The sequence below is a fragment of the Aquarana catesbeiana genome, linkage group LG04, assembly GCF_042186555.1.
Source record: "Aquarana catesbeiana isolate 2022-GZ linkage group LG04, ASM4218655v1, whole genome shotgun sequence".
Classification (NCBI taxonomy): domain Eukaryota; kingdom Metazoa; phylum Chordata; class Amphibia; order Anura; family Ranidae; genus Aquarana; species Aquarana catesbeiana.
In genome coordinates this window covers 335,434,013-335,722,370 of record NC_133327.1, presented here as the reverse complement: position 1 = coordinate 335,722,370, position 288,358 = coordinate 335,434,013, and the positions used below count along the sequence as shown (strand labels likewise).

At 42.7% G+C, this 288,358-nt stretch overlaps 2 protein-coding genes across 3 annotated transcripts; one reads left to right on the top strand and one right to left on the bottom strand.

Moving 5' to 3' along the window:
* The first annotated feature begins 53,397 nt into the window (after positions 1-53,397).
* GABRR1 (gamma-aminobutyric acid type A receptor subunit rho1) lies at positions 53,398-217,662 on the top strand. The gene is made up of 10 exons (XM_073626925.1): positions 53,398-53,860; positions 111,974-112,027; positions 143,059-143,165; positions 195,337-195,404; positions 200,657-200,880; positions 201,620-201,702; positions 204,478-204,618; positions 206,686-206,838; positions 208,918-209,114; positions 214,348-217,662. Exons 1-10 carry the CDS (start codon positions 53,736-53,738, stop codon positions 214,630-214,632), a joined length of 1,437 nt encoding a protein of 478 aa, XP_073483026.1. The 5' UTR covers positions 53,398-53,735; the 3' UTR covers positions 214,633-217,662.
* A 2,021-nt stretch (positions 217,663-219,683) lies between these two features.
* On the bottom strand, positions 219,684-274,479 carry PM20D2 (peptidase M20 domain containing 2). 2 transcript variants are annotated; one of them, XR_012243894.1, is made up of 8 exons: positions 273,859-274,479; positions 243,965-244,113; positions 238,040-238,182; positions 234,997-235,151; positions 229,358-229,493; positions 229,134-229,224; positions 227,190-227,297; positions 224,649-224,788 (listed from the first exon to the last, which is right to left on the bottom strand). XR_012243894.1 is itself a non-coding variant. In XM_073626924.1 (7 exons), the coding sequence occupies exons 1-7, from the start codon at positions 274,273-274,275 to the stop codon at positions 224,586-224,588; spliced, it is 1,311 nt and encodes a 436-aa protein (XP_073483025.1). In that variant the 5' UTR covers positions 274,276-274,476; the 3' UTR covers positions 219,684-224,585. The 2 variants fall into 2 exon arrangements, 1 of the variants encoding a protein (XP_073483025.1); XM_073626924.1 differs by lacking the exon at positions 229,134-229,224 and having other exon boundaries at positions 219,684-224,788; positions 273,859-274,476.
* Positions 274,480-288,358: the final 13,879 nt, after the last annotated feature.

Below are 288,358 nucleotides of genomic sequence, written 5' to 3'. Positions count from 1 at the left end.
TATTAAAAGCCATTACAAGGAGGAAAATGCTTCTGAACTGTATCCCCAACTGATAAATGAGGCACAGAACAGTAGAGAAACCCCTCAGAATTTCCTGTTCAGGGCCATTGAGTTGAAGGACTGCTTGTTATTAGTCTTACAGGGAGAGGACTCGGATGAATACTTCGGGACTTAGTTGATACAAAAAAAAATTCTTAAGGTCAGTGAGTACAGGGCTGAGAAGTGATTACATCAAGTTCCAATTAAGGCAGTATTTGGATGATCCCTCCATTTCAGATGAAGTACTCATAGAGGAAACTAACAAAGCAGCCAACATGGAGATGGAAAGGGAAAAGAAGTGGAAGAAAGTTCAGCCCAACAACTCATTAAAAGAAGATGAACGTCAGCCAAATGTCTTTTCAGTGTCTTCAAAAACCCAACGATACCCAGAAACTGCAGCGAGATTCCAAGCACTCACAGGAGGCTCCTGTTGTTGCCTCTGAGCAACTCAGTGTCTCACTACCTGCAACCCGGGACACCCAGCATCGGAGAGTCAATGCATACCAGACTTCCAGAGCTCAACCTAGACTCAAGCCGGATCAGAACCTTTGCAAGAGAGGAGTCAAGATACGAATTACTGTACAGGCCCAACCTGTTGCTCCTCACAAATTCCCTCCCAAGCTAGTGGGACCCTCTCCAGTTGTCTCCACCCAGGTAGAGGGGATCTATACCAAGGCCCTCTTGGCTACTGGAGCTCAAGTGAATCTTCTTTGCAGAGACTTCTATGATAAGCACCTCAAACACTTGCCACTACAGAAGTTAGAAGAGCTGCAGATTTGGGGCCTTGGGACTCAGAACTTCCCTTATGATGGCTATCTACCAATCAAGCTGGCCTTTGACCCCTTCGTAGCAGGAAAGGCAGAGACTTTTGATACGTTGGCGGTGGTCTGTCCTCGTCCTCCAGGGGCTGGGAAAAGTTCCCTCATCATAGGGACTAATACTGATCTAGTGAGAAGGCTGCTAGTACCTCTTATTCAAGAGCAGAGCACTTCAAACCCCAGTGTACACCTTATGCTGAGACAAACCTATCAGCACCTGGTGCAAGAAGAAAAGGACCCAGCAGAAGGAGTGGGAAAAATCTGGTGGTTGGACCGGAACGAGAAGACATTACAGCCCGGTGAGGTAGTTCGTTTGAGAGCGTCCGTCAAGTTGAATTGGAAGCAGCCAGGCCCTTTCATTGTCCTTGAAGCAGACAGTCAGAAGGAAGACAGAGGGTTGGAGATAATTCCAGAGTTGATCTCAACCTGGGCACTACAGAGAAGTCATGGAAGGATCTCGGTCAGTGTTTGTAACACTGCAGCCTCACCGGTGAAGATGTCAGCTAGGATGTTGCTGGGGAAAGTAAACACAGCCACCCCAGTCTCACAGTGTGATTTGAGGGGCGAAGGGAAAGATGAAATCCCAGTGGAAGAGTTTTATGCAAAAACACTCCTCTCACACCCGCCTGCATGGAAAGGGCCAAGACTCAGCTCCAAAAATGGCGAGCTGCATTCTCGAAGAGTGAGTTTGATGTTGGGTGTGCAAAAAGTGCCCAACACCGGATCCCCTGGAGGAAGACAAGCCTTTCCGAGAGGGTCAGACGGAGTCCTTTAGGAGACTTGGAAGACCTGTGAGAAGAGCTGGCTGAGCTGAAGAGAGCAGGAGTCATCCGAGAGTCTCGGAGTCCATACGCTTCCCCAATAGTGGTTCTAAGGAAGAAGAATGGGTCGTTGAGGTTGTGTATCGACTACAGGACACTAAACCGAAGGACCATTCCGGATCAATATACTACACCCAGGATAGAAGATGCCCTACAGAGCCTGTCAGGTGCAAAGTGGTTCAGCGTGCTGGATCTGAAGAGTGGATACTATCAATTCCCCATGCACCCTGAAGATCGGGAGAATACCGCTTTCATTACCCCTGTAGGATTCTTTGAATTCGACCGCATGCCTCAAGGCCTGTCTGGTGCCCCAGCCACCTTCCAGAGATTGATGGAAAAGACTGTGGGTGATATGAACCTGATTGACGTATTGGTATACCTAGATGATATCATCGTGTTTGGTAAGACTCTGGAGGAGCATGAAGAGCGCCTGGAGAAGGTCCTGAAGAGGCTCCATGACGAAGGCCTGAAGCTCTCCATGGAAAAGTGCCAGTTCTACCAACCTTCAGTCAATTACCTGGGCCACATCGTGTCTACCGAAGGAGTGGCCACAGACCCTCAGAAGCTGGAAGCTGTCACCTCTTGGCCGAAGCCCACTAATGTGACCGAGCTTAGGTCATTTCTGAGATTCTGCTCATATTACCGGAGATTTGTTGAAGGATTTGCTAAAATAGCCCGTCCACTCACAGAGCTATTGAAGAAGGAAGAAGACAATAATCCAGATTCAATCAAGTCTGTAAAACCAACAGGAGGGGCCAGGAAGCCCAAATAGTCAATACAAGAACAGTGGACCACCCAGTGTGAAGATGCTTTCAGACAGTTAAAGTGGAGCCTCACAACTGCTCCAGTTTTGGCCTATGCAGATCCAGCCAAGCCATACGAACTGCATGTAGATGCCAGCCAAGATGGGTTGGGCGGAGTGCTGTACCAAGAACGTGACCAACACTTAAGGCCTGTCGCTTATGTGAGTTGGAGTTTGGCACTTGATGAGAGGAACTATCCCGCCCACAAGCTTGAATTCCTAGCCTTGAAGTGGGCAGTAGTGGACAAACTGAGAGGCTACCTGTATGACGCAAAATTCGTGATCAAGACAGACAACAACCCTCTCACATACTTACTCACTACTGCAAAGCTGGATGTCACAGGCCATAGATGGTTGGCCGCCTTCTCAGGCTTTACCTTCAGTTTGAAGTATCGGCTGGGGGTCGGGAACAAGGATGTAGATGCTTTGTCAAGAAGACCCCACTGTTCCCGGAACTCCCCAGAAGAATGGACCCAGCTAACCCCTGAAGGAGTGAGAGCCATTTGTGAGGGGGCAGAACATCAAGCAATGGGTGGGGCCAGAGCTGAGGAGATTGGAGTGTCAGCTGCTGGGGTGCCCAGAAGCTACTGCAACATCACCCAAGTCGGGGATGAAGATCTGCCAAAACTTTCAAAAGGACCTGCGTAGGGATTAGCTGGAAGACCCCCTCTGCAGTTTGGCATTGAGAGCACTAGAGAGTCAACGTCCCGACTTGCTTCTTACTGACTCAAGAAAAGAAGGCTGTTTACTACACCGAGAGTTGCAGCAAGGGGTGGTCTACCGAAGGGGCCCCTATGAAGATTCTGAAGAGAAATGGCAGTTGTTCTTACCAGAGAAACACTGAGAGAAGCTGGTAATTGCTCTACACGATCATCATGGCCATCTAAGGTCCGAGAGGACTTTCCAACTGGTGAGAGACAGATTCTATTGGCCCTGCATGAGGACTGAAGTCGAGGGCTACTGCCATTCTTGCCTTAGGTGTATTCAAAGAAAGACGTTACCTCAATGAGCCGCCCCAATGGGCCACCTAGAGAGGCAAGGACCATTGGATCTAGTGTGCATTGACTTTCTGTGCTTGGAGTCTGACCTGAGTGGGCAGGGAAACATCCTGGTGATAACCGACCATTTCACCAGTTATGCCCAAGCGTTTCCCACAAGAGATCAACAGGCATCCACAGTGGCCAAAATCCTAGTGGAAAAATTCTTTGTTCATTATGGCCTGCCCCTGCGTATCCACTCAGTCCAAGGGAGAGAGTTTGAGAGCAGCCTCATTAAGAGACTTTTAGATTTGTTGGGCAACCAAAAATCTAGAACTACCCCCTACCATTCTCAAGGAGATCCTCGACCAGAGAGATTCAATAGAACTCTCCTGAATATGCTGGGAACTCTAACCTCTGAGCAGAAGCAACACTGGAGTAAGCACATAACGGCCATAGTGCACGCTTACAACAGTACTACAAGTGATGCCACAGGATACTCTCCATATCGCCTGATGTTTGGATGGGAAGCCTGGCTACCGGTGGATCTAGCTTTTGGCACGTCCCTGGACCATACCTCAGCAACTTCCCACAGGGGGTATATGGACCGACTGCGGAGAAGCCTGAAAACCGCCTATGATAAGGCTCAAGCTGTCTCAAATGCCCGAGGACAGAGGAACAAAAGAAATTTTGACCTCAGGGTATGAGTACAAGACTTACAACCAGGAGACAGATTGTTGCTGAGGAATCTGGTCATACCTGGGAAACACAAATTGGCTGATCGCTGGAAGTCACAGCCCTATGTTAAATGCAAACAACTCCCAGGGTTGCCAGTGTACCAGATTAGACCAGAAGGAAACACAGGGCCAATAAAGACTTGGCATCATAATCACCTTTTGCCTCTATCAGAAGCAGTCCGGGTAACTTCCCAGCAAGATTCATCATCCACGTCTACCACCTCTCAGAAACCTCAACCAGTGACTAGGTCCCAGTCTGGGCCTCTTGCTGAAAATGATGAAGGCAGCAAAGAAGAAGAGATGGGAATAGGCTGGTTGTGGTCGTCTCACACCCCAGAGATTGCTACCACCCCTTTTCCTCATACCACGGGGATGAGGAACTCTTCGGCCAGAGGCCCCTGAATTTGTGCCACAAGACAGGGATCCTGAAGATCCTGAAGACCCTCCACACTCTTTACAGGGTACAGACTCAGAGAATTCTTTTTCTTCCATTGAAGCCAAGACACAAGATACTGAACTACTGGAGGCTGAAGTGGAGAAGGACAGTGTCAGTGTGCCGGTAGCACTGAAACTAGAAGAACAGAGAGCAAAGAGGATTATTCAACCACCTAGGAGACTAACCTATGGCACTCTGGGTAAATGCTCCAAGGAAATCTGTCCTGCTTCAAGAAGCACTTCTGAAATGCCTGGTCCTTCCACCGCTGATTTGGTGGAGGACAACCCCATCTCACCCCCTGGCACATCTATACAGGACACCACGGTGTCAATAACAGGTGCACAGAACAGTCTCCCTTCATGTGATAATTGGTGGGAGGCTCCTCTGTCAGTTCTGTGTCATCACTTGAATGCAAAAACATGTAACAGGTCACGAATTTTGACTATCTTTGGGGACCAAAGATTTAAAGCAGGGGGAGTATGTAGTGCAGGTGTTTTGCCATCCCAGTTACTATGTTAAATAATGTGACATTCTTTAAGTAAGAGTTTGGCTCCCTCTAGTGTCCTTTCTATTTAATGCTATTAAAACTTTTGTTTGGCTTCTGTAAAGCCACGCTTCAAAGCATTGTGGGGAATGTGGTTCAATGAGGAAGGGACTCAGGTGCTTAAACTTAGCCTGGAACTACTGACCCACAATGCCCAATTCACCTATCCACAATGCCAGGTCACAGAATAGCCTGCTGGGTAGTCAAATAAAAGGGACAGCGAGGCCATTTTTCCGGCCTCTTGGGACACCATTCAAAGCCTGCCTGTAGGGAGGTCTGTGTGTGACCGACAGACTGCGGCCTGGAAAGCACGGAGCAGAATCGTTTGGCCTCTGCGGAGCTCCAGAGCACAGTCAGCTGGACCAGCATGCGGATGGACCGGAGGATCCAAGATTTCTAAAGGTTTCCTGCATTACAGTTACATCAGCCATCAGACGGAGAGGTGCGGTGTGACGGCGCCGCTTGGATTGGGACTGAGATACCAGGAAAGGAGCCTTGCAAGCATCTGGGCCTGTTGTGGTGAGTGGGCACTTGCCCAGATTAATATAGTGCACTGTTGCCGTGCTATTAAGTTATAGACTGCTGGCGAGCCTTGTAGTCCCACAGAAGTGTTCTCATTTATCCATAAACCTGCATACAGTGAAGCTCCAGGGTTGTTTTCCAAATGCTATAAAGTAGATGCTGCATCACATCCACTGTTAAGGAGAAAATATATCATTGCCTTCTGTTTTGCAAGTACACTATTATCAGCGCATCAACTATCTTATATCCTGTTGCCTACTTGTTTCTCTGTCGGATTTACAAATACTGCAGTCTAATAACCTGAGCTAGCCAAAGATCAAGAGGACAAGGGACTTCTATCATTTTCCACAAAACAACATATTGTTTTATTTTGCATTGGGAACATTGCATTAAACACCTAGGGGGAGCCCTTTAGCACAGGATATATGTACTATGTTGTATTACTGCATGTTCATAACTGTTATAGCAGATCTGGTGCTTATGCTTTGAGGTCAGTGGGAAGGTGCTTAATATAAATGTTTGAGGATATTGAGCGTTTGTCTTACTGTGCGCCTTTCTGCATACGCACTCTTATGCTGGTCATTGAGTTATCATTTTCATGTTCATATTGACTGTTATATATTGTCATTCTACACATTTAAGTTACCACTTTGTTTATTGTGCTAAGTATCTTCTCAGTAAACTGTTTACATGGTTAAATGACAGTTGGTGTGAGACTATATCTATTACTGCAACCGGCGAAGTGAGGGGTTCCAAGGATACGGTAAATATACTGTGTGGTCTACCACTACTGTATTTCTCCATCTGTTAGATCTCACACTAACATTAACATACAGGTGTGCCAGAGGGGTTGAGTCTGTTTTTGGGGTTGATACACAGAGTACAGGATTAAATATTCATCAGCAGCTCCTACGGGGGGTGAGTGCTACACTAACTTAACAGGATATAAACAAATATGTATTATTCCTCTAACTACATAAATATTGGTCTATTCTGGACCTCCCTTGACATTCTATACATGATACCTTATATGTCATTCTCAAACTAACTACATACACCAGATACTTCTAGTAATATTCAGCTTTAGATGAGGATCTATTTTACTGAACATTTGATCAAGGTCATTCACACATACTATATTTATTATGACTAATCATAAAACCAAATATGTTTTGCAAGCTTGCCATGAATTTACCACCTTTAAGTGTCAAATTATGAAATGGGAGGGATGGTGCCTGTGTGTGAGTGATCAGTGGGATAATAGGTGTCCCTGTGTCAGTGGGAACAGTGCTCTATCAGTAGTGTTCAGTGACTACTTACCTTGTTCTCAAACATAAATATGTATACAGTACTTACCTAGTAAGCTGCATGTCCTGTGCTGCTCCTCATAGTGATGTCATGGCCAGGATGACACAGGCACAATCATGAAGGAGATCACTTCACCTGTTATATTGCTGGGTGCTGGAATGCTTTGCCTTGCCACTCTTAATACTCAGCTCCCTCAGTCTGGCTTGCAATGAGAAATCCCTGCATGCAGGACCTACTCACTGCAGGGGCAGGTCAACAGCAACCAACGGGCCATAGTTTGGAGAACACTGCTATTATTAAAAGGACACATAGGAAGGGGGAATGTCACAGCTCATGCCCCAACATCCCCCTTTCCCTAGCTTCAGGTGTTTTCTTGTATCTTGGCTACTTGGCGGTTAAGCAAGGAAATGAAAAACCGTGTAGTATATTACCATGCTGTTACTAAACAAGAATGCTGCACCCAAAAACTACTTGCAACTGTAGGAAAACAATACAAAACAGAGTACTATAAATATACATACAACACACATGTGTACACTAACTTTCCTAGCAAATCAGCATTGACAATGGTCTGTATGCTACTGTATAGGGATACACTGCGTTATAGCTCGTTCGCGATCTTCATAGTAAACAGGACTCCAGGCATTTCAAGCGATTGCAGGAAATGGTGTTCTTAGTATTGTTTCTCTCTTGTAGTATGGCGTCTAGTGTTATTCCCTCTAGCAGAATCCAATTTGGTCTTGTACAGTCCCACTTTCAGCTTGTGCTGCTGGCCTTTCATTTAGAAAGTTTGGATAGCCATTCCCACATGGGTGTATCCCTTTCTACATTAGTTTCTATAAGGGAAACATTTTCTAACTTCAAATTCTAGGTAGCACTTTAGTATCAAAGATGCTGTTGGTCAAATAATGCATGTCAACTGGTAAAGCTATGGTTAATTTGTTACTGACACACAATTATGCACAAAGTCTGCACGTTATGCACAATCTGCACATTATACAAAATATACACAATTTCTGCAAATTGCACACAAATATATGCACAATCTGCACATTACAATCTACACATTATTGCTGCAGTCTGCTTAAAGTGCAGCAACCCAACAGCTCTTGCACAGAATACGGTGGTATATACCAAGAAATGTACAACATAATGTCCGTTACGCAGGGCTCAGGAGGGCAGAGGTCAGGAGCACAAGAGTGCATATCACACAGGCCAGTGTACATAGTACAACCAAAAAATTACCCCCAAATACAGAACCCCCCCACAACCCCACCGAGAAATTATTTTCCTTCACAGCCCTAAACCCCCCTTAGCATAGACCATCTTTCCAGCCTCTTCCCAGAGAGACCAAACAGTGCAGACCCCCCCAAAACACTGACCCTCTCCCAACCCTTATCTCAATACAGACTCCCAGTACAGATCAGTCCCACACCACATACCCCTCACCCAGCCCTTTTTCAGTACAGATCCCCCTCCAGTAGAGACCCCCTCCCCACCAGTACAGACCTCTCTCCAGTACAGACCTGCTCCCTCCCTACTAGTATAGATACCCCTTCTAGTAGTGGTCCCTCTCTCTAAAACCAGAACAGAACCCGCCCTTCAGTACAAAACCCTCTTCCAGTACAGGCTTCCCCGTCACCAGGGCAGACTCTCCCCTTCAGCACAGACCTCCCTCCTCCCCACCAGTACAGCCCCCCAGTGCAGTCCCCCTCCCTCCCCAACAGTAAAGAAGACCCCCTTCAGTACAGACCACCTCCCTCCCATCCAGTACAGAGCCCCCCCACAGTACAGAGTCCTTCACTCCAGTACAGAGACCCCTCATTCGTACGGACCTCATTCCTCCCGACCAGTACAAAGCCCCCTGCTCACCAGTACAGAAACCTTCCCCCCCCTCCAGTACAGACGCCCTTCCTTACCACCAGTACAGAGCCTCCTCCAGTACAGACCTGTTCCCTCCTTACTGGTGGACTGGAGAGATACAGCAGCAGCAGGGAGTCCTTCCCTTGGCAGGAGCCGATGGAGGAGCTTCCTTTAGCTTACTGTAACAAAACGTCACACACTCCGCTTGAGTGCTTTCATCATATACCACTTACTCCCAGTCTGAATATAGATATCAGATATTCCAACCGCTCACAAGCACAAAACAAGACGATACTTGTTTAGTTGCTGAACATGCACTCTTTATTAGAACCAAAATACAAGTAGAAGAGGAGGTCCCCCCTCCTGCTCATATTACTCTAACAATACAACTGTAACCAGAAACAGAATTAACATGAGCTAATTAACTAATCCCTTAAAGCAGCCGATGTGACTCCATGCCCTCCTGAGCATTGTTATGATTAATCAGGATTTCACTACAGGTCATACTTGTTGTCACCGAGCTTCAAACAGTAGATTATACATTATCATAAGTATAAACACAGGACATCTTCTCACAATAACAGGAGCTCCAGCAGCAGTTGGCCTGTCTCCTACATTGTACAGAGGCCAATGTGATCAGCTCTCTCAACTAACATGTTGAGTTTAGAATCAAACCAAGAATAGTCTTTACACATATCCTGGGAGATATTGTGGATAAATATTACTGTCCCATTTTAAGTAATCCAAGATATATTTTTTCAGGATGGCACAGGGTGACTTAGACATAAGAGGTGCATGGGGAGCTGAAACATGGGTTTCCCAACCTTTCCAAGGGATTCTTGGTTCCACTGACCCTCTCGTCGCACTTACTACATAAATAAGCTGCAGGGGGATTTGCATATGAATGAGTCAGTAAAGCTAATCCATATGCAAATTTCTAAGTTGGCTCATTTACACATTGGTTCATTTGTAAGCAGGTTGAAATATTTGGTTCTAGCGAGCTAGCGGGTGGCCCAGGTTAAGGGAAAGGGTTAACTGTTGTAAGCTCAGTTCCCAGACTGTTGGTCCTAGCCAGCCCTCCTGCGCAGGGCCGGACTGGGAATAAAAACCAGCCCTGGAAAAAATTTCATACCAGCCACATAGCAATATTATACCAGCCCAACATCATTATGTTATTTCCTTATACATAAAAGGGAAAACCATGCATTTTAAAGCACATTTGAAGAGTGTATTATATATAGATAAGACAGATATGAAAGCACATAGGGCTATATATATATATATATATATATATATGAGCAAATTCCAGTTAGCAGTGGAAAAAGTGTAGCAATGATCAAGGGGACCCCAGGCACTCTGTGAATGTGAGGGGGGGAGGGGGCTCTGGTGACCAGAGACCACTTTGCGTAGAAAGAATACACTAAGGTAAGGGTTGGCTGATTTAAGGGGGAAACCTTTATATCAGTGCCCTCTTTCATTATTGTATTCACTCCCCCTTACATAAATCACTCCCCTCAGACTGGCTTGGTGGCGCTGATGCTGACCTTCTCTTAGGTGCAAGAGATCAATGCATCAATGCAGCCTGACCAGTGCCCATCAAATGCAGCCTCACCAGTGCCCATCAAATGCAGCCTCACCAGTGCCCATCAAATGCAGCCTCATCAGTGCCCATCAAATGCAGCCTCACCAGTGCCCATCAAATGCAGCCTCTCCAGTGCCCATCAAATGCAGCCTCATCAGTGCCCATCAAATACATCCTCACCAGTGCCCACCAAATGCAGCCCACCTGTGCAGTGCCCACCAAATGCGTCCCCCCTGTGCAATGCCCACACGATGTAGCCCACCAGTGCAATGCCCACCAAATGCAGCCCACGAGTGCAGTACCCACCAAATGCAGCCCACCTGTACAGTGCCCACCAGTGCAATGTTCACCAAATGCAGCCCACCTGTGCAGTTCCCTCCAAATGCAGCCCACCAGTGAAATGCCCACCAAATGCATCCCACCAGTGGAATGCCCACCAGTGCAATGCCCACCAAATGCAGTCCACCAGTGCAATGTCCACCAAATGCAGCCTACCAATTCAATGCCCACCAAATGTAGCCCACCAAATGAAGCCCACCAGTGCAATTCCCAGCAAATGCAGCCCACATGTACAGTGCCCACCAAATGAAGCCCATCTGCGCAGTGCCCACCAAATGCACCCCACCAGTGCAATTCCCACCAAATGCAGCCCACCAAATGCAGCCCACCAAATGCAGCCCACCAGATGCAGAACACCAGATGCAGCCCACCAAATGCAGCCCACCAGATGCAGCCCACCAGATGCAGCCCACCAAATGCAGCCCACCAGATGCACCCCACCAAATGCAGTCCAACAGTGCAATTCCCACCAGATGCAGCCCACCAGATGCAGCCCACCAAATGCAGAACACCAGATGCAGCCCACCAAATGCAGCCCACCAGATGCAGAACACCAGATGCAGCCCACCAAATGCAGCCCACCAGATGCAGCCCACCAAATGCAGAACACCAGATGCAGCCCACCAGATGCAGCCCACCAGATGCAGCCCACCAAATGCAGCCCACCAAATGCAGCCCACTAAATGCAGCCCACCGGACGCAGTCCACCGGATGCAGCCCACCAGATGTAGCCCACCAGATGTAGCTCACCAAATGAAGCCCACCAGGTGCAGAACACCAAATGCAGAACACCAAATGCAACCCACCAGATGCAGTACACCAGATGCAGCCCAACTGTGCAGTACCCACCAAATGCTGCCTATCAGTGCAGTGCCCACCAGTACCCGGATCACAATCTCCTGTGTCATGGAGCTTGGATTTAAATTTCCTGCCCAGGCGGCCGCTGTAAGAAAGTCCCGCCTCCTGTGATACACGTCACACTGATTCAATGCCCCATTGGATCAGTGTTCCGTCAATCACAAAAGCCTGTCTAGGAGGCGGGACTTTCTTACAGCGCCGCCGAACAGCTTAGACAAACCCCCCCCAGCTCCATAACACAGCGGGAGATAGCCGCTGTGTATGTTTGCCACATATGATTAGGAGGAAGGGAAGGACAGCGTGGAAGCTTCGGAGCGCAGAGCAGCCGCGCAGGATCGGCCCTGCTTGAGCCACAGCTCAAAGCACCCCCAGGGCAGGCGTCCTACTGGGAAATTTCCTGGTATCCCGGTAGGCCAGTCCGGCCCTGCTCCTGTGCTATAAAAAGGGGGAACGGCTGAGGTCCAGAGAGAGCAGGGTTGTAGTGGGTTCATCACCTGTGATCAGGGCTGCTCTGTGCAAAACCATTGCACAGAGCAGGTAAGTATAACATGTTTGTTATTTAAAAAAAAAACAACAAAAAAAAAGCTTGCCTTTAATATCACGTTAATCACCCATCACATCACCATAATAAGGACCAGAAAAATTAGTTACATGTTCACTAATAGGTTCACTTTAAGAGAAAGCAGATGTTTTTTGGGTGCTTGCTATGCATTTTCTGCTGTCTATCTTGAGATATATGTTAATTAATGTGCATGTTTAGGGAAAGTTGGTTGTTTTTTTCCTGCAGCATGACTATGCCCCTATAGACTGTGAAGACAAGTACATTTTCAGTACTTTAGCTATACTGCCCTACAAAGTAATTACTAATGGCCAAATCATGAATGTATAAAGTGACTCCTATGAGAACCTGATATGCTGCACAAAGGGACAAATTCTGAGCCATGAAAATGTTATTTTGCATTTAAGTATCACTGCTTCCCAGTTCTATTCACATGTGCTTTCATATTTAATTAAATGTTGGTAGTGATTGTTAGTTATATAATCATAAAGGAAAAAAGACCAGACTGCCCCCACAGGGAGCATATCTACAAATGACTACATAAGCTGTTCCATTAAAATCTGGAGTGCCATTTGGAGTGTTTAATCAAGTGTCTGATTTTGTTATACAGCAATAACTCCGCAGGCAAGCATATCAGAAAAATTGTGTTAACCCCTTCCTGCCGACCGTACGCAGATATGCGTACTCGACTTTCCGGGGTTATACCGGGATGATGCCCGCAGCTGCAGGCATCATCCCGGTACCGTTGTTTACAGCGGGCGATCGGCTACCCGTGTATAACAACCGATGCGGCTAAATCCCCCCCCCTCCCGCCGCTGTTACCGGGCCTCCCATGCGATCGGGAGGCCCGGTGTCCATTCGGCTGCCTTCGGCGGCTGGGGGCGGGCTGGAACGAAGCTGCGAGCGGCTTCGTTCCAGCCTTCTCGTTGTAAAGCGGAAGCGACGTCATGAAGTCACTTCCCTTTACTCGGCTGCCAATGGTGCCGAATTTAAAAAAGTACACAGTATTCAGAATCGCCGTTTTTGGCGATCTGAATACTTTGAAGTGTAAAGGAGGGATGGGGGGTCTTTTAGACCCCCCATCCCTCCATAAAGAGTACCTGTCACCACCTATTACTGTCACAAGGGATGTTTACATTGCTTGTGACAGCAATAAAAGTAAAAAAAAAAAAATTTTTTTAAACACAATTTTTATAAAGTACAAAAATAAATAAAATAAATAAAAAAAAAAAAATTTTTTAAAGTGCCCCTGTCCCCGCGAGCTCGCGCAGCGAAGAAAACGCATACGGAAGTCGCGCCCGCATATGTAAACGGTGTTCAAACCACACATGTGAGGTATCGCCGTGATCGTCAGAGCGAGAGCAATAATTCTAGCCCTAGACCTCCTCTGTAGCTCAAACCTGGTAACCGTAAAAAAATTTTTAAAGCGTCGCCTATGGAAATTCATAGGTACCGTAGTTCGTCGCCATTCCACGAGTGCGTGCAATTATAAAGGGTGACATGTTTGGTATCTATTTACTCGGCGTAACATCATCTTTCACATTATACAAAAAAATTGGGGTAACTTTACTGTTTGGATTTTTTTAAATTCATGAAAGTGTCACTTTTCCAAAAATTTGCGTTTAAAACACCGCTGCACAAATACCGTGTGATAAAAAATATTGCAACAATCGCCATTTTATTCTCTAGATTCTCTGCTAAAAAAATATATATAATGTTTGGGGGTTCTAAGTAATTTTCTAGCAAAAAATTTTTTATTTTAACTTGTAAACACCAAATTTCAAAAATAGGCTTAGTCATGAAAGGAGGGCAAAACATTTTTTTTTCATATCAGATAGAGTAAGAGGGTTATCCCTGTCAGTTTCTTCTTTCCATTTGTGTCCGACTGGGGAGATTTACCTTCACTTCCTGTCCCAAAGCCAAGTAAAGAGGAAGTGAGAGAAAATCCCTCTAAAGTGAGAGAATCCCGGTTTTCACCAGTGTCACCAGAACTATTGTCTCCATTGGAAGATATCTCCTCTATTCATGTTCTGGTGACAACCCAAAATTTGGGATCTTTGGAACAGGAGACAAAGGGAAATCTTCAAACAGACTCATTGTTGTGCAAAATTCATAGCCCTGTTTTACGCCTAATTGCTGCAATTAGTAGGACATACTATTTATTATATGCCCCAGACTGCTGCACTCCCTAGTTCAGCTTTTCCCAACCTTTTTACCATAGAGGAACCCTTATGCCCTGTACACACGATCGGACATTGATCGGACATTCCGACGACAAAATCCATCTGATTTTCTCCAACGGATTTTGGGCCAAACTTGTCTTGCATACACACGGTCGCACAAAGTCTGAAAATCCGATCGTTCTGAACGCGGTGGCGTAAAACACGTACATCAGGACTATAAACGGGGCAGTAGCCAATAGCTTTACTCTCTTCAATTATTCTGAGCATGAGTGGCACTTTGTGCATCGGATTTGTATACACACGATCAATCGGAATTTAAACAAACAATCGAGTTTTGTTGTCAAAAAATTTTATATCCTGCTCTCAAACTTTGTATGTCGGAAAAAGTCAGATGGAGCCCACACACGATTGGAATTTCCGACAACACAATCCGATCGCACTTTTTCCATCGGAAAATCCGACCGAGTGTACAGGGCATTAGGATTTGAAATCCTCTTCTGAACGTTGGAACTTGACAGCTAGTGGTGGATGTTTAAAAACGTTAGTTTTGCCACTTTTACATGCCTCATTTATGGGCATTTACGTTCAGAAGCGTTTTGTACAGATAACAGATATTTGAGATCAGTATACCCTCCCAATGCAGGAGAAATCTCTCTCTCTATCTCTCTCTATCTCTCTCTATCTCTCTCTATCTCTCTATCTCTCTCTATCTCTCTCTATCTCTATCTCTCTATCTATATCTCTATCTCTCTCTCTCTCTCTCTCTCTCTCTCTCTCTCTCTCTCTCTCTCTCTCTCTCTCTCTCTCTCTCTCTCTCTCTCTCTCTCTCTCTTTCTCTCTATCTCTCTCTCTCTATCTCTCTCTCTCTCTCTCTCTATCTCTCTCTCTATCTATCTCTCTCTCTATCCTTAAAAATGCAAACTACCACGTTTACACGCCGTTACAGGCATTTGGCGTTTCAAATGTTCCTAAGCTTCCATCCTGAATGCAATTTTTTGCTTTAAAAAAATTCTTCTAATCTCATCTACTTCTAAACTACTACAAATGAGTGCACATGTACCCATAAGATAACGTTCAGGGGCTGCTGAAAAAAAAAATGCATTAGTGTCATGATACTGGCTCTGCCAAGTAGCGTTGGCCCTAGAACTATATAGGCACCAACAGATGGGAGTTCAATAAGTCAAAGCTTAAGGAACCCCAAACAAGCTCTGTGGTTGAGAACAGTGTTTGTATGTAAGTTTAAACAGTGGAACTCCTGTTTAAACTTACATACAGCCTGCCTGGTGTTTGTTCTGAGCTATCACAACTGGGTTAGAACGGCACATAGCTGTAGTTCTAATCCCGGAGCATCGGATGACCGAACAATCAGATGTTGCGATCTGCAAGCTGATTTTATAGCTGCAGAGGAGTGTCAGGAGAGTGGAACTGAGCGAGCAAGGGGCTCGTTACATTAAAATGTGACAGACCTAGCCGGGAGAGAGACTTTTGGAGGGGACTGAATGCTAGCCTCTTGCCGATCGATCATGGGCCCTGGCATTTGGGGGAACTGTGCTCTTTGTGAGCTGTATGCCTGGGGACCCTTGAGGTGGTACTACTGTGGATTCGGGTCCTGGTCTCCCAGAACACACAGACTCTGGGGACCCTGGATTTGCCAGATTAGGAATAGTGGCTGATTCATAATGCTGGGACAGATACTGTTGCGATCTGCAATCTGATTCTATAGCAGCAGAGGAGTGTCGGGAGAGTGGAACCGCGCGAGCAAGGGGCTCGTTACATTGGTTGGCAACCGTGGGATTTGCTCTCCAGTTACATCCAAACCATCACCTGGATCCAAGGTCCAGATAGCAGGAGAGGAGAGGTACAGATACCAGCCACCATGGAAGAGGAATTCAGAAGGAGGTTGCGAGAGATGCAGATACAGCACAGAGGACCAGTATCAGAGCAGGTCCTGCTGAAATGGTTTGATTTTATCCGCTGTGAACTCTGGAAGGAAGCACTAGCCCATGAGCAGCGACACCAGGGAAAAGTTCTCCCCTCCATCCATGAAAGGTACTGGTCGCAGTATGAAGTACGATTGCTGTTATTGGGGGAACAGCCGAACCAGGAGTGGACAGCTGAGTTAAGCAGGCTGATCCGGGCAGAAATGCGGTTGGACGAGAGCTACAGAGCCCTCCAGTGGTATGTAGCCCAAGTGTGCCCGTGGACAGCGGATGACAGCCCCACGGAAGGCTTTGACTACGATGGCCTGGGATTGTTGTACTGGAGGCTGTCCAGGGACCCTGACTTTGGGAGTGATCGGGAGTGGCGTTTGGAGGAAATAATGGAGCACAGAGAGCGGAGACTGAATGTCTCGGAAGTGCACTGGGCACAGGAAGATTTGGAGTTTCTGGCCGTTCAGGAATGGGAGCTTGAGATGGCCTACAGACAGCTTCTAGATTCTGCTCAGCAGCAGGGTGGGGCTCCCTTTGCCTGGGACTATCAGGAAATGCCAGTTGACAACTCTGAAATCCTGGCTGAAGAGTTGACAATGTGGCAGAGTAACAGTGTGCTTTGCCAACCTGCCCCCGCAGCTATGGAGGCGGAGGTCTTATGGCAGATGCAGCAAGTGCTGACTGACCTTGATGAACCTGTTTCTGCATGGGATGATCTTGGATGGAGGAATGTGCCTGTCCAGCAGCATGCCAGAGAACCGGCAGTAGAAAATCTGAAGATTGCCGTCCCCAAACCTGAAGTGCTGACAACAGGGCAGAGCTCTGCTAACCTCTGCCCAGTACTGATAGCATCTTCTGGGTTCCACGGAGAGGAGATGGTGAACCTTTATCCCCAGACACCAGTTGCAGAGACAGGGGATTTGATAGACTTTTCTGCTGAGGAAGAACAACCTGGTGAGCCTTCAGCAGAAGAAGAGCTGTTATTAGGGCCAAACTTCACTGTGCTCTGCCCAGCACCAACAGAAGTATCTGTGAAGTTACAAGGAACTTCCCCAGCTGAAGCGCTGGCAACCGGACAGAGGGTCCAAGATCTCTGCCCTACACCTGCGGCAGTTCCAAAGGCTCAGGGTGAGAAGGAGGTGGTCACTTCCCAGCAGCAGATCAGGATACAGAGGAAGAAGGGAGAGGAGGTGTTCATCGTCCCTCCCCAACAGTTGGCCAGGGTGGAGGAAGTGGTCTTTCCTCCCCAGCAAAGATCCGTGCACCTGGGAGACAGTAGCACAGACATATTGTCCCAACATCCAGATGAGGGAATGGAAATGGAAGCAGCCGGCTCACCTCCCCAATGGCAGCTACACAGTTTGGGAGTGGAGGAAGCCAACCTCCTGCCCCAACGGTTAGCTGGAGCGGAGGATGCGGAGTCCCCAGCAGAAGTGCTGGCAACAGGGCAGAGTGCTACCAACCTCTGCCCAGACTTGGCAACAACTACCGAGTTCCAGGGAGGCGGGGTAGTCGGCCTCCCTCCCCAACAGTTAGCCGGAGCAGATGGTGTGGGGTTTCCAGCAGAAGGGCTGGCAACAGGGCCGAGTACTGCTGGACTCTGCCCTCAACTAACAGAGGATGGATTTCCTGTGAAGGTGGATGGGACTTCAGTCTCCACCTGTATACCCCAGGGATGCGGGGCAGTCGGCCCAGATCCCCAATAGCATGACAGAGTAAGCCCAGACACCCTGTCTTCTCTCCAGCGGCAGAAAGGACTCCAGGGAGAAGGGCCAGTACAGGCCTCTCCCCAGCGGCAGATATGTTCTCTGAGAGAGGCAGAGGTTGGCTGAGTGAGTAATAATTTGTTTGGGGTACTGTGTGGGTACAGGCATTAGAGGACTGGAACTACTCACTAACTTCGGAGTCAACCCGTCTGGGGTCTCCTCCTGTGTTAGTCTCCTGCCGAAAGGGGAGAAATGTGACAGACCTAGCCAGGAGAGAGACTTTTGGAGGGGACTGAATGCTAGCCTCTTGCCGATCGATCGTGGGCCCTGGCATTTGGGGGAACAGTACTCTTTGTGAGCTGTATGCCTGGGGACACTTGAGGTGGTACTACTGTGGATTCGGGTCCTGGTCCCGCAGGACACACAGACTCTGGGGACCCTGGATTTGCCATATTAGGAATAGTGGCTGATTCATAATGCTGGGACAGATACTATTAGGAGATGCTGATGTAAATTCCAGCACCTGTCTGTCTGTTGCCTGCTAGAATGTGTATTGTAAAAAAAGTCTCTAGTATGGGATCTAAGAGTCATTAGATCCCCATTGTTGGTTGTGTTTAATTAACTCTGCTATTGTGATAATGTTGATTGGATTTTTTGAACTACAAGACGGCCAGTCTGGCCTAAAGGTCATGTCGGAGTCATCTAGGCTGTCTAACGGGATTAGTTAATTAGCCCATGTTAATTAGGTTAATTAGGTTACAGGTGTATTGTTAGAGTAATATGAGCTGGAGGTATGCACCTCCACTTTTAGTGTATAAAAGAGCCTGTATTTTCCAATAAAGGAGATTCCTGGTTGAACTTACATACAGCCTGCCTGGTGTTTGTTCTGAGCTATCACAACTGGGTTAGAATGGCACATAGCTGTAGTTCTAATCCTGGAGCATTGGATGACCGAGCAATCAGATGTTGCGATCTGCAATCTGATTCTATAGCAACAGAGGAGTGTCGGGAGAGTGGAACCGAGCGAGCAAGGGGCTCGTTACTATATATATATATATATATATATATATATATATATATATATATATATATATATATATTTTATATATAATTAGTCCTCTGCGCTACTAAATAACCATGAAAATAATATATATAAATGAGTGGAAATGCTGCAAAACCTAAAAAGTGTTCCCAACTACACAATTAAACAGAATTAAAGTATACAGTGATCTTGCGCAAAACCTTTAGTTTCTAAATAATAATAAACAATATATCAAACATAAATGTGAAGGGAAGGATTGATTAATTATAGAAAATAAAGTCCATTCATGTGATTCATCCAGTGATCCAAGTAATGTAAATAGTGAGAAAAGTAGTCTATTAGTGGTTTTCCAGACGACACAGCCGCTATCACCAACACCTCTGTGCTCACAGAACTCTCACCTCATAGGCATATAACATAAGCCTTAGATGTTAATCAAAGAACGGGGAGATCAGCACGCTTTTCAGCCACAGCTACGGCTTCCCACGAAGGATTCCTCCTCACATACAGGATATTCCATTCACCATGCAAAGTAAACAAGCCTCTAATGGTGCATTATCACTTAAAACCACAGCTAAAATAAAGATGCGCTTTAAAAGAAACAAATATCGGCGTTCACGTCGCCTCTCACGTCACTTCCGGTCCGCGATGTGCTCCGTCCACGCACTATGCATTACGTCACGTGACTTCCTAAGGGGACTGACTTCAATTTTGGTCTCATCTGAGTAGAGCACCTTCTTCCATATGTTTGCTGTGTCCCTTGCATGGCCTTCTCGCAAACTGAAAAACAGGACTTCTTATGGCTTTTTTTCAACAATGGCTTTCTTCTTGCCACTCTTCCATAAAGGCCAGATTTGTGGAGTGCCCAACTAATAATTGTCCTGTGGACAGCTTCTCTCTCCTGAGCTGTGGCTCTCTGCAGCTCCTCCAGAGTTACCATGGGCCTCTTGGCTGCTTCAATAATTAATGCTTTTCTTGCCCGGCCTGTCAGTTTAGGTGGACAGTCATGTCTTGGTAGGTTTGCAGTTGTGCCATACTCTTTTCATTGTGGGAGGATGCATTGAACAGTGCTCCGTAAGATGTTCAAACCCTGCTTTAAACTTCTCCACAACTTTATCCCTAACCTGTCTGGTGTGTTCCTTGGCCTTCATGATGCTGTCTGTTCACTAAGGTTCTCTAACAAACCTCTGAGGGCTTCACAGAACAGCTGTATAGGTAATGAGATTTTATTACACACAGGTGGACTCTGTTTACTAATCAGGTGACTTCTGAAGGCAATTGGTTTCACTAGATTTTAGTTAGGGGTTATCAGAGTTAAGGGGGCTGAATACAAATGCACGCCACACTTTTCAGATATTTGTAAAAAAAATGAAAACCATTTATAATTTTCCTTCCACTTCACAATTATGTGCCACTTTGTGTTGGTCTGTCACATAAAAAAATCCATAAAATACATTTACATTTTTGGTTGTAACATGACAAAATGTGGAAAATTTCAAAGGGTATGAATACTTTTTCAAGGCACTGTGTTTACTCCTTGACTGATCATTCAGCTGCTTACTTGCCCTGTTAAACCTCTTAATATAAAGTCATCTTATGTCACATTGATTTGCTCAAGAACTGAATTGTTGGGTTCTTCTGCCCTTCCCAGTGGTGACCCACCCTTAAGTGAACCAGACAACTCACCAACACACCATAATCAATAAAACGGGCTCTATTTAAGCAAGAATAAGCCCTGTAAGGGAAGTGCTTAGGGAACAGTTTCAACAATGATGGGATTAACCTGATATTAAAGACTGGAACAAACATAAGTGCAGCAAAGTAAATATCATTCAGTTGATGCCTGTGAAACAACCTTGCCAGAACACACTACGTGGGTGCAAGGGAATGACACCAGTAACAGTTGAAAAAGTAGCAGGTACCATTGTACTGTAAGGTAGTGTAAATGACAGTCAAAAAACAATGTGGCAACTACACAAAGGTGACTGAAAGGCACAGATACTGCGCAAATGTCCTCTTGTCGATGCTCTGTCTTCCAATGGCCACTCCTGTAGGATGGATTGCGGTGAATGGAAGTAGGTCACAATGCCTCTCTGGCTGGTCGAAGGAGGATTAGAGTTGTTGGTCCCACTATCTCTTTAGTTGGTCTTTCCGCTGGTCTCTCTCTGGTAGTATGTCCCCAGAGGTCAGGCAATAAACAGCCTGAAATGCCCTAAGCCTCCCCTTTCAAGCCTGCACCCTCTTTTTTCACATCTCTGTACACAAACCACAAGGCACTCCCTGAAGCCTTGCCCCCCCCCCACTGGCTCTTCAGCTGAGCTGACTCGTGTCTCCCAAGGTTTATGCTCCCTCACCCTGCACAGCACTTGCTCCTGCGCCAAGTCTATCTTGGTTTCCAACAGCTTAAAATTGCTAGCACAGTCCCATGGGTGAAGAGCTGGGCTATATGTTCCTGGCCATGGAAATCACAGCACTGCTCCCACCTCTCTCCTGGCAGGCTCTCGCTCCTATCCAGGGCCGAAGGGAAAAAGTATTCCATGTCAGTCTGTATTGAAGCTTACACAGGACTAATAAAAATCCACCAACCCCCATGTGGCAGTGTTTGGAGCTTGTGATTGGTGGCTCAAGCCTAAGCACTACATTGTGGGAGGAAGAGTAAAAAGTCATATACCCCCTATACCTAGACGTACTAGGTATTTCCAAGGGTTTCAGCAGCTACAAGAATGGCAGAAAAGAGCAACAACATGCAAAGTTTCAGGTTCACTTTAGTGACAAAGGCTACACTTTATTGAAAAAATAATACTATTTTATATTGTGACATTGGCAATTTATTAATGCAGGCTTGTTGAGATAATGGTAGATCTGATTTAAAACAGTATGCTAGATGAGGCTAGACAGGGAGCATAGTCTGTAGTGGGGATCTCATGGGATACTTCACAGGGAAAGTGGGGTAAATTGGATTATTGTTTGTAACTTCAGCTCTTTCACGCAGTGTTACCATATGAAGGTTTTCTGGTGCTTACATGGTGAAGGCCTTGTCATTGATAGGGCTGTCAACTAATCAGGTTCCAGGCACTCATTTATATAGCTGATCCTCTTCACCTGTTGAAAAGTTTCCCATTGAGCAATACTTGGTCGGCACAGTGGTGTAGTGGGAAGCACTCTTGCCTAGCGGTAAAAAGGGTTGCTGGTTCGAATCCCAACCACCACCCTACCTGCCTGGAGTTTGCATGTTCTCCCTGTGCCTGTGTGAGTTTCCTCCAGGTACTCTGGTTTCCTCCCACACTTCAAAGACATGCTGGTAGGTTAATTGGCTTCTGTCCAAAATTGGCCCTAGTATATGAATGTGAGTTGGGGACCTTGGATTGTGGGCTCCTTGAGGGTAGAAACCGATGTGATGTATGTGTGGAGCGCTGCATAAATTGATGGCACTATATGGGTACCTTAAATAAGTAATAATATAATAGATGAGCATCTTAATGAGACACAATGTACAGGGGTAGGGACAATTGTAGACATGCACCCACACTCACTCAGGATTGAGTGGTGTCTTTATTCAACCTTACTAACTATGTAATACTTGCATACTATAGTGATACCCATGGTAGGTGCCTTTACATAGCAGCACAGCTGAGATTCTCCTTAGCCTTCAGCTCACCTCCACATAGATATATAGCCTTATATATAGTTACATAGTTAGTCAGGTTGAAAAAAAGACACAAGTCCGTCCAGTTCAACCATAAAAGTAAATAAAAAATAATATTAAACAATCCCCTATACCCACAGTTGATCCAGGGGAAGGCGAAAAAACCCAGCAAATCATGATCCAATTTGCTACAACAGGGGGAAAAGCCAAGAGGCAATCAGATTTTCCCTGGATCACCTTCCTACCTTTAAATGTTAGTACACAGTTATATTGTGTGCATTTAGGAAAGAATCCATGGCTTTCTTAAAGCAATCTGCTGAGCTGGCCAGAACCACCTCTGAAGGGAGTCTATTCCACATTTTCACAGCTCTTACTGTGAAGAAACCTTTCTGTATTTGGAGATGAAATCTCTTTTCCTCTAGGCGTAAAGAGTGCCCCCTTGTCCTCTGTGTTGACCGTAAATTGAATAACTCAACACCAAGTTCACTATATATGGACCCCTTATATAGTTATACACGTTGATCATATCCCCCTTAATCTCCTCTTCTCAAGAGAGAATAAATTCAGTTCCTCTAATCTTTCCTCATAGCTGAGCTTCTCCATGCCTCTTATCAGTTTGGTTGCCCTTCTCTGCACTTTCTCCAGTTCCCCGATATCCTTTTTGAGAACTGGTGCCCAAAACTGAACTGCATATTCCAGATGAGGTCTTAATGATGATTTGTACAGGGGTAAAATGACTCTCTGGAGTCCATACCTCTCTTAAAACAAGAAAGGGCTTTGCTCGCTTTGGAAACCGCAGCTTGGCATTGCATATTATAGAGCTTATGATCTACCAAAACCCCCAGATCCTTCTCCACTACGGATTCCCCCAGTTGTACTCCCCTTAGTATGTATGATACATGCATATTCTTAGCCCCCAAGTGCATAACTTTACATTTATCAACATTAAACCTCATCTACCACATAGTCGCCCAGTTAGTGCATTGAGGTTGACTTCTAAATTGGAGACATCCTGTAAGAACGTTATTCCACTGCATAGTTTGGTGTCATCTGCAAAGACTGAAATGGTACTTTTAATCCCAGCCCCTATATTATTTATAAAGATATTAAAAAGTAAGGGTCCCAACACTGAACCTTGGGGTACACCACTGATAACCTTAGACCATTCAGAGTAAGAATCATTAACCACTACTCTCTGAATTCTGTCTTTTAACCAGTTTTCTATCCATTTACAAACTGATATTTCCAAGTCTGAATAATTTACACTTATGCCCCGTACACACGGTCGGACTTTGTTCGGACATTCCGACAACAAAATCCTAGGATTTTTTCCGACGGATGTTGGCTCAAACTTGTCTTGCATACACACGGTCACACAAAGTTGTCAGAAAATCCGATCGTTCTGAACGCGGTGACGTAAAACACATACGTTGGGATTATAAACTGGGCAGTGGCCAATAGCTTTCATCTCTTTATTTATTCTGAGCATGCGTGGCACTTTGTCCGTCGGATTTGTGTACACACGATCGGAATTTCCGACAACGGATTTTGTTGTCGGAAAATTTTATATCCTGCTCTCAAACTTTGTGTGTCGGAAAATCCAATGGAAATTGTGTGATGGAGCCTACACACGGTCGGAATTTCTAACAACAAGGTCTTATCACACATTTTCCATCGGAAAATCCGACCGTGTGTACGGGGCATTATACTTTAAAATTATGACAATACTGGTCTCTGATACGCAACTTTACATATAATACACATCAAACTAAAAATAAGACATACTGTATAAAATTAAACTTAGCAGGGGTGGTGGACACCTCTCCTATAGATATTGGCTATAAAAAATGTCTTCATCAGTTTAGGCCATAATGTATTCTGCTACATATTTTTTGGTTAAAAAAAATCGCAACAAGTGTATATTGATTGGTTTGCGTAAAAGTTATAGCGTCTACAAAACAGTGTGCACTTTGCAAAGTGCAGTTGCACTCTACAAGAGCAGTTGCTCCAGAGCTTAGTAAATGAGGTAAATATTCACTTTGCAAAGAGTACCTAATCACATGCAAGGGAAAAAAAGCATTTTTGCTTGCACATGATTGGATACTGGAAGTCCTTTACTAAGCTCTGGAGCAACTGCTCTTGCAGAGAGCAACTGCCTATAGCAAATCAACCCCACTATTTTATTGATGAGTGTGAGCCAACTACTGCTAGCTGAACTCAGCACCCTCCCGAGGATTGACTTGTAAATGTCAAGTGAAGAAGCAGGGACATGATGAAATGAGAGGGGGGGGCAATGACAAGCAGCAAAGAGCCAGCAAATCACTCAAGCATGAGGCATGCCAGGCAAAGTGTCTGCTAGTCATTCTGCCAGGAAAGCAGAAAGGTTGCAGATAAAAAAAAATCACAAATGTGAAGGCACAATAAGCAATATATGGACAGTGTCAGTGTCAAATGAACTATGTTACAGATGTCATTGTCCTGCAAACAATTTGAAGGACCACTTTGTGGAGACAAATGAAGTTCCAGGACTTAAGACTTGGAATGTATGACCCTTCTGTGTGGACAGAAAGTCACAAATTTCCATATTTCCTCCAAGATTTGTGATCCACTGGAGGTGAAGGATGTTATATTTGCATAGGCTCAGAAAAATCCACAAATGGTCCATAGCTGAGTGTCCTCATAATCCACATAACCCCTATAGCTCCACATTAAAGACCTCATTCATTTCATGTCAGTACAGTGTGAATGCCATTCAGTGAGGGCGCATCTAGCTAACCTACAATATCACCTATTATTGTGACTAGGAATAAATAAGAAATACAATAGATAGATAGATAGATAGATAGATAGATAGATAGATAGATAGATAGATAGATCATGCAGGCAGTACTTATTTCATAACTGAATATAATAGTGAGCTTGGATTTATTTATTTACGTATTTATATATTTTTGATATCTACTAACAAAGCTTAGACACAAATTTACTATAACAAAAATGGAGCCATTTTCGTAAAAGCCTATAAAATCTGTTAAAAGGATTTTGTTTTGTAGACAGACCCAGAGGAAACTGAAATAATAGACTTTTCTTGAATTGGATACCTCTAATGCATAGCCTAGGGCAATTTTCCCAATATAGTTTATGGCACTAAGCTGTATGCGTTGTTTTTTTCTGACTTTTGCGCACAAAGAATACATTTTATTTATCATACTATGACTGAGATGCAAGCTGACCTCTTTACACCTAGAATTTAGCCAGAAGTCTAAATCCAGTACATTCTACATTGTACCAGAGTATGCCTTTTATTACACATTAGTGGAAATAATATGTGCAGCATATATGTTATATGCTACACATATTATTTATACGGCGTTTGTTATTAATGTGGGAATCAAAGGGCAGCATTTTTTACTAAATACAGTATGAGAATCCAAGAGCTACATAAATATGTTGCTAACTGTCTGTATCATAAGCAGCTCTAAGAACCCAATGGACAGCTTTGTAAAAAAAATGTAAGCATGCATACATTTGCTAGTAATTATTATTATGCTGGATTTATATAGTGCCAACAGTTTGTACAGAACTTTACCCACTTCAGCTCCGGAAGGATTTACCCCCTTCCTAACCAGGCCATTTTTTGCGATACAGCACTGCGTCGCTTTAAATGGCAATTGCGCGGTCGTGCAACGTTGTACCTAAACAAATTTTATGTCTTTTTTTTCCCACAAATAGAGCTTTCTTTTGGTGGTATTTGATTACCTCTGCAATTTTTTTTATTTTTTGTGCTATAAACAAAAGAAGAGCGACAATTTTGAAAAAAAAACACATTTTTCTTTTTACTTTTTGCTATAATAAATATCCCAAATTTAAAAAAACAAAAACAAATTTCTTCATCAGTTTAGGCCAATATATATTCTTCTACATATTTTTGGTAAAAAAAAAAAAAAAATCGCAATAAGCGTATATTGATCGGTTTGCGCAAAGGTTATAACATCTACAAAATAGGGGATAGATTTATGGCATTTTTATAATTTTTTTTTTTTTTTTACTAGTAATGGTGGCGATCTGCTATTTTTTATCGGGACTGCAACATTGCAGCGGACACTTTTGACTCTTTTTGGGACCATTGACATTTATACAGCAATTAGAGCTAAAAATAGCCAGTGATTACTGTATAAATGTAACTGTCAGGGAAGGGGTTAAAACTAGGGGCGATCAAGGGGTTAAATGTGTTCCCTCACTGTGTGTTCTAACTGTGGTGGGATGGGTCTGACTAGGGGAGGAGAACGATCGTTGTTCCTATATAGTAGGAATGCACAATCTATCTCCTCTCCCCTGACAGGATGTGGATTTGTGTGTTTACACACTCAAATCCCCATCCTCGCTCTGTCAGGAGCAATCGTGGGTGCCCGGCGGACATCTACGGCGATTTGCGCAGGAGTGCCATTCTGCTGCCGTCAATCGATGGCGGGCAGTCGACAAGTGGTTACAAAATGATAGTTTAATTGATTACATTTGTACACCCCTCCTGCCCACAATCTATAGGTCAAAGTCTTTAAAAAACATATAAAAGTTGTTTTGGTCAGCATAAAATATTAAACGTGAGCAGGATAATTACGAAAACATTTTAGGAAATGAAAGTCTTATATGCAGGGCTTTTTTTCATTCCGGCACCTCTGCCGGAGCACTCCCTGTGTCCTAATCTGTGTAGCCTGCTATGCTTGCCTGTAATAAAGCACTAGAGGCCACGGAGGGATTAAATGCGGAGGCACCTCCGCCAGAGTACTCCCCCCTTAGTGTACTCTTGTCTTATTAATTATGTAGCCTGCTGCCTATAACAAAAAATATTGGCGGCTGCTGAGAGATCAAACAGCTGCAGCTTGTGAGAGCAGAAGGCAGAGTGATCTGTACTTCACCCCGCCTCCCAGTGCAGACAGACTGCAAGCTCGTTTTGGTGCCAGTCAACTCACTGTGTGAGAGCGAGGTGTGGCGCGGCCACGCGGATAGTTTGGGTAGGTAGTCTGTCCTCCTCTTCACTAGCCTCCTGTTAACTGTTCTGTGCTGGAGACTGTGGGAAAAAGTTTTCTGGTAACAAAATAAAAATGCTGCTCAATGGGGCTGTGCTGTGTCTCTTTGCTGGACTGGGCTGGGCTATCTCGGACAACCCATCACCCCCAGCACTAAAGCCAAAAGTCTCAGAGTCATTTTTGACTCAGACATGACAATGGATGCACAAATAGGATTAGTAGTCAGCGGATCCCATTACCTTCTTCGCCTATTGCTTAGACTCATCCCCTTCATCCCGGAAGGAGATACAGCAGCAGTAGTTGGAACAATCATCAATTTCCGACTCGACTACACAAATTGTCTTTACCTAGGACTTCCCAAGTACCATATTTCATGTCTACAAGTCGTCCAGAACACAGCAGCCAGACTGGTAACCAGGGAAAACCCTGGGAATCAATCACCCTGTCCCTGAGGACTCTCCATTGGCTAGCCGCGAAAGACCGGGTTACATTTAAGACCCTCTGCCTCACTCACAAATGTACACAAGGAAAAGCCCTGCAATACCTCTGCGACAAAATAAAGCACTACACCCTAGGTCGCCCCCTCCGGTCAACTAACCAGAACCTCCTCCACATCCCCAAGACCCGTTATAAATCAAAAGGCGAACGAAGGTTCGCAGTCCAAGTACCTCGGTTATAGAACACTCTACCCGTGGACATCTGCCTGGAAGAAAACCATCTGGCCTTCAGGAAGAAGCTCAAAACCCATCTCTTCTAAAGACCAAGATGGACACTGGCGGCAAAAGCTCCTTGAGGCGATTTAGTTTGCATTTGTAGCGCTATACAAGTTACTCATTCATTCATTCTCTTTGGTGTACTGGGCTGTGGCTGTCTCTTGCTGGACTGGACTGGGCTGCCTCTTTGATGTACTTGAAGGGTGAGAAAGAGTTAACAAGACCGAAAAATTCTATTAATTGCTGACAGACGAATATCTTTCTTTTTAGGGTCTTGTTTGTCGCAATGACCACAGAATAGATAAGGCCTGATAGGAACTGGTTTTGAAATTATGTTTTCAGAGAGCATCATTAGTCAGCAATCCTAGTTGAAATGATGTCTGAAATATTCTCATGTGATGAACTTTGTCCTTCCTCCCTCCCTCCCTTCTCTTTAAGTTGAGCAATTTTTTCTTTGTCCTTATTTTGTATTAAAGGGTACAGCTCACGCTGCCAATAAACCAAAGCATTCTTTGAAACGATTCTCTTGTGTTCATTTGAATGTTTTTTCAAGGGCTCCGAGATTATCACTGATTGTCCAGTACTAAGCAGAATTAACCCTAACAGTCACTGGTGACAGCGTGTGGAATGCAATGATTATCTGAGGTACGTGGAATGTGTCTGCTTTGTTGACACTGTTCTTCTTGCCTTGGCTCTGACAATACCGTATCCTTGTATAGTGCAAAATTGAAAACTGACGTGCTTTTGGCAAGCGCATTAAAGCAATAGTCTTTGGGAGACTGATAGTGCAAAATTGTAGAGAGGTTAATTGTAAACTGCCGTGCTTTTGGATAAGCACATTAAAGTAATAGTCTTTGGGAGACTGATTTGAAAATAGTAAAATAGAGGCTCCTAAGTAGGGATGAGCTTCGAGTTCGAGTCGAACTCATGTTCGACTCGAACATTGGCTGTTCGCAAGTTCACCGAACAGCGAACAATTTGGGGTGTTCGCGGCAAATTCGAATGCCGCGGAACACCCTTTAAAAGTCTATGGGAGAAATCAAAAGTGCTAATTTTAAAGGCTAATATGCAAGTTATTGTCATAAAAAGTGTTTGGGGACCTGGGTCCTGCCCCAGGGGACATGGATCAATGCAAAAAAAAGTTTTAAAAACGGCCGTTTTTTCAGGAGCAGTGATTTTAATAATACTTAAAGTCAATCAATAAAAGTGTAATATTCCTTTAAATTTCGTACCTGGGGGTGTCTATAGTGTGCCTGTAAAGGGGCGCATGTTTCCTGTGTTTAGAACAGTCTGACAGCAAAATGACATTTTGAAGGAAAAAACTCATTTAAAACTACCCGCGGCTATTGCATTGCCGACAATACACATAGAAGTTCATTGATAAAAACGGCATGGGAATTCCCCAAAGGGGAACCCCGAACCAAAATTAAAAAAAAAAAATGACGTGGGGGTCCCCCTAAATTCCATACCAGGCCCTTCAGGTCTGGTATGGATATTAAGGGGAACCCCGGCCAAAATTTTAAAAAAAAAATGACGTGGGGTTCCCCCTAAATTCCATACCAGACCCTTCAGGTCTGGTATGGATTTTAAGGGGAACCCCGCGCCAAAAAAAAAAAAAAAAAACGGCGTGGGGTCCCCCCAAAAATCCATACCAGACCCTTATCCGAGCACGCAACCTGGCAGGCCGCAGGAAAAGAGGGGGGGACAAGAGTGCGGCCCCCCCTCCCTCCTGAACCGTACCAGGCCACATGCCCTCAACATTGGGAGGGTGCTTTGGGGTAGCCCCCCAAAACACCTTGTCCCCATGTTGATGAGGACAAGGGCCTCATCCCCACAACCCTGGCCGGTAGTTGTGGGGGTCTGCGGGCGGGGGGCTTATCGGAATCTGGAAGCCCCCTTTAACAAGGTGACCCCCAGATCCCCCCCCCCCTGTGTGAAATGGTAAGGGTACCCCTACCATTTCACGAAAAAAGTGTCAAAAATGTTAAAAATGACAAGAGACAGTTTTTGACAATTCCTTTATTTAAATGCTTCTTCTTTCTTCTATCTTCCTTCATCTTCTGGTTCTTCTGGCTCTTCTGGTTCTTCTGGTTCTTCCTCCGGCGTTCTCGTCCAGCATCTCCTCCGCGGCGTCTTCTGTCTTCTTCTCCTCGGGCCGCTCCGCATCCATGGCATGGGGGGGAGGCTCCCGCTCTTCTCTTCTTCTCTTCTTCTTTTCTTCTTTTCTTCTTTTCTTCTCTTCTTCTCTTCTTCTTCATTTTCTTCTCCGGGCCGCTCCGCAATCCATGCTGGCATGGAGGGAGGCTCCCGCTGTGTGACGGCGCTCCTCGTCTGACAGTTCTTAAATAACGGGGGGCGGGGCCACCCGGTGACCCCGCCCCCCTCTGACGCACGGTGACTTGACGGGACTTCCCTGTGGCATTCCCCGTGACGTCACAGGGAAGTCCCGTCAAGTCACCGTGCGTCAGAGGGGGGCGGGGTCACCGGGTGGCCCCCCCCCCGTTATTTAAGAACTGTCAGACGAGGAGCGCCGTCACACAGCGGGAGCCTCCCTCCATGCCAGCATGGATTGCGGAGCGGCCCGGAGAAGAAAATAGAAGAGAAGAAGAGAAGAAGAGAAGAAGAGAAGAAGAGAAGAAGAGAAGAAGAGAAGAAGAGAAGAAGAGAAGAAGAGAAGAAGAGAAGAAGAGAAGAGCGGGAGCCTCCCCCCCATGCCATGGGTGCGGAGCGGCCCGAGGAGAAGAAGACAGAAGACGCCGCGGAGGAGATGCTGGACGAGAACGCCGGAGGAAGAACCAGAAGAACCAGAAGAGCCAGAAGAACCAGAAGATGAAGGAAGATAGAAGAAAGAAGAAGCATTTAAATAAAGGAATTGTCAAAAACTGTCTCTTGTCATTTTTAACATTTTTGACGCTTTTTTCGTGAAATGGTAGGGGTACTTATGTACCCCCTTACCATTTCACACAGGGGGGGGGCCGGGATCTGGGGGTCACCTTGTTAAAGGGGGCTTCCAGATTCCGATAAGCCCCCCGCCCGCAGACCCCCACAACCACCGGCCAGGGTTGTGGGGATGAGGCCCTTGTCCTCATCAACATGGGGACAAGGTGTTTTGGGGGGCTACCCCAAAGCACCCTCCCAATGTTGAGGGCATGTGGCCTGGTACGGTTCAGGAGGGAGGGGGGGCCGCACTCTCGTCCCCCCCTCTTTTCCTGCGGCCTGCCAGGTTGCGTGCTCGGATAAGGGTCTGGTATGGATTTTTGGGGGGACCCCACGCCGTTTTTTTTTTTTTTTTTTTGGCGCGGGGTTCCCCTTAAAATCCATACCAGACCTGAAGGGTCTGGTATGGAATTTAGGGGGAACCCCACGTCATTTTTTTTTAAAAATTTTGGCCGGGGTTCCCCTTAATATCCATACCAGACCTGAAGGGCCTGGTATGGAATTTAGGGGGACCCCCACGTCATTTTTTTTTTTTAATTTTGGTTCGGGGTTCCCCTTTGGGGAATTCCCATGCCGTTTTTATCAATGAACTTCTATGTGTATTGTCGGCAATGCAATAGCCGCGGGTAGTTTTAAATGAGTTTTTTCCTTCAAAATGTCATTTTGCTGTCAGACTGTTCTAAACACAGGAAACATGCGCCCCTTTACAGGCACACTATAGACACCCCCCAGGTACGAAATTTAAAGGGATATTACACTTTTATTGTTTGACTTTAAGCATTATTAAAATCACTGCTCCTGAAAAAACGGCCGTTTTTAAAACTTTTTTTTGCATTGATCCATGTCCCCTGGGGCAGGACCCAGGTCCCCAAACACTTTTTATGACAATAACTTGCATATAAGCCTTGAAAATTAGCACTTTTGATTATTCATGTTCGTGTCCCATAGACTTTAACGGTGTTCGCATGTTCGAACAAACTTTTTTCCTGTTCGCATGTTCTGGTGCGAACCGAACAGGGGGGTGTTCGGCTCATCCCTACTCCTAAGGAAAGAGCCAGACGGACAATCAGCGGGATTCTACCAAACCTTTTTGCTTCTCTTTCTATCGCTGTATAGAGTATACGAATATTGTTTAGAGCCTATATTATTGTTGTACATTGCAAAAGGGTCTTGTAAGGTGACACAACGACCCTCGGTAAGTTTATATAAGTTGTTTATAACCAAATTAAGAATGGGTAAGGGAGGAAGTAAAGAATACCCCCCCACCTAATCCCGGAGAGACATGTAAAGACTATGAGGCCAGAGTATGTGGAATGGATTATTTTTTGATAAATCCTTCCATAGACGATCTGGCCGGATGGACTGAAAGTATGTACAGTAGCTCAGCCATCCAGCACACAGGTGCAAATGACCAATTCCATATGGATATGGTCAGAGGACTCTGTTTGAGGGATAAGAAAGCTTTCCCATGGTACACAGGAGACTCCGAGTGGGACATGAAGTATTTGAAGGAGGCAGGAGAAAACTGACTTTGTCACTGGAACTATTAGGGTTGTCCCGATACCACTTTTTTAGGACCGAGTACAAGTACCGATACTTTTTTTCAAGTACTCGCCGATACCGATTACCGATACTTTTTTTTTAATGACACGTGACAGTTTTTTTTTTTGCTATTTTTTTGGGGGGGGGGGGTGAACAATGTATGTGTGTGTGTGTGTGTGTTTTTTTTTTACAATTTTTATTTTTTACAATAATATTTTTTTATTCTTTATTTTTTTATTTTTATTTTTTTAAATCAGCCCTGTTGGGGGGCTTTGGTGAGATATCAGGGGTCTTAACAGACCTCTGATATCTCCCCCTTGAGACAGAGAAAGAGACAGAGGATAGAGATTCCCCAGTCCCTTTCTCTGCAGCGTCAGCTGCACTGAGAATGAATGGAGAGAAGACAGCGGCTTCTCTCCATTCATAAACTGACACATTGTAATCACAGGAGATTACAATGTTTCAGTTATGTGAATGGACAGAGTCAGCTGACTCTATCCATACACAAGGAAGGAGGGGGAGGACGGAGGAACTGAGGGGGAGAACGGAGGGGACAGATAAGGAGAGAGGAATGCAGGGGACAGTGGAGAGGCACAGAGGAACGGAGGGGGCACGGAGGAGGATGCAGTGACAGTCAGCTGTGAGCGATCACCGCTGTATGTCACTAAGCAGCTGAAAGCCGGCGGGGAGAGAATCTTGTAACTCCCCCATGCGCTGATCACAGCTGACTCTCAAGGTATTGGGGGAAGCATCGGGAGCATTTGCCCGAGTACAAGTACTTGGGCAAATGCTCGGTATCGGTGCCGATACCGATACTAGTATCGGTATCGGGACAACCCTAGGAACTATACTCTTACATCATTCATTCAGGATAATACCTTCATGCCTGGTAAATCTTTTAGGAAGATATTTAATGAGATTCTTAGAAATTGAAATTGTCTTGACTCGAAGAGGGGGAGTAGCTATAGCATCACCACTGTTCTTTCAAACTGAAGTCCCTCCCCCATTTCCACCCCCTCTGGGCTAAAGACAGTCTTGATGTAGGATACATTTCATGCACCCCTTACAAGGCCAGACTAACAAGGAGTATCCCCAGTTTACCACAAGCAGTACCATCTTTCCAAAGAGAAGGAGGAAGGCATCAGACCCATTATTGACCAATTCCTGAAACAAGGAATTTTAAGACCCATGTCGCCTTATAACACTCCCATAAACCCAGTCAAAAAGCGTGATGGATCATACAGGTTTGTGCAGGATCTCTGAGCCATAAATAACCTTGTGATTCCAATTGCCCCTATTGTACCTGATGTGCTATCTCTCATTACCTCCATACCTGCCTTGGCAGTGTGTTTTTCACTTATTGATTGAAGTAAAGTTTTTTTCTCCGTTGCTGTTGATGAAGAGACCCAACTACTACTAGCTTTTTCCAATAGAGGGCGCCAGATAACCTGGAATTGCTTGCAATGGCTATATAGACTCAATTGCAGTCTACTCAATAGTTCTCCAAGCCACCTTACAGTCTTGGGCACCTAGCCATGGTTCCGTCCTTCTTCAGTACGTCAATGACCTACTGTTGTGTAGTCCCTCCCAGTAAGCCTGTCAGAAAGATTCTGTTTTACTGTTAGAATATTTAGCACAGACAAGTCACAAAGTGTCTACGAAAAAAAAAGCTACAATGGTGTCAGGAAACTGTTGAGTGTCTTGGTTTTACTCTGTCACAAGAGAGCTGTGGCCCTCGTGGGTCTGCCCCCCCCCACATACCAAGAAGGAAGTGTTAACCTTCTTAGGTATGATTGGTTACTGCTGCCAATGGATACCTGATTGCTCCTACTATGTTAACTTGCTGAGACAAGCTGCTCTACCTGACAGTTCTGACCTTGTGAAATGGAATGATGAAATGGTTAATGCTTTTGTGTATCTTAAAACTGCTATGGAAACGGCTCCTGATTTGGGATTACCTGGTTACTGTAAAGTGTTTCATTTGTTTGCAAGGGACAACTGTAAAACCATGGCTGGGGTCCTTGCACAAGAGCATGGAGGAAAGCTGAGACCTGTAGCCTTTTTTTTCTAGAGTAGTCCTAGTTCCTAGCATGCCATTGCCGGCGTGTCTGAGGGCTTTGGCCTCTTGTGCCATGGCTATAGAAATGGCTACATCATTTAAATTAGGTCACCCTACGGAACTTCACACCACACACAAGATTGTGTATCTGCTAAAAAATCTTAATACCCAACACATGTCTGCACAATGACTAAGTGGGTATGAATTCATCCTTATGAGCAACCCCTCCCTGCAGATCAAGTACAGCGCCCCCACGGTAGGCCCTGCCCTTATCTTGAATGGCCTGCTTGGGATAAAAGGTAAAACAGGCGAATTAGTCCCCTCCCATGGACACATCCCCTCGAGCTGATCTAGTCCCATAGAAGGAGCACACACTGTTTGTGGATGGGTCTTTCTCTCACCCCGATGATCACACCTATTATGCAGGCTATGCAGTGGCAAAGCTACCTGGCATAGTGATCGAATCACAACCCATCTCTTATCAATCAGCTCAAGCAGCAGAGCTTATTGCTCTCACTAGAGCGTGTCAGCTTTTTAAAGGACAAGAAGTGAACATTTACACAGATTTCAAACATGCTTTCGGAGTCGCACGCAACTTCGGAGTAATTTGGCAGGGGCATGGTTACATTACTGCTGATGGAAAATCCGTCTCATTCTTCCCTAGTCACCAACCTCCTTGATGCTATTACACTACCTAGTAAGACAGCAATCATTCACTGTAAAGCGCACACACACAGTACTGATGACATTTCAAAATGAAATGCACTGGCCGACACCACTGGTAAACAAGCTGGTTTGATGGTCCCAGCCTTTATCCAAATTCCCCCCCTTACACCCCGAACTTTGCCCTGGGAACAGGTTTTTCAGGACCCACAGGCTATGGCTTCACCAGAAGATCTGGCCTATTGGAATAAATAGGGTCTGACAATGAGTCCTAAGACAGGACTCATTGCCAAAGAGGGGAAACCAGGCATACCAAAAGCAAGTGCACCTTTATTCATTTCACAGTACCATGGCATAGGACATAAAGGAAAGGACTCCAAAGGACTCATACCCCCTTACTAATAAAATGTTGTTACTTCAGTATAAGTATTCTTATGCTTGGAAGTCAGGTCATGACAAATGTTGGGTATGTAGTAAATTGCACCCAAGCACACTTCAAATTCCTCTCTTAGCCATCCCTGTGAACATAACTCCGTTTATGAATGGTACTCCTCTTGTAACTATAACCAATATATCGGCCATATATGCAAATAACACAATTTCCTTCCCGATAATTGGTAGAAGCCACTTTCCAGATTGGTGTTTAAACTTAGGAAATTCCTTAAATAAAAAGGTCAAAAGATATGCCGAAGCTCTCAGTTTAATACCTCTTTAAACAGAGATTTGTCCTCCGTGTTTCACACCAATAACCCAGAACTTAATACAAATTTAAATACCGTCTTGAATCGGGGAGCTGGTATCAACAACCCTGTGAGTTTTGTTTTGAACCAGTTGACCATGGCCGACGTTTCTGAAAGTTTTCAGGATACTTTAAGCCAATGATCATTTTCTCTAGGGGATAGTGTATATGTATGTTGCGGCAAGGAACGCTATAAATGGATACTGGTTGGTACCCATGGGTGGTGTTATTTTACTTCATTGATTCCAGTGATTAGAATCATAGGGGATGAAAAAGGAAAGCACCAACATCTTTTGAAAGCTAGCACATACCCCAGGTACCCCCTTAAACACATAGAGAAAAGAGAGCTATTTCTTGAAAAGGATCAGGCCTGGGCATGGTTTCCCTCATAGACAGGATGGGGATTAGAACTAATGAAAAGATTGAATAACTACTCCAAAATCATAAATGAAATTATGGAAAAGAACTCTGTAGACATCAAACTGTTAAGTATTGAACAAAGGGCTATTTGTAAACAACTAGATATGCACGAAGTAGCTATAGAATCCAAAAGTGCTGCTCTGACTGGACTCTGTGAAGTAACGGAGGACTATGGGCTGATTTACTAAAGCTGGAGAGTGCAAAATCTGGTGCAGCTCTATATAGAAACCAATTAGCTTCCAAGTTTTTTTTTTTAGTCAAAGCCTAAGTGGACAAGCTGAAGCTTGTTAGAATCTGATTGGCTACCATGCACAGGTGCACCAGATATTGCACTCTCCAGCTTTAGTAAATCAACCTCTATGAGTGCTGCACATGGATTCATAATACCAGTATTGAAAAACCTGATTATTATGATAAGCTGATAAGCGGATAAGATCCAAGCTGAAGCCAAAGATATTGCCAAGGATGGGTAGAACCCCTTTAAGGGACTAGGAAGTTTCAGTGATTTTTCTGGTTCCATTTCCTCTTGGTTCCGACAGGCAGGAATATTAATTTTAATATGCCTGGTTTTAATCCTCGTTATATGTATATTGCTCAAGCTTATTCAATGTATCTGTAATTATACAATGCAATGAGCGGATCCCACACAGAGAATAATAAGTGATCATGGTGAAATCACTTTGTGATTTAAGAGGGAATTGAAGGGTGAGAAAGAGTTAACAAGATTGAGACATTCTATAAATTGCTGACAGACGCATATCTTTTTTTTTTTTAGGCTCGATTCACACTAATCCGTTTTTTGATGCATTTTTCAGAAATGCAGGGAAATTTTTTAACATGGGTTCCTATGGAACATGTTCACATCAATGCATTTTGTGCCACTGCGTTTTTGAAAAGGGTCGGGGACTTTTTTTCCCGCAAAATGCAGCGTTTTACATGTAATAGAATTCAATGGACCTGCATCCAAAATGCAAGTACCGCGTTTTTAACCACGATTTTGCCACAATTTGCGTTTTTTTTATTTATTTTTTTTACACTGTATATAGCTGGTTGCTAAGGAGGGGGCCGGAAAGCCGGCTGGCGCGTCCTTAACAATCGATGAGTCATCAGCTGTCAGCTGGCTTCCCGCTCCATGTAATAAAAAAAAATGCCGGCTAAAAAAAAATCGTGAAAAAAAACAGCGTGGGGTCCCCCCCCAGGTCCATATCAGGCCCTTATCTGAGCATGCAGCCCGGCAGATCAGGAAAGGGAGGGGACGAACCTGAACCATACCAGGCTGCATGCCCTCAACATGGGGGGATGGGTGCTTTGGGGCAGGGGGGGTTTTTCGCCCCCCACCCCAAAGCACCTTGCCCCCATGTTGATGGGGACAAGGGCCTCTTCCTGACAACCCTTGCCCGGCGGTTGTTGGGGTTTGCGGGCGGGGGAGCTTATCGGAATTGGAAGCCCCCTTTAACAAGGGGGCCCCCAGATCCCGGCCCCCCCATGTGAATGAGTACATTGTACCTGTAATGGAAATTTGTAAGTTCTGTATATAATTTTATTGTATTTTGTATGTATTGCACATTGCCTTCACTGTGCAACAGCACTAATAATGTTTTCAGTAAATGTTTACATTCTTTCGAGTTCTGATTAGAATAAGCCTGCCTATGTAACGCCCCTTGTTACGATAAACCTACAATTGTAATATTAATGTGATACCTACGTAATCATGTGCATAAAAACCTTCAATTGCGTCATAATAAAGCAGAACAGTAATTTGGAAAGATGCTGAGCGTATCTTTTGTGTCTGTTCCCTACTGCAGTAGTTATTATTAATTTGGAACCACTAATCAATATGAGGATAGGAGTTGCCTATCATCAATTTAACCGAGTCAGCATGGCGAGCTTTGCCTTAGGAGGGGATTCCAGGTGACCCTGAGTATCCGAAACGAGGAGCTTGAGACGATCCAGGAATTTCTGATAATCAGCCGGCTGAGGTAAGCCTTTTGCTTACATTTGAGTTATCAGACTTCCTTGATCGGTAAGGCATTTTCGGGACAAAGGGTACCTATTTTACTCCCCTTAATCGAACTGTATTGATTGGTGGTTATATGTTATGTTGTCCCTGTGTATTGTCCATCGGAGTGCTATATATAAGAAAGGGAAGAATAGTGCTGTTCACAGGTATATGTAGTAAATCTGCTAGATAAAGTAGTTTAGAGGCAAGAGGGTATAGGCACACGTAGAGAAGAGAGAAGACTGGCCAGTCATTATGGGCATTGAATTAAGTAAGGGAATGAAGGGTAAGAGACCCTCAAAAATGCCCAGCGCAAGAGGAGCGCTATATATGAACCGAAGGTGCGGTTCTGCCTATACTGAGCCCCTAGATTAATGATTAAAGTGGACAGTGATCCACATTGGGTAACTGGGTTACCAAAGTCCACAGGGACTAAGAATCATGCAGAGTAAACAGCTAGAGAAACAGCTATCTATGTGAGCAGGATGGATCAAGGGTGACATTAACACTAGACAGAAAGGGACATTTTCATGTTAAGTTGTGGGATGAATTTGGGGTCAGGCACTACAACTAGTAAAAGTCAGAAACAGAGAAATGAGAGGTAAAAGAGAATACTTTATATGTTGTCAGAGAGGGAAGATGGGATGAGCACTCTGGCTGCCCGTCTGATCATAGAAGCTAGATATAAAAGATATCTGAACAAAATAAGGAATGCAGAATGTATGCAGGGAAATATTAAAGAGTTAAAAGAAAGTGAGAGAATGATATGCATGTGTTGCGTACAAATGGGAAAAAGTAAACGATTTTAGAGAGATATTGGTGTATGTGTGTGCGAATGCTGGGACCTTTAGTTCTATTCCTTGTGTGTGTCATGTATACAGATGTGACCCCCTCCTTTGTGCTCTCCTGAAAGAATGTGGTCAGTGATAAGCTGGAAGGACACCATGCCAATTCCAGTTTTTTAGACAAAACATGTGCCGGGTTAACGAATCTAATGGTAAACAATGTGATCACAATTATTTTGAATCTGTTTTCCAAACATGGTAAAATGAAGGTTACATTTAACCGGGTATTACACAAATTGAATATCCTTTGATAGTGGAAACAGTGCATTTAAAAAAGGGAAATTAAGTAAAATTAAGTAATAATGAGTATTAATTTCTAATATGAGTTTAACAATTTTATTAATAATATAGATATATTGAAACTGGTTTAGACAACAAGAAATTCAGGTTAATGGGGAAATTTGTAATGAATGGGATTAGTTTAGATTAAGATAACAATTTTGTAATTTTACATTTATACAATAAGCCCTTATTGAGAGAAAAAAAAGATTAAGATGAGGTTGTTATTTGGAATAAAGCTGCCATAATATTTAACAAAGCCAAGATGGATGGGATACATAAGAAGTTCTTCTACAAAAATGAAATTTTAAGGTTTTTGATAATAACTTGATGTGCGGTCCATGATGTGAGAGTAATAATAAATAAAATTTAAATATAACAGTCCCATCACATCAAGTCCACACACCCTGTTAGGATAGATGCCACCTGCAGATCCTCTTGTTTTATTTATTTTTATTTTTGAAATCCAAAGCAGAATGTGTGGATTGTGAAATTATGTGCCCCTTTTTCTTGTAAGTACAGTGGTATAAGCAGAAGAATATTTTGGATTTATGGGCATCTCTGCATGACCGCAGGGTATTGTTATCATTTATTATAATATTGCCAGGAAAAAGTTGTGTTTTGAAACATGAAACTGGAGTTCTTACACAAACAGCATGATAGAAAACAAGCTATTGTAATATATTTATGCAAGCTGGACCCAGTAATAAATGGTTCACCCCGATATATCAGAGCTGCAGCTTTTACGCAAAGGTACTATTAGACAAAGTTAGATATTGTTTTGGTCAAACATTTAATTTTTAATGGTCCGACATTCTGTGCAGCAAATATACAGCTAACTAAATGTTTGTCTAATGAAAGGTTTAAAATATGAGTTTGTTTATGTACAAATCTAACAATGAAAAATGCATACATTTGAATCCAGACACCTTATTGCCTCTATTGGAGGAGGCTGGAGACAAAGGAAGACATGTGTGTTAAATTGATGTGGGAATCAGCTGCTGTGAGCCCAGTGCAGGACACACTCCCTGAAGACCCAGATATTACATTTTTTGTAGATTTGAGTATGCAGTTCATCACCCAGAAGGATACTCTGTATTCAAAGTCATTGGATCCTTTTTCCCCAGCTCAAGAAGCAGAGCTCCATGTTTTAGCAAAGCCTGTGAGCTATAAAAAGAGTGTATATTTATATAGATAGTCGAGATATAGAAAGCTTTTGGTTCCATTTAAAGGGCCAGAAGTTTGTTTTTACTTTGGCAGGTAAACCAACCAAGCATGCCAAGTTAATTTCATCGGCTGTTTTCAGCCTTCCAGCTTCTTGCTGAGGTAGCCATATTAACTTTCACGCATGGAAGCAGACCAGGTGACTAAGGATGCTGCATTTACAGCCCCGGACACTTGATGGGTCTGTGCAACTCACAGATTCCACCCTAGTTCTGGCCCAGTATAGCTGGGATTAATAATTCAACTTTAAGGACCCCAGAACGAGAAGAACAAGTGGTCCGCAGGGGGCAACTTCTTATGAAACAGGACTTTGGAAAAGGTGATCATTTATGTCTGCCAGCCACTCTTTTCCCTCCAGCTTGACACATGGACCGTGTCAACAGTCACAAGAAGTTATGGCTGCCTTAGTAAATGAGCGTGGGATAGAACCAGGGTTCACCACAGTTGTTTTTATAACATACCACTTCTTGTTTTACCTGTTACCAAAGGTGTTACCAAAAGCTGAACATCCCTTCCAGATATTATAAAAAGATATATCCAGATGCCCAAGTTAGGATCTTACGAGTTTGCATTTTGTCTGTATGGACATGTTTTTTGGATGTCCAGTGGCAAATGCTACTGCAAAGACCACAGTAAAAAGTGTTATCAGAAGTAGTTTGTAAGTACAGAGTGCCAGAAAGTACAGAGAGTAACAGAAGAAATCATTTTTTATAGGAGAGTCCTTAATAGAAGTTTTGAGGTTTTATTTTTACACCCCTTACTGTCTACAATGTAGCGGACAAAGTAGAGTAAGAAACTAGAAAACTTTTGCTTGAATGTTTTCTTATATTTGATGAAGCCCCTAAGGGGGATGTTGGACTCTCTCCCTATGGGATTTGGTTTGGGAGTGTGTTACTCACTTGCTTATATTTTGTCTCAGCAGCTGAAGTCCTCCATTCGGATCTCACAGAGAATGTTGCTGATCTTTTAAGGTTTTTTTTACAAACTCATTTATGTGTTTTCTCCCCAATTCCAGATCCTAAAAGTTTGGAAGGATCTAAAACTAAAGCCAGGTGACTTGTGGATTGTTAAGAGACATTTATATATAAGGAAATGTTTGGAGACTCAATACAGCATCTATTTCATGTACAGTTTTTGCAAAACTTGAAGGAAAAGTCACCTGGATCCACACCAGACACTGCAAAAATAACTAAATTAAAGAAATCTCTGTGTTTGATTTGTTTCCCTCTTGTGATCACAGTCTAGGGTACTTTTTGATTCAATTACTTTAATTGTAAGGGATATATATATATATATATATATATATATATATATATATTTGAAAAGTAGTTCAGCCATGTTGAAGTCATATTTTGTCTTTTGTACGTCTTCCATTTTATGTAGAATTGTCTGTGTTTACATATGCTGATAAATCAGCATGCCAACAATTCAGCTAGAAGGCCATTCTGGCCACAGGAGTGTACAGCCAGTACTCTGTAAATATGTCTTATCAATCATCTGTTTTTCACAATGAAAAGTCATTTTGTAATGAAAAAGTTGCTCAGCTATTATTTTCTTCTCTTTTTTTGCCTCTTTGGCCAGGACTACCTCCACCTAAGCGTTTGGAGGTCCCAGGTTAAAGGTGATAGCAGGTATGGTTAGTGATCAAAATATTGATCAAAAGAGGGGAGACTGTAATGGAAATTTGTAAGTTCTGTATATAATTTTATTGTATTTTGTATGTATTGCACATTGCCTTCACTGTGCAACAGCACTAATAATGTTTTCAGTAAATGTTTACATTCTTTCGAGTTCTGATTAGAATTAGCCTGCCTATGTAACGCCCCTTGTTACCATAAACGTACAATTGTAATATTAATGTGATACCTACGTAATCATGTGCATAAAAACCTTCAATTGCGTCATAATAAAGCAGAACAGTAATTTGGAAAGATGCTGAGCGTATCTTTTGTGTCTGTTCCCTACTGCAGTAGTTATTATTAATTTGGAACCACTAATCAATATGAGGATAGGAGTTGCCTATCATCAATTTAACCGAGTCAGTACCCCTACGCATTCACTAAAAAAAAAAAGTAGTGTAGTGTTAAAAAATACAGTAGACAGTTTTTGCCAAGTCTTTTATTAAAAATCTTCTTCTCCACTTCTTCCTCCGGTCTTCCTCCATCTTCTCCCGCATCTTCACCCTCCGGTCTTTTCCTTCTCCCCCTGCTTCTTCTTCCACTCTTCTTCTGTCTTCTTTGTCCGGTCTTCTTCTTCCTCTACTGCCACTCCCACCGACGACCCTCCTCTGATGCTGCATCCCGCTGATCTGTCGGCACCGATGTCCTGCATTTCTTAAATAACGATGGGGGCGTGGCATTCAGATTATGTCATCCAGAGGCCACGCCCCCTTGTGACATGACTGACCCAACATGGCCCGGGCGGTGACGTCACAATGGGGGCATGGCCTCTGGATGATGTAATCCGATTTTCATCCTCCTTCAAACAGCCGACATAAACTGCGGCGGGCGGTCCGTAAGTGGTTAAGTTGAGCAACTTTTTCTTTGTCCTTATTTTGTATAAAAGGTACAGCTCATGCTGCTAATAAACTGAAGCATTCTTTGAAACAATTCTTTTGTGTTCATTTGAATGTTTTCCAGGGCTCCGAGATTCTCACTGATTGTCCAGGTCTAAGCAGAAGTAAAGTGATTGTAAAGCTACTTTTTTAACTTTTTTTAAATAACAAACCTGTCATACCTACCTCCACTGTGCAGTTTGTTTTGCATAGAGTGGCCTTGATCCTCGACCTCTGGGGTCCCTCGGCGGCTATCGCAGCTCCTCCCCACATCACATAACCCCCTAGGAGAAGCACTTTCCGGGGGGGTTACCTTGCGGCTGCGTTTCCAAGTGGGCTGTGGCTGTCTGTTTGCTGGACTGGACTAGACTGGGCTGTCTCTTTGATGTACTGGGCTGTGGCTGTCTCTTTGCTGGAACTGGCTGTCACTGTCTCTTTGCTGGACTTGGCTGTGGCTGTTTCTTTTATGTACCAGCTGTGGCTATCCCTTTTGCTGGACTGGTCTGCGGCTGTGTCTTTGCTGGACTGGGCTGCGGTTGTCTCTTTGCTGTACTGGGCTGCAGCTGTCTCTTTGCTGGACTGAACTGCGGCCATCTCTTTGATGTACTGGGCTGTGGCTGTAGCCTTGGCTGGACTGGGCTGCAGCTGTCTCTTCGCTGGACTGGGCTGCAGCTGTCTCTTTGCTAGACTGGGCTACAGCTGTCTGTTTGCTGGACTGGGCTGCTGCTGTCTCTTTGCTGGACTGGGCTGCAGCTGTCTCTTTGCTAGACTGGGCTACAGCTGTCTGTTTGCTGGGCTGCTGCTGTCTCTTTGCTGTACTGGGCTGCAGCTGTCTATTTGAAGCACTGGGCTATGGCTGTCTATTTGCTGGACTGGGCTGTCTCTTTGCTGGACTGGGCTGCGGCTGTCTATTTGATGCACTGGGCTGTGTCTTTGCTGGACGGGGCTATCTTTTTGCTGGACTGGGCTGCAGCTGTCTCTTTGCTGGACTGGGCTGTGGCTGCCTCTTTGATGTACTGGGCTGCAGCTGTCTTTTTGATGTACTGGGCTGCGGCTGTCTCTTTGCTGGATTGGGCTATGGCTGTGTCTTTCCTGGACTGGGCTACGTCTGTCTCTTTGATGTACTGGGCTGCGGCTATCTCTTTGCTGTACTGGGCTGTGGCTGTCTCTTTTCTTTGCTGGACTGGGCTGCGGCTGTCTATTTGCTGTGCTGGGCTGGGGCTGCCTCCTTGATGTACTGGGCTGCGGCTGTCTCCATGCTGTACTGGGCTGCGGCTGTCTCTTTGGTGTACTGGGCTATGGCTGTATCTTTGCTGGACTGGGCTGCGGCTGTCTCTTTGATGTACTGGGCTGCGGCTGTCTCTTTGCTGGACAGGGCTGCGGCTTTCTCTTTGATTTACTGGGCTGCGGCTGTCTCTTTGCTGGACTGGGCTGCGGCTTTCTCTTTGATGTACTGGGCTGCAGCTGTATCTTTGATGTACTGGGCTGTGGCTGTCTCTTTGCTGGACTGGGCTGCGGCTGTCTCTTTGATATACTTGCCTGCGGCTGTCTCTTTGCTGGACTAGGCTGCAGCTGTCTATTTGAAGCACTGGGCTGTCTCTTTGCTAAAGGGCAGCATGTTTCTGTGGTGTCAGGAAAGCGATTTTGCATGTTTTCCCGACACACACAAATGTGAACGCAGGCTAAATGTCTCAGTTACATTGGTGGTCAGTGTAAATCTTCTCATTACACTGGGGCTTGGTGTACAATCCTTTCATTCATACTAGTGGCCAGTGTAAAGGTCCCCCTTACATTGGTGGTCAGTGTAAATTCTTCATAAAATTGGTGATCAGTGTACATTTCCCTTTACATTGGTGGTAAGTGCAGAATTGCCCTTACACTGGTGGAAGAGTGTAAATCTCCCTTTACATTGATGGTCAGTGTAAATCCCCCCCTAACATTGGTGGTCAGTATAGAAGTGTCACCTTACATTGGTGGTCAGTACAAATCTCCTCGACAATGGTTGTCATTGTAAATTCCCCCTTACACTGGTGGTTGGTGTAAATGCTCTTATTACATTGGTGTCAGTGTAGAAATCCCTCTTTACAATTGGTGAGTGGCGTAAATCCCCCATTACATGGTGGTCAGTGCAAATCCCCCCTCATATTGATGGTCAGTGAAAATCCCCCCTCACATTGGTGGTCATTGTAAATTCCGCATTACATTGGTAGTCATTGTAAATTCCCCATTACATTGGTAGAATCCCCCACTATATACTTGCCAAAGATTTCCAGCTTTGCTCTACATGATTCAGAATTTGATCAGAATCCCAAACTATACCTCTCACACGTGTACAGATAGAGATAGCGGCGCTAATATAAATTGTGTAAAATAATGGGTAAGAGCAGCATAATGCCTATGACCCTCTACTTATACATAAAAATAAATAATAGTGTCATGAAAAATATTATTTTTATCATGAAAAGAAATTTCTTTAACACCCAGTGAAAAGTGTCACTAGTGATAGTGACACTTTTCACTGGGTGTTAAAGAAATTTCTTTTCATGTTAAAAATAAATATTTTTCATGACACTATTATTTATTTTTATGTATAAGTAGAGGGTCATAGGCATTATGCTGCTCTGACCCATTATTTTACACAATTTATATTAGCGCCGCTATCTCTATCTGTACACGTGTGAGAGGTATAGTTTGGGATTCTGATCAGTTTACGTATTTATTTAAGTGGCAGCTTTTTTCACTGTACACTGTGTATGTACACACATTTTGTATTCATTTACACATCTTTTATATAGCTTTGCACTTTTCTTTGGCGCAGTGGAGTAAGAGAGATTCAGGGGCGGTTTATTTGTATATCTCTTGCTACAAACCATGATTCAGAATTTGCCACAGTGTACTGCTACCCAACTAATCCCATCCACCCACCACTGCCACTGATCCCATCAACCCCCCAGTATTGCCACTGATACCCCCCCCCCCCGAGCATTGCCGCTGATCCTAGGAGTCCTAGGATTCCTAGGAGTTTTCTGTCTCTTGATAGGTCCCCTCACCTCCCCAGTCCATGGTGTGCAGGGAGTGAGGAGATGATGTGCTGTAACCTTTAGCAACCAATCAGTGAGCAGTAATGCTGTGCACTAACCTCTTGCAACCAATCATTGAGTAGTAAGGATATTCAGTAACCTCTAGGAACCAGTCAGTGAGCAGTAATAATGTGCAGTAACCTCTAACAACCAATTAGTGAGTGGTATAGATGTCCAGTAACCTCTAGCAATCAGTGAGCAGTATAGATGTACAATAATCTCTAGCAATCAATCAACAAGCAGAAGGCATGTGCTGTAACCTCTAGAAAATAAACAGTAAGCCATAATGTGTGCTGTAACCTCTCACATCCAGTAAGTAAGCGGTATTGATACACTGTAATCTCTGGCAACCAGTCGCAGTCGCTGCCTGATCTGATTCAGTAAACTGATGTTGAGTCTAGCTGCTATTTATTATATGTCTCAAAGCATGTGGAGAGTGAAATTGCATGGAAGAGGGGGACCAAGAAAATGTTTGCCCAGGGTCCAGTCTATATTAAAGATGGTCCTGCCTATCAGCGCCACCTATCAGTGCCACCCATCAGTGCCGCCTATCAGTGCTCATCAGTGCCACCTCTCAGTGCAGATAAGAGCAGCATATTTGTACCTCCTCATCAGTGCCACCTAATCAGTGCCCATAAGTGCCGCCTATCAGTGCCCATAAGTGCTGCCTCATCAGCGCCTATCAGTGAAGGAGAAAAACTACTTATTTACAAAATTTACTGACAAACTAAAAAAAAACTTTTTTTTTTTTTCAAAATTTTCATTTTTTTTTTTTAGGAAAAAATAAAAAAACAGATGATTAAATACCACCAAAAGAAAGCTCTATTTGTGTGAAGAAAATGATAAAAAATTTCACATGGTTACAGTGTAGCATGACCGCACAATTGTCATTCAAAGTGTGACAGCGCTGAAAGCTGAAAAATGTCCTGGGCAGGAAGGGGGTGAAAGTGCTCTGCATTGAGGTGGTTAAATAGCTACTAAAATGAAGAAATTTCCTTTTCTTGCAACCACGCTAAGAAAGAAAGTAGAAAGCAATTTAGGAATGATCTTGATATTGTATAGAGGGAAGAAGCTCAACTGGTAGTGGCATCTGTAAATGGTGCACATTACAAGGACAGCCATGAATATTCTATGCAGGTTTGTCTTGCACTTTTTTTCAGCAAGGCAGTAAACAAACACACAGTTCAAAGAAAGAGGGCTTTGTACAGCAAGTCCATAGCATAAAACAAGCAAAACATCTGCTTGTTTGAGCCCCAATTAAATGTATGTAAGTGCCTAACAGGGTGCCCTCTGATGGCTTCCCCAAATCAAGCTGTTAGCATATATAACTCTTTAGCATTCTGTGGTTAGCCTTTTTCCCTAGCAGCTGGGTATCACAGCAGAGAGAGTGAGAGAGACCTCAAGCATCAGCTCAGATTAAAAAAATACCTATGGACAGATGACTAATTAGTGAGGTCTGACTAATATGTAAAACATGGACCTAGGACTGGAGGCTTTATCCCACTCAAAGTTCACCAAAGCCTCCGGGCTCCAGGACCAAGCCAGAACTTATTAAAATCTAAGAAAACAAAGTGTATTTTTTCCTCAGTCTACACAAAGCCTGGAGCCCTTCACCATATGAAATCTGGATGACACAATGCACAACCCTGCCAGCCAGTGCCTTACAATATATACAGGAATGAAGTGGTTAAGACAATGTATATCATTTTTTCAAAAAATGTGGAGACTCACTTTGAAGGGAAAATATCACAATTAAGTCTAACAGCTTTCATTGCTAAATTGATTTGAAATCGCAAGCTCCAGAATCCTTCTCCTTCTTGCTTTACTGGTTTGTAACTGACAAAGAACAAGCAAGCAGCCACAACTCCCAGATGTTCCAGGTCTGACTCACTAACTACTTAAAGTGGTTCCAGTATGTTCCAGTATTTGAATCACCCCCTTATACTAAACTGTGTCTGTGTGCAGACTGAAAGAGAGGCAGCAGCGGAGCCATTGGCTTCTGCTACTGTCAATCAAATCCTGTTAAGAGGGAGTGGGGGGAGGAGTTGAGCTGCTGTGTGTGTCTATGGACGCACACAGCGCAGCTTAGGATCAAGTTCGTATGTGCGCCCCATAGAAAACAGCTTGCTATGGTGGTGCATACAGAAGAGGAGGAGCCAGGGCCGCTCCATGCAATACCATTGCACATAGTAGGAAAGTATAATCAAGCCTTTACAACCTTATTAAGAAGGACTAGAGATGGGCCAAACACCCCCCCTGTTCGGTTTGCAGCAGAACTCCCGAATGGGAAAAATTCTAACCCGAATTTGCGAACCCCATTGAAGTTTATGGGAGCCTAGCAGGACAAATCAAAAGTGTCAATTTTGAAGGCTTGTATGCAAGTAATTGGCCATAAAAGGGGTATGTTGGCCTGGGTACTGCCCTGGGGGACATGTATCAATGCAAAAACATCTTTTAAAAACAATCGTTTTTCAGGAGCAGTGATTTTAATAATGCTTAAAGTGCAACAATAAAAATGAAAAATACCTTTAACTATAGTGCCTGGGGGGGGGGGGGTCCCCTTAGTCTGCCTGTAAAGTGGCGCATCTGTAGCATATATAGAACCTGCTGCAGCAAAAATTAGATTTCAAAAGAAAGAAAACGAGACAAATCTCATTAAAATTGACTCGCGGTTGCAATTGCCGGAACCTTGCTATTGAAAAAATAATAAAAATAATAATCTTTTTTAAAAATGGCATGGGGTCCCCCCAAAATCCACACCAGACACAAAAACTGTGTGTGTGTGTGTGTATATATATATATATATATATATATACACACACACAAAAGTGTGAAAGGGGCCTTATTTGAATTCTTTTGTATTTTAATTTTTTTTTTTTTTTTGTATGCATTGACATATTTTGTTTTGCATAATTGCAGAATTACAAACGGTGCTAATATATCTTTTGATTGTCAGCTTTTGCAAATCATCATCATTAGCTTTCCTAATTTGCTTTTCATCTAAAGTAAAATGTATGGGATTTTCTTTTGGGTGTCTTTACCTCAATGTTTGGGGTGATTGAAAATACAGGTCTTAAGCTAGGTTTCCACTATTGTAACCCCAAAGTCGCACAATTTACAGTGTGACTTTGCAATGCATTTTTTGATGTCATGCAACCAGTGAGAAGCATTTATATTCCAGTGTAAAACACACTGGATGTACTTGTTTGAACACTTAACAGACACAAAATCCCCTCAGTATACAGGCAGACACAGAAGACAGGTAAAGCACAGAAACAGAAGGCACAGTCCAGAGTGTGCATTCAGGACTGACCCCGCCCAACCAAAAAGTCACAAAAGAGATGCAGAGAACAGCCTCCCATTGCATCATGGTACTTGTAGGAGAGAAGAAGTGAACACGCCCACTGTTACTGCAGGTGGGAACCATCATAAGACCGCCCACTTTCAGGTACCTCATATTTATTCACTAAAACAAACCTTTGCATCTAAACTAAAACAGCTGTGGAAAATTAAAAGAAGACACAGGTTTTATAAGGGCAAAAAGAGAATAATGCCGCGTACACACGAGCGGACTTTTCAGCATCAAAGGTCCGACGGTCTTTCCGACGGACTTTCGAACGACCGGACTTGCCCACACACGAACGGAATAAAGTCCGGTCGAAAGTCCGTTGGTTTGAATGTGATGACGTACAAAGGGACTAGAATAAGGAAGTTGATAGCCAGTAGCCAATAGCTGCCCTTGCGTCCTTTTTTGTCCGTCGGACTAGCACACAGACGAACTGATTTTTCGACAGGACTTGAGTCCGTCGGAAAGATTTGAAACATGTTCTAAATCTAAAGTCTGTCTGATTTTTGTCAGAAAAAGTTTGCTGAAGGTCCGATGAAGCCCACACACAGTCGGATTGTCCGACAGATTTGTTCCGTCGGACCAGACCGGTGGAAAAGTCCGCCCGTGTGTACGTGGCTTTAGACTGAAAACTTTACTTAGTAAATCCAAAAATTTAGATTTGAAACTGGAGTTACACAACTTTGACAATAAGATCTAGAAGCTGGTTTGTTACTATGCACAGCTGCACCAGATTCTGTGTGCACCAGTTTTAGTAAATCCCCTCCCCCCCCCATAGCATTTTTTTATTTGTTTAGTACATTAAAGTAATTTTGATATGACTTTTACATTTTTTGATAAAATATTAAACATAGAGATTAGTAAATTGGTCGTTAGAGCTCTCATTGCTCGGGTCAATTCATTTCTCATAACAACTGTCGCGATAAGATATTGCATGATAACTTGCATGACTCATGGAAATGTTAGAAACTTATCGCAAACATTTTCGAAATGTTAAAGTGGTTCTAAGGGCTCAAGGTTTTTTACCTTAACGCATTCTATGCATTAAGGTAAAAAACCTTCCGGGTGCAGCTCCTCCCCAGCCCCCGTTATACTTACCTAAGCCCCATCTCAATTAAGTGATATGCATGAGAGCAGCAGCTTTCCCGGTGTCTTGTCGAATACAGTCCCCTATCCAGAAGTGTCCGCCCTGTACTGCGCAGGCGCAGTACGGAGGACAAACGAGACGCCGAAAGTCTCCGAAGTTCAACAGCTGATCGTCAGCTGTACACGGCGCCTGCGCATTTATTCTTACCCTATGTCCAGGATCATTCCCTACTATCCAAGTGGACATAGAGTTAGAATAAATAGTTGCCGAGCGCAGCGAGGCCGTGCCCGAAGCGTGGCGAGCGAAGGTGCCCGAGCGCCGTGTACAGCTGATGGTCAGCTGATCAACTTCGGACATTTTCGGCATCTCCTGCTGCTCCGTACTGCGCAGGCGCTGCGCCTGTGCAGTACGGGGCGGACACTATCTGATAGGAGGACACTATATGTCAGAACACCGGGTCTCTCTCCTCATTGGCTCACACAGCAGCAGGAGCCATTGGTTACTGCTGCTGTCAGTCAAAGCCAGTGAGCCAATGAGGCGAGAGCGGGGGGCAGGGCCAAGCCGCGCTCTGTGTGTGAATGGACACAGAGTATGGCTTGGGAGAGAGCATGCTCGAGTGCCCCCAAAGCAAGGGGCTTGTTATTGGGGGCACTCGGCAGGGGGGAGGAGCCAGGACCGCCGGTGAGGGATTTAAAAAGAAGAGGATCAGGGCTACTCTGTGCAAAACCATTGCACAGCGCATGTAAGTATGACATGTCTGTAATTTTTTTTTTTTTTAGAATCACTTTAAGCTGTATTTATCATGTTATTTACATCAAGTTAATCAGTTTGGCATATTTCTCTAAAATTAAAATTGAAAATACTCGATTCTCTTTAAAAAAAAAAAACACACAAATTCATGCAGGTATGTGTCAAGTAATTATGTTTATGTAAAATAAATAAATAATGCAAGATGCTGAATCTGATTTGGTATCAGCCTATGCAGCGCATTGTATGGGAGAGGCAGAAGTAGCACAAGGAACTAAACAGCTGTGCTGCAGTGCCCATGCACTTAAAAAAAAGAGGGTATTCATCTGCTGTTTTCTACTTCTCCTTCCAGTCATGGGGTGAGGGCAGGGGTAAGACCAGGTTGTGTTCTTTAACAACTGCAGTAGATAAAGGTCAGGTCTCCAGGCTGGCTATGGTGTCTGGCAGGGTTGTATAACTCTCAGGAATTAATAAGAAAACAATACAAATCCTTTGGCAGGCAAAAAAAATGTTATATATGTGTTTATCTGTGTATCTAGCCATTTTTCTGGGGTTTAAAGGGGTTGCAAACCTTCGTGTTTTTTCATCTTAATGCATTCTATGCATTAAGGTGAAAAAACACCTGTCAGTGAAGGCCCCCCTGTTTTACTTACCTGACCCCTGGAATTTCCCACGGTGGAGATGCTCTATTCCTGTGCCCGGGGTTCTCGGCTCTTGATTGGATAGATTGATGGCAGCGCAGCCATTGGCTCCTGCTGCTGTCAATCAAATCCAAAAGACGCAGGCGCCGGGGGGGTGGGGCTGAGTCCAGCATTCTGCGTCTATGAACACAAATGCTAGACTCGGGAGCGCGCCTTCAAGGTAACCCCCGGGAGAACGCTTCTCCTAGGGGGTTATACAATGAGGGGAGTGAAAACGAACTGCACAGTGGAGATAAGTATTACATGTTTGTTATTTAAAAAAAAAAAAAACTTGAAGCTTTACAATCACTTTAAATCATATTAAAAGGAAGTGACTCCTTTTATAGGTTGGAAAAGGGTAGGACTACCTACCTAAAAATGTATGATATATACTCACTTGCCATCAATATTGTTATTTGCCATTGAAAAATAATCTATCCAAATTTTGATTCTAAAATGTTATTAAGAAATACACTTTCACCCTTTTTCTTTTGTTTTATATTATATTATACTTTGTATTCATTCAAACTTTTCAATAAACCCTTATTGTGAAAAAAGAAATACAAATATATATGCTGTAAACATAAAATGTACCTTGTGCTAAATAGACATTTTTCCTCCTGTGCAGTGTAAGCATTGAATGAGCTACATTAGCACACTATATGTTGGAAATATTATGAATAAGCAACTACAAGAACATTTAATGACAAGTGACTGATTTCAGGAGGTCATTACAAGACGGCTGCTCTCTTGAAGCTTTCTGCAAGGATCCCGGCTCCATAACTTCAATTTTAACAATTTCTCTACATTGCCCTAAGCAGCAAACATAAAAGCGCTTCAGAAAGAGACATGAATTCTCCACAGCTTTAAAATCCCAGCCATCTGACGTAGAAGGATTTATAGGTTTAGTGGAAATTGCTTTCCCCACCATGCAGATTAAATACTGAGTGGCGTTTCTTTTCTGTATGGGTAAACATCCTTCTAATAATGAGATGACCCACCAATGTCTTAAAGAAAAAACTAAAATTGGTGTTAGTGCTTCCAATCTGGATTATTTTTGGGCCATAAACTTTGAGGTAACATGCTGACTATGAGCTTTATTCGGATGTGTACCCTATTTCTTTTGTGGCCGTGGAGTGCATGTGCTGAGAGCAGAGCCCATCGTCAGACAAGAGGCGTAATACCTGAGTTGTATAAGCAAGGGAGGTGAGTAATTTATCTTCTTACATTCTTCCTGCTGGTAACATAAAAGTGTAAATAAATATATATATATATTACCCTAATGTAAACATATCTATTAAATATATAGTAAAATAACAAAACTTAGAATTTTGTTGTTTACATACCAACCAGCATTAATATATCTCTATATTTTCAACTAGCACGTGTCCTAAGCAATATATGGATTTATTTAACCTTTAAATAGAATGCCTTCTCCTTAACTCAACTCTTAACCTACTCCCTAATGCAAGATTTACTCCTAAACGTTTGCACTTACCTTTTAAACAAGGAAACGTAACAGTCTCATGTATTGATATACCTGTGCAGAATTATAATTGTTGAAAAATCATGAAACTTGAAAGACAAACGTTGTTCAAGACAGAATTAGCTCACAATGTTATAATATTGAGTCATTTAATAATTTTCTATTTGTGTTACATTATATTCGAAATGCAGTATTAGTGGGGCATTTATCACGATTAACAATGATGGGTTAAATTAGAGTGTTACATGTGACGCAAGATCATAGTATTTGTGCTGCCATTGCCTAGAATTGAAACTAGAATTGAACTGAAAATCAGTGCTTTTATGATATGTGACCCATTTCTGGAAATGTGTAAAGTTGCATTTAGCTGGACTTCTCATTACCACTGTGCTGTAAAATACATAGCATGGCTGCACTGGGAAATTTGCATTGCATTACCAGTCTAATTAATGTAAGCAATGATGAAAGCAGGTTACTTTATCTACAGTATATAGTGACCAATTTCACATCCAAGTGTTTTCTTTCTGGAGGTAGATGCATCTTAAGAATGGCTGCTTTGTGTACATATAATTGGTTTAGACTTGCATGGGTCTCAACTGGTAGCCCTCCAGCTGTTGCAAAACTATTAGTCCCATCATGCCTCTGCCTGTGGGAGTCATGCTTGTAACTGTCAACCTTACAATGCCTCATGGGACTTGTAGTTTTGCAATAGCTGGAGAGCCACCTCTAAATCTCTAAACCAGGGGGCTCAAACTGGCGGCCCTCCAGCTGTTGCGAAACTACAAGTCCCATGAGGCATTGCAAGGCTGACAGGTACAAGCTTGACTCCCACAGGCAGAGGCATGATGGGACTTGTAGTTTTGCAACAGCTGGAGGGCCACCAGTTTGAGACCCCTGCATCTAAACTTTAGAGCTTTCCCACAATGCATGGAGCACAGCCACCTCAGATACAAGGTAAACAATTTCTACCTCAGGTTTAGATACAGTACACACTAAAATATGAGTTTAATACAAGGCACTGTCCATGCTGTCTATTCTAATGCTATTGGTGATGAATATTAATGTTGTATGTCTTCCTGTGTATATATCTGTATGTACATTTAGAACATCCATCTGAACAGGAAGTTTTCAGATGGATCTGGAAATGTAGTTTTGTAGGCCCCTGCATAGCTCTGGCCAATGCTACTCGGTTGAGACTGCTTGGGGCAGTTGACAGGGGTTGTCCCAAAACATATAGCACCAACAAGTCTCCACCCACTCCAATATAAGCAAACATGTGTAAGTTTGCACAATACTTGCAAAAAAATCCTTCATTAGACAAATCACTCAACAACTGGATCATACATACATGCACAGTCTACATCTAAAGTTCATAGGCAGCTACATTTGTAGCTGGAACTTTTACAAATTTAATAGCCCTTATGTATACTACATGTACAGTATATGGTATTAGCATCTAATTTAAAGTGGTTGTAAACCTCAGACATGAAATTTGAACAAAGAATATGCATAGCTCCCAACTGTCCCTGATTTCAAAGGGCTGTCTCTGATTTGCAACAGTCCCTCTTTCCCCTCATTTGTCCTTCATTTTGATCTGATCTATATAGTTGTACAAAAAATGCAAAATGTATCTTTCAAAAAGTGTTTCACAGTGCTAAACATTTCATACAATTTCCAAGTTGCTGCATTTGTAAATTTCAACAGCCTAAATAAGGGAATAGTTGTGGTAAAAAAGAAGCATTTGTGGGTTTAACTAGTTATTTTTTGTCTGTAATTCTCCTTTAAGGGGGAGTGACGGAGGGTGTCCTATGTCTACATACTTTTGCTAATAGGTGTCCCTCGTTCCCGTCTCAAAAAGTTGGGAGGTATGAATATGCCTCTATAGTGTGTCTCAATTAAGAGCACTAATGCCGCGTACACACGGTCGGACTTTTCGTCTACAAAAGTCCAACGGACGCCGACGGACTAAAGCTGGCTGGTAATCCGATCGTGTGTGGGCTTCTCCGGACTTTCAGCAGACTTTTTCAGCCTCAAATCCGACGGACTTTAGATTTGAAACATGCTTCAAATCTTTACGTCGTAACTACGACGGACCCCGAAATCCGCTCGTCTGTGTGCTAGTCCGACGGACAAAAACCCATGCTAGGGCAGCTATTGGCTACTGGCTATGAACTTCCTTATTTTAGTCCGGTGTACGTCATCACGTACGAATCCGTCGGACTTTTGTGTGGTCGTGTGTAGGCAAGTCCGTTCGTTAGAAAGTCTGCTGCAAGTCCGCCGAAAGTCCGCCGGAAGTCTGTCGGACAGGCTGTCGGACTTTTGTAGACGAAAAGTCCGACCGTGTGTACGCGGCATAAGTGTCATTTCTGTCTTCTGCTTCATTTCTCTGCTATTAGCATGAGTCACTTCTGACGACTTTTCTTGACACGAAGAAAAAAAAGTGAGAGGGGAGGGATCTCCAGCTGATTGACAGCCTCAGCTCTGTTCCTGTGTGCTGTGTGAAGGGAGGTGTGTCCCTTCTCTTCAATCAGCCCTCAGAGCTCTCCTCATTGAGATCTGCAGAGTGTAATTTCAGCTTTTCGTCTTCTTTTTTTGAATGCTCAGACAATTTTTTTTTTTTAATTCTGGACTTTAAATGGATGTAGAGAAGAGAAGACTGCAGATAAACAGGTACAATTTATACAGGAGGATTTGTTTAATCTCCGTGTATCACCTGAGGCCAGTCACTTCACTAGGTATATAAGGGTTTACAACCACTTTAATCAGTTTTCCCATTATATTGGTTTTGAATAGAGTTGGACGAATGGTTCGGGCAGAGCAAAACCCTCAAATTTGCAGGGCATTAGGGCATTGTGACGCTGCACAGTGCATTCTAAGCCCTGATTGGGCAAAGCTTTGCCCAATCAGAGCGCAGTGAATAGCTGGTTGTTAGAGAGCAGGCCGGGAACCGGCTGTGCTGTCCTTAGCAACCAATGAGTCATCAGCTGTCAACGGGCTTCCCCGCTGACAGATGAATAAAAAAAAATAAAAAACACCTGCAATAAAAAAGTGCTAAAAAAACGGCGTGGGGTCCCTCCCCCAAAAATCCATACCATGCTTACCCATGCTTTTTGTTAGCTCTCCAATGCACTGGAAGTCTAGTTTTAATGTAGGTCTTGAAAGCTCTTGAATTTTGCCATCTGTAATTTAGCAAAGGCTTTAGCCTTAAGGTACCAGAAGCATTGCCACCTAACAGAAGGGTTATTTTATCTTTAGCTGGCTTGTAGCCTGGCAGATTCTTCCAGAATAGCCCAGTCTCATCCACATTAAAAATCTGATCCATGGAGTAGCCTCCATCTTGAATAATTTTGGCAAGATTGCTTGGATAGCTTTCTGCAGCCTTAGTATATGCAGAAGCCGCCTCTCCTTGTACTTTAATGTTATGTAGGTTAGACCTCTTCTTGAACCTATCAAACCATCCATGGCTTGCAGAAAATTCTGCATCCTTTGCTGCCTCACCTAGCCTTCAGGTCATTGAATAGGCTTAAGGCTTTACTTTGTATAATTGCCTGGTCTGGCTGGCAGGCAACTCTGGGCAGGCTGGCAACTCTGGGCTGGCTGGTGGGAACTTTGCCTCTTCACTGGCGACAACTCCGGGCAGCAGCTCTGCCTCTTCCATGCCATACTGTAGCTGCACGGCGTGGGAATGTCTGGAATGTCCGTACTTGTGAGGTACTTTACGTACACTCGCGGGTATGTCCGTACTCGCGATGTATGTAAAGTGAGTGTCCGTAAAGCAGGCTATCATTTATTCAGGTTCAACTGGACTTTCAGTTTAAATCTACTAAATACATTCCATGTGCATTAAAACAAAAAGGTGTAAAAAGTCTTGTAGTTCATACTGTTTAAAAAGCGGCCACAAGTACTCATAGTTCAGTTAAGAGGAGCGATACACAGCGACAATTTTATTTCTACTTTGTGATAGGTTGAGGCAGGGGTGAAAGTCATGGCACAAACAGGAGGACCAGAAGGAATGAATGTGTTCACTCTACACTCTGTTAGAAAGAGGCCCCCCTCCAGATCCCATTATACCCTTTTGTAGTCTCTAATGGGACCTGTGGGGGGACTTTTTCTAACAGACTCCATAATGGACACTGAAAGGGCCTCTGTTAGAGAGAGACTCCCCCTCCAGGTCCTATTAGACTCTGTTGTAGACTTTAATGGGGCCTGGAGGGGACGCTTTCTAACAGACTGTCTAATGGACACTGTTAGAGAGAGAACCCCCTCCAGGTCCAAAAAAAGGCATGGTCAGGGGTGGGTCATGGGCAGGGCCTGACAGGGGGCCCCTGCTTTATTTGGTCCGGGGGCCCTGAGTGTTGTCAGTCCGCCCCTGGGCTCAGGTAAGTATTGGTGGGCTGAGGGGGGCTGCATAGAATGCATTAGGATAAAAAAAAAACTTCTGATTTTACAACCCCTTCAACTGTATGTCTTGGCTCAGCCCTCCTTTAAGTGCAAAGGAGGGATTTGGAGTCTTATAGACCCCAGATCCCTCGAAAAAAAATACCTGACACGTGACAATTGCTGTCACAAGGGATGTTTACATTACTTGTGACAGCAATAAAAGGGATAAAAAAAAGGGACAGTGTAAAAAAAATAAAAAATAAAATAGAGAAGAAAAAAAGTAAAGGGCCCCATTCCTCCGTACTTGCGCGCAAAAGTGAACGCATACATAAGTCACGCCCGCAAATGTAAACAGTGTTTAAAGCACACATGTGAGGTATCGCCACGAGCTTTAGTGCAATAATTCTAGTAATATTAATAATAATTCCACCTCTGTAACGCTAAACTGGTAACCGTTAAAATTTTTTAAAGCTTTGCCTATGGGGATTTTTAAGTACCGCAGTTTGTCACCATTCCACGAGTGTGCGCAATTTTAAAGCATGACATGTTAGGTATCTATTTACTCGGCATAACATCATCTTTCACATTATACAAAAATATTGGTCTAACTTTACTGTTCTATTTTTTTTTTAATTCATGAAAGTGTATTTTTTCCCAAAAAAAATACAATTCAAAGACTGCTGGGCAAATACAGTGTGTCATAAAAAATTGCAATGACTGCCATTTTATTCTCTACGTTCTCTACTAAAAAATATATATATATATATACAATGCTTGGGGGTTCTAAGTAATTTTCTAGCAAAAAATACAAATTTTAACTTGGAAGCAACAAGTGTCAGAAAAAAGCCTGGTATTCAAGTAGCTACAAGCTATGGTGCCAATCATTGAAAAATGATCACACTCGATGTACTATACCGATGTACTTTATCTCATTTGTTGAGGCCCTAACATGCCAAGACAGTACAAATATTCCCCAAATTACCCCTTTTTCGAAAGTAGACAGCCCAAGGTGTTTAGTAAGAGGCATGGCGAGTTTTTGGAAATTGTAATTTTTTTCCCACAATTCTTTGGAAAATGAAGAAATTCTTTTTTTTTTCACAAACTACACCCCAAAACACATTCTGCGACTGAGTATAGCGATACCATATCTGTGAGACATTTTCACAGCCTAGCCACATAGAGAGGCGCAACTTCCAGGGAGTACTTCAGGCATTATCCACTTTAAGACCAGGCCTTTTGGCAATACTTTTTGTTTACAAGTAAAAATCTGTATTTTTACTAGAAAATTACTTAGAACCTCCAAATATTATATATTTTGCAGCAGAGGCCCTAGAGAATAAAATAGTGGATTTTGCTAATTTTTATGTCATACGGTATTTGCGCAGAAGTTTTTGTAACGCAATTTTACACACTAATGCCGCGTACACAGGGTCGGATTTTCTGACGGAAATGTTCGACGGGAGCTTTTTGTCGGAAATTCCGACCGTGTGTAGGCTCCATCGGACATTTTCCATCGGAATTTCCAAGAAACAAAATTTGGATCTGGATCTCAAATATTCCGACAACAAAATCTGTTGTCGTAAATTCCGATCATGTGTACACAATTCCGATGCACAAAGTTCCATGCATGCTCGTAATCAAGCAGAAGAGCCGCACTGGCTATTGAACTTAATTTTTCTCGGCTCGTCGTATGTGTTGTACGTCACCGCGTTCTTGGCGATCGAAAAAAAAACATGGATTTTGTTGTCGGAATGTGCGATCATGTGTACACGGCATAAGGCATAAATACATTTTAATGAATTTCAATGGACACAGAGACAATATAATACCCACATGTTTGGTAAAATATAAAATATGGTGTTGTACCGGGTAAATAGATACCAAACATGTCAGGCTTTAAAATTGCGCACGCTTCTGAAATGGCGCCAAACTTTGGTATTTAAAAATCTCCATAGGCGACACTTTATAAGCCTTTATTGGTTACAGATTTAGAGTTACACAGGGGGTCTGGTGCTAGAAATATTGCTCTTGCTCTGATGTTCGCAGGGAAATCTCACATGTGTGGTGCGATCGCCTTTTACGTATGTGCACACGAGCATGGGGGCGTTTTAAATGTTTTATTTATTTATTGGTGTGACACTGATACACTAACAGATGTTTTTGTGCACTGGTTCAGATGTTGATGGGGCACTTTGACAGATGTTGTGTGCACTGGTACAGATGTTCGTGGGGACACTTGGACAGATGTTCATGGGACAGGGACAGTGGTGCTTGATGTATTGTGTGTGGGGATGGCTGCAGTCTGCGTGATCTGTGACAGCTCTCTGTGTAAAATCATCCCTTAAGCTCCCACCCTGCCATTTAAGTACAGTGGGCAGGTGGGAAGTGGTTAAAGGAACTTACTGGTTGGATCAACAAATGAAAACAGGTGAAAAGAAAGAAAAAAAATCAAGAGAAAATGAATGCAGTCATATCTAGGAATTGGTAAGCTGCAATATAATATTTTTTTGTTTTTGGGTTTAACCACTTCAGCCCCAGAACATTTTACTCCCTTAATGACCATTTTTTCCCCCCCCCACAAATAGAGCTTTCTTTTGGTGAAATTTGATCACCTCTGTGATTTTTATTTTTTGCACTGTAAACAGAAAAAGACCAATAATTTGGTAAAAAAAGCAATATTTTTAACTTTTTGCTATAATAAATATCCCCAAAAAATATATAAAAAAACATATTTCTTCCTCAGTTTAGGCCGATATATTTTCTACTACATATTTTTGGTAAAACAAAATTGCAATAAGCGTATATTGATTGGTTTGCGCAAAAGTTATAGCGTCAAGAAAATAGGGAATAGATTTATGGCATTTTTATTATGATTTTTTCTTTTTACTACTAATGGCGGTGATCCGCGATTTTTATCGGGACTGCGTCATTGCGGCAGACAGATCAGATATTTTTGACACTATTTTGGGACCATTGACATTTATACAGCGATCAGAGCTAAAAATGATTACACTGTACTGATTACTGTATAAATGTCACTGGCAGGGAAGGGGTTAAACACTAGGGGGGGATCAAGGGGTTAACTGTGTTCCCTCAGTGTGTTCTAACTGCAGGGGGGATGAGTTACCTAGGACATGACAGAGATCACTGCTCCTGATGACAAGGAGCAGTAGATCCCTGTCATGTCACTAGGATGAACAGGGAAATGCCTTGTTTACATAGGCAGTTCCCTGTTCTGCCTCTCCTCGCCATGATCACAGGCCACCAGTGGATATCGAGTCTGCGGGACTACCAGGCACACTCCCTTGGCGAGCGCGCGTCGCTGGTAGCACGCGTGCAGCCGCTAGGCGGCTTACACGGAGGCACGTACGGGTACGCCCTTTTGCCCACCCCTGCCATTCTGCCGACGTATATCGGCGCATGGCGGGCAGGAAGGGGTTAATATTACGTGAATCACATTTAAGAGTATATTTATCATCGGTAGGCAATTCACCCAACACCTCCCAATTATTCATCCAGGTTTGATTTTTCACATTCACTCTATTTTACACACTGGTTTTTGACAACTTTCAATGAAGATTTGTTCAATGTTTGATAGACGAAATAGCATTCAATAATGATTGCCCATGTTTGCCCAAATCTGTTCATCAACAGGAAAAGTGCTTTCATCGTATTTTTCACTTATGTAATGTAGATTTATTGAAAATACACTCAGCTTTAACTTATTTTTCACCTTGCTCAATATTAAAACAATTTATTGGTTTTGTTGGGAAACTGATAACAAAAACAGAGTAGCCCCTGGTTGTATCTCATTGCTACTAATCTCCGGCAGCCACTTTCTGTCTACATGCATGTAGCAATAACTCTTGGTGGAGCTGCTGGTTTAAGCGGGCTTGTTACCTTCACTCTCGACACCCCTGCTTCACCGGCACCGGGTCTAGGGTTCCGTTGAGTTTACCTCTGGATGATAAAAGCACCAACACTTGAGTACATTTTCAATGCTTTATTGAACCAAGTAGCGAAGGAAGTAGCAGGAAAGAGGCAGGAGGGAAGCTACAGGGAAGCTCAAATACCTTTCTTTAGGATTCTTGAGAACGTCCTTTAAAGTTGAATATTATAATCGTATGCAATCCCCTTGTGGGACACAATCTTTGCTCGCCTGGATAGGCCTCTCTCACTTGCCTAGCAGCCAGTACGTAGCACAAACAAAAGTCTCTGCCACAATCTTGCTTGAAATAAATCCGTACAATCCTCTGCCACAGGATGTATTAAACTTTGCGATGAATGTCAGACACAGTACTTGGACCTCTAACCAACCCGGCAGTACTATGCTGTAGAACTACTTTAGGATACGTCCTCCAACCGAGTCACCAGGCCCCTCTCCAGACCAGCAGTCTGCATGATCCTTCCATGACGGGTCCTCCCCTGGGATCTTCTTGGTTGTCCAGCTTCTTCACTCTGGATAGACAGCTGAGGACCATTCCTCGGCTGCTGGGGTAGGCCCCAGACATGCTTCTGGGCCCACCCACGCGCCGCAGTGGCGCGGGCCTCCAGAACAGAGGACCACGGGGTAGCACTCTAACGCATACCTGTCGGCCAGGAGGGCCAGCAGGTGGCTGTAAAACGAACCCCAAAACATGGCGTCTGTCCCATAAATACCCTCTCCCAGAATGCAACTCGGAGGACCACCTCCACCGAGTTGTCTCCGGGACAGAGGAGCACCCATACGCTTTGACGCGTTGCCTTTCCAACACTAGCCAATGGTAACAGCGACACCCACCGGCTCAGTGTGGAACCACACGCAACGTCAGCCAGGCTGGAACAGAGGCAAATCTAACTCCCCTTAATAAGCAATTTACTAAATTTACCTATCAGTTGGTAGATCATAAATCTATCAGCGCTACATGCATTTACTCCAGTAATAGCAAACTGGCATTTCTCAGGGCACATTTTCTGGTATTGACAACAATGGGCTATACCTGTGTAATGTGTTTTGAAATGGCTCTGTGTAGTCACCATCAGAAGACTGTGTGACAGGTCAGGAGCACAATTGGGTGTGGGGATAGGACGTCGTCATACCATAACAAGAAGCGCCTGAACACAGACTTTCATGACAGGCTAACCCAGTATAATTTCAATAAATGCTGCAGATTTAAAATAACTGAACTTTAAACTTAAAATTGCTTTAATGTGTTAAAGCTTTTACTGGATTGTGGTGATTGAGTTTGCATGTACTAAAATGTTGGAGACTCTGAAAATGGAACGCTGCTCTTCAAGAATTTGGGGGCTACTCTAGTAGAGTCAGTGTGTAAGTGAGTTGGTCTGCTCAGGTTCTTGACTTGTGTATGAATGAGGAATCAGGATACAGAATTGTGGCAAGTAGTGCTGTGAGAGAGGAGGGCACCAGTATAAGAGGAACACCACTGAATAGTGTGTGCTCTGGTGGCCATCTGCTCTTTTATATGTAGCATCAGACAAATGAGCAGATTAGAGCTCTCTAAATACGCAATGCCAGATACCTCTGTAGACCAGTGAGCACTTTCCGTACCTGTCGTGCGTAAGGCTGGACATACATGGTTTGATCTTTCAGAGGATCTAACAAAGAACTGAGAAACACTCAACAAAATTCAGCAAATATTGGCCATCTAAATGGCTTTAAATCGATTGAAGAAAATAACATATTTTGCAATTATTGTTACAGTTCAGAGTAATTGATTGTGCTTTATGATACTTTCTTCTGCTATAGAAGACATCCCATAGATATTTATTGTAATTACTCTGTGCTCTAAATGATTGTAGCAAAACCAGTTCCTGAAAATAACGATCTTTACAGTACTATTATCCACTATGTCAGAAAACATTTTTTACTACTAGTTTCCATATTTATTAGTGGATCAACAATGTTTAGAATATTGCATTTGTCATTCTGTTCTTTGATTATTCCCTGAACTTTTTTTTTGTTGAGTCTTTGTAAAATCTTTTTTAAAGAAATCAGCCTGTGTATACTAAGCAGAGCTATGTGCTTTATTGAGAGGGATCATCAAAATCTTCCAAGCTGATATTCTCGTCTTGTATATGGCCACCTTTCATCACTCTACAAAGCGCATTCCTAGATTGTATCTATAACCAATATTTTTTTTGGTTAATGTAAGCAGGTGTTAGCTACTTTTTATTTATCCTCAGTTAGGGAGATTCACCCTTTGTATTTGCCCTGGTGACCATTGTCACTGGAACTGAAAGTAGAGAAAATATAAAATTTTGAATTGTCATCAGAACAGGAATAGAAGGGAAATCTTCCATAGAGCAGGATTATGGTTCTGGTGATTCTCTTCACTTTCCATGGGTCCATGGGGCAGGAAATGATAGGGTAATCTCCCCAATAAAGCACAAATGTCATAAGAAAAAACATAAGAGTTGTAATCATTCCATACTCTATCTAAATAAAAAATACATCTAAATACACAAGCCAAATTCCTATATACAATGGGGAAAATCATTATTTGATTCCCTGCAGATTTTGTAAGTTTGCCCACTTACAAAGAAATTAAGGGTCTATAGTTTATATCATAGGTGTATTTTAAATGATAGAGACAGAATATTAACCAAAAATCCAGAAACACATAAAACAAATGCTATAAATGAAGTTGCAATTCAGTGAGTAAAATATTTATTTGATCCCCAAGCAAAACATGACTTAGTACTTGGTGGAGAAACCCTTGATGGCAAGCACAGAGGTAAGACATTTCTTGTAGTTGGTGACCACAAGCTTACACTCTTCTCAATTTTGCTGGTTCAGATGCACTAGATAAATTAGTTATTTCGTTTTCAAGATAATGAGGACAGAGAGGACCCTGATGTCTTAATCAAGAAACTTGATGGGATATGCTTACCACAACGTAATGTGATAATAGACAGACATGCATTTAACATGATGGCTCAGAAAACTGATGAAGGAACACAATCCTATGGAACCACACTGAGACTGCTGGCTAAAATTTTTGATTTTTGTGCACTAACAGATGAATTGATATGTGGCAGGACTGTATGGGGGATCTACAATGATGCATTTCGTGTTCAGTTGTTCAGGGAGAAAGTTTTAACACTGGAAACAGCCATCAGAATATGTATGTTGTTTGAACATACTGAAAGGGCCATTAAGGAACTAAAAAGAGAGGAAGAAGTGTTTGTGGTGCAACAGAATAAAAGGCAATGCAGCAACTGTGGTAGTGAACATGCTACTCAGCTCAACAAGTGTCCGGCTTTTAACAAAAGGTGTAACTCATGCAACAAATGGAATAATTTTGCAAAATGTTGTAGGTCCAAGCCTCAAAATAGAGGGGCATGGATGACATCTAGTCATACCAAACAACAAAATGTGCACAGAATTAAAGAAGTGGAAAGTGATGATCACCAAAACTGTTTTCATTGTGAAAGTGTGGACCTAATTGCAAATAAGGGAGAAATATTCACCACCCTCTCAACAGCATGCAACAAACATGTCAAGTTGAAAATGGACACTGGTGATAAATGCAATGTCATGCCCTTATCCACATTGCACAACATTGACCCAAAAGCTGAAATTGATCAGTCAAATAAAGTAAACCTGATAGCTTATGGTGGTCAAACAATTCAAACACTGGGCACTTCTACCTTGGATCTATCAGGGGACAAGCTGCTACTCCACATTGTGGATAGAAGATGTTAAGAGCCTGCTAAACTTACCAGACAGAATGCGCCTAAATCTAATACAACTCAGTCCAGAAGTACACGCAGTACAACAACAGGCTCCTGAAATGAATGCTTATGAGGACTTATTTCGAACTGACACTGTTGGTAAGCTTCCAGTCATGTATCACATGCGCTTAGATGAAACGGTACAGCCTACCGTGTGTGCCCCTCGAAGGATCCCACTGGCTATAAAAGACAAAGTCTTGCAAGAGTTGGAAAGAATGACTAGACTGGGCATCATTGCACCAGTGCAGGAGGCTACCCCATGGGTGTCTGCCATGGAAGCAGTGGTCAAAAAGATGGCACCGCATATGCATTGATCCTGTGCACCTGAATAAGGCTCTCCTGAGGCCTTATCACCCATTAAAAACCGTAGAGCAAATGATCGCTGACATGCCACAGGCAAAGTTCTTCAGCATTCTAGATGCAAAATGTGGATTCTGGCAAATCCCTCTAGATGAAGAATCATCATTACTCACAACATTTATGACCCCATATGGGAGATACAAATGCTTACAGATGCCATATGGAATTTCAACTGGAAGCAAAGTCTTTCAGAGATATGGAACAGCTTTTTGTTGGACAGCCATGTGAAATAGTCGTGGATGATATCTTGATTTGGGGATCCGCCACTGAAGAACATGAGAAACTGTTCAAATGTGTACTAGACCGTGTCAGAAACATCAATATGCATCTCAATCCTACCAAATGTTGCTTCAGGGTCTCAGAGGTGTCATATGTTGAACACCTTCTCACAGATAAAGGTGTCAAGCCTGACCCAGAAAAAAACAAAGCCATCCATCTAATGTCTGCAAACATGGATTGCAAAGGTTTCTTGGCATGACCAATTATTTCTTCATTCATCACTACAGTGCGATAACATCTACACTCTGTCAACTTCTGCACCTAGATGGCAACTGGTGCTGGACTGAACATCTTGCTGTTGCTGTAGATACATTGAAAGCTCAATTAACTAGTCCACCTGTCCTACAGTATTTTGATGTGCATCAGCTGGTGGTATTGTCTGCTGATGCTTCCCAGCATGGTCTTGGCACAGTCTGTCTTTAAGAGGGGAGGCCTGTGGCTTTTGCATCAAGAGCACTCACTGAGACTGAAGCACGCTCCCACAAATTGAGAAGGAATTATTGGGACTTGTATTTGCCTGTGTAAAATTGCATGATTATATCTATGGCTGCCCTGTGACTGCAGAGATGGATCATCAGCCACTCATAAGCATACTGAGAAACACACACAGCATCTGCACGCATCTAGCGAATGATGTTAAAGCCTCAACGCTACCACCTGAATGTAATCTATAAACGAGGCTGTGAACTGTTTTTTGCAGCTGCTATTTCACGTGCAAACCTCCCCACTTCTGATAGCTCTGGAGCTTTTGAGGATTAGGATGTGTTGGCTCTGGATGGGGTGTTGTCATCCAGAAAGATTCAGGAACTAAAACTAGAAACACAGGCAAATGCCACCTGTTATCGCCTCATGGACATCATTCTCAATGGGTGGCCTGGCTCCTTTAAGGAAATCCCACATGATATCCAACCATTCTACTCTATGAGGGATGAATTGACAGTGGATGATGGATTAATTCTGTGTGGTCAGAGATATGTAATCCCTGCCTCTCTTCAAAAATACTACTTGATACAGCTCAAGTAGTATTTCCATCAAGTTTATTCCACTAAGGGAAGGCCATGTGAAACCATCTTTTGGCCCACTATATACACTGACATTGAAAGAGAAGTTTCCAGATGTGCCTCATGTAATGCTCTATGACAGCACCAGATGAGAGAACCTTTAACTCTTCACCAAATACCTGACAGACAGTGGTCTATCACAGCAGATTCGTCCTCTGGCTGGTGGGAATTGAATGTCCTCCCAAACACTTCCAGTAACACAGTGATCAGGACATTAAATCAGATATTCTCCACACATGGAAATCCCTATCAATTGATGACTGACAATGCAACATAATTTTCAAGTAGAGAATTCAAGAACTTTGCTCACCTGTGATTTTCAGCATGTCACTAGCAGTCCTAATTACCCCAGATCCAATGGTCTTGCAGAGCATAGTGTAAGATCAGCAAAGCATCTCCTAGAGAAATGTGCACGTGATGGTTCTGATGTTTATGCAGCCCTACTCAACCTCTGCAACACACCTAGGGATGACATGCCTTCTCCGGCACAACATTTACTATCACGACTAACCAGGACTCTGATTACCATGGTCCCATCCCAGCTCCTGCCAAGAGTTGAGACTGATGTTCAGACACAAGCACAAGCGTGTCCTTGTGTCCACTCAGGTGCTCCCCCCTTCTGTATATGCGCTCACCTTAGAGTGTGTGATCTTGCAATTAAGCTTGGTCAAAATACGCATATGAACCACCACTGGGTTCAGTGTTTGTACTGGGATCCTGGGCTGATTGCTGGCACGTTTTCCACATGTATATAATAAAAGAGACTAGATAGTGTAATATTGTTTAAAGCGGGGGTCCACCTATCTATCGTTTTTTTTTTTTTTAGTTCATTCACAAACTTTTTTTCTCAGCATTACATACTCACATATTGTGTGTAATATGTCCGCCTGTGTCAGATTTCGTCGGAAAGAATAACTTATATTATTCACTGCAGGCAGTTTCCATCTTCATTGTGGGCATTTGAAGCCCACAAGCATTTATTTCCTGGATGTGGTGAATGCTGTGCTCCCAGCATTCACCGCTCGTTCCCGCACATGCTCAGTGACATCCTGGGAAGCCTGAGACTAGCTCCCAGGAGTCTGGGAGAGGCTAGAAACACGCCTACTCCCACGGGAGGAGAACCAGGAAGTGCAAAGAAGAATAGAAAAATAAAAGGTAATTACGGCGATTTAAATTTTTTTAAACGGCATGTCAGCATCTAGGCAAGGAAGAGAATACATACAGATATTGTTCAAAATTTGGGTGGAACCCCGCTTTAAACTTTATTTATTATTAAACATTAACCCCTTATTTAGGGTACTCACATTTCATGGGTGCACCACTCTTTAGAGAACGCTGTGTCCGCTGAACTAATGTGTCCTTTCCTTGCTGAGACTGATCTACTGCCTCAGGCACCATCCTGTCCCCTCCCTAATGCGTGTCAATACCGGGAATCTGATGTATCTTCCTCAGGAGAAATTATACATTGATATAGACTGCCACGGAGGGGAAGGAGGGAATGAGCACCACTGAAATAGACAGAGCCGCATCTCCTGTGTACTCGGCTTGGCTCGCAGTCAGGCCCAGTCCTGCCCCCATTGTTATGTCCATCATAGGATCCGGGCTAAGGGGCGGGACTGGGCGTGACGTTGAGCCGAGTACACAGGAGATCCGGCTCTGTCTATCCAGGCAATGGTAAGGCTGCAGATGGGCACTGATCAGGCTGCAGTGATGAGCAAGGTTGCAGATGGGCACTGATCAGGCTGCAGTGATGAGCAAGGCTGCAGATGGGCACTGATCAGGCTGCAATGATGGGCAAGGCTGCAGATGGGCACGGATCAGGCTGCAGTGATGAGCAAGGCTGCAGATGGGCACTGATCAGGCTGCAATAATGGGCAAGGCTGCAGATGGTAACTGATTAGGCCGCAATGTTGGGCAGGGCTGCAGATGGGCAAGGCTGCAGAAGGGCACTAATCAGGCTGCAATGATGGGCAAGGCTGCTTCGTCAGGGCCTTTGAGAATGGGACAATGTGATCACGTGTAGATGTACAAATAGAACATCAATTAATATTGCATATATTTATAGTTACATCAGTGAGGACTAGAATATAAAATGTATATAAACATTGATGCATACATTTATACAAAGATATGTGTTTGATGAGAAATTGTTAACAATGTTTACTAAACAGATCTGGATGTTTTATAAAATATTCAACATACAAATATAGCTACATTATCAGTCCACTAGGGGTGTGTATGGCAATGTTAGTCAACGTGTGAGGTTAAGCAGCGATCAATTCTATACTGTTAAATGTTTAAACAGGTAATGTTGTATAGGAAGGAAAAGAAAATGTGTATATATATGTAAATGTGAATCATATTATTCTATCAAAGAGGTTTTTTCCCCCACTCACCCGGGAACAGTAATTGGAGGATACCGGCTCAGCGGGACAATGTGAGGCCTTTGTGCTCGTGGGAATACTCCAACCCCAACCCTCCTCAATCGAGAGGAAAAAGGGCAGGCCCCTATATATGCAGATGAAAGAGCATGGTAAACTAAATGTTTTAAAGATGAAAATAGTAGTAGTAGACACCTCCAAAGACAAATGGAGGGGTCAACCACAACTAGGGAAAGCAGAACAGAGTAGATGTGAGTATGTGGGGAGTGACAGGGGAGAAAAAGCAAGAAAGTAAAAAACAGAGGCAAGTCAAGAATGGTGGGGATGGGGAGGGGGGGGGAAGAGGGGGAAAAGGGGAAATGGGAAAAGAGGAGGGGATAGGAAAAGGGAGAGAAGGGAAAGGAAAAGAGGGGTGAGGGAAAGAGGGAGCAGAGAGGGAAGGGGGAGGGGGGAAAAAGATAAGAGGGGGAAGGACGTGGAAAAGGGGGGAGGAGTGGGGGAGGAAGGGGAAGGTGGGAGGAGGGAGAGAGGGAAAGAAGGAATTGTAAAAGAGGGGGGAAGAAGGGAAGGGAAAGGAGGGGGGTGGTGGGGGGAGGGAAAGGAGAGAGAGAGGGACAGAAGGAAGGGTAAAGAAAGGGGGGGGGGAGAAGGGAAGGGAGGGGATGGGGAGAGGGGGAGGAAAAGGAGGGAGAGAGGGGGAAAAAAAGGAAAGGTAAAAAAGAGGGGAGGGGGAGGGGAGAAGAGAGGGAGGAGAGGGTGGGAGAGGTAAGTTGAAAAGGGGGGGGGGAGGAGGAGGAAGAGAAAAGAGGGGGGAAAAAAGAGAAAGAAATAGAGAAAGGTGATGTAGACCAATAAACTGAATATTCATGGTACTTTCTTACTAAGTAGTTGTGTAGAGATATACAATAAATTTAAATGAAAAGTAATAAGTGTAATCCAGGAAAACAAAGAGATTTTTGTTGCTTAGATAGTTGTTTTCCCTTTAAGGAGAGGGGGGAGTGTATCACTGAATCTTGAGAGGACGATCAGCGAAGAGGCATCCTAAAGTGGGAAGAAACAGACTGATTTCACAGATTGCTGGGGATTAAATTTAAAAAAGCAACCATGAGTTCATGGACAAAGGCTCCCTGAGCATATAAAAAGAACTGTTACAAAGCAATGCCCAGAGTGAAGGATAGATTTACATACCTGAAATCATGCAAAAGCCATGTCTCCTTAGCGTTCCGCATACAAACAAGCAGGTGAGCCACTGAAGAGACACTGAAACAAAGTGTCTTATATAGAGAGACACAGCTGCTCTAATTGTCCTGGGAGGTGTGGATCAGTGGGAGGAGATTCCTGGGGTTGTTCGAGTCGCCCGGATAGCACGGAGCTGGAGTAGGCTCCAGGGATCCAGAGGGACAGGGACAAGCCCATCTCAGCATTGGTGCCATGGGGTTCGCATGCCAAGCAATGAATGCAGGAAACACCCCAGTCCCCGTCCTCTCCTATTCCTTCTAAGATGTAAAAAAGGGAGGGATGCGGGTCCCTCTCTAACACCGATTGGGATGAATCGGTCAAAAGAAGAAAAGATTCGGCAATGTAGGGAGGAGGCGGGACTTGGAAGGCATAGCGTTAAGCCAGGACTGGCTTGGAAGAGCTTAGGCTGGCGACGCTGCGCTTCTCATAAAAAAGGGGGGGAGACAAGCCACATAACTGCCCACCCTGTGGCGGCACGTGGTTGGTGTCCCCAGATGGAAAAATTTATGGGAGCGCCTCTGGGGGACATGGTGAAACACCATATGCTTAGGCAGTGAAGAGACACGAGCGAGGCCAAAAGGCCCCCGTACTGGGAGTCGCTCCAAAACAGGTGATCGCGGGTAAGAAACATCAAAACGCACAGAAATTAAAAATCCATGTGATCAAAGAACAAAACAATTGGATAATAATCATAAACATTATTGACACCTCTCTGAGGAGGATGTATAGTATAATATACTGTATAGGTAGATCGCTGCCACTGCACACGTCCACAATATACCCGCATAGTAAAACAACAATGCAGAGCAAATCGCATGTAAATGTTCGCATCAAGGATGGACATATGCATTGTTTAGTATTTCTCACAAAATTAACATTGCAACTTATGGCTACTATTAATCGAAGAGTGGGGGTAAAGGAGTGGGAGTAAATCAAGGTTGTAGTTTGAACTTTACAGTTACAAAAAAGGGGCATAGCTAATGGCATTGTTCATTGCAGGTGGAGAGGTTGCCCTCAGTTTAAAGATCCATCTGGCCTCTATCAGAAGGATTTTCTGGTCAAAGTTACCACCCCTAGTGTGGGGGTGTATGCGGGCTAGTACCTGGAATTTCAGTGTTGTCGTGCTGTAATCATGGACTTCTGCGAAATGCCTCGGTATTGGTTTTTCAGTGATACCTAACTCTATGTCCACAGCATGTTCTTTTATCCGTCCCCAAAAATTCAGTTTGGTTTTACCAACATAAAAGTTTCCACACCCACATGTGAGTAAGTATACGATGCCCATGGTGTCGCAGTTAACAAAATGTTGCATAGTTGGATTCTCCCCAGTGGGTAGAGTAACATTGTTGCCTGTGACAATGTATTACAAAAGTCACAGTTACCACACCGGAAAGTGCCTTTTGGTAGGGTGCCACAGGGGTCCCTAGAGCCCTGTGGCATAAAATGACTTGAGACTAAAATGTCTTGTAGAGACTGGTTGCGTTTATAAAAAACATGTGGTTGGGGTTAGACAAACAAATTCAGAACAGGATCATCCCTAAGAAGGTGCCAGTGGGTATTCAAAATTCTTTTTATAGCTGTGACTTGATTGTTGAATTTAGTAATTGGGCGGATACCTTGTGGTCAGGGTATGTTTTTTTTCTCACCTTGAAACAACAAGAGATCCCGTGGGCTATCATTGGCATTTTTATATGCTTTCTTGAGAGATCTTTTGTTATATCCGCGATCTAAAAATCGTTTTTGCAACTCAGAGGCCTCAATTTTAAAATCCTCTTCGTTGGTACAATTCCATCGGGCCCGTAAATATTGGCCTTTAGGAATGGAATTAATTAGGTGAGAAGGGTGGGCTCTTGTGGAGTGTAATAGTGAGTTGCCCGCTGTGTCTTTTCGATGCAAATTGGTGGTGATGGCTCCTTCTAGGTCTTTGTGTATATTAAAATCAAGGAAAGAGAGGGTATCTTTATGCCAGTTAAAAGTGAAGGATAATGATTTTAGCAAGGGCGTGGCCTAGCACAGCATGGAGTAGGACGTCTTCCTAGAGAGCTCCGTTCATTAATCCTCAATCTTCTCCATCCTGGACTCTATGTGCTCTAAAATCGGCTGCATCACATTCCTGTAGCTTGGGAAACACACTGAGCGCACTCCTGAAGCGATTGGTCCCACGGCGGCCCGAACGGAGCGGCGATCTCCCACACGGCGGCCGCAACTAGGCAAGACCGCGGCTTCGGCCTACTCCTGTAGGCCGCGGCCATCTTGGTCCTCCGCTCCTCCGGCCCTGAATCGAACTGCCTGCTGATAAAAAAGGTACCCTGTTTATAGGCACCTCATCCAGGGAGAGAGACAAGACAAACAAGGCTTATCTGGACAGGGGGGACCCCGAGAAGGCTGAAAATTACACCCGGCCCGGACTGCGGCCTAGGCTTATAGAAGGTACACGGCGGCCATCTTGGCACACCTCCCCTCCCTGCCTATGTACTCTGCATAACCACAGCCCTGGTATATCCCACCGGACAACCCTCACTGGAATCCCCTATATCCTGAGGGACATAGTCCCAAAATAACATTTGCACAGTACAATAAGGCCAATCCTTAACCCCCGAGAGCCTCAGGGCCTGAGACAGTGTTCGTCTTTCACTAAACAACAAGTCGGGGTGCTATACTAAATTCGCAGGGTCTCTGGGTTCCATCTGGGGCCTCCGTACAATGTCACCATCCAAGGCACAAAAGGCAGCGGCAGCAAAACTAGAGCAATACCACAGGACAGGAACAGAAAAAGAAGATATGGAGGAGGAGGGAACAACTGAGAAAGCTGGAGCAGAAGAACGAACTGCGGGCGACACTGACAAACTCCTGGAAGCAATCAACTTTTGCAGAACCTCTCTCACAGCTCAAATTGAGGAGGTCAAGGTGGATATTTCTCTTATCAGACAGGACTTTCAAAAACTCAGGGAAAGAGTGAAAGAAACTGAGACCAGACTGGGAGAGGTGGAGGATGCTATCCCACCCTTGCAAACATCCTCAGACCGCGTGCAAAGGCAAATACAGCAACTCCTTTTAAAACAAGATGATATGGAGAATAGGCTGAGAAGATGTAATATACGCCTGATAGGTCTACCGGAGGGGTCGGAGGGTAAGGACACTTCTACCTTTTTGGAGCAACTACTGATCAATACTTATGGAAGAGAGGTGTTTTCCCCCATGTTTGCGGTGGAACGGGCACATCGCATGCCAGCAAGACCCCCTCCACAAGGAGCTCCTCCCCGCACGTTCATAGCTAAACTCCTTAATTACAAGGATCGGGACACTGCTTTGAGAATGGCAAGAGAGAAGGGCAATATCCCAGTGGGGAATGTCAAGGTAGCCATATTCCCAGACTTCTCGGCAGAGGTGCAGCGCCGTCGTCAGAGCTTCACGGAGGCCAAACGTAAGCTAAGAAATCTGCAATATAAATACTCAATGCTTTTTCCAGCCCGGCCTAGGGTGGAGCATGAAGGGCGAGCGGTTTTCTTCGAGGACCCAGAGGAAGTAATCTCCTGGTTGGAACGACGAGTTAACCCTCAACAAGCTGATTGATCTAGTTCCTTTGATAAAGTGCCTGAGACCGGAAAAAGTCTCCTACCAGTGCAAATTTAAAGCACAAATCCTGTTTATCTACAGCACAAGAGTCACATTACCCTCCGGGGCGCTGGAGTGAGAAGAAGTCCTACAGTCAACATGTACCGTGCAGCGAGACTTTACCCCCCACAGTTCTGGGAAGCAGCAACATGTTCATTGGAACTCTATCCGGAACTTAACAGTTGCAAATAGATGGAAACAAGAAGATCGAGAGATAGTATTACATGGTTTGCAAGTGATATGGTTGATATTTTTCACTTTATTTAGTATCCGGAGGCTGAACCAATTGATCTACATTCCACTACTCAGGAGGAAGTTAGAATGTTTCCCAAATAACAACCAGTTTAGGGATTACGCCCGCACAAGTTGGGGTCAGTGTAGGGCAGGGAGGGGGGTGGGGGTTCAAAAGTTCTTAGTTTGTTTAATTTTGAATGTGCATACCTATAACAGAAAACAAGTAACGATATATATGACAGATCTATGGGAGAATATCTATGTACCATTTCACTGGTATTTGAGTCAGATATCTCTGAAAATTAATATTCTGTATACCTTGTGCAGAAAGCGCAAATTGTTCTATACAAATGCTATATTAATGATTAAACTGCTTAGCATATGGCATCTTTGAAATTTTTGACATGGAATGTGAGGGGTCTGCGTGAGAAATTTAAGCGCGCAGCAGTTTTCACATTTCTGAAGAAGCAACACGCTGACATAATAGCACTAGTGGAAACCCACATCGAGGGAAGCATGCAGATGGCGCTCCGCAGACCATGGGTTGGCTGGGCGTACCACTCTACCCACACATCACACTCTAGGGGAGTTTCTGTATTAGTTGCTAAATCAGTACATTTTGAATTGTGTGAGCTAACTACTGACCCGAATGGCCGCTATGTATTTATTCATGCCAAAGTATATGGGGAGCCTTTGCTTATAATGGCTTTCTATGTACCACCTCCATTTAACATATCTATGGTCAAGGAAGGCATATCATATATGACCCGACATCCAAATATAGCGGCGGTCTGGTTGGGGGATTTTAATGTTACCCTGAACCCGGCACTAGACAGGCTACAGTTAACATCAATAACACCCGGTGCTCCCACCGAAACTAGGTTCTCCAGACTTATCTCCACCTTCCACCTAATAGATACATGGAGACACAAATTCCCACTGGTCAAGTCATATTCATGTTTCTCGGCATCTCGGGGCTCTATGTCCCGAATAGACTTTATACTTATTTCCCGCAGATTGACCCCAAGACTATCGGAGGCAATGTTCTGCCCTAGAGTACTGTCGGACCATAGCCCCTATTGGATTACATTAAGTATTCCAGTGGCAAAACCACCACGAGCATGGCGCTTGAATCCATTCTGGCTATCTCTTCTACCAGAAGACGATGAGCTCATAGACAAATGGAAATTATACTTTCTAGAAAATGATGTGTCAGCATCACCACCCGCAGTCTGGGACTCTTTTAAGCTCTTTGCTAGACACACACTAATAAAGGCAATTAATAAAATTAAGATGGACTCTTCTGGTGCCCTCGGTAAGGCACTGGAGGACCTGTCCTCTGCAGAAAGAGAGTATGCCAACACCCCGACATCAATAACAGTAGACCAACTTAAATTACAGACTAGAGTGGTTAATCAGCTGCAGTACCAGAAAGCGAAACAAAAAATGTTTTTTTCTAAGCAAAAAATGTTTGAATATGGGGAAAAGGCAGGCAAGTTACTTGCGTACCTGGTCCACAGCGAAGATAGACCCCCGGTGGTTATTACATTGCATGGTCCCGGAGGACAAAAAATAACAGACCCACCTACGGTAACTTCAATGTTTAGAGATTTTTTCGCAGATTTATACACAACGGCAGCCCCCACTGAGACCCACCTCATGTCTGTTTTTCTTGAAAAGATATCCTTCCCACAGTTAACGGAAGAACAAGTAGACTTATTGGAAGCCCCACTTACCTTAGACGAAATATCAAATGCTATGGCTAGCTTCGCTAGGTCCAAATCCCCTGGTTCAGATGGACTTCCAATAGAGTTCTATTCCCAATTCAGCGAATTTACTAACCCCTAAACTATTAAGATTATATAATTACCTATTTGAAACTGGGACTTTACCTCCCTCCATGACAGAGGCTACAATAGTCCTCATCCCTAAACCCGGTAAGGACCTGGGGTTTCCAGAATCCTACCGACCGATATCACTCCTACAGGTTGATATCAAAATACTTGCCAAAGTTCTATCGATTAGACTCAATCAGGTGATATTGACATTAATACACGCGGACCAGGCTGGTTTCATGCCTGGACGCAACACTTCGTTTAATCTTAGGAAACTATACATCAACCTGCAGGCTACACATGAGCAAGTGGGTACACGAGTGGTTGTGACCTTAGACACAGCGAAAGCCTTCGACTTGGTGGAGTGGAGGTATCTCTGGAGGGCTATGGCTTTGGACCAAAATTTATCAAATGGGTCCAACTTCTATACCAGGCACCCAGGGCCAGAGTGGTAGCTAATGGATGGTCGTCTCAGTCATTCAACCTCAGTAGAGGCACGAGACAAGGTTGTCCCCTGTCCCCACTCCTATATGCCCTGGCGGCTGAACCATTGGCGATGTCCATCCGAGCAAACCCAGAGATCAGGGGACTTAAGGTGGGCTCTCTGATTGAAAAAATTAGCATGTACGCAGATGATACACTTTTATACCTGGCAGACTCGGACACATCATTACGTAATGCACTCCACACGATAGAACAATTTGGAATATTTTCAGGTCTAAAAATCAATTGGGACAAATCCCAAATTTTGCCAATTGATAGTTTCCCACCCTCAGAGTCCCAATCCAGCTTACCACTACAAAGAGTAGATGTCATTAAATATTTAGGGATTCATATAACCAGATTCCCTGCAGACTACATATCCCTAAATATAACCCCTCTAATTTCCCTAGTTAAAAATAAAATACGGGTCTGGTCCAGGCTGCCACTGGGGGTCTGGGGACGCATAAACTTAATTAAAATGATTCTACTACCCAAAATACTCTATATTCTATGGCACACCCCCGTTTATTTACCGTTAAAACATTTTAAATCTTTAGAGTCCCTCTTAAAGTCATTTGTGTGGGGAAATAACAGGCATAAACTGGCATGGCAAGCCCTCAAAAATCCGACTGATCTAGGTGGCACAGCTCTACCCGACTTTAATTTATACTACATTGCAGCACAGTTATCACAGCTTTTTCATCTAGACAAAACCGACAGCGAGAGATTTCTTACGCTCATATGCCCCAAGTGGGCACAATACACCAAAGACCCGATATATGCAATAGCGACAGACAAAGGTGAGATGGAACTAGGAGATAGAAGACATACTATAATATATCACTACAGGAAAATATGGAATTTAGCAACCTCCAGACTTGAAATTCCACAGCTTAACGATTACACGCCGCTATGGCACAACAAAAAGCTTCAGGAATTTAATAAAATACAGGACTCATCTATATGGTCCACACAGGGGATATTTTACCTACATCATATATTAAAAGATGGACAACTTAAAACCTTTGACGTACTCAAAAAAGAATTTACAATACAAGACCAGATGTTTTATAGATTCTTACAAATCCGTCACGCAACACAATCACAATTTCCTGACTCCTGCCCTAGCCCTGCTCCCAATGTACTCATTGCCATAATAAAAAGTACAGACCCTCAAAAATTGATTTCAGCATTCTACAACTTGCTCTTAATCCCTATAGCTACCAAAATAGCATATGGTCTTAAACCAAGGTGGGAGAGGGAGGTGGGACCAGTGGGGGATGAGGAGTGGGAGGAGGCATTGGAGGCATGTAAGACTGTATCCCCTAAACTCTCGGATCGTCTGACCCAGCTCTATATTCTCCATAGGGCATACCTCACACCCCTCAGAGTTGCAAGATACAAGCGCACACAATCCACCACATGTCAGATGTGCGGGAGAGAGACAGGTACCTTTTTCCATCTCATATGGGCATGCCCTAAAATAAAAGGCTTTTGGGAACAAATTGTGGCATTTTTGCATGACACGATGGGCTCCCCCTTAACCCTAGACCCCAAACAGTGTCTCTGGGGTATAGTTCCAGATATGACTGACAAATATACGAAAACCTTCTTGCATGAAACACTTTTTGCAGCAAGAAAGGTTATAGCCAAAAAGTGGATGAGACAAGAGGTCCCCAAAATGGTGGAATGGAAGGTGGAGATAAACAACACATTACCATACAAGAAATGTATATATATCAATAGAGGTTGTCCAGCAAAATACAGTAAGATCTGGGATAGATGGCTTCAAGAATCTTCTACCTGTGTCTAATGCAATTGTGCAATCATACAGGGGTATACAGATATAAGGATGGATGGACAATATTAAAAACAAAATATGTATACCTTGAATGACAAGATACGCCAGAAATGTCTAAATGTAATGTTATATCGTTTTTTTCTTCTTTATTTCAACGACAATAATTACAATACTGTTATAGTATCAACATGACAATGTAATCCTTAATTTTTCCTTTTTGTATGCACTAAATATTCAATAAAACTCTGTTTAAAAAAAAAAAAAAAAAGTGAAGGATAAGTTGTAATTATTATGGTTGAGTTCCTCCACAAACTCAGTCAGGAGTTCGGGAGTGCCTGTCCATAGAATGAGGATGTCATCAATATACCTGCGCCACAGCAGGGTGTGGCACAGGTACAGTAAAACCTTGGTTTGCGAGCATAATTTGTTTTGAGAAACATGCTTGTAATCCAAAGCACTTGTATATCAAAGCATTTTTTTTTACAGGGTATAAAAGAGAAGAGAGGCACCTCTAAGTGTAGTAATAAGTTGCTAAATGTTGTAAGTTCATTAAATGTAACCATATTGCTATACTTAGAGGCTCCTCTCTTCTTTTTTATACTCAGTTGTGACATGACGCTACTCTTATATCAAGGCATTGCTTGTATATCAAGGCAAAATTTATTAAAACATTTTGCTTGTTTTGCAAAATGCTCTCAAACCAAGTTACTCTCAAACCAAGGTTTTACTGTATATCGAAAAGACATCTGAGGTGAAAACCTCTCGCTCCCACCCCCCAGGTACAAATTTGCGTAGGAGGGGGCACATTTGGTCCCCATTGCAAAGCCTTGCACCTGGAGGTAGTGGAAGCCATCAAAGGTAAAAGCGTTATGGGTCAAGATTAAATATAACATTTCAATAATGAAAGCATTGTAAGGAAGAGCATCGAGATCCCTTTCACTTAGAAACATAAATGTCATAGGGATGCCTTGGTCGTGTGGAATACTGGAGTATAAGGCCTCCACATCTATGGATGCAAGAATGGTATTGGTGGGGACAAATAAACCATCTAAAACTGTTAAGATGTGGATAGTGTCCTTAAGGTAGGTGGATAGACTTTCAACGTGGGGACATAAATAATCGTCTATCAAAGAACTGGCTTGTTGGGTGAGGCATCCTACCCCTAAAATGATGGGTCTACCTGGAGGTTGAGAGAGCGATTTGTGAGTTTTTGGAAGGGCGTAAAACGTAGGGGTGATAGGGTGTTGTACCTTTAAGTAATCACGTGTGTTCTTTCAAATAAGGTTTTTTGAGAAAGCTGTATCAATGATTATTATCATCTTTAAAGCATTTAGTTTACCATGCTCTTTCATCTGCATATATAGGGGCCTGCCCTTTTTCCTCTCGATTGAGGAGGGTTGGGGTTGGAGTATTCCCACGAGCACAAAGGCCTCACATTGTCCGGCTGAGCCGGTACCCTCCAATTACAGTTCCCGGGTGAGTGGGGAAAAAAACCCTTTGATAGAATAATATGATTCACATTTTTATATATATACATTTTCTTTTCCTTCCTATACAAAACCACAGCATTACCTGTTTAAACATTTAACAGTATAGAGTTGATCGCTGCTTAACCTCACACGTTGACTAACATCGCCATATACACCCCTAGTGGACTGATAATGCAGCTATATTTGTATGTTGAATATTTTATAAAACATCCAGATCTGTTTAGTAAACATTGTTAACAATTACTCATCAAACACATATCTTTGTATAAATTTATGCATCGATGTTTATATACATTTTATATTCTAGTCCTCACTGATGTAACTCTATAAATCTATGCAATATTAATTGATGCTTAATTTGTAGAATCTACACGTGATCACATTGTGCCATTCTCAAAGGCCTTGACGAAGGGCCCTCGTCCGTGAAACGCGTAGGCCATAACTGATAAAATCGGGGATTTGCACACCCTGAATCCATTTCAATCCGTTTTTAACTGTAATGTATTATTAACTGTTTTTATACTGAATAAAATAAAATAATTTATTTTCTCATTAATTGTTTTTCATCCATTTATACTTCTTAGAGGCACAATTAAAGTCCCATTCAGTTCTATATACCTTTTTAGGAACACATTTGCATATATTTATGGGATGGTGCCTCTATAGAAGGGATGGTATTTTCGCGCTCGCCCCACCCCGACACATGGGCACCGATCAGGCTGCAATGATGGGCAAGGCTGCAGATGGGCACCAATCAGGCTGCAATGATGGGCAAGGCTGCAGATGTGCAAGGATAGGCAAGGCTGCAGATAAGCACTGATCAGGCTGCAGCGATGAGCAAGGCTGCAGATGGTCACTGATCAGGCTGCAATGGTGGGCAAGGCTGCAGATGTGCAATGATGGGCAAGGCTGCAGATGGGTACTGATCAGGCTGCAATGATGTGCAATGGCGAGACTGCAGATGGGCACTGATTAGGCTGCAATGATGAGCAATGGCGGGGCTGCAGATGGGCACTGATTAGGCTTAATTAATGGGCAATGGTGAGACTGCAGATGGGCACTGATAAGGCTGCATTAATGGGCACTGACCCTTATTTTGCTTCAAACTTCTTTCTTTAAAATTTAAGTTTTTTCCTGAAACTTCTCCCTCAAAATGAAGGTGCGTGTTATATGTCTGTACGTGTTATACGCTGATAAATACAAAAGATGTATATTATTATATTACTTTAATTATTTCACAGTATAAATGAACCCCTTATAGTATTGTTTAGCTTCTGTTTTTGTACTATAAAGGCTATTTTTTTAACCCCATCATGACAGGTGATAAACAAAAACATGCTGCTGCTACTAAATGTCTTATGTTGGCCATATACATATCAATTTTTGGACGAGAATATTCCTATGAATATTCCTACAAAAATTCTTTCTACTTTTGATGAATGGACGAATGTCGTTCAAAAAGTGTACTTGCTTTTAACATTAAATTTTAAAATTAATGTAATTTCTAAATGAAAACCACATACACTGTCCAAAAATGAATTTGATTGAGAAAAAATCATTCAAATTTTCCCATCACTCTGGTCAAAAACGAACATTTATTTGACCTCATTAACGATTAGAAAATCAAACAAACATTCTTACAAGCATGACTATCAAAGGCTGAAGCATGATGGGATTTGTAGTTCCTCAACAGCTGGAGGGCCACAGGTTGAGCACCTATGCTATACAGTATATTTCTTCCATCTGTTATTCTCAGAGTAGATTAGCTATTTTGTTCCCTAACCATATAGCTAATTATTTATTTTTACTACTGCATTTAGATATTCAAGAATACATTGTCTTTTTTCAAACTTTACATATTAACTAAATTATACACTTTTTTTCGGAGGTTTTTATCCGATCAATCAAGACAATAATGGGCCATCTAATCGATTATGAAAATAATCATTAGTTGCAGCCCTAGCACTCACACTACAGCAAACCAGATCAGAAGGGTGCTGAATTGTCCCTGGGACCGGTTCAGGTTGCTAGTGTGAGCTCACTCTTACATTAAGAGCGTGTAACTGAAGGGGGTTGTACATTTGCAATTTTAAGTATGGCTTTGTTATAAACACTTTGCTAAATACAAACAGTACAAAGCATCAATCCAACCTTGACACTGAATTCCAGGTTTATTTTTCAATTGAAGGGACCCTGCCTTATGCTGTAGAGTCCATAATTAAATCCTGTATGTGTTGTTGCTAGGCTGTAACCATTCTGTGCAATAGTTTAATTTTTCTCAATGGGTTGATTGCTTCTACCTGAAACTGTTAAAGTGGTAGTAAAGTCCGCTTTGTGATTTTTACCTACAGGTAAGCCTCTAATAAAGCTTACCTGTAGATAAAATAATTATCTGCTATTAGAAGATATTCACACTGGATGCAGCTGGTGACATCAACGGCGCCTGTGCTCTGAAGGTCTGGCATACTGTGCTGGACCTTCAGAGCACAATGCCGGAACTGAGGGCTCCCATGCGGAATGATGTCACCTCAGCCATGGCCACTCGCACAGCTGGAGCCCTCAAACCAAGAAGGAAGGCTGGGTGAAGATGGAAGCCCTGTCAGCAGTGACAGCATGTCACGGGGGGGGGGGGGGGGCCTTCGTTCTAAGGTAAGTATTTTATAATGTGCTAATATGCAATGCATACTAGTGCATTATGCAACTGTCCTATAGGGGAATTTTTATTTTTTTTCTTCACCACAGCTGTTTACAACTGCTTTAAGAAGGCTACAATAAGCAGTGTAATCCAATCCAACCAATAACCCAACCAATCCCTGAGGGTGTTTTTCAGAGGTATGTTTTGGGGAGATAATAAATATTTAGGTCTGCTTTCCAGAGGGCTCTCTTTTCTACTGGGCTCTGCCTGGGCAGGAGGCGTATTTGAAAAGTTTTGGGCTTTATTTTGGACTTACCTCAGCTTGGAGCACGTACCAAGGGCCCAAGGGCTAAGGCTAACTGCTGGAGTGTATATATATATATATATATATATATATATATATATACACACACACACACAGGACTTTTTTTCAGCTGAAACTTGGTGGAACCACCTCTGGCTAAGGCCCTTTGCTCCCTGATCACCACTATCACTTGTAAACACAAAAGTCTGGCTTCTTTGTTTACAAGTGACAGCTTATCTCCCAACAGCTCCCACAGATCTGATCTCCTGAGCAGCTCCACTGGGTGCAGGATGGGGACAATGGAGGTGTCTGGAGTGCAAATGCGGATGCCGACACCTATTTTCACAAAAAAAGCCATATATATATATATATATATATATATAAGTTCAAGGGGTGAGGTGCACTGAACGGTCTCCACTTGAGCTGTGCTGGCAATCTAGTCCTTCCCAGGGACCATAATGTAGAAACATGAGAGAAGATTGCTGCACAAGAATAATTTATTTACGGAGAAAAAAAGTTACATCAAAGACCAGGTACAGACGGTAACGTTTTGGGCTCACATGGAAAACGCCCTTCTTCACAACCACATACCTACAACTGGCAATAAATATCACTCAATATATATAGCTCATTAGCATAAGCAATTGATTAAATCATTAAGATAAGCTGGAATCAATTAGTCTATATAAAATACTACATTCCCTATCATTAAGTGTTAATCAATGAAGGAGCTGGAGCGACTTTCGGTCACACGTGCATTTGATTCCTCACTAGGCAAAGATATAGTTGATAGAATAATTCATCAATTGATCTACAGGATAAAAATACATGTTTATAATCAACGTCATTGAGATAATCTATTAACGCTACAAAAAATTAAATAAAAATATATACATATATAAATAGAAACACCTTTAAGTGTATCAAAGAAACACATGTGTATATATATATAGCAATTCAAAGATAGTAAACACTGTCAGAGGAACAAATATAAATCAAAGTCAGTGTTTAACCCTTTGGGCTGCAAAGTGTCTAAACGGTTTATCCAATGCACTTCCCTTTTTCTTAGTTCTAGTTCTCTGTTCCCCCCTCGTCTATTAATGGGAACTCCGTCTATAACCATATACCTTAATTGTGACACTGTATGATTCTTTTCTGTAAAATGTCTAGACAATGGTAACTTCTCCAGTTTATCTTGGATTGAATATTTGTACCTTGCAATTCTGTCTTTCACCTTCTGTGTTGTTTCTCCTACATAAATAAGTCCGCATGGACACTTGATAATATATATCACATAAGATGATTGACAAGTGAAATGATCTTTAATATTTATATTATATCCCTTATATGGGTGACAAAAGCTTTTGCCTTTGATCATGCTAGTGCACTGGATCCAAGAGAGACAAGGAAAAGAACCATGATTAGGTGGACCCAAAAATGTAATGCGAGGGGTGGGAGTACAATACTGCTCCGATTTGACCAGTCTTCGTGAGTTCTTCCTCTGTGATACAAGGATAATGGAGGGTGGTAAAATTCAAGGAGATTGGGATAATTCTTATTTAGTATGGACCAGTGGTTTTTAATCACATTATTGATTTGGTTAGAGAATGGGTGGAATTGGAAAATGAAAGGCATCCCGCGACTCATATTTTTATCTTTGTTACAATGTAAATGAGTAAGTTCTTGATTAACTATATCACTGGGATATTCCCGTTGACGCAGTCTGACTTCCATTTCATCCAACCTTTCTTCTCTGTTAATGGATTTATTAGTAATTCTAGATACCCGTTTCAACTGACTCCTGGGTATAGATTTAAATACCCCTGGTGGATGGAAACTAGAATAATGTAACAACTGGTTACGATCCGTTGGCTTCCGATACAAATTGCTGACAATGTAATCGTCTTGTATATGCAATAATGTATATAAAAATGGAATAGCTGTATCTGAGGCAGATATGTTAAATTTCAAACCTGGGAATAAATTGTTCAAATAAGAATTGAATAAAAATAGTGTATCTAGTTCGCCCACCCATATGCCAAATGAGTCATCTATACATCTAAACCACGCTATACAGTTGTCAGTAAACAACCTGCAAAGGTAAATAAATGCATGTTCAAGCATATCCATGACCGAGTTGGCATATGGGAGGGGGGGGGCGAAAATGTAAACCATCGCTGTGCAGTTGTGTTGAAGGTAATATGTGTCCTTAACCGCTTGCCGACTGCCTCACGCAGATATACTGCGGCAGAAGGGCTCGTACAGGCAAAACAATGTACCTGTACGTTGCCCTTTAAGAGGCGGCCAGCAGGCGTGCACGCGCCCATGGCAAGCTCTGTGAGTCAGGTCGCGGGTCCCGCAGATTCGATCGCCGCGGGGATACCCGCGATCGGCTCACAGGGAGGAAGAACTGATGTAAACAGCATCTCCCTGTTCTGCCTAGTTACAGTGTCACTCGATCTCTGCTCCCTGTCATCGGAGCAGAGATCAGTGACGTGTAACATGTAGCCACCCCCCCACAGTTAGAAACACGCCCCTAGGACACACTTAACCCCTACACTGCCACCTAGTGGTTAACCCCTTCACTGCCAGTGTCATTTACACAGGAATCAGTGCATTTTTATAGCACTGATTGCTGTATAAATAACAATGGTCCCAAAAATGTGTCAAAAATGTCTGATGTGTCTGCCATGTCACAGTCACGATAAAAATCGCTAATCGCCGCCATTTAAAAAAAAAAATATTAATAAAAATGCCATAAAACTATCCCCTAGTTTGTAAATGCTATAACTTTTGCGCAAACCGATCAATAATCGCTTATTGCTTTTTGATTCCAGAACATCCCATCACTCCTATTTTTTACATGTTACCAAAAGTACAAAAGGACTCCCAGCCAATCGTTTCCAGCATTAATTCTGTTACCATGCCAATAGCCAAATATTTAGATAATTGCCTTACTCCTTTAATTGTAAATACTCGATCTTATATCTGAGATACTCAAGATTTTTTTTAGACAAAATTGAGAATTTAACCCTTCCATCAGGAGCAATGTTAGTGACTTGGGATGTAGCTAATCTTAACACTGCCATCCCACACACTCTAGGTCTCGAAGCTGGCTGACGCTTGTTAAAGAATTCCAGACAATATGATGCCACTCAGATTTCATTCCTTTTGGAGTTGCTTAAAATAGTTTTAGAGGAGAACTTTTTCCTCTTTTAGGACACATACTACCTTCAATGCACCGGCACAGTGATGGGTTTCAATTTCGCCCCCCCATATGTCAACTCATTCATGGATATGCTTGGACATGCATTTATTTACCATTGCAGGTTGTTTACTGACAAAACTGTATAGTGTGGTTTAGATTTATAGATGACGCATTTGGCATATGGGTGGGCGAACTAGATACACTATTTTATTCAATTCTTATTTGAACAATTTATTCCCAGGTTTGAAATTTAGCATATCTACCTCAGATACAGCTATTCCATTTTTATATACATTATTGCATATACAAGACGATTACACCGATGGATCGCAACCAGTTGTTACATTATTCTAGTTTCCATCCACCAGGGGTATTTAAATCTATACCCAGGAGTGGGTATAGAGTGGTCAAATTGGACCAGTATTGTACTCCCACCCCTCGCATTACATTTTTGGGTCCACCTAATCATGGTTCTTTTCCTTGTCTTTCTTGCATCCAGTGCACTAGCATGATCAAAGACAAAAGCTTTTGTCACCCATATAAAGCATATAATATAAATATTAAAGATCATTTCACTTGTCAATCATCTTATGTGATATATATTATCAAGTGTCCATACGGACTTATTTATGTAGGAGAAACAACACAGAAGGTGAAAGACAGAATTGCAAGGCACAAATATTCAATCCGAGATAAACTGGAGAAGTTACCATTGTCTAGACATTTTACAGAAAAGTATCATACGGTGTCACAATTAAGGTATATGGTTGTAGACGGAGTTCCCATTAATAGACGAGGGGGGGAACAGAGAACTAGAACTAAGAAAAAGGGAAGTGCATTGGATAAACCGTTTAGACCCATTGCAGCCCAAAGGGTTAAACACTGACTTTGATTTATATTTGTTCCTCTGACAATGTTCACTATGTTTGAATTTTTGAATTGCTGTATATATACATATACACATGTGTTTCTTTGATACACTTAAAAGTGTTTCTATTTATATATGTATATATTTTTTTTTTATTTTTGTAGCATTAATAATAGATTATCTCAATGATGCTGATTATACATATGTATTTTTATCCTGTAGATGAATTATTCTATCAACTATATCTTTGCCTAGTGAGGAATCAAATGCACGTGTGATCGAAAGTCGCTCCAGCTCCTTCATTGATTAACACTTAATGATAAGGAATGCAGTATTTTATATAGACTAATCGATTCCAGCTTATCTTAGTGATTTGATTAATTGCTTATGCTAATGAGCTAAATATATTGAGTGATATGTATTGCCAGTTGTAGGTATGTGGGTCTTCGATGTAACTTTTTCTTCGTAAATACATTTTTCTTTCTGCAGCAATCCTCCCTCATGTTTCTATATATATATATATATATATATATATATATATATATATATATATATATATATATATATATGAAGCTGGACGAAAAAAAATAATTTCTGCAGACTTACCACTCCAAGTTGCTGTCTCTCTTCTGTATTCTACTTCCTGTGAGCCTAGACAATCAATGTCAGCTCCAGTTAGGGTGCAACATCACAGTACTTAAGAAGGTTCACATGTCATTATGGCATTATGGGAGCACTACACAGTCTGAAATGAAGGACTGCCTGCATCGCTGCCAAGAGAGAAACATTGAACTGCCCTGAACATGGCAACAAAAAATGTACATGTAGGTTTTATTTTTTACAAATACTTATTAAATCAGGGACGGTGGTGGAGAGGGGGTAGTTGTGCTACAGTTCCTCTCTAAAGAGTCAGTCCATTTAAAAGTGAAATTAAGAGACAGGTGAAGTCAACACCTGATTTTTCTTGCATGCGCAAACAGCAAAATCCCCTTCCTATAAATCCAATTCTGCTTCTGCCCACCATTGCTGGTTTGAGACCATGAGGAAGTGGGATGCCAACAGCTGGTGTTCAGAACCAGCAACTTGAGGAGTAGATATCTTACCAATAACCACCTAAAAGATGTAATAAATTATCAGATGGTTTCACTTTCCAGCATTAAAAACTGAAAAAAATCAGATGATAATCTCTCGATCTAGCTGTTTTAGGCTACACTGGGCAATCATCTAATGTCTAGCATGGTCTTGCAAACCAAGCTATGTCAGGAGAGGATGTAATCTGTAATAAAGTGATCTCGTAAAATTCCTCTAATGTCACTCTGTGTATAACATCATAATTCAAGACCGTGTATCAAAATCAATCAATATAATAGTGGACAAAATCAAATATTGAAACAAAATGTCCAAGTATCAGTCAGTAAAAAAACTGAATACAGTCCTTCTTAATTGTGCTTCCACCAATAACAGTGCTTTCACCAAACAGCTAAGTGCGCTCAGAACTCTCACCTAAATTATGTGAATAGAAAGCCTTATGGACAAATATATGGGCTGGTGATCCATCCTTGGTGTATTTTTATCCTTATCTCATCTATATGAAATCCAGGCTTCAGACTCCAGACTCTTAAAGTATCGCTAATAACTCCAAACCACATGCGGTAATGAAATAGATAGAATGCCTCCCATAGCGTAAAATCATTTAAAATTGTGCAATTTATTAAAAGATAAATGGGTGCTTACATCAAAGTAAGTATAAAGCGCATAAATGTTAAAACATTGGTGTACGATCACCTCTTACGTCACTTTTGGTCAGCTATGCACTCCGGCCACGCCCTACGCTTTTTCATGTGACCTTTTATCAGGGGAACCGGATTGGATGTCCAGTGATTATATTTATATAGTGGGGACAGGAAGTCAATCGGCAGCAATTTTGTTGAAGTTGATGTCTGCAAAACATTGCGGCCATTTTGTAGATGATATATTAGCTGATTTAAAATTGTGCAATTTATTAAAAGACAAATGGGCGCTTACACCAATGTAAGTATAAAGCGCATAAATGTTAAAACATCGGCGTACGATCGCCTCGTACGCCACTTCCAGTCCGCTATTCACTCACCGGCCATTTTGTTGAAGTTGATGTCTGCAAAACATCGCGGCCATTTTGTAGATAATATATTATCTGATTTAAATACTAGAGGGCCATGAAAGAAATCACTGTGGTCATTTAATAGCAGTGCATATGACAGCCTGTCGGCCATTTTCTTGGAGATTAATCGTATGAGTAAATATAAGACCTCCAAGGCTGGATTAAATGAATAAACATTAACAATGATAAATGTATAAAGGAACATCTAAATGTTTAAATTCCTAGATGTATAATGACTACACTAATAAAATTAATGAGTGGATATTGAGAGATAGATCTTTTCAGGGAATTAATGATCAAGTAGCTATAATATAAAATTAATATTATAATAAGTAATGATCATACTGAGCCTGCACACCGGAAATTAAGTATGAGGTGTACACAATTTCCATAACAGTTGGAATCATCAATGAAGTATTTATGCATATAGAACAATTCCAATAAAGTAATGATGACTAGCCAGTAAATATTAGTAGTTACTTAAAAAACAATTAAGGTCGAACTCCACGTTCAGACCTTCAGGTGTAAGGGTCCTTAAAGTATGTATCCATTTAGATTCCTTCTAATAGTTTTTACTTTATGGCTCCCTTTCCATGCCCTATTGTGTCTTTCTGTTCACCAAAACTGCAAATGTGCTGGGTCTTTATTGTGTACGAATGCAAAATGTCTAGATACACTATGTTTAGGGAAGCCTTTCATGATTTTTTTGAATATGTTCTTTAATTCTAATTTTGAGTAATCTTTTTGTTCGTCTTACATACTGTAAATTACAACTACATTGAAGGACATAGACTGCCCCTTCAGTATTGTGACTTATAAAATCCTTACTAGGATAAGTATACCTTGTTTTAGTGGCTTTGAATTCCATTCTTTTCTTTTGAGGGTTTTTTGAGTGTTGGCAGGCATAGCAATATTTACATGGGGAAAAACCCTTTCCCTGTAAAAAATATGAAATCTCTTTTGGGATGTGGTTCTACAACATTTTTAACACTAATGTCCCTTAATGTTGGGGTTCTTTTATAAACAATATTGTGTTTTTCTGGGAGAATACTATTTAGATATTTATCACTTTTTAATATGTGCCAATGTCGTTTGATCAATTTTTCCACTTATTTATGTTGAGCATTGAAGTCTAGTAGTAGACAAGGAGCTTCTGAATATTGTTGAATTCTTTTATTGGTCTGTAACATAGATGTCCTATCCATTTTGCTAACACAATCAATTTGATTTTATATAAATGATTGAGTGTAACCCATATCCTTGAACCTCATTCCAATAAGTTCAGCCTGAGTCCTGAAATCTTCTTCCTTTGTACAATTCCTTTTAATTGTTATAAGTTGACCTTTTGGAATATTGAATAACCATGTTTGAAGTGACAGCTATCCATGGATTGGTAACTATCTAGATAATTTCATTCAACCAGCTGTACAACAAACCAAAGCTTATCTTAACGATATGAAACATGTACTTCAATTGCTGGAAACGATACCAGTATTGGAGGGTAGGACCATACTGGCAACAACGGACATATCATCCCTCTATACCATCGTGCAACATCATCAAGCCTGTGAGGCAACTAAATGGCTTTTGAGAGAATACAGTTAATTAGATATTTTCTTTGTTTGCATATAAGTTAACTGTATTAAATTCTACCTAACAAATAATTATTTTTGGCATGATAAAGCTTATTATAGGCAAATCACTGGCATCGCATGGCTGCAAAGTTTGCACCCAGTGTGGCTAGTGCCTTCATGGCACAATGGAAAGAGGAAAGTGTATAAAAGAACACCCCTGTTGAGCTGACCTTCTACAAAAGGTATATAGACGATTTTATCATCGTATTTAATGGAAGCAGAAAAAACAGTAATAATAAAAACATACGTCTAACATGGAATATTGATGAGAAAAATATCAACTTTTTAGATCTTGATATAAGAATAGATGGAAATAAACCGTTCAACTCAATATTCCAAAAGGTCAACTTATAACAATTAAAAGGAATTGTACAAAGGAAGAAGATTTCAGGACTCAGGCTGAACTTATTGGAATGAGGTTCAAGGATATGGGTTACACTCAATCATTTATACAAAATCAAATTGATTGTGTTAGCAAAATGGATAGGACATCTATGTTACAAACCAATAAAAGAATTGAACAATATTCGGAAGCTCCTTGTCTACTACTAGACTTCAATGTTCAATATAAAGAAGTGAAAAAATTAATCAAACAACATATTGAAAAGTGATAAACATCTAACTAGTATTCTCCCAGAAAAACACAATATTGTTTACAAAAGGGCCCCAACATTAACCCTTTCATGCCTAAGCCCATTTCTGACATTTGGTGTTTACAAGTTAAAACCTGTATTTTTTGCTAGAAAATTACTTAGAACCCCCAAACATTATATAGAGAATCTAGAGAATCAAATGGCGATTGTTGCAATATTTTATGTCACACTGTATTTGTGCAGTGGTGTTTTAAACGCAACTTTTTGAGAAAAGGGACACTTTCATGAATTTAAAAAAACTAAACAGTAAAGTTAGCAAATTTTTTTGCATAATGTGAAAGATGATGTTACGCCCAGTAAATAGATACCAAACATGTCATGCTTTATAATTGAACGCACTTGTGGAATGGCGACAAACTACGGTACCTAAAAATCTCCATAGGCGACGCTTTAAATTTTTTTTACAGTTACCAGGTTAGAGTTACAGAGGAGTTCTAGTGCTAGAATTATTGCTCTTTCTCGGATGATCGCGGCGTTACCTCACATGTGTGATTTCAACACCGTTTACATATGTGGGTGCGACTTTCTTATGTGTTTTCTTTGCTGCACATGCTCGCGGGGACAGGGGCACTTTAAAACTTTTTTCTTATTTATTTTATTTATTTTTATATTATTAAATTGTGTTTTAAAAAATAAATTTGATCACTTTTATTGCTGTCACAAGGAATGTAAACATCCCTTGTGACAGTAATAGGTGGTGACAGGTCCTCGTTATGGAGGGATCGGGGGTCTAAAAGACCTCCAATCCCTCCTTTGCACTTCAAAGTATTCAGATCGCTGAAAATGGCGATTCTGAATACTGTATATTTTTTTAATCCGGCGCAATTGGGAGCCGAGTAAACCGGAAGTGACGTTGTGACGTTACTTCCGTGTTTACATTCAGGAGACTGGAACAAAGCCATTTATGGCTTCATTCCAGTCTGTGTCTAGACGCCGGAAGTGCCGAATCGCGGATCGGGTCTCCCGGTGCGACGGGAGGCCCGGTCAGAGCGGTGGGAGCCGGCGGGAGGGGGGGATGTCCCCTCCCGCTCCTCCGGGATAACAATCGAGCGGCTTTTAGCTGCATCAGTTGTTATCCCTGGAAACCCAATCGCCCGCTCTAAAAAACGGTACCAGGATGATGCCTGCAGCTGCGGGCATCATCCCGGTATAACCCCCGAAAGCCGAGGCCGCATATCTGCGTCCGCTCGGCGGAAAGGGTTTAAGAGAAATTATTGTTAAAAATGTTGTAGAACCACCTCCCAAAAGAGATTTCACATTTTTTACAGGGAAAGGGTTTTTCCCATGTAAATATTGCTATGCCTGCCAACCCTCAAACAAAACCTCAAAAATAAGACTGGAATTCAAAGCCACTAAAACAGGGTATACATATCCTATTAAGGATTTTATAAGTTGCAATACTGAAGGGGCAGTCTATGTCCTTCAATGTAGTTGTAATTTACAGTATGTAGGACTAACAAAAAGATTACTCAAAATTAGAATTAAAGAATATATTCAAAACATCATGAAAGGCTTCCCTAAACTTAGTGTATCTAGACATTTTGCATTGGTACACAATAAAGACCCAGCACATTTGCAGTTTTGGGGAATAGAAAGATACAATAGGGCATGGAGAGGGAGCCATAAAGTAAGAACTTTTAGTCAAAAGGAGTCTTAGTGGATACATACTTTAAGGACCCTTACGCCTGAAGGTCTGAACGTGGAGTTCGACCCTTAATTGTTTTTTAAGTAACTACTAATATTTACTGGCTAGTCATCATTACTTTATTGGTATTGTTCTACATGCATAAATATTTCATTGATGATTCTATCTGTTATGGAAATTGTGTACACCTCATATTTCATTTCCGGTGTGCGGGCTCAGTATGATCATTACTTATTATAATATTAATTTTATATTATAGCTACTTGATCATTAATTCCCTGAAAAGATCTATCTCTAAATATCCACTCATTAATTTTATTAGTGTAGTCATTATACATCTAGGAAATTAAACATTTAGATGTTCCTTTATACATTTATCATGGTTAATTTTTATTCATTTAATCCAGCCTTGGAGGTCTTATATTTACTCATATAATTAATCTTCAAGAAAATGGCTGACGGACTTTCATATGCACTACTATTAAATGGCCACAGTAATTTCTTTCATGGCCCTCTAGTATTTAAATCAGATAATATATTATCTACAAAATGGCCGCAATGTTTTGCAGACATCAACTTCAACAAAATGGCCGGTGAGTGAATAGCGGACTGGAAGTGGCGTACAAGGCGATCATACGCCGATGTTTTAACATTTATACGCTTTATACTTACATTGATGTAAGCGCCCATTTGTCTTTTAATAAATTGCACAATTTTAAACAATTTTACACTATGGGAGGCATTCGATCTATTTCATTCCGCATGTGGTTTGGAGTTATTAGCGATACTTGGACATTTTGTTTCAATATTTGATTTTGTCCACTATTATATTGATTTTGATACACGGTCTTAAATTATGATGTTACACACAGATTGAAATTAGAGGAATTGCGCGAGTTCACTTTATATATGTATTGCTTTTTACGGGTACTGTGAACACATTCGTTTTTACAGCATTTCCACAATATCCATTGTTTAATCACGTTTATTTTATTTCATCTTTGTTTTGGAATTATCACCATTACCTGTTAGCGCAGGGGATCATTTACACATGTAATCTGGTATATTGTAAGATGTTTTGCAATCACTTTTGTTTTTCTCCTGATTTACTGATTCTAGAGATTCCTCCTCCTCTCTGCTAGGAAGGATAAAAGACAAATCATTTATGCTTAGGAACGTGCTGCCCGCCATAGCTGCCTGTGGACAATCAGATTGTGCCTTCGTGTCTCAATAACCCACACGCCTAGGCCAGCAGTGGAATCCTTTCTCGCCACATTCCCTACATCCGAACGCTTCAAACATCTGTGCCAACAAGAAACCTACTGGATCTATTCCTTGGGCACCCTCACACCCGGTGGGCTAAACAAGGAAATCGAGGTTCATACACTGTTATGAGCCACCTCGCCCTCCCACCACATCATCCAGCCTCCCCCACTTCCCCTCCTTCTCCCTTTCTTTTTTCTTCCTCTTCTTTTCCTTTTTCTTTCTCCCCTCCCTTTCCTCCCCCCCATACCACCTTTCTTCTTTTCTCTCCCCCCCCTTTTATTTTTGCCCTTATCCCCTCTTTTCCCCTCTCCTCCTTCCCCCCCCCACAAGCCCATGTCCCTGTCTATCCTCCATCTTCTAATTTTGTACATCCTTACATATGCACACACCACATTGTGCGCAGGCACACGCATATAAATACACCCCCCCCCCACCAATACAGCCCTACCCTCTCCCTGCTTACCACACTTTCATACTCATATATATATATATTTTTTACCCTCCATATAGTAACCTTTTATATATATCTTGCATTATTATATATTTTTTATATATATTTTTTATATTTTTTTTATATTTTTCCATATATTTTTATGTATTTGTTTGTATTGATTATTTACATACATATTGTCCGTTATCCTTATCAAATTTCGTATGTTGTGTACAGGTGTATGTATGTGTACGTGCATGTATATGTGTGTATGCATGTATGTACACGTATATGTTTTATTTATATAATTTTTCACACATAATCCCTGTTTTTTTATATTTTTATACATATCATTTTTTATAATTTTTGTATATGTTTTTCTACATATTTTTCTACATATTATATTTCATAATTTATTTTATTTATATGCATATCATATATTTTATATATATTTATTATCATCCCCTCAGCCACTATGTGCCCCCTCCCCAGATGTCATTCTCTTTGTGTTCACCTTTTTACTCCAGTGCAGTGTCTCATAAACTGTGCTCCATACCCCCTCCCCCTTTGAGTCCACAGCACTTTACCGTTCCCTAACAGTGCTGTGCTATCAGCCGGCGCTGAGCCTTGTTGTCCCACAGCACCGGCCTATAAATAGCACAGCACTGACACACTGCCCCCTCAGGCCTATTGAAGGAGCAGCCGCTCTGAGCGCGTAGCCTAATCAGTGCTCTCCCACTGCCTGAATCCTCCCTCGGTGTAAACCCTCCCCCTGGAGTGTACCCGGAAGCCAGAAGCTGCTGGACGATTCGTGACGTCACGCACACCCTCTGTGCGCTCCACGCCGGCCCCAGCTTCTCCCTGATGGCCACAGGACGAACCATCTGCTGAACAACTTCCACCTGCAGCCTTACACCGCTGGCACACCATCCAGACTGGAGCTCGAGGAATTCACCAGGATTACCCATCTACAGATGAGCCTTTTATTTATGTCTCTCTTGTAAGTGTTTTTTTATAATGTGTCATTAAAAAGTACCTACTAATATTGCACTCAGGTGGCGCTTCCTTTTTTCACCCTCTCTTGCATACCACAGAGCCAGCTCTCTGAGGACAGCAGCCGCCTCCTAGATCCACTGCTCCACCAACCCACTTTACATGCTCTGAACTGTCAGATCCTTATTAACCCCTGGACTGCCAACACTTTAGTCATATAACCCACTTTACATGCTCTGAACTGTCAGACCCTTATTAATCCCTGGGCTGCCAACACTTTAGCCATGGACTATACGCCTGGCTAACCTGATTAATTACTGTATGCTGTATATGCGCTTATAGTTATTATTACTTTTATCTGTCTGTTCCAGCAATGTGCACAAGCCCAGTGACTCCAGTCACTGTTTTCGTCCTCATTGGATAGATTTATGTCAATCAAAGCCAGTGACACGGGAGCTAGGGGGCAGGGCCGAGTTCTGCAATCTGCGTCAATGGACGCAGCAGCGGGACTCGTGAGCGCGCCCGCATGGGTGCCCCCATGGAAAGCGGCTCTCCGTAGGGGCACCTGATAAAGAGGAGGAGCCAGGAGCGCCGCTGGGGCACCCCAGAAGAGGAGGATCGGGGCTGCTCTGTGCAAAACCCTTGCACAGAGCAGGTAAGTATAACATGTTTGTCATAAAAAAATAAACATCTTTACAATCACTTTAACTGCTTGCCGACCAGCCACCATCATTATAAGGTGGCAGGTTGGCACGGCTGCGCAAATCGCCATAGGTGTACGGTGGGTGCTATAAGAGCTATAGGGGGCGCGCGCACGACGCCGGAGCGGATGCGTGTGGCAGCGATGTCCGCCAGCGACCTGCGATCGCTCTTCCGAAAGTCAGAATGGGGATCTGTCAATGTAAACAGACAGATCCCCGTTCTGTCAGGGAAGTGGAGAGAGATCTGCTGTTCCTAGTAATCAGGAACAGCGATCTCTCTCTACTCCTAGTCAGTCCACTCCACCCAGTTAAAAACACCTCCCTAGGGAACACTTAACCCCTTGATCGCCCCCTAGTGTTAACCCCTTCCCAGTCAGTGACATTTATACAGTAATCAGTGGCTATTTTTAGTTCTGATCGCTGTATAAATGTCAATGATCCCAAAAAAGTGTTAAACGTGTCCGATCTGTCCACCGTAATGTCGCAGTCCCGCTAAAAATCACTGATCACCGCTATTACTAGGAAAATAATAATAAAAATGCCATAAATCTATCCCCTATTTTGTAGATCTATAAATTTTGCGCAAACCAATCAATATACGCTTATTGTGAATTTGTTTTACCAAAAATATGTAGAAGAATACATATTGGCCTAAACTGATGAAGGGGGTAAATCCTTCCGGGGCTGAAGTGGTTACGGGCATCATACCATGTTCTGAAAACACTTAAAATGTATGTAAACCCTTTCATCATTAAAACATTAAGGTTGGATTTGCACTGTTTTGTGCGCATGCACACATGGTAACGCACATGTGTAGGTGTGAATAGGCCATTAGAGTTTGTCTTTTACACTAAACTGCAGCACATTGATGTGCACCAACCACATAGGAAAGAATTGGATTTCTACTTGACATACACTTTTATGCAGCAAAATGAAAGAGGTTTGCTGCATTAAAGCAAACACATATGACTAGGCCCTTAAACTATGCAATATTTTTTTTTGTTTACAAGAAGACATTTAACTGCTTTTCAGTGCTTTATCCCCTAGGATCCTAGGAAGTGTGGGGGCAGAAACACCTTGTGACAATAGGCAACTTCTGCCGACGTCACATATCTAAACTACTGTCACTGCAGGACACAGCATCCTGTAGCTCCCAAGAAGAAGTTACAGATGCAATCTGACCATGCAAGGATTCATCTGCTTCCATGCCTAGCATTGTCAAAAAAAAACAGAAAGGAGGCATAGTATATATAATGGGGATTGGCAGTCTCACCAAATTTGTCATTTTTTTTTTTTTTTAAAAGGATTAACTAACTAGCACTGTGGTGACAAAAGAATGTAATCCCTGACTACGTATTTAAATTAAAGTGATTTTAAAGGTTTTTTTTTTTGTTTTTTTTGTTTTTTAAACAAACATGTTATACTTACCTGCTCTGTGCAAAGGTTTTGCACAGAGCACCCCCGATCCTCCTCTTCTGGGGTGCCCCGGCGGCGCTCCTGGCTCCTCCTCTTCATCGGGTACCCCCACAGAGAGCCACTTTCCCTGAGGGCACCTGTGCGGATGCGTTCACGAGTCCTGTTGCTGCCTCCATTTACACAGACAGCATGACTCAGCCCCCCCCCCCCCTTCCCATGTCACTGGATTTGATTGATAGCAGTGGGAGCCAATGGCTCCTATTAACATGTGTTGCAGTGCAGTGTGTTGTCAAAAAAGATGTAGGTCCTACTTCTGTGCCGCTAAGGTACGTGCCAGCTCATTAATTTTGAATGGGCTGTCTAAGGCAGCGCACATAAACAATTGAAAAAAATATGGGTGCTTTAACGTGCTGCACCTCAGTGGTTAGGTGTGAACCTGCATAACTTCAGCCTGGCGATAACTGGGAGTTTCAATAGTTTTCTACTGAGGAAAGCAAAAGTAGGAGCCTGTTAAGGTGTCAAGAAAATAACAATTTATGAGGAAATAAAGCTTATTAAATGTCTGTGTCATGTGGGATAAAAAGGATTACACATCTTTGTGACATTTTAAATGTACAAAGGATTACACATCCTTTGTACATTTTAGGAGAGACAAAATAAGTAGTGGTCTTCAAACAATTTATTTTAGTGAATTTAGCCTATGGTAAACACATGCAATCAAGCATTTGCAAAAACTGGCAATGAGTCTTTCACATCACTGTAGAGGAATTTTGAACCTTCTTCTTTGCTGATTGGTTTTATTTATTTATTTATTTTTAATCAAAAAACAAGATTTTTATTGAATAGAATACAAGGCATTACATGGTGCAGTTGCATGGGTATACAATCCATGAAAGACAGGGGTTTCAATCCTCATAGCATTACATGAGTGATGGTAACTGTATAGCCAACTCATCTAGCAAGTGAATGAGAAGCATTGCATAACACCCTGAGTTCCAAGTTCTCTTGGAGAGGAAAAAATGCAAACAATCAAACAGAACAATAAGCAAAAAAGAAGAAAAGTAAAATAAAATTAAAAAGAAAAGGTCAGTCGAACTCGTAGTATACAGCCATTACAATGTGATGTAAAGAAAAGGCAAATCACTTCTGACAGGTCACCCATAGTCTCATATGGTCACCTGAAGTCAGTGTAGGAAATCACCTATCCCATTAGTAACCTGTCTAGAGCCATCTGTGAGGGTGCCACCTCTGGGGAGTTCAACCAACTCTGCCAGATGCTTTATATATATTTTTTTGGTGATTTCCTATGATGGTAGGTGTTTTTTTCCTCAGATGAGAATGGTGTTAACCATTTGGATCCACTGTGCTTCCTTCGGAGCCTGAGCTGAAAGCTACAGTCGGGCAATCAGCTTCCTAGTTAGGAATAAGAGCTTCATGAGAGCAATGTACACCGGAGGGGGGTAAGTTCCTTCTCCAGACTCCCCAACAGACATGTCAACGTGTCTACCGCCAGTTGAACCTGATATACATTGTTAATTTTGGTGCCAATTCTGTTCCAATATCGCACCAACTTGGGGCATCTGCTTAGCATATGGATGGGGTCACCCGGATGAGCCTGACATTTCGGACATATGCAAGTCTCTCGTCTTCCCCATTTATGTAGCTGTATAGGTGTACAGTATACTCTGTGCAATATAAACAAGTGTGACAGCCTCTGCGCCGCAGACATTGACACCAATGGTCCCACTCCAAGAATCTGATTCCATCGTTCCCCGTCAATGGGACCAACATCTCGCTCCCACCCCTCCCTGCAGGGTGAAAGGTCAGGGGCTTGTACATGTAATAGTAGATGGGTATAAATTAAGGAGATGATACCTTTTTTTCTCAGGGTCAGTGTATATGGATTTCAGAAAGGCAGAGTCCTCTAACTTCAAGTTAGATTGTCTGCACTGGCAACGCATGGCATGTTGTAGCTGTATATATTGGTAATGATGGCCTTTCAGCCCTGGGAATTCCCATAAAAGTTGAAGATACGGTTTTAGGACAGAGTCATCTAGCACTTGATTAAGGAATCTAATCCCTGCCCTTTCCCAGATCGGATGTTTAGCCACCTTAGCTAAATCTGTGTAAAAGCGTTTGTCAAATGGGCATTTGACGGAGAAACCCAGTCAGTCCCAATGTATTCTTGACCCCTTTGCAGATTTTCATTAGCAGCTGAATTGTGGGACAATTAAATGGGACCTTACAGAGACCCATTTCCATATGGGATAGGGCAGTGTAGCCTGTATCAGGGCTAAGGAGTAGATCCCTAAAAGAGTCTGTAGCCGTCACAAAATCCCAACCTGTGAAGTGTTGTATTTGGGCTGCAAAGTATTACATTTGTGGGTGCAGAACAGCCATTCCACCCTGATCTTTGGGAAGCTGCAGAGTGGCAAGCTTAATGCGCGCCACTCCACCTCTCCAAATCAGAGCCCTGAACTGCGAGTCTATACGCCGGAACCAATACTGTGGTATCCAGATTGGGGCATTGTGCAAGATGTACAGTAGTTGTGGGGCCCAAATCATCTTTATGAGATTTACAAGTCCAGTTACTGACAGCGGTAACCTACACCAACTGGCATGTTTGTGCTGGAACTTTTGAAGTATTGGTTTCAGATTCAAGGTTATATAGTCCCTTGGATCCCCGGTTACCACTATACCCAAATATCTGAATTAAGTGACTACTTGTATGTGAGATAAATCTTCCGTCAGGGGTGCCGGAAGAGGGTCCAACGGGAGAAGAGCCGACTTGTGCCAGTTTATGGCAAAGTCCGACAGCTGCCGAAACTGATCGATTAGGCGCATTGCCCTCAAGGAGTCCTCGGTATCTTCCAGGTACAACAGAGTGTCGTCTACGTACAGGGAGATTTTGTTCTCTCTGTCCCCTGTAGAAACCCTCGATGTTGGGGGAGGCCCTCACCATAGCTGCCAGGGGTTCCAATGCAAGGGCAAACAGCAGGGGTGACAATGGGCACCTCTTACCGTGCCCCACGAAACAGAGTAAAAGACTAAGACAAGTTATCATTAATACTTATCCTCACCTTTGGGGCAGCATATAGAAGTTGCACCCAAGATATGAATCTGTCACCTAGACTGTATCGATGAGGAACCTCCCACAAATAGTTCCACTCCACGCTGTCAAAAGCTTTGGCAGCGTTGAGGGAAAATATAGCCCTGTTGCCCTGGTTATCTATGGGGATTTGAGTGTTTAGGAACAATCTTCGGATGTTCAGTGCAGTAGTTCAGGTAGGAATGAAGCCAGACTGGTCGTGATGGACCAAGTCTGCCACAATCCCTGACAGTCTAGTGGCCAACATCCATGCTAGTACAACCCCTGGCAAAAATTATGGAATCACCAGTCCCTGAGGAGGTTCCTTCAGTTGTTTATTGTTGTAGAAAAAAAGCAGATCACAGACATGGCTAAAAACTAAAGGCATTTCAAATGGCAACTTTCTGGCTTTAAGAAACACTAAAAGAAATCAAGAAAAATAATTGTGGTGGCCAGTAACAGTTAGATTTATAGAACAAGCACAGGGAATAAATTATGGAATCACTCAACTCTGAGGAAAAAATTATGGAATCATGAAAAACAAACAAACAAAATAACACTCCAACACATCACTAGTACTTTGTTGCACCACCTCTGGCTTTTTATAACTGCTTGCAGTCTCTGAGGCATTGACTTAATGAGTGATAAACAGTACTCTTCATCAATCTGGCTCCAGCCTTCTCTGATTGCTGTTGCCAAATCATCTTTGCAGGTTGGAGCCTTGTCATGGACCATTTTCTTTAACTTCCACCACAGATTTTCAATTGGATTGAGATCCGGACTGTTTGCAGGCCATGACATTGACCTTATGTGTCTTTCTTCAATGAATTTTTTCACAGTTTTTGCTCTATGGCAAGATGCATTATCATCTTGATAAATGATTTCATCATCCCCAAACATCCTTTCAATAGATGGGATAAGAAAAGTGTCCAAAATTTCAATGTAAACCTGTGCATTAATTGAAGATTTAATGACAGCAATCTTCCCAGTGCCTTTACCTGACATGCAGCCCCATATCATAATTGACTGTGGAAATTTGCATGTTTTCTTCAGACAGTTGTCTGCATAAATCTCATTGGAACGGCACCAAACAAAAGTTCCAGCATCATCACCTTGCCCAATGCAGATTTGAGATTCATCACTGAATATGACTTTCATCCAATCATCCACAGTCCACGAATGCCTTTCCTTAGCCCATTGTAACCTTGTTTTTTTGTGTTTAGGTGTTAGAGATGGCTTTCTTTTAGCTTTTCTGTATGTAAATCCCATTTCCTTTAGGCGGTTTCTTACAGTCACAGATGTTGACTCCAATTTCCTCCCATTTGTTCCTCATTTGTTTTGTTGTACATTTTCTGTTTTCAAGGCATATTGCTTTAAGTTTTCTGTCTTGACACTTTGATGTCTTCCTTGGTCTATCAGTATGATTGCCTTTAACCACCTTCCCATGTTGTTTGTATTTGGTCCATGTTTTGGACACAGCCGACTGTGAACAACTAACATCTTGTGCAACACTGCGTGATGATTTACCCTCTTTACCTACATACTAACAAGCAGATTTAATCTGATGCAGGTGTTAGTGTTTGTAATGAAAATTTACAGGGTTATTCCATAATTTTTTCCTCAGAATTGAGTGATTCCATAATTTATTCCCTGTGCTTGTTCTATAAATCTAACTGTTACTGGCCACCACAATTATTTTTCTTGATTTCTTTTAGTGTTTCTTAAAGCCAGAAAGTTGCCATTTGAAATGCCTTTTAGTTTTTGGCCATGTCTGTGATCTGCTTTTTTTCTACAACAATAAACAACTGAAGGAACATCCTCAGGGACTGGTGATTCCATAATTTTTGCCAGGGGTTGTAGTTTGACGCCCGCGTTGAGCAGTGGGATAGGCCTATAGGAGTCAGACTGTAGTGGATCCTTGCAAGTCTTTGGGATAACTACTATGATAGCCTCATTGATAGAGGTGGGTAAGCCACCATTCTGAAGGGCATCATTTAGGGTTTTTAGCAGGATGGGCAGAAGAGTATCCCCATATTTCCCGTACCTTTCCATGGGCAGGCCATCAGTGGCAGGCTGTCGGTGCCACTGCTAAAGACAGTTCCTCAAGTGTTAATGGGTCATTAAGTGCAGCAAGACCCTGCCTTAATATACGTGGTAGGGAGCACTGGTCTAAAAAATGATCCAGCTCCTCTTGTGTGGGATGCACTTAAGATGTGTACAAATCCTGGAAGAAATGTGAAAATACTTCGGGAATTCAGGTCTGGTCAGCAACCGTTTCCCCCTCTAAATTGTGAATGGCCTCTATATGGGTCGTTCCCTGCTGGGCTTTAGCTGACATTGCTAGCAAGTGTCCTGTGTTTTCCCCCTCATTAAAGTATTTTTGCTGTAGGAAGAATCTCTTGTTCTCCGTCGCAGTAGTGGAAACCTGTTGATACAGGGCCTGCGCTTCCTGCCATCTACACTCACACATGAAGGTGGGGGCAGCTACATATGACTCTTCTGCCTTGGTGGCTTCACTCATTACCAGGTTCTCCCACTCTTTGGTTTTAGTTTTAATAGTGGTAATCTGTGCAGGGCTGGTGCAAGCATTTTGGACACCCTAGGCGAAACCTCCTTTTGACGCCCCCCTCTTGGCTCCACTCCTGACTCCACCCCCTTCGCCCTGCCCATGTATACCCCACCTTTTTAATGACTGCTACTATTTTGCATGCAACACTTTGCTAGACCAGCTAATTGTGGAAATTTTACAGTTTTGTCCCCAAACCAGCTTTTGGATCAAATAATTCAAAAAGAGCGTCCATAATGTGCAGCCTCACCAGCACCCATAATGTGCAGCCTCACCAGCACCCATAATGTGCAGCCTCACCAGCAGCCATAATGTGCAGCCTCACCAGCAGCCATAATGTGCAGCCTCACCAGCGCCCAAAATGTGCAGCCTCACCAGCGCCCATAATGTGCAGCCTCACCAGCAGCCATAATGTGCAGCCTCACCAGAACCCATAATGTGTAGCCTCACCAGCACCCATAATGTGCAGCCTCACCGGGGGGGGGGGGTAGGGGGGAGCGGAGCGGTACATTAGACACAGCCTGTTGTTGAATGGCATAGGTGTGCACAGCCTATTGTATTAGGGTGTGCACCTCAAAGCTCCAACACATATGCCTTTTTGACATATTTACCGGCCTCTTCCCCACTCGTCATCCTAAAACAATGGGGGGGAGCAGGTGAGCACACAGGGGGACCTGGGCAGCAGAAAGAAAAGGAACTGGGACAAGAGGGGTGGCATACATTGGTACCAATCCCCTGTATTTTCCTCCCGTGGCAGCTGAATATCGGCGACAGGAAGAGGAGGAGAAGCCTACTTTCAGCTACTGCAGAAGAAAATACAGATCGGTCCCTTAATTTCCACTCCAGCCGCCTATCCTGTCCAGGTTCTGGGGGTCGGCAAGTAAGGATCGCAGCTTACCTGTCACCTGCCCACAATTGATGGGTTGCCAACTCCAGGATTAGGGTGTGCCCAGGCACACCTGGCACACCCCTTGCGCACGCCTATGTTGAATGGTAACAACATGACTGAGCGCGGTGGTACACAGACAGGTCACACTCACTGGCACTGTGATGATCAGGGGCACGCAGGAGCGCAAGGGATGTTTTCTTACCTTCCTACATTCCTCCGCTGCGCCTCTGACACTGTATGGAGGGAGTGGAGCAGCTGCCTGTTGAGTTAGTTACTGAGGGAGAGAGGGAGTGGGATCACCAGCGGCCGGGTGCCCTAGGTGGCAGTGCGCCCTAGGTGGCTCCCTAGTTTGCCTAGTGGTAGCACCGGCCCTGAATCTGTGTGCTAATTAAATCCCTCTGATGAGCCTTCAGGGCATCCCAAACCACCATAGATTTAGTTGCGCCCTGATTAAAGTGCAGGAATTTCGTAAGAGCTTTGGGGATTGGATCAGATTCTGGAAAAATTGTAAACCAGAAGAATGTGACTGCTGCAAAAATGTCTCTAAGGGTCGGTTCAGGGGGATGCAGCTCCTGGTCTGCCAGAGCCCTGGCAGTGTGATCTGGGGCTGGTGTACTCACTGCGTCCCATGATGAGGCAGGCTCTGAGTCCTCTGGCTATGCAGTCTCCGGATGTTCTGGAAGGGGTTCCTGGTCAGTGAGTTCTAGGAGAAGGGAAGGTGTTTTGGGCAGGTTTCCCTTTCCCAGAGAACTGAACATCTTCATGGCCATCTCCTTAGCTGAGCACTGGGACTGGGTGCCATCTTGCCCACCATGCTCTGCTGCAGACAGAGAGTCTTTGCCTCCTTTGCGGGACATGTCCGCCGCCGGGTTGCAGATAATACCACACACTGGATTGGGGGTGATGAAGGGATCCCTCCAGAGCAGGTTAGGAGTGAATCAGGTGTATCAGGATAGCTGGATCAGGAGAAAAGCTCAGACTCTCGGTGGAGCTAACACACCACGCTGCCTACTCCATCAGCCAGAAGCCACGCCCCTTGCTGAATTGTTTTAGTTCAGCCACATTGGAGGGTTTTCGAGCATGAATGGCCTGTTTAAGATCATGCTACAGCATCTCAATCGGCTTTAAAGTGGTTGTAAACCCTTATGCCCTGTACACACGGTCGCACATTCCGACAACAAAATCCTTCAGATTTTTTCCGACGGATGTTGACTCAAACTTGTCTTGCATACACACGGTCGCACAAAGTTGTCAGAAAATCCGATCGTTCTGAACGCGGTGACGTAAAACACGTACGTTGGGACTTTAAACGGGGCAATAGCCAATAGCTTTCGCCTCTTAATTTATTCTGAGCACGCGTGGCACTTTGTGCATCGGATTTGTCTACACACGATCGGAATTTAAAGAATTACATTTTGTTGTGGGAAAATTTTATATCCTGCTCTCAAACTTTGTGTGTCGGAAATTCAGACGGAAAAAGTCACATGGAGCCCACACATGATCGGAATTTCCGACAACACAATCCGATCGCACTTTCTCCGTCGGAAAATCCGACCGCGTGTACAGGGCATAACAGACCACTCTGACCTACAGGTAAGCCTAGATTAAGGCTTACCTGTAGGTCCAAGAAATATCTGCTAAACCTACACGGTTTAGGAGATATTTGCAAAAAGACAGGCACCGCTGTCTATGGCGCATGCGCCGTAGACAGCGGCGCGCAGGCGCACTGAGCATGGTGCTGCTAATGGCGCAATGCAGTTAGTGGCGGCTCCCGTGCGCATGCGCGGGGTGACGTCATCGCGGCTCCGGCCAATCACAGCCCCAGAGCCACGATACCCGGAAAGAAGATGGACGCTCCGTAGCAGAGGGGACAGCGGTGACATCGCAGGCTCCTGTGTCAGGTAAGTGACACATAATGGGCTACTATGCGATGCATAGTAGGCCATTATGCTTTACCTTTGCAGGGAAACAAAGAGGAAGTAAACCCAAACTTTCTCTTTAAGTCTGGACTTTGACTAGGCCACTCCAAAACCTTAATTTTGTTTTTGTTGAGCCATTCAGAGGTGGACTTGCTGGCGTGTTTTTGATCATTGTTCTGCTGCATAACATAAGTGCGCTTGAGCTTGAAGTCACAAACTGATGGCTGGACATTCTTCTTCAGGATTTTTTGGTAGAGCACAGAATTCATGGTTTCATCAATTATGGCAAGCCATCCAGGTCCTGAAGCTGCAAAGCAGCCTCACACCATCACACTACCACCACCATGTCTGACTGTTGGTATGATGTTCTTTTTATGAAACGCTGTGTTCCCTTTAAGCCAAATGTAAAGGGATGCACACCTTCCAAAAAGCTCAACTTTTGTCTCATCAATCCACAGGATATTTGCCCAAAAGTCTTGGCGATAATCAAGATGTTTTTTGGCAAATGTGAGATGAGCCTTTGTGTTCTTTTTGGTCAGCAGTGGCTTTCACCTTGGAACTCTCCCATGGATGCCATTTTTGCTCAGTCTCTTTCTTATTGTTGAATCATGAACATTGACCTTAAGTGAGGCAAGTGAGGCCTGCAGTTCTTTAGATGTTGTTCTGGGTTCTGTTATGACCTCCTGGATGAGTCTTTTCTGTGCTCTTGGAGTCATTTTGGTAGGCTGGCCATTCCTGGGAAGGTTCACCACTGTTTTAAGTTTTCTTCATTTATGAATAATGGCTCTCAGTGTGGTTTGCTGGAGTCCCAAAGCCTTATGCCGCGTACACACGGTCGGACTTTTCGGCTACAAAAGTCCGACAGCCCGTCCGACAGACTTTCAACGGACTTTTGGTGGACTTTTGGCGGGCTTGCGGCAGACTTTCTAACCAACGGACTTGCCTACATACGATCACACAAAAGTCCGATGGATTCGTACGTGATGACGTACACCGGACTAAAATAAGGAAGTTGATAGCCAGTAGCCAATAGCTGCCCTAGCGTGGGTTTTTGTCCGTCGGACTAGCATACAGACGAGCAGATTTCTGGGTCCGGCGTAGTTACGACGTAAAGATTTGAAGCATGTTTCAAATCTAAAGTCCGTCAGATTTGCGGCTGAAAAAGTCCGCTGAAGGTCCGGGGAAGCCCACACACGATCGGATTGTCAGCCAGCTTTGGTCCGTCGGCGTTCGTCTGACTTTTGTAGACGAAAAGTCCGACCGTGTGTACGCGGCATAAGAAATGGCTTTGTAACACTTTCCAGACTCATACATGTCAATGATTTTTATTTCTCATCTGTACTTGATTTTCTTTAGATCGTGGCATGATGTGTTGCTTTCACACATGCAGACCATTCATTTCATCAATTCAGTCACGTTTTTTCAAAGAAAATATGGATGAAGTTTGCATCTGTTTTTCATCAGTTTGTCATCTTACATAGTTACATAGTAGGTGAGGTTGAAAAAAGACACAAGTCCATCAAGTCCGACCTATGTGTGTGATTATATGTCACTATTACTTTGTATATCCCTGTCTATTGCAGTCGCTCAGGTGCTTCTCTAATAGTTTTTTTAAACTATCAATGCCCCCCCCCCCCCTGCTGAGACCACCACCTTTGTAAGGGAATTCCACATCCTTGCCGCTCTTACAGTAAAGAACCCTCTACATAGTTTAAGGTTAAACCTCTTTTTTTCTAATTTTAATGAGTGGCCATGTGTCTTGTTAAACTCCCTTTCGCGAAAAAGCTTTATCCCTATTGTGGGGTCACCAGTATGGTATTTGTAAATTAAAATCATATCCCCTCTCAAGCGTCTCTTCTCCAGAGAGAATAAGTTCAGTGCTTGCAACCTTTCCTCATAACTAAGATCAGATCCTCCAGACCCTTTATTAGCTTTGCTGCCCTTCTTTGTACTCGCTCTATTTCCAGTACATCCTTCCTGAGGACTGGTGCCCAGAACTGGACAGCATACTCCAGGTGTGGCTGGACCAGAGTCTTGTAGAGTGGAAGAATTATCGCTTTATCCCTGGAGTTAATCCCTTTTTTAATGCATGCCAATATTCTGTTTGCTTTGTTAGCAGCAGCTTGGCATTGCATGCGATTGCTGAGCCTATCATCTACTAGGACCCCCAGGTCCTTTTCCATCCTAGATTCCCCCAGAGGTTCTCCCCCTAGTGTATAGATTGCATTCATATTTTTGCCACCCAAATGCATTATTTTACATCCGTTTTTATCAGTTTTTTAACATCCGCCAGCTAGAGTACTTAACCACTTGAGTCCAGGAGCCATTTGTTAATGCAAAAAAGGACTATTTCTCCGTTTATATCCTTTTTTAGTCCGATCTGATTTTTTTTAGAAGATAAATAGGGCTTTGATCTGTTCCAAATAAAAGATGTTGGCAGAAGCTGATTATCATCCATTTTTTCATAGAGATGCATTGATTTCCGGATTTCCGTTGTTCATTCGTCAAAGGATGGATGAAAAATGGTCAAACAGTCCACATGCATAAAAGGGGCCTTAGTGACTTCTTGATTCAACAGGTCTGGCAGTAACCAGGCCTGGGTATGGCGAGTGAATTTAAACTCAACTTTCCAAAAAATGTGTTTATCAGTGGAGCGCTGAGCTGTGGAGGGGGTGGGAGCGACTGTCAGTGCTGGGTGCCAGTCCAGGCATGTGGGTGGATCCTGACCATATGGTTGCGACCTTTCCCCAGCCTTTGATCCACAGGAGAGGTACACCCAAACGAGCTTTAATAAATGAATTCATGTTTAAAAAAAGCATGTTGTATATACTCAGGTTATCTTTGTGTAATATTAAAATGTGTTTGATGATCTGAACCATTTAAGTGTGATAAATATGCAAAAAAAAAAAAAAAAAAAAAAACAGGAAGGGGCAAATACTTTTTCACAGTACTGTACATTATTTTCACTACTCTCTCCTGTATATAAATAGTGAATATCTCAACATTGTCACAGAAGTTGGAAATGCAATTTATAGAGGTATCCTAAATATTAAAAATACATTCCATTGCACGGATTCCCTCCTAATTGCCCCACAATACACGTATACAGTAAAAAAAAAAAAGAAAAAAGCACACGCACACTACAACAAACAAATGCAAATATTCAGTGTATTACAGAGTGTTATAGAAAACCAGGGGCAGCTTTACGCTTTATTGAGACATGATGACAGTCAATTCAAAATGAAAATACATGTGTTTTAATGCCCTCATAATATGAATGAGCCTTTACTGGATACTTTAATAAGTAACAAATTTCACCCATTGGAAGGCAATAGGAAAAAGCATGAAGATCTTGTGCGCACAGGTTTTTAATCCCTACAATGTAAAAAAAACAGGTGTTTTTTGAGTGTCTGGAAGGCAGCGTACAGCCCAATACTAAAAATCAATGACAGGCTGAAACATGCAATGTCTGTACGTGGGTGGGTGCTTTTCCAAACAGTACTTTCATACAGAGCTATATGCATAAAGTAACATATGCCCCAAATGCAGAGTTTCTGTGTTACAGGCATATGTCTCATAGGGCCCTGTATATGAGTACCACTCATAACTGCATCTAACCACATACAGCTGCAGTGTATTTCAACCTGCCTTTGATCATTACAGGCTGCTGCTGGCAGTAGGCTGTACACTATACCTGTGTTACACAAAATACAGTACCTTTTTTTTTTTATGTTGGATGGGCCAAACCACTCACGTGCACGAGGCTTAGAATGTGTGCCTTCAAAGCAAAATGCAAAATTTTAGTACAGTAAAAACCTGGATGTCGAGTAACTTGGTCTGCGAGTGTTTTTTTTTTTTTTTAATACATTTCAACTTGATAAACGAACGATGTCTTGCAATTTGAGTAGCAACTGAGTAGAAGCCAGCGGTCACACCGTGTACAATTTTAAGTAGTGCCCGACTTCAACCACTACTTCAGCACTACTTCTGTGAGATTTGTAACGATTTGATATGACTTCAGTGCTACTTCGGTAAAAGGGGCTGTCCATGTCACAGGGAGGAACAGTGGTGTTATGAACAAAAGTTTAACTAGCAAAGGGTTCATATTTAACTTCAGGATGCCTGCATACTTAGATGTGCCTGTTTTAATCATCAACCATGTGAGTTGCTAAATGTTGTACCTTCATTAAATGTAACCATATTGCTACACTTAGAGGCGCCTCTCTTCTCTTTTATACACTGTAGCTCCTGCTGGATTCTGCTGGATTCTGCTTTATGCATTCCCTTTATGCATACCCTATTTTTTATTTTATTTTTTGTGGTTGTGGTTGTGGAACAAATCATTTGAGTTTCTATTATTTCATATGGGGAAATTTGCTTTGATATATGAGTGCTTTGGATTACAAGCATTTATCGGGAATGAATTATGCTCGCAATCCAAGGTTTTACTGTATTTACACAATAGATATTATTTTGAGTAAAAAATGTTTTTATGCTAACAGATGGAGAAAAACATTATGAATGTGACTTAGTCACATACAGTATATTTGGAATGTGTAAAATTTTGCTTTGTGTCTTCATTACAGTAGACCACAGAGACAAAGGAGAGAAATACAAGAAGAAACACACAAGCAAGGCAGGTAAGCTAATTGTTTACAATTTAAACATACTTGACTGTTTTACCCTTAGCATTTAGCAGTCTATTGCATTTTTACATGGTGGCTATACCACGCGGTGATCCATTGCAGCAAATTATTGATCAGTTTTTAGTTGTTTGATGTGGTCAGATTAATCATTAGTTCCCCAATTGGTTTTATTTAAAGTAGGTTTGATCAATATATTTATAAAGACATAGACTTGAAGGAATTTAGAATTTTAAATTATAATGTGTTAACATAATATGCAGTGTGGTACACTAAATAATAACTATCAGAGCAGAATATATTTAAAATGAAGTATTTAGCAAACAAAAAGTTAATTTTCTGTCTGTAATTTGGTCTGAGATGGGAGGAAACTTCAGTTTAGGTGCTAATAGAGCTCTCAATCAAACTTAAAAAAAAACAAGTGCACATAACCCTAGGCTGGGACTCAATACATACTGTGGGCCAGTGGCGGAATTACCGGGGTCGCAACAGTCGCACTTGCGACGGGGCCCGGCATTCCGCCACTGTGGGGGGGGCCCAGCGGGGTTGCTCTTCACAGGGCTCTGAGCGGAGAGCGTGTCTCTCATCTAACAGCAGCACAGAGACACCGGCATCGTTTGTTTTATTTCCCTCTCCATGTGTCCTCTCTCGGGAAATGTGAGCTCCTTAGCCTTACACTTGACTGCCCACGGAGCACAGAGAGGAGAGGGGGGAGAAGATCAGCTGTGTGTCCTCTGTCATCCCGTGCGAGAGAGGACACATGGAGAGGGAAATAAAACAAACGATGCCGGTGTCTCTGTGCTGCTGTTAGATGAGAGACACACAGGCGTTGCCGGGGGGGGGGGGGGCGGGCCGCACCGGGTGACACCCGCCAGAGGGGTGACACCAGTGGGCAGCGGCGCTGCACAGTCCTCCCCCCTACACAGCGCTGCGCACAGCGGAGCGGACCGAAGCCGCCTCCCCCTCCTCTCTGTTTACGGAGGGGGAGGAGGAGGAGTCCAAGGGACACATGCCGCTGTGCCTATCCCGCGCTGTTCTGAGGTCTGTAAAGTTTTTATTCAAATAGACATGTGCTGGGGGGAACGCTATGGGAGGGGGGTCTGCACTGATGGAGGGACAGTGGTCTGCATTGATGGGGGGGTCTGCACCATGGGGGGGGTCTGCACCATGGGAGGGGGTCTGCACTGAGGGGGGTGTGCTGATGGAGGGGGGTCTGCAATGAGGGAAGGGAGGTCTGCACTGATGGAAGGGGGTCTGTATTGAGGGGGGTGTGAACTGATGGAGGGGGGTGGTCTGCAATGAGGGGGGTGTGCACTAATGGAGGGGGGGTGGTCTGCATTGTGGGAGGGCCTGCACTGATGGAGGGGGGGTCTGTACTGAGGGGGGGTGTAAACTGATGGAGGGGGGGTCTGCAATGAGGGAGGGGAGGTCTGCACTGATGGAGGGGGGTCTACACTGGGGTCTATAGTGATAGAGGGGGGTCCATACTGATAGATGAGGGTCTGCACTGAGGGGGGTCTATACTGATAGATGGGGTCTGCACTAAGGGGGTCTACACTGATAGATGGGGGTCTATGCTGATAGAGGGGGGCTATACTGATACATGGGGGGTCTGCAATGAGGGGGGCTATACTGATGGATGGGGTCTGTACTTAGTGAGGAGGATCTATACTGCGAGAGGCTTTATGACTAGCTCTTATGGTGAAGGTGGACAGAATTAAGTACCAAACCTAGGAGTAAAAAAATTATAACTTCAGTTCAAAACAATTGAAAAATCCTACATTGGGTACAGCCAGAAAACATAAGAGTGGTGGATGGAAAACCCATTAAGCCTGACATTAGGCTTTTCATTCCATACATGTTTCCTAAAAAAAAATAGCTGTGTCAAGTAGCAAAGCAAGGGGAGGCTGTTATAGAGCAGTGTTCTCCCAGCTATGGCCCAGGTGGCCAAATGCGAAGCTTTGCTTGCTTTTACCTGGCCCTTGGGGCACTATTTCATCCACTAATACCAACTATGGGGCACAATTCCTCACACTGACACCAATGATGGGGCACTATTCCTCTCACTGACACCAATGATGGAGTATTATTCCTCTCTTTGACACCAACCAACAACAATTTCTCCCAGCGTCACCAACAATGGGGCCCAATGACACCGATGAAGGGACACAATTCCTTCCAATGACACTAATAATCTGGCACAGTTCCTCCCAATGACACTGACAATGGGGTCCAATAACAAGAACGACGGGAGCATAATTTCTCCCCCTGACACCAATGATGGGGCACTATACCTCCCACTGACACCAATGATGGGGCATTATTCCTCTGACTGATACCAAAGATGGGGCATTGTTTTTCCCACTGATATTGGGAACTTTTCTACTCCCAATGGCCACTGTCTGCCCCCCCCCCCCCCCAAAGTCTGAGGGACAGTAAACTGGCCCCTTGTTTTGAATGTTTGGAGACCCCTATTGTAGAGCAATTAGTCCTCCCTAAACATTACCTAAGGATGGTATTAGATCTCATATAAGTAGGGTGAATCCTGCATATTTGGATCTATTATTATTATTATTATTATTATTAATAATAATAAACAAAAAATCGTGCTAATCTTAAAGAGATGATTATAAACTCAATCTTAAATGTGATATGACACACTTAGTGCATGAAAAATATCCTAATACCTTTAAGTGCAAAAAAAGAAAAATAAATAATTCAGTCCGTGCAAAGAGTGAATCCTTATGGGTGATGTATGAAAGTCCAAAAGGTCGATTAAACTGGTATTCCACCACAAAACGTCATGCAGAGCCTTCTGTGGCACCCCACACCCAGTGATTAGGGTGGGAGCTATGCTCTGACGCCATTGCGCCCCACGTGACCCCGGAAGTGCGGGTGATAGACATGTTTGCTGGCAGATGATTTTATCCTATGTGCGTTTGTTTTTATCCACTGAAAGTAGCCATTTGGCCTTTTTTTCAAAAGAAGTTACAAAAACAGTATGACACTATAGGAGCTCTATTTTATATGGTCTACCACCTGTTCTTGGTCGGCTTGGATATCCCACTGTGAGGGTGATTACATCGGAGGATATACCTCACCATCAGAGTGTCCCATAGGTTTCCTGGTTTCCAATACCCTGTAGAGGTTGTTCTGCCTGTTTGTCTGACCATCCTAGTGTTAGGTGGTCCCCACCATCTGGTAAGAGTCCCTGATCACTGGGTGTGGGGTGCCACAAAAGGCTCTGCATGACGTGTTGGTGGTGGAATATCTGTTTGAATCGACCTTTTGGACTTTCTTACATCAACCATAAGTATTCACTCTGCACAGACTTTGAATTATTTATTTTTTATTTTTTGTTTTTCTGCACTTGAAAGTATTAGGATGTTTTTCATGCACTACGTGTGTCATATCACATTTAAGATTGAGTTTATAGTCATCTCTTTAAGATTAGCGCAATATTTTGTTTAATGTATGTTTTATCTGGTATATATCACTTGGTTAATCGCTGCAGTTCCTCATTTATGTACACTATATTTATATTTACTTTAGCACGGTATACCACTTTTTATTGATTATTATTATTATTATACAGGATTTATATAGTGTCAACAGTTTACGTAGCACTTTACAACATAAGAGCAGACAGTACAACAGTACAATTACAACACAATTTAATACAGTTAGAATCCTGCTTGTTGGAGCTTACAATCTAACAGGCAGGGTCAAGAGATACAAAAAGGTAATAACTGTGGGGGTGGGCCGATGGAGCAAATAAATGTACAGTTGTTAGGTGGGGGCTTCTCTGAAGAGATGATTTTTTCATGGATTATCTAAAGTGGACAGAGTAGGAGATAGTCGGACAGATTGGGGTAGAGAGTTCCAGAGGATGGGAGAGGCTCTGGTGAAGTCCTGGAGGCAAGCATGGGATGAGGTGACAAGGAAGGTAGAGAGTAGGAGGTCTTAGGAGGAACGAAGGGAATGATTTGGTTTGTATTTCGAGACTAGGTTAGTGATGAAGCTGGGGACAGAGTTGTAGAGGGATTTGTAAGTAGTTGTTAGTATTTTGAATTCAATTTGTTAGGTGAGCGGGAGCCAGTGGAGGGATTGGCAGAGAGGAGTAGCAGACACAGAGCGGTTGGTAAGGTGGATGAATCTGGCAGGATCATTCATGATGGACTGAAGGGGGGATAGTTTATGTGAGGGTAAGCCAATGGGAGAACATAGAGAACATAACCCATGGATTCTTTTGCCCTGGGTTATATGCATGTGTAAAGGAATGTTGTGAGTCATGTATGTATGTGAGTGCCAGTATTTTGCACCTATGCCCCATTATCACAGCCAACTGGTACAAACAGTCCATGCCTATGATGATGTCAGACACATCTAAATGCGTTGTGCAGAGCTTAGCAATCCTGGAATGAACAGGCTGTGTGTGGGCTGAAGGGATCATAATACTACTTTGTGGTTTACAGTGTACTTCTCTCAGACAGAGCTGTTTTTGTCGCAACGCCTTTTATTATGTTAAGGGTTCTTCCTTTTATACATGTGAGTGCAATAGTTATTAGTTATATATATATATATTAATATTTTTTTTTGCTGTAAGCACTATGTTCTGCATAGTTTTTTACTTTTTTAAGCCTGATTGCTGGGTGCATTTCCTGAATGGCTAGGTCTGCTGATTAACTTGTGGAGCTCAGCCCTCTGTTTCTATGGATTTGTGCTGGTGATTTATGTGGGCTGAATTATACTGAAGGCTTACCATTAATGACTCCATCGCCAAGTACCTTATGGCGGAAAGAAACATATATACATCACCTTTATAGTGAGGGTCGAAACAAAATTTGCTCTTAAGGGGATGGTGGAGGAGTTCACCTGGAGCATATATTACCACAAATATTTGGACATTTTGGACTTATCCCGGACTTTGCACAGGGTTTTTGAGCTTAATTTTTTTTTTAAATGTGCACTGTTTGTAGCTCATCTCATTTTATTTGTTTGATGAATTTATTAGTAGTACCTCTATACACGTATTATAAGGGTGATCTCATCACATTGTGTGTGCAGCTCCCATTCAAGCTTTTGCAAATACTTGAATTTATTTTTATTTATTTTATTTTTTTTTTTACTTACCGGTATATTCTATTTGGGTTTTCTGTATTTCATTTATTTGCTAAATTCATTGATAAGATCAGTGCAGCACTTTTTTTTACATATTGCTAGGGTGATTCTAACATGCTTTTGTTTAGGCTGTTGAACAATTTCTTGTAATTTATTTCCAATAGGCTTTTATTTAAAAGTTTAACAATGTACAGAAATACAATCATTATTGAATGAATGTCCATAGTTGGATGCACCCTCCAATACAATCAAGTGCCCGAGTATTATAGCTAAAACCTAAATGAAAAAGCCTAACAGGCAGGCCCCACCAATTGAAGTAACTGCGTACCAAGGGCATGAGCTTGGTGAATGTAATCACCCTATTACAAAAACAGAATAAAGATGTATCTATAAAAGAGCATTACATCAACAGTTAAGCAAATGGTAACACAGTTTAAATTGAAATATTCTTTAATCTACATTAAAGAAATATGGGGGCGATAACAGTAGAAATGATTCCCAGTACCTCAAGGCCCAATGCCTTGCTCCCATAATTATGTTGAAATGGAAGAGGCTCTATGGTCCCTCCATGAGCATCCATAGTAATACATCAATCAGAAGGAAAGGAACAAGTAGAGGGAGGAAAGTAAGAAAGGGGGAAGGAAAATGGGAAATGGTGCCCTCGATCATCGTCCCGACCACAGGGTGCCCTAACATCTAGGGAGCCTGGAGATATTTAATCCAGGGGCTCCACACTTTTTGAAACCTGGTTTGTTGGTCTCTAAGAATGCTTCTCAGTTTTTCATTGATCATAATCCAGGATATTTTGTGTTTAAAGCGGAAGTAAACCACGCCAATTTTTAATTTTTTTTTTTTAAACCTTGCAAAGTAAAGGCATAATGTGCTAGTATGCATTGCATACTAGCACATTATGAAATACTTACCTTAGAACAAAGCCCTGCACCACCATGCTGTGATCTCTGACATACGCTTCCATCTTCACCCGGTTTTCCTTCCGGGTACGCGTCCTCCAGCCGTCTGATTGGCCGCGCTGTGATGACCTCACTCCCACGCATGCACACGGAGTTACAGAGCTCTGAAGGAACGACGCAGGTATAGCGTTTCTTCAGAGGGCATGCGTCGTGACATCACCGGCTGCATGAAGTATGAATATCTCCTAAACCGTGAAGGTTTAGGAGATATTCATAGTACCTACAGGTAAGCCTTATTATAGGCTTACCTGTAGGTACAAGCCTACAGAATGGATTTACATCCACTTTAACTAGCATGACATTAGCCACGTGTGATTTCCATGCTCACGCTATGGTAATTTTAGTTGCAGAAAATATAAAGAAGATGAGAGTTCAGAGGTGTCTGGGGATCTCATCCAATAGGTCAGCGAGCATCGCTATTTTGGCATTTTTAGATATATTCTGTCCCATCACCAAGTAGACAAGGTTGAATATTCTAATCAAAAATCGCTGGACCTTCGGACAGGACTACCAGACATAGAACATATCTCCCTCCTACCCAAATCCTCAAAAACAGAGTGGTGAGGTACCAAGATAGAGTTTTACCAGCCTTGCTGGGACCAGTTCCCATCTGGATAGGACCTTGTAATTTGCTTCCACTAGGTGGGGGACGAATAGGCTTCTCTGAAGAGATGAGTTTTCAGGGATCATCTAAAGGGGACAGAGTAGGAGATGGTCGGACAGATTGGGGTAGAGAGGTAGTTCCAGAGGATGGGAGAGGCTCTGGAGAAGTCCTGGAGGCGAGCATGGGATGAGGTGACAAGGAAGGTAGAGAGTAGGAGGTCTTGGGAGGAACAAAGGGAACAATTTGGTTTGTATTTTGAGACTAGGTTAGTGATGAAGCTGGGGACAGACTTGTGGAGAGCTTTGTAAGTTGTTAGTATTTTGAATTTAATTTGTTGTTAGGTGAGCGGGAGCCATTGGAGGGATTGGCAGAGAGGAATAGCAGACACAGAGCGGTTGGTAAGGTGGATGAGTCTGGCAGCGTCATTCGTGATGGACTGAAGGGGGATAGTCTATGTGAGAGTAAGCCAATGGGGAGGGAGTTGCAGTAGTTGAGGCATATATAAAGAGAACATAACCTATGGATTCTTTTGCCCTGGGTTACATGCAGATGTAAAGGAATGTTGTGAGTCATGTCCATAGTGCCAGTATTTTGCACCTATGCCCCATTATCACAGCCAACTGGTACAAACAGTCCATGCCTATGATGATGTCAGACACATCTAAATGCGTCGTGCAGAGCTTAGCAATCCTGGAATGAACAGGCTGTGTGTGGGCTGAAGGGATCATAATACTACTTTGTGGTTTACAGTGTACTTCTCTCAGACAGAGCTGTTTTTGTTGCATACCTTTTATTATGTTAAGGGTTCTTCCTTTTATACATGTGAGTGCAATAGTTATTAGTTATATATATATATTTATAAAATGTTTTTTTTGCTGTAAGCACTATGTTCTGCATACTTTTTTGCTTCTTTGAGCCTGATTGCTGGGTGCATTTCCTTAATGGCTAGGTCTGGTGATTAACTTGTGGAGCTGAGCCCTGTGTTTCTATGGATTTGTGCTGGTGATTTATGTGGGCTGAATTATACTGAAGGCTTACCATTAATGATTCCATGGCCAAGTACCTTCTTGCGGAAAGAAACATAAACACATCACCTTTGTAGTGAGGGTCGAAACAAAATTTGCCCATAAGGGGATGGTGGAGGAGTTCACCTGGAGTGTATATTACCACAAATATTTGGACATTTTGGACTTATCCTGGACTTTGCACAGGGTTTTTGAGCTTATTTATTTGTTTTTTTTTAAATGTGCACTGATTGTAGCTCATCTCATTTTTTTTGTTTGATGAATTTACTAGTAGCACCTCTATACACGTATTATAAGGGTGATCTCATCACATTGTGTGTGCAGCTCCCATTCAAGCTTTTGCAAATACTTGAATTGATGATTAAAAGTCTTTTTTTTTTTTTTTTTTTTTTTTTTTTACTTTTAAATTCCTGGTCTTAACCACAGGGCGCCCTAACATCTAGGGAGCCTGGAGATATTTAATCCAGGGGCACCACACTTTTTGAAACCTGGTTTGTTTGTCTCTAAGAATGCTTCTCAGTTTTTAATTGATCATAATCCAGCATATTTTGTGTTTAAAGCGGAAGTAAACTGCGACAATTTTTGCAAAGTAAAGGCAAACTAGCACATTACTAGCACATTATGAAATACTTACCTTAGAACGAAGCCCTGCACCACCACATTGTGAGCTCTGACAGACTGCGAGCACTTTGAGCTCTGACAGACAATTCCATCTTACGGGCCGCACCACAGAGCTCTGAAGGGACGACACCATTTCTTTAGAGCGCATGCGTCGTGACATTACCGGCTGCATGAAGTATGAATATCTCCTAAACCGTGAAGGTTTAGGAGATATTCATAGTACCTACAGGTAAGCCTTATTATAGGCTTACCTTTAGGTACAATCCTACAGAATGGGTTTACATCCACTTGTAATCATTTTTGCACCAAAGTCGACTGCTGTACCCACACTTCCTCCTCTATAATCTCACCTAGGTCCAATTCCCATGCCGTTTGGTATGATGGCTTACCATGTTGGCTACTGAAGAGGAGATATAGCTCCGAAATCCCTCCACCTGACTCAGGGTCACGTAGACTTTTATTCTCAAAATTTCCTGTAATTTATATGTCTGTAAGAACAAAAAAATGTGAAGGATTGATGTGTGTATACCAAATGACTTGGTCTGACCAATACGGTAAATTGAAACAATTGGAATAACCAGTGCTATAGCACTGGAGAGAACCCCTATTGGATCTATTATAGACAGAACAAGTATTGCTATAAAGAATAGTACATTTTATTACAAATACATATAAACAAAAGAAGGTAAGAACATTGGTGACTTAAAAAAAAACAACGATACAAAGTACCCAAAGTTACAATGGAATGTATATCCACTGCCCTGAGAACAAGCAGGCTAGTGGTGATGCATACAGACGTTGACACCTTACATCAGTGTCATCAACCCTGTCCTCAGGGCCCACTAACAGGCCAGGTTTGCAAGATAACTGAAATACATCACAGGTGATATCATTTGCTGCTCAGTGATTGCAGTATTCTAGTCTGCATCTTCCCAAGGTAATACATAAAACCTGGCCTATTAGTGGGCCCTGAGGATAGGGTTGATGACCACTGCCTTACATGTTATGGAAAAGACAGTCCTTCTTCAGAGGCTATTTAAGTCAAGTTGGGTACAGTGTTTCTATAATGCAAGAAATGCCAAAAGATATTCCATATTAGTATTAAGGTAACTACTATACATAAGATACAAAAGTTTGATAAGGATACATGTGTTGTCAACAGTTCGAATTATACATGGTACAGACAGAATGGCTATACTTACAAAGTCATACATATAGCAATGCATATGTCTGAAAAGCCGGTAAGAAAGATGGAAATCCCTTTGGAAGGCAAACTGGACTACTTCAACACACAGGAAAATTTCTGGAGGGCCGAATTGATATGGCAACAAATGCTCCACTACAAGGATTCATAGCTAGGAAACATACATTTCATGCTAATGGTGGGCCTAGCAAGCTGTGTAAATCTAAATCCAAAAAAATGATGGAAATCAATAAAAATGTCCATGTATCCAATAAGCTGCTCAGATTACTTGAGCAACAAATTAGAGCATTGATTTTCTCAACATCAAAAAAGGGGGAGCATGAATAGAGCAGGGGACTCAAACTGGTGGCCCTCCAGCTGTTGCAGAACTACAATTCCCATGAGGCATTGCAAGGCTGACAGTTACAAGCATGACTTCTATAGGCAGAGGCATGATGAGACTTGTAGTTCTGCAACAGCTGGAGGTCTGCCAGTTTGAGACCCCTGGAATAGAGGATTACAATACCTGTGTAAACATACTGAAGTGAGTACAGCCAGCTTCCACCTTGCACTTCCTCGGCATATCGAGTGATTGCTTTAGGTGCAGGTAGATAAGGGTACATGTGAGACAACCTAACCAATCGCTAGAGTGATTGCGATGGCAGGAACAGCTGGGTCCTGTCTGAGAGTGTCAGCATCCAAATAGATGCTGAACACATCACAGCTGAGTCCCTTGGCGTGATGACGCACGGCGCAAGCCCGCCCAGAGGGGCGGGGTCACATTCCGCGTCTCACGTTCCGCGTCATTGCGCCAACGACGCGCGAGTGGTTGCTGTCTGCACACCAGAAGTGGAGTGCAGAATGGAGGAATCAAAAGCAGGAAGCCAGGAACCAAAAGCCAAAATGGTCCAAAGTCACCCCACAATTAAAGGGGTGAAACGAGTGACTCACGTTCGCCGGGCAGCGGAGCAAAAAGCGCCATTTGGCGATCCAGAAATTCCCCGGGGTCAAAGCAGAATATCCAGTCTGTCAGGGTCCATCTTCCCCTACAACAAGAAAGAAAAAAACAACAATATTAGAGCATGGTGACATCTAGTGTAAATAGCAGAAAATTACACAGAAGGAAAATAACTAATAATAACAACTAAACACCGGGTATTAAACAAGCATATTACCAAAAATTGTAACAATAAGAAATATGAGGCACATTCTCAGAAACTTGGTATAAAGTCTAGAAAGATGAACATTCTGTTGACATTTATTGAAAGAAAAATATTTGCAGAGGGAAAATATAAAGAGGATACATGGATTCTGTAAGGAATCAAAGATCCAATTCACACATTCCCGAATCAAAACCTGCCCGATATGGTCTACAATTAAACGCCTCATTGAGGCCCACGGTTTAGCAGCTTGCAAATGAAAAATCCATCTTAATTCACTTTGCAAGAGTGATTTGTTGAAATCTCCCCCTCTGGGGTTTTCATAAATATGGTCTGTTTTGCTTGCGTCTATCTAGCAAGGTTACTCTGTGGTATAAGCAAGGAAGCTGAGATTTCTGCAGTGTGTAAATGTGCTTTACTATACAAAGATGCTGTACATACAAAAACTATTACAATATTAGGAATACAATACAAGACTGACAGATATCTATAACAAGCAAAATGCCTAGCAAACTGAACAGCCTATGGTCTATAGTACAAATACACTTAAAGGTTACTTATCTTCTGTTACTGTATGTTCGTGATCTCCATTGGCAATGATTCTCCTGGAGCATCAGGCAAGTTTCTTCTATCATGAGTGGCTTCAGATGTTACAGCATGATGGTGTGTGTGTGTGTCCCTACTCACCCCTTTTATGTGTCAGGCTGTTTACCATAGTTACCAAACAACAGAAAACATTCCTGTTTACTGTAGCTGTAGAAACAATGGACTGTTGCAAACTGTCAATTGAATACAAAAATGGTATCTACGTACCATTGTCTACTCAAACCAAGACAGTAGTTTAACAGTCATTCTTTCAGTTTGAAAGCTGAAAGAATCTCAAACAAGTAACGTCTTACTTGTTTACTGTAGCTATAGAGACAATAGAACTGTCAATTGAATACAACAATGATATCTACCCCCATTGTATAAAACAGCATCTGTTTGAGAAATCTACTCAAGCCAAAAAACTGACAGTAATCTGACCAAATCACTATTGTAATATTGTCCAATTTATCTTATGTCTGATTAATATAAAAAATCATATTTTTAACAAACGCAACACATGGTCTAATGCTAAAAATCTTACTCTGGTAATGATGCTGCCATGTACCAATAAACGATGTCGACCCAGGGGAAGAGAGGGATCTTTTTTCTCTATACTGACATTCTGACAATATGCCGATATATTTGGCACCATAGTTCCAACTTAGTTTTTCCTAAATAATAACAACCGCTTTTACAGGATAGTAAATATACCACCCCGGGAGTGCGGCAGTTCACATAGTGTTTTGGTTGAAAAGACTCTCCATTAGACAAAATAATATTTTTGTGTGTGTCCATATAATTACAGTAGCCACAGTGCCCACAAGGAAATGTGCCACTGTATTTATCTCTACTAGTCTTATTATCCTTAAATTCACTGTGGACCAATCTATCACGCAATGAAGAAGCCCTTCTATATGTGATCTGAGGGTATTCAGTGATCAAGGGGGCCAAAGTGGTATCTGTACGTAAAAGATGCCAGTGTTATTCAAAATGTTTTTTATTTGTCTGTGTTGACAAGAATATTTGGTGATAACTCTAGTAATTTCATTTTTCAGATTTTTTCCATGTGAACAATAACTGCATACGTGTCTTATTTTTAGCCTTTTTATAGGCTTTTTTAAGGATATTATTTGAATAGCCTCGAGCCTGTAGTCTTGTGTGTAAAACAGAGGCTTAGTTTTCAAACAGTACATCATTGGAACAATTATGTCTGGCCCGTATGTACTGTCCATACGGTATGGAGGATAAAAGTGATTTAGGGTGAAAGCTGGATGCTTCCAAAATCGTATATTCCCTGCTGTTGGTTTGCGAAATAATTCACTATATAGATGTCCATCTAGATGTTTATGAATGGTTAAGTCTAAAAAAGTTATAGCTGATGAATTGTGAGAAATTGATCGAGAAGTACAGTAGGTCCGTTCCATAGAATCAGTATGTCATCTAAGTATTGATACCATGCTAACGCATGGCTCGTATACACAGATGCTGATTCATCTATGTTCCCACTCCCCCAGGTACAAGTTAGCATAAGAGGGCGCACAAGATGTGTCCATAGCTACCCCTTGCACCTGGAGGTAGTGGGAATCAAGAAAATAAAATAAATTGTGTCAGAGAATGAACTCCAAAGCTGTCAACACAATTTCAATTCTTGTGTGGTCAAACTGGCTTTGCCTAAGAAGAGTCCATCGAATGGCTGCGAGGCCCTTGTCAAGTATCAAGCTGTAGAGGGCCTCCATGTTGACGGCCACTAACGTAGTGTGGCCCCCCATGTGGAGGCCATCCAGCATTTAATAAAGATATACTTATCAAAAAAGATAAAAAGCTGTATCGGGGCAAAAGTGTCTTTGGAGAAGAACGTGCGTATAAATGGAAAGATACACCCAAGTTGACCTATAGAAACAATACTCATCCCCAAGTAGCAGACAATGGCTCTAATATTCTCAAACATCCGTCTTTACCATTTAATTTATCACATTCTGCACCTGCAAAATCTGAGGGGATACGCCATCCTAAACGATCACGTCAGGGTAATATATCTAATGACAATTGCTCATACATGGAAGATTCTTCTTCCTCATACACTATGGCCAATCACAACACTTTAAACAATAACACTCATCCGAAAACACAGTCTTCTCATAATAATAGAAGTTCACACAAATCCAGCACTCCTCTTTCTTCTCTGTTGTCAGGTGGTTCCCAGCAAAGTGATGTTTTAGATCAACTAAGGGCACAAACTGAAAAACACCAGCAAAACACCAAAAAATATTCTCACAAATCAAACAAAACACATCCAACAAAAACTCACTCAGCATAATTAATTTGTCTTCACACTGCCTCACACAGGATGAGACACTTATTCTTGAGAAGGGGCTCACGGCACAAATCAATAAATTTGAAGTTATAAAAGATATACATCTGTTTATACGCAATCTCTTGGTAAAGGGCCTTTTTGTCAAAAAACAATCGGATCAGGGTTCAACATATACATAACAGGAGTTTGAGGCTATTGATCAATTAACTGCCCTTCTTGAGGAAAATTAACCCGATGATCTATTAAACTCTATAGATTTAGAAACGATTTTTGCTGAAGTGGATGGTGCTATTGCATCACCCCCGCCCTCACAAACACCTATTGTAGGGCTTAAAAAGAAACTGAGCCTTTATCCAGCACCCAGCTCCAATCTAAATGCGTCTGCCTTTTTGAAATCAGTGTCCAAAGAAATCCAGGATATTAAAGTTCCACAAAGAAGTGAGGGTAATCTAACAGAGGGCTAATCTAGGGCTCTCAAGTCCCTCATGCAAAATTCAATTATAACAATCAAACAGGCTGAAAAGGGCAGCAACATTGTGATCCAAGATAACGCAGACTACATCCAAATGTGTAAAAACATTCTTTACAACTCGGAATGGTATCGCCCTATACCAGAATCTCTAATTGAAAACTTTGTTAGAGAACTATACAATTTAGTAGATAAGGCATACTATTTGAATATACTTGACAAAAATACGTTGAAATATGTAAGAACTAGCCACCCACAGGAGGCTACTTTCTATGCTTTACTGAAAGTGCCCAAGAATTCCAAAAAACTTCCTGGGAGACCTATCGTCTCTGGCAGAGGTAGTCTCACTGACAATCTCAGCAAATTTGTGGATAACCAAGTTAGACCTCTGGTTGAGGAATTGCCTTCTCATACCAGAGACACTATTCATCTTTTACAAATGCTGGATGGCCTCCACGTGGGGGGGCCACACTACTTTAGTGGCCATAGACTATGGGACGGAACTACTGTACTTCTTGATCAATTTCTCAACTACATCAATGGTAACAATACGTTTAATTTGAAATTTACAATGACTCACAACTTATCAGCTATAACTTTTTTAGACTTAACCATTCATAAACATCTAGATGGACATCTATATAGCGAATTATTTTGCAAACCAACAGCAGGGAATACGATTTTGGAAGCATCCAGCTTTCACCCTAAATCACTTTTATCCTCCATCCCATATGGACAGTACATACGGGCCAGACGTAATTGTTCCAATGATGTACTGTTTGAAAACAAAGCCTTTATTTTACGCACAAGACTACAGGCTCAAGGCTTTTCAAGCAATATCCTTAAAAAAGCCTATAAAAAGGCTAAACAAAAGACACGTACTGAGTTATTATTCTCTCATGGAAAAAATCTGAAAAATTAAATTACTAGAGTTATCATCAAATACTCTTGTCAACACAGACAAATAAAAAACATCTTGAATAAACACTGGCATCTTTTACGTACAGATACCACTTTGGCCCCCTTGGTCACTGAATACCCTCAGATCACGTATAGAAGGGCTTCTTTATTGCGTGATTGGTCCACAGTGAATTTAAGGATAATAAGACTAGTAGAGATAAATACAGTGGCACGTTTCCTTGTGGGCACTGTGGCTACTGTAAAAATATGGACACACGCAAAAATATTATTTTGCCTAATCAAGAGTCTTTTCAACCAAAACACTGTGTGAAATGCTGCACTCTCGGGGTGGTATATTTACTATCCTGTAAAAGTGGTTGTTATAATGTAGGAAAAACTAAGTTGGAACTATGGCGCCGAATATATTGGCATAGTGTCAGAATGTCAGCATAGAGAAAAAAGATCCCTCTCTTCCCCTGGGTTGACATAGTTCATTGGTACATGGCAGCATCATTCCCAGAGTAAGATTTTTAGCATTAGACCATATTTATGCAAACCCCAGAGGGGGAGATTTCAACAAATCACTCTTGCAAAGTGAATTAAGATGGATTTTTCATTTGGAAGCTACTAAAACCGTGGGCCTCAATGAGGCGTTTAATTTTAGACCATATGTGGCAGGTTTTGAGTCGGAAATATGTGAATTGGATCTTTGATTCCTTACATAATCCATGTATCCTCTTCATATTTTCCCTCTGCAAATATTTTTTCTACTTTCAATAAATCTCAACAGAATGTTCATCTTTCTAGACTTTATACTAAGTTTCTGAGAATGTGCCTCATATTTCTTATTGTTACAAATTTTGGTAATATGCTTGTTTAATACCCGGTGTTTAGTTGTTATTATTAGGTATTTTCCTTCTGTGTAATTTTCTGCTATTTGCATTAGATGTCACCATGCTCTAATATTGTTGTTAGACAGCAGCCACGGTTGGCGCGATAACGTGGAACGTGACCCCGCCCCTCTGGGCGGGTTTGAGCCGCACGTCATCACGCCAAGGGACTCAGCTGTGATGTGTTCAGCATCCATTTGGGTGCTGACACTCTCAGACAGGACCCAGCTGTTCCTGCCATCGCAATCACTCTTGCGATTGGCTAGGTTGTCTCACATGTACCCTTATCTACCTGTACCTAAAGCAATCACTCGATATGCCGAGGAAGTGCAAGGTGGAAACTGGCTGTACTCACTTCAGTATGTTTGCAGGTATTGTAATCCCCTATTCATACGCCTCCTTTTTTGATGTTGAGAAAATCAATGCTCTAATTTGTTGCTCAAGTAATCTGAGCAGCTTAATGGATACATGGATATTTTTTTTTTTATTTCCATCATTTTTTTGGATTTAGATTTACACAGCTTGCCAGGCCCACCATTAGCATGAAATTTATATTTCCTAGCTACAAGTCCTTGTAGTGGAGCATTTGTTGCCATATCAATTCGGCCCTCCAGAAATCTTCCTGAGTGTTGAAGTTGCCTTCCAAAGGGATTTTCATCTTTCCCACCGGTTTTTCAGACAAAAGCATTGCTATATGTATGACTTTGAAAGTATATCCATTTTGTCTGTACCATGTATAATTCGAACTGTTGACAACACATATATCGTTATTAAACTTTTTCATCTTATGTATAGTAGTTACCTTAATACTAATATGGAACATATTTTGGTATTTCTTGCATTAAGGAAACCTTGTACCCAACTTGACTTAAATAACCTCTGAAGAAGGACTGTCTTGTCCATAACATGTAAGGTGTCAATTTCTGTATGCATCACCACTAGCCTGCTTGTTCTCAGGGCAGTGGATGTACATACCCTTGTAACTTTGGGTACTTTGGGTACTTTGTATCCTTGTTTTTATTGAAGTCACCAATGTTCTTACCTACTTTTGTTTATATGTATTTGTAATAAAATTTACTATTTTTTTATAACAATACTTGTTCTGTCTATAATAGATCCAATAGGGGTTCTCTCCAGTGCTATAGCACTGGTTATTCCAATTGTTTCAATTTACCGGATCGGTCAGACCAAGTCATTTGGTATACAGACATCAATCCTTCACATCTTTTTCCAGACATATAAATTACAAGAAATTTTGAGAATAAAAGTCTACGTGGCCCTGAGTCAGGTGGAGGGATTTCGGAGCTATAGCTCCTCTTCAGTAGCCAACATGGTAAGCCATCACACCAAACAGCATGGGAATCGGAATCGTCATGGCTATAGCACTGGTTATTCCAATTGTTTATATGTCTGTATTGTGCTCTTGTTGCTAATGTGGTGGTGGGGAGGGGGCTATAACAAGGCAGCAGATTCTGCTTGCTGCCTACTGCACCAGTTACTGAGGCTATAGTCTGCAGCACTGAACGAGAGGGGGAAATTCAACTAGGTAGTTGTAGAGAAGCTGATTGCTAGATTGATCAAAATTAATGGATATACAGCACAGTTCACTATATATGGCACCGCACCACAAAGAAACATATCAGTTTCTTTTGTTTTGCTGCAATTGGTAGATTGACTTCTATACAACCTCCCTGCTCATACATGGATCGAAATTTAGCTGATCACATTGATCCATGTATGGATGGCTTAACACAGTAGCAGTGTATAATAATGTCTGTCTCTTTTTAAATAGTTAAAAAGCTGCTGCGGAGCTTACACAATATTTTACTCCATTCACTTTATACTAAAGTTGCCAGCACAGCTGCTCCAGATTCTGGCTGCCCCAGTTTTGATAATTTCCCCCATTGTATTCACCTTCCGCTGTTATGCTTTCATCCACAGATTAGACAACTACAATTATTAATCCACATGGGACATCTGCTGTGACGCACTGTGATCGAACACCTATGTCCAACAGATATGAATCACCGCTGCAAATGATTCTCCATACCATGAAAGGCAGATATATAATTATATATTTTTTTTTATATGTTTCAGTGCATTAGGCAGCAATTAAAATAAATCAGTTGCCTTAAAGTGGTTGTAAAGGGTGAAGGTAAAAAATTATAGCTTCCAACTGTCCCCGATTTTGAGGGACTGTCCCTGATTTGGAACAATGTCCCTCTGTCCCTCTTTCCTCCTCATTTGTTCCTCATTTTGGTCTCATCTATTGTATATAAAATGCACTTTTTATCTTTCAAAAAGTGTTTCCCAGTGCTGAACCTTTCATCCAATTTCTAAATTGCCGCATTTGTAAATTTCAAAAGCCAATCTAAAGGAATAGTAGTGGTAAAAAAAGCACTTGTGGGTTTAACTAATCTTTCTTTTTGTATAATTCTTCTTTAAGGGGGCGTGGCAGGGGGTGTGTTCTATACCTGCATACTTTTGCTAATAGGTGTCCCTTGTTCCCATCTCAAAAAGTTGAGAGGTATGAAAAAAAAAACCTTCATTGTGCAGCTCCCCCCTCAGCCCCTTCTAATACTAATGTAGCACCCTCATCCTAAAAAAGGGTTACAGGTAAATTTAGTTATGTTGGGTGGTAGCCAGCCTGGCTAATATGTAGTGTTTAGTGGTCAAATGGCTTTTCTCCGAAACCTGTTCAGCTGTAGTTTCCCCCTTTTGTCAGTAGGTGGCACTGTTGCCTTTGACATTAGTGTGATGAGCTACAGTGCATTAATTCAGGTTATGAATAAACACACCTTTCTCAGCCAATCCGATTCGCTGCTATGAATGCTGGGAGAAGGTATTTATTCTGAGGGAGTCAGGTGATCGGGTCTTCCCTGCCCAGGCTGCGGTCTGGGTGCAATGTGTGTGGAACAGCTCGTGCTGGGTAGACCTGAAGCCTGAGGCCTAGCCATGTGCTCAGGGTTCTGTAAGGGAGAGCCTGCTCATTACTCGGAAGGATGAAGGAAAAGATGGAGACCTGAGATGAAGTACCAGAAGTGACTCATGTATGGACCGGGGACCAGGGCCGTTTTTAAGGCAGGGCAAAAGGGGCAGCTGCCCTGGGCCCTGTCATTGTTGTGGGGCCCAAAGCAGCTGCCTCATACTTGCCAACTATCCTGGTTTAAATTCCCTCGTGCCTTGAGGTTTTAGTCCCGTGCTGTGCCCCAATATCTCAGTGTGAAGTGCTGCTACTAATGCTGCCCAGCTCTGCCCTTTTGTTGTGTACAGATGACTCACCTGCAGACCCTGTGTTTACATGTAAACTACCAGCATTCATATGTAAATGGTGGCATTCATATGTAAATGGCGGCATTCATATGTATAGCCGTCGGCATTGATATGTATATCATGCCCCCCTGAGGTCATATCCACAGTAATCTCTAGCAGCCAATCAACAAGCAGAAATCATGTGCTGTAACCTCTAGCAACCAGTCAGTGAGTGGTAATTATACACTGTAACCTCTGGCAACCAATCACAATAGCTGCCTGATCTGATTCAGTAAACTGATTTTGAGTCTAGCTGCTATTTATTGTATGTCTCAGAGCAGGTAGAGAGCGAAACTGCTTGGGGGGCCCCAAGAAAAGTTCTGCCCAGGGTTCAATCAATATTAAAGACGGCCCTGCCAGGGAACCATGGAGAGCCTGGGAAAGCATTAAGATGGAATCATCCATAGAATTCCGGCACCTGCTGTGAGTTAAGTTCAGTTACCATAGAAGACAGCCTTTTCTACAAAGTACAGATGTGCTGGTTCAGCTTAGAGGCTCTTTTCCTGTACTGCTGTCTACCCTATCTCACCTATTTTTGTCCAAGGAGTCTGCCAATCTGCCCATCTGCTGATTGTTACTATTTTTGACTAAGGGTCTCCTGTGCCCTATCCCCCTTCTCCCGCATTTTTCCTGTTGTGAGAATAAACTGCTCTTTGTTTAAGCATAATAGTGACTAGCGTCCAATTTTCTATCTTGTTCATCACCCACCATGCCTAGTAACCTGCTCCCTGAGTAAGTATGTCAGTACTCGCTGCCTCTGAGGGTCACCTTCAGGTTCCCGGAAAGTTGGGGTAGGCGATACACTTACCTAAGCCTGATCCAGCAATGTGCACTAGAGCCAAGGCTCTCCCGGGTGACTCCCTCCTCATTGGCTGTGATGCAGCAGCCGAAACAATTGACAGGGCTGAGCTGCGCTCGGTGTCTTATAGACACAATGAGCAGGGCTGGGACCGAGAATGCATGAGTGTCCCCACAGCAAGCTGCTTGCTATGGGGGCACTCGGCAGGGGGGAGGAGCCAGAGCATCAACGTGGGATTCGAGTAGAGGAGGACCGGGCTGCTCTGTGCAAAACTATTTCACAGAATAGATAAGTATAATAATATACTTATTAGATACTAGATAATAGAATAGATATTGTATTTTGGGGCGTCATTTGTGGTATACACATGCCATGTGAGAGAAATAACCTATTACAATGACAATTTTGTGGAAAAAAAAAATCTTAATTTTGCAAAGAATTGTGGGAAAAAATGACATCAAAAACCTCACCATGCATCTTACTAAATACCTTGGAATGTCTACTTTCATTTGGGGTCATTTGCAGGGTATTTGTACTTTCCTGGCTTGTTAGGGTCGCAAGAAATGAGATAGGCCACCAGTACATCAGGTGTGATCAATTTTTTATGATTTGCACCACAGCTTGTACACTCTCTAACTTTCACAAAGACCAAATAGTATCCACTAATTTGGGTTATTTTTACCAAAGATATGTAGCAGTAGAAATTGTGGCCAAAATTTATGAAGAAAAAATAATAATTTGCAAAATTGTATCACAGAAACAAAGAAAAATGTGGGTTTTTTTTCAACATTTTCGGACTTTTTTCATTTATAGCGCAAAAAATAAAAAACCCAGAGGTGATCAATTACCACCAAAAGAAAGCTTGATTTGTATGAAAAAAAGGACAAAAAAAATCATTTGGGTACAGTATTACATGACTGAGTAATTGTCATTCAAAATGTGAGAGCACCGAAAGCTGAAAATTGGTCTGGTCACGAGGGGGGTTTAAGTGCCCAGTGGTCAAGTGGTTTTTAAGGCAAAGCATATTTACATGCATTAACACTCAATGCTATGAATGGGCCCTAAGTCAAAAGACAAAACACTGCTGTGACATGAACTCCAGGTATTTAAGCTGGGAGACACTGCTACCAGAAACCATATGTTTGTGGGTACCCGAACCATCTCCTCTCCTCTATAGTGGCTTTGCCCCTGTATGTGACAAAAACAATGAAGCCTGTTACAGTATGATTTAAAAAGTTGTCACAGTATACAATGTGCTAAATTATGAAAAAGATTGTTATATACCAGTAACTAGAATTTGAAAGCCAAATATGTGTGTCGATTTTATTAGGGAGAACAAGTTATAGTTAGAGGTGAGCTCCAGGGAAAGAGAAAAATCCTTTCCTTGCTTTTATGGGTTTGTTACCCCAACACATCTTATTCCTGATATGTGCCTGCTGTACCTTGTACTTGTATGAGAAAGTATCCTGTTCTCTTTGTATTGCTTCCTTTGTGTGAAATCTCTGGTTATCCTGCCAGTCCCTCTGCTTTCCTATTAAAAACTGACCACACCTGGCATGAGAACACATCCTGGTCATTTCTCTAGCCATGCTGGGAACTCATCCTGCTCTCCTCCAATGATCAGACTTGTCCTGACATGCCCCCCCGCTGCAAAACCGTTTCACTGGGAAGTTCAGTGTGCTGTTGCTTCTTCTCCCCCCAGCTCTTATGGAGCTGAGAACAGAGGGAATGTGATCACTTATAAAAAAAGGAAATAAGGTATTTATAATGTATTTTTAAATCTATACAAACATGTTTTGCCTTTCATTTCTATTTTAAACTGAATGGGTTGTTTTACAAGGTAATCGTTTACAATCACTTTAAATGCTCATTTAGGTTGGGGGGCTGTAAAAAGCACTTTTACTTAGTCCTCCACTCCCACAAGCTTCCTCCATGCTGCTAGATCCCTGCAGCCTCTTCTCCCCTATGCTCTGGTAGGTCCTCTGCCATCATCATGTCCAGTGCAGAGCTGGACTGGATGTGAGGATGCTGAGGAACAGTCCACTCCCTAAGCAGAGGGGAGTAGAGGAGAGCACCAGGTTCTGGGGAAGCAGATGGGCACAATGAGGCTGCAGATGGGCACAATGAGGCTGCAGATGGGCACAGTCAGGCTGCAGATGGGCACTGATGATACAGGTGGGCACAGTGAGGCTGCAAATGGGCACAGTGAGGCTGCAAATGGGCATTGTTTACCCAGTAGCTGCTGCATTTCCCACCCTAGGCTTACACTCGAGTCAATACGTTTTCCAGTTTTTTGTGGTAAAATTAGGTGCCTCAGCCTATATTCGGGTCGGCCTATACTCGAGTATATACGGTATATAAAATAAAAGCTGACCATTTTAATTGCCCCTGCCAGTGTCACGTGGTCTGCCTCATACATATAAACTGATACATTCTGCTGGGGAGCCTGAGCTTGTGAAAACACACTTGCTGGCTGAATCACCAGGTAAAAATAAGGGAAAAAAGCCTGAAAAAGAAAACTAATGCAGCCACCACATCTAAGAATTGGTAAGCTGCAATATAATAAATGTTTGCTTTTGAGTCTAATATCACATTAGGAATACATTTAAAGATACAATAATAATTACAGAGCTCCGTTAATGTGTCCCCCTTTTACTGCCTTAACTTCATTTTTAAACTAATATTTAAATGCCCACTAGCAATATCTGGCAAGCAAGAGTCGCATACAGTAATTTTATCTGATGTCAGTATGCAGGTCAGCTGAATACATGAACAGAGATTGCAGTAAATATTACTTAGCTAGACCATGTCTGCTTGATGCAATCTTATTTCATCAAATCTAAAATGACACAATTTTCCAAACCCCTTTAAACTAATAAGTAGTTCAAAGGGCAGTGTTTCGCACAAGCGAGGTCTCTGCAGTTGATAAAATTTCACTTAGTGAAATAAAGCATCAGCTAAGCAGTTTACTGCGCCAGGGGCATCACGTGTCTTCGCTGTTTCCCTGACCATCTCCATTTATTCTTGGAAAGGAGCCAGTTGGCTTTTATTTGGGATATTTTTAATCTAATGCGTAGCTTAACAACCTGTCATGAAAATATATGTGCATGTGGTTTCTTTAGTTTTCATTTAGCAATTTTCACACTGAATTTCACAATGCTGTTTTTCACTTAGGCTACTGTAAATATTGCCATATGCAGATTTTGTGCTTGCGTGACCTTTCTGCAAGCCTTCTGTTTTATTACATTCCTCTGCCGTTATACAATGTAAACAGGTTCCAGTGAAATCAATGTAGTGTGGCCCAGCGGTATCCACTTCTGAGTCATAAATTCGTTTTCACTAACTGTTTTTATGTTGTGCTGGAAAAAGGAGGAAGAAAATATTCATGAAACACTAGTCCAAAAAAAAAATATTAGAAATTAATACAAGTTATAGTAATTCTCCAGCAATTTTTTTTAGGAACTAGATTGAGTTGGGAAGGTTTAGTAATTAAAGCCTTTCCTATGTTGGCGAGATATCCTTCATATTTTATCTGAGGATAGGGTGGGCAAATCTTCAAAGTAGAGACTCAGACATTATTAAAACCTAATCCCGGCCATAGATGGTTCAAATCTTGGTCAGTTCAGCAGGGATTGTATTGAAGTTGATCAAATGATTGACTTGGGTAAAATCAGCATGTCGGATTTTCAGCATGCGATTATTGCCAGTGGCTAGCAACAATCACTGTGTTCTCCCAGCAGGGGCGGCTCACTGCATCCCCCTCCCCTGCTGGGAGAACACAATAGCTCTGTGGGAGGGATTCCCCCATCAGTACTGACTGTTAATGGGGGAATTGAGAGATTAACAAGACTCGAGGCCACTCATTAAAATTAGAAGAAAAGATGTTCAACCTTAAACTACGTAGAGGGTTCTTTACTTTAAGAGCGGCAAGGATGTGGAATTCCCTTCCACAGGTGGTGGTCCCAGCGGGGAGCATCGATCGTTTCAAGAAACTATTAGATAAGCACCTGAATGACCGCAACATACAGGGATATACAATGTAATACTGACCTATAATCACACACATGGGTTGGACTTGATGGAAGTGTGTCTTTTTTCAACCTCACCTACTATGTAACTATGTAAGATTTTCTTTCCTGCAACCTGTGAATACGCACATCTCAGCAGATGTGTGAAGGTGACATTAACAATTAATGGCACTGCTGTGTATCTGCTAAAGGGCAGCATGTTTCTGTGGAGTCAGGAAAGTGATTTTGCATGTATTGCCGACACACACAAATGTGAAAGCAGGCTAAATGTCTCAGTTACATTGGTGGTCAGTGTAAATCTTCTCATTACATTGGGGCTTGGTTTACAATCCTTTCATTCACACTAGTGGCCAGTGTGAAGGTCCCCTTTACATTGGCGGTCAGTGTAAATCCCTCCTTACATTGGTGGTTCCTGTGAATGCTCATATTACATTGGTGGTCAGTGTCAATCCCCATTACATTAGTGGTCAGTGTAAATCCCCATTACATTGGAGTTTTCTGTCTATTGTTGGGTCCCCTCACCTCCCCAGTTCATGGTGTGCAGGCAGTGAGGAGATGATGTGCTGTAACCTTTAGTAACCAATCAGTGAGAAGTAATGATGTGCACTAACCTCTTGCAACCAATCAATGAGCGGTAAGTATACGCAGTAACCTCTAGCAACCAATTAGCAAGCAGTAATAATGTGCAGTAACCTCTCACAACCAATTGGTGAGTGGTAAGGATGTACAGCAACCTCTAGCAACCAATCAGTGAGCAGTGTTGATATACAGTAATCTCTAGCAAACAATTAACAAGCAGAAGTCACGTGCTGTAACCTCTAGCAAACAATAAGTGAGCCATAATGTGTGCTGTAACGTCTAGCAGCCAGTCAGTGAGCGGTAATGATACATTGTAACCACTGGCAACCAATCGCAATCACTGCCTGATCTGATTCAGTAAACTGATTTTGAGTCTAGCTGCTAGATTAAAATTGCATGGGGGGCCCAGGAAAATGTTTGCCCAGGGTCCAATCAATATTAAAGATGGCCCTGGTTGTGTGTGACTCCCTGGATGAGTCACAGCATGGTCAAAAAGGCACAGCAAGGCAGCAGGATCTTAGTGAAACATAACTGTGATTTATTTACAAAGTCCGTGTTTACAAAGTGCAGGTTTCAATAAAAGGCAAAATAAAACAAAAACACAAAATAAACCCTTGCCACATTGGGCGTCTAACTGCAAACACAAGAACCTAAGGCCCCTTTCACACTGAGGCAGTTTTCAGGCATTTTAGCGCTAGAAATAGCACCTGTAAATCGCCTGCAAACTGCCTCACATTAACTTCAATGTGTGCTTCCACACTGGGGCAGTGTGCTTGCAGGACAGTAAAAAAAAGTCCTGCAAGCATCTTTGGAGTGGGTTTGGAGTGCTCCAAAAACGTCCCTGCCCATTGAAATGAATAAGCAGTGCTTCCAAAGCGCCGCAAAAGAGAGTTGAAAGCGACGCAAAATGGGTCTTTTTTCCTTTTCTTTAACCGCTTGCCGACCGCCTCAGGACGATATACATCGGTAGAAGGGCTCGTACAGGCAGAATCACGTACCTGTTCGTTCCCCTTTAAGAGGCGGCCAGCGGGCACACAGCAAGCTCTGTGAGTTGGGTCGCGGGTCCCGCGGACTCGATCGCCGCGGGGATACCCGCGATCGCCTCACGGGGAGGAAGAACGGGGAGATGCTAATGTATACAAGCATCTCACCGTTCTGCCTAGTGACAGTGTCACTGATCTCTGCTCCCTGTCATCGGAGCAGAGATCAGTGAGGTGTCACACACAGCCATGCCCCTCACAGTTAGAAACACGCCCCTAGGACACACTTAACCCCTACACTGCCACCTAGTGGTTAACCCCTTCACTGCCAGAGTCATTTACACAGGAATCAGTGCATTTGTATAGCACTGATTGCTGTATAAATGACAATGGACCCAAAAATGTGTCAAAAATGTCTGATGTGTCTGCCATAATGTCGCAGTCACAATAAAAATCGCTGATCGCCGCCATTTAAAAAAAAAAGTTATTAAAAATGCCATAAAACTATCCCCTATTTTGTAAACGCTATAACTTTGGCGCAAACCAATCAATAATCGCTTATTGCGGTTTTTTACCAAAAATATGTAGAAGAATACGTATCGTCCTAAACTGAGAAAAAAAATAGTTTTTTTATATATTTTGGGGAGGATATTTATTATAGCAAAAAGTAAAAAATAATGCGTTTTTTCAAAATTGTCGCTATTTTTTTGTTTATAGCTCAAAAAATAAAAACTGCAGAGGTGATCAAATACCACCAAAAGAAAGCTATATTTGTGGAAAAAAAAGGACGTCAATTTTGTTTGGGAGCCACGACGCACGACCGCGCAATTGTCAGTTAAAGCGACGCAGTGCCGAATCGCAAAAAACGCACTGGTCAGGAAGGGGGTAAATTCTTCCGGGGCTGAAGTGGTTAAGGTCACGTTGTCATGTGACCTTAAAAAAGCTGCCCGCTAGCGCCCTAAAAGCACCACAATAGCTCAGCTAAAACGCAGCGAAAGCACCGCAAAAACGACCAGCGCTTAACGCTGTTTTAGCATTGCTTCAGTGTGAAAGGGTTTCTAAATATTTACCCTGGAACAGCCCACTGCTGCCCAGACACTAATAAATCAGAGTCCATAGTCATACAGACTAATGCCTGGTTCACATGATGAGAATATCGGACGATTAATCGTCCTTTTTTTTTTTTTGCATGCTAGTCTCATATCGAAAGAGAAGAGTTTTTACTAAGGTGACAAAAATTCTCGTACGACAGAATAAAAATTCAGAAGTGATGTAATGTGCTGTAGTGTATCTGTATTGTATTTTTCAAACGATAAGTGTATTGAAGAAACACAAATCATACAATCTAGTATCGTAAGAGAAAATGGCTGCTCCCCGGTCTGTCCTGCACAGAAATCTGGTTCCAGGGTGGTGCATCCTCCCTAGGCCGCCTGGGAGTTTTATAGAGCCCAGAGCACTCAACTTGCTTCAACTGAGCTCCTTAACCCCTCAGTAAGCCAAGCAAGCTCACCACCCAGCACAAAAAGGAAAGCACTTTGTATATTGCATGAACCTGGAACAAATATATCTCCCATCCTGGACACAAGCAATAGTTTTTCCTGGCTTCCTGCCACACCAGTAACACACCTCCTGCCTACACTCTGGATGAAGGAGCAACAGAAACACTTTTGCACAGCACAAATGTCAGTCTGGGGGGCAGGGAGTGTTAGATGTACTAGCAGATATCGATACAGTAAACAAATTAAAACCCGATCATTGTAAGCACCAATCTCGGTGGTAAATGGTTTGTCCCAACACTCTACTGCTACGTTTGCATTAGAGCTTGCTCTGATGAAAAAACAAAGAACTGCTGACTGGATCAACAGATAAAAATAAAGAAAAGAAAGCCTAAAAAAGAAAACTAATGTAGCCATCACAGCTAAGACTTGGTAAGCTGCAATAAAATAAATGTTTACTTTTGGGTTTGATACTGCTTCAGGTCTTCTTGAAGGTCTTTTTGACAATGCAGATGCTGTACTGCTAGTGTCAAGATCTACTTCTGTGATATTAAACAAATTACATCCAGGATTTGCAGGTATTTACCACAGAAGAGCACGGGTGGCGCAAGGTGGGTGCTGAAGCACCCTCAAAATTTCCTTAAGCACCCCCATAAATGCACGTGCCTAGACCACACACAATCCTTTGCAAAATGGCATCAGTCCATGCTGGATTGATGCAAACTTGCACAGCAATGTGAGTGGGCAGGGACTTGCTGCACAGGGATACAGCAGCTCAGAGCTAGTTCTGGTTACACAGTCTCTCGCGGAGCGGGGGAGTGATATTCAATGAGGTACAGAAACCTCCCTGCGCATCTCTATCACAGCAGAAAAGGGAAGGGCCAGGAGATGTGCACAGTCTGGCGGCAGTTTGTACAGATGAATTCTGAAAAGGAAGGAGGCTCACATTCTTCAGTGTGCAAAGATGAATCATGTTCTTGATCTTGCAACTTAGAATTTGCTTTGCAGTGATTTCAGTTTAACACAACAGCCTGTACTCTTCATAGTTACCCCAATGTGGACTCAGCAACCAAAGAGAGCGTCAAGGAGAGCATTTATTTCCGCTGCTGGGTGGTGACCATTACATGTACTGTGACCATTCCTAAACTCGCTTTCTGTTCTTATTGCATTCCTGAACTCTGCATTCTGTGTGCAGCGCTTTCCTGAACTCTGCATTCTGTATGCAGCACATTCCCAAAATCTGCATTCTATACGTAACACACTCCTGAACTCTGCATTCTGTACATAGGGCATTCTTCTGAACTCTGCACTTTTTATGTAACGAACTCCTGAACTCTGCACTTTGTGTGTAATGCACTGCTAAACTCTGCAATCTGGATATAGCACACTCTTGATCCCTACATAAGGCACTCCTGTACCCTAAATTCTGTAGGCAGCACACTCCTGAACGCTGCACCCTGTACATTGTGCCTCCTGAACCTTGCACTCTGTACGTAGTGCACTCCTGAACCCTGCACTCTCTATATAGTCCATTTCTGAACCGGGCACTCTGTATATAGTGCACTTCTGAACACTGCTCTCTGTATGTAGCGTACTTCTGAACGGTGCTATGAGCATACTTCTGAACAGTGCACTCTGTATGACGCGCACTTCTGAACCCTGCACTCTGTAAGTAGTGCACTCCTATACTCTGCACTCTGGGCAGAAGGTTGTTTGTATTGAGGAGGGGGCGTGGTTGAGTTCCTGCACCTATTCTTTGAGAAAATAAGCCCTGACTACCACTATACAGGAGAGCTGACCACCAGTATACAGGGGCACTTTGACCACTGGTGTGGTCAGTCACCATTATATAGTGCTGACTTTTTCACTTTATATGCTATGTTGTATGTTGTGCAATGCAGGGGGCACACAGATTGCTATACTGCTGGGGGTTTATTTTTGCACAATGTTAAGTAATGTGCTGGAGGTTAATTTCTGTGCTGTGCTTGGGATTTACTATTGCGTTGTGCTGGGGGTTTATTATTGTGTTTTGCTGGGGGTTTGTTATTGTGTTGTGCTAGGGGTTTATTATTGTGTTGTATTGGAGGGTTTGTTACTGTGTCATGCTGGGGTTTTATTGTTTTGACATGCTGAAGGTTAATTATTGTGCAATGCTGGGGGTTAATTATTGTGCAACATTGGGGGTTAAAGTGTTTGTTAAGGTACAAACATTTCTGCTATAGTTCCTGCTGTGTAATAGCTTACTTCAGAGAGCTGTTTGGCGCTCAGCTGACTGCCCACTGGTCTCCTCTCCCTATGAGATAGCTGCAGGGAGAGGTGCTGGGAAACCCCCGCTGACATCAGACGAGACAAGGAGACCAGCGGGCAGTCACGTGAGCACCGAAAGGCGCTCCGAAGTAAGTTATTACACAGCATATTTTTATGAATGACATGCACTGGGGAGCTTAGTGTTCTATATCAGCGGGAACTATAGCAAAAAATGTTGTTGTGCTGTGCTGGGGGTTATTGCTGTGAGATGGTGGGTATTAATTATTATGCAATGTTGGGGGTATATTACTGTGTTGTGCTGTAGGTTCATTACTGTGTTGTGCATTGGATAAGTATTGAACCATGACCTGGTTAACTACTGTGCTGTGCTGGGGGTTAATTACTGTGCCTTGCTGAGGGTTAAGTATTGAACCATGCCCTGGTTAATTACTGTGCTGCTCTGAGGGTTAATTACTGTGTCCTACCATGGGTTAACTATTGTCATGTGCTTGGTGTTAATTATTTTGTTGTGCTGTGGGTTAGCGCTGAACTTGACACAAGCTGAGGGGTTATCACTTCTGGCCCCAACTTCGCTTATTTTATTTCCACAGTCTCTTCAGTTCACCCCCAGGTCATATTTGGTCTATATAAAGGGATAAAGTGTCACACTACAAGCCATAGACCAAGAAGAAACACTCACTTGCTGGCCACGCCCACTTGCACGGCACATCCATCTTTTGGCCACGCCCACAAATACGTGGTAGGAGGCATTTGTACACTCCCTTAAAACCTCCATTCGGATCTGAAGAACCAGAACAGCACCCCAAAAAAAATTCTGGAGCCACCCCTGCAGAAGAGCTGCAGGGACAGAGCAGGATCTGGGTATTACATGTACCCAAATTATTCAGATTAAAGCAGACTTTCTCCTGACCGTCACAAGGAAAGTAAAGCTACCATGCTAAGGTTGTGTAAAGACTTGTGCAAAAATATATATTTACTCTTCTTTACATACTTTTCGATAATTTTCACACTTTTCTTCTGTCCAGAACTCTCCTACCAGTGGCCATTTTAATAATGGGACGAAGATTCAATTGCCCCTTGCTACTTACCATTTAAACCTCCCCCATGCCCATGTGACACTTGACATCAATTGAGTAACTGCAGTAAATACATAAGATTTCCCAGGAAGGCAACGGTGAGATAGCCTTCCCAGTATATATTTGTGAGTCCCTGGTTTACATCATCAATGCCTCCAGAGACCAAGAAATGCAGTGTAGTTAGCTCTATTTATACTCTATTTTCACAATACCAACTAAGATGATTTGACATCAGCATGCAGAGCGGCATGCATCACTGATCTTTCCGTTGGGGGAAGGTCCACTTTAAGTTTTTTGGGCATGCATAGTGTCTATAACTGGTTAAACAAGAAGCTTCTTTCCGCACACCTTTAAAATGATAATGACAATGATCTGATAAGGAGGCTAGAGCTCTACCTGTTGACTGGATAAGGGACTGCACAATATCAATATGCAATATTTGATATTTACCTAAATAAATTACAATGTTATTGTTTTCAGTCTTGACCCTAATAAACAAGAAAGAAAATATATACAACAACAGCTATACATTCTATTAACATGGTTTTGTTTTGCTCAGAACTTTTTTTTTATTTTAAACAACATAATAGGAAATTTGTTATTAATCTCTTGTTTATGTGATTCTTTTTTGTGTTTTTATACAGTCCAGTTTTTAAAAGAAGTCCAGATATCACAAAATCGCCTTTAACAAAATCCGAACAGCTTCTCCGAATAGATGACCATGATTTCACCATGAGACCTGGTTTTGGAGGTATGTCAGTATTGGGCAAATTTCCGCTTAACGTTTTGTTTTGAATTACAGTATAAAAAATACACAAATACACATTTCAGGAGTAGTAGAACTTAGAAGACATTTGTGATGCATAGAAACATAAAGGCAGGTTACCCAATCAAGTGTGTACTTTACAATTACATACTGAGAAAATACCCAGTCTGATTAACCACTTCAGCCCGGTAAGGATTTACCCCCTTCCCGACCAGAGCACTTTTTGCGATACGGCACTGCGTCGCTTTAACTGACAATTGCACGGTCGTGCGACTTTGCACCCAAACAAAATTGACGTCCACTTTTTCCCACAAATAGAGCTTTCTTTTGGTGGTATTTGATCACCTCTGAAGTTTTTATTTTTTGCGCTATAAACAACTAAAGAGCGACAATTTTGAAAAAAAAGCAATATTTTTTACTTTTTGCTATAATAAATATCCCAAAAAAATATATAAAGAAACAAATTTCTTTCTCAGTTTAGGCCAATATGTATTCTTCTACATATTTTTGGTAAAAAAAAATCGCAATAAGCATATATTAACTGGTTTGCGCAAAAGTTATAGCGTCTACAAAATAAGTGATAGATTTATGGCATTTTTATTATTTTTTTTTTTTATTAGTAATGGTGGCGATCTGCGATTTTTATCGTGACTGCGACATTATGGCGGACACATCGGACACTTTTGACGCTGTTTTGGGACCATTTTCATTTATACAGCGATCGGTGCTATAAAATTGCACTGATTACTGTGTAAATGACACTGGCAGGGAAGCGGTTAAACACTAGGGGGGAACAAGGGGTTAAGTGTGTCCTAGGGAGTGATTCTAACTGTGGGGGGGGGGATTGCCTCACTACAACATGACAGCAATCACTGCTCCCGATGACAGGGAGCAGTAGATCTCTGTCATGTTGCTAGGCAGAACAGGGAAATTACTTGTTTACAGAGGCACCTCCCCATTCTGCTGCCTTGTGACACGATCGCTGGCCCCCGCGGGCATGGTCACGGAATACGTGGCATGCGCCCACAATGCCACGATTTAAAGGGGATGTTCCTGTACACCCATTTGCCCAACCGTGCCATTGTGCCGTCGTATATTGTCGTGCGCTGGTCGGCATGTGGTTAAGATTAAACCCCCTATTAAACCAGTGTGAAGCACAGTTGGAGCCCTCTTAAAACAGAAGGTATTTACTGTATATGTATAATTTCCATCCTAATCTTAACCCCTTAGAGCCGGTGTCTTGCCGAGAAAGTTCCCCCGGCGGATAAGGACCCCCTTGTACTGTGCATGCGCTGCGCTTGCGCAGTACGAACGACTACAGAGACGCCGAAAATAGATGAAGATGAACAGCTGTGACTCAGCTGTACACTACATTCTACCCTATGTCCACGTTAAAGCCCCACCATCCAAGTGGACACAGAGTTAGAATAATAAGCCGAACGCAGCGAGGCCGTGCCCGAAGCGTGGCGAGCGTAGCGAGCCTGCGAGGGGCCTGTTACAAAGTCTTTTTTATTAAAATAGTCTTGGCACGCAGTCGCCGTGTACAGCTGACTCAGGTGTTCAGCTTCGGCTCTTTCGGCGGCTCCCTTGTTGTTCCTATTGCGCAAGCGCTGCTCCTGCGCAGTACAGGGGGTCATTATCCACCAAGGGGAACTTTCTCGGCAGAACACCAGCGCCCGCCGGCCCTTTAAGGGGTTTAGAATGCCGGGAGGCTGGGCGGGTGTTATGGTCATGGCCCCACCGTGACTGGCTTGGCTGTCACGGCCGTCAAATGATAAAGTCACATGACATATGACGCAACGCGTCGGGAGGAGCCAAGTGACGTCATCCGGAGTGTTTTGCGTTGCTCCAATCCTCACTCACAGGACAGAGCGAGAGGTGATCGCGGTGGGCAGCTGACTGCTTTATGCGCTCAAGATTCGATTCATACAAGTGAGTGCATCACTGCACAATTAAAGTTTTTATTTTGTTTGCATGAACGACAATTAAATCATCGGAGTCCTAACCTCAGTGGATTCCCAATACACAGCGGGGTATTGTGGACAAATTTGGAATGTAAGCTGATCCCCCATCGAATCAGGGAGAAGGGCAATCTATTAGTGAACACCAGCTACCTATGTACACTTACTGGGGATTATTATATACAGGCAATAAAAGACATCTACAACTGCATATTGATTCTCAGGAACAACATAGGCGATCCCTAATAATTTAAACTACCTGTGCAATATATTTTAACTATGCATTCTGATTATATATTCATTCATATCTGTATTTTTATCACTCTATTTTGAAAAACTATCAGCGCACTATTTCACTTTATTTAACTTTCACTGTTTTGAGTGGTATTGGAACACCGGTGGCATTTATTTATATATAATATTTTCTACTTTTTATGGAATTTAATATTTTATGGAATTTATTATTTATTAATTGTATCAATATTTTGTGTAAAAGTATTTAGCGCACATCTCACATTTATAATTTATACTTTTTCGAGTGATATCAGAAACACTTTAATAGAGGTGCAGCTTTATACACATATATATAATCTTCATTAAACCCCATCAAGGTAGAAGTGTATTAATTAATACACACTATCCAATCAATTATTTTATCTTTAATATATATATATATATATATATATATATATATATATATATATATATATATATATATATATATATATCATCAAGCAAATATTTTACTTTAAATATATTTATACCTCATCATTTGCACTAAGGATTATCACGTTTTTAGGATAAAATATTACATTTTATAAGGTCACATCATTACACATTTTTTTATATGCTTATTAAAATATAATACTACACAAGACACTACAATAGTTCATTAGCACGTCAGTTTACTATAATATTTAATACAAATGACCGGAAAGCTTTCGATTGCAAGCAGCGAATGAGAGCTTTCCATTACCCGCTGGAAACCGTGCTTGGAGTGGAATAAAACTGCATGCCTTGAATGACATCCAAAAATATTTCTGGGACTGTCTGGAGTGTACAGTAGATAGTGAAGCATATTCTCACCTTTATCCCACTATAAACTGCCCTGCTTCTTCATGAAAAATGATGTAGACCCCCACTACACACAAGTTTTGATTTATTAATAGGGTATAGGCTGTTCACTTAGCAAAATGAATGTTTGCCTAGCTTAGTAAATAGCAGGGGTCCTCAAACTTTTTAAACAGGGGGCCAGTTCACTATCCCTCAGACCGTTAGAGGGCCGGACTATAGTTTAAAAAAAAAAAAAAAACTATGAACAAATTCCTATGCACACTGCACATATCTTATTTTGAAGTGAAAGAACAAAACGGGAACAAATACAATATTTAAAATGAAGAAAAAGTAAAGTTAAATCAACAAACTTACCAGTATTCAATTCAATGGGAACTATGGGCCTGCTTTTGGCTAATGAGATGGTCAATGTCCGGTTCCATATTCGTCACTGCTAGTCGCACAAGTGATGCAAGTGTGCATCAGTTAGTCTAGATCTGGTTGGAGATTTCAGATGTTTCATTCTGGAAAAAGTCTGTTCACAGACATAAGTGCTGCCAAAGATGGTTGCCATTTTGAGTGCATGGTTCCTGAGAATAGGATATGTCTCAGAGGGGAGAGATGCATAAAAATTAGGAAGGCTGCTTGCCTTGAATGCGTCTTTCAGAGAGTCACAAGTCTGCAGTTCAGCCAGTTCCATTTGGTAAATTGTATCCACATTTTCAATGTCAATAGAAAATGGGTTACGGAAAAGTTGTATGTCCTGTTCATGGAGATGAAGATCTTTAAATCTACATTGGAACTCCTTTTGCAACTTTTCCAGTGAATCCACACATGTTTTGTTTGGGAATGCAACCAATGGTTTTTCCGCTAACAAGTTTTGAGTTGTGGGGAGATGGCAGAAGTTTTCCCCCTTCACTTGTTTGATGAGGAGGCCTAATTTTACTTCAAATGCTTTCACATGTGATTGCATATCACAGATGAGCTTCCCCTTTCCTTGAAGTTGCACATTGAAACTATTGAGTAGCTCTGTTACATCTGTCAGAAAGGCAAGGTGCCATTTCCATTCTGCATCATTGAGCTCTGGTACTTCTTTGTTTTTTGAAAGCAGAAAAGCTGTAATCTGCGGAAGTAAGTCATAGAAACGTTTCAAAACTCTCCCTCGACTCAGCCAACGGACTTCTGTGTGGTACAGAACATCTTCATAGGCAACATTTAGCTCAGACAGAAATTCCTGAAATTGTCTGTGGTTTAGTGCATGAGCTCTAATGAAGTTAACACAAGATACCACAATTTTCATAACAGAGTCCCACTTCAATGATTTACTACACAGCGCTTGTTGGTGGATGAGGCAGTGTATGGCTATTGGATGAGAATGGTTATGTTTGTCCATCTCTTGGTTAATGCGAGAAATTACTCCTTTCTTAGACCCCACCATGCTAGGAGCACCATCAGTTGTCACACTGGCTAGTTTAGCTCAGTCCAGCTCCAAACTATTCACAGTTTGGCAAACCTTTTCATAGATGTCTTCTCCTGTAGTTGTTCCTTTGATGGTTTGCAGTGCAGCAAGCTCTTCTGTGACTTCGAAATAGTCATTTGTCCCACGAATAAAAATTAGAAGTTGTGCAGAATCACAAACATCATTGCTTTTGTCGAGTGCCAAGGAAAAATAGGAAAGTTTTTTTGCAGAGTTTTGCAAATGCTGATGCAAATTGTCTCCCATTTCTTCAATCCTCCGTGTAATTGTAGGTCCTGAAAGACTCACTGTACTAAATAAATCGGTCTTCTCTGGACACATCTCTTTGGCAACAGAAAGAAGACATTCTTTAACCACTTCAGCCCCGGAAGGTTTTACCCCCTTCCTGACCAGAGCACTTTTTACAATTCGGCACTGCGTCGCTTTAACTGCTAATTGCGCGGTCATGCAATGCTGTACCCAAACGAAATTTGCGTCCTTTCCTTCCCACAAATAGAGCTTTCTTTTGATGGTATTTGATCACCTCTGCCGTTTTTATTTTTTGCGCTATAAACGGAAAAAGACCGAAAATTAAAAAAAAAATGATATTTTCTACTTTTTGTTATAAAAAAAATCCAATAAACTCAATTTTAGTCATACATTTAGGCCAAAAATGTATTCAGCCACATGTCTTTGGTAAAAAAAATGTCAATAAGCATATATTTATTGGTTTGCGCAAAAGTTATAGCGTCTACAAACTAGGGTACATTTTCTGGAATTTGCACAGCTTTTAGTTTATGACTGCCTATGTCATTTCTTGAGGTGCTAAAATGGCAGGGCAGTACAAACCCCCCCCAAATGACCCCATTTTGGAAAGTAGACACCCCAATGAAATTGCTGAGAGGCATGTTGAGCCCATTGAATATTTATTTTTTTTGTCCCAAGTGATTGAATAATGACAAGAAAAAAAAAAAAAAAAAACTTACAAAAAGTTGTCACTAAATGATATATTGCTCACACAGGCCATGGGCATATGTGGAATTGCACCCCAAAATACATTCAGCTGCTTCTCCTGAGTACGGGGATACCACATGTGTGAGACTTTTTGGGAGCCTAGCCGCGTACGGGGCCCCAAAAACCAAGCACCGCCTTCAGGATTTCTAAGGGTGAAAATTTTTGATTTCACTCCTCGCTGCCTATCACAGTTTTGAAGGCCATAAAATGCCATGATGGCACAAACCCCCCCCAAATGACCCCATTTTGGAAAGTAGACACCCCAAGCTATTTGCTAAGAGGCATGGTGAGTATTTTGCAGCTCTCATTTGTTTTTGAAAATGAAGAAAGACCAGAAAAATTTTTTTTTTTTTCTTTTTTCAACTTTCAAAACTTTGTGACAAAAAGTGAGGTCTGCAAAATACTCACTATACCTCTCAGCAAATAGCTTTGGGTGTCTACTTTCCAAAATGGGGTCATTTGGGGGGGTTTGTGCCACCTGGGCATTCCATGGCCTCCGAAACTGTGATAGGCAGTGAAGAGTGAATTCAAAAATTTACGCCCTTAGAAAGCCTGAAGGCGGTGCTTGGTTTTCGGGGTCCCGTGCGCTGCTAGGCTCCCAAAAAGTCTCACACATGTGGTATCCCCGTACTCAGGAGAAGCAACAGAATTTATTTTGGGGTGTAATTTCACATATTCCCATGGCATGTTTGAGCAATATATCATTTAGTGACAACTTTGTGCAAAAAAAAAAAAAAAATTTGTCTCTTTCCTGCAACTTGTGTCACAATATAAAATATTCCATGGACTCGACATGCCTCTCAGCAAATAGCTTGGGGTATCTACTTTCCAAAATGGGGTCATTTGGGGGGGTTTGAACTGTCCTGGCATTTTATGCACAACATTTAGAAGCTTATGTCACACATCACCCACTCTTCTAACCACTTGAAGACAAAGCCCTTTCTGACACTTTTTGATTACATGAAAAAATTATTTTTTTTTTGCAAGAAAATTACTTTGAACCCCCAAACATTATATATTTTTTTAAAGCAAATGCCCTACAGATTAAAATGGTGGGTGTTTCATTTTTTTTTTTTCACACAGTATTTGCGCAGCGCTTTTTCAAACACATTTTTTGTGGAAAAAACACACTTTTTTAAATTTTAATGCACTAAAACACACTATATTGCCCAAATGTTTGATGAAATAAAAAAGATGATCTTAGGCCGAGTACATGGATACCAAACATGACATGCTTTAAAATTGCGCACAAACGTGTAGTGGCAACAAAATTAATACATTTTTAAAAGCCTTTAAAAGCCTTTACAGGTTACCACTTTAGATTTACAGAGGAGGTCTACTGCTAAAATTACTGCCCTCGATCTGACGTTCGTGGTGACACCTCACATGCATGGTGCAATTGCTGTTTACATTTGACGCCAGACCGACGCTTGCGTTCGCCTTAGCGCGAGAGCAGGGGGGACAGGGGTGCTTTTTTTTTTTTTTTTTTTTTTTTTTTCTTTATTTTTTTTTGCTTTTTTATCTTATTTTTAAACTGTTCCTTTAATTTTTTTTTTTTTTTTTTTTTAATCATTTTTATTGTTATCTCAGGGAATGTAAATATCCCCTATGATAGCAATAGGTAGTGACAGGTACTCTTTTTTGAAAAAATTGGGGTCTATTAGACCCTAGATCTCTCCTCTGCCCTCAAAGCATCTGACCACACCAAGATCGGTGTGAAAAAATGCTTCCCCAATTTCCCAATGGCGCTGTTTACATCCGGCAAAATCTAAGTCATAAAATGCTCGTAGCTTCCGGTTTCTTAGGCCATAGAGATGTTTGGAGCCACTCTGGTCTCTGATCAGCTCTATGGTCAGCTGGCTGAATCAGCGGCTGCATTCTCAGGTTCCCTGTTGAGACAGGAGAGCCAGAGAAAAACATGGAAGACGGTGGGGGGGGGCATTCCCTCCCACTGCTTGTAAAAGCAGTCTAGAGGCTAATTAGCTGCTAGGATTGCTTTTACATGAAAGCTGACCGCTGGCTGAAAAGAATGATACCAAGATGATACCTAAACCTGCAGGCATCATTCTGGTATAACCACTCAAAGTCGTGAATGGCGTACCTGAAGACAAAAAAATGGTTAACAATAAAGCACAGTGAACAGTAAAGTATAAAAAATTGCATACCTGAAAAGCAAACATGATAAAACATAATAACAATAAAACATTGCAGAATAGAATACAGTAAAAAAGAGCAGAACAATAGAGAGAGAGAATAGAGAGAGAGAGAACAATAAAACGACAACTATTTATTTTTTTTTATTTTTGTTTGTGTTTTTTTTTTTTTTTACACTTTTTTTTGTAACTGTAACTTTTATAACTATAACCGGTTCCAGGTTCGGGTCTCTCAAAATGCGATGGCATCTTGGGAGACCCTGTGAAAGTGTGTCCTAGTCTGTGCAATGCTGTACCCTACGCTAATACTCAACTAGTGCATGGTAGCGTTCAAAACATTCACCAATGCAAAGACCAGGATTGTCAGGACAGGAGGGACAATAATAGCGGGTGTCACGCCTATATCCGCGCTTGCTGCAGACACAACATCTTTTTTGGGGGGGTTCGTTGGGTAGGGGTACTTGGGAGGACATAAAGAAAATGCCTCTCATGCAGCCGACGGCATTTGGTTGGGGATGTGAATGGGGGAAGTACGGGTGCTGCAGAAGCGGTGGGTTCCCAATTAGGATTGGCGAATGCAGCAGGAAGGGCACTATGGGCACGACGGGCCTGTGTTTGTCTTCTTGGTGGCAGCGGGACACTACTTGTGCTTGCCACCTCACCAGCTTGAACTGCACTTATGGGACTCGCCACGTCACCAAGTGTTACTGCAGTGCTGGTTTGACTACGACCGGGGTGTACTAGGCCGCTGGCGCTTGCCAGTTCACCAAAACGCTACAAAAAAAAACTGTTAGCGATCGCAGGGATCAGGCCTGACTCTGCGAACGCTGCAGTTATGCGTTTAGTGTTTTGTAAGTGACAGTGATCGATCGATACTGCACTTGGGTGGGCTGGGCTGGGCCGGGCGGAGGGGCAAAATGCAGGTGCTAGCAGGAATCTGGGCTGATCCCGCTAACACTGCGTTTTTGGGAATCCTAAACTGCTGGGGACGCTAGTATAGATCTGATCGGATCAGATATTGATGCGTTCAGATATTATACCACTAAGGGAGGTGTACGGTGCGTGGGTGTTAGCGCTACTGGCACTAACCTGACGCTGCCTGGGGCTGGTGCTTGCCATTTCACCAAAACGCTACCAAAAAAACTGTTAGCGATCGCAGGGATCAGGCCTGACTCTGCGAACGCTGCAGTTATGCGTTTAGTGTTTTGTAAGTGACAGTGATCGATCGATACTGCACTTGGGTGGGCTGGGCCGAGCCGGGCGGAGGGGCAAAATGGAGGTGCTAGCAGGTATCTGGGCTGATCCCGCTAACACTGCGTTTTTGGGAACCCTAAACTGCTGGGGACACTAGTATAGATCTGATCGGATCAGATATTGATCCGTTCAGATACTATACCACTAAGGGAGGCGTATGCTGCGTGCGTGGGTGTTAGCGCTACTGGCGCTAATCTGGCGCTGCTTGGGGCGACGCATATCACTGCCGGGTGATCGGGGGGCTAAACCTTTATTCGGTAATAAATGGCGGGTGCCCTGACACTATAAAAAATAAACAAACTAACCAGCGTCACCCGAAATGGTTATACAGTGATCAGTGGTGAAAGGGTTAACTAGGGGGCAATCAAGGGGTTAAAACCTTTATTAGATAGTATATGGGGGTCCCTGTCGCTATAAAACGCTGACGGCGAACCTAAATATTTACGTCCCTAACTAGCGTCACCAGTGACACTAATACAGCGATCAGAAAAATGATCGCTTAGCGACACTGGTGACAGGGGGTGATCAAGGGGTTAAAACTTTATTAGGGGGGGTTAGGGGGGTACCCTAGACCTACAGGGGGCTAATACTCACTGACCTAACACTTCTAACTGTCACAAACTGACACCAATCAGTAATCAGGAAAAAAAAAAAAAACAGCTTGGTGTCAGTTTGTGACAGCGGGGGGGGTGATTGGGGGGCGATCGGGGGGGGATCGGGGGTGTTTAGTGTGCCTGGCATGTTCTACTGTGTGTGTTTGTGTTTTACACTTACTCGGATGTCTTCTCTCCTCGGCGTCGGAACGGAAACTGCCGAGCCGAGGAGAGATGACATCACATCCTCTGCCTGTGTGTACTATACACAGGCAGGGGATGTTTCTCATTGGCTGGGAGCGATCGTGAGGGGGGGGCCACAATCGGATGGCCTCCCCCTCATCTCTGATCGCTGCCAGACAAATGCCGACCGCCGCTGGCACCGGGGGGGGGTCCGATCGGACCCCCCGCCCGCGGGAAGGCAATCACGTACCAGGTACGTGATTTTGCCTGCCCGTGCCGCTCTGTTCACGTATATATGCGTGAGGCGGTCGGCAAGTGATTAACAAATTCTCCCTCCACGAATGGTCTGCCAGTGCACGCTATTAGCTTGGCAACTTGAAAACTTGCTCGCAGTGATGAAATATTTAGCTGCTTCTGCTTCACAAAAGTATTTTGCTGAGTTGTCAATGTATTTTTCAGTTTTAATATTTTATCTTTTCTTACTTCTCCGACCAAACGATCATATTTATCTTTATGTTGAGTTTGATAGTGTCGACGCAAATTGTATTCTTTGAACACAGACACTATATTCTGGCATATGAGACACACAGCTCTTTCCTTGTACTGCATGAAAAAGTAATCATAAGTCCACTGTTCTTTGAATATCCTACACTCCGAGTCAATTTTTCTTTCCTTTTCTCTTCTTTTTTTTTTCTTTTTCTTGACATCATTCTTTCCTAGGGATTCCAAATTGCTATTAGTAAAATACCAATATATATATATATATATATATATATATATATATATATATATACCCCCCGGACTCCTCCCATAAGTTCAGGCCACCATACTGGCCTTCTTATTTATGGTCGAAGCCCTTCAACCAGAATGGATGTGAACCACATAAACATGCCACAAGACTTACAACATGAAATGGACCTGAAGTGTGCCCTGGTCTGCTGGTCGGTATACCAAAAAAGGGGGCAAAAACATTCAGGTAGGGGTGAAAGCTCTTTATTGGTTTAGTGTTATTTACTGAGCAAGTTTGGTAAATGCTTGCAACATTTCTACCTGAGGATTTGGGATGTACCGGGCAAAGCAGGCTTGATGATATGGTCTGGAACCCCGTGCTGGGATGCGGCCGAGGCTGCTCCAATTCAGCAGGAGTGTCCAGAGTACCGACTGGGGTTGAGGCCTAGGTTGCGCAGGAGGATCCTGATGTGCTTGATGAACTGGCAGCCACTCAAGAGGTTGGTCAGGAAAGGTAGTAGGGGACTAGAGTTCAACTGGCTGGGTAGGAGCGACAGTAGGTGGTCGAGTATCGCTACTGGGCACCAGATGTTGTTTGTCTTAAATAGATGGATGTTGACCTCGGGACCAGATTGCTGGGTTTTGGATACTGCGAGGTGGAGAATGAAATGATCTTGGAAGCAAGCCAGGTGACGTCTACACAGTTCCTCGCCAGTAGGGCTATTACAGGTAAACTCGCTAGGCCGCAAAAAAACGTAGTAGTCTAGGTAGATGGCCACTTGAATGACCAAGCTGGGAAGAAAGCCAAACGGGGAACAAGAGAGGATAGTCGACATGTCTCTGAAGATGGTATTCGTGATGGGCAAGCGTTTGGAGTTGGCTATGGGCTGCTGCTTCTGAATGCCGCGCAGGACGGCTCGGATCGCATGGGCTGCGAACAAGGGCGGTTTTGTGGGATCCTGTAAAGCCAGGAAGTGTTGGATGCCGGGTAAGTATAGTCTGATGATGTTGTGTGATAGAGCCATTTGTGTGTGGCAATATGAAATGAAAGCTAGTACATGCTTAGTGTCTGGTGACGTTGCCCCGGGGCAGGAATCCAGAAACTTGCAGAAGGCGTTCCAAGCTGTGTGGTAGGCCTTGAGTGTGTTGTGAGATAAGGATTGATTGATGAGCTGGATCGTGCTGGGAAGGTGCTGCTTTAATTCTTTGTCAGCTGAGACCAAGGTGGGATAAGAGATGACGTTGGGTCGGCTCCGGGTTTCTGCTGAAAAAATGAAATGAAGTTAAAAAGGGGACAGTGCATCCGCTGTGAATTTGCACTTGCCCAAAATGTATGTGCAGTGCACATTGAACTGATGCTGCAGGGATAATTCTACCAGCCTGCGTAGGAAGGACATAATGGGGAGCGACTTGGACCTGCCTTGTTATTGATATCAGCCGTGGCCTGGTTGTCAGTGGCGAAGGCCACAGTTTGTCCGGTCCAGGTATTGCCCCAGACCTGAGCGGCTGCCACGATTGGATATAGTTTGAACAATGAGGAAGACTGGATGAAACCAGGGATTAGGAGTATCTCTGGAGGCCATGGCCCTGCAAACCAATGATGGCCCAAAATTGCAGCGAAGCCTGTGGAGGCTGTGGTATCCATTACTACCTGCAGTAATAGAGGTGATGCTGACGGTATAAACATGGATATGCCATTCCAACTAGTAAGGAACTCAACATACACAGAGACAAATCCGCTACTGCTGCTGTGTCTAGACTAATGATTTGATGGGGGTCCTGTGGCTGAGAGCGGAAGACCAAGAGGCGCGAAATAAAATATCATCCCCGAGGAATAATTCTCATTGCGAAGTTGAGCATCCCTAAGAGGGATTGAAGCTGTTTCTTAGTACATGGGTGAAGTCGTGAAGAATCAAGCTGATACAGGTCAGTTTGTCGGGGGCAGGCTGGCCTGCATGGAGCGAGTGTCAATTATGACCCCGGGGAAGGTGATAGAGTGTGCTGGGCCTTCCACTTTGTGTTTTGCTATGGGCACAATGAGATTCCCAAACACCACTCTTAATCTATCTATGTCTACCGGGGGCATAACAGCCAGGCTGTTCGTTTAGCGGGAAGTCATCCAGATAATGAATGACCATCTGGCACTGGGCTTGGTGCAACAGGATCCAAGTGAAGGACTGTGCAAAGGTGTCAAAGAGCCACGGGCTGCTTTTAGACCCGAAGATCAATTTAGTGGCAAAGTAATATGATTCTTTCCATTTAATGCCGTGCCAGCACCAGAGGGATGGTTGGAGGAGTAGAAGTTTAAATGCGTCTGATATGTCGGCTTTAGAGAGCCAGGCGCTTGTGCCTATTTTGATAATGGCCTGAATCGCCATGTCAACTGAAGCATATTTCAGGGAGATTTCCTCTGAAGGAATTAAGGAATTCAGGATGCGGGAAGAATGAGGCACAGACCGGTCGTACACCAAACAAAGTTTATTCCTTGACAAGCCCAATAAGGCTAACTCTCCAGATGGTGAAAGGGAACTGTGCGAAGGGGCCAATGATGAAGCCTCGGTCAAGTTCGGCCTGTAAAGCCAGGTACACAGAAGCGGACTTTTCGACCGGACTGGTCCAACGGACCGAGTCTGGCAGACAATTCGACCGTATGTGGGCTTCATCAGACCTGCAGTGGACTTTTTCGGTCGAAAATCTGACAGACTTTAGATTTAGAACATGCTTCAAATCTTTCCGACGGACTCGAGTCCAGTCGAAAAATCCGCTCATCTGTATACTAGTTCGACGGACAAAAACCGACGTTAGGCAGCTATTGGCTACTGGCTATCAACTTCCTTATTTTAGTCTGGTCGTACGTCATTACGTATGAATCCGTTGGGCTTTGGTGTGATTGTGTGTAGGAAAGTCCATCGAAATTCCGTCGAAAGTCCGTCGGAAAGACCGTCGGATCTTTGTTGTCAAAAAGTCCGACCGTGTGTACGCGGCATAACAGATGGTCTATTGCCTGTTCGTCGATGGCCACTGAGTGGAGATTCCTGCACTTGTGAGTCATGTGGGGTAGTGTGATGAGGCCGGTATGGAATCCTGCTGTAAATCCTTAGATAAGGAAAGCGGCCAGTGAGGGAGTGGGGTGTGAGGTGAGGTAAAACCCCAGCCATAGGACGTCTACTCGGCCTAGTCAGGACTTTTTCTGCTGCTTGATCTGGCATAGGGTTTTAGGATGTGCCCTATGACATATGGTACAGATATGGAGCAGCCTGCATTGGCTGTAGTTTCAGATCCAAAATTAAAGTTATTGCAGATGGATGCTCCCCCTACTGACAGAATGGGGCATCCGAACTTGTCCACCTGGGGCGACTGAGCTGGGGCCGGCAAGCCCTGACCTGTACCGGAGGTGGAGGGAAGATTGAGAGGGCATCTAACTGCTATGTTGGCGCACCAGTTAGCAGGGTGAGTGGAGGAATGGCAGATACCACAGAGTGGTGAGCGTAGGCCAGCAAAGAGGCGTCAGAACAACTCTGTGTCAATGAGGCTCCAATCCATGCCCGCTTGAAACTGCGTGAACCTGGCTGCCGCTTTGGCCGAGAATGAACGGTGGTAATCGTAAAATGAGAACCCCCCGTGTTTATAGCCCAGGTCCACCACTGTGTGTAGATATAAGTTCAGCTCCTCCTGCTGGGGCTGGCTGGGCACAGGACATCCCTCACCGTCAAAACGTCACTTGCGCCCATACGTCTTAAAGGCACATTTTTTTCAATGTCATTTTTTTAAATGACTTTTTTTTTTTTTATTGCATTTTAGTGTAAATATGAGATCTGAGGTCTGAGGTTTTGACCCCAGATCCCATATTTAAGAGGAGCTGTCATGCTTTTTTCTATTACAAGGGATGTTTACATTCCTTGCAATAGGAATAAAAGTGACACATTTAAAAAAAAAAAAAACAGTGTAAAAATAAATGAAATAATGGAAAATAAATAATAAAAATAAAATTAAAAAAAAAAAAAAAAACCCCTATCCCGACGAGCTTGCGCGCAGAAGCGAACGCATATGTGAGTAGCGCCCGCATATGAAAATGGTGGTCAAACCACACATGTGAGGTATCACCGCAATTGTTAGAGCAAGAGCAATAATTCTAGCCCTAGACCTCCTCTGTAACGTAAAACATGCAACCTGTAGAATTTTTTAAACGTCGCCAATGGAGATTTTTGAGGGTAAAACTTTGACGCCATTCCACGAGTGGGCGCAATTTTGAAGCATGACATGTTGGGTATCAATTTACTCGGCGTAACGCTGTCTTTCATATTATAAAAAAATTGGGCTAACTTTACTGTTGTCTTATTTTCTTATTCAAGTGAACTTTTTCCAAAAAAAGCGCGCTTGTTGGACCGCTGAGCAAATACGGTGTGAAAAAAAGTATTGCAATGACCACCATTTTATTCTCTAGGGTGTTAGAAAAAAAACAATATATAATGTTTGGGGGTTCTAAGTAATTTTCTAGCAAAAAAACATGTATTTTATGTATGTTTTAAACATGTCAAACGCCTAAACTCCAAAACGAGGCTGGTCCTTAAGTGGTTAATAGTTAGTTTGTGGTTGAGCCTGCGGTCTTTGGCCTTGAGGACCACTGATACATTCCCCCAGGCATATGATTTATTCGCCTGCTGGGTGCTGGGCCCGTCTGTCACTGGTGGTGGGAAGAGGAGCCTGAAAAGTCCGGCTTTCCTGGCTGTAGCGGGGAAGGTCACGCCCCTGCGTCTTAGTTCCACTGTTAACTTGGGATTGGTCCATCCCCTAAGGGACTGCATGCTGCCGCTCTCTGAAACCGGAGAGGATGACAGAGGGGCAGATGTGAGGTCTTCGCTGCCGGCCTATGACATGGCTCTGGCTGACTTGTGCCCTAGTGGCGAAGTCCTGGTTTTTGAGGTCGAAATCTCAGTCAGCCGCAACCTGTAGTGGGGGCGACATGAAAGTCCAGTATTTTTTTTTTTTTTTTACGTGTCTTGTCACATTATTTTTTTTTTTTTTTTTATCTGGGGAAATAACGTCCAAGCTGGTGCAGGATGGAACTACCTGAACTCGACTGACCTAGAGGAGAAATTACAGATGGGCAACGGTGAGTGGCTCAATTACACACCATTTAGAGGTGAGTGAGTGGCCGGGTCCTGCGACTTTGAGATGCGTTTATGGCGACTGCAACGGAAAACTTATCGTGTGGTGAATGATGGTCAAACTAACGAACTGAAACCATGAATGGAATTTGAAGGAAAATGACTTTGAAAACAGTTGGTCTGAAGCTATCCGGGCCAATGTGCCGTTTTGCGATTAGATTCGAATTGGACTGTAGGGTGAGCCGTACTGTGGGGTGTCAGTCGATGACATGACGAATCATAAAGCGATCTGAATTAAAAAAGAATCGTTGAGTCACTGAGGCGACCGACATCGAACAACTGTAGGGCGTATGAGACGGAATGAAAGAAATGAAAAATGCACGAATGACCCGACATGAAGCGACTGCCGCACCTAAAGAGAACATGACAGACCATATACGAAATAAGACCACTGAATGATTGAAGTGATGGTGACATGAATCAGGGTGCCGTAACTGTGACTGACAATGAACCGAACTGTGGAATATGGGATGCAGTGGAGACGAAAGGAAATGACAGAATGAAGCCGACACGAAACGGAGTGCTGCTAAAGCAACTGGATTCGGATCGGAGTGTGGGGTATATGAAACGTAATGAATGAAATTATTGCCATGACAGAGGCACGAATCAGTGTGCCGTGATTTGCGACTGACAACGAACCAGACTGTGGAGCATGGAATTGCAAGAGACGGAACGACTAGAACAAACTGACATGAACTGGATTCGAATTGGAGTGAGAGGTATGTGAAATGTAACGAAAAAAAAAGTTTTGCCATGACAGAGGCATAAATGGATGTGCCGCAATTGCAACTGACAACGAACCGGAGAATGGAGCATGGAACGGAATGAGATGACTAAACCGAGCCGATATGAATTGGTGCATCGCTGATGTGACTTGATTCAAACCGAGGTGAAAGGTATGCAAAATAACAATGAATGCCAGTACAGAGACACGAATCGGTGTGCCGCGATTGTGACTGACAGCGAACAGGATTGAGGAGCATGGCATGAGTTGACATGATAAACTAGCCGGGACGAATCGGTGAGACACTGATGCGAATGGATTCGGAGCAGAGTGTAGAGTTACATGCGAACTAAAATAATTGAAGTGACAGACAGTGTTTTTTTGTGTTTTTTTGCGAAAATGGGCCGACTATGTGGCGTGTAACAACTGAGTACGAGAAAGTGCGAATGAAACCGATGAAAAAACGGCTCGGTGTTTGTGCTCACAAACTGAGCCACGAGTTTGTGGTTTTGCATGAGGCTGAATAAGGCTGCATACGGATGCCTTGTGAGTTCCGTAGCGGGGTTTCGGTGATACGGGGTACCTGGCAAACAATGATGCATGAAATGAAGAAATGATATACAAATCCTACCTGCGAAAGTTGAGCAAGACTCGATCTATGAAAAACCACGAACTGAGAACTAAAAGCCTCTGGAAGTTCGGACACGCAACTCAAGAACACTGAATGAGTCGGAATCGGCAAAGACCATAGAAGAGTGGGCTGCTTAAATACCCCTCGGACTCCTCTCATTAATTCAGGCCACCATACTGGCCTTCTTATATACAGTATATATATATATATATATATATATATATATATATATATATATATATACAGTGGGGACGGAAAGTATTCAGAACCCCTTAAATTTTTCACTCTTTGTTATATTGCAGCCATTTGCTAAAATCATTTAAGTTCATTTTTTTCCTCATTAATGTACACACAGCACCCTATATTGACAGAAAAACACAGAAATTTTGATATTTTTGCAGATTTAATAAAAAAGAAAAACTGAAATATCACATGGTCCTAAGTATTCAGACCCTTTGCTGTGACACTCATATATTTAACTCAGGTGCTGTCCATTTCTTCTGATCATCCATGAGATGGTTCTACACCTTCATTTGAGTCCAGCTGTGTTTGATTATACTGATTGGACTTGTTTAGGAAAGCCACACACCTGGAACTGCCTGAAGAGCTCAGAGACAGAATTGTGGCAAGGCACAGATCTGGCCAAGGTTACAAAAAAATTTCTGCTGCACTTAAGGTTCCTAAGAGCACAGTGGCCTCCATAATCCTTAAATGAAAGACGTTTGGGACGACCAGAACCCTTCCTAGAGCTGGCCACCTGGCCAAACTGAGCTATCGGGGTAGAAGAGCCTTGGTGAGAGAGGTAAAGAAGAACCCAAAGATCACTGTGACTGAGCTCCAGAGATGCAGTCAGGAGATGGGAGAGAGTTGTAGAAAGTCAACCATCACTGCAGCCCTCCACCAGTCGGAGCTCTATGGCAGAGTGGCCCGACGGAAGCCTCTCCTCAGTGCAAGACACATGAAAGCCCGCATGGAGTTTGCTAAAAAAACACCTGAAGCACTCTAAGATGGTGAGAAATAAGATTCTTTGGTCTGATGAGACCAAGATAGAACTTTTTGGCCTTAATTCTAAGCAGTATGTGTGGAGAAAACCAGGCACTGCTCATCACCTGTCCAATACAGTCCCAACAGTGAAGCATGGTGGTGGCAGCATCATGCTGTGGGGGTGTTTTTCAGCTGCAGGGACAGGACAACTGGTTGCAATCGAGGGAAAGATGAATGTGGCCAAGTACAGGGATATCCTGGCCGAAAACCTTCTCCAATTGCTCAGGACCTCAGACTGGGCCGAAGGTTTACCTTCCAACAAGACAATGACCCTAAGCACACAGCTAAAATAACGAAGGAGTGGCTTCACAACAACTCCGTGACTGTTCTTGAATGGCCCAGCCATAGCCCTGACTTAAACCCAATTGAGCATCTCTGGAGAGACCTAAAAATGATTGTCCACCAATGTTTACCATCCAACATGACAGAACTGGAGAGGATCTGCAAGGAGGAATGGCAGAGGATCCCCAAATTCAGGTGTGAAAAACTTGTTCGATCTTTCCCAAAAAGACTCATGGCTGTATTAGATCAAAAGCCTTCTACTAAATACTGAGCAAAGGGTCTGAATACTTAGGACCATGTGACATTTCAGTTTTTCTTTTTTAATAAATCTGCAAAAATGTCAACAATTCTGTGTTTTTCTGTCAATATGGGATGCTGTGTGTACATTAATGAGGAAAAAAATGAACTTAAAGTGGTGTTCCGGCCAAAATTATACTTTTTAAATAAAAATACCCCTATAATACACAAGCTTAATGTATTCTAGTAAAGTTAGTCTGTAAACTAAGGTCTGTTTTAGTTTATAGTTTATAGCAGTAGTTTGTTATTTTATAAACTTACAGCAGGCCGTGGCCATCTTAAGTTTGGGCATCTGAAGCCAGACTGTATTTCTTCCTGGATCTCATCCTTTCAGATCTCGCACATGCTCAGAGCAGCACAAGCAGTGTAATAGGTTTCAGGTCAGGTTTCCATAGCAACGGCAGTGTCAGAGGAAGTTGCCCCCCGTTCCCAGAAGGCATTGCAAACAGAAAATGATGCGATGGGCCACGGCCAGGGAGGAGGAAGTGAAAAATGAATACAGCAGATATACAGTAGGTGCTGAGAAAATTTTTTTTTAAATATCCAATTCGTTTACAGTGCACAGTTTAGTGAGGGATGCTGAAGAGTTGTAAAAGTGGGTGGAACTCCACTTTAAATGATTTTAGCAAATGGCTGCAATATAACAAAGAGTGAAAAATTTAAGGGGGTCTAAATACTTTCCATCCCCACTGGGGTTTTCCAGCATGAACAGCCTGTGTAAGGTTATTCTACAGCATCTCAATTGGATTTAAGTCCGGGCTTTGACTAGGCCACTCCAAAACCTAAATTTTGCTTTGTTTGAACCATTTGTGGGTGGACTTGCTGCTGTGTTTCAGATCATTGTCCTGCTGCATAACCCAAGTGCACTTGAGCTTGAGGTTCACGAACTGATGGCTGGACATTCTCCTTTAGGATTTTCTGGTAGAGCTCAAAATTCATGGTTCCATCAATTATGGTAAGTCGTCCAGGTCCTGAAGCTGCAACGTAGCCCCAGACCATCACGCTACCACCACCATGTCTGACTGCTGGTATGATGTTCATATGAAATGCTGTATTCGTTTTATGCCAGATGTAACGGAAAGCACACCTTCCAAAAAGTTACATTTTTGTCTCATCAGTCCACAAAATATTTTCCTAAAAGTCTTGTGGATAATCAAGATGGTTTTTTGGTAAATGTGAGATGAGCCTTTGTGTTCTTTTGGTCAGCAGTGGCTTTGGCCTTGGAACTCTCCTATGGATACCATTTTTGCTCAGTCTCTTTCTTATTGTTGAATCATAAACACTGATCTTACCTAAGGCAAGCAAGGCCTGCAATTCTTTAGATGTTGTTCTGGGTTGTTTTATGACCTCCTGGATGAGTCATTTCATGCTCTTGGAGTAATTTTTGTAGCCCGGACACTCCTGGGAAGGTTCACCACTGTTCCAAGTTATCTCCATTTGTGGATAATGGCTCTCCCCATGGTTCACTGGAGTTCCAAAGCCTTAGAAATGGCTTTGAAACCCTTTCTAGACTGATATATGTTTGTTTCTAACTTGTTCTTGAATGTTTTTAGATTGTGGCATGATGTGTGGCTTTTTGTGATCTGTTAGCATGCTTCACTTTGTGAGACAGCTTCTATTTATGTGATTTCTTGATTCAACAGGTCTGGCAGTAATCAGGCCTGTGTGTGGCAAGTGAAATTTAACTCAGCTTTCCATAAAATGTGGTTAATCACAGTTCATTTATGATTCAGCATGGGAGGGGGCAATTACTTTTTCACATAGGACCAGGCAGGTTTGAAGAGCTTTTTTTCCATTAATAAATCAAATAATAATTTAAAATCTTGGATTTACTCAGATTATCTTTGTGTAATATTAAAATTTGTTTGATGATCTGAATCATTTAAGTGTGAGAAATGCAAAAAATAAAAAATCAGGAAGGGGGCAAATATTTTTTCACAGCACTGTGTGTGTGTGTGTGTGTGTGTGTGTGTGTGTGTGTGTGTGTGTGTGTGTGTGTATATATATATATATATATATATATATATATATATATATATATATATATATATACATATACACAGGTGCATCTCAAAAAATTAGAATATCATCAAAAAGGTAATTTATTTCAGTGATTCAAAAATCAGTGGTTCAAAAAGTGAAACTCATATACTCTATAGATTCATTACACACAGAGCGATATATTTCAAGCATTTCTTTCTTTTCATTTTGATGGTTATGGCTTACAGCTAGTGAAAGCCCCAAATTCAGTATCTCAGAAAATTAGAATATGGTAAAAAAGTTCAATACTGTAGACTCATGGTGTCACACTTCAATCAGCTAATTAACTCAAAACACCTGTAAAGGTTTCCTGAGCCTTTAATTGGTCTCTCAGTCTGGTTCAGTAGTTTACACAATCATGGGGAAGGCTACTGACTTGACAGTTGTCCAGAAGACAGTCATTAACACTGTCCACAAGGAGGGTAAGTCACAAAAGGTCATTGCTAAAAAAGCTAGCTGTTCACAGAGTGCTGTATCCAAGCATGTTTTATCAAGTCCAAAGTCAGCGCAGCCCTCTACCAGGAAATTCTAGAGCACTTCAAGCTTTCCTCTGCTGACAAGCTTTATGGAGATGCTGATTTCATTTTCCAGCAGGACATGGCACCTGCCCACGCTGCCAAAAGTACCAATACCTGGTTTAATAATCGTGATATCACTGTGCTTGATTGGCCAGCAAACTCACCTGACCTAAACCCTATAGAGAATCTGTGGGGAATTGTCAAGAGGAAGATAAGAGACACTAGACCCAACAATGCAGATGAGCTGAAGGCCGCTATCAAAGCAACCTGGGCTTCCATAACGCTTCAGCAGTGCCATAGGCTGATCACCTTCATGCCACGCTGCACTGATGCAGTAATTCTTGCAAAAGGAGTCCCCCGACCAAGTATTGAGTGCCTACTATACTGTACATGGACACACTTTTCAGTAAACCAACATTTCTGTATTAGAATCATTTTTTTCATTGGTGTTATGTAATATTCTAATTTTCTGAGTTGCTGAATTTGGGGTTTTTATTAGCTGTAAGCCATAATCCTCAAAATTAAAAGAAAGAAATGCTTGAAATATTTCACTCTGTGTGTAATGAATCTATATAATATGAGTTTTACTTTTTGAATTGAATTACTTTAAAAAATTATCTTTTTTTATGATATTCTAATTTTTTGAGATGTACCTGTATATATACAGATTTAGGGTGAGCGCAAGTCCAACATGTGGAGATTGTATCAATAGTGGGCTTCCAATAATCCACTAATTAACAAATCAAAAAACAAGGATACAATCTCCAATATACATTTTTGCATATTGCAGAATGTATCCTCGTTTTTGATACATACTCCATTTTTTGATAGATAGATACATACATATAAAGCTCCTGCAGACTCTGTACGTGCTTAAGTTATCAATACACTGATAATGAACTGTAGGAGCCCCTGTCTGCTATATGAAAAAGCTGCACTAAACTAAACTAAAAGGACCATATACACCAATAGTTTATATTTGCAGTCTTCTGCATCTCACTGCTTCAAAGGCATTCCAAATATAACAACTTAATAACTATATTCCTTTCTTGTAACATTTGGGATTAGAAATTGTAATTCATCTTCCTTTCTCAGCAGCCAGATGGTAAAATAATTCCAGGCTGGGGTTTTGTGGGCAAGCAAGATGTAGAGAGCTGTGTAATCCATGTACATCAATATAACAATAACTTGCATCTTCATAAGAAACACATCTTGTAAATACAATATATCTAAATAACTATGCAGCTAATACTCAATGAAGACAATAAAAAAAATTGCAGTCTTAACCACTTGCTTACTGGGCACTTAAACCCCCCTTCTGCCCAGACCAATTTTTAGCTTTCAGCGCTGTCACACTTTGAATGACAATTGCCCTGTCATGCAACACTGTACTCAAATGAAATTTTTATCATTTTTTTTCACACAAATAGTTTTCTTTTGGTGGTATTTAATCACCTCTTGGGTTTTTATTTTTTGCTAAACAAACAAAAAAAGACAGAAATTTTTGAAAAAAAACAAACATGTTTCATAGTTTGTTATAACATTTAGCAAACAGGTAATTTTTCTCCTTCATTGATATTCGCTGATGAGGCTGCACTGATAGGCACTGATGAGGCTGCACTGATGGTCACTGATAGGCTGCACTGATGGGCACTGATGGGCCCTGATGGGCTGCACTGATAGGCACAGATAAAGCGACACTGATAGGCACTGATAAGACGGCACTGATGAGGCACCACTGAAGGACCCTGGTGGGTGTCACTGATGGGTGTCACTGATGTGTGGCACTGATGGGTGTCACTGATGGGTGTCACTGATGTGTGGCACTGATGGGTGTCACTGATGGGCACTGATAGATGTCACTGATAGATGACACTAGTGGGCACTGATAGGTGGCATTGATGGGCACTGGTAGGTGGCACTTATGGGCACTGGTAGGTGGCATTGATAGGCAGCACTGGTGATGAGGCACTGATTGGTAACATTTATAGGTGGCACTCTGGGCACTGATAGATGGTACTGTGGGCACTGATGGGTGGCACTGTGGGCACTGGTAGGTGGCACTGTTGTGCACTGGTTATGCACTGGTAGGTGGCACAGGTGGGCACAGATTACTCTGCAGAGCCTCGCCACGATCGGGATTAACGTCCCTCTCACAGCCGCCATTGATCGGCTTTTTTTTTTCTCCTCACGCTATCAGTGTGAGGAGAAAAATAGGCGATTACCTGCTCTGTTTACATCATATGATCAGCTGTCATTGGCTGACAGCTGATCACGTGGTAAGGGGTCGGGATCTTTCATAGACTCGCTGGTCACAGAGCGTGCCGCGCGCCATGCAGGGGGCGCGCAGGCCGCTCAAGCACAGGAGGACATCTATTGATACCCTCCCGGCAAAGTAGGGAAGAGGTTAAACTGCAATCATATAGAAAAAAATAATAAGATACTATTTCAAAATCACTAATACAGTATCTAATAAACAATTTTACATAGATTATTTGAAAAATAAACAAACATTTGCAACTTCCCAGTACACCCACTCAAAATCAACCTTATTTATAAGGTAGGTTGAAGTGCAATGTCTAAATGCAAACTGCAGTAACCTACATCCCAAAGCCTCATTAGATTATATATTTTTTTAATTTTTTTCTCTAGATTTCTATTTTTTTCTCAGTAGACAATAAGATGATATGTTTTGGTTAGTAACAAATGACAAAAAATTTAAAGGAGCGTACTTACTGCATTTTGTTACCTTGTTCAAATAAACTGTGTCATTATCTAACCCATCTGTTTGAAATCTGAACATAAAGAGTAATGCCTTGTACGGTCGGATTTTCCAATGGAAAATGTGTGATAGGACCTTGTTGTTGGAAATTCCGACCATTTGTGGGCTCCATCACACATTTTCCATCGGAATTTCCGACACACAAAGTTTGAGAGCTGGCTATAAAATTTTCCGACAACTAAATCCATTGTCGGAAATTCCAATCGTGTGTACACAAATCCGACGCACAAAGTGCCACACATGCTCAGAATAAATTAAGAGACGAAAGCTATTGGCTACTGCCCTGTTTATAGTCCTGATGTACGTGTTTTACATCACCGCGTTCAGAATGATCGGATTTTCTGACAACTTTGTGTGACCGTGTGTATGCAAGACAAGTTTGAGCCAACATCCGTCTGAAAAAATCCATGGATTTTGTTGTCGGAATTTCCGATCAATGTCCGACCGTGTGTACGGGGCATAAGATTTATATTGTGTGTTAAAGTAAACTGACACATTTAGCATCCTTAGAGCTAGTTTACACTTGCTTCAAAACAAGGCTTCAGACAGGCTTTGTTAAAGATCTCTGAATGCCAGTCAAAGCCCCTGTCACTAAATAAAATGGTCAGCTTACAGTCCTGTTTACACTTTGCTTTTGCTTCACTTCAGAAATTATACCCCATGTCGCTTTAGTGGTGCTTCAAAGTGTCTTCAAAGCCTCCATAGACATCTATGGCAAAGCTCGCTTGAAGACCCTGCAGCTTTTGAGAGGCTTTCATTCAGCTTTAGCTTTGCTTTGTTTTGGAGAAAATGCAGGTATATGCAGAGATATCCGCACACACACAGAGCATCTGCCAAGCTTCAACAAAGCTTCAAAAGAGCATTACCGAAGCATCACCAAAGCTTAATCGAAGCACCACCGAAGCTTCATCGAAGGACCATCAGAGCCTCAAAATCACAAAAGCATGTTGAGGCAGGAGTTCTTTTAATGTGTGTTGAAGCTGAAGCAAGTGTAAATGAGTCCTTAGTGGTACAATTCCCCTGGAAAAAATGTGCAAAAAATGTTGCCTTTTATTTCTTCAACACACATGTTAAAAATGTGCATTTTAGGCCTGTAACATACCGTATTTATCGGCGTATAACACGCACAGGCGTATAACACGCACATTCATTTTAAGAGGGAAATTTCAGGAGAAAAAACTTAAATTTTAAATAAGGAACTTTGAAGCAAAATAAGGGTCAGTGCCTATCTGCAGCCTCACCATTGCCATCAATGCAGCCTGATCAATGCCCATCTGCAGCCTCACAAGTGCCATCAGTACAGCTTCGCCACTGCCATCAATGCAGCAGCCTCGCCACTGCCTTCAATGCAGCAGCCTCACCACTGCCTTCAATGCAGCAGCCTCACCATTGCCTTCAATGCAGCAGCCTCACCATTGCCTTCAATGCAGCAGCCTCACCATTGCCTTCAATGCAGCAGCTTCACCATTGCCATCAGTGCAGCCTGATCGATGCCCATCTGCAGCAAGAGGGGGCGGAATGAGTGCCGACAGATTATATGCAGTGAGAATCCTATGATAGACAGAACAGTGATCCAATGGCGGCCCAGGAGACGGGACTTCCTATTACAGAGGCCGCCAAGTAAACAGGAGATTCTCACTGCATGTAATCTGACTGCGCTCGTCCCGCCACACTCCCTGTCCTCTCCGAGGCAGCTAAAATTGAAGTATCGGCGTATAACACGCACACGCTATTTGCACCCGATTTTCATGGTGAAAAAGTGAGTGTTATACGCCAATAAATACAGTACTTAAAACCCACATAACATAATATATTTTCTGAAAGCAGAGAACCTGTAGAATAATATGATGGCAGTTGCAAATTTTTATGCTGCATGATATTTGCGTAACTGGTATTCAAACTTAAATTTTTAGAAAAAAATATATATCAAAACTAATTTTAGCGTACATAAACACAATATAACTCTTTTTTTTCACAATTAAAGATGAGGTTATATCAAGTAAATACATACCAAATATGTCAAGCCTTAAAATTATGCATGTCTGTGAAAAAGCAAAAAATTTACAGTACTCATATAGGTAATGCTTTAAAAAAAAAAGCCTTATACTGTAACTAATGAGTTTAGATTTAACCATATGTAATTACTCTACAATTATTCCTCTCACTCCAAGGTGTCCAGAGATACCAAATATGTATTATGCAATTGTCCTTTATGTCAAATGCCTGTCTATAGGGTGTGCATGTTTATATATGTGCATTGGAATGGGTTGTGGGTGATTTAATTGGTTATATGGCATGTACTTTTTTTTTTTTATTATTACTTTTATTCTATTAAACTTCAATTTTCATAATCACAAGGGGGCTGATGAGATTCTATGTGATAGCATAGTGTGTAGATAATAGGCAGTGAAGTGGTTAGCATTTCAAGAAGAACCTCGGCCCTCCAGCTGTTTTGAAACTAAAAGTCCCATGAGACATTGCAAGACCCTGACAATCACAGGCATGACTCCTAGAGGCAGAGGCATGATGGGATTTGTAGTTTCACCATAGCTGGAGGGCCGAGGTTGCCTACCCCTGACTTAAACCCTTTTTTTGACAGCTGCATGGAACTGAACCTGTCTGTGCTACTTAGTGACAGATATTGCAGACCATTTTTTTAACATTGCTCCCAATTTATATAACATTCTAACAGCAATCTGCAAGCTGGGAGTACAAATTGCAACTGGTGTGTTGTGTAACAATCTGTGTGGTATTATGGAGCAGAGTAGGGCTGAGCTGCAGGTTATGACCCGTGTTTGGTCCAAATTTTGCAACCTCCGGCTGCAATGGGAAGTGAAACATTTAGCAGCTGTATTACTACTTCCCGTCATTCCTGGTAAGTCCATTCAGTTGTCAGCTGGTGATTAAAAAAAAAAGAAACAACGATAAAAAAAATTTAATTGGCTTGCCCCCCCAAACTTCTTATTCGTTTCTTTTGAGTTTGGCATAGATTTAAACCTAGAACCCCACCAAAAAAACAAAAAAAAGTGCCCCCTTATGTCCATGTACAGTATAGTATGCACTCAATACTTGGCCGGGGCGATCAGTCTGTGGCAGTCTGCTGAGGTGTTATCGAAACTCAAGTTGCTTTGATAGTGGCTTTCAGCTCGTCTGCATTGTTGGATCTGGTGTCTCTTCCTCTTGAAATACCCCACAGATTCTCTATGGGGTTTAGGTCAGGTGAGTTTGCTGGCTTTAGATTTTATAAAACACAGTGGACCAACACCAACAGATGACATGGCTCCCCAAATCACAACAGACTGTGGAAAATGTTGCATTTTATTTGGAAATCAAGGTCCCAGAGTCTAGAGGAAGAGTGGAGAGGCACAGAATCCAAGTTGCATGAGGTCCAGTGTGAAGTTTCCACAGTCAGTGATGATGTGGGGAGCCATGTCATCTGCTGGTGTTGGTCTACTATGTTTTATCAAGTCCAAAGTCAGCGCAGCCCTTTACCAGGAAATTCCAGAGCACTTCATGCTTCCCTCTGCTGACCAGCTTTATAGAGATGCTAATTTAATTTTCCAGCAGGACATGGCACCTACTTACACTGCCAAAAGTACCAATACCTGGTTTAATGATCATGGTATCTCTGTGCTTGATTGGCCAGCAAATTTGCCTGACCTAAACACTATAGAGAATCTGTTGAGTATTGTCAAGAGGAAGAGGAGAGACACCAGACCCAAGAATGCAGAAAAGCTTATGCAAAAGGAGGCCCGACCAAGTATTGAGGGCATGCTATTCTGTACATGGACATACTTTTCAGTAAACCAACATTTCTGTATTAAAAATTATTTTTTTTATTGGTCTTATGTAATACAAATTTTCTGAGATATTGACTTTTGGGTTTTCACTAGTTGTAAGCCATAGTTATCAAAATTAAAAGAAATGCTTGAAATATACAGTGCCTTGAAAACATATTCATGCCCCTTGAAATTTTTGCACATTTTGTCATGTTACAAACAAAAACATAAATGTATTTTATTGGGATTTTATGTGATAGATAGACCAACACAAAGTGGCACATAATTGTGACGTGGAAGGAAAATGATAAATGGTTTTCAACATTGTTTACAAATAAATATCTGAAAAGTTGTATTCAGCCCCCCTGAGTCAATACTTTGTAGAACCACCTTTCGCTGCAATTACAGCTGCAAGTCTTTTTGGGGATGTCTTTACCAGCTTTGCACATCTAGAGAGTGACATTTATTCCCATTCAACGGGCAGCACAGTGGTGTAGTGGTAGCACTCTCCTAGCAGTACGAAGGGTCACTGGTTCAAATCCCAACCACGACACTACCTGCTTGGAGTTTGCATGTTCTCCCTGTGCCTGCGTGGGTTTCCTCCGGGTACTCCGGTTTCCTCCCACACTCCAAAGACATGCTGGTAGGTTAATTAGATCCTGTCTAAATTGTCCCTAGTATGTATGAATGTGAGTTAGGGACCTTAGATTGTAAGCTCCTTGAGGGTAGGGACTGATGTGAATGTACAATGTATATGTAAAGCGCTGCGAAAATTGACAGCGCTATATAAGTACCTGAAATAAATAAAAATAAATAAATTCTTCTTTACAAAATAGGCCAAGCTGTCAGATTGGATGGAGAGCATCTGTGAACAGCAATTTTCAAGTCTTACCACAGATTCTTAATTGGATTTAGGTCTGGACTTTGACTGGGCCATTCTAACACATGAATATGCTTTGATATAAACCATTCCATTCTAGCGCTGGCTGTATGTTTAGGATTGTTGTCCTGCTGGGAGGTGAACCTCTGCCCCAGTCTCAAGTCTTTTGCACACTCTAACAGGTTTCCCTTCAAGATTGCCCTGTATTTGGCTCCATCCATCTTCCCATCAACTCTAAACAGCTTCCCTGTCCCTGCTGAAAAAAACATCCCCACAACATGATGCTGCCACCACCATGTTTCTCGGCGGGAATGGTGTATTCAGGGCTATGTGCAGTGTTAGTTTTCTGCCATACATATCATTTTGCTTTCATACCAAAAGGTTCAAACATGGTCTCATCTGACCATAGCACCTTCTTCCACATGTTTGCTCCCTCCCCCTCCCACGTGGCTTCTCGCAAAATGAACTTCTTATGGCTTTCTTTTAACAATGGCTTTCTTCTTGCCTCTCTTCCTTAAAGGCAGGGGTCAAGTCCTGGGGAAAAAAGTGTGGGAACTCACCCAAGATTGCCCCCTCCCTACTGACACTGCAAAAAAAATACCTAAAATGGCCGTATTCTGTGCTAAACAGTGCAAATATCAATATTTAAAATATAAACATGTAGCTAGTGCTATTAGCAATGTGTTTAAGTTGAAAGTCAAAAAACATATTTCTCTATTTACACAAAGGTAATATAACCCAACCAGCACAGAGTTCCCCCATACATCAGAGTCTGCAGGATTACCTTACAGTGTAAGGTAACTCTGACATAAAAGGGAATACTGCAGATCATGATCTAAAGGGGAACTCTGATAGAAGGGGTGACCAGAGACCACCTTATATCAGAGTCCACTGTGCTCCCCTTTACATCAGAGTTTCCATTTACATCAGGGTCTGCAGCATTGCCCTTTACATCAGAGTTTCCACTTACATCAGGGTCTGCAGCATTGCCCTTTACATCAGAGTGTCCACTTACATCAGGGTCTGCTGCATTGCCCTTTACATCAGAGTTCCCCTTCACATCATCATCCACAGAGTTCCCCCTTCTTACACTGTAAGGGGGAATCCTGCAGACTGATGTAAAGGGGAATGCCGGGAACTCTGATGTGGGGGGGACTCTGGTGACCAGAGACCACCTTCCGCAGAGTGAATGCATTCTGCAAGGTGGGGGGGTGGGGTCCTGATATAAAGGGGGACCTTTATATCAGTGCCCCCTTACATTATTGTATTCACTCCCCCTTACATCAGTGACCCCCCCCCCCCCCCCCTAGACTGGCCTGGTGGCGCTATCACTGACCTCCTCTCAGGTGCATTGTGCAAGGCTCAGTCAGTTGGCTCCAACTCAGTGGCTCTGGTTTTATCATATAGTCTCCTCTCCACAGTCCACACATGTCTGACTTCTCCCGTGACCCCCATCCTGGCGGCACTCCCACTCTTGACTCCTCTCCAGACTCCCCGCTCAGAGACTGCAAACATAATAAACAACAAGAGATGGTCAGAAACTGCAGACTTGATAAAAGACAAGAGATGGTCAGAGATTGCGGACATGATACAAGAGATGATTAGCGGCTGCGGACATGGTACAGGCGGTGGTTAGAGGCTGCAGACATGGTACAGGAGATGTCAGAGGATGCGGACAGCCATATTTTTTATGCCTGCCACTAGATGCAGCGTCACTTGCCACCCACAGCCTACCACCAAATGCAGTGTGCCACTTGCCACTAGATGCAGTGTGCCACTTGCCACCCAGAGCCTGCCGCCAAATGCAGTGTGCCACTTGCCACTAGATGCAGTGTGCCACTTGCTACCCATAGCCCGCCATCAGGTGCAGTGCCACTTGCCACCCATAGCCTGCCACCAATGCCATGTGCCACTTGCCACCCATAGCCCACCACCAGGTGCAGATGCAGTGTGCCACTTGCCACCCATAGCCTGCCATCGGGTGCAGTGCCACTTGCCACCCATAGCCTGCCACCAATGCCATTTGCCACTTGCCACCCATAGCCCACCACCAGGTGCATTGCCCCTTTCCACCCAGAGCCTGCCACCAAATGCCATGTGCCACTTGCCACCCAGAGCCTGCCGCCAAATGCCATGTGCCACTTACCACCCAGAGCCTGCCGCCAAATGCAGAGTGTCACTTGCCACCCATAGCCCACACCAGGTCAGTGCTACTTGCCACCCAGAGCCTGCCTCCAAATGCAGTGTGTCACTTGCCACTCATTGCCCACCACCAGGTGCAGTGCCACTTGCTACCCAGATCCTGCCACCAAATGCAGTGTATCACTTGCCACCCATAGCTCACCATCAGGTGCAGTGCCACTTGCCACCCATAGCCTGCCACCAATGCCATGTGCCACTTGCCACCCATAGCCCACCACCAGGTGCAGTGCCACTTGCCACCCATAGCACGCCACCAAATACCACGTGTCACTTGCCACCCATATCCCACCACCAGGTGCAGTGCCTCTTGCCACCCAGAGCCTGCCACCAGATTCCATGTGCCACTTGCCACCCAGCGCCTGCCGCCAAATGCAGAGTGTCAATTGCCACCCACAAAGTTTCATGCTGGGACCTGTAGTCCTTTACTTTTGGGGGTCACAATGAAGGACCACAAGTCCCAGCATGAACCCCTGAGATCATTAAGGATGTATCTTCCTCCCATCCCTGCTCCGAGGGTGTCATTGCATCTGTCACTGTCTCATCTATCAGTGTCCTCTCCTCTGCTGCCAGCTTATACATCTACCGGTGTCTGAATAGTGTACTGCAGTCATCCATCTGTATACGGCCTGTCCGCCGGAGAAGATTAAGGAGGATGTGGGCGGAGCAATGTACTAGGCGCAGGGGAGGAGGAAGTTAAATCCTCCTCAGCTCTGAATGCTGAGGCCTCGCTCTTTGGTGATGTCACTGTGGCAGGCGCCTAGCAACCAGTTAGGACAGTGAGCCAGCGACTGGTGGATTCGGATGGATTAAAATGGTTCTCGGCCGGCCCAGGAGTCCACCAGGACAAGTGACTGCGGCAATGCAGTGGACTATTTATGGAGCTTCAGATCGGCCCAGGGGGCAATTCCAGGACACTTGGTCACCCTAACGTGGCTGCTAACTGGAACGGCGTTCCTATTGTGGAAAAAGTGCAGGAACTTCGTTCCCATGCCATCCTGCAGGACTGGAGCCCTGCGTAAAGGCCAAATTTGTGGCGCGCATGACTAATAGTTGTCCTGTGGACAGATTCTCCCACCTGAGCTGTGGCTCTCTGCAGCTCCTCAGAGTTACCATGGGCCTCTTGGCTGCTTGCCTGATTAATGCTCTTCCTGCCCAGCTTGTCAGTTTAGATGGATGGCCATGTCTTGGTAGTTTGCAGTTGCGCCATACTCTTTCCATTTTCGGATGATGGATTGAACAGTGCTCCATGAGATATTATTTTTTTTTACCTAACCCTGCTTTAAACTTCTCCACAACTTTATCCCTGACCTGTCTAGTGTGTTCCTTGGCCTTCATGATGCTGTTTGTTCACTATGGCTCTCTAACAAACCTCTGAGGGCTTCACAGAACAGCTGTATTTATACTGAGAATTAATTACACTTACAGTGGGGACGGAAAGTATTCAGACCCCCTTAAATTTTTCACTCTTTGTTATATTGCAGCCATTTGCTAAAATCATTTAAGTTCATTTTTTTCCTCATTAATGTACACACAGCACCCCATATTGACAGAAAAACACAGAATTGTTGACATTTTTGCAGATTTATTAAAAAAGAAAAACTGAAATATCACATGGCCCTAAGTATTCTGACCCTTTGCTGTGACACTCATATATTTAACTCAGGTGCTGTCCATTTCTTCTGATCATCCTTGAGATGGTTCTACACCTTCATTTGAGTCCAGCTGTGTTTGATTATACTGATTGGACTTGATTAGGAAAGCCACACACTTGTCTATATAAGACCTTACAGCTCACAGTTAATGTCAGAGCAAATGAGAATCATGAGTTCAAAGGAACTGCCTGAAGAGCTCAGAGACAGATTTGTGGCAAGGCACAGATTTGGCCAAGGTTACAAAAAAATTTCTGCTGCACTTAAGGTTCCTAAGAGTACAGTGGCCTTCATAATCCTTAAATGGAAGATGTTTGGGACGACCAGAACACTTCCTAGAGCTGGCCGTCCGGCCAAACTGAGCTATCGGGGGAGAAAAGCCTTGGTGAGAGAGGTAAAGAAGAACCCAAAGATCACTGTGGCTGAGCTCCAGAGATGTAGTCGGGAGATGGGAGAAAGTTGTAGAAAGTCAACCATCACTGCAGCCCTCAAACCAGTCGGGGCTTTATGGCAGAATGGCCTGACGGAAGCCTCTCAGTGCAAGACACATGAAAGCCTGCATGGAGTTTTCTAAAAAACACCTGAAGGACTCCAAGATGGTGAGAAATAAGATTCTCTGATGAGACCAATATAGAACTTTTTGGCCTTAATTCTAAGCGGTATGTGGGGAGAAAACTAGGCACTGCTCATCACCTGTCCAATACAGTCCCAACAGTGAAGCATGGTGGTGGCAGCATCATGCTGTGGGGGTGTTTTTCTGCTGCAGGGACAGGACGACTGGTTGCAATCGAGGGAAGGATGAATGCGGCCAAGTACAGGGATATCCTGGATGAAAACCTTCTCCAGAGTGCTCAGGACCTCAGACTGGGCCGAAGGTTTACCTTCCAACAAGACAATGACCCTAAGCACACAGCTAAAATAACAAAGGAGAGGCTTCACAACAACTCCTAGAGCTGGCCATCCGGCCAAACTGAGCTATCGGGGGAGAAGAGCCTTGGTGAGAGAGGTAAAGAAGAACCCAAAGATCACTGTGGCTGAGCTCCAGAGATGCAATCGGGAGATGGGAGAAAGCTGTAGAAAATCAACCATCACTGCAGCCCTCCACTAGTCGGGGCTTTATGGCAGAGTGGCCCGACGGAAGCCTCTCCTCAGTGCAAGACACATGAAAGCCTGCATGGAGTTTGCTAAAAAACACCTGAAGGACTCCAAAATGGTGAGAAATAAGATTCTCTGGTCTGATGAGACCAAGATAGAACTTTTTGGCCTTAATTCTAAGCGGTATGTGTGGAGAAAACCAGGCACTGCTCATCACCTGTCCAATACAGTCCCAACAGTGAAGCATGGTGGTGGCAGCATCATGCTGTGGGGGTGTTTTTCAGCTGCAGGGACAGGATGACTGGTTGCAATCGAGGGAAAGATGAATGCGGCCAAGTATAGGGATATCCTGGACGATAACCTTCTCCAGAGTGCTCAGGACCTCAGACTGGGCCGAAGGTTTACCTTCCAACAAGACAATGATCCTAAGCACACAGCTAAAATAACGAAGGAGTGGCTTCACAACAACTCTGTGACTGTTCTTGAATGGCCCAGCCAGAGCCCTGACTTAAACCCAATTAAGCATCTCTGGAGAGACCTAAAATGGCTGTCCACCAACGTTTACCATCCAACCTGACAGAACTGGAGAGGATCTGCAAGGAGGAATGGCAGAGGATCCCCAAATCCAGGTGTGAAAAACTTGTTGGATCTTTCCAAAAAAGACTCATGGCTGTATTAGATCAAAAGGGTGCATCTACTAAATACCGAGCAAAGGGTCTGAATACTTAGGACCATGTGATATTTCAGTTTTATTTTTTAATAAATCTGCAAAAATGTCAACAATTCTGTTTTTCTGTCAATATGGGGTGCTGTGTGTACATGAATGAGGAAAAAAATGAACTTAAATGATTTTAGCAAATGGCTGCAATATAACAAAAAGTAAAAAATTTAAGGGGGTCTGAATATTTTCCGTCCCCACTGTATGTGGACTCTATTTACTAATTAGGTGACTTCTGAAGGCAATTGGTTCCAACAGATTTTAGTTAGGGGTATAAGGGTAAAGGGGGCTGAATACAAATGCACACCAGACTTTTCAGATATTTATTTGAAAACCATTTATCATTTTCCTTCCACTTTTTTGGTTGTAACATGACATGAAATGTGGAAAATGTCAAGGGGATTAATACTTTTTCAAGGCACTGTATCACTCTGTGTGTAATATATAAAATATATGAGTTTCACTTTTTGAATTTAATTACTGAAATAAATTAACTTTTTGATGATATTCTAATTTTATTGTTAAAGTGTTTTATTGTTTCTTCAAAGTTTAACAGAATTTAGGTCACTTTACAGTCATATATGGGACGAAAAGTTGTTTAACAACAGGACAGTAAGTAATAGCATAGACACAGAGGTGGTCCAACACAGTTCGTACAAACTGTGTTTACAATATTTACGTCACTTTACAGTCGTAGAGGACGAAAGGTGGTTTACCAACAGTACAGTAAGTATTGGTATATGCACAGAGGTGATCCAAAACAGTGAGTGCAAATTTAGTTCCCATGTTTCTGAATTTGGAGCCATGGCTCCCAAGAGTATGTACATTTTGTAAGTGTATCAGAATGTAGGGCTACGTTGTGTTCATATTCCTTAATCAGGTTAAGATGTAATTTTACATCAGAGATGTTTGGGGCTGTAGATTGTCTCCATTTTCTCATTATCATTAGTCTGGCGGCTAAAAGAGTGTGCATAACTATTATTATGAACTTGGTTGGAAAGGAAGTGATCCCCAAGCTTAAGATTGCCAGTGATAGAGAAGGATTCTATACTATGCCGGTTATCTCAGCTATGAAGGAGAACACTTTTCTCCAGAAGGGGACAACAAGAGGGTATTCCCAGAGAATGTGTGTGAGCAACCTCGCCAACAGCTATTTTCATCTAGATTTGCAAATTTGTGCATTTGAACAGGGGCAGGTACCACCTAAGGAGGAGTTTTTTTTTTTTTTTTTATTTATTTTTATTGAGCATTTTTTATAGCATACAAACAGCTGGGTTGTGTCAACGTGACACCTGCCCAGTTAAATTGGCCTCGCAGGGCCTAACATGACTATCTGACTAACATAGTCATTTCTAACCTAGCAGGAATATCCCAACCTCCCTCCCAACTTGTCACAGTTCAGGGATAACAAACTGCCTAGGTAAGCAAGTTATGCCTAATCATCACAAAGAGCTTTGTTGTAATAGTATGGTAACTTACTCCTTTCCTTCTGCAACCTCATTCTGAGTGTCTCCTTGTTATTAAGGATGGCGTATTCATCTTTAAGCATTCCCGTCTATTGTTTACCCTTAACATCATGAGTTTGATGGTAAGTGTCTCCTATCCCACCCTAATATCAGATTCCCACCATACTTTCCATATTTTATCAAACTTTTTCTCACATCCCCTCGCTCTGTATGTGGACTTGTAGAAAGGTAGCATACTGTTGATCAACTTCATCCAGAACTTACTCTCTGGAGCATTCTTATTCTTCCATTTAAGTAATATTGCTTTTTTCCCGTAAAACAAGAGGATGGTAAGTAATGTTCTTAGAGCCCTAGTTGGAACCACCTCCTCCACCAGTCCCAACAAGCAAACCTTAATTGTCACTGGAATGGGTACTGATACAAGAGCTGAAATACATTGTGTGATTTCCTTCCAATATTCTTGGATGAGTGGGCACGACCAGAATATGTGCTCAGTATTAGCTTGAGAGAATGAGCATCTCCAGTGCTTTGCCGAATCACTACCATATATTTTTGCAAGCCTAGCCGGCGTGCAGTAGCTTCTATGCAAAAATTTAAATTGGATTAGTCTGTCCCTTGCTGAAACTAGATAGCTAAAAGGTTGTGTCCATAAGTTATCCTATTCCTCCCCCTGTATTTCTGGAACTTCTGCCTCCCATTTAGTTCTACAATTAAGTACTGCCTTAGGTGTTGTTTTGAAGAATTCTTTATACATTACTGAGAGGGTTTTGGGCAATTCCTCCTCAGAGAGCATAGATTTGAGTGTCGAAGGCAGGGATTCCACCCTTAACTCCTTGAATTGCTTCTGATATGCGTGTCTGAGTTGGAGAAACCGGAATAGGTAGGAATAAGGTAAGTCATGTCTGGCCTTCAGTTGGGGAAAAGACAGGAGTTCACCATATGATGTAATATCTTTAAGTGTTTTAATACCCTTAACTGCCCAAATCATAGGATCTGGCATATTATAAAATTGTGGTAGCAGGGGATTCATCCATAGTGGAGAGGACGAGGAAATCCCCTGGGAGATGCTAATTTTACCGCCAGGCCCCATGCTCTAATTGTGGCTATCATCGTCAGTGTGATTGGCAAATCTGTTTTGATACCCCTGAACAAGGCTAAGCGTAAGCTTTCATATGACCCAAGATGAGCTGCATCCAAAACTGTGGCGGCATCCCCATCGTCCGATAGTAGCCATCTGCGGGCAAACACCATTTGCCCTGCCAGGTAGTACTTGTGCCAAGCCGGTAAAGCCAACCCTCCCTGTGCTCTCGGTTCTTGGAGCACTTTTAGTCCTATCCAGGGGGTTCTGTTTTTGTCCGGGTTGGATCGCTCCAAAGCAACGGATTATGCTCAGTATATACGGAGCTCTGAAGAGTTGCTTGCTGCCTCGATCACATCCGGCCACGCCCCCCCTAAGGAGGAGTTTTTGAGGTAACTCCCAGTAGTTGCCACTTTTAGTGGCTATTTGGTTATAGTGGATGGCTTGGCACCATTGTGCGTCAGAGAAGGATATTTTCAAGTCCCGTTCCCACCTCCTGTGAGCTGAGTTTTTAATAAATGTACCTTTGTCATGTAGGAAACCATAGAACATTGAAATGCCTTTAAAGCCTCGTATACACGATCGGATTGTTGGCCAACAAAACCGCGGACTTTTGTCCGAAGGGCGTTGGCCCAAACTTGCATACACACGGGTCAAATTGTTTGCCAACAATCACGTAGTGACGTACTACATGGTTTTTCAGCTCTTTAGCGCCACCCTTTGGGCTCCTTCTGCTAATTAATGTGTTAGTAGAAGTTTGGTGAGTGTTGATTCGCGCTTTTCATTTTGCGCTTTTCAGTTCGTTTCTGAACGGCCGTTCATCAACCAGACATGTTGCAGAAACGGAGGAGATAACGTGTTATATATTATTGGCCTTGGAGTTATTGCTTTGACATTATTTCTTTTGTTGAATAATGATTTGATTTTGTATATTTTCTATATTTTTTATTTTTTCTATGCCCCACTGCCGTGGGGGGGCCCCAAGGGCAGATCTGCTCTGCTCCCGGAGCTCCAATCTGCTCGGACGATCCCGAGCAGGAGCAATCCAGGATGGCCTCTCTGTCCTCCTCCTCCTCCCCTCCCCTCCCCTGCGCGGGCCCCTGATGGAGGAGAGCGGGGCCCCTCTCACCTGTCACTCAGCCACCCGCTGGGCCCCTTCCCCCTCCGGAGACTCACACACCCGATTTCAAAGACGAGGTGAGTGTGGCTATAGAATTAGAATTTTATGCATTTAAATGCCTATGCGCCTTTACACATTTGAAGGCATCTAAACACAAACACTTTACTGATCCTTTACACAGGCACAAGAAAAACCATGCCTATATGATCAGGAAAATGTTACGACCATATGCGTGTTTTCAATTTAATTTTACAGCTCTGCATGCATTGCTGCATTATGTGTGTATGGAGCCGGCTCTATGAACATTGGCTTTGCCATTGGGGAGTAGATAAGAGCATTTTATTATGTCTATGTGCATGCAGTTTACTATCGGCGTTATAGTAGAGGATGTGAGGTGCTAAAGTCCAGGAAGCACCCCCTAGAAGGACATGCTGGGGCTTGTAGTTCCTTGACTCCCAGGATGTGCTTTCCCCAGGCTCCCTATACCATTCTTCCTCGGTGGGCAGCCTTTTGTACATATATTGCAGCAATAACAAGGAGGATGGAAGCGTACTGGACAAGTCTAATTGAAGTCTATGATTCCAGCGTCTGATGTGATCTACAACACTGAACACTCAATAAAACGATCAAATTAAAGCGCCCAGAAGAGGCAGGCTTTTATCAATCGTGCTCCACATAGACAGTCAAACACTGCCCACTAACATCTATTGATATATATTGGAGTCACACACCGCCGACAGGACCAAACATCCCATCCTTCTATCTACACCACCATGCACAACTTTCATTCATCAGCACACAAAGAAAAGCCCACTTAATGGCTATATCCTGTGACAAAGGAGCTGCCTTTTGGTACAATACTATTAATCGGCTTAAGATGTCATTTATCGCAGATATTTACATAAATCGGTTAAGGAAGGGCCACTTCAGTGTCACCCAATTGTACAACTATCGCTAAGTAGAGCCTTTGGTGAGCAGAGACCCCCTTTACACCTGAGTCACAGCATTCCCCCTTAAATCAAGGTTCCCAGAACACCCCTTACATCAGATCCCCCTTTAAATCAGGATTCTCCTTTACATTAGAGTCCACAGAGCTCCCCCTTACAGTGTAAGTGGAAATTCTGTGCAGACTCTGATGTAAGGGGGACCTCTGTGCGGACTCTGATGTAAGGGGGGACGTCTGTGTGGACTCTGATGTAAGGAGGGGCTTTCTGGGGACCCTGATGTAAGGGGAGGCTCTCTGGGGACCCTAATGTAGGGGGAGGCTCTCTAGGGACCCTGATGTAAGGGGAGGCTCTCTGGGAACCCTGATGTAGGGGGAGACTCTCTGGGAACCCTGATGTAAGTAGGGAGGCTCTTTGGGGACCCTGATGTAAGGAGGGGCTCTCTGGGGACCCTGATGTAAGGGGAGGCTCTCTGGGGACCCTGATGTAAGGGGAGGCTCTCTGGGGACCCTAATGTAGGGTGAGGCTCTCTGGAGACCCTGATATAGAGGGAGACTCTCTGAGGACACTGATTTAAGGGGGGCTCTCTGGGGACCCTGATGTAGGGGGAGACTCTCTGGAGACTCTGATGTAAGTAGGGAGGCTCTCTGGGGACCCTGATGTAAAGAGGGGCTCTCTGAGGACACTGATGTAAGGGGGTTCTCTGGGAACCCTCATGTAAGGAGGGGCTCTCTAGGGACCCTGATGTAAGGGGAGGCTCTCTGGGGACCCTGAAGTAAGGGGAGGCTCTCTGGGGACCCTAATGTAGGGGGAGGCTCTCTGGGGACCCTGATGTAGGGGGTGTCTCTCTGAGGACACTGATTTAAGGGGGGTTCTCTGGGGACCCTGATGTAAGGGGAGGCTTTCTGGGGACCCTGATGTAAGTGGGGGATCCGCACTCAGATATGTAACGATATATATATATACACACACGTATATTATATACATGTGTATGCCCGCCCAAATGTATTCAATAAATATTGTTTGTTTGAACCTCAGTCGGTTCTATATTGTTGTACTTATTCTTTGACTGTTTTGTTTAAAGGAGGGAGGATTGTATTGGGAGCACTGAAGTGTCAGGTGTGACTGTGTGGCAATGACAAATGGTTTAAATAGCTCACGGCATCACGGGTCAGATAAAGGGCCCCTTAGCAGAATTTTGCTTAGGGCCCAGGGAGGTCAGAATCGGCACTGTGTATAACATTGCAAATTTGCTGTCCCCTCAAAATAACTCAACACACAGCCATTAATGTCTAAACCGCTGGCAACAAAAGTGACTACACCACTTAGGAGTGTACTCACTTTTGTTGCCAGTGGTTTAGACATTAATGGCTGTGTGTTGAGTGATTTTGAGGGGACAGCAAATTTACACTGTTATACAAGCTGTACACTCACTACTATACATTGTAGTAAAGTGTAATTTCTTCAGTGTTGTCACATGAAAAGATATAATAAAATGTTTACAAAAATGTGAGGGGTGTACTCACTTTTGTGAGATACTGTATAACTGGGGTGGGGTTTTTCCATAAGTAAGAGGTTATTTTCCTGTAAGCAAATAAGCCTTGTGGGGGCAAGTTGTAGTTGACTTGTAGTGTTGGATAGGGGAGGAGCTCATCTTTCATAAACATAGTGGACAGTGGTTTGTGTTTAATGGAGGATCAGTGTGTCAGTGATAAATCTGGGAGGAGGAATTGGAAGATTTTCTATTTTTGTAGGAATACTTGTGTCTAGTGTCTTTCTATTAATTTTGGACATAAAAAATTTCCATGCCCTCAGGTTTGCTGTAATTGTCAGATGGTTTATGTTGCAGTTAATATGTGATATCCCACTCGCCTGAAGTAGTGTACCCAGATCCCCGCTAGGTATGAAATATTGTTCTATGTATTTCCATTGTTTACCCAGTGTGGGGGTGAACCAATGGCGAGTTTGGTCTAATAAGACTGCTATGTAGTAGTCTTTGACATCTGGTAGCCCGCTGCCCCCTGCTTTTTTGAGTCTGGTAGTTACTACATGAGGGCATCTTAGTTTTTTGTGTGACCAGATAAAGGAGCGCAGTATTCGTTGCAGTGAGGTAAAGAAGGAGTCAGGAATGTCAATCGGTATGGCTCTGTAAAGGTATAATTGTTTGGGGAACGTAAGCATTTTGAATGCAGCCACCCTACCTGCCCATGAGAGGTGTTGTTGATTAATTTGTTGTAGGTCTTGCTTACAAGTGTTCAGAAATTGGGTGAAGTTGCATGAGAATAATGTGTTTTATGGTGTCGATAGAGATATGCCTTAATAGGACAATGAGGAGGACACCCACTGGTATGGTATTTTGGATTGTAATGTGTTTTCTATGGAGTTCTGTCCGCCCACACTTAAAACATTGGACTTTGTCTCATTGACTTTATAAAAGGAGCATGCATTGAATATGTCAAGTATATAGCTTACTGCTGGTAAGGAAGAAGCCGATTCAGTTAATGTAAGGATGATCTCAAAAAAGGGTGATTTTGTGGTTCTGATCTGCTACTTGTATGCCGGGAACATGTGTGTTACTACATATTGTTTGAGCCAATGGTTCGATCATCAATGTAAATATTAACGGGGAGAAAGGGCATCCCTGTCTTGTACCATTGGAAATTTTAAAGGGATTTGAGAGGATACCATCTGTAAACACTGAGTGTTGGGAGTATAACGCCAATATGGCTGTCAAGATGTTACCTTGGAACCCAAATTTCGTAAGAGTTTGTGTTAGATAGACCCAGTGTATCCTTGGAATAAAATTTAAATAAAAAATTTAAATAAAAAAGAACAAAAGATAACTGTAGAGTATTCTTCAGATATTTTGCACTGGAAAGAACCAGAGCAGAACAATAAGAAATTTCGCAGAACTCTGCGTGAGCGGTCAATACTGCGTCAATTAATTGGGGTAGTTTCCAATCAAACTTATCTTAAGCGAGCAATCCAGGGCTGATTGGTTAGCTGGTCATGGCTGAAGTGATTTAGGTGGTCATGTCTTCCGAAGGGTCCAATTCTTACCAGTTGTCGTTGCAGTTATGGTGAATTCAACTTTGCTGACGTTGTTCCTGTGGTTCCAGAATATGCCATTGCCTGAGAAGTGAAAGACCTTCATCTATTGAGCGGATAGTTACATAGCTACATTGTAGGTGAGGTTGAAGAATGACACAAGTCCATCAAGTCCAACCTATGTGTGTTATTATATGTCAGTATTGAGGAGAATAATAAATTCAATACCTTCGCCATCTTCCCATCCTTTGTAACCAGACATCCTTCCTCATTCTTTATGGGGCCAATATGGTCTGTCCTCCCTTTTTTTACTGTTTATATACTTAAAGAATTTTTGGGGATTTTTTTTGCTCTCCTCCGCTGTGTCTTTCATTTTCTATCTTAGACACCCTAATTGCACCCTTACATATCTTGTTGCATTCTTTGCAAAGTCTGAATGTTGATGATGATCCCTCAGCCTTGTATTTTTTTAATGCCTTCTCATTTGCTTTTATATACATTTTTACATTAGTGTTAAGCCAGCCAATACTTTTGTTCGCTCTTTTAAATTTATTTCCCAATGGGATGCACTGGCTAATGTCCTTATTTAATATGCTCTTAAAGCAAACCCATCTCTCCTCCGTGTTCTTTGTTTCTAATTGTTATCTTCTAACAAGGTTCATAGTTTAGGGAAGTTGGCATTTTTGAAATTCAGTGTTCCCCTTGTGTTTCCTATTTGTGTGATTTATACTGAAGTCAATTGACCTGTGATTGCTGTTTCTTAAATTGCCCTGTTTTCCACATCTGTGATCAGGTCTCTATTGTTGGTATTCAGTAGATCTAGTAACGCCTTGTTTCTAGTTGGTGCTTCTACCATCTGACCCATGAAATTCTCCTGCAAAACATTTAGGAACTGGCGAACCTTAGACAAATGCATGGTTCCCTCCGCCCAGTCTATGTCTGGATAATTAAAATCCCCCATTATGATAACACTTCCCATCCTTGCTGCTAATCCAAATTGTGATAGGAAGTCCATCTCCCCCTACACCCTCAGGTTAGGGGGCCTATAGCATACTCCCAGTATTATTTTCCCCTTAGCTTCATCCCTTTGGAGCTCTACCCATAAGGATTCCATCTCCTCCCTAGCTCCCTTATTGATGTCATCTCTCATATTCATTTGTACATTATTCTTGATATATAGGCATGCCCCTCCCCCTTTTTTACCCTCTCTATCCCTGCGATAAAAAGAATACCCTTGAATAGTTGCCAGCCAATAATGAGAGTTGTTGAACCAGGTCTCTGAAATTCCCACAAAATCTAAATCCTCCTCTTTCAACAGTATCTCTAGTTCACCCATTTTGTCCGCCAGGCTCCTGGCATTGGTGAACATGCCACGTAGTTTAGACCGGTTGCATACTGTCTTCTTATTGGGTTTTCCGAGGTTGCAAATAGGACTTGTTACTATACTTACCTCGGGTTTATGTGCTTTAGTCAACCTATCACTAATGCCCCCAATACTACCCTCTGGAATATGTTCCACACTGATTATCTCTACCTCAGGACCCTCCCCCCGTTGCCTACTTTAAAAACCCCTCTAACTTTTCTGCCATCTTCACTCCCAGCAGATCTGCACCCTCCTCATTTAGGTGCAGTCCGTCCCTTCTATAGAACTAGTGACGAGAACTGAGAAGTTGGCCCAGTTCTCCAGGAACCCAAACCCCTCCTTACTACACCATCTCCTCAGCCACTTTTTTACTTCCCTAATCTCCCTCTGCCTTTCTGGTGTGGCTCAATATACCGGTATTATTCCTGAGAATACTACCTTGGAGGTCCTTTTCCTCAATTTAGCTCCTAGTGAAGGAGTTGTTGTCTTTCATAATTATTAGCTTCACTGGGTGGCCCCATTTATAAGGAATCTGGTGGTTTACCAGCTCACCCGTTTGTGATTTAGGGAGGAAGAAAAGTTGCGAGAAGTAATCTCTTATGCCCTGTACACACGTCGGATTTTCCGACGGAAAATGTGTGATAGGACCTTGTTGTTGGAAATTCCGACCGTGTGTGGGCTCCATCACACATTTTCCATCGGAATTTCCGACACACAAAGTTTGAGAGCTTGGTATAAAATTTTCCGACAACAAAATCCATTGTCGGAAATTCTGATCATGTGTACACAAATCTGACGCACAAAGTGCCACGCATGCTCAGAATAAATTAAGAGACGAAAGCTATTGGCTACTGCCCCGTTTATAGTCCCGACGTACGTGTTTTACGTCACCGCGTTTAGAACGATCGGAAATTCCGACAACTTTGTGCGACCGTGTGTATGCAAAACAAGTTTGAGCCAACATCCGTCGGAAAAAATCCATGGATTTTGTTGTCAGATTTTCCGATCAATGTCTGACCGTGTGTACGGGGCATTAGAGTGGACTGTGGGATGGACTCTGGAATTATTTTAACATTGTTACATATGGAACGATCCTCCAAATCTGCTACCTTGGCCTTTAGCCAGTCAATATAATCTGCTTCCTCTCCCTGAGCATCCACCATTTCATTAAAGGAAGATGTCATTTCCCCTAGTTTGGTCTCTATATTAGAAACTCTGTTTCCCATGCATGACATTTCAGATGAGAAGTGCTGAACCATGTTTGCTAATTCAGAATGTATAGAGCTTTGCACAGTCATTAGCATAACTCTGTTTTTGGCTGCAAAAGATGTTCTGTGACAGCAGCCTCTTTTGCAGCCAAGCCTGTAACTGTCTCTGAACAAACACAGAATCCTCTCCTAAATTGTTAACAAGATCAGCATTGTAAACAGTAAACTGGCAGTCAAGTCCAAGTACGGTAGCACAGAGTTTTGCACAGAGTAGCCCCGATCCTCCTCTTCTGGGATCCCCTGCTGGTGCTCCTGGCTCCTGGCGCTCCTGGCTTCTCCCCCATGTTGAGTACCCCCTTAGCAAGACACTTGCTAGGGATGCACTTGTCCAGGCTTGATCAAAGGGTTAACTGTGTGCCTAACCAGCTGTACTGCTACAGGGCAGCCGTTCTGTGCAGAATGCAGAATCATGTATACATGCATGATTCTGCACTCCTGGGAAGGGGGCGCACACACGCTCCGCTTCTGCTGTAATTTAGTCACAGCAGAAGCCGATCAGCGGGTGCCGGCCAATGAATGACTGCCAACATCCACTGATCGGCAAGGAGACACGCTGGACAGAGCTCTGCATATGTAAACAATGCAGAGCTCCATCCTGTCAGCAGGGATGTGCTGGATTTTATTCCCTGCAAAGCAGGAAATAAAATCCAGCACATCTCTTAGTAAAAGCACCTGAAAGTAAACACAAAAACACTGGTTAGGCACACAGTTGACCCTTTGATCGCCAGTGTCATTAGTACAGTGACCGTGTATATTTTTAGCATGGATCACTGTATTAGTGTCACTGGTTCCCACAAGGTGTTAGTGTGAGTTAGTGTCAGATTGATTGCTGCAATTTTGCAGTCCCGCTATAAGTCACTGATCGCCGTCATTACTAATATAAAAAAAAATTCCAGTATATATACCATAGTTTGTAGACACTATAACTTTCACGCAAACCAATTAAAATACGCTTATTGGTATTATTTTTACCAAAAATATGTAGCAGAATACATATGGGCCTAAATTTATGAAGAAATTAGATGTTTTACATTTTTTTATTAGATATGTTTTATAGCAGAAAGTAAAAAATATTGGGTTTCTTTTTCAAAATTGTTGGTATTTGTTTGTTTGTAGCGCAAGAAAAACCCAGTGGGGATAAAATGCCATAAAAAAGAGCTATTTGTGGAAAAAAATGACATAAATTTAAAGTGGATGTAAACCCGAATTTTTTTTTTTTATCATACTGTAGAGTATAAGATTTCCTATCATTTGAGCCCAGTCTTGCCACACAGAGTTAATCCATCTCTGAGCAATCCTCTTTTATTGTTCAGTGAGATAAATCTTGACAAAGTGAGAAAATTTTGTCAAATACTCCCCCTTGCTGTGAGTGACAGGTGATTTACATCTCGTGCATTAGCCTAAGAGACATGCAGTATTTTTTAATTCCCTCCCACTCCTTTCTTCAGCAGCTCTGCAAGGATTGGCTGTTCCACACCTCAGCATGATTTGGCATGCTGAAATCATGTGGTTACTTTCCTGTCTTTTCACTGGATGTTAGAGATCATAGCAGAAGTTCAGTGTTAGAAATACACAGGGGAGTGTAGAGGTGGGCGGGGAGTCTAGTGACATCACAACTCCACCCACCGTGCTCTAGACAACAGACCCACCCACAGAATATGCAGTTTTTCAGCTCTCATAACAGACAGAGGGGAGACATTTGACAGGTAAAGATACATGCAGGAGGCATGTATATTCTTATAGATAACCTCTATGGCAGTAGTTTAGAAAGGATGACATTGGGTTTACATCCACTTAATTTATGTACAGCATTGCATGACCGCGCAATTGTCAGTTAAAGTAACTCAGTGCCGTATAGCAAAAAATGGCCTGGTCGTGAAGTGGAGAAAATCTTCCGAAAGGTCAAGTGGTAGCTCTTGTTGCATCTTAGCTAAAAACAAAACTAATAATACCACTATATTGAAGAAAACAAATTCTGCCCTGGATTCATAATAATGATCAATAAATTTATATCAATATTTATTTAATGTGTATACATCATTATAAATATAAGGCAAAGTTAAATAGTAAGACCTACTTGGGAACCAGTCCTCAGCTTTGTATAACTGTTTGGGATAAACTCTGTGATTATATAAGGCTTTTACCCACCACTTTAGTGAATGGAGCAGTGGGAGGGGGAACAAAGGGAAAGAAAAATTAAAAAGATGCTGTGTGCACCAGCTTTAAAGTGAACCTGTTGCCTTGCATAGGCAAAGCACAAGTTCATTTAAAGGAAGTGTGTTACTAACAAGATCTCCAGGTGAAAATGAAGAAAAAAAACTGAAAAAGGAAAACGAATGCAGCCACAACATTTTCAAATCAGTAAGTTGCAATATATAACATTTTTGGTTTTGGATTTAATTCCACTTTAAGCTTTCTATAGTTATCTTAAGGCTTTCTGTAGGTATTAAAATAAATATTAACTGTGCGACTAGAGTTTTAAATACAACAGATGTGAAGTGATATAATACAAAAGTTCCCAAGCAATAATCAAACTAATTGTCTGCTTCAAGCATTGATATGTGTTCCTACACCTTAACAGATAAAACGAATAAAAAAATAAAGAATAAAAAAATGCAGCAATGCATTTTTTTTATTTTATCTTTTTGTAGATATTATTACCATCAGCTGTACATCAGCTGGCTCCTCTACTCATAATATTATCAATCCTTCTCCTTTTCCACTGGCTTATTGAGATTTCATCTCTTTCTAGCTACATCTTCCCATCCACCCCACTTAGTTAACCTCACTCATAGATTTTCGTTACTTGACCTTATTAGACTGAAAACTGATTTATTCTCTAAAGCTGTACTTTGGGATTATGAAAAAATACCCTTGTAGTGGGGCTTCCCTGACACTTCAATGGTTAAATGCTTGTTGTTGCTTAGAGTACAAGTTAAAAAGCACTTTTACCTACCTTAGATCTTGCTTCCTCTGCGCTCTTTTATTCAACACGCTGGCTTGTAAGCGGGCCCTTGCCATCCTAAATTACAATGCAGCACTGATTGTTCTGCATTGCACATGATGATTTCACAGCTACAACCACCAGCTGGAGCAATGTGTGGAAAGAGGAGCTTGTGAGAGGGAGCGATACGGCAAGCAAATTTACTCTTTTACTGAAACCCTAGGCAAAAATGAAAAATTAACCCTTGCAGTGCCGAGGGAGCACTTCTACAGGGTTATTTTTTTAATTGCTCAGAGCTCGGCCGTAACCACTTGAGGTCTTAAAGTGCATACCATGTAGACCACAGGAATTTTTACATTTTTAGTCATAGGCATGTTGATTCACCATAACTTTGTAGTTATTAAATATATTTAAGTGATACATATATTGTGTTGGGATAAACAAGCGTTTTTAGCATCTTCTTACTAAATACATTTTATAGTTTGTCCAGTAGTAGTATAGGGAACTAGAGTCTGGGGACAACCCTTTGTGGCTTTTCCAAACTGTATGAATAGCTGTAAAAAGATATGTCAAGTTCTAAAGTTTATGACAAGAAGGGACAACTAAGTATCAAAATTTGTAGGACACCCTAAATAATTAGAGACAATTCAGGCCACTCACATGTTCTATACTTGTGATAGGCATTCATATCTATTTTCAAAAGCTGCTCCAAATGCATAATCTCTTTCAGGATGTTGTCCCCCCCATTCTACTAGTGAAGTCAACTTCCAATGTATAGATATTGCTCCTCTGGTAGCAAAAACAAAAAATAATTGCAAGATAGTCTTTTGAGCATCCGAGATAAACTAAGGCAATATTATTAGTTTTCAGAAGTTGGTAACATTGGCGTGGTAGATAGTTAGCAGAAGACATGGATGGGTTAGCCAGAGCAGGAGTCTGAAAGTCAGAAGACTGGTCGCAATGCCAGCAAGCCTCAGAGTGGACAGGGTATATTGCATGTAATTTAGAAGGCGTTAGATACCATCTGGTTATCAATTTGAATTTACGCTTTTAAATTCTACATGAAATAGAGAGTTTATGTGTTAATAGGAATGCTTTATCCAATTCAACAGAGTGTCACGGTCAGGAGTCAGGCTCAGAGACCAGTAGCTATAGCAGTAGAGGGTCTCCACCGACCAGCAGGATAGGTATACTAGCAGACCACCTTGACAAATATTGCAGTCTCACCTGAGGTGCGGAGTCTAAGTACTAACCTGTGTTCAGAAGAGCTCCTGATGGTGGAGATGGGTTTAGCTGCCTGTTAGTACCAGGTCACTGTCCCCAGGATCACCCCACCAGGAGGTGAGCAAGCTGGGGCCAGTAGCGGATATAGCAGGTAAGGATCGAACAGAAACGTAGTCAGTAAACTTGCCAAAGGTTGGTAACAGGTAGTTGCAGGTTGGGATCAAGCTGAAGCAATCAAGGAACAAGCCAATGGTCAGTAACGTGTGGTAGTAAAAATACGGATGGCAGCAGGGAAGACAAAAGCAAGATACTGGCTGGAGAGAGCACAATAATCTAGCAAATGGGAAGTGCAGAGACCTGGCTTAAATCAGGAAGTTCATGGGAAGAGCAAAGAGTTTAAGGTTCAGGACAAACAAGGTTTAAGGCTGGATCATTCAATGAATTGTCCAGGGAACTGTCCAGCATTCCATGTGGCTCAGCAAGAAGAGACATGCCTCACACAGCAGAGGTTCTGGGTTCAAATTCAGTCCCTGACACAGAGATAATAAATACAAATCATTTCTTCTATTCCTTTATGATTGCCAGTTGTTGAGTTGCTAGGCACAAGGAATATAGCTATAAGATTGCATATAATAGAGTGGAAGAGTCCACACAACTTTTAAAAGATGTATAAAGACCTATGGATGTTGGTGCTTGGTTTAAGAGTGAAGTAACTTTTCAACAGGGCATAGGTTAGCCAAAAATTCCAGAAAGGTGGATGAATATCTTGTAGCCCTGTGAAAAAGAGTAAAAAAAAAAAGCATTGGTTGCTGAGTGTCTAAGCTGGGGCCAAATAGTTCTCTTCTATCCTAAAATAAAATGGGGCATGAAGGCCGACCAAAAAGGCCAGAGTAAGCAGTAAAGGTGTGAAGAGGCCTAGGATGGAGGATACTGAGAAAAAGAGAACATTTTTAAGTCAGGAATTAATACTGACTGTACCAGGGGAAGCCAGCGGAAAGAATTATGCATGTGTCAATGGAAAGTCCACAGAGATGCTTTGGGGTGGACGGAGGAGAGATCAAATTGGGTTTGAACCCATTGTTTGTCATGGGCACAATTAAACCAATTTAATTATTAGTTTAAAATAGTAGCTTTATAGTAGATTACCAAATCAGGTAAACCTGCACCTCTGTTTTCTTTCTTTCTGATTCAAGTCTTGTAATGTAGTGTGAGTCTTGAAGCTTGCCAGACCAAGCTAGGTATTATTGAGGAACTTTACCCATATCCTAAAAATAACAACAAAGGCACCTTTAGAAATGTTTATCAATGGCAATCCCCATTCTTCTTATGATGGCCATTTTTACCAAGGACAGATAAATCAATCTCCCATTTCTTCCCAGAACTCTGCCTGGAACCCTGGGTCTGCCTCCTAGAAAATGTGACAGCACATATCATCTTTGGGGGGAAGGCCCTGATGACATGGTAATATACTGCAGAGACTACTATATACCAGAATAAAGTTGAACGTTACATGCATGTGCAATTTTGTGTATCTATAGGTAGAGGTATGTATTCTTCCTGAAGAAGCAGGTACTTTACCCTGCGAAACATGTTGAGGAACCACAGTTATCAGCACAATGGATATTGTAGAGTTAAGAGAGTGTTAAGAGCCCATACTCTCCTATCTACATTGTTATGTTGTAACATTCAACTTTATTCTGGTATATAGTAGCCTCTGCAGTATATTCCCCCCCAAATTTTTTTTGATGTATGTGTATTGCAAATTTCTTAGCTGAATTTTGTCTAATTTTTATTGTTGCACATATAAAGTATTAGATCTCCCTGTTAAAATGTTATATTCATATGTTTTTGTGTGCTACTCTTTGGGACACCTAAAAAGTCCATGTAAAATATTTTCTTTTTTTGTGACATTCTTTGATAATTTTTGGATGTGGTGCCCTTGGTTGTTTATATATCCATCCAATACTATTATATTTCTATAAACCGCAAAGTGGAAAAGACAGAATTTGCAATTAAAAGTAAAAAATGCTTGTTTGTTTAATGAATGCAAGATGATTTCATTCCAGCATGCAGCGCTGCATGCTGATGTGATTTTTTTAAAAGGGGGTAAAGCTCTGCTTTAAGCATATGGGCATGTGTTGGACTGCAATTTTTCTGCCAGTCGAAAGATGGCTCTAGGTTGCTTCTTCTGGATGTCAGAAATTCATGGGGGGGGGAGTTTGTTCACTATTATGGAGTCCAAGCCACTGTCTTGAGGATGCAGGCTTCTCCTATTGGATGTAAAAATTGCAAGATTTGGATGACCATCTTTGACACAGAAGTGCTTTAATAGCACTTTCTGCATCATTCTGGTGTGCCCGTAGTGTGGGAGTAGGTGAGGGACAGAGCCCTGCTGGGTAGAGAGAGAGACTAGAAGCAGTATTAGGGAACAGTACCTTTTGAGCAGAGAAAGAGCAGATTTTCCCTTACAGGGCATCTTCTCTGCTAGCTTCTTAGAAGTGCTTTCCAACACCATCTGGACAATCTGCAAGAACATTTAGGGGTGTCAGAGCAATACAATAATTTGAGTACTGCTTCTAAGGGAAGTTCTCCCCAGACATTCAGTGGTCTGTAAACTTATATTATATTGTCCTGAAAAAGAGGTACCCGCAACGTATATGGTGCTGTTTCTGTAATCTGCCTAATTTGGGTGATCATTTCTACAGTATAAATAACATTTAATTATCATTGTGTGTTGACTCCTCCCAGTTCTCAGGTACACTCTTTAAGCCTTGCCCACGTGCAGTCTATGTGTTGAAGAACGTCTGATAAAGGTTTTAAGTTCTTATATATTATGTTTTCACACCCCTTCTTAAGAGTATTGTTTATGTAATGTGTTTATATAGTTACACTATGAAACTGTTATGTGATAGACAATTGATTTATATAAAAGTAAACTACTTATAAAGACTTTCTGACTTTCAAAAGACAGTATTTGCAAAGACTTTGAGAGCACTCCATGGCAGGAGAAGAAAACAATTAAAAACCCATCTTCAACCAAATTTTGTAATTTATAAAGGTGAGGGTTTGGAAAAATGTCCCCTAACTTCCTATCCTGGTAATACAGTGACATGAGGCAATGATAGATCTCATCAATGAGGACAATAACAACAGAAAAAACATTTCATTTAGCAGAGTGTGGAAGGTTTAAAACCTCTGTCTTTCTATATGTTACTGCTGTTTGTGCCTTCCTTTCCCTATCTCATCCCATCAAAAACAAAAAAAATTCAATTGTGCTGAGGCATCGAATAGTGCTTATCATTAAACATTGCCTTAACTGTAGCTTCTCTCACAAATACTTGTTCAGGTTATTTGTTTTAATGTAAATTCAAAGCATACAATACTTTATATTAAGGCCTAATCGCCCTGGAGGGAAAAGCCATGCTACTAGAATGTATTTCTGTAATTGTTTTATTCATTTTATACTAAGAATCTTTGCTTAAATATTCTTTCCCAGGTCCAGCAATCCCAGTTGGTGTCGATGTACAAGTTGAAAGCCTTGACAGTATATCAGAAGTAGATATGGTATGTAAAACCAAATGATGCTGTATAATCAACAGTTGTTCAGTTTACACCCTACACAACATACTAACCAACCCCTCATTCATTGTGATGATTGGTTTTTTAACTACCCACAGACATCAGAGGGTGGTTAGATGTACAATGGGATCACTGAAAGAACTTTCTTCTGAAGATCTTTCCATAAACAGACAAGTTTGGATTGTCTAAATTTGTTTATTGGAATGGGGAAGGGAGGAAGTATAGAAAGGAACACATACCAATCACCGGATTATCTCAGGTAAAGCAATAGCATTTCATCAAAAACAAAATCAGAGTCCTGAAATGAATCAACTGATGATTTATGTAGAGTTAAAGGAAAATTCAAAACTAGTCTTAGAAAGTATTATTTTACAGAAAGAGTAGTAAACATATAGAAAAAAATGGATCAGACTTGATGGACCACTCTTCTATTTGTGCCAGTGCCTTTAGACTCCTCTCCTACTGATATTCTTACTTCTTATTCTCTTCTGTCAGTTCCCATACTTATTGCTCACAATATCAGATTTAAGGTCAAGTGATTTGCCACCTGCATTTCTCAATTCTCAAAAGCATTTTTTTTCAGACAGATAGGGCAGAGTGATGGGATCTTTAAATACATATTAAGATACCAATCAACATATTGTAAATACCCCTTCTAAGGACCATAGTCACAGTTCTTGGGGTATACCTTTCTTTCTTAGGACACGGTACTGAGCTGAGTCATTTTATTGGCAAATTGTTGTGTCCTACAACTGCATCTGTAGTTCATACTGCAAGATGTTATAAAAGGTTTTGCTTATATATAAAATATACTGTACATACTATGAAATATATACACCAACTATCTGAACTGCTGCATGGGAGTTTGGACAGCATACAGTATATGTACAGTAAGGTGTTAATCATGTCTGAGATATGTAGGAATTGTCATTATGTGGGATTGGTTTTCTGTGGTATTCCAGCCAATAAAACCACCTCCATCGAAAAAAGTTCTTCATTCCCTTGATGGTGGATGTAAGTTCTTCCATGTGTTTAATATCCTCAGTTCTGGAAAACCAGTGGACTACTGTGAGGGGGTCTGGCTGATGCCACAGAACCAGGATGCAAACCCTGGCAACATTAATCAGATGAATAAGTAGAGAGCTTTTGTGTGACCTCTATGGAAGGTCCTTATGACAATGGAGGAATAGGGTAGGATTATGGGGTATCTGAGAGTCTACAAAATTCTGGTTTATAGTAAACACTTCCCTCCAGAAGATCTGGGGTTTAGAACAATCCAAAAAGATATGGAGGAGTGAGCCGTAACCCTCATCACATCAACATGTTTTAAAGACTAAAGTGAAAAATGCATTGTGTGCAGTTGGGACTCTGTACCAACATGTGAGCAGTTTGTTACTTGCTTCTTGATATGAGTTGCTAATGGATGCTTTCTGAGTTAGGAGGATAGAGCTGTCTATTTGCACCTGAGAAAAATCAACCTTCTTCCCATTTCTTGATACATGGGTGCACAAAGTCTGCGTATTGTGTAATTAAGATTGAATATTATGGTAGACATCACATGTCTAACAGAGCCGCTCTGGGAGCTTAATGCTTTGAAAACTGTCAAGTAATGAGAATAGGTCCCATGTAGTGGGTATTGATGATCGTAAGTGGTGAAGTTGTAATGTTTTCCAGAAACCTAGTTAGGAGTTTGTGGGAACTTTTGTCATTTCATTCCTTTTTCCTCAGGAGGGCAGGCTTTTGTAGTGCAATGCCAAATATTGCCTAATTTTTAATAAGTGTAAGAAGCTTGGGTCTGTCAGGCTTGGTTGAAATCTAAACTTTCCAATTATGGGGTATAATAGGGAAGAAGAAGGTGAGATATTTTAAAATTATCAGTTTAAATCTAACCTGCTGAAGATCCACCCCAAATATGGGAGGGAAAATGATTGTAGTGATTGGCTCAATTGTGAATTCCGTGGAAGGGATAGTAAATGCAAATCAGTTGGTTTTAGTATTAACAGCTTAGTGCTGCTTGCTTCTTTGCTGCAGAGTCTTGGAGTGTTCAGCACCATGTTAGTGTGGGATATTGCGAACATTTCAGTAATGATAAGGTATTGATTTTAAGGGGTTAACTGTGTGTTAGAGGTTGTTTAGGGATAAGGTTAAGGTATGGTCAGGGATTAGGAGTAATAGATAGTGTTACTTTAGGATAAATTTTAAACTTTTGATATGCAAAATAAGTATTCATTTAAGAAGCTTGATTAATAGATAAAATTAATGTTAATTTAGGGTTAATGTTAAGGATCAGGTTAAATTTAGATGTTGGGGAGAAGTTAAGTGTTAACTTCAGGGGTTGGGTAAGGTTCCCTTGGGGGAAGAGATAAGTGTAAGGAGTAGCCCAAAGGTCAGGTTTTTATACACATATTTGTGGTGCCAAAATCCCTACACAAAAAGTTTCCAGATGCCCATGTCTCACAAGTGGATTTCTTTCTTACACAGGTTAGTTAACATGGGTGTTAGGAGGCAGAAGGGGACCGTTTTAAGGCTAGTGAGGTGTAAGATAGAATTCCACTTTAATTATTCATAGTTTTATGTAAGATAATGCAGCAGAGGTCATCCTCAGTGGCGGCTGGTGCTCCATCTGTCAAGGGAGGGGGGGCGGCAAACAAGCCTGAGACATCTACCCCCCCCCCGTGGCTCCAGCCTGCCACCCCACACCAACCCCCCCTGGCTGCCGGCTCGCTCGCTGATTGATTAGCACTTACCCCATCCAGTAGTGGCAGCTGCGGGTTCCCCCCTGTCTCCTCCATCTAGGTCGTGGCTGCAGCCTCCCCCCTCCATCTCCCTCCTCCATCCAGGTCGTGGCTGCGGCTTCCCCCCTCCGTCTCCTCCATCCAGGTCGCGGCTGTGGCTTTCCAACTCCGTCTCTCTCCTCCATCCAGGTCGTGGCTTCCCCTCTCCGTTTCGCTCCTCCATCCAGGTCGTGGCTGCGGCTTTCCCCCTCTATCCCCTCCGTGTCCCGGCGGACGCTGCTTCTCCTCTCGGCCAGTCAATGGGGTCTTGGGTCCTGCTTCCTGATTGGCTGGTAGGAGAAACAGGAAGACATTAGCGAATATTAATTAGCTAATGTCACACAAGTGGGTGGGTTTAGGGCACAGTACTCTGCGCTCTGAGCCCACTCTTTTTTTAAGCCAATTAGAGCCTCAGGCTCTAATCATGTAATTAAAAAAATAAAACACTTGAAATCCATGCGTCCAGCTCCCTGCATGTAGATTAGGGGCCAGGCGCATGGATTGGGGGGGCGGCGCCCCTGCGCCCTCCATTACGGGCCGCCACTGGTCTTCCTGCCACTTCTTAAAATGTTTCTCAAGCCATTCGTTCCCTTATTTTTTTTCTATTTTTTATAGCGTGTGGACGGATTAGAACCCCTGTCAGATTTTACTGTCATGTTGGGGTCCATTGGAGTAATTTATGCTAACATCCTGACTTGCTGACAGGGAAAATCTGCAACAGTGATACCAAGAGAAATAAAAAATTTAGTAGGGGCTCTTTGTGGGAGAATTACCATTACTTTCTGTCTGACATAACATCAGCAGAACAGGGAATGAAGGTAAATCTCTCTGACAGAGCCCCAGATTGCAGTAAAAACTTGACAGAAGTTCTAACCTATCACCACTCTATCCAAAATGAAAATTTAAATTTTTTGGGGAGACACACACTTTAAAATCTTCTTTCCATAGGTCCATGCCTACAGAACCTTTTTTATTTGCTTTTGCACAAAGATAGCCATGCCTATGGTCACATGTTGGACTGAATGGTTAATTCTGTTAGAAGAAAAAGCCCCTATCGGGGAATGTATGGAACTTTCTGGGTGCTATTCATATGTTCATGAACAACAGTTGTAATTAAAAATATATATTTCATTTTTACACATTTACATGAAAGAAAGAAGGTATACAGTAATACATTTCTTCCATACAAAAAAAAAAAACACTTTGTTCTACATGTTTCGCCTTACGGCTTCCTCAGGAACGTGCATGGATATTCTTGTCTAATGGATAAATATACAAAGATTATAGATACATATTTTAATATTCTTAGAGAAAAATATTTTCAACAAAGTTGTTTTAAATAGCTCTAAACAACATATAGTTGTACCTGGATAATTGCGGAAACCTTTGAATATATAGCTCTAAATTCACTTGTGGAATAATCGGAGTATGTTCAAAATGAAGTGACATCAGAACGAATCATTGGGCACAAGTGCATACCCCCATCATTCACCTCCAACCCAACTGGGGTCTCCAAAGTGGGGAATATTAGTCTTGCTACTATATTGTCATTTCCTAAAGTCTAATTTACCTGTGAATAATGATACTTTATGTTAAAAACTTCTACTATAAGGTAAAAAGGAAAAATTGTGCTTACATAGCAGATTTGATGTAAAAAGTAAATCTAGGAGCCACAATCCTGGATGATAAACACTGCAGATATTTAAGTTATATCTTGGGAGTCGGCACTCACATTTTCCGGTCTGTTTAAAAAATGGTAATAAGGAAAATTAAATATAGTGTGACATCCACCCATATTTTGGGTTTGCTACACAATATTTAGTACTGCTGCATGTCATATTTGTCAATATATTTACCTCCTTAATAGGCAGAAGTTGTTAGGTTCTAAATATGCCGAAGCTTAAGGATCATATTGAAGCCGTGCTTGATTGAAAGTTCTGCCAACAAACAAACATTAGGAGAATACGAACATTATTCCCCATGAATGTTGTTTCATAGTTACAAAGATGTAACGACAAAGATTTCGTATGATCCAAGAAAAGAAAGCATTTTGTTACCTGTCTGCAGTTTGAAGGATAAGATGGTTCCTAGAAGACCCCGCGGACTGTGTGCTGCCGTGTGGGTCTATTTATATGCCCTACTGGTGCGTCAGAAGTTTCCGACTCTACACCAGACATGTGTAAACTTTCTACTTCCGGTTAATTCTATTGGTTGAACTAGATTTGTTTTTTTTTTTTTTATTATTATTATAACTATATAGGAGCACATTTACCCAACAACATTTATCTAATTAATTGTTCTCAGTCAAATCTATTTGTTCTTTTCAAATGTATTCATAGCCATATCAGAAATCAGAAGTGTGTTACAATATCATTAATATTAGTCATTTAAACATTGGTTCTACTGTGTACATATACTGTTAGTAAAGTATTTTTACATTCAGATTTCATTTTCATTTTGCAGGATTTTACCATGACTCTGTATCTTAGACACTACTGGAAGGATGAGAGATTATCTTTTCCCAGCACAAACAACCAAAGTATGACCTTTGATGGGAGATTAGTGAAAAAGATATGGGTACCAGACATGTTCTTTGTCCATTCAAAAAGATCTTTTATTCATGACACGACCACAGACAATATCATGCTGCGGGTACAGCCTGATGGGAAGGTGCTATATAGTTTAAGGTAATGTCCCAATGTATTAATATTCCACTTTCTCATTATGCCACTATGCATTGAATTTACAGCCCTCTAGTGACATCCTGTGGTGGCATGGCAATCACTATTTGTTAGAGAACAAAAGGTTTGAATTTATCATTTAAACTACTTTTAAATGTTCACACCATGTATTTATTTAATTTTTGGTGGATTGCTTGTTTTTTACACTTAAACAACAATATATAACGGTACATTTATGATTTAGATCTTTGCGCTGGTAGGGTGTGTATGTAGAGTGATTGATTAGTATTGTTTACCAAATAACAATGTACATCAATCAGATTTCTGCTTTTTCAGTTTCTTAAAGCGGAGTTCCACCCTGGAAACGATTTTCACATTTTCCCAGTCCTTTATTAATAATAAAAAAAACATTTGCAATGAAACATTTTTTAAACTTACTAGAAGTGGTAAGGTGGTGGCTCCTAATCTGCCACTTCCGCTTCTGCGGGCCTGGTATAGATTTGGGGGGGGGGGGGTGCACACTGTTTTTTACCGAGATATTGGTTTTGCGCACCTTGTAGATTAGTTATTTCTGTAATTCCTTTGTGTTCAGAATATAGGTTGATGCATTACCCCCTTTTGCACAAAGCACAATTTTTCTGTGTTTATATAAAGTTGGGAAAATGTCTGTTTCACTCATTTGTTACTACACCCTTATGATTTGTAATGTGTAATTAAGTGTTATTTCCTTAATCTTACACAACAGAGTTACAGTAACAGCTATGTGTAACATGGACTTCAGCCGATTTCCCCTGGACACACAATCCTGCTCCTTGGAAATTGAAAGTTGTAAGTATAAGTCCTATCCATATTTAGTTAGTGCTTATGGTACAGATGTCTACTGAAAAGGAAACTATACTGTATTGTTTTATTGAGTTTCATTTAGAATTTTTTTACACGTTTGTAAACTGATTTTTTTTCTATAACTTTTGTTTGTATACAGTTTATTAATACAAAAATATACAGGGGGCGCCTTGGCATGGATTTCATGGAGCATTCTGGGCTTTCTAAAGAGAAAGTCTAGCATTCAAGGTCCACTTTCTGACTGTCTCAGTCTTGGACTGGGTTCACACTGATGCAAATTGGATGTGGGTTTCACCGCATGCAATTTGCATGACAGGAGAGTGTGACCGGCTCTCAATGGAGCCGGTTCACACATCTGTGGGGTGGCCACGGTCCGAATTGCAGAAGCAGACAACAATTTGAACCCGATTTGCACCTGAAACGGTGAATAGACACACAACGGACCCCCTGCTGTGAGCCGCAGCTGCAGAATGTATGAACCCAGCCTAACTGAACATCCATATAGAACTGTATACAAACAGAGAGGGAGAAAGTTAGAGTGATTTACTAAAGGAGTGGAGAAGCTTCACATAATAAATGGTGTAAAGATTTTTTTTTATGAACCAATTGTTCAGATAAAATAAATAAATCGGAAATTTGCTTTGCACATGATTGGATAAGAACTGTACTTGTTCTGTAATGTTGAGGATTTCTCATAGCTTACCAAGCCACTTCTTCAGTTCTAGAGAGTGTCAGGAAGATACCCTAGCATTTATTTTCACACCTTAAGGCCGGGTTCACACTAGTACGACACGACTGTTGTAGACTGTCGATCTGATTTCGCCCCTGCGACATCAGTCCTAAGTCGGTCCTACTTTCATCCGACTTGAATAGACAGGATACGATTTTGCTCTGACTTTGAGATAGTCCGACTTGTCCTTTGACCAATCAAAGTAATCCCAGTGTGACAATAATTCATTTTTCCTGCTGCTGTAATCACCATGTCGGATCTCACAAGTTGAACGGTTAGGACAATGGTCCTACATTGATCCGACTTCAATGATATTGAATGGGCTGAAAATGAACCAAAGTCAGACCAAAGTAGTGCAGAAAGTTTTTTTAAAGTTGGACCGAGTTGTGACAGACCAGTTAAGACGGCGTCGTGACTGACGATGGATGTACATCGAGGGACATTATTTTTTAATTTATTTTTTTTTAAAAAGGACTTGTCAAAAACTGTTTCCTTTTTGACACTTTTTTTGGTGAGTGGGTACGTTGTACTCGATATCCCATTCACATAGGGGGGGCGGGATCTGGAGTCCCCCTTGCTAAAAGAGCTTGCAGATTTCCAATAAGCCCCCCAACCCTGGTCTGTCGGGAAGAGGCCCTTGTTCCCATCAACATGTTCTCACCCCATCAAGGTGTTTTGGCTTCATGCCGGGCTTCATGCTCGGATAAGGGTCTGGTATGGATTTTGGGGGGGAACCCCACGGCGTTTTATTTTTAATTTTGGGCTTGGGGTTCCCCTTAAAATCCATACCAGACCCAAAGGGCCTGGTATGGACTGGGGGGGGGGATGCCATGTTTTTTAACATTTTTCTATTGGCGGGCAATTGCCGGCATTCTTTATCTTTACATTCATCTGTCAGTGGGGAAGCCCACTGACAGATGCTGACTCATGGTTTTTAAGGATGCGGGTGGCCAGCTTCCCAGCCCGCTGCTTAACAACCAGTTATTTCTTCACACAGAATTCAAATTGGTCGATCATTTTTCGACCAATCCGAATTCTAATTGTTCTGAAAAGTTGGAATTCGTTACAAAACAGATAAACAAAACAAATTTTAACAGACTAAATTCATTACTATTTGTTACTATTTCATTCAGAGATTAGGGTACATGCGAATCTCTGAATAAGCAAAAATTTGTCAGAATTTGTATATGGACCGAAACGAATTGCACATGTGTTTCCATGTGGTAAAACGTCTCTCACTGCGCATAGTGTGAATTGGCCCTAAGGAATTATCACATTCTTAACAAGCAGTAAATAAACTTTAAAAACAAGCCCCCACTGACCTCCTGTAGCTGCAGACCTTGTGGAGTAATTATAAAAAGTCACAACATAAGCACTGCAGTTTATTCCCTCGGCAGCTCAGCTCTCCCTGCTTCCTCATTCCAGAGATCCTGCTCTGTGTTTTCATCCAGACTTCCTGCTCTGTATTAACATTAGAGAGTAGATGACTGCCATGTCATAGCTTGGAGGAGGGGACGAGGTAAAGTGAACTGGCTTAGACTTGGATTTTAGTGTTTCTGCCAGACACTTTGAGGGTTAATTGCTTCACAGTGCCTGCAGTTTCGGAGGTCAGTGAGGACCTGTTTTAGGCTGTCTTCACGCCCCTACACTCATTAATGCAATGTACAGTACTACGCCATACATGCGTTAGTGTGTTGCAGAGCCATTTATTTTGAATGGCATCTCAACACACTAAAGCTGCACGCGATAACATACTTCCATGTATTGTGGTGAACTGCGTAGGGAAAATTGTGTAGATGTGGTTTTAAAGGAGAAGTTTGGGGTATATAACAAAAATAAACATCCATACTCAACTCTGAGTGATACTGCAGCTGCCCTACATTGGCTTTCAGAGTCCCTCTGCTTTCCTAATAAAAACTGACCACACTATGCAGGAGAACACACCATTGTCAGTTCCCTAGCTGTGCTGGGAACTCAGCCTGCTCTTAAACTCAGAGTGCTCTCCTCCAATGATGCTCTTTATTCTTCAGATGCCTACACAGAGGATGACCTCATGCTCTACTGGAAGAATGGCAATGAATCTTTAAAAACAGATGAAAGAATTTCTCTCTCACAGTTTTTAATCCAAGAATTTCACACAACTACAAGACTTGCTTTCTACAGTAGCACCGGTAAGTCTTCTGAAAAATGCAGTAATGTTGGATGAATACTAACGTGTGTCAAACTCAGACAAACAAAAAAAAATTGGGTAATTTTCCACATAGGGGCAGATAGACCTGTAGTAAGTTTTTGACTCAAGCTCCATTTAAAAAAAAAAAATAAACTTGTGACAAACCTGGGCAATTTAATCGCTTGCTGACCCCCCTATAGCAGTTTTACTGCTACAGGGTGGCAGCTGTGTGCAGGCCACGTACTACGTACTATACATGATCCTGGACTTCAGTGTAGGGCGCGCTGCTAGCGGCAAGCTGATTGGTGGGTTCCGGGGACCATAATGTAAGCCGACACCAGCCGATTATCAGGCAGAGACACAGAACTGTGATCTACCTATGTAAACAAGGCAGATTACTGTTCTGACAGGGGGGAAGGGATGGAGTTTGTGTCCCTGAATAAATTCCATCTCTTCCCCTAGTTAAAGCACCTCACACAGTATAGTAAAACGCTAGCTAGGCACACAGTTAACCCTTGGATCACCCCTGATGTTAACCCCTTCCCAGCCAGTGTCATTAGTACAGTCATAGTGCATATTTTTAGCACCGATCACTGTATTAGTGTCATTGGTTCCTAAAAATGTCAAAAGCGTCAGCTAGTGTCGCAATATCGCAATCCCGCTATAAGTCACTGATTGCTGCCATTACTAGTGATAAAAAAATTGTAATAAGTAAATTCAAATAAATTAAAATATCCCATAGTTTGTAAACGCTATAACTTTTGCGCAAACCAATCAGTATACACTTATTGGGATTTTTTTACCAAAAATGTGCAGCAAAATACATATTGGCCTAAATTGATGAAGAAATTAGATTTTTAAAATTTTTTTTTTATTGGATATGTTTTATAGCAGAAAGTAAGAGATATTGGGGGTTTTTTTTCCATTTTTTTGCATTATTATTTTTTTGTTTATAGCGCAAAAAATAAAAAACGCAGGGGTGATCAAATACCACTAAAATAAAGCTCTATGTGTGGGGAAAAAAGGACATACATTTAATTTGGGTACAGTGCCGCTCGATTATGCAATTGTCAGTTAAAGTAATACAGTGCCGTATCGCAAAAAAAAGCCTGGTCATGAAGGGGGATAAATCTTACGGAGGTCAAATGGTTAAACACAGCATATGGTTAAAAAAAATTTAAAAAAATCTACAATAAAACAGCGCTACTCCCCCAAAAAATTATGTATAAAATTATAAATAAATCTCAATCACAGTTCATAGACAACGGAAAATTGAATTCAAATACCTACCGTAATTTTCCTTTCCTGACAAGCTCCATGGCAGCACAGCTGGGTATAGGCTCCGCCCCCCCATGCCTCCAGGACTTAAGTCATATAAATTTGAGCCCACCTACAGCCTCAGCGTTCTGTAACTAGTCCTACCAAGCTGGGTGGGATCTGTGCTGCCATGGAGCTCGTCAGGAAAGGAAAATTATGGTAAGTATTTGAATTAAATTTTCCGTTGTCAGCACAGCTGGGAACTAACTAGCCAAAATAGGGGAGGGATAATGCTACACATTCCTCAATTCTGTCCTGTGCATAGGAGGAAAAAAGAAGAACGTTGAGGCTGTAGGTGGGTTGAAATTTATATGAGTTAAATCCTGGAGGCATGGGGGGGCGGAGCCTATACCCAGCTGTGCTGACATGGAGCCGTCAGGAAAATATATTCCCAAACCCTTCTTTGCAAATTGCTTAAGTGAAACTGACATTTTTGCTGTTTGTTTTTTACATTTGTTTCACGTAATCAACCTATTACAGTTTGGGTATATGTTCCTTCAAACACTGATTGAGATTTTATTTTTATAAATTTTGGAGGGGGTTAACACTTTTTTTTTATTATTTACAATTACCACCCTCTATACACCAATCCCTCTAATAATTTATTTTGTCTAGTCTCTTTTTATTCTTCGTGTCAGATTTACAGGTTTATGAAATTTCCTGCACAATGTGAACAGATTTTGTCAATTTACAGAAATGGTGACGTGTGCTGTTTTTCACATAAAGAAATATTATTCTTGTTTTCACACAGGGTGGTACAATCGTCTGTATATTAATTTCACACTGAGACGTCACATTTTTTTCTTCCTACTGCAAACATATTTTCCTGCAACTTTAATGGTCATGCTGTCCTGGGTCTCATTCTGGATAGATCGCAGAGCTGTTCCTGCCAGAGTTCCTCTAGGTAAAATAATATTGTATGCTTACAAAAGCACTTTTCAAAGGTATGTGCATTGTGCATTTTGGCTATGAAGGTGTTCTCTTTGTCCTTATGGTAATAGTCACCTTTCAGAAAAAAAACATTCAGGAGTTGAAGCATTAAAAAACTCGTTAAAATCTTCTAAACCAGACAGCCAGAATTTGTCTGTGCCTATTCTACTTTTAGATCATTGGAGCTCCACGGGGCCATGTTGTGTTTGTGCCCTTACCCACTACTTACAGCATGGTACGTTGAGAAGAAATGGTACATAGAAGTCCTTTTTGTTTCCGTCCCCATGTTCATGGCTGGAGGCTACATAAACACATCACAGTGGGGCTGGGTTATGTGGCCTGTTTAGATGAAAATAGCTTTTTTTTTTTTTTTTTTTTTAATTGGTTAAAGTATACCTAAGGTCAAAACTTTTTTTTGTTTTTTTGGACAGAATATGGAGGGATTAGAACATACAGTAGAATCTTATTACTATCTGTACCCGTTAAGGAGATTCACCCTTTTTATTTGTCCTGTTTACCATTATCGGTAAAAGTATTAAAAAATCCCAAATTTTGGTTTGTCCTCAATCTTCCAATGGAGGCACTAGTTCTGGTGATCTGGTGGGCTCGAATACATTGTTTTGGCTATGGGACAGGAAGTGAAGGTAAACCTTCCCAATGGCAAGACAAAGATGGCAAAAAAAACAGGGGTTTTAACTCTCCCTTACTCTATCTAAAATAAAAATGCTTCTTATTCTGTTTTCTAACATGCCACCTAATATAAAAAAAATTGCATGTTCAAAGATGCAAATGCATTCTTAATGAACGAAGTGCATCACACCTGTGGGATGATGCACTTTTGTACAAGGTCTGCCTCTTGTGTCACATGATTATTTTATTAAAATCTGATGGTAGATTGCGCAACTGGAGTCAGGGGTCTGCTTTAAATGCAGAACTAATGGTAGAGATAACCAAAGGAATGAAATAGTAGATGGTTGTGTGTTTTATGAATCCTAATGCCCCGTACCCACGATCGGACTTTCCGACAACAAAACCGTGGAATTTTGTTTGAAGGTTGTTGGTTCCAACTTGTCTTGAATACACACGGTCTCACAAATATTGGCCAACAATTACGAACGTGGGAACGTGGTGACATACAAGACGTACGACAAGGCAAGAAAAATGAAGTCCAATAGCCAGTGCGGCTCCTTCTGCTTGATTCCGAGCATGCGTGAACTTTTGTGCGTCGGACTTGTGTACACACGATCGGAAATTCTGACAACAAATTTTTGTTGGCGGAAAATTTGAGAACCTGCTAGCCAACATTTGTTGGTGGAAAGTCCGACAAAAAAATGTTTGATGGAGCATACACACGGTCAGACTTTCAGCCAACAAGCTCAAATCCAACATTTGTTGTCGGAAAATCCAATCGTGTGTATGGGGCATAAAGAACATTCTGAAGTCTCTCATCATCCCATCACACTCATTCTGTTATAGTTCATTTGCTGAATTTAGCCACACACGTCCAGAGATGGAAGAAAACAAAATAAGGAAATAACAGTATGTAAGCTTTGAGGCTTTGCCTCTCTAACCTTGCTGCCCTAGACACTAGGCTCACTAGTGCCATTATGGTAAATATAGCTGTGGTCAAATGCAATTTAAAAGGACAAATGCATTTTCTACAATAAAAGGCAACTTTTGATGGACTGTCATATGTAGGAACAATCTGCGTGCAATAACAAGCTCTTCTATTGCACCAATGTACTTAATATCCTTTGAAAGTTGGCAGTAACATGGCATGGCTTGCAGCGCTGAGCTCCAGTATTAAAATCCTGTCGTGTTCAGAACTGATACATGACACCATAATGATGGTGGAAGAGGGTGAGCCACCATGGTAAAAAAAATAGTTAAGAAATACCACTTTTAACTTTCAAAGAACTGTGTTCCTGTGAAAATGCAGTAGAAATGTTAAAGTCTAATCTATTATGTTTCATGTTTTTAATGTTCTGTATTACTGTTTTCAAAAATGATTTACATTTGATGTTCTATATTCTTATTTTTGTTATTTTCCTAGGTATAACAACAGTGCTGACCATGTCAACCATCATTACCGGAGTGAACGCCTCCATGCCCCGAGTATCATACATTAAAGCTGTTGATATATACCTGTGGGTTAGTTTTGTGTTTGTTTTTCTATCGGTGTTGGAATATGCTGCTGTCAATTACTTGACTACAGTGCAAGAGAGAAAAGAGAGGAAGCTGAGAGAAAAGGTAATTATCTTATTGGGATTGTATAAAAATGTAAGTAGTCCTTAGGATTTAGAGGACAGTTAAAAAAAATAAATATGAGTCCATAAAAGATTTGCAAAAAAGAGGTGGTTTCTAAGGCCGGGTTCACACTGGTACGACAAACACTCCGACATTGGGAGCTCATGTCGCATGACGTGTGAAAATTAATGCTTCCCTATGGGAGCCGTCTTAACTGGTCTGACACAAGTCGGTCCGACTTTGAAAATGCTCCTTGTACTTTGGCCAGACTTTGATCCTACTTCAGCCCATTGACTATCATTGAAGTAGGATCAAAGTCGGATCGCCGTCTTGCATGAATCGACTTTGGAATGCGACTTGTGCTCTGATGATCTTGAGGGGGGGCATACCAGGCCCTTGGGTCTGGTATGGATTTTAAGGGGAACCCCCACGCCAAAAAAAAACGGTGTGGGGGTCCCCCAAAGATCTATACCAGACCCTTATTCGGGCACGCAGCCCAGCCGGTCAGGAAAAGGGGTGGGGACGAGCAAGCGCCTCCCCCCTTCCTGAACCGTACCAGGCTGCATGCCTTCAACATGGGGGGGTTGGTGCTTTGGGGCAAGGGGGCGCCCTGCACCCCCCAAACCCCCTTGTCCCCATGTTGATGAGGACAAGGGCCTCTTCCCGACAACCCTGGCTGTTGGTTGTCAGGGTCTGCGGGCGGGGGCTTACGGAATTCGGGAGCCCCCTTTAATAAGGGGTCCCCCAGATCCCAGTCCCCCCACCCTATGTGAATGAGTATGGGGTACATTCCCCTACCCATTCACCTAGGAAAAAAATGTCAATAAAAAAAACACACTAGATAGGTTTTTAAAGTAATTTATTAGGCAGCTCCGGGGGGTCTTCTTCCGACTTCGGGGGTCTCTTCTGACTTCTCCGCACTCTCCGGCCTCTTCTCCGCGCTCTCTGGTTCTTCTCCTGCTCTCCGGTATCTTCTGCCGGGCTCCTCCGCTATCTTCTTCTCTTTTGCTAGCAGTGGCCCAGTCTTCATCGTCTTCTTCCCTCTTCTCTTCTTCCGATGTTGCACAACGCTCTCTCCCGCTGTAATGCCGTGTGCACGGTGCACAACGACTTATATAGGCATGGGGCGTGGTCACCGGGTGGTGTCATCAGGTGACTCCGCCCCTCATGACGTCAATACCTGAGGCATGATGGGACGGCGACGTCATAAGGGGTGGAGTCACCGGATGACATCACCCGGTGACCACGCCCCATGCCTATATATGTCTTTGCGTACCGCGCACACGGCATTACAGCGGGAGAGAGCGCTGTGTCAACATCGGAAAAAGAGAAGCGGGAAGAAGACGACGGAGAAGACCGGGCCACCGCTAGCAAAAGAGCGGGCAAAAGAGCAGAAGATAGTGGAGGAGCCCGGCAGAAGATACTGGAGAGCGCGGAGAATAGGCCGGAGAGCGTGGAGAAGTCGGAAGAGAACCTCGAAGTCGGAAGAAGACCCCCGGAGCTGCCTAATAAATTACTTTAAAAACCTGTCTAGTGTGTTTTTTTTATTGACACTTTTTTCCTAGGTGAATGGGTAGGGGTACGATGTACCCCATTCTTATTCACATAGGGTGGGGGGCCGGGATCTGGGGGACCCCTTATTAAAGGGGGCTCCCGGATTCCGATAAGCCCCCCGCCCGCAGACCCTGACAACCAACGGCCAGGGTTGTCGGGAAGAGGCCCTTGTCCTCATTAACATGGGGACAAGGTGCTTTGGGGTGAGGGGGGACGCTGGGCGCCCTTCTGCCCCAAAGCACCCACCCCCCATGTTGAGGGGATGCGGCCTGGTACGTTTCAGGAGGCGGGGCGCTCGCTCGTCCCCACTCCTTTTCCTGACCGGCCGGGCTGCGTCCTCGGATAAGGGTCTGGTATGGATTTTGGGGGGACCCCATGCCGTTTTTTTGGCGTAGGGAGTTCCCCTTAGAATCCATATCAGACTGAAGGGCCTGGTATGCTCCTGGAGGGGGAACCCATGCCAGTTTTTTATTTAAAATTTGGCGCAGAGTTCCCCCTCAAGATCATCAGAGCACAAGTCGCATGCCAAAGTCGGATCATGCAAGACGGCGATCCGACTTCAATGATAGTCAATGGGCTGAAGTAGGATCAAAGTCGGAACCAAAGTAGTACAGGGAGCATTTTCAAAGTCAGACCGACTTGTGTCGGACCAGTTAAGACGGCTCCCATAGGGAAACATTGATTTTCACACGTCATGAGCTCCCAATGTCGGAGCGTTTGTCGCACCAGTGTAAACCCAGCCTCAAAGGCAGTACAGTTGCTAGCATCCACCACTATCAAAGACACCTGTGGTGCAGGGATTAAGCCTAAATAACACATATCATGATAACACAATAATTAAAACTAGGGTTGCACCGATACCGGTATCGGTCCTGATACTAGGCATGTTCGTGAGTATCTATACCCGAAGCCAATACCGGAAGTGACGTCAGCTTGGAAGAATACCTCCTCCTCTTCCGACCGGCTGTCTCCTCTGGCCTGTGCCATCCCCACCTCCTCCTCCCAGTGGCATCACTAGGGGGATGCGTACCGCACCCGGGTGACACCAGTGGCAGAACTCCCAACTCGTCCAAGTTCCGCGTGTGAAAATGATTGGTTGTTGGGACTGCCTAACATCCTAGCAACCAATCAAGTGCATGGAGGCCCTGGCATTCAGAGGAGGAAGATGTAGAGCCTGAGCTGCTGCACCTCCACCTACTTCCCACTGACAACGGAAGGAGCCTGGAGTCTGAGGAGACTTTCCATCTGGACCGGGAAAGTGCTGCTGAGCTGGATGGCCTGAGGGGACCTGAAAGCAATCCGGACAGGACACTGCTAATGTAATGGATGCACACTGAGGGGGGGGAGGGGGCAGGGATCACACAGGTGTATTCTACAGGGAGGGAGGGCAGGCTTCCCCAGAGCTGTGTACACTGACTGCAATTTCACACAACTTGTACCATGTCTGCAGTCTGTGACTGTCTTCTGTGCCATGTCTGCAGTCTGTGACCGTCTCCTGTGCCATGTCTGCAGTCTCTGGCTGTCTCCTGTACCATGTCTGCAGTCTCTGGCCATCTCCTGTACCATGTCTGCAGTCTCTGACCATCTCCTGTACCATGTCTACAGCCTGTGACTGTCTCCTGTGCCATGTATGCAGTCTGTGACTGTCTCCTGTGCCATGTCTGCAGTCTGTGACCGTCTCCTGTGCCATGTCTGCAGTCTCTGGCCGTCTCCTGTACCATGTCTGCAGTCTCTGACCATCTCCTGTACCATGTCTACAGCCTGTGACTGTCTCCTGTGCCATGTATGCAGTCTGTGACTGTCTCCTGTGCCATGTCTGCAGTCTCTGACCATGTCTTGTATTATGTCTGCAGTCTGTGACTGTCTCCTGTACCATGTCTGCAGTCTCTAAATATCTGTTGTACCATGTCTGCAGTCTGTGACTGTCTCCTGTGCCATGTCTGCAGTCTGTGACTGTCTCCTGTGCCATGTCTGCAGTCTGGTTATCTCTTGTACCATGTCTGCAGTCTCTGACCATCTCCTGTGCCATGTCTGCAGTCTGTGCCTGTCTGCTGCCTCCGACTATGCTGATCTCTGGCTTCCTGATTTACTGGCTTGTTCTGACTACCCACTTTGGCTACCGTACCCTGGCTATGTTTTGACTACGTTTACTATTTGTACAATTTTTCCCATTATATTAAAAGGTGTGATTTTAACTGCATTTTCTGTCTCCGTCTGATTCATGGTTTTTGACACTGACCATCTCTTGTACCATGTCTTCAGTCTGTAACTGTTTCCTGTGTCCTGTGCCATGTCTGCAGTCTGTGACTAACTCCTCTGCCATGTCTTCAGTCTGTGACTGTCTCCTGTACCATGTCTGCAGTCTCTGACCATCTCTTGTACCAAGTCTGCAGTCTCTGACTGTCTCCCGTGCCATGTCTGCAGTCTCTGACTGCCTCCTGTACCATGTCTGCAGTCTCTGACTGTCTCCTGTACCATGTCTGCAGTCTCTGACTGTCTCCTGTACCATGTCTGCAGTCTCTGACTGCCTCCTGTACCATGTCTGCAGTCTCTGACTGTCTCCTGTACCATGTCTGCAGTCTCTGACTGTCTCCTATACTATGTCTGCAGTCTCTGCCTCCTGTGCCATGTCTGCAGTCTCTGACTGTACTTGGTGTTTAAAAAAAATGGTATTGGTGCATCCCTAATTAAAACACAACATAACAAGATTACAGATTCAGTCATTAGTCTATAAAATTGTCATTTGAAATAGAGACAACAGGTTCTTGACAGTTTTTTTTTTGAGTTTGTCAGTGACAAAAATCTTAATTTGCAATTCACCATGGGAACTGATAGATGCTAAATTATTTTAGATATAACTTTGGAGGGAGAAAAAAGACTGTTAGGATTAATACACGTTTGCCAGCACACCGTGGATCTCGAATTGCAGTCCAAATCTTTTATTGTAGAAAGATCACATCACATACTGGCACATTATGCAATTGCCTTACAGGTGTTTTTTTATTTTTTTAACCAGCTGCGGTTTACTACCAATTTAAGAATAACATTTAAATTTTGTATATGGAACCCAGATACAGTAAAGCTAGCCAAAGATAGGTTTGTTTTTGTTTTGTTTTTCAGGTAGCCGACTGATCAAATGAGATAATCAATATTATTCATTTTACCCATTAGTGGTCATAATGTTATGACATTATATTATTACAACAATAAAAATAAACTGAGGGGACATTACTGGTTTCAATGTTTCTAGGATAGCATGAGCAATTCAATATTTAATGTATTTGCTTAATTTAGGTAATTTAAACTTCAGTTACTAAAACAATCAGATGTGATGGGAGTATGCACAATAAACAACATTTACTGTAGGCTCCTTACCAACTTGCAAGACAGGTAGAGATCCGTGGATTCTAACATTAGTTTCCACCTGACACTGGGGAATATATTAATAAAGAAACCTCACCACGTGTAATTTGTTGCTGATTGTGCACAGTTTAAAATATGTAATTGTTACCCTAAATTATATTTATGTATGAGAAAATTGAAAATTTTCTACCAGATTGCATTAGGAAAAATTCCCAAATCAGTTTTGGAAATGTTTTCTACTTAAATGTTATTCTTTGGTTGGCTTGGCCCTCAAGTTTGCTTGCACTTTCAGACTGATTTGCATTTCTCTTTCTTTAAGCTTCCTTGTACATGTGGGGTTCCACAGCGGTCAATGATGGACAGCAGTTACAGTGATGGTGAGGTAAACAATTTAGGTGGTTTTGTTTCTGAAAATGGTGAAAAAGATGACCGTATTATGGTACAACTGGCACTCAGCACAGAGAGGAACTTGAACAGAAGAAAGAGCCAGCGTGCTTATGTCAGCATGCGTATTGACACCCATGCTATTGACAAGTATTCAAGAATAATATTCCCTGCAGCATATATTCTATTTAACCTCATCTACTGGTCAATTTTCTCCTAGAGACACCTGACTTGCAAACAGACTATAATCCAGGATTCCGGCCAGACTGTATTACAAAAATTATTTTGAGGTTTACCAGAAGACATGTTCATTTTTTTACGTTTTCATTCATTACTGTCCATTGTTTTATTAAACACCTGTACTGTGTCTGTACCTGCATTTTTTATGTAATTTTTCCATTTTGTTGTTTTTATAATTGATTTTGTGTTTATTTTCTAAAAGATAGGGAACAAACCAAAATACAAGTCTGTATGCAATAAGTAGAGCTATACGGTACACTTTGTTATAGGTTGGTCTGAAAACTTGCTCACTGTCAGGATCCAACAGTTTCTGCATCTGATGAAAAAAGGACTCATGTTTACTTGTTTGACTTGGATGGTGATTCTTATGTAAATATAAAAAAAAAAAAAAAAAAAACACCTCCTACAGCTTAGCAAGAAGAAATTGTTCTTTTGTAAAGGAAATCATTTTACTACTTGTGGGGTTTGTGACATCAAAATAATAAAAAGGGAACCGGACTGCAAAAACGTACCATTTTATTGGCAAGCAATTGTCTATGTGATGGTTCTGAATATCACCCACCTTTTTAAAGCTGAACTCCAGGCATTTAAATACACAGATTGAATACATGTAAGGGAGCTGTTTTACCTGCCAAAGGACTTGTATTTCTGTCCATTTAGTTCTGAGGTTTACCCAACCCTGCCACACAGGACAGTCAAGAGGATGATACCACTTACTGTTTAAGTGGTTGTAAACCCAAAACCTCAAAACACCAATATTATATATATTATATTATTATCTATATTTTGAACAGTTTAGTAGATAGTGTTATAATCTAACTCACATTTGTGTACCTCTAAAAAAGTCATCCTCATTTAGTTGTAGCCTTAGGGTGTGGAGACTTAACATCACGCTATTCCTCTCCCATCTATACACATAGTTTCTCTATGTATTTTCTGCTGTCTCTCCTTTTCTCTGATGTCTCTCTCTCTCAGTGAGTTTTGTACCTGTATCATCGGAGGAGAGGAGAGGAGAAAGGAAAGTGAAAGTAAACTCGGCTTCGATCTTAGTCACCCCGCTCAGAGCGGGTACAGAGCAGCAGGAGACACGCCCCCTTCACACAGGCTGTCAGAGAAGGGGCGTGATGCCACCATTTTTTTTCGTGGTGTCATGTTTTTTTTAATTAGTACAGAGGGGAGGATTACAGTTAACAGGCTGTTCTTCTACCCGCCATAATATGCACAAATGATTTATGCCCTTGTTCTTTATTAGAGTTAGTGTTCTGTTTGCATTTGAGTTTTCAGGTTTACAACCACTTTAAGGAATACAATGATGTCCTCTCTCCAGTTCAGCCTTCTCACTGGACAGTGAAAAGTAGCAGCAGACTGATGGGTTTTTCTCCACGTTATTCTTCTGTCAACATGTTCCTTGCCAACTCTTTTGCATGCAGCACACCTGGCTCCCATTCCTGTCCCTACCTTTCTCGGTCTGAGTGCTGCTGTTTAAAAGAGAAGTATGGCCAAAGCCAAAGTTTGCCCATTCTTCTCTTCTGGGTCACGGGAGTGTACTTACTTGTGCTCTCCTGTTACCCAGAATCAGCTGACAGCGGGCTAAAGCCTGATGTGGTCTGATGTCAGAGAGGCGGTCTAGGCTCTGGAAGGATCTTGACAATGTCAGTTGGGACCCACCCAGATGCCTGACTTGCAGCTGGCTCATCTTCTTAGCACGCTGATGAGGGATTGAGCCACCTGCTCCCATCCCCTCCACAACCTGGCGCTCCAGTGAGTGCTGGAGGTGCAGAACATTGACTGGCAGTCACCATTTTCTGGTCAGAGGAAACCGAGAACTGAATGATCAGCAGTCATGTGATTACTCAGTTCTCAGTGTAATGCTCTGTACACACGATAGGATTTTCCGACAACAAAATCCATGTTTTTTTTCCGACGGTTGTTGGCTCAAACTTGTCTTGCATTCACACGGTCACACAAATCTTGTCGGAAATTCCAAATGTCAAGAACACGGTGATGTACATGTAGGACGAGCCGAGAAAAATTAAGTTCAATAGCCAGTACAGCTCTTCTGCTTGATTTCGAGCATGCGTGAAACTTTGTGCGACGGAAATGTGTACACACGATCGGAATTTACGACAGCAGATTTTGTTGTCGGAAAATTTGAGATCCAGATCTCAAATTTTGTGTGACGGAAATTCCAATGTAAAATGTCCGATGGAGCCTACACACGGTCGGAATTTCCGACAACCAGCTCCCATCGAACATTTTCCGCCGGAAAATCTTATCGTGTGTACGGGGCATTGGAGTCCACGGGGACAGCTACAGCATCAGACCGATGCTGCAGCAGGGAAGTGAGTATGTATGCCTTTAGAATCTCATACTTTTCCTTTTAAGGATCGCAAGAGGTCAATATCAAATTAGGTTCAAATAGACTAGTTGCATTTAAAAAATACATTTATTGATTTAGAAATGAACACAACTGCATTCATTTGTTTCTTTTTCATCTACCTGGAGATCAGGTTTAATTTGTAAGGCATTACAATCCATTATAACATAATAAGTATGTTTTATTTAATGTGATTCCTTAGTTCAGGAGCACATTTCTCTGCTGTACCGCTTATCTTTGCTTTATAACAACAAATAACACATACATACCTTTATTACATCACTGGTTAACTGTCCCAATTGTGAAAATCAGAATACTGAATGCTGCAGAGCTCCATGTATATGGACAAATTGGATAACTGTTTGGCCAAATAATTTTATAATTTTTTTATATAATTTTATGCATGACCGCTATTAACCTCAGCATTTATAAGACAATCACATATGGTAAGATCATAAGACCTAAAACTGACCCTGTCAATTAGGCACAAGGACAAGAATAGTTGTATGCGTTGATCAGAATGTGAAGGTTTAGAGCTTTGCAAATGTGTCTTTCTCAGCCAAATGTGTAGGCAATTCAAAAACATGTATAAAAATGTGATTGAATTCTGATTTGATTTCATAAATAAATAATGACCATGTTTGGAAAAGGTCAAATGTTGTTGTCTTTCAATTATGTCTGGGTCTTTAACATCATTAGAGAGCAAATGTTACACTTACAAATCTCAAATTGTATTAATAAAAATTTGCCGTGGTAAGATAATTAAAAATACAAAATGTATATAGCTTTAGTGTGACAGCACTCTGCTTCAGAGTAGAAGGTGTAATGATCTCAACGATGGAACAACCTAGGTATTATTTCATTTTCTGTGTAAAACAGCAGCTAACTCAGGAATCTTTTTATGTACAACAGTAAGTTCAAAGTTATACTTCAGGCACATATTAAAGACTTCCGTTTAAACTAGACCACAAGCTCCCTGGAAAAGGAAAGGGCAATACACTAAGCCAATAAGGGACTAATGCATTTCGTAGTGCTAGCAACCTTACAATGGAAGCTGACTAACAGAAGAAGTGAGTAGAATAAGCTCAGCAATGACCTCATCAGTGCCCTGCTCCTCTTACATGATCTAATGCCAGCCTGGAATGTGTCCAAATAAAATTGTATTGCTTAAAGTAGAAGTCTGGTCTAAACCTAAGCTTAAACCTGCTCCCGACCCCATTCCAAGTCCTATACTAACTAACCTGTAAAGAAAAGATGTGTATACTTACCTAATCTAAGGTCAGTCTGGTCTGGTCACGTGATCACCTCCCAGTGCTGGCTTTTGGAGAGAGGAGGGAAAGCAGATGCCCCACAGAAAGCCTATAGGTGACATAATTGCCTAGGAACTGCAGCTGTTGTCGCTGCTCTCTCCTCTCCCCTGAAGCCGGCCACTGAAGAGATCACATGACCAAATTGGAGTGTCTTTGGATTAGCTAAGTAAACACATCTTTCCTTTACAGGTTAGTTAGTATAGGGCTTAGAATTGGGTTGGAAGCAGGTTTAAGCTTAGATATTTTTTTTTTATTTTACAAACAAAGGTGCTTTATTGGTATTTCACAGGGTGGTATACAGCATACAAAATGACATAAGACAATGCATAGTATATCTGACATTGGTTAAAACAGACAAGTAATCACACATGTAAAGGGAAGGCATATAATGGCACTCAGGGTACTATTGACCATTGAACATGGAGGATAGTGCAATTAATAAATCAACTCCGGGGAAAAAGCTTAGATAAATTTAGACCACACTTTTACTTTAAGCAATACAATTTTATTTGGTCCCACTCCAGGCTTTCATTAAATCTCGATTTAGATCAGGCTTCTATTTTACAGCAATTTATTTATTTTTTTAATTCTTAAGTCCTGGCCTAGGCCAGGATGATGCCACGGCCCATCTGCATACACAGTACTCTGGCAGATATCCCTGCAGCGTGTCTGCGCATTCACGACATCTTGCAAACTGGCTCCTTGGATGCATGATACAACATTCAACAAACACTTTGAGAGATGTTGTGCATATACAAACATGCCATGATGGGTCTGCCAGAGTACTGGAAGAGATCCCGTGTCGTTTGCCCGTGAGCCAGCCAGCCCATGCCCAGACACACCTTGAGTCTCTGCCATGTTCCATAGACCTGGCAGAGACCTGTGGCATGTCTGTGTATGCTATGAATGTCCAGTAAAGGTGACAGTGCTGGAGAAGAGGGGCAAAGGGAGAACCTCTGCTTCAATTAACACAATGCTGGACTCCAATGTCTAATAAATATGTTTATTTTTAGACAGGTATCAGTGTAATGGATTTTTTGGGGGGAATGGAATTAGGCAGTAGAGAAATCTGCTTATGGTGTCTGGCAGAGATTAACTGAACAGAATATAAATTTGAAATACCGTATGTATTTTAGCTGCTTATGTAGCTGTTTGTTTGGAATACCACCAAGAGTAACAACAATTAAATAATGGGTAGAAAATTGAATTCTCTGTAATTCACTTTGTGTTGCGTCAATCAGTTATTTGGGAAATGCATGTCAGGATAACAAGTTTTCTTTTTTTCAACCTTTTTTACTGATTTTCAGGAAACAATATACAAATAAAATCTATGACGCCAAAGTATTAAGTGCTAAACGTTTTAATAGTAAAAAAAGACATTCATATTTCATGTTCACATATCCCAGATATTATAAAATGCAATAGCTGAAAACACAAGCAGTATAGATTAAATGCAGTTCTTTAGAATATATGTATGCCTGTGGATATAATAAAAGAACTTACATTGCAAAAAATGAATAAAGTAATTGGAAGCTTCTGATAAACAAAAGCCTTTAATAAGAATAGCAGTATATCCAGCAGATAACCTGGTATAAAATGTGTTCAACCCCCAACCCAGGTAAAACAGCATTTTACATTTAAACCTCTGAGTAGATGGTGATCAACCTAATCTTATATGTTACATACAGCTATATTTCAGCGAGAAGATAAATAAATTGGCTCAACTTTAAAATGGTTGTAAACCGCGGTCATAAAATCTGAACAAAGTATATATATATATATATATATATATATATATATATATAATCTTTTTTTTTTTGTTGTTGTCTCTCTCCAAAGCTCTAATGCTGTGTACACACGGGCGGACTTTTCGACCGGACTGGTCCGACGGGACGAATCCGTCGGACAATCCGACCATGTGTGGGCTTCATCGGACCTGCAGCAGACTTTTTCGGGCGAAAATCAGACGGACTTTACATTTGAAACATGTTTCAAATCTTTCCAATGGACTCGTTCGGAAGTCCGTTGGAAGTCCGTCGGAAAGACTGTCGGACCTTTGATGCCGAAAATTCCGCCCATGTGTACACGGCATAATTGTTTCTCTTCTGTGCTTCTTTCCTCTGTTATCAGCATGAGTCACTTCTACGAAGTTTTCTGACACGAGATAAATTTGTATCCTGGAGGAGAGCTCAGTGCACAGCGAGTCTATTGACAACACAGTTTTGCTGTGTGTGAAGGGGGGGTCTGTTCCTTTCCTCCAATCAGCTCTTACACAGTGTCTGCAGCTCTCCACCCCCCCCTCTGTGATACCGAAAAATGCTGATTTTATCTAAATTCAGCACCTTTGAAGGAATGTAGAGAAGACTGCAGATAAACAAGTAAAACTTATGTAGGGAGATTTGTTTCATCTCAGTGCATCATCTGAGGCTGTTCATGTCACTGGGTATATGCGAGGGTTTAAAACCAATTTAACCACTTCAGCCCCGAAGGATCTGCCCCCTTAATGACCAGGCCATTTTTTGCGATACGGCACTGCGTCGCTTTAACTGACAAATGCGCGGCTGTGCGATGCTGTACCCAAACAAAATTGATGTCTTTTTTTTCCCACAAACCAAGCTTTCTTTTGGTGGTATTTCATCACCTCTACGGTTTCTATTTTTTGCGCTATAAACAAAAAAGAGCGACAATTTTGAAAAAAACAATATTTTTTACTTTTTGCTAAAATAAATATCCCCCAAATTTAAAAAAAACGAATTTATTCATCAGTTTAGGCCAATATGTATACTTCTACATATTTTTGTTAAAAAAAAAAAAAAATCGCAATAAGCATATATAGACTGGTTTGCACAAAAGTTATAGCGTCTACAAAATAGGGCATAGATTTATGGCATTTTTTTTTTCCTAGTAATGGCAGCGATATGCGATTTTTAGCAGGACTGCGACATTGCAGCGGACAGATCGGGCACTTTGACACTTTTTTGGGACCTCTGACATTTATACAGCGATCAGTGCTATAAAAATACTTTGTATATGTCACTGGCAGGGAAGGGGTTAACACTAGGCGATCAAGGGATTAAATGAGTTCCCTCGTGTGTGTTTCTAACTGTGGGGGCAGTGTACTGACTAGAGGAGGAGACAGATTGCTGTTCCTAATTATAGGAACAGACGATCTGTCTCTCCTCTCCTGTCAGAACGGGAGAGTTGTGTGTTTTGACTCTCGTGCCCGCGATCGCCGGCCACACACATCAGGTCCCCCGCCGTGCTGCGGGCATGCGCCTGCTATGGCTCCTAAAGGAGCCGACGTACAGATACGGCCATTCGCGCAGGGGAGCCAACCTGCTGCCGTAAATGTACGTGAGTTGGTCAGGAAGTGGTTAACTATAATCTGGCACTGGTGGGAAAAAACTGGGAATGCCTCTATTGTTTGTTCTTTTCTTTTAAAGATGCATAAGATCGGACCTCGTTTAACTTGATAGCATACCTCAGAAACCAGTTAAAATGAGGTAGGAAAAATTGACCATCTGTACATTAAAGCTAATCCTTCATAAATGATGGGTATTAAAACGGACATGAGATATTTAAAAGCGAGCCTGAGGAGGTGCTTGCTTTTTCATTTAGTACTCGTTCACATTATCTGGGGAACTTAGTAAAGAACTTTAGTCACTTTCATGGCTGTGCCTAATTTAGGAAAGCATTTGTGCCAGGTTTGAACCGACACGTGATATATTCAGGTAGTTCTTACTACTGCCACTTTAAGAACCTGTCCCTTACAGAATTACCACCAACTTGCAAGTTAGGAAACTGGTGGTAAGACCTGCTCTGAGCTAGTCTACAGAGAGATGCAAGTGTTCAGACTGGGGAAAGTCTGTGCTGGGAAGCTGTCATAAATGTGACAGTTTCCTGCACAAGGGCCTATCCCCATCCCTATTCAGCTGTCAGCCTGGAGATACCCCAGCCCAGATCTTAATATTAATAACGGTGTTAGGGATACTGGTGATATCTTTACCCAAATATGGCAATTCCTATACTTGGGAAATGACAAGCTTACAGGAAATGCAGATATGAGGAGGAACTATTCATGGCAGCCGCAGCACCTATTTGGTGGGCAGAGCCTGATGGGGAACTAGGAGACTAGTTCCCCATCAGGTCCAGCTTACTTTTGATTGGCAGTGAATGGCAGTGGGTGGATTTGAAAGCCACAATTAGACTGAGTTATGGATCTGTCCAATGTCAGGCACTGTCAATCAAAAGCAATGTGGACCTGATGGGGAACTAGCCTCTCCATTTCCTATCATACTCTGCCCATTTTATTATAAAACGCCTTGACCAAAATCCTGTCTGAGTGATGGGTGCAGTGGCAAGAGCAGAAGGTAGGGCACTGAGAAGGAACTTCCAGTATGGACACGCTGTCCTTAGTGACGGTGTTCTGTCAAAATAGGCAATTCATCGAGGTCTCCAATCACGTCACTTCCGGTTACTGTAAAGCATCAGTAATTGAAGATTTAGACGATTTGCTGTTTTGACACAACACCGTCAACTGTATACTACACTCCGGTACATGATATTATGAGCAGACATTACTAGTCCGCCCAATATTAACAACATGGCCTCCTCCGAGGCAGCGACAATGTTTTCCTCCTTAGCCGCTGTTCTGTCAAAACAGAAAACTCTTTGTGTACCAGAGTGTACACATTTGCCGGTGTTGTGTCAAAACAGCAATTCGTCTAAATCTCCAATTACTGATGATTTACAGTAACCGGAAGTGACGTGCTTGGAGATCTCGATAAATTGGCAATTTTGACAGAACACCAGCCCTTGACAAATTTATATACCTGTTTCTGACAAGTAGATGCATCGGGCACAAGCAGGAGGAAATTCTAAAGAGTCTCTAAGACACCCTTTATGAATCCCTTTCTATGTGTGATGACTGACATTTTTTTAATATTTTTTGCACTGGATATATGCCAGTCCCTACAAGTGCACACAGAAAACAATTGCTGTGCCTACAGCTGAACTAAAACTGATGTAGCTACAGGAAAGGGTGGAGTCATGATTCCAGCTAAGTGCCTGATATATATCAATCTAATAATCCAACATTTTAGAATCCCCTCAAACTAATATAAAAGAGACTTCAAGGTAAAAAAAAAAGAATTAATGTTAAGGTAAAAAACCTATTTAATGCCAGCAAATGGTAAGATGCCCTACAAATTTTAGCACACTGATTAGTGGCACTAGTTAGTAACTTCAACAATAGAATTATTCACATCAAAAGTTATTCAAAAGCATCTTGAGCACTGGTTCACACTGGGATCGCAGGGGAACCCATGCGTTCCTACCTGATTCCAGAGTGTTCCTGTGAAGTGTGTTTTGACAGGCCATTCATATGAATGGGCTGGAAATCGTACCAGACCGCTCAAAAAGTAGTGTTTGCACTACTTTTAAAAGCGCACTGCACAAAATTCCATGGTAATGCGGTACCATGAAATTTGGTGCCCATATACGCACTACCTTTGCAGTGCTGTTAACTATACACTGGCACCTGCATGCAGATCACAAGGGCAGTTCAATTTAATGCGGTGCGGGAAATGCGCACAGAGTGCACCTTTCCTCGTACTGCATTCTGGTGTGAACCGGCCCCTAGAAAGAAAATATGTCAACCTAAGAACAACTGAGAAACACAGAATTTTACATTTCTTTACGTGGATTCTTATTTACCAACAATTTATAAACATTACTGGCTGATTTTGAAAATAAAAAAACATATGTTTGTTGAGTGAATTCAGATTTCTTTAAAAAGCCAATCTATATCATGCATATATGCATAGTAGTAAAAAAATACATTTGTCATTTACACCTGTCCCTGTAATGCAGTTTACAATCTACAGAATCACAGACAGTCAAGAGGAGGACATATAAATTCCATGTGGATACTGCTCCTGCTAAAAATGAAACCCAGAACCCCAGAGCTGCAAGAAAAAAAAAAAGATTCCCTACAACACACAACTGATGTGCCCAGGGGATCATTTTATTTCCTCTTTAGCCAATTTGAAAAGCAAGCACAGATTTGCTGTGATAGAGAAAAATTACACATTTGAAAATTGAGATTGTGATACTTCGTGGCTGCATATAGGCTTCTCTTCACATTTCAACCTTATTCCCTTTAAGTGCTTCCCACAGGGGTTTTTATTTATACAGGTCTGTGTGAACTTGTCTCGGCACCTAACCCCGCTTCTTTGAAACAAATGCTCAGCACGAGGCACAAGCTGCTCCGCCACTGGACTCTCTGGACTTGTCAGGTGAAACAGAATCGCCATTTTCCTCAATCTGTTTCACTCTTTTCCATTCTTCCCGAACACTCTCCAGCAAGTCTGGCTTGAAGATCACATCTAAGGCTGTCATAGCTAATGATTTGGCTGTTCGAAGGGTATAATATTGAGCTTCTTTTGAGCCTATAAAAATATACATAAGTTGTTCAAGGATTACATAACAGTAGCAAAGATCGACAGTATAATTTTAGGAAAAAGCAGGTGAGCTATATTCACATCACCACTGAATTAATTATTTGAGTATATATACATATATATATATATATATATATATATATATATATATATATATACTTTAGGGCAGAGAAGGGTTAGCCCACCCAAAAGGACTAGTGGACTAAGATGACCTAGTAGACTAGGTCAACCCCTGGCTTCTTATTCCAACAGCGAGATCTCCCTACCAAAATTCACAGTTTTGTTTCTGTCTGTTTTGTAAAAAAAAGAAATTGATATAGAAGTGCGCCACCACTATAAAGAGGTTCAGATACAACTTTATTTAAAAGAGAAGTCTGTTTTTTTGTTTTTTTTAAATCATACATACCTAGGCATCTGTCCCCCACCTTCTCTAAGGGTAAGAACTGAGTGATTAAACACAGTTGATCGCTCAGTTCTCCCTGCAGTCAGTCAGTGCTGTCTGCTCTCCACAGCCCAGCACTCCAGCGAGCGCGTGGTGGGGGCTGAGGCAAGAGTAGCTGGCTCAGGCTCTCTGTAGCTCGCCGAGGGGCTGAGCCGGGTGTCGGTCAAGGCTCCTGGGTGGATCCTGACTATATGGTCACAATCTTTCCCTAGCCAGGACCGGTTCTGTGACGTCAGCTGACAGCGGGTCTGCACTTCTTTGATCCACAGGAGAAGTTCAGCCAAACAAGCTTCCCCTTTAAATAAATGTAAGGAGACAAAAAAAAGAGTAACCAACGCATTTCAAGGTCCAAAAAAGCCTCCTTCATCAGGGCTTGATTGAACACAATGTGAATGGACTAAAAATGACCTGGCCTTCAATTTTATTTCTTTTACTGTGATTACATGCACAGGCCTTGTCAGCAGCTGGTTTGGCCACCTAATTCCATGAAAATGAAAAAACTAACCTTTGCAGTGCTGCCCCCACTTCTTCGCACTGCAAGGGTTAATTGTATACCTAAAAGCAGAAGATTAAGGAGAAAATACCTTAATCTTTGGTCCAGCACAGCAACTCTGTAAGCTTAAAGCAGCTCAGGTCACACTTCAGCCTTAAAAATGTACAATACAGGGTTAATGTTCCGGTTTTTCCATGATGACACTGAGGTTTCATCCACAGACGGGGATCTTTAGGCAGAGGAGGAGAGCGCTAGAGCCAGCAGGAGAGGAGTGACATATAAGTAATACAGCTAACACTGTACAACACTGTACCCCTACACATACTGAGAATTTAACCCTTCTAGTGCAGGGGGCCCCATTGCTAGGGTACATTTTTTTATATTCCTGGAGTTGGGATTTAAGGCTTTCTTTGCATTAAAGAAAATGTAAAAAAATCGCCTCTGTTTTGTAGCCTCAGCAAACAATCAATGGTTTCTAATTTTCAAACAGCCAATAATATAAAAAGCAGTACATACAAGCCCTTTATTATCCAAACATGAAGTTATCAGTGATTAATTAGTAAAACTTCAAGAAAGCTGGAGAAAGCTGTCAGTTGAAAAAACCCTTGGTTCCTAATTTAATAAGCTCCATTCACACCTAGGCGTTTGAAATTAACTCCTGGAACTTCTTTTGGGCAACACATGTGCCGCAATTTTGCAGCGATTTGTCACGGCATCGCAGCAAAATCGCACCACAAGTCGGTTGCCATTAAGAATTAATGACATCGCAAACGCGTCCTGCATTTTGCGGCGATTTGGAATCGCGGGCAGAATCGCTGCGATTCTGCCCACGATTCCAAATCGCCGCAAAATGCAGGACGCGTTTGCGATGTCATTAATTCTTAATGGCACCCGACTTGTGGTGCGATTTTGCTGCGATGCCGTGACAAATCGCTGCAAAATTGCGGCACATGTGTTGCCCAAAAGAAGTTCCAGAAGTTAATGTGAGATGAAGGGCCGTCAATTCAAATCAGAAGAACAAGTTCACTTTTTTTCCCCAGTTTCCCTGAAATTGATTTGACTTTTAAAATGCACACCGATGCACTTCATTTCATAATAAATCATGTGCTTTACAAAACTGTGGCTGGAAACTTACAACAGAGCCATTTATCAGAATGTTATTGAAGCAGAAAATACAGAACAGGTTGCCCCAAGCCTTTAGACAATTTTTGTATAGCTGGCAGATTTTTTTTTGTGATTTTTTCCCCTCTAGCGGTGACACAGAGCATTGCATCTGGATTATACTACCCTTTGCAATAATAAAAATAACATCCTAACAAAGCACTTACAATAAAGAGATAGAGCTCAAGCGTACGAAGCTTTGACTTTTAAAATGGTTGTAAAGGCCTGCTGTTAAAAAAATATATAATGTAAATAAAAGAAAAAACATTTACCCATCTGTTTCAGATACATACCAGCAGCCTTTGTGTACTCTTCAGTGTGATTAAGAGCATCCGAGCCAATAAAGAAATAAGGATGAATTCCAGGGACTTCAAAAGTAACATTTCCAAAATCTGTAGAGCCTGTAAACAAGCAATAAACTGAAATTGCTCTGCTTTTTCTTATTTTTTTTTTAATTTTTTATATCTTAAGAAGTTGGTAAATTGCTTAGAAACGTAGAAATGCCCTTATTTGAGAGTTCACCTGAACACTTCGCCAGTATGATATGACGGAGGGTAAAACAAATCTTAATGCCTGAACACAGTTTTCCAACTTTGACATGTGTTAATAAAACTGTACATATCATCAGAACTGTTTAGCCTATTCAGGTGGATTATATCTTGTTTTTTTTTCAGGACAAATTGGGCTTTCATTTGGTGTTAAATGGTAATGGATATCTGATTTTATTATTTTTTTTTTAATGACTAAAGGAAAACTGACACAAACTAGTAAAGAAATATGTATTTCTTTGTACTGAAACTTTTCTCCTTTGGAGATGAATAAAAACGTAACTGTTAAAAAAAAAAGAAATATGTATTTCTACATTTAGCTGCATATTTCTTGCTATTACCATAAATCATCACAAAAGAACAATGTAAAATAAATTCACCTGCTCCTAACGATCACAGCGATACCAAATATGTGTATATTATTTGTTGTTTGTACCTGTAGTAGGGCCCAGAAACAATTGTGTGCATTTTCTTTTCTTTTTTTTCTTTTCTAAAACTCACTGACACAGATACTAAAAATATATTAACCTACCTAAAATACACTGAATATGACCTTTGACCCTAACACTGACCTAGATCAAGTCCTGGTCTAGCTATTTTATCTTTTTTTAGTATTATTATTTTTTATTTTTTTTTTTTACACACACTTTTTTGTTTACAAGTGTTTCTTTTTTTTCTCCCTTCAAGAGGAGAAAACAACACAGGGACTAATCACTATGATAGCCAATCAGCCGATCGTTAGTATACGACCCAGAGCTGTAAATGACAGCTTGGTCTCTGTGCTGGAAGCGCACTGTGCAACATGCTGTCAGCACAAACACAGTGGCGCATATATGCGGCCCAACAAAAGAATACCCACTTCCACAAGGCCGTATATATGCATACACATGTTGGGAAGGGGTTAAGCTCCAAGACAATAAAAAATGTGTAGCATTTGCTAGGAAAGGTAAGGGTTGGAGACAAGGAGGAGGACTGGGGGAGAAAAGAATTGGCCCTCTTACCAGGGGTGTTAGGACTTCTTGCAGATAGTGTTGGTGTGTGGGGGAAGAAAGGTGTAGTAGTGCCAATCCCTCCACTGGCATCCTCTCACCCAAAAAATTTAAATTCAAGATACTAAACAATTTACAAAGCTACCCACAATTCTGCCACCAGCTACATCACTAACCTAGTCTCAAAATACCAACCAAATCGTTCTCTTCGTTCCTCCCAAGACCTCTTGCTCTCTAGTTCCCTTGTCTCCTCATCCCATGTTCGCCTCCTGGACTTCTCCAGAGCCTCTCCCATCCTCTGTAACTCCCTAGCCCAATCTGTCTCGACTAACTCATCTCTTCAGAGAGGCCTATCTGGCCCCACCTAACAACTGTACATTTATTTTCTCAAAACCGCACATCACACACAGTTGCTACCTATTGTATCTCTTGACCCTCCCTCCTAGATTGTAAGCTTTAATGAGCGGGGCTCTCTGATTCCTACTGTATTAAACAGTATTGTAATTGTACTGTCTGCCCTTATGTTGTAAAGTGTTGTATAAACTGTCGGCGCTTTTTAAATCCTGAATAATAATAATAATAATAATAAACAGTAGCAGGGTCCGGTGTCTGCTTGTCTTTTACTGATTTTAATAGAAACTGCACTCACAATTACAAGCTGTGAGCAATTTGAAATAAAAAAATCTAAATCAATCATTACTTTCTGCCCCAACAGAATATGCGGGGAAATCCCCCAATGGCCATGAGGATCACAGTAAAATCTGACAGGGTTTTTTCCTTTCCCACTCTGTCTAAAAGAAAAAAAAAAGTCTTTAGCTTGAGGTAGGCTTTCATCAAGAATTAACACTTGCATTCAAATACTACATAACTTTTTATTTTACTTAATAAGACGATAAAAAGGCATGTACTGTACATATGTATTACCTGACAGCGCATTTAATACTAGTTCATCTGTTGTAAATTGCATTCCCAATTTTTTGCCATTCTCTATGTAAGCTTTTGCCAGAATCTTATTTGGAAGCACATTGTAATAATCATGACCAAATGGGCACACCTCTACCTGTAATGAAAAAACATCAATATGAAACAGGTCACAGATTTAGGTGGGGGTGAGATATGTAGGCATGATTTGACTAATTCATTTTTTCACTGACATGTACATAAAATAAACATTTGGAACTTACGGCAAAATTTCTTTCTTGAAGTTCATTGAGGGACACAGGATTTCAGGAATCCTGACACAGTTGGGATTTTACTGTCAACTAAGGTGTTTATGATACTGGAATACTTGAAAAAAAAAAATCACAGCTCAACCCTATCCAGTCTACAGTATGTGGTAACATGTATAAGCTGGCCTCAGCCTTGCACCACTCCATACGCCATGTCCTCTGACATCTTTCACCCCACCCACCAGGGCTTAGTCATAAAGGTTTGAGATACTGGCAAACAAAAAACTTTGAACCCAGCCCCTTATAAGCTAGCAGTACACAATGTCAATAATACAGAGGGGCCGGCCTGTGTCCCTCATAAGACTTGAAGAAAATTATTTTACAGTAATTACAAAAATCTTATTTTCTTTATTGTCCATTTATGGCCAAAAGAATTCAGAAGTTTGTGATGTCCAAAACCAGTTCAGTTGAGGGTGGGTAACAGTCACTGAGATGTCTAGCAAATATAGAGATCATTCTACATGAAGTATCTGAAGGAATCAATGTCTGACTCAAGGCTAGATGATGAAACGGCCAAGCCGGCACATTCCTGAGTTTGAAAACGATGACTGGGAGGACATGTGGGCTCTCACTTTTCGTAAGCTGGTCTCCTTAATAGAGCCTACTACACTCCCTATAGGCTCCACAAAATGAACGCTACGCATTCACAGTAATGTTGGAGGTGTACTGGTTTTCCAGGAGATTTCTCCCATATCTTTTGCACATGTCCCGTGATTGCTGGCTACTGAGTAGAGGGGACAGATGTAATAAATGCAATAGCACATACTTCATTCCAGCTCTCCATGAGTGTCTGTTTGTTGGGCCTAGTAGAACAACTGATTTCCATGGTTGCAGAAAGAACCATGATCAGCCTTCGCCATGATCAGGTAATTAAACTCACTTGGTGCCTTAGCTGCATTAAATCAGCCTCAGAACCTGTGTAATTAATATGTGTCCTGGATTAAAGGGATGATGTGGCAACTCTACAGGAAGGCCATCACTATCACATGAAAGAAGCCCTCTCTTCCGACCTTATCCTTTTGGAAGCAATTTGTGAAGTCTAGCTTGCCATTGTATAAGGACACTTATATTAATTGAGGTTGTCCTAAGAAATACGACAATGTGTGGTTGAAATGGTTGGCTGAACCCATCATGGCTTCCTCTCCTATTGCAGATTAGGCGCTGTTGATGTACTTGGTTTGAGTTACAGGATGATTTTGTAACACGATCACTTTTATCCTCTGGAGTCCTCTATTTCCTGACTGTAACTTTTGGTTATCTGGACCTTTTTAGTGCAAGCCACGCATAGTTGTCTCAAGGGATGCCCGTACACATTTTTGTCTTAATTGAGTGTTTATAACTTACAAACCCTGCAAGGGTTTTTTGCTTGAGACTTGCGTTGTATGCCGTTGTATTGTCTACGTGTTTTTAAAACTCAATAAACAGTACTTTAAAAAAAGAAAGGGCCAAGCAAAATACATAAATTGCCAAGGACATGTGCTCCAGGCCAGGACAGATAATGACTGCTAATGTTTGATGGGCAAAGTCCCAGAAAAAAACTGATTCTGAAGGGGAAATTTAAACAGGCAAGATATGTCAAAGACTATTCAGTCATCTGCAAAAAAAAAGGCTTATGCCTAGCATACCTATCCTTAAATATCAGAAAAAGGAAGTCTAAAAAGACAGAGTGTCACTAAAGGAAAGACCAGCCATTCAACATTAGGAGACTTAAGTCTGAAGATGGCCGTAGATGGATAGAAATTTGTCTGGTTAAGCAGGGACTGGACAAATTTCGATCCGTGTGTGGCTGTCTCAGTTTGACAAAAGTTGATTGTTAGATCAACTTCTTACGAACGACTTGCTGGAAAATGTTTGCCGATCAGTGGTGCAGTCATCTGACTGCAGCCACTGATCAGTGTACTCTTAGAGCAAAGAGTCCATCTGTCAGAATACACTGCCCCAGTATTCCTCTACCCACCTTGTTTGTGTGAACCCTCTATGGCTAGCCTTAAACTTCTAACCCCTGCCTTTAGGGAAAGGTAGGTCCATAATAAGGATTGAAGTTACCTGGTTAGGCAACCAGTTTTGAAACGAGAGCCCTCTCATCATGAAATCCAAATTGATAGAGGGGAAAGACCCTTACAGCTGGAAAAAAATTGAAGGGTACTGACCCTGAATCTTCATGAAGGGTAGAAGAATCAACAACACTTGCATAAAATGTAGGCAGGGTATACTGTAGCTTAGACTGCTGTGCAAGAACACCAGGATAAGAAGGACTTCTTTGCCAACCAGGATCCTTCCTGAGGTACGCCACAATGCAACCTGCCTAATCAACCATATGAGTCAAGAATAATATCCCTTACCCCTGAAAATAGCAGCAACCTCCACTGAAGAGCGAGGGGTAACAATTCCAGTGCTATTACTAGGAAAATTCGCCTGATAGAGGATAGGAGACATGCACAGAAGACCACATTACAGCAATAGCAAGAGGACCTATCTCCAGTTGATTTGGTCCCACTAAGGCCCTTGGGCTTCTATCCCTCCTAGAAGGAATCTACAGTAGGGATACAGCGTGTCTTGTCTGGTGAATACAGGACCCCCCAGTGATGGATACTTCCTTAAAAGGAACAAAAGAGGGGCACTTAAGTGCTAAACTCATTTTTCAATGTGGAGACCATCAGTGAGAGGATCTCAAAGGATATATCTTGATCGACCTAAAGGGGGATCCCCCAATGACTCGATAACTGTTCCTGAGAATAAATTCACTTTTCAGACAAGAGGATACACCCATTAGAAGGGACCTCCTGGAGTGCAGGGAAGGAACCATCCCATCTGGTTTCATAGACCAGTGAAAAACCTCTGGGATGTCTTGGTCCAAAGAAACCATCATGGTGTCTTGCCCAGAATCTAGACTCTCTAATACAGGAGGAGAAAAAAAAAGGCCAGAGAGATCATACTGTATGAGAAGGGGAGGCTGTGCTAAAAAGAGGGCCCACCAAAGGCTACTAACTAGATACCAGACAAAAAAAAGCTTCTAGGTTAGGTTTTCAAACATAAGGACATTTAATATTGCCCAAACTGCTAGAATTTAGGAACCGACTCTCTTCAGGAAAGGTCTCCTGAACAGGATTAGATGCTTGTAGGAGGACCTCAAAGCTAAAGCACAGAGCTCGGGATATTTGGTACAGACGTTCTGTGACACAAAGGCCTGCCTCTGTAACTAAGGAGTCAATTTTTATGGGATTGAACCCATTGTGACAGAGTTTGACAAATCATCACCAACACAAGACAGTCACTCCCATTAGTTCAAACTGGTATCTATGTAAGAAATGTAACTGCCTGCCAGTAAAATCCCTAAAGGTAAAAACAACAACAACCTATCTGAGTCATCCGTAGTTCAAAAACAGCCTCTTCAGAAGTTGTCTGTAAGGCCTCTGAATTGCAATTAGAGCTGATAATGGGCCCCAGCACACTCTGAGATGGAAGCCTAGAAGGGCCAGAGCATTGTGTTTTATAAGTAGGTGGTATATACTCTAGGATGAATGGTAGAAGAAAGCCTTAGTGTTAACACTTACCAAGGTGAAACCAGAGGTGGTGGGAAAATTAAAAAGTGCACAACTGTACAACAATTAAGTCCCTGTGCTTCAGCCCGACTAGCCTTACTCATAAAGGGGGTCTTGGGACATGGGTTACACTATAGGCTGAGCCACAGCTCGGGAATCATAAAACACTCTGTGGCTAACTATCTCACTACACATAGGTCTGAAAAGTGCCCAGTGCCCGAAAGTCATATTCCAGGCTTGCCCTGGAATCTTTCAGTCTAGTAGGATCTGGGTACAGCCATTAAAGATGTTGCTAAGGATATGCTGGTCTGGATAGCTGTGTGTAGAGACTAGATCAAGCAAGGATTGATTAGGGGCAACAAAAAAATTCCTAAAGTGTACCGAATATCTTGATTGAACACAGGAAAAAAACGCAAAGAAAAAATAAGAATGATGTGGCTAGCAAAATCTTTTGGGTTGCCTCATCAGTTTAGCACAGGGAAAATAAGTTGGTAAAGGGTGTAAGGTTGTTTGCAGAGTGCCTATAGACATTCAGTAATTTGGTAGCTTTTAATTATCTCATGCCTGTGACCACCATGAATAGATCAAACCAAAACGTGAAAGTGGGAGAATCCCTGTACGAGCATGTGCAGGTAAGCACCATTCACTTGCATTGTGGCTGTAGGTGCCAGGGATTTTATGCCTTAGCACATAGGAGTTGCTAAGTGTCTGTGTGCATGAATCCTAAAGCAAAAAAACTACTTGACCGAATCTGAAGGTCTTTAGTTGTGTGATCAGCATTAGAGGGAACCTGGAGCAGCGTTTTCTTCTAAAAAGGTAAGTACTGTATATCGTCCCTCCTAATCAACCTTTCCGGCAAAATAAAGCATCATTTTAGCCTTTTGCTATAGGTGTCCTTGAATTGTGGCCTAAACTATAATTTTTTTTATAACACATATTTTTGCAATTTACTGTTCCTATAACCAGCTTCTTACACAGCCTGCTTATTCTATTGAAAAGGAATATGCATTTATTACAGCAGACATATTTCACTGCTTTCCCCTAAAAGTGGAGATCCTAGGATTAATTGAACTTCTTGGGAGAGTAGGGCAGCTGTTGGTTGCATAATTATCTAGTTTAGAACTTTCCATGGATCCAAATATTTAGCTTTACAATTCTTTAGATGCTAATATTACCAGTTGAAATAATCAGATTTACATTGACTGTAATTATTAAATGTCCATAACCACAGTGTATATTTAAAAATGATGCTCATGATCTACATGCATTACTACAGTTTAAAAAAAAAACTGCACTATTAAGAGGTCAAATATCTGTCTACCCCACGGAGGCTGCACTACTCCATTAGTAATGTGTCATCTTTTGTTTGTATTTCAATATAATATGTAACAAGGTTAGTAAGACTGAAGTGTTTTAGGTATAAATAGACCCCATAACCACCTAAAAAATTGCAGGTAAAACACAAAATGACATTAACTATTTTAAATGCTTACAGTACTTGCAGTCTTTTTCCTTAATATAAACTATTTATGTACTGTAGCTAGCTGGGGAGAAGCAAAAGGGAATACTATGGGGTGTCAGTTGAGTGACAGCTCTGAGTCTGCTGGGGCTGCTGATATCACATCTAAGATGGCAGTGCCCCACAACAGTCTTGGGTCTTTTGGAGCTGTGCATGATCTCCCATGTAAGGATGCAACATTACATCATTCACAAGTGATTCAAATTAATTTAGTAAAATGATCTTAGAGCCTATTTCTCTGTTATCATACCAAGAATGTACTCCCAGACTTACCTTGCATCCAGTCGCAGCAGCTGCAGCTTTAAAACAAGCGTTGGCCTTTTCTTCTAAATCAACAAGGTCTTTGCGTGATGGTGCACGCAAATAAAATTCCAGCTCAGTGTATGATGGAATGATGTTAGGTTTCACACCACCATGTTTTATTACTCCTGAAAGAAGAATGAGTAAAAGTTGAAGCCACATGTCAGGATGTCATTTCACTCTGGTTAATTACTGGGAATACTGAATTTTACAAAGCAATCCACTTTAGCAACATAGCTATCGCTATACTTGCAGCTTCTAAACTTTTGTGTTATAGGACTAGACTCGGGTAAAATACATTTGGTAGTGCTTTATACTGACTTATGATCTTTTCATTTTATGGTACTTAGATCAATGCAAAGAATGCTATACAATGGTAATTCTTTACTAAGGTTCTTGTATGATGCTTGTATGTTCTTGTATGTAAGTCTAAACAGATCCCAAATTCAGTTACCACATGTTCCTCCTTTATTTGTGCCTCACACAATGAACCCCCTTCTCCCCCTCCTGGCACTGTAGCTCACAGTGGGAGGGTTTCAGTAGCAATAGCAGAGCCATCAATCCAGAAAACAATATGCAGGACTAAGTGTGGCCAGGTGCTCTTTGACAAGCTCAAAAATATGAATTGACAGTGTTATTGCTGATAGCCACACCCAGTGCAACATCTTTTGATCCCACTGTAGTACAAGCAGGCAAAGCCTACATGGTGGTGACACCGCTGCTTTCAATTCAGAAACAGCACAGGAGCGTTGTCACCCCATTACAGAAAGCTGCATGAGGTAGACTTCACTGCTTGGATTAACAAGTACTAGTGGAATCCTGCAAGGGACTAAGGGAAAATTGCAAGTGCTCTTACAATTAAAGTAGAACTATAGGCATTTTTCTTCATTTTGGATAGAACAAGGGAGGGTTATAACCCTTGTCAGATTTTTTCTCGCCATCTGTGTCCCATTGCGGAGATTTCCCTTCATCAACTGTCCCGTAGCCAAACAGGAAGTGGGAGGAAATCCTTGCACATTTGGGCAATTCCCTGGGGACCCCCAAGTCACCAGAACTAGTGTCCTCATTGGAAGATTTCTCCTCTATTACTTTTCTGAGGACAACCCAAAATATTAGTGGTAGTGGTATTTTCTTTTACTTTCATAATGGTAAACAGGACAGATAGAGAGGGTGAATCTCCTTAAAGCGGTGTTCCAGCCGCAAATTTTTTTTTTTTAAAGTCCGCAGCTACAAACACTGTAATAAGGCCACTTACCTGTCCAGGGAGCCCGCAATGTTGGCCCCCCGAGGCCGATCCGTCCATCGGATCGGGTGCAGGAGCCTCCATTCCAACTATGGGAAACCGGCAGTGGAGCCTTGCGGCTTCACTGCCGGTTTCCAACTGTGCATGCTCGAGTCGCGCGGTGCTTCGAGAATGGCCAGCTTGTCTTCTGGGACACACACAGGACCCAGAAGACAACGGGGGGCTCGCCGCAAAAGAGGACGTTATGGGCCACAGCCCGGCTGGTTCGGAAGTACTCTTAATACTTCCAAAAAAGGTACCAGAGAAAGAAAAAAAATGTTTTAAATATCCAAAAACGAGGGGTGGAGAGGTGGTCTTTTAAGACCACCTCTCAAAATTGAGTGGAACTCCGCTTTAAAGGGGTTGTAAACCTTTGTGTTTTTTCACCCTATGCATTAAGGTGAAAAAACTTCTTTCACTGACCGGCTCCCCCCCCCCCCCGTTTTACTCACCTGAGCCCGTTCGTTCCCTCGGCGGAGATGAGCTCTACCTCTCTGCCCGTTGTCTCAGCTCTTGATTGGATAGATTGATAGCAGCGCAGCCATTGGCTCCCGCTGCTGTCAATTAAATCCAATGATGTGGGTGCTGGGGGGCGGGGCAGAGTCCTGCATTCTGTGTGAATGTGCACAGAAGCAGGATTCGATAGCGCACCCGCACGGGTGTCCACCTTAGGAGAGCCTTCTCCAACATGGACACTCAATGTGGGGAGGAGCTACCAGCACCGCCGGGGACCCCAGAAGTAGAGGATCGGGCCCACTCTGTGCAAAACGAACTGCACAGTGGAGGTAAGTATGACATGTTTGTTATTTTTAAAAAGACAAAAACGAGGGTTTACAACCCCTTTAACAGGCACACAGACAGCAAAATAACTGACAAGCGTTCTAATTTATCTCTACTCTATCCAAAACTTTAAAAAGTTTTACCTTTAGTTATGCTGCAGCACATGTTTTCCAATTGTAGGCCATAGTTTTAAATGACAATTTTAACCTTAACAATCCTCTGTTAACCTCATATGCACATCCACTACTAATGCATATAAAGTGATCTCCCCATTACCGCCTACATCAGTGGGGACAATAAATCCAGACCAAAAAAAATCTCAAACAGCTCAAATCTCCCACAACTTTTTAAGACTGGGTTCTCACTGGAGAACGCAGGAGTCTGGTGTGTCTCCATTCACCGTTTCAGGTCCGATTTCAGCCCGAATTTATGGCTGGATTCAGACCTGAAATGGACCAAAAGATGGCACAGGACTCCTCTGCAATTCACACCAGAGCCGCTGTGGAGATATGTGAACCGGCTCTATAGAGAGCTGGTCACAATCTCCTGCTATGCGAATTGGATGCAGAGAAATCCACATCCAATTCGCAATAGTGTGAACCCAGCCTAAGGCAAGCAATATGGTTGCTTATGTTATGTGCAAGTTACTGCATGAAAATATCTATTTCATGCCACAGCCACCAATCTGGGCATGGCCAGCTATAGCCAAATAAATTCTCTGAATCCAAATATTCTTATACGAACCCTGCCAAATTCAACAATAAATACAAATACTGTAGTTGCACAGAAATTTTTCAGTCAATTCAGTGTTTAAGTCTGGTTACAGAAAACTGGAATCATTTTCATTAATAGTTTAGGGAAATTTCTGTTAGCAGCTTATAAATGTATAATATGCAGTGCCCATTTCCTGTAGAGTGAAAATAAATCAGAACATATCTTTTAAACAGTTCTCACCGTGAACTCTCCAGGTTGGTTTCATTTGCTGTCTTAAGACAGACAGATTGTTGTATGCAAGAATAGCAGCATCTAAAGCATTAATTCCTTCCCATGGGTATGCAGCAGCATGAGAAGCTTTTCCATAATATTTCACAGTCACACTAGGAAATAAAAGCCAGCTCTTAGCAACTATTTCTCTTTTTTTCTTCCTTTTTATGGTGCTTTAAGCTGAGCAGTACAGAAATGGAAATGGCAAAAACATAAAACAAATCTGTGAAGCTGTGATATTGCTATAAAATGGTTACACAGGATAGGTAATGTTTTCTAACTGTATACAGTATACACTCAAAGTGTTTGTTACCCCAGCATTTCAAATTCCTAATATGTACCATGTACTTGTATGAAAAAGTATCCTGTTCTCTTTGTATTGTTTTCTTTATGTGAAATCCCTGGTGCTCCCGCCAGTCCCTCTGCTTTCCAGTTAAAAACTGACCACACTATGCAGGACAGCCCACCGTGGTCAGTTCCCTAGCTGTGCTGGGACCTCAGCCCGCTCTCCTTTAGCCCGGGTTCACACTATAACGGGCTGCGGATAGCACAGGAGCGCTGTGCGTCCCTGTTCCCCATTTCAGGGACGAATCAGGGCCAATTCTATGCCTGAATTCGGCCCTGAAACGCAGCCAAAGACGCACATCGTTTTTGTGCAGTGCGCTCCGCAGCCGCCCCGGAGATATGTGAACCGGCTCCATAGGGAGCCGGTCACATTCTCCTACTATGCGAATTAAATGTGGGGAAACGCACATCTAATTCGCATAGGTGTGAACCCGGGCTTAATGATCAGACTTGTCCTGACACACCTCCCCAGCACAACCTTTCACTGGGAAGATCAGTGTGCTGCTGCTTCTCCTCCCCCCAGCTCTTATACAGCTGAGAACAGAGGAAACGGGGAATGTGATCTTTTATAAAAATAGGGGGAAAAAAAGGCCTCTATATATCTATACACAAATGTTTGCCTTTCATTTCAATTTTAAACTGAATTGGTTGTTTTACAAAGTGATCGTTTACAATCCCTTTAATTGATGTGCTTACTTACCTAAAACTGAAAATCCCGTTCCCTATGGAATAACCTTCTACAAGTCTTAAAATAGAAGTATAGTGGACTTCACTGCTTGGATCAACAAGTACTAGTGAAATCCTGCAGGAGACTAAGGCTACTTTTACACTGGGGCGGGGGCGCTAGCGGTAAAGCGCCGCTAGTTTTAGCGGCGCTTTACCGATGTTATAGCGGTGCTTTTTCGGCTGCTAGAGGGATGCTTTTAACCCATGCTAGCGGCCGAGGAAAGGGTAAATGCGCCCGAAAAGCGCCACTGCCGAAGAGCTTTGTAGATGCTTCGGCAGTGGTGCCCATTGATTTCAATGGCAGGGGTGGTTTAGGAGCAGTGTATACACCGCTCCCACACCACCCCAAAGATCCTACTTGCAGGACTTTTTTTCATGTCCTGCAAGCGCACTGCCCCAGTGTGAAAGCACTCGGGCTTTCACACTAGGGCTGCAGAAGAGGCAGTTTACAGGCGCATGTTTTAGCGCAAAAAAGCCTGTAAAACGCTTCAGTGAGAAAATAGCCTAAGGGAAAACTGCAAGTGCTGATGCACTTACAATTAAAATGATTGTAAGGGTTTGTTTTTTTTTAATTTAAAATAACAAACATATCATACTTACCTCCACTGTGCAGCTCGCTTGGCACAAAGTGGCCCCGATCATCCTCTTCTGGGGTCCCTTGGCGGCTCTCGTGGCTCCTCCCCGCATCAGATAACCCTCTCGGGGAAGCGATTCCCCAAGGGGGTTACCTTGCGGGCACACTCCTGAGTCCAGCATTCGGCGTCCATAGCCGCCAAATGTATGACTCGGCCCTGCCCCCCCGATGCTCGTGTCATTGGATTTGATTGACAGCAGCGGGAGCCAATGGCTGTGCTGCTATCAATCTAGCCAATCAGGACATGAGACACCAGCTAGAGCTGATGTGCTCATCCCCGGCGCGAGAAAAAGAGGGTTCAAGTAAAAAAAACGGGGGGCACTGGGGGGCTGCTGCACTGCAAGAGGTTTTTCACCTCAATGAAAAACGACGAAGGTTTACAACCCCTTTAAATAAAAACTATAGGCAATTTTTTTTTTCATTTTGGATAGAGCAAGGGAGAGTTATAACCCCTGTCACATTTTTTTTTTTTTTGCCATTTGTTTCCCATTGTGGAGATTTCCCTTCACTTCCTAATCCATAGCCAAACAGAAAGTGAGAGAAAATCCCTGCAAATGAAGGCAATTCCTTGGGGACCCCCAGGTAACCAGAACTAGTGTTCCCATTGGAAGATTCCCCCGCTGCACATTAAAGGTTTTTTACCTTAATGCAGAGAGCGCATTAAGGTAAAAAAAACCTGGAGCCTTTACAACCACTTTAACCTACAGTAAATGTGTCTTTTAAATGATAAAGATGCATTCATATTGTACTGTGATGTTTAATTAGATCTTTAAATGTAATATATTGCAGCTTCTCAGTCCCTAAATGTGGTGGCTGCAGTTTTTTTTTTCAGGCTTCTTTTAGGCTGGGTTGACACCTATGCAAATTGTATGTGGGTTTTGCCGCATCCAATTCGCATAGCAGGAGAATGTGACTGGCTCCCTATGGAGCTGGTTCACATATCTCTGGGGCAGCTGCGGAGCACACTGCACAGATACGCTGTGAGTCTTTGGCTCCGTTTCAGGGCCGAATTCAGGCAAAGATTCGGCCCTGATTTATCCCTGAACCGGAGAATGGGGACACACAGCGTTCCTGTGCGATCCGCAGCCAGTTCCAGTGTGAACCGAGCCTTAGATAAGTTCCACCTGCTAATCCTGCAAATAACATACTGCCTTTGTTGGAGTGGCTATATTTACTGAATCCACTGTATCTATAGAGGGAGCATTGACTGCAACCCAGCTGGGTTTCAAACATGTCTTCATCTTTACATGGGTTGATGGGGGATTAGTAGTTTCCAAAAGGAAGATGGCATAGTCTGTGATTATAGTTCTGCCCACAGGAAGTGAAAAACACACCGCATTTCTGGCAAGATCGACAGGCATTTTCTGTATTTGCTGAAAAGGTTCTTAGCCTGAAAGATTAAAACCAATGCAGTCACCTTATCTAATGACGGGTAAGCGAATTACATTTTTGTTCTTGGGTTAAACTTAAGAAATGTAAGGAATTTGGCCGTACATCTGAAAAGAGTAATATCTATTCAAACCAAAGTGAAAAGATAAAAAGGAACAATCTTTTTTCTCTGCTTGCATTGTAAAAATGTCATCTAAGTTAGGGTTGTCACCTCATCCCTTTAACCACTTTACAACTGCTCCATAGCAGATTTACTGCTACAGGGCAGCCGCTCTGTGCAGAATCACCTGATCACTGCCGATCGTTCGGTACTCTGACAGAATGACAGACTGCCTATGTAAACAAGGCAGACTGTCATTCTGTAAGTACAGAAGACATGGATCCTGTGTTCCTGTGAAACAGGAAAACCAATTCATGTCTTCAAGTAGTAAAAGCACCTCCCCCACAGTTAGTAAGCACTACCTATGCACACTTTTAACCCTTTGATCGCCCCTGATGTTAACGCCTTCCCTGCCAGTGTCATTAGTGCAGTGAGAGTGCATATTTTTAGCACTGATTACTGTAATAATGTCACTGGTCCCCAAAAAAGTGTCGAAAGTGTCAGTTAGGTGTCTGATTTGTCCGCCGCAATATCACAGTCCCGCTATAAGTCGCTGATCGGTGTCATTACTAGTAAAATAAATAAATAAATAAAATCTCATAGTTTGTAGATGCTGCAATTTTTGCGCAGACCAATCAATATACACTTATTAGGATTTTTTTACCAAAAATATGTAACAGAATACATATTGACCTAAACTGATGAGGAAATTTGACTTTTTTTTCATTTTTTATTGCATGTTTTATAGCAGAAAGTAAGAAAAATTGTCGGTCTTTTTTTGTTTCTAGTGCAAAAAATAAAAACTGCAGAGGTGATCAAATACCACCAAAAGAAAGCTCTATTTGTGGGAAAAAAAGGACATACATTTCTGTTGGGTACATGACCGTGCAATTATCAGTTAAAGCAACGCAGTGCCATATCGCAAAAAATGGCCTGGTCATGAAGGGGGGTAAATCTTCCAGAGCTAAAGTGGTTAAAACCGAACACATATTAACCACTTCCCACAAATCGCCGTACCTGTACATCGGTTTGAGGAAGTGGATGTATCAGGACGAAGCCTGCAGCTGCAGGCTTCACCCCAGTACTGTTTTTTAGAGTGGGCGGTAGACTATCTGGTGATAACGGCCAATGAGGCTCAGCAGCTACTTGGACGTGCCCCCACTCCCGCCGCCTTCCACCCGGGTCTCCCATCCCACCGGGAGACCCGAGCCACCAGCCGACACGTACGCTGGCTGGCAAAAGACTCGAACAAAGCTGGAATTGGCTCTCCAATGTAAAAACCCGGAAGCAACGTCACAATGTCACTTCTGGTTTACTCAGCTGGCAAGGGTGCCAATTTAAAAAAATCTACAGTATTCAGAAACGCCAATTTTGGAGTTTTGAATACTCTTGGGTACTTTTAGAACCCCGGTCTCTCCATAAAGAGTACCTGTCACTGCCTATTACTGTTACTGTGAAAGGGATGTTTACATTCCTTGCGACAGAAAAAAAAGTGATCAGATTTTTTTAATTTTTTAAAGAAACAGTGTAAAACCAAAAAATAAATAAATAAGAAAAAAATTTTTTACATTTTTTAAAGCGCCTCCGTCCCTGCATGCTCGCGCACCAAAGAAAATGCATACATGAGTCGCGCCCGCAAATGTAAACAGTGTTTAAATCACACATGTGAGGTATGCCCTCGATCGTCAGAGCGAGAACAATAATTCTAGCAAAACACCTTGTCTGTAACTCTAAACAGGTAATCGTTAAAAATGTTTAAAGCGTCGCCTATGGAGATTTTTAAGTACCAGAGTTTGTCGCCTTTCCACGAGTGCACACAATTTTAAACTATAACATAGGTATCTAGTTACTCTACATAACATCATCTATCACAATATATAAAAAAATTGGGCTAACTTTACTGTTTAGTTTTTTAACATCAGAGAAGAGTATTTTTTCCTCAAAAATTGCATTTGAATGTCTACTACGCAAATACCGTGTGACATAAAATATTGCAACGACCGCCATTTTATTCTCCTGAGTCTTTGCTAAAAAAATATATATAATGTTTAGGGGTTTCTAGCAAAAAATATTGATTTTAACTTGTAAACAACAAATGTTAAAAATAGGCTTGGTCCTTAGTAGTTAATTACACCGAGGCAAATTTAATGCGGATAAGTGAGTTTAATTACCACCTTAATCAGCCACAGAACCTGTGCAATTAATATGTGTTCAGTTTTAAAAGGATGAGGTGGCAACCCTAATCTAGGTTCAGAAATATTTGTTTGCATTAAGATCGTCATCTGTACTGGCAGATTTAGATCTATTTTGGAAACTGATCAGCAACCTGACCTCTGTGTAGCCAGCTTTGAAAATCCATGTATAATCTTTCCTGAGAATAAATTCCATGCACCAGAAATGAGCTGACCTCATTCAGAGGAAATGGTTCAGGAAGTGTTTGCTTTGCTCTAGTTCGTAAAGCTGGGGGAATTTGAAATGCTTATGTTTCTATAAAGGGTGCTGAATATGTTCTGCATACAGAATGAAGAAGGAAATTGAAGGAAAATCTAAAACTTCAAAAACTTTAGTAGTATACTTTACAATACCACAATGAATGAGCAAAATTCTCAATATTTCCTTAAAATGACTGCAAGATATAAACATGTGCTTTCTAAACACTTACTGGTGACATAAGACCTATTTTTATGTATGCTTTACTCACTCATGTACGGCAATATCAGGCAGATAGGCTGCATCATCCTGAGCAGGGTGTGCCATGAAAACTATGTCCACATCTTCAAAGGCACCAGCCTTTATAAGGTCAACTTTACCTCCACCTTCTTCCTCCGCAGGAGTTCCCAATACTGTAATCTAGGGGAAAAAGGTGAAAAACATTTGGTTGCACACACACATATATATATATATACATATACACACACACACACACACACATTATATATATATATATATATATATATAAACACTGTATTTACACTATAAAAATGAATAAAAAACCAAGCGCTGATGTGGATAGATATGTGTGATATAAATAAATTGTGCTTAAAAATATATATATACCAATATAGTTAGTGCTATGAAAAAATCAGTAAATTAAAGCTGCTATCAATATAGGGTGATCAGATAACCAAACAAATAGTACTAAGTATAAAATTGAAGCGCTTTAAATAAATAGTGCACAATATGCTGCTGCGACTAAGCTTAAATCCAGGAATAAAAAATGCATACATGTGAATAAAATAAATAATTATGGTGCCAATACATGTGTTAAAATTGCCAAAATACAATGTCCAGGCAGAGATAAATAGTGGGAGAAAGTAAAAATAATTAAACAGTTCCTTCCCTTAATCCAGATTGATTGACTCACTGGGTTAGATCGTTTGTATCAGGATATTTAGTTTTTCTTGCATCCTACTTCAGCCATTATACTGCTGGTGATTCGGCTCTCAGGATAAAGGTTTTATGCAAAGCAAGCAAAGAAAAAATAGATCACTGTGCAGTGAACTTACTAGATAGTACATAAGCAAAACAGGGACAAGAGATACACTCACAAACTCCCGGTCTATTAGAAGCATTCAAATAAGCAGATTGCAGTCAGCCGCTGTGGACGAGGTTTCCCATAGAGAAACAGCTGCTGTTAACCTTCAGGTGTATTGCAGCACTGAACGTCCTAAGCTCCTCCCACGCGTTACATCACTGACACGTGACTTTTTCAAGGATCACTGACACGTGACTTTTTCCTTGAAAAAGTCACGTGTCAGTGATGTAACGCGTGGGAGGAGCTTAGGACGTTCAGTGCTGCAATACACCTGAAGGTTAACAGCAGCTGTTTCTCTATGGGAAACCTCGTCCACAGCGGCTGACTGCAATCTGCTTATTTGAATGCTTCTAATAGACCGGGAGTTTGTGAGTGTATCTCTTGTCCCTGTTTTGCTTATGTACTATCTAGTAAGTTCACTGCACAATGATCTATTTTTTCTTTGTTTGTTTTGCATAAAACCTTTATCCTGAGAGCCGAATCACCAGCAGTATAATGGCTGAAGTGGGATGCAAGAAAAACTAAATATCCTGATACAAACGATCTAACCCAGTGAGTCAATCAATCTGGATTAAGGGAAGGAACTGTTTAATTATTTTTACTTTCTCCCACTATTTATCTCTGCCTGGACATTGTACTCAGAGTGTCATTATTATTTTATTTATACTCACCGTCACATCACCAATTTGAAGATTTATTTTGGCAATTTTAACACATGTATTAGCACCATAATTATTTATTTATTTTATTCACATGTATGCATTTTTTATTCCTGGATTTAAGCTTAGTCGCAGCAGCATATTGTGCACTATTTATTTAAAGCGCATCAATTTTATACTTAGTACTGTATTTACACTACTGTGAAAAAGTTTTAGGCAGGTGTGAAAAAAATGCTGTAATAGTTTATTTTTATCAATTAAAATGAACAGATGAGAACAGATGAACAGAAGAGAAACCTAAATCAAATCAATATTTGGTGTGACCACCCTTTGCCTTCGAAATGGCATCAATTCTTCTAGGTACACTTGCACACAGTTTTTGAAGGAATTCGGCAGGTGGGTTGTTCCAAACGTCTTGGAGAACTAACCACAGATCTCCTGTGGATGTAGGCAGCTTCAAATCCTTCTCTCTCTTCATGTTATCCCAGACAAACTCGATGATGTTGAGATCAGGGATCTGTAGGGGCCAAACCATCACTTCCAGGACTCCTTGTTCTTCTTTACATTGAAGATAGTTCCTAATGACATTGGCTGTATGTTTGGGGTCATTGTTCTGCTGCAGAATACATTTTGGGCCAATCACACACCTGCCTGATGGTATGGCATGATGGATAAGTATCTGCCTGTATTTTTTCGCATTGAGGACACCATTGATCCTCACCAAATCTCAAACTCTATGGGGTTTATTTACTAAAGGCAAATCCACTTTGCACTACAAGTGCACTGAAAGTGCAGTTGCTGTAGATTTGAGGGGGACATGCAAGGAAAATAAAAAACAGCATTTTTGCTTGTATGATGCATGATTTGATGATAAAATCAGCAGAGCTTGCCCCCATTTCAGATCTTCCCCTCAGATCTACAGCAACTGCACTTCCAAGTGCACTTGTAGTGCAGAGTGGATTTGCCTTTAGTAAACCAACCCCCATGCGCAGAAATGCAGCCCCAAACTTGCAAGAAACATCCACCATGCTTTACTGTTGCCTGCAGACACTCATTTATATATTGCTCTCCAGGCCTTCAGCAAATAAACTGCCACCTGCTACAGTCAAATATTTCAAATTTTGACTCATCAGTCCAGAACACCTGCTGCCATTTTTCTGCACCCCAGTTCCTATGTTTTCATGCATAGTTGAGTCACTTAATCTCTTTCCACGTCAGAGGTGTGGCTTTTGTGCCTCAATTCTGCCATAAAGACCACTTCCAGCCAGACTTCTCAGGACAGTAGATGGGTGTACCTGGGTGCTATTGGTTTCTGCCAATTCTGTGCTGATGGCACCACTAGACATCCTCTGATGTTGAAGGGAGGTAAGCATGATGTGTCTTTCATCTGCTACATTAAAGTGTTACTAAATCTAGGACCCTGCATTCACAATATCTGGTCTCCCGCAGTACACAGAACATGGAAATAAAATGTATTTAGTAAACAAACTGCTAAATACCTTTTCTCATCAGCAGTTAGAGCAGTCTCATGACTTCTATCAGTGTCCAGCCAAGCACTGGTTAAAGCTTGTAGGAGGAGTTTTCTGACTGTCTTATTTGATTGCAAGACCCCTGACCCTCTGTCTGGACAGTGCTGATTGGCCCTGTGCTGATCACATGTATCCTCCCAAGAAAAAAAAATACCTCTCTAGCAATACACATCAAACTGAGCATGTGCAGCCTGACTCCATAGACTCTGTGTTACCAGAATATTATTAGGAGTCAGTAGACAGAGGGGAGAGTCAGAGAAGCCAGGATCAAACAGCATTTATACACAATGTGAAGGATTAACCCCTTAGGTTCCACAAACAAGCAAGCTTTACTGCATACACAGACTGAGTTTACTGTTGTGAGTTTAGTAACACTTTAAGTTTCCTTGGTCAACCTTGGTACATTGTGAAACCCCAGTCTGCTTTGAAATCTTTTCCTGGGATATACCTTGCTGATGCAGTATAACTATCTTGTGTCTTGTTACTGTGCTCAGTCTTGCCTGTGACATGAAACTGTCTTCCACAATTTCACCTTAGTGGCAGAGTTTTGGTGTTCCTCACCCAGTTTCAAGCCTCCTACACAGCTTTTTCAGTTTGACTGTGTTTCAACCTAAATATGAAATTGATGATCATTGGCACCTGCTTGGTATAATTGGTTAATAGGGGTGCAAAGGATCAAAAAACTCACGGTTCGGATCGTTCCTCGGATCAGGAGTCACGGTTCGGATCATTTTCGGATCAACAAAAAAAAATCGCCCCCACTGTAATAATATATTAGCAGGGTATGGCAGAGTGTTGCAGGGTATTGGCGGGTATTGCAGAGTATTGACATAGTATTGGCAGGGTATGGCATAGTATTGGCGGGTAATGCAGAGTATTGTCAGAGTATGGCAGAGTATTGGCAGAGTATTGGCAGGGTATGGCAGAGTATGGCAGAGTATTGGAAGGGTATTGGCAGAGTATTGGCAGGGTATGGCAGAGTATTGGCACTGCTGCCATCCGATCTCTCCCCTCCACTGCACAGATCAGTACACAGAGGGGAACCGGCATGACATGACGCCGGTTTGTTTACAAGTGATCGCTCCGTCATTTGACGGAGCGATCACGTGGTAAACGGCCGCTGGGTGTACCAAGATGGCCGCCGCTCCGGAGCTAGGCTGAAGCCACGCATGTGTACCAATCCGAACAGGGTGAACCGTTCGGATCACTGACGATCCGTTGCACCCCTGTTGGTTAATCATACACCTGACTCTAATCCTACAAAATTGCTGACTTTGTGCAAGTGTGCAAAGTGTGCAAGTGTAAAAACTGATGCTGTTTTGAAGCCAAAAGTGTAGTCACACCAAATATTGATTTGATTTAGATTTTTCCCCTGCTCGCTCACTTTGTATTTTGTAAATTGATAAAAATAAACAATTCAAATATATATTTTTGAAAGCATTCTTACTTTACAGCATTTATTCACACCTGCCTAAAACCTTTGCACAGTACTGTGGTAAATTACAGGATGATTTGGATTTTTCTCTTTTATTTATTAACTTTTGTGTTAATTTATAAAAATAAACCATTAACACTTCTATTCCTGAAAGCATTCCTAATTTAAAAATGTTTGCACAGTAATATATATCATAAAAGATCTAGGATGTAAATTAAATTAAATAATTGAGGCACTTTTTTTTTCCCAAAAAAGTTTCTTATTAAACAATTTACATATGCAACATAGTATTGCGTGTTTCTTTAAAGCAATACAGTTATCACATGTGGAAAATTAAGGCACTTTTAGTATAGCTATCTTTGAAGGGACAAGGTCGTAAGAGATTATTAGATGTTGCCATTACTGAAACTCTACCCAGAATACTAGTTCCCTGTCTGTCATTATCGTGCTTGAAGACAAATAGAGATAGTACTGACACTCATTTACAACATATTTGTCCAGGACTACGACTAAAACATACTGAAGTCAGACATAGCCAGCCATCTAACATTTTCAGAAGGAGAACTGCAATGCAGCCCCCAAACTTTTCTAATAACAGTCACTTTAATTGCTCTCTCTCTTCTTCCAGCAACCTTCTCAAGTCACCACCCTCTGTTCCTCTGATACCTTTGAGGCCCTGCTGGTCTGACCAGGTTCTCTTTCTGCACATACCCAAAGGAATCCCTATTCACTACCAAAAAGGCTGCAAATCTTTGGGATACAAAATAGTCTGCCTTTCTGTAGGTATAAATGGAGACCAGTAACACCTGCCCAAGAGACGTTGGAAGCAGCAGTTTTGTAGCATCTAGCAGGCACAGCTAAGTAGAACATTTGGGAGAGTTGCTGAGGAAGAAAGAGCATTTGAAGGTTAACTGTACTGAAAGTACAACAATTCTTTAATCACTCCCCCCCCCCGGCCTATAGCAGAATGACGGGCGGGGCGGTGGTTCAGTTATGACTGGGCGTCATATGACGTCCAACAGGATAACATCTGACGGCGGCTCCTTACCACGTGATCAGCTGTGAACAATCACAGCGTGAACCAGGAAGTGCCGATAAAAGGCTTTCCTCGGTTCTCGCTGACAGGAAGAGATGATCGGCTGCTCTCCCTGTCAGGGGGGGGGTCTGTGCTGGTAATCAGCACATTGATTATCAGCACAGGCCCATCTGATGTGCCACCAGCAATGCCAATCAGTGCCCTTCAGCTGCCAGTCAGTGCCCCATCAGAAACGCCTGTCAGTGCCCATCAAAGTGCCAATCAGTGCCCCTAACAGTGCCAATCAGTGCCCACCACAGTGCCAATCAGTGCCCATCACAAACACCTGTCAGTACCCCATCATCAGTGCTGCCATCTATTAGTGTCCATCAGTGCCACCTGTCAGTGCCAATCAGTGCCGCCTATCAGTGCCCATCAGTGCCGCCTGTCAGTGCCCATCAGTGCCACCTATCAGTGCCCATCAGTGCTGCATATCAGTGCTGCTTATCGGTGCCCATCAGTGCCGCCTATCAGTGCCCATCAATTCTACATATCAGTGCTTCCTCATCAGTGCCACCTTATCAGTGCCAACTCATCAGTGCCCATCAGTGCCGCCTCATTAGTGCCCGTCAGTGAAGGAGAAAACAAAATTTTATAACAGAAACAAAGAAAACATTTTTTTTTTCAAACATTTCGGTCTTTCTTAGTTTGTTTAGCAAAAAATAAAAACCCCAGTGGTGATCAAATACCACCAAAAAAAAGCTCTATTTGTGGGAAGAAAATTATAAAAATTTAGTTTGAATACAGTGTTGCATCATCGCGCAATTGTCATTCAAAGTGCAACAGGAAAATTGTCCTGGGCAGGAAGGGGGGACTGTCCCCTGTATTGAAGTGGGTTAAGTATATCATTTGAACATAACTGATACATTTGATGATGCACCTTCTATTTAGGAGTGAGTGTGCACTATTTATTGTTAAATTGTATGAGAGAATCCACATTCTCTCTCTGCAATACCCTGATGTACCTTGGTAAAAAAAGCTCAACAGCACTTTTTTCACATTCTATGCTTCCTTGCCAGACTTGGATAAACAGTACACTTGCATCACATTTGATGTCTCTTCAATGCGCATACCCGGTTCTTATGCCGCGTACACACGAGCGGACTTTCCGGCATACTTGGCCCGGCGGACTCTGCAATCCGACCGTGTAAGCTTCGGCGGACTTTTTTCCCCCAAAAGTCTGCCGGACCTAGATTTGAAACATGTTTTAAATCTTTCTGTCGGACTCAGTTCCTGACGGAAAGTCAGTTCGTCTGTATGCTGGTCCGACGGAAAGCCCGCTCGTCTGTATGCTGGTCCGACGGACCAGATACGACGCAAGGGCAGGGTATTGCATATCGCGCTAATTTTCCTATTGCGGCGAGTGCGGGGCATACCAGGCCCTTAGGTCTGGTATGGATTATAAAGGGAAGCCCCTACGCTGAAAAAACGGCGTGGGGTCCCCCCTAAAATCCATACCAGACCCCGATCCGAGCACGCAGCCCGGCCGGTCCGTTGTGACTTATATAGGCGGAGACCCCGCCCCCTTATGCCGTCACAGTCCCTGGGCATGCTGGGACTGTGATGTTTTAGGGGGCGTGGTCAATATCACCCGGTGACCACGCCCCTAAAACGTCACAGTCCCAGTATGCCCAGGGACTGTGACGGCATAAGGGGGCGGGGTCTCCGCCTATATAAGTCACAACGGAGCGCTCAGAGAGCAGTCCAGCCTGGAGAAGAGGCCAGAGAGAGCGGAGAAGAACCAACCGGACGCCGGGAGAAGAGGAACCGGAGGGACCTCTGAAGCTGGGGGAAGACCCCCGAAGCCGGAGGAAGACTCCCCCTCGGAGCTGTTTAATAAATTATTTTAAAAACCTGTGTAGTGTGTTTTATTATTGACACTTTTTCCCTAGGTAAATGGGCAGGGGTACCATGTACCCCATACTCATTCACATAGGGTGGGGGGCCGGGATCTGGGGGCCCTCTTATTATAGGGGGCTCCCGGATTCCGATAAGCCCCCCGCCCGCAGACCCCGACAACCAACGGCCAGGGTTGTCGGGAAGAGGCCCTTGTCCTCATCAACATGGGGACAAGGTGTTTTGGGGTGGGGGGGGCCCTGCAGGGCGCCCCCTCCCCCAAAGCACCCACCCCCTATGTTGAGGGCATGCGGCCTGGTACGGTTCAGGAGGGGGGGCGCTCACTCGTCCCCACCACCTTTCCTGACCAGCCGGGCTGCGTGCTCGGATCATGTTCTGGTATGGATTTTAGGGGGGACCCCACGCCGTTTTTTCAAGGTAGGGGCTTCCCTTTATAATCCATACCAGACCTAAGGGCCTGGTATGACCCGCGACGGGGCTCGCAAGGTGTCAATCTCGACGATAAAAGCGGCAAGATTGACTTCCTTTTCTAGTCCCGTCGTACCCGAGTCACGTTCAAAATGAACGGACTTGTCCCTGTTTGGGCAAGTCTGTTCATTCTGAAAGTCCGCCGTAACTCCGGCGAAAGTCCGTCGGAAAGACGGGCGGACCCAGCCTGCCGGAAAGTCCGGTCGTGTGTAGGCATGTCCGTCCGTTGAGGTAGTCCGCCGGACAGTCCGGCGGAAAGACCGTCGGACCAATTCTGCTGCAAAGTCCGCTCGTGTGTACGAGGCATTAGTGTGGATTTCCCTGGTAATTCCAGGGCTAAAAACACACATGCTTTATTGCTAATGCAGGCTTTGCATGGTCAGACTATACTGATGCAGGTTGAGTAACAGGTCACAGTCAGATTCTCCAATGGATGTGCCAAAGGTCTCCAAACTGTGGCCCAGGGGCCAGATGCAACCCTTTGCTTGCTTCTATCTGGCCCTTGGGACATTATTCCCTCCACTGTCAGCTTCAGTAGGGGCATACTTCCTGGTAATGACACCACTGATGATGCACTATTCTTGCCACTGACACCATTGATGGGGCACTATTCCTCCCACTGACACCAATGATGGGGCACTATTTCTACTGACATAAATGATGGGGCACTATTCCTCCTACTGACACCAATGATGGGGCACTATCCCTCTTACTGACACCAATGCTGGGACACTATTCTTCCCACTAACACCATTGATGGGGCACTATTCTTGCCACTGACACCATTGATGGGGCACTATTCCTCCCAAGGACACCAATGATGAGGCACTATTCCTCCCACTGACACCAATGATGGGACACTATTCCTCCCACTGACACCAATAATCGGACACTAAATCTCCCAATGATACCAACGATTAGACATTGTTCACTCTCGCTAATGCCAGGACATTTTCTTCTCCTATTGCCCCCCCCCCCCTCCCCCTAAGGTTTGAAGGACAATAAATTGGCTCTTTGTTTATAAGTTTGGAGACCCTTGATCTATGCTAATGCAGGCTGAGTAACAGACCTCAGTCAGATTGTGCTTGAAGTGTTTAGCTTTCAAAGTCTCTCCTGTTTAATTTAAAACAGCCATTGTGGATTTTTGTATGCAGTTGCTTCCTGCCCCAGCTATTCAAATGCAGATGTAAAGGCTGGCCATACACAAGTAATATTTTTTCATTGAACTAGCGGGTTGAATGAAAGAAAATATCTTGATTCTCCCATCCACACACTAAATGTGGATGGGGGATTCCCTCCCACTGTGCTATTGTATTCTGACAGCGGAAAGACTCCCTCGCCATAAGAATGCACTGATCAGCACCATTATGCCTAAATCTAATTTTTCTCCTTATTGAGGCAGTCAGCCCTACCCTTGGATTGGTGCAATTGATGGCTCCTGCTTGCAATTGTACCTGGTGAAACCATGGCTAGCTGGTTAACTTCCCTTTAAAGAGATCTCTGAGAACACTGTTATTGAACCCTCCCTTGCTTATAGTACACATGGAAAAATAGCTGTAATTTTTATTTTTACCTCTGCCTGTCAACTAAAGTTTCCCAAATTTGCTATTGTATGGTTCTCCGGCCGATACTCATGTGTACGCACCTTGGCCAATTCCTGTAATTCTTGTATAAGAAGCATTGGTTCCCCATGGTATTTGAGGAAAAGGTCTCTTCAGATCAATTCTAGATACTAGATATTTAGGATGCTACTGATGGTAAGAATGCCCATCTTCCTCATTGGAAGAAGCCTAAGGAATAGGTTGCCGAGTTTCCCCCTGTGTTGGACCCATTAGAGACATTCTTCTCTCTCTACTTACCCACAAGCTGATGTTTCTAGTAACTTTCACCTCTGCAAGGGGAAAGTCTAAACTGGTCTACCTCTCAGCCAGTGCTTCTTCAGGGAGAGTAATTATTTTGTATTCCAGGTGGACCCTGTAAGGGTACATCAACTTTTTGCTCCTCCATCTCTAAGTGACTCGGTTTAGGGGGTGCTTTCTTAGTCTTTTTTTTTTTTTCAAATAACATTTTTATTGGTTGTCCCAATGAAAGAAACAGTACACGGGTACAAGTTTGAGTAAGAAAAAGGACAATGCATGAAAGAGCGCAGTGGCATTGAGAAGGGAGGAACCTTCTTCAAATTGTTGCATTATACATTTCAACTTCAATGGTGACAATGTTTTAGAACAACAGTAAGCAGTGCCTGAAAACTGGAATCATACATAACTTTGCATGGAGAGTATCCAAGAGGGGATTAATAAAAGAGAGAAGAAAGATAGAAAAAGTAGGAGAACAGAGTAGGAAGAAGGCAGAAAGTTACCGCATTAGCTCTTTTACCGGCTCAGGGTAGGTCCTCCCGGTGAAGCCATCGCTCCCAGATCTTATTGTGGTCATCTAGCCTGTCCCGTATCCTGGCAGTCATTTTCTCCATAAGCTCAACATCCTTAACCCTAGTGTCAGGGCTTCCGTGGAAGATGCTGAGCTTTTCTTCCAGTTAAGGGCAACTAGGCATCGTGCAGCCGTGAGAATATTTCGAGATCTGTCGGGTAAGACCAGGAGGCACTTTGGGGTTGCAGAGAAAGGAGGTCAACAGTCATCTTTCAGATTTGAGCTTGCGTTCATGAGATAGCTTACGCCATAGCCGCCTAAGCTGGGACATTGACCCCAATAGCCAACGGGGTTCCACCTCCACATTCGCATTTCAGAGGAGGCTGTTTGGGTGTACAGGCACCAACCAAATTTTCTCTATTTCCGTCCATTTATTGTACGAACGTTGGGGGAACCAGGAGGCTATTGCACGTAGTTGGGCCGTCAGATAATATTTAACTAGGTTGGGGAACGCCAGGCCCCAGTCAACACGCGATGCCATCAGGACTGTTCAGGGTATCCTATGTCTTTTATAGTTCCACATGTATCGTTATAAGTCAGCTTGCAGTTTGCGTAGGTGGCTGTAGGGGACAGGGATGGGTAGTGTCTGGAACAGATACAGAAGCTTAGGAAGGATAACCATTTTGACAGATGTGATTTGCCCCAGGAGAGAGATGTGATGGGTCTTCCATTTTTGGATTAACTCCCTACTTGACTTATATATGGGGGGGGGGGGGGATCGGCTTGGTATAGTGTGGTGAAGGACGGGGTGAGGTTAAACCCCAGGTATTTTAGAGAAGTACATTCCCAAGTATAGGGATATCAGGACCGTAGGTGGTGGATTTCATCCTCTGGGAGATTAATTGGAAGGGCTATGGACTTAGATGCATTCGGTGTGTAGCCCGAAATCGGCCCTTATTTGTCAAGTTCAGCATGTAAGTTAGGTAGGGAGATCCTGGGCTGGGTCAAGGTGAGGATAATGTAATCCGCAAACAGCCGATATACCCCTAATGTCCGCATGCCCGTGAATGGTCGCCGCCAGGGGCTCTACACATAAAGCAAATAGCAAAGGGGAGAGCGGAAAGCCCTGGCGGGTACCATTAGTAACTGGGAAGGAGGACAAGAGGGCAAAAGGGGTCTTTACTTGTGACGTGGGGTTGGTGTAAAGATGTTGTACCGCCTGCAGGAAAGGTCCCCTGAAACCCACGTGAGATAGTGTGGCAAACAGAAAAGGTCAACCAAGATGGTCAAAGGCCTTTTCTGCGTCTAGACTGCTGTGTTCAGTCAGCTAATTTTCTAGCCAGCAGTGAGTGTGCCTTGCTGCCTTTGTCGTAGTATAACTGTTTTAGTCGGATCAGTGCTTTCTCTACCCGACCCATCACGAGGTCCTTAAGTGTCATTCGTTGGCGGGTAATCTGTTTGAGGAGAGATAGGGACGGGGAAGACTGTAGCTGGGCTTCAAGGGCCCTGAGGTCCCGCTCAGCTTATAGCTTGGTGGGCCTAGCATCCCTCTTCATGGCTGAAGAAAGACACTGACCCCTGAGGATCGCCTTGTGGGTTGCTCAGAGTGTAGAAAGGGAGACATCAGGGGTGTCATTCTCGACAAAGTAATGTTTCAGGGTAGATTCCAGTTCCACTCTGGAGGGGAGATGCTGTAAAAGAAAATTATTCAGCCGCCAGTTATAGGGCCTATGGAGAGGATTGCCTAGGTTTAGCGTTAGTAGGACGGGAGCATGATCAGACCAGGAGATTGTGAGTATTTGCGCAGAGCAAGTAATGTGGAGCGTGTTGTTGTTAACAAAGAAATAATCTATGCGCGAGTGGGTATGGTGAGGGGCAGAATACAACCTGTATTGACAGTCGCTTGGTGAGCTGGCGAAAGAGCTTGGAGTCCCTGAGGGCTCGAGTCTGCGGAGCCTGGGGGTTCACACGTGGCGGTCAAAGGTTGTGGAGTGGGAGAGTTTAAAATGTCCACCGACTATGAGGAAATCAAGGGGCGTCCAAGAGAGGCGGGCAAGAACCCTAGTTAAAAATCGGTGCTGACGGATATTCGGGGCATAGAGAGCGCAGAAGATAACTGCCTGCATCTGCCATAGGCCGCTTATGACAAAATGTCCCTGTGGGTCAAGGTAGGAAGTAGAGCAAGTAAACGGGGAGCCTTTTTTGATAAGCATGGTGACGCCCGCACGTTTATGCAGGCTGAAAGCCTGCAAGACTTGGGGATAACGTCTGGAAGCGAATGTGAAGGTGCCCTCTTTATCAAAATGGGTTTCCTGTATCATGATGACATCTGCCCCCGACTGCTTGAATTCCCAAAGTGCTAGGTGCCTTTTTTTATTAGAGTTTAGGCCGTGGACGTTTAGTGACAGAATCTTAGCCATTGTATAGGATGAGAGGAGTTACGGGTATACTTAAATGATCTTGTTGGTGGTGTGCCATGTGCAGGATCTGGGAGCGTGACATCCACGGGTGGAGAGTGGGTGGCCATCGAGGACTACGCGAGGAGCCAGCATGCGGAGAGAAGGAGGAAAGGAAGCTAGAAGAGAAGGTGTTAGAACAGTAACATACACATTTTTTACAACATACATCATCTGAGGGCCCTACAAGACCTAGCGGTCAGGGGGCCAATGCAGTTCTTATATGTCCACCCGACCAGAGAACTGAAAAAAAGACGGGGCGGGGGGACACAGAAATATGATGAAAATCAACTAACAGGGAGCTAAGGGTGAACTTTGGATGGTAAACCAAGGGGGGTGGGTAAGCATAGAGTTGAACTCTCTCGTGTCTCAGCCGAGAGCAGCCCATGGTGTTAAACTAGGATGAAGCAGGGGCAATCGGGGAATAACGGTGAAGCAGTAAGTGAAGTAACTTATAGAAAGGGACCAGGTTGTGGTGCATCAAAATTGGACAAAACAGAAAAGGACATGGAGGCTAACTAGACTCAGGAAGATCATCATAGAGTGGGATCAGCCATTTCTATGTTTAGTAGCTTTACAAGGGGAGTCTGGTCCTTTAGAGCGCTTGGTGGGGGGGACCTTCTGCTAAACCACTGGGGGTGGAGGAGGGATGGCCACCAGGTCCCAGTCAGGTAGCTGAGGAGTAGGAATACCAAGGGCATCACAGAAGGCGTTTAGGTCCTCTGGGTAGTGCAGTATAGCAGATTTTCCTTGGTGTCTTGCTGTCAGGCTGAAGGAGGTCACGGTGGAGGGTCCCAGGGCTCAGACCACGTTGGAGTGTGGGAGGGCGATGGAGCTGGTGCCAGTGGGCTCCCCGTCTGAGGAAGTGCCCGGGAGCTTGCAATCTGGGCATAAGAGGGGGTCCCAGCAGTTCCTTTGGCTGAGCTAGAGTCTCTGGAGCGGGACTGTCTCTGGGCCTTGGGGGAGGCATGCACAGGCGTGTTGGGGGAGTGAGGCCTACTGCCTCCTTCAGGCTCTGGGTAGGCCCGTGGGTGCTTGGGGCCCAGGAGGGCCAGAAAGTCCTCCGAATCTTCTGAGGTGGCAGGAGAGTCGGGGCTGCTCTCGTGTGTGAAGCATTTTTCTTCCTCCAAACACAGCGAGTTGAGTTAACGCTGAAGAGCTCAATTTTGTTCTTATATGACCATAGCACTTTCTCCCAATACTTCTCTAAATAATTTAGATGTTCATTGGCATGACTGTACATGTGCCTTCTTGAGGAGGAGGACTCGCAGTGTTTGGAGGAAGAAAAATGCTGACTATGACCCTAAGAACACCATCTCTACAGTTAAGCATGGAAGTCTAAACATTATGCTTTGGGGCTGTTTCTCTGCTAAAAGTACAGACCGACTTTGCCACATTGAGGGGCCAAAGGATGGGTCCATGTATTGTAAAATCTTGGATGAGAACCTTCTTTCCCTCAGCCAGAACACTGAACATGGGTCATGGATGGGTCTTTCAGCATGACAATGACCATAAACATACCGCCAAGGCAACAAAGGAGTGACTCGAGAAGCCACTCCAGTCTCCAGACCTAAATCCTATAGAAAATTTATGGAGGGAGCTGAAACTTCGAGTTGCCAAGTGACAGCCAAGAAACCTTAAAGGAGAAGTATAGCCAAAGCTTGTTTGGCTGTACTTCTCTTTTGGATCACAGGAGTGCAATTCCTTTTGCACTCCTGTGACCTGTTCTTAGCAGAAAAATCCTTAAGGTTTCTTGTCTGTCACTTGGCAACTCAAAGTTTCAGCTCCCTCCATAAATTTATAGGATCTATAGGATTAAGGTCTGGAGACTGGCTAGGCCACTCCATGACCTTAACCACTAGCCGACCAGCCGCCGTCATAATGCAGCAGGTTGGCTCTCTCCCACAAATCACCGCAGCTGTATGTCAGCCCTTTGAACAGCTATAGCAGGCGTGCACTGCACAGCAGGGGACCTGATGCGTGTGGCCAGCGGTCGCAATGACCACCGGCCATGTGCGATCGTGGGTACGAGAGACAGAATAGGGATTTGTGTGTGTAAACTAACAAATCCCTGTTCTATCAGGAGAGGAGAGACAGATCGTCTGCTCCTACTAAGTAGGAACAGCGATATGTCTCCTACCCCAGTCAGTCACATCCCCATACAGTTAGTAACACACACGAGAGAACACATTTAACCCCTTGATCGCCCCCTAGCATTAACCCCTTCCTTACCAGTGACATTTATACAGTCATCAGTACATTTTTATAGCACTGATCGCTTTATAAATGTCAATGGTCCCAAAAATGTGTCAAAAGTGTCCGATCTGTCCGCTGCAATGTCGCAGTACCACTAAAAATCGCAGATCACCGCCAATACTAGTAAAAAATAAATCTTTCCCATAGTTTGTAGATGCTATAAGCTTTGCGCAAACCAATCAATATACACTTATTGCGATTTTTTTACCAAAAGTAGAATATATTTTGGCCTAAACCAATGAAGAAATTTGTTTTATAAAAACATTTTTGATGATATTTACTATAACAAAAAAGTAAAAAAAAATTTTCAAAAATGTTGCTCTTTTTTTGTTTATAGTGCAAAAAAGCAAAACCACAGAGGTGATCAAATACTACCAAAAGAAAGCTCTATTTATGGCAAAAAAAGAACATCAATTTTGTTTGGGTACAGCATTGCGCGACCGCGCGCGCAATTGTCAGTTAAAGCGACAAAGTGCCATATTGCAAAAAATGGCCTGGTCAGGAAGGGGGCAAATCTTTCCGGGGCTGAAGTGGTCAATGTGCTTCTTCTTGAGCCACTCTTTTGTTGCCTTGGCGGTATGTTTTGAGTCATTGTCATGCTGGAAGACCCATCCATGACCCATCTTCAGTGCTCTGGCTGAGGGAAGAAGGTTCTCATCCAAGATTTTACAATACATGGCCCCTGCCATTGGACGCTCAATGCAGCAAAGTCAGCCTGTACCTTTTGCAGAGAAACAGCCCCAAAGCATAATGTTTCCACTTCTGTGCTTGACTGTAGGGATGGTGTTCTTATGCCCCATACACACGGTCGGACATTGATCGGACATTACAACAACAAAATCCTAGGATTTTTTCCGACGGATGTTGGCTCAAACTTGTCTTGCATACACACTGTCACACAAAGTTGTCGGAAAATCCGATCGTTCTGAACGCGGTGACGTAAAACACGTATGTCGGGACTCTAAACGGGGCAGTAGCCAATAGCTTTCATCTCTTTATTTATTCTGAGCATGCGTGGCACTTTGTGCGTCGGATTTGTGTACACATGATCGGAAATTCCGACAACGGATTTTGTTGTCGAAAAATTTTATAGCCTGCTCTCAAACTTTGTGTGTCGGAAAATCCGATGGAAAATGTGTGATGGAGCCTACACACGATCGGAATTTCCGACAACAAGGTCCTATCACACATTTTCCATCGGAAAATCCGACCGTGTGTACGGGGCATTAGGGTTATAGTCAGCATTTTTCTTCCTCCAATCACAGCGAGTCCACCTCCTCAAGAAGGCACATGTACAGTCATGCCAATGAACATCTAAATGATTCAGAGGATTGGGAGAAAATGTATCATTCTTCATCCAAACACAGCGAGTTGAGTTAATGCCAAAGAGCTCAATTTTGGTCTCATCTGACCATAGCACTTTCACCCAATCGTTCTCTGAATCATTTAGATGTTTATTGGCAACCTTAGATGGGCCTGTACATGTGCCTTTTTGAGGAGGGGGGCCTTTCGGGCGCTGCAGGATTTTAATCCATGGCGGTGTATTATGTTACCATAATAACTTAAACTTAAAAAATCTGCAGGGGATCAAATACCGTATTAATTGGCGTATAACACGCACTTTTTTCCCTGAAAATCAGGGGCAAATCAGGGGTTCGTGTTATACGCCGACATCATCTCACTGAGCCATCATCTCCTCTCCACTTGGCTCCTCGGCTTTCACTCGGCTCTCATGTCACACATACACACTCCCGCCTCCGCCATCGGCATTGGACCAGTGTTCTGCCTATCACAGGAGCTGGTCCAATGCTGATGGCGGAGGGGGGACTGTGTGTGTGACGTGAGAGCTGAGTGAAAGCCAAGTGGAGAGGAGATGAGGGCTCAGTGATTTCCTGGTTCTGCCTTACTGTGCAGACTCTCAGTCTGCTTTCCAGTCTGACTCTGCACACTCTCCGCCTGCTGCCCAGCATGACTCCGCATATTCTCCGCTTGCTGCCCAGCATGACTCCGCATACTCCCTGCAGAGCCTGCTTCCAGTTCCAGTCCAGCCTCTCTTCATGCCAAGAGTTGCAGTTCAGACTCCAACTGTACCTGAGCCAATATGCTCCTGGATCAGCTCCTGCCCTGGCTGCTGCCTCTCCACCTTTGGGATTCAGCGCTCCAGTCTTCTTATGCTGCAATAATACCTCATCATGTTTTCTAAAAAGTTCCATCCATCCTTGGAAGAGACTTGCTTACTCAGCAAAGTGGGGTCTCACTCCTTAAAGCCATTATGCACCCTGACCTTGTTTCAGGCGCCTTGTACCTCCAACTCTGTTTCAAGCACTTTGCATCCTGTTTTTGCTTCAGACTTTATGAACCTTGCATCCTGCATTGGTTTTTAAGGACCCACATCTGGATTCAGCTTCCGAGGCTCTGTACCCGAGTTTGGTCCCCAAGGTTCTACAGCTTGACTCTGCACTCTCCACCTGCTGCCCAGTCTGACTCTGCACACTCACTGCCTGCTGCCCAGCCTGATTCTGCACACTCTCTGCCTGCTGCCCAGCCTGATTCTGCACACTCTCTGCCTGCTGCCCAGCCTGATTCTGCACACTCTCTGCCTGCTGCCCAGCCTGATTCTGCACACTCTCTGCCTGCTGCCCAGCCTGATTCTGCACACTCTCTGCCTGCTGCCCAGCCTGATTCTGCACACTCTCTGCCTGCTGCCCAGCCTGATTCTGCACACTCTCTGCCTGCTAAGACTGCTTCTTAATGGGGGGAACTGTTAGGAACTAGAGCAGCTTCTGATGGCACTGTGGTCCTTGGACCTGAAGGGTGCCATTCCAGTGTCTACTAGCTTGTGTCTCCCTTCCGTAAATTAGTCTCCAGCTGATGCTGACTGCTAGGAAGGTATTTAGCCCTACCTCAGCAGGCTCACAGTCTTTCAATGATTTAACCCTTGTGTCCAAACTCTGTTTGCTGTTTCTGGAAAACTCTGATCCTACCACCTCTACCAGATCTCTGGGAACTTTCTGACCCTGCCACCATACCTGTTCCCAGTGAACCTGACCCCCCCATTCTGGACCTCTTCTGGCTCATTTTACCTGCTGCTCCTTACTCTGAGCAAAATAGTTGCAGACCTGCCCCAGACTGTGACTGGACAGTGGAAGGAGAAACAGAACAGTGATGATTTATTCTCTCTGTCAATCTGCCTTTTCCACCTAACAGCATGCTGCTTGTCAGCATGGGAACAGATTGGCTCCTTGTAATACTTCTTCCTCTCACCTTCCAGCTTTGCTGAACAGGGACTGCAAGAAGCTGATAACAGATGAAATTCAGGTAGTTCCACTGCTTGTATTTATGGAATAAACTGAATTATGTATTCAGAGTACAGAGCTGAATTAGTTTGTGTTTTCTATCTGCCTAGAGTTCAGTTTTAAACTGTGACAATAAAATATAATTCATTCTTATGGTTTATTCTTCGATCAGTATAATGACCCCAGTACACCACAGCTGTAAAATATTATCAGTACATTATGTCAAGGTTACAGATAAAGGGGTATATTTACACAGCAAATCTGAAATCCACCAACCTGTTACTATTAATCTTCCAGGTTAATCCTTTTAAAATGCTAGTAATTGATTTATGACCAGTGAATGTTTTTTGACATTCACCACTTTATATTAAATATGTCCCAAAGTCTCTTCGCTGCTTGTGAAGCATCTTGGACTTTAGTGTTTTTGTTCGATGAGCTTTGATCACTACAGCTTGTTATGCTGTATATTTTCACCAGGGGTTTATTTTATGTTTTAATGATATAAACTTACATTTGGATTATTTTCTCATCTCAGGACCTCCCTGGGCCATATTTTTAGCATTTATTTTTTTGCATAATTTTCACTCCTGAACCAGTAACAGCAAAATGGAATCACAGAGAATGTATCCTGCATCTCACTTGCTCTAGAATTGAGCAACATCTAGGTCTATGTGACAGAGACAGTAAAAATTGTAGTATACCCTAATGCCCCTTTCACACTGAGGCGCTTCTAAACTGCCAGTAAAACACCGAGCGCTTTTGAAGAGCTTTTCAGGCGCTTTTGAAGAGCTTTCCATTCATTTCAATTGAGAGGGGCGTTTTTTTCACCGCTCTGCCAGCACACTGCCCCAGTGTGAAAGCATTCATTGATTTTAATGGAAATAGGTTTTCGTGAGCTTTTCAGGCGCTTTTTTTAGCGTGAAAGCGCCTGAAAAGCACCTCAGTGTGAAAAGGGTCTAAGGCAGGCCTTAGAAGGTGCAAATTTCTTTCCTGTAAGCCATGGTATTCCCTGCAAATTATTGCTAGTGGCTTCACCAGCTGCTAGCGATGATTGCAAGTGAATCCGGCACACTGGTTGTACCAAAGTTGATCAATCAACTTGGTACATTCAGCTTGCCCACACGTTTCGAATCTCGTTTTTTTCACAGTTTCTGCTTAACTGGCGTAGATTCAAACTGTCTACGGCCGGCCTAACATTGATGGTCATTGGTGGTGTTTCGCTACAGGATTTATGTGCATGGCAAATATAGTCCACATACACTCATTTATAATGATATGTAATTTACAGCAAAAAATAAATAAATAAATAAATAAATAAATAAAAGGATTTTATTTTATTTTAGTCAGCTGTATCCCACCAAGCTACTGACATTTCCCTTGGTATAATGCATACAGTGTACGATTTAAAATAAGTCTATCACAAGTGAGGTAAGATGACAACGTGTACAAAGAATGGAAACACGGCTTCTTAAAGAGGAACTGCAGTCTGCTCACATAATTTGTAATAAAAACATCTTTGCCATTCGGAAGCTTCTCTCCAACCACTTTGCATATTATTTTATATATACTGTGATTCTGTACTTGCCAAATATGCTGCAGAAAGCTCCCTCCACTGAGTCTGGCTGCATCCATTTTAACTGTGGACAGCAGAAACTGCTGCCTGTTCACTTCCAGGATTTACACAGAGACACACCTCCAGCTCTGCAGCTCTCATTGGCTCTCTTATGACTCATCACCCCATCCTTCCTAGCAAACGCTCACTAGAGTGAGAGAGAGAGCTGTGCATGATGTCATAAGCCTAGGCTTTCTACCAGACAGGAAACAGGAAGTGGGCTGTATAAGGTATTTACTGGCAGAAAAAAAACGTTTTATTATCCAAAGTTAAAACGACAAGGGCAGAAGATTTAATAGATGAAAAAATGAAAAAATGACTGAAGTTACGTTTTAAGCTATTGTTTTCATTGCTGAGTAGTCACTTGTGGGATATCAGTGTTTTAACCATTTTTTTTTTTTAACCGTCAGTCCAGATAAAACTTTTTTTTTAGTTTTAGATATATTGGGAAAGGTCGGAGCCTCTGTTAATTTTTTACTGCTGTCTGTGTCCTCTTTGGGCCAACAAACTTGTCATATGATGGAAAATGAGGGAAAACCTGTATTAGAGACCTTCACAGCAATATAAAAGCTGACAGAGGCTCTAGCCTTCTCTTGTACTACTAAAAAATGTTTTTATTGCTGTGTCTCTGCTGGAAATTTCTATTTACTTTCTGTCCTGTTGTCAATGTTGCCACAGAGGTTCTAAAGCCTCGTACACACGATCGGATTTTCCGCCGACAAAACCTTGGACTTTTGTCCGAAGGCGTGTGCCTGGATTTTGTCTTGCATACAAAACGGCAAGGAATTGTCGCCCAATAAACATGAACGTAGTGACGTACTACGTGGTTTTTCAGCCCTTTAGTGCCACCCTTTGGGCTCCTTCTGTTAATTTCGTGTTAGTAGAAGTTTGGTAAGTGTTGATTCGAGATTTTCATTTTGCGCTTTTCTTTTGCTTTTTTTTTCATTCAGCGATTTTCAGTTAGTTTCTGAACAGCCGTTCGTCAACCAGAAATGTTGCGGAATTAGAGGAGATAACGTGTTATTTATTATTGGCCTTGGAGTTATTGCTTTGACCCAAGTCCAGTCCAGGAACAGGAGGAGAAGCAGTTCTTGAACCAAAAATTGGTTGCTTTATAAACCACTTCCGGACCACCCACCGTCGTTATATGTCAGTACATTGAAGGAGGATATCGTTGTTATGGCAGCAGATAGCTGCCATAACCCCGGTATCCCCGTTGTCAGTGAGCGGTCCGGTATAAGATAAAAGTGGTCTCTGCGGCGGATTCGCTGCAAGATCACTTTTATCAGCAGCAGGAGAGGGGCCCCCCTCTCCCGCCGCGATCCGGTGCCCTCCGCCGCTTACCGGAACCGTCGGCAGCGGTGGAGGCGATCGCATCTGTCCCCTGCCTGGGTATGGAGACGAGTGAGGGGAAGATGGCTCCCACCCGTCTCCATATCACTGCAGGGCAGAAGCGAAGTCAAAACGTCACTTCCGCCCATAGCTCTTAAAGGGGGCAATTTTTTTTTTTTTATGACAATTTTTTTTTTTTTATTGCATTTTTAATGTAAATCTGAGATCTGAGGTCTTTTTGACCCCAGATCTCATATATAAGAGGTTCTGTCATGATTTTTTCTATTACAAGGGATGTTTGCATTCCTTGTAACAGGAATAAGAGTGAACTTTTTTTTTTAACAAAAAAAACAGTGTAAAAATGTAAAAAAAAAAAAAAAAAAAAAAAAAAAAAAGGTAAAATAATTAAGAAAAAAACATTTTTTTAAACGCGCCCCTTCCCGACGAGCTCGGGTGCAGAAGCGAACGTATATGAAAACGGTGTTTAAACCACACATGTGAGGTATCGCCACGATTGGTAGAGCAATAATTCTAGCCCTAGACCTTCTCTGTAACATAAAACATGCAACCTGTAGAATTTTTTAAACGTCGCCTACGGAGATTTTTAAGGGTAAAAGTTTGTCGCCATTCCATGAGCGGGCGCAATTTTGAAGTGTGACATGTTGGGTATCAATTTGCTCGGCGTAACATTATCTTTCACATAATAAAAAAAAATTGGGCTAACTTTAATGTTGTCTTATTTTTTCATTCAAAAAAGTATTTTTTCCCAAAAAAGTGCGCTTGTAAGACCGCTGCGCAAATACGGTGTGAAAGAAAGTATTGCAATGACCACCATTTTATTCTCTAGGGTGTTAGAAAAAAAAATGTATAATGTTAGGGGGTTTTAAGTAATTTTCTAGCAAAAAAAAACAGTTTTTAACTTGTAAACAACAAATCTCAGAAAGAGGCTCGGTCCTTAAGTGTCATATACCTTTGCTGCGGGAGCTCCAGAAGAATAATCCATATGATTTTCGGAATTATCTCTGGATGACGGACCCCTGCTTTCACCAACTCTTGGCTTTGTTGACCCCCTATATTAAGAAGCAGGGCACATAAGGCTTTTATTTTATTTTTTGGTTGAATAACAATTATTTGATTTGGTATATTTTCTATATTATTCATTTTTTTGATGCATAGAATGCACTTTTTTGTTAAGTTTTATTGGCAGATAGCATGTCTAATTTTATTTGTTTTCTTTTTTTAAAGCACAATAAAAAAAAATTGTGTAGAATAATACTTGGCTATGTGTTTTACTTCAAATGACATTTTGGGAGTAGGCAGTTACATTTAAAAAATACAAGGTAAAACTGACAAGGGACACAAACATAGTTGTATCTTTGATCTTAAAAACTACTGGATAATGGTGTTGTGGTAACTTGCCCAAATAAAAAAAAAAGCATAATAATATTATTCTTGATATCACTAGGAAAAAAAAGCCTTTGAAAATTTGTTTGCAATAACTCCATCAGTATCACCAGCAAAGCAGCTTCATTATTATCCCATTAATGAAGAAGAGAATTGTGCACTGCATTTGGAGATTTCATAATTTGCCACATCACGAATGTTAATTCTCCATTACAAACGCTAGTTTACAAGACTGACTGCTTCTGGCTCATCCTTGCTTCCGAGCATGCGTGTTTGTACTTTGGACTTTTGTCCGACGGACTTGTGTACACACTCTCGGAAAATCCGACAACAGACATTTGTCCGCGGAAAATTTTAAAACCTGCTATCCAACATTTGTCTGCGGAAAATCTGGCAACAATTGTCCGTACAAAGGGTCAGATATTCCGCCAACAGCCTGTCATCACACAATTCCCGTCGGAAAATGCAATCATGTGTACGAGGCTTAACCCTTTCCCGCACTATCCAAGACTAAGGAGACAGTAGCATAGAAACACATTTGCCACTGCTCATTTCTGAGGGAACCCTGGTTGAGAAAGGTTGGTGTAGAGGAGCCACCCCCAGTCCAACTCCCCCTCCTCATCTGGAACTTCTGTGTAATCCCCCCCCCCAAATACTCTTTCAGCAGCTCCTCTTTATCCAATTCTGCTTACCCCTTCTCTATGTTACCTGAACACACTCGGAGCCTCTTATCCACAACAGTTACAGAAAGGAAGCCTACACAAATGAATGACAGACTGACATGGCATGCAACAGTATGCATGTCATCACACAACGATCAATTTACCTGTGGTTATGGATGGATGTGCTAACCTGGCCTGCAGACAATCACTTCATATATAATTGCATGTGAACAGTGGCAACCAGTGTCAGACTGTCATTTATTTGTACGCTGATCTTGGTGATGTGTGTTGACCATGCATATGAGGCATTAGTTACTAAAGTAGTTAGGCTCAGCCATGGAACCCTTTGCTGGAACGTAGTGGCACTGGCTGTCAGAATACAATAGCATGCAACGGGAGACTGTGCTGTTAGAGTGATGGAGGAATCTGTTATTTTCTTCAGTAAAAAACACAGACTAGAGCTGCACAATTAATCATTAAAAATATGTGGTCTTAATTCAACCCCCCTCACGATCTTAATCCGTTATTTCTACGATTCAGTGCAGAGAAGTTCTTTGCTGACAGCTGTCAAAAAAAAAAAAAAAAAAAGTAGAGCTACACGATTAATCGTTAAAGAATCATGTTGCGATCTTAACAAAGCATTTTCCCGATTCTCTGCTCACAGCTGACAGCTGTCAAAAAAAACAAAACAAAAAAAAAAAACAAACAAAAAACAGACAGCCTGCCAAGTTTATGACAACATCGCTTAGGCAGAGATAAGGAGAAACATTGTAACATTTCGTCCTTTTAGATTAAAGTGGATGTAAACCCACTCTCATCCTTTCTAAACTACTGCCATAGAGGTTATCTATAAGAATATACATGCCTCCTGCATGTATCCTTACCTGTCAAATGTCTCCCCTCTGTCTGTTATGAGACCCGAAAAACTGCAGATTCTGTGGGCGGGTCTCTTGTTTGGAGCTTGGTGGGTGGAGTTATTATGTCAGTAGACTGCCCGCCCACCTTTACACTCCACTTGTCAACATGCATTTTCTCCTGTGTATTTCTTACACTGAACTTCTGCTATGATCACTAACATCCAGTCAAAACCCAGAAAAGTCACCACATGACTTCAGCATGCCCAATCATGCTGAGGTGTGGAGCAGCCAATCCTGGGAGAGCTGGAGAAGAAAGGAGGATGGGATCTGAAGTACACAGAATGCCTCTCTCAGGCTCCTGCATGAGATATGTAGATCACCTGTCACTCACAGCAACTCCTATTTCTCTGTGTGTCAGTTTTTATCTCACTGAAAAAGATAAGATAAGAGAACAGATCAGAGCTGGATTAACTCTTTGTGGCAAGACTGGGCACAGATGACATGAAATCCTATACTGTACAAGGTGCAACCCTTAATTAAAAAAAAAAAATTGGGGTTTACATCTACAGGAATGAACTTCGGTCTGTAAATGAGGAAAGTTTAACCACTTAAAGGGCTAAACCTTTTTCTGACACTTGTTGTTTAGTTAAAATCCGTATTTTTTGCTAGAAAATTACTTATAACCCCCAAACATTTATATATATTTTTTTTTTTTTTGGCAGAGACCCTAGAGAATAAAATGGCGGTTGTTGCAATATTTTATGTCACACTGTATTTGCGCAGCGATCTTTTAAACGCAATTTTTTGGGAAAAAACACACTTTAATGAATTGATAACAAACTAAACAGTAAAGTTAGCCCAATTTTTTTGTATAATGTGAAAGATGATGTTATGCCGAGAATCGTGATCTTTTTTCTAAGCAAAAAAAATCATGACTCTCATTTTATTATTATTATTATTATACAGGGTTTATATAGCGCCAACAGTTTACGCAGCGATTTTATCCAGAATTGTGCAGCTCTACCACAGGCTAAAAAAATGTAAAAAATGAATGTGTATTCCAGCTTTAGTCCCATTTGTCAGAAGTCTCACATGCACTTTGATTCACCCACTGGAATGACCCAAATCTATTTTAGCTGTACTTCTCCTGTGGATCCTAGAAGTGAAATTTGTTCCGCATTCCTGTGACCTGCCCCCTCCACGGTCCAGCACTCCAGTGAGCGTGGGGGGGGCAGAGCAGAGAGCCAGTAAATGACAGTGGCTTTCCGCTGACAGAATGCTGGGAACTGAGTGGTCAGCGGTCTTTGATGGTTCAATTGCCAGTGCAGAGCTGGCAGGGGACAGATGCAGCATTGGATCGATGCTGCATCCACCTAGGTGGGTACTGTTTACATTTTTTTATGTTTATATTTTTTTTTATACTAACCTCTTTGTGGTGGGTCCGCATATATGCCTATATTTGTGCTGGTAAAGATACATTTTTTTCCTCTCTGCAAGGAGAGAGAAAGATACAAAGTGTATGTAAAAAAAGTAAATGATAAAAATAAAGAAAAATTTACCTAAATCAAGGTTTGATCTAGGTCAGTGCCAGTGTTTGGATCAAGTAAGGGTCAAAGGTCAGGATCAGTACATTTTGGGCAGGATTTTTTTTTTTTTAATTTGTATCTGTGTCAGTGTGTTTTAGATAGGACAAGAAAAAAAAAGCAAAAAGCGCACTATTGATTCTGGGCTGTACTACAGGTACAAACAACAAATAGCATTCGCATATGTACTATTGCTGCAATCATCAGGAGCAGAACTTATTTTGGGTTGTTTTTTGGTGGTAAAAAAAGAATGGGGTGGGCAATTACATGGCAAATGAGGTTTCATGTAGAAAAATGTAAAATAATGCATTTGGGTGGCAAAAATATGAATGCAATCTATACACTGGGGGGAGAACCTCTGGGGGAATCTAGGATGGAAAAGGACCTGGGGGTCCTAGTAGATGATAGGCTCAGCAATGGCATGCAATGCCAAGCTGCTACTAACAAAGCAAACAGAATATTGGCATGCATTAAAAAAGGGATCAACTCCAGAGATAAAACGATAATTCTCCCACTCTACAAGACTCTGGTCCAGCCGCACCTAGAGTATGCTGTCCAGTTCTGGGCACCAGTCCTCAGGAAGGATGTACTGGAAATGGAGCGAGTACAAAGAAGAGCAATAAAGCTAATAAAGGATCTGGAGGATATTAGTTATGAGGAAAGGTTACGAGCACTGAACTTATTCTCTCTGGAGAAGAGACGCTTGAGAGGGAATATGATTTCAATTTATAAATACCATACTGGTGACCCCACAATAGAGATAAAACTTTTCAGCGGAAGGGAGTTTAATAAGGTACGTGGCCACTCATTAAAATTAGATAAGAAGATAAGATAAGAAAAGAAGTTTAACCTTAAACTACCTAGAGGATTCTTTACTGTGAGAGCGGCAAGGATGTGGAATTCCCTTCCACAGGCAGTGGTCTCAGCGGGGAGCATTTATAGTTTAAAAAAACTATTAGATAAGCACCTGAACGACCACAAAATACAGGGATATACAATGTAATACTGACATATAATCACACACATAGGTTGAGCTTGATGAACTTGTGTCTTTTTTCAACCTCACCTACTATGTAACAATGTTATGTTAGTAACAAGAAATATACAGCTAATTTTTTATTTATTTTATTATTTTTTATTTATTTTGGAAAGTTTTCTTTTGATAATAACTATTAAAAAAAAATCAGGAGATATCCATTACCATTTGCCACCAAATGAAAGCCCAATTTGTCCTGGAATAAACATGGTATAATTCACCTGGATGCACAAGGTAGTTGTGATGATATGTACGGTTTTAGGAACATGTCAAACTTGCAAAATTGGGCTTAGACATTAATATTTGCATTAACCCTTAGGCGTGAAGGGGTTAAGATTAGTTTGAAACTTCACTATGAAGTGGTTTAGAACTGACTGAAATTTGCAGAGTATACAGCCAGCTTCAGATACAACACCTCTAGACCATATAGCATACACTGTAGGATGGATCTTTCTGTAACACAATTTACTGTTATCTAATTTTACTATGTATTTGTATAATTGCACTTGTGACAATGTGTTTGGTTTACAGTATTTAAACACTTTCTTTACTGAAACAGAGAAAGGCTGGCATGATGTGCTCTATTTATACCTTTAGCTGTTAATTGATTTTTAGCAAGCGTTATTTTCTAGATTGCACTTTAATGCCGCGTACACACGGTCGGACTTTTCGTCTACAAAAGTCCAACGGACGCTGACGGACTAAAGCTGGCTGGTAATCCGATCGTGTGTGGGCTTCTCCGGACTTTCAACTGACTTTTTTAGCCTCAAATCCGACGGACTTTAGATTTGAAACATGCTTCAAATCTTTACGTCGTAAGTACGACGGACCCCGAAATCCGCTCGTCTGTGTGCTAGTCCGACGGACAAAAACCCATGCTAGGGCAGCTATTGGCTACTGGCTATGAACTTCCTTATTTTAGTCCGGTGTACGTCATCACGTACGAATCCGTCGGACTTTTGTGTGGTCGTGTGTAGGCAAGTCCGTTCGTAAGAAAGTCTGCCGCAAGTCCGCCGAAGGTACGTCGGAAGTATGTCGGACAGGCTGTCGGACTTTTGTAGACGAAAAGTCCGACCGTGTGTACGCGGCATAAGGGCTCTTCCACACTGGTGGCCAGGAGCCAGTAAGAACAAGCAGCTGAGCTGCAATTTTTACTGCCCCGTGTCCTCGTCCCATGTTGAAAAAATTATTAATGTCTATAATGGTACAAAATTTGTCAAATGACACAGGATAATATCCCACGTATGTAGCTACGGTCTGTGTCTAGTCTAAAATTGTAGTTTGTTTCGATCATGTGCAGACTTGCTCATTCGATCTTTGTAGGACAAATACTGTACTAATTAAATGAAAATCGGATGTTATGATTTTCTGTCCCTTTAAAAATTTTCATCTGAAAGAGTCCATATCGGCTCTCAAAAGCAGTTTACTAATTAACAGAAAAATGAACAATTGTTCCAAATATGGATATTTTTGTTCAATTTCCTAATAGTGTGTACTAGGCTTTGGTGGCATAGCCTGTGGTCATGTGATCAGGATGACGACAGGTAATCAGAGTGATGACAGGTCATTGGAGTGATGACAGGAAATCAGTGTGATGACAGATGATCAGCGTGATGACAGGTAATCAGGGGTAATGACAGGTGATCAGGGGTAATGACAGGTGATCAGGGTTAATGACAGGTGATCACAGTGATGACAGGTGATCAGAGTAATAACAGGTAATGAGGATTATGACAGGTGATCGGGGTGATGACAGGACAATAGGGTTATGATAGGTGATCAGAGTGATGACAGGTGATCAGGGTGGTGACAGATAATCAGAATCATGACAGGTCACTGGGGTAATAACAGGTGATCAGAGGGATGACAGGTAATCAGGGTAATGACAGATGATCAGACTGATGACAGATGATCAGACTGATGACAGGTGATCAGAGTGATGACAGGTGATCAGAGTGATCGGGGTTATGACAGGTGATCAGGGTTATGACAGGTGATCAGGGTTATGACAGGTGATCAGGGTTATGACAGGTAATCAGAGTAATGACAGGTAATGAGGATTATAACAGGTGATCAGGGTTATGACAGGTGAATGGGGTAAAGACAGAACATCAGAGAGATGACAGGTAATCGGGGTTATGACAGGTGAATGGGGTGAAGACAGGTGATCGGGTTGATGACAGGACAGCAGAGTGATGACAGGTAATCGGGGTTATGACAGGTAATCAGGGTGATGACAGGTGAATGGGGTGATGACAGGACATCAGGGTGATGACAGGTAAATGGGGTGATGACAGGACATCAGGGTGATGACAGGTGAATGGGGCGATGACAGGTGAATGGGGCGATGACAGGTGAATGGGGCGATGACAGGACATCAGGGTGAGGACAGGTGAATGGGGTCATGACAGGTGAATGAGGTGATGACAGAACATCAGGGTGATGACAGGTGAATGGGGTGATGACAGGTGAATGGGATGATGACAGGTGAATGGGATGATGACAGGTGAATGGGATGATGACAGGTGAATGGGGTGATGACAGGACATCGGGGTGATGACAGGTGAATGGGGCAATGACAGGTGAATGGGGCAATGACAGGTGAATGGGGCGATGACAGGTGAATGGGGCGATGACAGGTGAATGGGGCGATGACAGGTGAATGGGGCGATGACAGGTGAATGGGGCGATGACAAGTGATGAGGGTGATGACAAGTGATGAGGGTGATGACAAGTGATGAGGGTGATGACATGTGATGAGGGTGATGACATGTGATGAGGGTGATGACATGTGATGAGGGTGATGACAAGTGATGAGGGTGATGACAAGTGATGAGGGTGATGACATGTGATGAGGGTGATGACATGTGATGAGGGTGATGACACGTGATGAGGGTGATGACAGGACATCAGAGTGATGACAAGTGATGAGGGTGATGACAGGACATCAGGGTGATGACAAGTGATGAGGGTGATGACATGTGATGAGGGTGATGAGGGTGATGAGATGTGATGAGGGTGATGACAGGACATCAGAGTGATGACAAGTGATGAGGGTGATGACAGGACATCAGGGTGATGACAAGTGATGAGGGTGATGACAGGACATCAGGGTGATGACAAGTGATGAGGGTGATGACAGGACATCAGGGTGATAACATATAATTAAATCTCACCTTGACCTGGACCATGGACGCCACACTCTCCATAGCAGCCCTGAGCCCCAGTGCCGCGGCCGCCCCCACTTCAGCGATGAGGTTGTGCCCACAGGCATGGCCCAGCTCGGGCAGGGCGTCATACTCACACAGGAATGCCACATGCAGGCAGGCGGAGGGCCCGGAGCTCCAGTGTGCCCGGAAAGCCGTGTCCAGCTGGTAATGTTCCTGTACCTGCCACGATCTGCTGGAGAAGAAGCGGGTGAGGGTCCGGTGGGCGCTTTGCTCCTTATAGGCCAGCTCGGGCTCCCTCCATATATCCTGGCTCAGCTGGTACAGGTGCTCGGACTCCTTGTCTATGGTGTCGCTTGCCCGCTGCTTGCACTTCTCCAACATGTGCATGGTGTCCGCCGTACACTGCTCCCTGACAGGTCCCATGTCACACACCACACTCGGCCAAGTTCAAGTTCAACTATTACACCCGCCGCAGGCTGCTAAGAGTTATCTGTGAGCTGTCACCCTGACATCACTCTTCCAGGATCAGAAATAGCGCCCGCGGGAATCTGCCCCGAGGGACGCCGGGAGGTGTAGTCCTTACATTGGACACAGGCCGAAGGAGTCCGCTCTGAGCCAGGAGCCTGGAAACGACAATTCCCACACTGCCCCGCGCCTTGTTTTCCACAGCCCGTCCGTATGAGAGGGACATATGAGGGGGCTCAGAATAGAGATGGGATCCTCTGCTATTTATACTCAGCACACTGAGCCGTGCACTTCGAGGAAATCTATCACAAAGATGTGTACACAATGAATGTACACAAGTATAACAATTCATTGCAGACTTTCCAACTTTACTCTAAGTTTAATCACCTTAAAGTGTAACCCTGACCATAAGAAAAAATCCCAATAAACTGTACAATCATTAACCACTTGCCTACTGGGCACTTATACCCCCTTCCTGCCCAGGCCAATTTTCAATTTTCAGCTGCTGTCACACTTTGACAATTACTCAGTCATGCTACTGTACCCACATGAAATTGTTATCATTTCCTTCACACAAATAGAGCTTTCTTTGGTGGTATTTAATCACTTTTGGGTTTTTTATCCTTTACTAAAAAAAATTTTTACTTAGTTTCTGTCAGTAGATTTTGTAATTTTTCTCCTTCACTGATGGCTGCTGATGAGGCGGGATGATAGACTGAACCGGTGGGCATTGATGAGGTGGCACTTATGGGCATTGATTAGGTGGCACTGATGAGGAGGCACTAATATGCCGCACTTATGGGCCCTGATAGGTGGCACTGATAGGTGGCACTGATGAGCACTGATAGGCAGCACTGTTAGGTGGCACTGATGGGCACTGATAGGCAGCACGGATAGGCGATATTGATGGGTGGCACTGATGGGCGACACTGATGGGCATTTATGGACAGCAGTGATGGGTAGCACTGATAGGCGAGACTGATAGCCAGCAGGGACTGGTATCACTAATGGGATCTGATTGGTGGCACTTGTGGGCACTGATTACTGGCAGTGGTGGGCACTGATTGCTGTCACTGGTGGGCACTCATCGCTGGCAACGATTTGTGGCACTGGTGTCGCTATTGTAATCAGGGCACTGATGATCAGTGCCCTGATTACATGTGTAGATGTCTCCTGGGAGGAGATGCCGCTGATCGGCTCTCCTCGCCACACCCTCTGTCAGTGTGAGGCGAGGAGCACCAATTACCGGCATTTCCGTGTTTACATGTGACCGTCTGTGATTGGACACAGCCGTTTGCATGGTTAAAGAGCCACGAACGTGGCTCTTTACAGAGATTGGGGTTGCACCGTGTCCTAGCAACACAGCGCGGCCGTGATCGCCGCGCTGCACGCCCCCGTGGGCGCTTGAGAGCGACCGTTCTGGGACGCTGTCATATGACAACGTCCCACGACGTGAGCCGCACTGCCCCGCCATCATTTGACGGTGGCCGGTTGGCAACTAGGTAAAGTGGGAGAGATTATCTTTGTTGAAAAAAGCGGAGATGTGCAGTCTGCTACTTAAAGCAGTATTAAACCCCGAAACCAACATTTATTATATTGCAGCTTATCAATTCATAGATGAGCTTTTTTCTACAGTGCCTTGACAAAGTATGACATTTTCCACATTTTGTTTTGTTACAACCAAAATTGTAAATGTATTTTATTGGGATTTTATGTGATAGACCAACACAAAGTTGTACATAGTTTGGAAGTGGAAGGACAGATTATAAATGGTTTTCATTTTTTTTTTACAAATAAATATGTGAAAAGTGTGGCGTGCATTTGTATTCAGCCCCCCTGAGTCAATACTTTGTAGAACCACCTTTCGCTGCAATTACAGCTGCAAGTCTTTTGGGGATTTCTCTACCAGCTTTGCACATCTAGAGAGTGACATTTTTGCCCATTCTTCTTTGCAAAATAGCTCAAGCTCTGTCAGATTGGATGGAGAGCATCTGTGAACAGAAATTTTTAAGTCTTGCTACAGATTCTCAATTGGATTTAGGTCTGGACTTTGACTGGTCCATTCTAACACATGAATATGCTTTGATATAAATCATTCCATTGTAGCTCTGGCTGTATGTTTAGGGTCATTATACTGTTGGAAGGTTAAGCTCCACCCCAGTCTTAAATCTTATGCAGACTCTAATGCAGCATACACACGGTTGGACTTTTCGACCGGACTGGTCCGACGGACGCCGACGGACCAAATCCGGCTGACAATCCGATCGTGTGTGGGCTTCACCGGACCTTCAGCGGACTTTTCCAGTCGCAAATCTGAAGGACTTTAGATTTGGAACATGCTTCAAATCTTTACGTCGTAACTCCGCCGGACCCACAAATCCGCTCGTCTGTATGCTAGTCCGACGGACAAAAACCGACGCTAGGACAGCTATTGGCTACTGGCTATCAACTTCCTTATTTTAGTCCGGTGTACGTCATCACGTACGAATCCGTCGGACTTTGGTGTGATCGTGTGTAGGCAAGTCCGTTCATTAGAAAGTCCATCGGAAGTCCACCAAAAGTCCATCGAAAGTCTGTCGGACAAGCCGTCGGACTTTTGTTGCTGAAAAGTCCGACCGTGTGTACACGGCATAATAGGTTTTCTTTTAAGATTGCCCTGTATCCATCCATCCATCTTACCATCAACTCTGACCAGCTTCCCTGTCCCTGCTGAAGAAAAGCATCTCCAAAATATGATGCTGCCACCATGTTTCACGGTGAGGATGGTATGTTCAGTGTGAAGTATTAGTTTTCCGCCACACATAGCATTTTGCTTTTAGGCCAAAAAGGTCAATTTTGGTCTCATCTGACCAGAGCACCTTCTTCCACATGTTTGCTGTGTCCCCCACATGGCTTCTGGCAAACTGCAAACGGGACTTCTTATGGCTTTCTTCCAACAATGGCTTTCTTCTTGCCACTCTTCCATAAAGGCCATATTTGTGGAGTGCATGACTAATAGTTGTCCTGTGGACAGATTCTCCCACCTGAGCTGTGGATCTCTGCTGCTCCTCCAGAGTTACCATGGACCTCTTGGCTGATTCTCTGATTAATGCTCTCCTTGCCCAGCCTGTCAGTTTAGATCGATGGCCACATCTTGGTAGGTTTGCAGTTGTGCCATATTCTTTCCATTTTCAGATGATGAATTGAACAGTGCTCTGTGAGATTTTCAAAGCTTGGGATATTTTTCTATCACCTAACCCTGCTTTAAACTTCTCCACAACTTTATCCCTGACCTGTGTTTTGTGTTACTTGGCCTTTATGATGCTGGTTGTTCACTTCACAGAGCAGCTGTATTTATACTGAGATTAAATTAGAGATACTGAGATTAAATTATACACAGGTGGACTCTATTTACTAGTTAGGTGACTTCTGAAGGCAATTGGTTCCACTACACTTTTCAGATATTTATTTGTAAAAAACATTGAACACCATTTATAATTTTCCTTCTCCTTCACAATTATGTGCCACCTTGTGTTGGTCTATTACATAAAATCCCAATAAAATACATTTACGTTTTTGGTTGTAGCATGCCAAAACTTAAGCCTCGTACACATGATCGGATTGTTGGCCAACAAAACCGTGGACTTTTGTCCGAAGGGCGTTGGCCCAAACTTGTCTTGCATACACACGGCACACAATTGCTGGCCAACAATCACGAACGTAGTGACATAACACATTTTTTTCAGCTCTTTAGCGCCACCATTTGGGCTCCTTCTGCTAATTTCATGTTAGAAGAAGTTTGGTGAGTGTTGATTCGCGCTTTTCATTTCGCGCTTTTCATTTCGTGCTTTTCAGTTCATTTCTGAACAGCCGTTCGCCAACCAGACATGTTGCGGAACTGGAGGAGATAACATGTTATTTATTATTGGCCTTGGAGTAATTGCTTTGACATTATTTTTTGGTTGAATAATGATTTGATTTGGTATATTTTCTATATTTTTGGATGCATAGAATACACTTTTTGGTTAAGCTCTATTGGCAGATAGCATGTCTAATTTTATTTGTTTTCTTTTTTTAATGCACAATAAAAAAATTGTGTAGAATAATACTTGGCTGCGTGTTTTACTTCAAATGACAGTTTGGGAGTAGGCAGTTACATTTAAAAAAATACAATGTAAAATTGACAAGGGACACCAACATAGTTGTATCTTTGATCTTAAAAACTACGGGATAATGGTGTTGTGGTACCCAAAAAAAAAAAAAAAAAAGCATAATAATATTATTCTTGATATCACAAAAAAATTTAGATCCCCGGAAAACCCAACAACAATTGTCTGATGGAGCGTACACACGCAGCGTACACACACAGCCTGTCATCACACATTTCTCGGTGGAAAATCCGGTTGTGCGTACAAGGCTTTAGCCACTGTGCTGCCTGGTGTTATAAAGTGTTAGCTGGAGTTTGGCTTCCATTTGTTAGTGTATTTAAATCTGCTAGTACATCTAACACTCCTCTTCCCCCCAGATTAATAATGCTGCTGTCCAAAGGTGCCCACTGTGCTCCTTCATGCAGAGTTTAGGCACCCTAATACAGGAAACATGTTACTGGGCAGATCACCAGGTAAAAATAAACAGGAAAACAAGCCCAAAAGAAGAAAACAATGCAGCCACCACATCTTATGATTAGTAAGCTGCAATATATTACATTTTTGGTTTTCGAGTTTAATACTGCTTTAACTATAATTTTCTTTGCATGAAAAAAGTGCTGCAAACACGACATCCACCTAAAAAGAAGCATTAGGGTTCTTGTGTATTGCAAAGTAATGGGGCCAAAAGATGTTTTGTGAACAGGTAAGTTGTGTCCGGTGTGCAGGCAGAATTGTGCATCACATCTGTTTTCTATCTTCACCACACGTGTCTGTTTTTATGAAAATAGCCTGGGAGAAGAGACACTAGTGTATATGTACAGTATATGGCCAAATGCAATATTCCCCAGTCAAAGGAATGTTAGCTGTTGGGCATTTTCTGAAAAATAGTCATCTAGTGGATTTACAAGAACCTTTTAAGAAAAAGCCTAAAGAACGCACTAATTATACAAAACAAACTGCAAAGAAAGACTGTGCTTCAAGTCTGTTGTTCTGCTGAGTATCTCATGGCCAAAGATACATTTCTCCAATGATACATAAACAGCAACAAATTATCTAGTAGGTATTTTATCTCTGCCCTACTCTAACACTAGGTTCACACCTATGAAGAGATTCCCGCACCCACAACCACCCTTAGTAAAGTGGCACGGGGATGCCATTCATTCTGACTAGCACCCCCACAAATGTAAAAATGTACCATGTTTGCAGGTGCACGAGCCGCAGGGATATCGTATGGTCAAAATGATCATGAGATTTCCCTGCGGGGCCGCATTTTGAAAAGGGCGCATGCGCCATTTCTGTGGCAAACGCAGGCATGATAGCCGATTCATTTGAATTGGGCTGCCGTGTCCACGCAAAAGGGGGCCGCAAAGACGCTAAGGTATGAACCTAGTGTAAAATGAAAAAAAAAAAAGGTTTTGGCGGAACATGAACTTTAACTCATATTATTTCTGTCTTATTACTAAAGAAAAACTCCAGATTTTGCCAAAAATGCAATATCCAGTTGCTGTAATTATTCTGTTTTCATGTACAAATATATTAATATAATTTTCTGAACCCATTGAATACAACAGCGGTTGCCAACCAGTGGTCCACGAGAAATTTTGGTGGTTCCAGGGAATCTGCTGCAAATCAATATTGTGATGGATGTATTCCGCCCAATGTTGTTTCCAGTGTTGTTCTCAATGTGCATTAACACTTAATACTGTCAGTGCGCATTGATACCCGATGCCTCCACCATAGTTCTGGCTCCTGTGTACTCAGAGGGAGGCACCGGGAGTAGTGCAGACAGCGGGAGGTGAAGAAGGAGGGGACTTCCAATGACAACGCTGATCACAGACTGTGGGAGGGAGCACAGAGCTAGAGCACATGGCTGGATAAGGAGGTGCAATCCAATGATGAGTATGTGTAAGGCAGCAGTGTGATACAGAGTGCCTGCACCCGGAAGCATAAAGTGGCGCTGCAAGCAGTATAAAAAAAAAAAAAAATCAGGACACAGCTATGTCGGGGGCTGTAAATTTCAGAGTTATTTACATTGTATGCATGTAAATGTTTGTGTTATTTACATTGTATGCATGTAAATGTTTGTGTTATTTACTTGTAGACAGCATCATTGCACTTTATTTTTGGCTGCCATTTTTGAATGACTAAAGGCCCAGGTCATTCTGCGCACGTGCCATCGCTGCATGAATAGCGCATTCAGGGTCAACATATGAGCATTATTATGCCCTGTACACACGGTCGGATTTTCCGACGGAAAATGTGTGATATGACCTTGTTGTCGGAAATTCCGACCGTGTGTAGGCTCCATCACACATTTTCCATCGGAATTTCCGACACACAAAGTTTGAGAGCAGGATATAACATTTTTGGGAGATGACATATTGCCTCCTGCTCATCTAATGCGGGCCAGCCGCAGCTGACAAAGCGATCCAGCGCAGATCCAAAGTCAGAAGTTATGCCTAAAGCCCCATACACACGATCCGAAAATTGGATGACAGATCGTCCAGGTTCTTTTGCATGCTATCATGCTAGTCACATATCGAACATGAAGAGTTTACTAAACTTTGGAAAATTCTCGTACTACAGAATAAAAAATCGGAAGTGATGTCATATGTTGTAATGTATTTGTATTGTATTTAGACGACAACTGTACTGATTAAACGAAAATCGTACGATCTGGAATCGTACGAGAACATTTTTCGTGCTTGTCCGTTTGGATTATATCGGATGAACTGTTGTGAAACCTCTGTACGATTGTTTTGAAAGCAGTATTTTTCGTACGATTTTTGGATCGTGTGTATGGGCCGTTTTTCACCGTTAAAAAGGCAAGATTGTTTATTGAAACAACTATAAATAATAAACCTTGACCAGTATTTCACAAGACAGTGTAGGAGGAAGCCTGATACCCAAAATACTAGGAACAGAAGGGTATTCTAGGGCAGTAAACAAGAACTGCATAAGTCAGATGGATTTCAAAATGTGTGTACTGACATACAATCCAGTAAGTAAAAATAACAGTAAGCTCATAACCGTACACATGCAAGTGGAATCATCAGATGTCTGCATGGATACTAAACAACTAACCCCATCTGGTTTCTGTAACTTCTGCAGTCGTATTTACATCACTGTATCATCACTGGGTCAACATCTTAGTCTAATGAGAAACTGCTGACCTTGATTAGTGCCTGAAGGAAGATTACCCTGGCCTTCTTGGAAGAAAGGTAGATGAAGGCATGGTCAGCTGGAGTGTTGTCATCTATGGAAGAGGTAAATAATACCTCCAAGTGTTACGCTATACATTACATACTTAACCCATTGTTGTAAAAAAAAAATTATAGGGACGCTTTCATTGTCTGTAGGTGGCGTCCTATTATAATTAGGGGGCGGGGTATTCGTTTGTAGGTGTGACGCAGCAGGGAAAGAAAAATGTGACGCGCAAAGCGTGCTGTGATTACAAATGGGCGTGGTGGTTTAAGCGAAATATTGGACGTGGCTTAAAGGTGGCGTGACTCAAAGGAGCGTATTTAGAATCTGAGATGAACGAGGGATGGAGGGAGAAACTAAGGGAGAAAGAAAGAAGAAGAAAGAAAGAAAGAAAGAAAGAAAGAAAGAAAGAAAGAAAGAAAGAAAGAAAGAAAGAAAGAAAGAAAGAAAGAAAGAAAGAAAGAAAGAAAGAAAGAAAGAAAGAAAGAAAGAAAGAGGAACGGAGGGACAGCAGGCCCAGATCCTACACCACAATAGAAATATGTGTATTTTAGAAAGTTTAACAATCAGCAGATAAAGTTATTCCAAACACCTGGTGTTAGCGCTTTAATCATTCCGGCACCATGGTTGTTATGATATCAGGATGATTGAAGTGCATTATTTCTATTATTACATTGTAATAAAAAATGAAATAGTTCAACTCACCATAATGCAGATTCAGTGGAAGTCCTGAGCGTGTGACTTGCCACTGTCGCCTGCCACCAGATGCCATCAGGTGTCCCCAGCAGATTCCCTCCTTACACCAGGCATTCACAGCAGAGTCTTTCCTTACATCAGGCGTCCCCAGCGGGGTCGCTCCTTACATCAGGTGTCCCCAGCGGAGTCCCTCCCTACATCAGACGTCCCCAGCGGAGTCCCTCCTTACATCAGGCGTCCCCAGCGGAGTCCCTCCTTACATGAGGTGTCCCAGTGGAGTAACTCTTTACACCAGGCATTCCCAGTAGAGTCCCTCCTTACATCAGGCATTCCCAGTAGAGTCCCTCCTTACATCAGGCATTCCCAGTAGAGTCCCTCCTTACATCAGGCATTGCCAGTAGAGTCTTTCCTTACATCAGGCATTCCCAGTAGAGTCCCTCCTTACATCAGGCATTCCCAGTAGAGTCCCTCCTTACATCAGGCATTCCCAGTAAAGTATAAACAGAAAAGTCAGTGCTACTACCCATACACCACATAGATAGCAGAGCTCCTAGGTGCTCGATCCAGTCGCTGGCTGAGTAAAGGTATGTGGAAAAAATGATCCGCACTCCGGTTGTTGCCCTTAAAAGTGGGTGACAGGTGACAGGTGACGTGTGACGGTCACTGGTGGGTGACAGGTGACGTGTGACGGTCACTGGTGGGTGACAGGTGACGGGTGACTGTTACTGGTGGGTGACAGGTGATGGGTGATGGTCACTGGTGGGTGACAGGTGACGGGTGACAGTCACTGATGGCAGTCTCTGATGGTGACTGGTGCACCTTATGGGACTGATAGGTGACAGACGATGGTCACTGATGGTGGTCACTGATGACGGTCACCGAAGATGGTCACTGATGGGTGACAGGTGCACCGCTGACAGCAGTGTCTGACGATGACAGGTGCACTTTGTGGGCACTGATGGGTGACAGGTGCACTTTTATAAGCACTGATGTGGTGACTGTTGGGTGACAGCTGTAATGGGGGGGGGGGGCGATGTGATAGGTTCTCTTTAGTGTGGTGTTGGTGCAGTACACTACAATACATAGATCGGTAACTCACTGCACCTGGCTGTTCTCCCCTGTCGGTGACGCGATGTGTCTCGGGGACATGCCGCCACCGACAGTGCAGGGCTGCGCACCTGCGATCGCACGCATGCCCTGTGTGACTGTGCCGCCGTCATATGGCAGCGGGCCAGAACAAGAGCCGCCGTGCTCCGCCGTCATATGACGATGGGCGGGCGGCAACAGGTCCTGGCTCTTCTCTCCTCACACTGGAAACAGTGTGTAGGAGAGAAGAGCCGGCAACAGCTAGTAACCGGTATATGTTTACATTTAGTGATCGGCTGCCAGCCATTGGCTGTTTACCCTTGTCGGTGACGAGCAGTGTTCCTGGGAACACGCCACCACTGAAATGACCGCGCTGCGCGCTCCCGATCGCGCACATGCGCAGTCTAAAGCGGAGAATACCCATTTGTGATCGGCCGTGACGTAATCGCCCAATACCCAATGGCTGTTCTCCCCTGTCGGTGACGCGATGTGTCTCGGGGACATGCCGCCACCGACAGTGCAGGGCTGCGCACCTGCGATCGCACGCATGCCCTGTGTGACTGTGCCGCCGTCATATGGCAGCGGGCCAGAACAAGAGCCGCCGTGCTCCGCCGTCATATGATGATGGGCGGGCGGCAACAGGTCCTGGCTCTTCTCTCCTCACACTGGAAACAGTGTGTGAGGAGAGAAGAGCCAGCAACAGCTAGTAACCGGTATATGTTTACATTTAGTGATCGGCTGCCAGCCATTGGCTGTTTACCCTTGTCGTGACGAGCAGTGTTCCTAGGAACACGCCGCCACCGAAATGACCGCGCTGCGCGCTCCCGATCGCGCACATGCGCAGTCTAAAGCGGAGAATACCCATTTGTGATCGGCCGTGACGTAATCGCCCAATACCCAATGGCTGTTCTCCCCTGTCGGTGACGCGATGTGTCTCGGGGACATGCCGGCACCGACAGTGCAGGGCTGCGCACCTGCGATCGCGCGCATGCCCTGTGTGACTGTGCCGCCGTCATATGGCAGCGAGCCAGAACAAGAGCCGCCGTGCTCCGCCGTCATATGACGATGGGCGGGCGGCAACAGGTTAAATAAAAAAGATGAAAATAATAATCCAGGTATATATAACATAGATTGTGCTAAAAAACCAATGTGAAAAAAATTTCTACCAAATTGCTAAAAAATCGCATATCTATAAAATCGCAAATATATGAAAAAATCGCAAATATTTAAAAACTGTGTTCCTCCAGTTATACAAATCCACTGGAAGTGGTGCGATATCTCCAAAGTAAACTAAGCAACAATTGTGTATAGATATACTAAAAATGCGTTTGCAAATAGTAATCAATCCAAATTAGTGCCAATAAATAAATAAATTAGATTTATTCCCTGTGATAAGTGTTGAATCCTCCATAATAAAAAATAAATAAATGATATGCTTATAAAGGTGCAATATATATACAATTGATGAGTATAAATAGATAAATAGTGCCAATAGAATCTGATTAAATATAGGTGATTAAATTCATGAAATAGGATAAGTAACAGGCAACAGTTCAATCCTCAGTAATCTGGGATATCTGGATTCCTGCAGTACTTATTTATTCACCCTCTGAGCTATTTCTTCCACAGCCACAATGAATGGTAATTTTCTCAGTATCAAGTGGTTTATGTAAAATAAACAAAGAGAGAAAACATTGCGCAATATTGTTACAATAAAAGCTGCTGCTGCTTGATACAATGTATTCAGCAGACTGTGTCCTAGGCTCCTCCCACGCGTTGCATCACTGACATGTGACTTTCTCAAGGCTTTATTTACAATAATTCAGGTATGTAGAAAAAAAAACCGAAGAGAGAAAGGAAACAAGAGATAGAGGCCTCTGGGGAGAGGCATTCTTAATGTAGGTGCAAGTCCAGATCCCATCAGGTTTAACCCCTGAGGCGATCTAGTTTTTAATCTAAAAATCCACCATGCTTCTCTCCCCAGTAGCCTTTTCTCCCTGTCACCTCCTCTGGGCGAGTGAGACATCCGTTCTATTCCTCTAATGCGAAATGAAGAGAGATCGCCCTGATGACATTCTCTAAAGTGACGTGTTGCATTCGAAATATTTCTAGCATTTGGATTATTTGTGTCACAGTAATGTTCCCCATATGGGCTCTCAGAGGACGTGTGGTACAACCTACATATTGGAGGCTGCATGAAATACAGGTGATCAGGTAAATTACATAGTTTGTGCCACAGTTGATGTTTTGCTGTATAATGAACTCTTCATCTGTGGCTGTGGCAACAAACGTTTTACCCAAAAGACACAAATTACAATACCTACAGGTTTTTGTATTACAAGCGTAACTTCCATGATAGGAGAGCCAGGTGGGTTGGCATTGTTTAGATGAGAAAAGACTAGGTGATAGTGCAGTCCCTAATGTGGGCGCAGGTCAGCTACAAAAATGGCAACCGGCTTGCAATATACCATTTAAATCTTTATCTGTATAAAGTATTGGCAAATTCTTTTTTATTATTCTGACTATTTGGTGATATTCTTGGGAAAATGTAGTTACAAACGTAATAGGTTTGCCCATTCTTCTATTTCTAGAGTTGTAAGGTTTATAAGATTTATTCTTATTTTTATACTCTCTCTTGGTTTTAGACTTATCTGACAGTAATTCCTCTCTGTCCATTATCAAAACCCTTTCCAGTGCTTGGTGTATAACAGATTTGTTATACCCTTGGTCCAATAAGTGCTGATGAATGACCTTGCATTCCAGCTCAAAGGCTGAGTTTGTTGAACAGTTTAATTTGGCTTGAATAAACTCCCCATAAGGGATGGCATTGATGGTGTGGGATGGATGACAACTGACTGTAAAAAGTGTAGTGTTACCAGAGCATGGTTTCCTATAGGAGCATGTTGAAACATCACCTGTAGTTGGATCGCCCCCTTTGATACTGAAATCATTATGCTCAATTGAAAAATGCAAATTTAACTGATTGTCATTAAGGCATTTCCAAAATTCATGCAATCCTATAGTGTCACCATCCCACACCATCACGAGGTCATCAATATAACGACCATACCATACAATCTGCCTAGCAAAGAGGTTGCTGGCAGAGAACAAAAATTGTTCCTCCCACCAACCCATTTAGAGATTCACCATGGATGGTGAGAATCTAACACCCATCGATGCCCCAAAGCGCTGGACATAATACAGCCTTATAGGCTGAAATGCGTCAACTGACTTAATTTGCATTTGTTTACTATGGCTATTCAATAAAATGAAGAAATTTTAGGAGCAACAACCGGAGTGCGGATCTTTCTTCCACATTCCCAGCAGAGTCCCTCCTTACACCAGGCATTCCCAGTAGAGTTCCCTTTACATCAAGTGCCCCCCAGTGGAGCCCCCTTTACATCAGGTGTCCCCCAGTGGAGCCCCTTTTACATCAGGTATCCCCGAGTGGTGTCCCCCTTACATCAGGTATCCCCCAGCGGTGTCCCCCTTACATCAGGTATCCCCCAGCGATGTCCCCCCTTACATCAAGTTTCCCCCCAGTGGAGCCTCCTTTACATCAGGTATCTCCCAACAGTGTCCCCCTTTACATCAGGTATCCCCCAGCGGTGCCCCCCTTTACATCAGGTATCCCCCAGTGGTGTCCCCCTTTACATCAGGTATCCCCAGTGGTGTCCCCCTTACATCACAAGTATCCCCCAGTGGAGCCCCCTTTACATCAGGTATCCCCCAGCAGTTTCCCCCTTTACATCAGGTATCCCCCAGCGGTGTCCCCCTTTACATCAGGTATCCCCCAGCGGTGTCCCCCTTTACATCAGGTATCCCCCAGTGGTGTCCCCCTTACATCAGGTATCCCCCCAGTGGAGCCCCCTTTACATCAGGTATCCCCAGCGTTGTCCCCCTTTACATCAGGTATCCCCCAGTGGTGCCCCCCTTTACATCAGGTATCCCCTAGTGATGTCCCCCTTTACATCAGGTATCCCCAGCGGTGTCCCCCTTTACATCAGGTATCCCCAGTGGTGTCTCCCTTACATCACAGGTATCCCCCAGTGGAGCCCCCTTTACATCAGGTATCCCCCAGCAGTGTCTCCCTTTACATCAGGTATCCCCCAGCGCTGTCCCCCTTTACATCAGGTATCCCCCAGTGGTGTCCCCCTTTACATCAGGTATCCCTCAGCGGTGTCCCACTTACATCAGGTATCCCCCCAGTGGAGCCCCCTTTACATCAGGTATCCCCAGCGGTGTCCCCCTTTACATCAGGTATCCCCCAGTGGTGTCCCCCTTTACATCAGGTATCCCTCAGCGGTGTCCCACTTACATCAGGTATCCCCCCAGTGGAGCCCCCTTTACATCAGGTATCCCCAGCGGTGTCCCCCTTTACATCAGGTATCCCCCAGTGGTGTCCCCCTTTACATCAGGTATCCCTCAGCGGTGTCCCACTTACATCAGGTATCCCCCCAGTGGAGCCCCCTTTACATCAGGTATCCCCAGCGGTGTCCCCCTTTACATCAGGTATCCCCCAGCGGTGCCCCCCTTACATCAGGTATCCCCCAGTGGAGCCCCCTCTACATCAGGTATCCCAGTAGCAGTGTCTCCGCTGCCATTACAGAATTCCAGAAGTAATAGAGGCCGAGGGGGAACTCATGCACATTTATTAACTGGCCGGGTGGCTACAATAGAAATTGAGCTACGGCGCCGCCCACCCCCGCCCCTTTCCACAACAGGTCACAGACAGACCGGCAGTGGGGCGGAGGGTGGGGGGCGCCGCAGCTCAATTTCTATTTCTATACCTAGTATGTGATCTAAAACTTCCAGGTCTGAGGCATCCGCACGCCGCTGGCGACCCACTCCCACTGTGATCATACACAGCAGGGGCCCAGCAGTGGGTTCTGCGGACTTCATGTCCGCCAGCACCATTTACACCATCT

Bases quoted from the DNA above. Each gene is read 5' to 3' on its own strand.
- GABRR1 (XM_073626925.1), top strand. From the start codon at position 53,736: ATGCTGACTATGAGCTTTATTCGGATGTGTACCCTATTTCTTTTGTGG. The intron at 201,703-204,477 runs GTAAGTATAAGT...TTTATTCTTCAG, and splicing joins CTCCTTGGAAATTGAAAGTT to ATGCCTACACAGAGGATGAC. The intron at 209,115-214,347 runs GTAATTATCTTA...TCTTTCTTTAAG, and splicing joins AGAGGAAGCTGAGAGAAAAG to CTTCCTTGTACATGTGGGGT.
- PM20D2 (XM_073626924.1), bottom strand. From the start codon at position 274,275: ATGGGACCTGTCAGGGAGCAGTGTACGGCGGACACCATGCACATGTTG. The intron at 238,183-243,964 runs GTGAGTAAAGCA...TTTATTTCCTAG, and splicing joins CCTGATATTGCCGTACATGA to TGTGACTGTGAAATATTATG. The intron at 224,789-227,189 runs GTATGTATCTGA...ATATTTTTATAG, and splicing joins AGAGTACACAAAGGCTGCTG to GCTCAAAAGAAGCTCAATAT.